Source organism: Vanessa tameamea, chromosome 27 (assembly GCF_037043105.1).
Source record: "Vanessa tameamea isolate UH-Manoa-2023 chromosome 27, ilVanTame1 primary haplotype, whole genome shotgun sequence".
NCBI classification, from domain to species: Eukaryota; Metazoa; Arthropoda; class Insecta; order Lepidoptera; family Nymphalidae; genus Vanessa; species Vanessa tameamea.
The window spans coordinates 5,977,766-6,252,076 of NC_087335.1; the positions used below are offsets into that span (position 1 = coordinate 5,977,766).

The 274,311-nt window shown below is 32.4% G+C and overlaps 13 protein-coding genes across 22 annotated transcripts; 6 read left to right on the forward strand and 7 right to left on the reverse strand.

The window, feature by feature from the left end:
* Window positions 1-12,623: 12,623 nt before the first annotated feature.
* On the forward strand, window positions 12,624-26,517 carry LOC113392091 (uncharacterized). The gene is made up of 15 exons (XM_064219367.1): window positions 12,624-12,717; window positions 13,839-13,942; window positions 14,761-14,832; window positions 15,513-15,662; window positions 16,960-17,158; window positions 17,558-17,728; window positions 19,006-19,169; window positions 20,248-20,379; window positions 21,131-21,217; window positions 21,475-21,639; window positions 22,263-22,388; window positions 24,151-24,242; window positions 25,098-25,284; window positions 25,823-25,858; window positions 26,464-26,517. Exons 1-15 carry the CDS (start codon window positions 12,624-12,626, stop codon window positions 26,515-26,517), a joined length of 1,833 nt encoding a protein of 610 aa, XP_064075437.1.
* Window positions 26,518-29,761: 3,244 nt separating this feature from the next.
* Window positions 29,762-34,462, reverse strand: LOC113392092 (uncharacterized). Its single transcript, XM_026628369.2, has 6 exons — window positions 34,282-34,462; window positions 33,161-33,436; window positions 31,814-31,971; window positions 31,195-31,450; window positions 30,530-30,676; window positions 29,762-29,896 (listed from the first exon to the last, which is right to left on the reverse strand). The coding sequence occupies exons 1-6, from the start codon at window positions 34,450-34,452 to the stop codon at window positions 29,762-29,764; spliced, it is 1,143 nt and encodes a 380-aa protein (XP_026484154.2). The 5' UTR covers window positions 34,453-34,462.
* Window positions 34,463-37,200: 2,738 nt separating this feature from the next.
* LOC113392093 (metacaspase-2-like) lies at window positions 37,201-39,986 on the forward strand. The gene has a single exon (XM_064219368.1). It carries the CDS (start codon window positions 37,233-37,235, stop codon window positions 39,984-39,986), a length of 2,754 nt encoding a protein of 917 aa, XP_064075438.1. The 5' UTR covers window positions 37,201-37,232.
* Window positions 39,987-43,942: 3,956 nt separating this feature from the next.
* Window positions 43,943-48,624, reverse strand: LOC113392120 (uncharacterized). Its single transcript, XM_026628401.2, has 7 exons — window positions 48,551-48,624; window positions 48,019-48,147; window positions 47,186-47,401; window positions 45,795-47,104; window positions 45,205-45,286; window positions 44,789-44,862; window positions 43,943-44,036 (listed from the first exon to the last, which is right to left on the reverse strand). Exons 1-7 carry the CDS (start codon window positions 48,554-48,556, stop codon window positions 43,967-43,969), a joined length of 1,887 nt encoding a protein of 628 aa, XP_026484186.2. The 5' UTR covers window positions 48,557-48,624; the 3' UTR covers window positions 43,943-43,966.
* Window positions 48,625-61,469: 12,845 nt separating this feature from the next.
* Window positions 61,470-63,590, forward strand: LOC113392126 (uncharacterized). Its single transcript, XM_026628411.2, has 2 exons — window positions 61,470-61,665; window positions 62,582-63,590. Exon 2 carries the CDS (start codon window positions 62,589-62,591, stop codon window positions 63,522-63,524), a length of 936 nt encoding a protein of 311 aa, XP_026484196.1. The 5' UTR covers window positions 61,470-61,665; window positions 62,582-62,588; the 3' UTR covers window positions 63,525-63,590.
* Window positions 63,591-64,725: 1,135 nt separating this feature from the next.
* LOC113392128 (prostamide/prostaglandin F synthase-like) lies at window positions 64,726-78,999 on the reverse strand. 2 transcript variants are annotated; one of them, XM_064219338.1, is made up of 7 exons: window positions 78,770-78,999; window positions 74,750-74,845; window positions 71,875-71,983; window positions 70,694-70,822; window positions 69,058-69,191; window positions 67,331-67,402; window positions 64,726-65,980 (listed from the first exon to the last, which is right to left on the reverse strand). In XM_064219338.1, exons 1-7 carry the CDS (start codon window positions 78,851-78,853, stop codon window positions 65,879-65,881), a joined length of 726 nt encoding a protein of 241 aa, XP_064075408.1. In that variant the 5' UTR covers window positions 78,854-78,999; the 3' UTR covers window positions 64,726-65,878. The 2 variants fall into 2 exon arrangements, with proteins under 2 accessions (XP_064075408.1, XP_026484200.1); XM_026628415.2 differs by having other exon boundaries at window positions 64,726-65,984.
* A 489-nt stretch (window positions 79,000-79,488) lies between these two features.
* Window positions 79,489-91,806, forward strand: LOC113392130 (thioredoxin-2). Of its 3 annotated transcripts, none has more exons than XM_026628417.2 (3): window positions 79,489-79,680; window positions 88,540-88,717; window positions 91,509-91,806. In XM_026628417.2, exons 2-3 carry the CDS (start codon window positions 88,547-88,549, stop codon window positions 91,656-91,658), a joined length of 321 nt encoding a protein of 106 aa, XP_026484202.1. In that variant the 5' UTR covers window positions 79,489-79,680; window positions 88,540-88,546; the 3' UTR covers window positions 91,659-91,806. The 3 variants fall into 3 exon arrangements, with proteins under 3 accessions (XP_026484202.1, XP_026484204.1, XP_026484203.1); XM_026628419.2 differs by lacking the exon at window positions 79,489-79,680 and adding an exon at window positions 84,648-84,667; XM_026628418.2 differs by lacking the exon at window positions 79,489-79,680 and adding an exon at window positions 87,582-87,601.
* Window positions 91,807-94,116: 2,310 nt separating this feature from the next.
* Window positions 94,117-101,041, reverse strand: LOC113392121 (puff-specific protein Bx42). The gene is made up of 12 exons (XM_026628402.2): window positions 100,842-101,041; window positions 99,863-100,020; window positions 99,379-99,561; window positions 98,819-98,898; window positions 98,394-98,575; window positions 97,904-98,137; window positions 97,596-97,758; window positions 96,346-96,479; window positions 95,479-95,623; window positions 94,961-95,054; window positions 94,682-94,823; window positions 94,117-94,328 (listed from the first exon to the last, which is right to left on the reverse strand). The coding sequence occupies exons 2-11, from the start codon at window positions 99,971-99,973 to the stop codon at window positions 94,689-94,691; spliced, it is 1,461 nt and encodes a 486-aa protein (XP_026484187.2). The 5' UTR covers window positions 99,974-100,020; window positions 100,842-101,041; the 3' UTR covers window positions 94,117-94,328; window positions 94,682-94,688.
* A 704-nt stretch (window positions 101,042-101,745) lies between these two features.
* LOC113392125 (uncharacterized) lies at window positions 101,746-105,033 on the forward strand. Its single transcript, XM_026628409.2, has 5 exons — window positions 101,746-101,931; window positions 102,037-102,109; window positions 102,800-102,942; window positions 103,663-103,739; window positions 104,345-105,033. The coding sequence occupies exons 1-5, from the start codon at window positions 101,890-101,892 to the stop codon at window positions 105,030-105,032; spliced, it is 1,023 nt and encodes a 340-aa protein (XP_026484194.1). The 5' UTR covers window positions 101,746-101,889; the 3' UTR covers window position 105,033.
* Window positions 105,034-111,579: 6,546 nt separating this feature from the next.
* On the reverse strand, window positions 111,580-116,591 carry LOC113392118 (protein lines). The gene is made up of 2 exons (XM_026628400.2): window positions 116,377-116,591; window positions 111,580-116,147 (listed from the first exon to the last, which is right to left on the reverse strand). The coding sequence occupies exon 2, from the start codon at window positions 116,055-116,057 to the stop codon at window positions 113,592-113,594; it is 2,466 nt and encodes an 821-aa protein (XP_026484185.2). The 5' UTR covers window positions 116,058-116,147; window positions 116,377-116,591; the 3' UTR covers window positions 111,580-113,591.
* A 606-nt stretch (window positions 116,592-117,197) lies between these two features.
* LOC113392116 (serine/threonine-protein kinase Genghis Khan) lies at window positions 117,198-153,630 on the forward strand. 6 transcript variants are annotated; one of them, XM_026628398.2, is made up of 47 exons: window positions 117,198-117,321; window positions 118,190-118,393; window positions 126,529-126,708; window positions 127,702-127,823; window positions 128,392-128,493; window positions 128,902-129,006; window positions 129,510-129,658; window positions 130,027-130,120; window positions 130,642-130,698; window positions 130,786-130,840; window positions 131,057-131,187; window positions 131,316-131,402; window positions 131,622-131,743; window positions 132,281-132,431; window positions 132,704-132,812; window positions 133,039-133,148; window positions 133,543-133,674; window positions 134,213-134,326; window positions 134,566-134,700; window positions 135,177-135,287; window positions 135,705-135,818; window positions 136,049-136,162; window positions 136,503-136,607; window positions 136,799-136,901; window positions 137,477-137,687; window positions 138,195-138,313; window positions 141,895-141,948; window positions 144,164-144,270; window positions 145,742-145,792; window positions 146,253-146,372; window positions 146,792-146,908; window positions 146,989-147,159; window positions 147,532-147,626; window positions 148,137-148,263; window positions 148,508-148,648; window positions 148,877-149,096; window positions 149,206-149,372; window positions 149,745-150,123; window positions 150,431-150,523; window positions 150,688-150,810; window positions 151,145-151,244; window positions 151,433-151,583; window positions 151,999-152,071; window positions 152,148-152,217; window positions 152,577-152,676; window positions 153,202-153,281; window positions 153,510-153,630. In XM_026628398.2, exons 2-46 carry the CDS (start codon window positions 118,333-118,335, stop codon window positions 153,277-153,279), a joined length of 5,430 nt encoding a protein of 1,809 aa, XP_026484183.1. In that variant the 5' UTR covers window positions 117,198-117,321; window positions 118,190-118,332; the 3' UTR covers window positions 153,280-153,281; window positions 153,510-153,630. The 6 variants fall into 6 exon arrangements, with proteins under 6 accessions (XP_026484183.1, XP_064075325.1, XP_064075326.1 ...); XM_064219255.1 differs by having other exon boundaries at window positions 153,513-153,572; XM_064219256.1 differs by lacking the exon at window positions 145,742-145,792.
* A 7,170-nt stretch (window positions 153,631-160,800) lies between these two features.
* On the reverse strand, window positions 160,801-176,131 carry LOC113392127 (thioredoxin-related transmembrane protein 1-like). Its single transcript, XM_026628414.2, has 7 exons — window positions 175,967-176,131; window positions 168,558-168,725; window positions 164,699-164,873; window positions 164,250-164,351; window positions 163,393-163,512; window positions 162,517-162,591; window positions 160,801-162,196 (listed from the first exon to the last, which is right to left on the reverse strand). Exons 1-7 carry the CDS (start codon window positions 176,116-176,118, stop codon window positions 162,101-162,103), a joined length of 888 nt encoding a protein of 295 aa, XP_026484199.1. The 5' UTR covers window positions 176,119-176,131; the 3' UTR covers window positions 160,801-162,100.
* Window positions 176,132-213,093: 36,962 nt separating this feature from the next.
* Window positions 213,094-269,180, reverse strand: LOC113392123 (homeobox protein OTX1). Of its 2 annotated transcripts, none has more exons than XM_064219307.1 (5): window positions 268,946-269,180; window positions 245,549-245,908; window positions 219,508-219,662; window positions 215,204-215,971; window positions 213,094-215,044 (listed from the first exon to the last, which is right to left on the reverse strand). In XM_064219307.1, exons 2-5 carry the CDS (start codon window positions 245,793-245,795, stop codon window positions 214,754-214,756), a joined length of 1,461 nt encoding a protein of 486 aa, XP_064075377.1. In that variant the 5' UTR covers window positions 245,796-245,908; window positions 268,946-269,180; the 3' UTR covers window positions 213,094-214,753. The 2 variants fall into 2 exon arrangements, with proteins under 2 accessions (XP_064075377.1, XP_026484191.1); XM_026628406.2 differs by having other exon boundaries at window positions 268,796-269,180.
* Between the last annotated feature and the right edge of the window lie 5,131 nt (window positions 269,181-274,311).

A 274,311-nucleotide genomic window follows, 5' to 3' on the forward strand; every position in this document is an offset into this window, starting at 1 on the left:
TTCAAGATTATATTGATGATAAAAAAGCGTGGAGTTAATGCTTGTTGACTTCCAGGCAGGAGACATAACATACATATATAATTGTATTTAACTAACATGACTGTATTTTTAGATGTTGAAAAAGAGGATCTAATGAGTTTCTTGCCGGTTCTTGTCGGTAGAATCTACATTCCGGACCGGTGGTAGCTTTACTTTAAATAGTTTGTTAAATGACGATTCAAAAGTGCTTGTAAAGTATATTTTGCCTACTTGAATAAAGTATGTTTTGATTTTTTAATTCCAACACGCTGCTCCAATGCAGGTTTATGGATAAACACGCGGCTGAATTTCATTGAAATTAAACACATGCAGCTTTGCTCGCGATGTTTTTCTTCACTGCCGAGATGAATTCACATGAAATATCAGTGTCGTCTGGGTTTGAACCCCCAATCATCGGTCAAAATACGTGATATTTCTTATAAATATTTTCATTGTATAACACCCAATCATTGATTAATACATTTTAACGGTTTTAATGGTTTGATTCATAATTTAGCTTTCATTGTTCAGTTTGATTGAGAATTGTTAAAAAATAATAATTGTACGTACAAATAATTACAATTTAAACGAACGATTTTCGTAACATTCTGCTAGGTACAAACTTTTTAAATGAAACTTCCAAAACTGGGATTACCAATTACGTTTCGAGCTAATTCAACTTACATTTAAAATACGTTTAAAATAGCATTGGCCGAATGTCATTCAGGGCGCGGATTAAATAACGTTGCTTTAAAAAGGCTAATTAAATTGCCTGCGACATATACACGTCGCAGCCAGCTGGTTAAATTAGGCATTTAATTAACAGCCTAGACACTTTACTAAACGGCGCCGTTTAACAAGCGCCCTCTAAGCTCTATCATTTTTTGCCTGCGGTGGCGTTAATACGTAACTACCAAGAATTATGAGGTCAAAATATTTTTTTTTAAAAACTGTCTTAATATAGGCGCGACATTATAAATATTTAGCATTTAATCAATATAAATGTTTTTATTTACACGAGATTCTATTCTGCGAATGAAAGATAAATTGGCTGAGTGTTATTCAGGCCGCTGGTTGAACTGCGCCGTTTGGTAAAGGGGCTAGGGGTTTCATTGGATGGCTAATTAAGGCAATTGCCTGCGACATACATATTATAGCCGTATAACATATAATAATCTTACAAGAGTGCATTGAATATATTTAAAATATCTTACGCTAGTTACGTACAAAAACTTGACGCATTTTTTTTTTAAATGGTGTCATTCGCGCACGACGACGCTCACCTGATGGTAGGTGACTACCACCGTATATAGACATCTGCAACACCTTCAAGTTGCGTTGACGGCCTTTAAGAATTACGATGAAACATATTGAATACTAACACACTTTATTTGTAAGAATTATTAATTATATTAATTAAATATTTCCCCAGGAAAAAAAACAAAATTTGTTTCGTGCGAAAATCACGTTGACCTATACATACATTTAAGGTAGTTATATAAAGAAAAAAAAAAAATGATACCAAAAGTAATATAAAAAAGCAATCTCTTGGAAACTTCATTTGTACGATTTCCAAATTTCATAATTAACCATTGCGGTACATTCTATATTATTTTTATTTATCATAAATATTTTATTCTCAAATAGAATTTATCGTTGCTGTTGATTTAATTAAACAGAAATCAATATCTACCTACCACAAACATATCACATATACACGTACAGGCCTTTAAACCTGTATGCAAATAATTAAAATTTAACTCCGATAGTAATAATATTACAAGGTAACGCAAACCACGAACGTCGAATAAACCATTTCAATCAAACGTCGATGTTGAAAATAATTTACCATTCAATATTAAACCCGCAACGGTAAATTCAAACATAAACACAAATATTCGCCTCTAATACCAAATGACATACGTACATATTTGTATGGTTTTCAGTAGAAAACTCTCGAAGCTTGAATTAGTTGTGAAAAAATGTTCTTATTGAGTCTGACTGACATAATTTTTAGCTCACACTTTTGGCGCAAACACAAAGTAAGGTAGGAATTTAGTTCATCTGGTTACGTACATAGTTTGAGGATGAGTAGCCTGTGTAATTAACGGTATAAGTTAACTCTTAGTTTCTATGATATGAAGCATTAGCGAATTGTGAATATTTTTTACAGCGCAAATTTCTATGAACAGCGAGAACCACTTATCATTAGATGGCCTTTTTGGATCTGTCCCATAAAATTTTAGTATAAATATTGGACAACATCACACACATTACTCTGACCCCAATGTAAGTAGCTAAAGCACCTATGTTATGGAAAATCAGAAGCAACGACGGTACCACAAACACCCAGACCCAAGACAACATAGAAAACTAATGAACTTTTTCTACATCGACTCGGCCGGATAAAAACCGGTGTACACACTACTCGACCACGGAGGTCGTCAAAAAATGGACTCATAGATCTTAAATTAAGATCATGGGCTAAAATCTGGACGAACAACACGTCCTTTTCATGTGCTTATTTGCAAAAGCACAGGAGGCCTATAGCTGGCATCAACCCATTTACAAACTCTTGCTTTTGTTCGTAAAAAAGATTTTACGTTTTTTTTATCTTAGATACGTATTCAATGTTTGAATCGTCCCTGGATTACAATAGGGCTTCGAATTTTTCAAAATTAAATACTTTCTTTTTTTTAACATTCCCCCTCTATTCTATCTAAAATACGTTCTAATTTCTTACACAAATTCACTTCCGTCATTTTATGTCTTCCAATGACATCATAAATGTCCATTCATAATAGCTTACATAAGCCCCAACTACACTCCTGAAAAGTCACAGGTTTGAAATACACACCATACACAGTTAAGATACACGTGTTTTACGAACTGGGCTATCACGTCCCAGCCCGCCCTCATCTCGCGCTTTTTGTATTAAACCAAGGAGTTGCGTTGTAAAGCAACAATCAGTATATCTAGTTGTAAATTAAAAATATAATTTGAATGCAAAATTATGGTAATTTACCGTGACCGTTAAATATATTGACACAATTTTTTTGACGACCCCGAAATGGTTTATTTTTCGGGACAAAAAGGATCTTTATGTAAACCCCGGATAGAACATGTTTCATTAAAATAAATCACGCGACAACGCTTTCTAAATTTACACTCATTATTTATATGAAGATATTTTATTTATAATTTTGAACAACGGCTGAAAAATTTCATATAATGTTTGTAGGACTTATGGCGGACATTAGACCTTTATATTAAATATAACCACTTTTATTGCGGCTCTATTTCGGAGATCTCGCCTTTAGTTTCCACAGCCAGCGATGTTTTATGGGCCTATCGTTAGCCCAAATTGATAATCTAGTAAATAAATTAAATGATAATTACGCAAAAGTTTATTTTTAAGTTATAGCAAATAATATATCAAAAATGCTACAAGTAGAGTAAAGTTCATGATTTCATTTGTTATGCTATGAAAACCTCTGAAATACTACTTGAAATCTTTTTCACACAGCATGAGTGACGAATAATTCCATTTCACGCAAATTGCATTCCAAAACAATCAATATGGAGATTGTTCTATTCGAAGAAGGAGTAGGTATGAACAAACCGTAGCTTTACATATTTCATGCGATTTGCTAATAGTTCTACTATATTATGCACCGCAAACATTTCTTGATTATTCTAGATATAATACAAAACAATTTCACTTAAATATTTATATCAACTTTAATTTTACTTCCAAACTACCGATACCGACTTCGCTGATATTCGAAACGCTATTTGTTCACGAAACCATAGATTATTCAAGATATCGACCAATGATATCAAATCTATTCAAGGTCGAAGTTTTTTTTGTCTTGATTTGTTTAAGTAGGTAAATACGAAACAGTTTAGTACCTATTTCTCTTCTGTTTTTGTCCAAAACATACATTTACTCTGGTTTCTTCATATTTTCAATAATGATTATAGTCGAATTTGGAGCACTGGACTGTTTTTTTTTTTTTTTTATTTACTTTATAACATCCACGGGCTCACAGTTGCCCGTGCCTTTTTTTACATTTTATTTTTATAAATTGTGGCGTTATTTTATATTTACTGAACATCAGCAGATCTTCGCTGGACTTCGACCTTGTCGTCTTCTTGGAAGACATGGCCCACACTGACATTTTTTTTTTCAATTTAAAATAATATATAAATAGTCCATAATAAATAATATATGATAATATATAAAAATACTGTATATGATGAGTTTTTATATATTTTTTTTAAATCTAGCGGGCCCTGCTCCGTGCTCGATCAGAGAGAGCACAGCCTCGGCGACTCTGATGTCGCGTTTATGTATAGATGTTTTAAGGCTGTGCTCTAGGATGGTCTTTTCTGAAACACCCGCCGCTCGGCCGTTGAATCTGCCGCTAGCGTTGCTACCATCGTCCGTGCAATAGACACAGGTGTTAGTGTGCACTGGACTGTTCAACTGAACACCTAACAATTGGTGTACATACTCGTACATATACGTAATCGGGTTCTGCTATATATTCGAAAACGTTTAACCCTGTCTTTTACTTCTTCACGTTTCAACCGCTGAACTAAATACGATGAAATTTCGTATGGAGATAGTTTGACTACCGGGGAATAACATAGGCTACTTTAGGCTATTTTTTAACAACGTTTTTATGCTATAGGTAATGTTTTAAAAGCCTCAGGTTCATCTAGTTTTAAGTAAAACATTGATTGTCATCTAGAAACAACTGGCAGGAGTTTGACGATAGTTCAGTCATCTTTAGTACCATACAAACAAATCTCCACAAAATACTATAAGCGGCTATATGCTAAAGATATATCTCGTAGTATTTACTTAAACTTTAGTTTTGTGTTCAGATTTATTCGCTTAAGTTGAACAATTGTCTAGGGAGCTATTTGGATAGCGTTCCCTTCCATCAATGTTGTTACAGTTCTACCCTCGGGACGAAGTTTCGTGATCGTTGGAATTTATTTAAATTGTTGAGCATCTATTTTTTAAGGCAGGCAAATTATTCAGTACATTTCCATATGTTTAAATACAGGTCAAATCTAAAATTACGTATGCCTACAAATAAATTTTGCGACTTTGAAAGGAGTCTTAAGGTAAATTTTAATGAAAATTATATTTACCATGAGGAAAAATATTTGTCAAAACATTAATATTAAATATCATAACAAACATTATATGTTAAAATTTGTTATGAGCCGAAATGTCCCACATGTGACACAAGAATTTTGTTGAATTATTTCAGGGTTAGAAACCCCAAAAAACTTAATGGCAGAGTTTTGTTAAATTTCTGGGTATGTACCACTCACTTATCATATATTCTACCGCCACACAGTAATACTTAGTATTGGTGTATTCCAGTGTAAAGAGTGAGTCAGCCAGGCACAATGTTCATAACATCTTAGTTCCCAGAGTCAATGGCGCAATGGATATGAGGAAAAATTAATATTTCTTACACTATCAATGTCTATAGGTTGTAGTGACCACTTACCATCATCTGGTGGCCTATTAGCCAGCCCATCTATCTATACGATATTTCAAAAATACATCTATAGGCAAGCACCACTGAATGCTTAATTTATGTGTTTTATAAAATAAATTATCTTAAGCTTGGCGCTGAAGACAAACTTCATGAGGAAACTATCATTTGTCCAATAAAAATGTGCCACATATACTCCGACTACCATCACTTGACTTCTATTTAAAAACCGTCATTTTAAGCTTCTGTTACGGAACATTCACTGGCTGTTACACTTTACTTCATTTGGTTCCAATAAAAATACTACTACTGAATTGTTCTGTGTGCGATACATCTCTGGTATAGATGATAAAAAAGTGTGTAGTTAATGCCTGTTAACCTCCAGGCAGGATATATTACATACATATATAATTGTATTTAACTCACATGACTGTATTTTTAGATGTCGAAAAAGAGTAACTACTGGGTTTCTTGCCGGTTCTTCTCGATAGAATCTACATTCCGGACCGGCGGTAGCTTTACTTTAAATAGTTTGTTAAATGACGATTCAAAAATACTTGTAAAAGTCTACTTGAATAAAGTATATTTTGATTTTGCAGTTTAATTGATTTTCTTTTCTCGATTGCGCAGATCAATCTCTTTAAAATAGTTATTTCTATATGTTTTATTGGTTAAATGGCTAGCTTATAAGATCCCGAGGTTTGATGATCGTGGATTCATACTCCGGGTCAGACTAAAATGTTCCTCAGTAGCAGCCCGAAGTTTGGAAACTGTCAGTACTAATAACAACGTACCTCGAACAGCACGTAAAGCTGTTGCTCCTACAAGAAGGTCGTTTATAAATAATTCCGTATAACCACCAAAATATTTATTTGTATTTGTTTGTGTCTTAAACTTTTTAATTTATTCGACAATTTAGTAAAGTTTCAATTTCGAGTGCACTGTAATATATTTTTGACTAGTTAAATCCGCGGCTTCGTCCGCTTTAACTTCAGTTTATGAAGAAGTGCTTTATACCAAATTTCATTAAAATTGATTCAGTAGTTAAGTCATGAAAACGTAATAGACAGGCAGATAGACTGAATAGCTTTCACACTAACAATACTACTACAGATAATCTACGAGGAGCCCCTTAAATTGAATTCCAATTAACTTGACATTAACTTAACTGACATTGACATCTTAATTCCCAATGTTAGCGATGGTGAGTCGATGTACGAAATTAATAATATTTCTAACAGCACTAATGTCTATTGGTTGTGGTAATGACAGCCTACTTTTTTCACTCCACTAAATTAAAAATGATGACTCCCAAATCCTTTGCCTACCTTAAAATGGCGGCACTCCTTTACTATTCCAATATCTGTTTCTAAAAAAAGATGAAATAAAGATAGATAGTACATCAAAAAATGTTAGACTCTAACGTAAAAACTTATAATATAATTCAGTGTAATCTGTCAAGCCCCACACAAGTTCTGATAGCGGAAAAGCCGTTTACGAAGTTCGTGTTTTTATAGAAAGTTTTCGAAACTTTTATATTTCCTAACTTCGAAATGAGGTTAGGACACTATATCTTATATTTATGAGTTTGTCGGCATTTGTAGTCTTTTTTTAACGTTAGTAGCCAACCTGGGTAGAATCTAAATATCTGAACTTCAGAGCTGATTTACACAACTCGCGAAGGTATTTTCCAACTCAATCAACATCACAAAAAAATTTTAATTAGACCTTGCTCGTAGATCAATGTCTTTTAGTGAAAACGGAATTAAAATCCAGGCAGTTTCTAAGATCAACGTAACCATATATTATATACCAACAGACAGCGAATTAAAACTAAGTTTACAGTATACATAGTTGCCTTGGTAGCCATTATTTTGTATGTACGTTGCAAGCAATCACTAAATTAATTGGCACTTCTAAAAATAATTATCGATACAATTATTTATTCGAAATCGAAATGTTGGATCAAAAGCAATACAAGGGACATTCTGGCCTTTAATAAAGCCCCTAAAAGGTTCAGCTTTGTTAGGGAAAATTATCACAATCTAATTTTGTCTGGGATCTAACACAGAGTGTATTTCTATCTTGTATTGGAGAGATTTTATTGAATTTTCTTTTCTCTTATTTCTCGAATGTACGACTATTGCTTATAATAAATACTTCAAATCCTTTACTTGGTCCAAATAGCAATACTTAGTGATCTTGTGATCCAATTTCAATTGAGATCACTCTTGTTTCTAAAGTTTCATTTCACAAGGGATACAACATTCCAAAGGCTCTCGGCGCATTGATTTAAGGAATACACATTCAATACCTTTGGGTGGTGGTAATCGCTTCAGGTGCTCACCCTATTTGCTTATCCACCTAGCTATATGATAAATTAAAAATAATAAAAAATAAACTATACTATTATTGGAACATGGTGGTTCCTCAAGGTTTATTTTTGAGCCATTGCTTTGTATTATTTTCGTAGATGATATCAGTGAGTGAAACCAGCACTGTGATTTTCAAATATATGAATATGGATTATAATACGAATTATTTTGGAATAGTTGATAATGATAAACGGAACTCTACAAAAACACCACAGATTAAATTCATAATATTATACAGCTCTGCTTTGTTGTATTAAAACGATTTCAGTGCCTGTAGCATTCTCTCAAAGTAAATCTACATGCAGAACATAATACTGTGAATTTCAGAGTAATGTCAGTTAGTTGTCTAACTTTTCGAACAGCATATCCGCAGCCCACAGCGTACGATGTTAGAAAAGTTTGTTTGCTACCGATGGAGGGAGGTACGATAAATTATGATACCGCTGAAGTTTGAATTAAAAAAAGTAATTCCTAAAAATAGTGTAGCATCACTTACTTTAAGATAACCTTCAGCAGGCCTAAGAAGGCCCTGTAAGCGTCGTCGTTCTAAAAGCAAAAATGGCGTCCTTGGTGCCCGATCCTGGCTGGAATCCATACTGACTGTGCACACCAAGAGAGCCTAATGATTTTCATGACTCGATCGATATGTCTTCAGGTCCCATCGCTTTTCGCTTCTTCATGAGGCGACAATCTCGAGTTTCATCGGATGTTATTGGAGCAACAAGTCCGAGGTTAGGAGGTGGTAGTAGTAGCAGAAGTAGCCTCTCCAATTCTCCTTCACAGAGGCATAGTTACAAAGCAGCGTGCCCTGAAAGTTCCTTGTTGTGTCTTATCCAGTTCGCCCTCCTCAGCAATTAAGCAAAACTAGCCAACTGCGCAGAAAATATAATAGTGTGCAAGTAAACGCAATAATATATAAAAATTTTAGGTTCCAGACCATCGCTTTACGTGATACAAGATTGTAAACATTGCTCCAGCTATAGTTGGGCTACTAGACCGACGAAGCAGTTCTGTATCAGTATCACTAAAGAACACAGATTGTATTTCTCAATAGGCTATTTGACTGGTTTTTAAAATCCATTTTATATTATTTAGTAGAGGTTAAGGAACCCAGTAAAAGTTTATTTTTTTAAATTGTAGTTCATTTTTGCTGAAAAAAATCAAATTAAAAATTCCATATTTAAATAGCGCGCGAAAACGCTACTTTGACAATATGGCGCTGCAATGGGGTCGGTGACGTCACTTGCCTGTTTTATAATCTGTGGCATAAATAATCCACATAGAGTGGGTAAACGAGGTTAACAAGCAAGTGACGTCATCATAAGCCCGATCAATCAGGAGCGTTTTGTGTCACGTGACAAACGTTCAAAAAAATGCATTTCTATTTATGGATGTTTGAATAAATTAACTATTATTTTCAACTCTCGTTACTAAATAACCATTTTTAAATTCATAATATATATTAATTACAATAATTGACACTTTATTTTTCGCATTGTCAAATAGATAATTACATATATTATTGGCAATCACTAATGTATTTTTATATATAACTTATCACGGGATGGCTGGCGGTGAGATGACTTGCATATTATATGAATGCGTGTTGCAATTTTTACTACTACGTTATTAATATTAATACAGAGCAACTCTAAGTATTTCTCTAAAACTTCTTTGTTTTTAACAAAATAAAATATCCTTTGGATTAATTATACTATTTACTTTGTTTTTTAAATTTCAGTTGACCTGGTCACTTGAACTAACGTCCGGTACTTTAAGTTCTTTTAGTAAAAATAAAAACATTCTCTAACATATGTAACCATTTGTTACGACTATACAAAGGAGTATCTACAGTACAGAACAAAATTTTAAATAAAAATAAGTGCTCATTTAAAACGTAACAAAAGTTTTCTGAACACTGAACGTACTGTCTAATTTATACCGCGATGGAGTTGGACAGACAGCCTGACGCGTCACCTTTTACCAGAAACTACGATAGCGTTAAACGTCACGTGCATTTTAGTGGTCTAAGTTGAAAAACAAATTTAACTTTCATAATAAATTTAATAGCGTAAACGGATAAGTTGAAAAGGTTGGAAGGAAATCTTGACGGAGGATTTGGTGTTCAAATCATAGAAAACTTATTATATTTTTTAAGTTTCACGGGTGACCACTAAGTATAGAATAAATCACGTGATTAAAAATGATATATAAACAGTTCGACGTCGAGATTTATTTATTTTATAAACCAAACTCAAATAATTTTCAATTGTAATCCGATAGACTCCATAAAATGCCAGACAAGGGACTACTTTGACAAACAAATTCAAAATATTTCCGCTAATTTAATTTTTATTATCAAATCTAATGGTCAGCTTATACATCTACTGATCATAAAGTTCTCCATCCAACTCCCGAATCGATCAAATTATCGGTAGCCATTGCTATACATTGGAAAGTATATAAAACCAATAGTCATGTGACTAATCTCTCTCGTTCCTTTGGTTTATGAGAAAAAGGATATAGGTAGTACGCTTAATTTCGATGTTACGTATGCCGGCCAACCGTGACGTAAATATTGGCAAAAACTCGAGATCTCAATGTTTTAAATTGTAACATGTTTATTAAATCGTTATTTCGTGTCTCTTACACCACACTTCAACACGACTATGGCAGTACTTAAAGGAAGGTTTTTAAAATATCTATTCAGTTCTATTTTGTTACATTCTCTAAATTAAATTGACGTCGATCGTTTTGAACCACCAAAAAAGAAGAGTTTGTATGTTCGATGCATATGTTTTTTTAAGCATATTTATCGGTCTCGTACAGTGTGCCACAGAGTAAGCTATGCTGAAATTAGATAATCAGAAGAAAAACCGGAGTTAGCGGTACAGTTTGCAAAATTAGCAGGCTAAAGTGGCAGTGGACTGGCAAAATAACGCTAGCCGTTGGAACATAAGGGCCCTCCAGCCAGATGGAGCGATGACCTGAAGTAGTGCAGGCCCCGACGACAACTAACCGCCTTATGAGGAAGGTGGAGAACCGGATGATGTAGATTGGCCGATGATTGATGCTTTTTTGAAAAGAGAGTATAGTTTCATCTTTTACGTACATAAAATCTGAATCGATTGCTAGATCTGTCATCAAATAATGCTTATCGAGACTTTTTTTTCTCAGATACTTGACAAAAAGTCAGAGAACTTGTCAGAAAATATAATTTGGTATTATTGTTATATACCATATTTGCTCTCACTATAGTTATTTCAATATAACTCCGCTGATACTGATACATTAGTAATTGGTGTATTATCCTAAAGAAAATTTATTGGTGGTGGTGGACTACCTCATCATCCCATTGTATCCCACTAATTCCTACCAATATTACAAATTAAACGTAAGTATGGACATTTCGTACTCAATTATACAAAAAGGGCTGGAGGTATTTGGATGAACTTTGGAATTACACTGTCACTTAACACAAAAGCTACCTAAACCCTTAACACACAGCGGGTGAAGCCACGAGCTGCACCTAGTTGAATAATATAACCAAAAACAGAAACATAATAGTCACTTCGTCGCTAGAAAACTAGAAATATTACATTTTTACGGCGTAACACTCCAATACTATTTTGGGAGATAAATGACATTTTTTTTTTATAGTATAGGTGGCAAACGAGCAGGAGGCTCACCTGATGGAAAGTGACTACCACCGCCCATGGACATCTGCAACACCGGGGGGCTTGCAGGTGCGTTGCCGGCCTTTCAGGAAAGAGTACGCTCTTTTCTTGAAGGTTCCCAAGTCATATCGGTTCGGAAAAACCGCCGGCGAAAGCTGGTTCCACAGAGTGGTTGTGCGAGGCAGAAAGTGTCTTAAAAATCGCAATATTTTACGATTTGGACTTGCATCAGATAAGGTCATTTACTAGTTGTAATCTAATTTCTTATATTGTTCAGATTTATAGTCAGTTATTTTGTAAGCAATATATAAATTATTTATTAACAAATGTACGAGTTTCATTTCTTTGCCATATTGATTAATATTCTTGTGACAACCTCTTTAGTCTGGTGGTTTACTTATGGGCCAATAGACCAGGAGTTCCTAGGTCTAAGCTGGCCGGATCAGGTCAATAAAATTAATTGAGTTCTATCAAAAAATTATAGTTACACACACATAGTTTACACTTCCGTTCCTCGAATAGCATGTAATCCCGTTGGTACGTCTGTACTCTTTTCGATCTTCTCAGATTTACTCAGTAAAGAGAGAACTTTTTTCTGCGCACTTGTGAAGTGATTGAAGTTTATTCCACCACGCTGCAACAAAGCGGCTTGGCGCATACACATATTGGCTGAAATAGCCCAGGAAGACATAATCAAAAATGAATTACTATTATTATTAATTAGTGTTCTTTATTTATAATTTTTGAAAATAAAAGATTATTTATAGTCGTCCTTTAAAAACTTTTTACAATAAAATAATACTATATACTAAAAATCTTTTTTAATATTATTTAAATGACAGATATTATCAAATTTGAAGTTTCTTCTATTCTAGAAGACTTCTTCTATACAGTATATATTTTAAACGAGAAATTATTTTCTTGTATTAAAATACACCAATATATTCGTCGTTGGCAGAATAATCTGCGATCAACTAGCGTAATATCACGCCAGCAAAAGAAAAAAAAATCACGACCCCAAACGTTGAGAAATGGCTCGAAAGGGACAAGTATCTATACAAGATAACGTTGAAACGAATGAAGAATTTGAAGATTATCTAAATGCGAATTTCGACAAGCTTATATGTAAGTTACACGTTTTAATTTAATAATTTCAAGTTTGTAAAACGCGTATCAATGTTTAAATAATCTTGTTTGAGTTTGATCTGAATTGTTATATATGGATGGCAGACATACGTCCGGCGAGTGCTTTTATCACTTGTAGCAAGACTTATGAGCACGATACATTTCACTATTAACTTTAAATAAATAAATATATTGGACAACATCACATACATTACTCTGATCCCAATGTAAGTAGCTAAAGCACTTGTGTTATGGAAAGTCAGAAGTAACGACGGTACCACAAACACCCAGACCCAAGACAACATAGAAAACTAATGAACTTTTCTACATCGACTCGGCCGGGAATCGAACCCGGGACCTCGGAGTGGCGTACCCAAGAAAACCGGTGTACACACTCGACCACGGAGGTCGTCATATTTGTCGTCACTTTACTTTAACCTTTTTTTATTGATTACTACGAATGCTACACTGGTGTTCCCCGGTGAAGTAAGATGTCGTGAGGAAACCTGCATTTGTCATAGAAAGCAATATACGATAAATCTTCTGAAGCAATATTTTACAGCTACCTTACGTAAAATATGTTAACGCCCTTCTGACCGTTTTCTTTGAGTGATCATTTTCAATGAAGAATGACTTCAAGCGACTTAGATTAACATATTCCATACGATTTGGTAATAGCTCTGCTATTTCACAGTATACACTACAATCTTGATTAATAGGTATTTATTTATGATAAACTATTGTGTCACTTGACTACTCATATCCACTATCATTTACTTCTAAACTTCTAACAACAACTTCACAAATGAAATCAAATCTAAACAAACCAAATCTTTAACAAACTATATTAAGTGAAGCTACCTCCGGTTCGGAATGTAGATTCTACCAAGAAGAAACTCAGTAGTTACTCTTTTTCAACGTCTAAATCTACAGACATGTTATTTAAATACAATTATATATGTATGTATGCAAGGCCGGGAAGTCAACAGACATTCAATACGAAATTTTTTCATGAATACCATTAATCGGTCGAGATCTCGACCAGAGATATCGCGTCAATCCTATTGGTTGAAAAAGTTATACCGTAAATATCGGAGACGTTAAAGTTTTAATATTTAAAGGTATGGAAGTGTATTCAGATTTTTGCGGTCACTGTTTGGCTACTGGTAATGCTATACGAAAAGGTAAACTTGAAATAGGACAAGATCGTATCAGTATGGTGAAGGTAAATAAAAATGAAAGCACAGTAGCAAATATCATGATAATCTAACAGAACAAGCTTAACTTATTGCGTGTAGTATTATTTAACAATTGTTTTAATATATATATTGGACAATCACTTGCATCATTTAAAACTATCTTGAAACAATACTATATTGCACTTTAATGTCGTATTTTGTTCGAGAGAATTTTAGTTTAATTTTATATATAATTTATATCTAATGAGATACATACATATATGTATGTTTGTTAGCTATCAGGTACTGTACATTATTTTATTTTTAATATATTATTATTTCACTGTAATGTATTCATATATTATATTTATATCTGCCTTGTACACCCCTACCTCTTTCTATATCTGTTTCTTTCCTCTACCCTAAGGTTGCCTGGAAGAGATCGCTGTTTAGCGATAAGGCCGCCTTTTGTGCATCTTTCTTAAATGTAATTCAACTTTATGTTTACTGGTGTACAATAAAGAGTATTTTGATTTGATTTGATTTGATATTGTCTCATGGTCGGTGTAAAATTATATCTATTTCTTAAGTTTGAATATCTACTAACTATCAGATATCAAGACCATTTTGTCTTATTTCTAAAAGAAACTAAAAAAAAACTGAAGAATATAGAATAATTCTAAACGTATTTGTTAGTAAAGAAATCTTTAAGAGTTTATTAAATCGATTTAGCTCACTACATATGATTATGCTTTAATACACTTTAAAGCATCCGATAGCGAGAAAATCTGGCTCCCTGCCTTCACTTGAACCCCAATTAGAGATAACGTTGTATCTCGAAATAATTATAACACTCTACCTTCAGGCGTTAGCGGACAATATCGATGCCTTATCAAGATTTAAGAATAAAAGTGAACCAACCTTCCTTTTTATTTTTGTAAGTAACTTAGAACTTATGAGTCAGCCACAAAAGCCTCAGCCTATAACTGCTCAGTAGTACAAAATTATACCCACTTCAAGTTAGCTTGATCTTTTTGACAGACGGGCTAGTGATGGGAAACAGAAAATATAACATATATAGCAGTCGATGGACCGATGGAATGCGTAATTCAAATTAGAATACATTTTTTTTAACATATTTTTCTAAAAAGAGTTATACCAACTAAAGAGACCCCAACCAAAAGGACTCCCGTTCGTAACAATATCTTAACAATGATCTTTAATAAGGATTTTTGTAATCGATATTTGTAGCAGTTACTGCCTTTTATTCGCGTCCCTACCGTCCGACCGATGTAACATTGTACAAGCGTCTATTATTTATAGTGTTTCTATTTAAATTTTACTTTGAATTTTGAAGCAATAATATATAATAGAAAAAGTTACGTTACATTAATTATAACATTTAAAAGATTAGAACCTTCAGTTAGTTTTCAATATTGAGTATCAGTGAGAAATCACGTGAGTTTTACAGAATAGCACTTCTGAAATGGTCAAGCGGACAAAATCTGGCTCACTGACTTTTATATGTAGTTACGGAAAACGGCAAGTAACACGCACGACTAGTCTAAATGCATTCCTTTGATAATTTTTTTAAATTATTAAATTATGTATTTTCAGAGAGGTAAATTAATACGTGCAATGTTCGGAGCGAATGGTGTGGAACTGTGTCGTATTACAGAAGAAGAAATAGGGCACATGCAGCGAGAAATAGACACGGGTATTGAACGACCGAAACAAGAAATAAGTGAATTATTACCGGAGGAAGCCGTAAGAAATCTAATTGAGTTATTTTAGTTTGTAAACGTCAGAATAAAACTATTGTCTAACAAAATAATAGTCAAAGTATTCCATCTATACTGATGGTAGTTAAAAAACACGAAATTATAGTTTTGACTTCGAAAAATAAATATCCAAATCGACATAAGTTCTACAGATACTTGTATGAAAAATAAAATTTCTGTTTCTAAACGAAACACGCCACGATTACGAAAAGATTTTCATTAAGCATTCATATCCATTATTACATCGTGATTCTTTTGTTAAAATTTTAACGAACTCGTTACTTGGAAACATGGATCACGGATAGTAATATAAATTATAAATAGATAAAAATAATGATAAGTTAAATATGACAGATCATTTATTCTTAAATATCAAGTGTATTAAAATACTTGTAACATATTAAACTACTGATTCAAAAATGTAGGTATAGTACGGAAGTCTACTTTAGTACACGGAATAGCCTTGGCGGTAACCATAGACAATGGCGCTGTAAGAAATATTAACCATTCCTTAGATCGCCAATGCGCCACCAACCTTGGGAACTAAGTTGCTATGTCCACTGGCTCACTCACCCTTCAAGCCGGAACACAACAATACTGAGTAGTGTTGTTTGGCGGTAGAATATCAAATGAGTGGGTGGTATCTACCGGACTCGCACAAAGCCCTACCACCAAGTGAATACCCTATATCGGAATAGATCTAGTCACTGACTGACGACGTTGTTATAGTTTGGAAGAAGTCGTCAAAACGGGATCGTATGCGATTAAAAGAGCGTAAAAGTCCTTGTCGAACATATTTGTGCACTTACTAACATCGCGGTTGTCTAGTTAATTTACATTAGCATACATTAGCAACCTGTAAATTTCCCACTGCTGAGCTAAGGCCTCCTCTCCCTTTGAGGAGAAGGTTTGGAGCATATTCCCCCACGCTGCTCCAATGCGGGTTGATGGAATATACATGTGGCAGAATTTCGTTGAAATTAGACACTGCATGTGTTTCGTCACGATGTTTTCCTTCACCGCCGAGCACGAGATGAATTATAAACGCAAATTAAGCACATGGAAATTCCGTGGTGCCTGCCTGGGTTTGAACCCGAAATCATCGGTTAAGGTGCACGCGTTCTAACCACATAAAAAAGCCGTGTCGTTGACCAACGAGTACTTAAATGTACATATATTATAATAAATTAGACACTGTGAAAATTATTAAGCAACTTCACCTTCGATAATACCGTTGTATTTTGATTGTTTAATAAATAGAGATTATTTTGTTTAATTTATAGGCGAAAATAAAGGAAGACCTAAAACTTGAAGAAAGTTTCCGTGAAGCGGCTGAGAGACTTCGTGTATTGACGATCGCTGCAAGAAAGAAGCGAATTTGTGAACGTCTTGCCAGATACGTTAAGGATTTGAATTTCATCCTATACTGGCCTCATTGTCATAAAGCTCATTTAGACTTATACGAAAAGTGGGATTTAATCAGTAAGTTGTAAAAAAAGTGTATAAATGCTTGGAAAAAATTGGATAAATATTTTGTATATCTCACGCTTAGTGGTAAACGAGAATATCATGGGGGTAACCTTGATGTTAGAAGAAATTCTGTTACACGGGTTTTCAACGAACCATAGTGAAATAATACGATGAAAAAGTCCCAAGCTACATATCTAATCGTATTCGTGAATAATTGAAATTGAGAATCTAATCATTATTGCATAAAAATAACATCCTGCGAATCCAACTGGGCAGATTTTCATCCGAAACATTCAAGTTTCCTCACGCCGCTTTTGGCGAGATGAATCAAAAACACTTTGAAAACTCAGTAGTGCATAGCTGAGTTTCACCCGCGATTTCAAAGTAGTATTTTGTTTTTTTTCACTCCAGACATTCAAGTAGCCGCTAAAGATACTATACAGATGACCGAAGAAGGTGTTAAGGAGGCTCTATACATGAGCGACGTGGATCCAAACGAGGCCTGCGTCTATGCTCTCATGAAAGATGAGGCTTTAGTTGTATTGTTTAAGATGTTCGACAACGATGATCGTGATTTCGTCAGTTAGTTTATTTAATTACATCTTCGTATCTCCATGCCATTATGATACGTGTATCGTATTACATTTTTAAATTACATTAACATCCTGTAAATTTCCCACTGCTGGGCTAAGGCCTCCTCTCCCTTTGAGGAGATAGTTTGGAGCATATTCCACCACGCTGCTCCAGTGCGGGTTGGTGGAATACACATGTGGCAGAATTTCGTTGAAATTATACACATGCAGTTTTCCTTCACCGCCGAGCACGAGATGAATGATAAACACTCAATTTTCATGTGCTTAATTTGCACATGAAAATTGAGTGGTGCCTGCCTGGGTTTGGACCCAAAATAATCGGTTAAGATGCACGCGTTCTAACCATTGGGCCATTTCGGCTTATTTAAAACATTTTTTAAATTTGTGTGAAAAATTTACTTAATGGTAGGATATTTAGAAAACTAATTTAGATAGATACCCATTATATAATAGATCCTCATCATATATTCTACCGCCAAACAACAATTCTTAGCATTGTTGTGTTTCGGTTTGAAGAGTGAGGGAGCCAGGGTAACAATGGGCATAAGGACATAACATCCGTACCTTTCAAGGTTGGTGGCGCTTTGGCGATCTAAGGTATAGTTAATATTTTTTACAGCGTTAATGTTTATGGGAGGACCACTTACCATCTGATGGCCAATTTGCCTGTCTGCCAACCTATATCATGAAAAAAAAACCAAAGCCTATATCACTTTTAAAAATTTAAGTGACAAGTTACATTATCATCTGTGGTCATATATAATTTCCTACCTACTCTTTATACCTACCAATGTGTGTTTTATAGATAAATGTTAAGATGGGGTAAGCATAATCAAGTGGAGAAAATCTGGCTCATTAAAAAAACAGAATCTTCGAGTTAAATAAGACTTTATACTGATTTATATTATACTATATATTACTACAGAGTCCTTCGGCATTGACCATACTTGCATAGCTTTCTGCCGTACTGGATTTATTATATATCCTGAAACAAATCCAAAATGTATGCTTTACAAAATTGGCTGTCTGTAAAATCGGTGTACGGACGATAGTTTTACGTGATAATGTGCTCGGACGCATATGGGCCGATAGAGTGGAATTGAGATAGATACGTCAAAGCCGAACGCTAAGGTCTATGTTCCACGATCTCGCTCGCACGCTTGACTCAGAACAGAAGAGTTATCACATCAAAATCAAAGTAATTGCACAACACCGATAAGTCTCCCTTTATTTTCATATTTAATATTTAATAATAATAATCATCAGAGCTAATGCGACACACGTTGTACGAAGAGATCCCCGTACCCAAAGAGGACGTGCCTCCAGAAAAGCAAATACCGCCGATTCCGGCGTATGAACGTTATGCTAGCATTAGTAAAACAGCTAGAGAAGTCCGAAGGGAAAGGTATGAAGCCAAAATGCAGAAATTGGTACGTATCATACTACTGCAATGATCCTTTTGGAATTTCCTTGCTGTCTTGTTTAAAGAGCACATACATACACCGCGACATAATCCGATATGCGTATATATAACAATCGTGATGATGAGATGATGTTCATAGGGATCAAAATCAAAAAGAGGTTGATTCAACATAACGATCATATTAAAAAAAACTACCAGCCCATGAATGTCACTGTCGAACCAGTGCCTCGATTTTCCGTAAAATAAGAAATCACTATCAAGATATACCTTATTCAAGAATGCTTTTGAATCGTCATTTTGTAGAATTGTATTAATCGTTAAGCTGCCACTGGTTCGGAATGTGGATTCTACTGAGAACCGGCAGGAAACTTAATAGAATCCTCTCTGTATAAGAATTATAGTTGTAATTGTACGTCGTTTTATTGAATTATTGGTAAATAGGAATCTTAGTAATTCCTTAATTAATATGGGCCATTGGTACTACTCTTTAAAAAAAAAAAACAAATTAAATATGCTAGTCAAATGTAACGTATAAAAAAGTTTAAAAAACGAACACATTCTTTTTTTGTTAAAAAAGTTCCGAAGCGAAAACAGTTTCTCGTAAATATTATTCATTAGAGCTTTATGTTATGCTTTTTCTGTAAACTTAGATAACATTTCATACGTGTTTATTTTTTTGCAGCAAAACTTTGGTGCATTATATAGTACATTTACTGTAAGGTTGTTCAATTAATATTCGAATATTGTTTTTTTTTTTTAATTAAAAGATGGGTAGGCGTACTGGATATAGGTCAGCTGATGTTAAGTGGTCACCTCCGCCGCACTGTAAGAAATATTAACTATTTCTTACACTGCCAATGCGCCACCAACCTGCCTAAAATTACCGGCTCACTTATTCTTTAAACTGGAACAATACTATACTAAGGAAAGCTGTTTAGCTCTAGAGTAAATAATAAGTGGATGATACCTACCCAAACAGGTTATCACAGAGCTCTATCACCAAATATTTAAATGCAAAAATTGTAATAGTTTTAATGGGATAAAAACTAATTTAAGATATTTTTGAATTAAATAAATATTTTAAGCGTGAAGAAAAAGAAGAAAGAGAAAGACTGGCAGCTGAACAGGCCCGATTAGCTAGAGAAGCTGAAGAAGAAAGACAGAGAATAGAGAAACAAAGACAAGAAGAGGAGAGAATGGCTAGAATACAGGCTGGGGTAAACATTTACCAATTAATCAATCTTTTAACATATTCGGCTATTCAACAGAAGCTCTTTAGTTCTTTATTTTATTCTACTTTATATAATAAAGGAAGAACTTTTATATATATATTTTATAATATTACCAAATGTCATAACGATCGGTTGAACGATGGAGAAAGTGATATATATTTTGACGACCTCCATGGTCGATTAATGTGTACACCAGTTTTCATGGGTACGCCACTTCGAGGTCCCGGATTCGATTCCCGGCCGAGTCGATGTAGAAAAGTTAAGTCTTGGGTCTGGGTGTTTGTGGTACCGTCGTTACTTTTGATTTTCCATAACACAAGTGCTTTAGCTACTTACATTGGGACTAGAGTAATATATGTGATGTTGTCCAATATTTATTTATTTATTTACTTATTTGTATGCTGCATCGCCCTGTAGTGGCGATTTACAAAGAGATTGGAAAGTTAAAACCCCTTCTCTATAAAAATATTTACTTTCATCAATTTATATAAATAATAAGATGGCTTCGCTCGAGTTTCAGGGGTTCGTCATCAAATGTTAGGCATAAAAAGTAAGTTCTTCGTGGAGTCGAAGCTTGCCTCATACTAGGTCTCATCAAATTCGGTTCAGCGGTTAGGCCGTAACAGAGCAACAGACAGACATAGAGACATACAGAGACTTTTGCATTAAGATAACTTCCAACTTTCAATAATCTGATTAACATGGAAAATATATTATTGTACATAATGTAACATAGCTACCAGCAGAACCTGAACCGGTACCGGGAGAAGAGGCAGTTGAAGGCGAAGAAACGGAGGGAGCTGATACTGAAGTAACCGTAAGGGTTACTTATAAACCACTTATATCATTTAATAAAAATTACTCATTTGTTCAAATCGAGAATTTTTTTTATATCTGTAGCTCGCAGAATTAGTTACATTCTTATAGGGTAGTATATATATATAAATCGTTAAAGTAAAGACAATTTAAATATGTTATTCCTTGAAAATTCCTTATTCCAAAATTTACGAATAATTTAGAAGAAAAAATGGGTAAGCATCGTTGTAAATACTGCAAGTAAGGTCTTAAAATATGTTTTAGCCTGAGAATATAGAAGAATTGGTAGAGGTAGAAGAAGAGTTCCACTCAGACGTAGAAGTGGAAGATGAGGAGTACATACCACCAGGTGGACTCTTCGTACCAGGATTGTATTCACCTCCAAATGTATTAGCTAAAGCTAACGGATTATCCTACTTTTACCCAAAGGTACCAATATAAAAAGTATTATTTGCGTAAAATACTTGTTTTAATGGCACCCTTGTTTTGAGACAAAAATAGCTTCACCTTCGGATTATAAAAGAGAAACTAATAAAGCGCACGAGACATTATAGTGAAGCAAGAAAATTGCGTTCCCGTTTCCCTTTTTGTTAAAACGTCAAAAGTGCTGTCATTTTTTTTTTTTTTATGACGCGAACACAAAGCCCCCTCGTTAGCAATACTGGGAATTTTCAGGCGCTTTTGATTTTGTATTTACTTTTGCTGCTACTCTACAATGTTTTGCGCGCTCCCTCTACCTTTTCTTTATTATCTGAGTTAACTTTAATATGATTAAGTTGTTTTTTATGAAAGTGCTGATTTGTTAGTATTATTCATGTGTTTTTTTTTTGGTACATATTTAATTTTGTGTTTCATTTATTTCTTCCAATTAATGCTAGTTGAGTTTAGTGTCATTATAAACTACACACATGTAAATGGACAAATACAATTGTTTTCCTAATTTTTTAGGATTTCATGGATCATTTTATAACTCAAATGTTGTACCGCTTATGCAATTCCTTTAGAGCCTATAATTCTAACAACAGTTGAATGCTTATGTTTAATTAAAACAGATCGTTTCACAAATAACACCAATAGAATCAGAATATCTACCTCCTCACGTCCTAGTGATGTTCAGTATCGATAAACGTCATGAAGTCAAGGAAGTTATTGAGCAATTTCCTGGTGAAATACTTAATGTAAGTCCATAGATTATTCAATTTTGTGGAGCTTATTAGTAACCTGCCTGTACCTATTATTTTTATTTGGTAACTTAAGCAACTAAATTTTATATATGACATACCAACTTAATATGTTTTAAAATTACACTATCATCAAAAGTTAAGTTAATGAAATTGGAAACGATTAACTAATACCAAACAATAAAAAAATCCGAGAGACTCAATACTCGTGAGGGAATTGGGCCTGATCACATTACTTTTCACTTTCAAACATTTTCACTTTCAACGTTTACTGTAGATGTACTAAACGCTGAAAGTGACTGTATGTAATTGTCTTATAGCTGTGCTAAGGCCGCCTCTCCATTTGAGTACAGACCTTTGTAAATGGTATCCCAAGTTAAACCTATAATAAAGTTTAACGTTTACAACAAACTATCAATCAATCAATCAATCAACAATCAAAATATACTTTTTTCAAGTAGGCTTTTACAAGCAGTTTTGAATCGTCATTTAACAAACTATTTTAAGTAAAGCTACCACCGGCTCGGAATGTAGATTCTACCGAGGAGAACCGGCAAGAAACTCAGTAGTTACTCTTTTTCAACATCTAAAAATACAGTCAAGTTAGTTAAATACAATTATATACGTATGTTATGTCTCCTGCCTGGAATTCAACATGTCTTAGCTACATGGCAAAAATTGTAATATCACAAAAGCTTGCTAATATTCATTTTAAAAAACAAAGAGATTATAAAGAGCCGACAAAACATTCCTCTACTGGGCCACTTCGGTTTACTAACTATAAATGAACCAGCAAAGATAGTATTTTAAGCAGAAACCTACGGTATTTTGTAGGCGTAGATTTACCAATCAAACTGTATACAACTGACTTGGATATAACAATAGTAGGAGAATACAGGCCTTCACTTTCAAAACCATAGAAATCAGGAACATTGCTTGTATTTAATGCTACATGTGCAAACATAGCTTCATCGTTAGAATGAAGTAATAAGGCATAGCTCTAGCGGAAGCCCTTGGTCCGCAATAACTAGAAGACATATACTGAGATGTTGCTAAAATGTTACGTATCGACCAAAATACTGCTTTTGTCGAAATTTCTTAGTAATATTAATATATGTTACGAGTATTTTTGGCGTTTCACCAATAATGGCATTGACAGAACATTTTATAAGGATTTATTTACAATATTCCCGTATAGTCCCGTTACCAATTTTATTGGTATTGACTTTGAACGAGAGAAATATTTACCGAACGCTGAAAAATGATCGATTTAAAACATTTTACAAGCTTTTATTTATCTTTCCCTGTTTGTTTCGAGTTTGTCAAACATTGCAGTTGAATTTTAAAACAAATCCACTTAACTAGTTAATATAACATTTTTGGCGCCGATCACAATATACCTAGGATACCGAATTTAACACTTTTAGTACTTTTTTATTATATAGGTAGACGAAAGACCACATATGCCACCTGGTTAGTGGTCACAATCGCCCATAAAAAATGGCGCTGTAAGTAATCGCCAATGCACCACCAACCCTGGGAACTAAGATGTTATGTCTCCTATGCCTGTAATAACACTGGCTTTACATTTCAAACCGGAACACAACATAAACTGAGGACTGCTGTTTGACGATAGAATATTTGGTGAGTTGGTGGTACCTATCCAGATAGGCTTGCACAAAGCCCTACCACCAAGTAAATAAAATAAGCAGCTTATTATTTATTTAAAGGTTCTCCTAATTCGTTTTTATTTTATCAGTATGGCATCTTCATTGGTGACGACCCAAACACTGCTGAACACCTTGCTTTTACAATAAAACAATATGATAAGATAACAAGATTAAGAAAGCAGTAAGCGACTTCAATTAATATCTATTTTAATTAATGAGGAGACTTTTTCGTAATACGTATACTGAAAAAACTGAAGAAATGATCGAAGTGTATTATTACTAATAAGTAATTATATTTTATACAAACGCTGCATTCCCAATAATTTCGTTTGGCTTGTAATGGACGATATACGAACATTTAATGCCAAAGGTTCCAAGTTAAGCTTGTTATATGAGCTTTAAACGCATTTAAAAATATTTCGATTAAAATAAATTTTCACTAATTTTATTTAATGTCAGCAATAATATTAAAATATATATAAAATATATATTTACTATTTAGACATAAAATATTTATTAATATACAAATCTTACTTAAGGTTAAGTTCTCTTACCGGTAACCATTGGTGTGAACGCTTGTATCCTACCCAATATTTCCGGGTTCAAACACACGCAAGTACCACTGAATTTTCATGTGCTTAATTTGTGTTTATAGTTTATCTCATGCTGGGCGTGAACCTGCATAAGTGTAATTTAATGAATCCTGTCACATTTATATCCACCAACCCACATCGTAGTAGAGTAGTGGAATACCTCCAAATATGGTAACTCTAAACCTTATTTCTAAAGGCCTTGGCCTATCAGTGGAAGATTTACATTCTGTTACATTTTTTTTCACCATAATTTCCTGTAGTTCATTCAATTTTAAGATAAGATCAGGCATAAGTGTGATAAATGATAAGCCTATAATATATAAATAAATAAATAAATAAATAAATAAATAAATAAATAAATAAATAAATAAACATACCTAAAGGTAAATACATAAGGAGTGCATATCAGAGTTAGCACTGAAGCAGTTCTTTAAACATCTCAGTAAGGATCGTCTGGCCTTGATGGTGTCACGAAAACGAAGTCTTCCACTCCTGCAGCTCGCGGGATTGAATCCATGTTACATCAGCCACGACGTCGTATCAGGAGAGAGAGATTGTCTTACTCTCTTTCCAGTTGGTTACGGAGATGAGTATGAAGAAGAGGAGAGTGTTGCAGAAGAGGAGATCAAGGTTTATAATTTATTTAATTAATACTCAGAGCTTAAAGATTTTTTTTGTATGGAAAAGTATGTCTTAACAGAAAAACAGCAGAAGAGCACACAGAGCACACACACTAAAAGAAAATCTTGTAACGTATGTGTATCACACATACACATGTTTGTTGTTCATTTTCATGTGTGTTTTCATGTTCATAATCTTCTAAAATATTAAACTACGCGACGGATTTTAATTAGATTTTCATCAATAAACAGAGAGATTTAAAAGGTAGTTCATATCGTATGATACATGCATATTATAATAGACAAAAGCCAAGAATTTCAACTTTTCTAGCCCAAATAAACATTATGTAGTTGTCAATTTCGAGCGACTTGACATTGAATCAGCGGTTTAGCGAACTATTTAATCGTGTAGTTTTCGTGTGATTGAAGAACAAAAAATATTGTATATTTATATAATAGAATTCTTTATTCACTAAAGCACAAACAACTCCAATTATTTCAACATAATTAAGCGATGTTAACTAAGTCAGTAAATATTTTAATTGCAGGAAGTTGTATTGGCGCAAGAAGCGGAACCCGAGGTAGTACGTAATTTACGACATTTTCATATTCATGACATGATTGTGTTCATTCAGTATTACTTTATTATTTTCTTTTATTCGCTAATTTAATTGTACGAAATCTGTATTTTACAAGCCCTTTTCGATGTGTAGGGCAACACTCGCGTCTGAAATTTAATCTTGTTCCACTTATCCATTAAGACCATTGAAATATTCCCACCATTTCTGTGGTGAATGCTTATGCCATTTATTAACCAGTCACGGGGCTCTGAGATGACGAGATACCGGCGGGTGCCAATCACAGCGCTGAATTGCCGATGATAAGACAATCTATTATAAAAAACATCGTATATTTCCAAATTAAAGCAAAACTTTTCTTTTAATGTCTTGTGACATAAGCTGACGTTAACGTAAAAGTTGACAGGTATTTTTCATTTCTTTATTCAATATTAGTAATATATATATAATATGCTATATACATATAGTAAATAGACAAAAATCTACCAACGGTTCGATAATGAATACGTGGTACCTGAGAAAAATCGGCGAAAGAAATTCAGCGAGTTTTTTTGTTTTATAATTATAGTTTTATTTATGTTTCTAAATAGAATAATATATAACTTTTACAGGAGGCCGTCGTCGCTGAACAAGTTGATGAAGAGGAAGACGAGGAAGAGGATTGAACCAATAAATACATAACGCAAACTTGGAAGCCGTAGCTATGTTTAATTTAGTTTTACTTATGTTTAATTTAAATTATTAATATAACAAACAGTAAAGTTTGATTTTATTTGAATTTATTTCATCTACATTTAATTTTTGGTATAATATTATATAGCCCGGTCAATCTAGACATTCGAAGTTACATAAATTTACAACAAGCTGGAAATACTTTCACTTTTTTAAATCATAATTAAAAATAATATTCAGAAGTTCCGAATCACTCCGGTACCTTGATTTTTTTTATTTTTGGTCAAAGATCGAAAATCCCGATTTTTCGCGATTTTCTGGAAAACGGTAAGTTAGTATCGCAAAATTAGAAAATTATTCAGACAAAAATTGAAGTTTATAAAATTATCTATAAAAATGTATTTATACTTTTTTTTTTCTTAGAGCAACCCTTATTTAGATATAGCGCGTTAAAAAGTTGTAAGCGTCGTAATATGCACACGTTTCCACAACCACCTATGAGGTAGTGTACTTATCGCGTTTCTTTTAACGTGGTTTCCCCAGTAGGCCTATAACTTTATTCCTCTTTTTTGGTCTAATTTGACCGGACTAATACTTATCAAAACAAATCACATAGTAAGCGTTTAGTAAAAATTACCGTTTAAAGATTGAATTTGGACAAATATTTCGAAAATGTCGAGGAACTTTGTAGCTTGCTCTTGTATTAGGTAGCAATATTTCAATACGGAGAGCTGTCGACGCGTAAAGTGGGGCCTCGCGTTTCCTATTTCAGACGGACCTGAGGAGGACGACAGCTGGGATGTTCTCACGCTGCCGTTCGCACTAGTAAGGATTGTGGAGAGCGTTACCTTTGCCCCCTGAGGAGAACTCGGCACAAGCGGAGCATGGGAGGCTGCGGAATCCTTATATCGACACGGTTCCGAAGCCGCTCCGATCCGTGTCAAAGATGGCCATCGCAGTGGTTTTGGTTGGCAAGAATCCCAACAAACTAAATAACTAACCAACAACTACTCATTGAGTTAGAGGACCTGAAAATGTATAAGAACGTCATTAATGGATCGTACTCGTAACTGAAAAACGATATACTTCATTACTAAATATATTTTTTATAATAATAAGAATAATACCTCTATTTTATTAATGAATATCTACATTTGATATCTGCCGAGTGTCCGTGTGACGTTTTTCACATTTATTTGATACGGAGAAGACCATTTTTATATTTAGATTTAAGAGATAGAAATATTATCGCTATAATTGGAATTAGGGTTTAACTGGATTATTCCTGGTTGTCTTAAGTACGGAGTAAACGGCTGTTTTTCTCGGGATGTAGTCCTTTTTCAACGAATATTAAATATTAAAGTATTTATAGCTCACGTAACTCATTTAAGTCGACATTATGTGAGGAAAACATGTTTGGAATTTCAATTATGAGTTAAAAAAAAAGTGATATTCCGTTAGTAAATTAACGAATAGCTGAAAAAAATCAATAAATCAATATACGTAATATACAGTGCCAGCAATGCCAGCCAGCAGCAGACGCGTGTTAATATTAAGTATTAATATTTATCATTTATTAAATATATAGACATTTTATTGGCAATATTAGGATTATTCGAGATAAGTGGGCGTATATTCAAACGATTTTATATGAACGATCCACTTAGTTAGTTTTTAATTAAACAAATCAATTACACAGATATATTCACAACAGTCATCAATATCGATTCGTTAATAAATAATTTACAAAAACACGCATAAATCACTGAATCTATTAAAAAAGAATAAAGATAATGTTGGAAATTAGCGATTCGTCGCAAATGTGGTGCGCGGGAAATCTTGAATGTAACTGTCGATTCAAGATGGCTGCCGTGCTACCATCGACGCGACGCTTCACTAGAGCGCCGTTCAACTCCCATTGACATTCTTTTCCAACCAGTATGAATAAACAAGATGGCGCATCATACGCCGTCAAATACATTTTTAAATTTTTGTTTTGTTCGGTGCTGGCTGGCACTAACCTCAAAAAATTGTCGACGTGTGTACTGAATTATGTATATTTTAGACAAATCCGTTTTTGAATTTTGTTTGCCTTTCCGTAAGTCCCAAAAAATATATATTTTTATTTTTTAGCTTACTAGCTGTTTCTAATTTTGAAGTCTGTTTAATTTTCTTATAAATTATTTTTATTTCTTAGTTTTTAGTGGATTAAGTTAACATAGAAGTAAATACTAGTTGAAATGCTAGTTAATAATAATAGGTTAATATAGTATAGGGAGTACGAGACCCATGGCATCACGCATCAAATTATTTTATTGCAGGAATTTTGGGACAAAGAGAATAATATTAATAAGAATATTTCATATTTATCTGTTCAGTAGTTCGTAAAGTACTATTACTGAACACTCTTTTGGACTTTTGCATCAACTTTATGGAATAAAACATAATAATAACTATACATATATTTTCTTACGTGTGATTTACCTAAATCTCTGAAAGTACGGGGCCAATTTTAATTAAACTTAGTGTTCCCTAAGTGGAACTGTACCTAACCTAAATAAAAAATGATCATCTCGATACGACTTTCAGTTTTCGAGAAATTCGTGGGCAAACATACAAACATACAGTTACGAAATTAAGCATATGTGCTTAGAAGCCTAAATGGATCATCATACTCAAATATAATACAATTCTATCAATGTTACAAATGTACATGTCGAACTGATAACCTCCTTTTTTTGAAGTTGGTTAATAATAAAAAACAAAATACATTAAAATATTTATTATATGATTTTTTTCTAGTGATCCTTGGGAATGCTAGTCGTAAGTTTTGTAAGTAAAATGTAACCTTAATATTTAAAAATGAACGGACTAGAAATCAATTAAATTGTATTTTATTGCTATTATAATAATAAAATATTTCGATATTATCAATTACTCTGAATCTTCTTAGCAAATGACCTTTACAAACAATAAAACGAACTCAATTGCGTATAAAAATCATTTTCATAGAATAGTTATCCCTATTAAAAAAAAAAGAGATCATGTGGGTTTTTTTTAAATCAAAATACGTTCAAGCTTGATAATAATCATCCAACAAATATATTTTGTGTCACGTGACAGACCAAACTTAAAAAAAAAAAAGGAATTATGTATATCTTATTATATTTAATTATAAAAGTAATTAAGAATACGCGGGTTACATCGAATTTAATTTAATTTATTTGAAAATTATGACTACGCTTGCAAAACTCTTTCTGGTTCTCGGCTAGACCTTGCCAATGTCGCATACCTCGCCACAATTTTGAATTTATCCTGCAATTTCTCTGACATTGATTTCATTGTGCTCTTTCTAGTAGATTCTGGTTTATACTAGAAATTGACATTCGAAAATTAAAAAACAAAGACTGTTTCATTTCAAATATAGTCAAATTTATTCTTAAATGAATAAAGGCACGTCTATATTCTTTTTTTTTATAATATAGGTTAGGTTAGACAAATTTCCAACCCCCATTTTACCCCCTTGGGGATGGAGTTATGTCAAATCCGTTCTTATTTGTCTACATCCTATAAGGAACCCACCAACCAAATTTCAAGTTTGTATGTTGTTATAGCTTCTGAGATATGGTGATGAATCAATCGGTTATATTTTGCAATGCAGTTATATACATACTAGATTTATGGAAAGTTAATCGAGTTAATATATTTCACATACATCCTACCACTTGGTGGTAAGGCCTTGTGGTAGCCCATCAAACAGACAAGCAACATACAAACATACACTTACGAAAACTATTAGAAAACTTTCTATTGTGTTTCGATTTAAACGGTGAGTGTAAATACTGATATAACAACTTATTTCCCAAGTTGGTGAAGCATTGGAGATGTAAGGAATGGTTAATATTTCTTACAGCGTCATTGTCTATATGCAATGGTGATCCCTCACCCATTTGCTCGTCCGCCTAAATTTTTATTTCAAATGACATAGCAAATTTTGCCACTCACCGGTAAATATTCTGAAGTTTCATCCAATTCTTGGACCATTTTTTCATTATTTACAGTTTCTTCACTAGCTTTCATTATATTTTCCGGTTCAATTACTTCGGCTTCTTCCTTAAATGTGTCACCATCTGACGATAAACTGCCGAAAACCTTAAATTCAACAATCATGATCATAATTAATCATTTAGAGATAACAAAACAAGTTACTTAAATATTGAATGAGCCTAAATCTTAGTGTTCGTTAAAATTTTGTGAGAAAAGTGTTTTTGATACTTTTAACGACAATTATTTTAGAATTTAAATATAAATACATTATAGTATAACAGTATAGTAAGGTTTTTGTTAAAGCTATAATAATTTAATTCCTCTCGTGAAATTATATTTGCCCGGATAATTCACATATAAATTCCATACATTTAAACGAATATCGTTTAAATTGTAATTCCAGTGAAAATTATAATTTTAATGTTGAAATTATGAAAGCTTTTCATGCGATAAAGACAATAAGAATTGATGCGAGATTTAAATTTTTTGTGTCAGAATCATAGGCAAAGATAAAATAAACCATCTATGATCCAGAATAGTCGTAACTCTGACTAGCGCAGTCTCTTAGTTTTCTAATGACCAAGAAAATGATAACATACAAGCAAAATAATATTTGTACGTACCGGAATTAGTGAAGACCGTTTAAACGGTTCAATATCTGGAGCGTGACCTCGGGGTACCAAGATAGGGTCAATGCAAAGGCGGTTATCCTCATTGGCATTGAAGATGAAGAATGACTGCGCGTGAGATGGCAAACAGCGCAAGAGAGCGTGACTTCCAGCCACGGAAGCACACAACAACACTACAACCACTGCTATTACTGGTGCGTAACCTAATTTTTCCACTGGCAAAGTGCATCTGGCCTTTCGTTCATCGAACCTTATTGTTATAAATTGAAAACATCTTAGAGGAATATGAAATAGTAAACATAGTATAATTTCATAAAAACACTTCACATATATATTATATATATATATATATATACCCAATGACAATGACTGCAGCCATTCAGTGGACATAGCGACATTTAGACAATTATAGTCTGTGTGTTAGTTTTTTACCTCATCATGTAAATATAACTGGACCTGATAAAGTCACTGTTTGGGGGATGAATATAAGATGAGTGGGCGGTGCCTACCCAGGCGGCCTTGCACAAAGCGCTACTGCCAAGTTGCTTACAAATCGTTCCCTGACACAGCCATGAGAGTTTGCTTTTTAAATTCATAGTAGTTGTTTTATTACCAGTCATCGACCCCGCAATTCTTGATGCCGTCGCAAACCACGCCGGTGGTGAAACAATAATTTATTTGGTCAACAGTACAAACTGTCTCATTCCTTTTATGACATCCACGTTTTGGTGCCATTCGAGCCGATGTGATGGTAACTTGGTAAAAGTTTGCCTGAAACATTAAAAAAATTAGAACTATATTTATATATGACGAAGGTAGCTTGTCTCAGCTTGTTTTTAAAAAAAACATGACGTCAGCATTGCTGACTTCATGAATATCAGGGTTTGGATTTCTGTCCATCCTCGAAGGTGTGAGATTAAACGCAAGAAACATTCTTCTTTGATTTATTACAAGCTTAGGGGGTCCGATCGCTTCGACGGCTCGAATAAGCCTCTCTATACGCGCGGGCGCTCGGCTTTTTATAACAATTTTTAAATTGGGTGGGGGAACTGATCACTCAATATAACACCTATTTATGGATGGTAAAATATTTCAGACTATTTTACCTTCTCAGAATTCACAAAATATTATTAATTTAATAATAAAACAGTTTTCAATCATTAAAATAATTAAAATCATCATTTCCGAACACGTGTTTTTCTTAAACACGTCGTTTCCCGCCGACATATAATATGAAAATCACATTATATGCAGTCATGTCTTGAATGAATGTCACTGAATATATTTTAATTGATTTAATACTCTAAAAGTATTTCATTAACAATTACATATTTGTCGTTTCTCAGTGCTCAAGTGTTGTGCTGGCTGCAAATTCTAGTCCCCAAGTTAAAATCTTAAATTGGGCCAATACAAGTTACCTAGTTTTTTCAGTTAGGAAATTTTCGGTAACGGCTTCGAGTTATGAAGTTGAATGTTTATGCCCAAGCATGAATGCATCCTTAGAAATTTAAGATTCCAATTTAACACATTATTGACTTTCTTCACAGTTTTTTTTTTTTTTTAAATATTGGACAACATCATATACATTACTCTGATCCCAATGTAAGTAGCTAAAGCACTTGTGTTATGGAAAATCAGAAGTAATGACGGTACCACAAACACCCAGACCCAATACTTAACTTTTCTACATCGACTCGGCCGGAAATCGAACCCGGGACCTCGGAGTGGCGTACCTATGAAAACCGGTGTACGCACTACTCGACAACAGAGGTCATCATATCATTATCATGTCTGTTAACGTTATCAAGAAAATATATACGTGTATTGGAGAAAATTCTTGGACATTTATTTTAGCCAATCAGGAAAATATCTGCGTTATTGATGCCTTTTATTATTTCAAGGTAGTTGCTACTGGACACGATAATTGTCGATCAATTTAAAATAAACCTAAATTACTCACATTGAGGTCAAGATTAATGCTGCTATTGCTCTTGAATAGAAAACGTAGTCGTTGCTTGACTGTGAAAACGAAATACGGCGAATACACTTCCCGGTCCAACAAATCACACAATCTTGTGCATCGCCATCTCTTTAGTATCGTTAAGGCGTCGCGGTTCACTTCACAGTTTGATATGACTGTCGTCGGATATCTGACCACTACGAGAAGGTACTCCGGTGATGAGGCCACGATTTCAACTAAACATTCGTAATCAATGTCGTTCAGTGTACGAAACAGCTAAAATAATATTTTATTCGTTTATTAATAAGTGCCTCGTTAGTCGGGTTTTTTATGATATAGTTTGGCGGACGAGCAAATGGGCTTCCTGATGGTAAGTGGTCACCATTGACACCACAGACAATGACGCTGTAAGAAATATTAACCATTCCTTATATCGACAATGCGCCACCAACCTTGGGAACTAATATGTTATGTCCCTTGTTCCTGTAGTTACACTGGCTCACTCACTCTTCAACGTGCTTCAGACGGGCTTGCACAAAGCCCTACCACCAAGTGAAATAATAAAAAACTTAACCGCTATTTCTATTGAGCAACTATCAGTAATTTATAAGTCTAAATGATGGCAAAGTACACAATACACTGCCTTGTCTCGGAAAGCACGTAAAGCCATTAAGCCCTGCGCTTCAAGTCTTTCAGACGTGTCGGATTTGCCGTCCTAACGTATAAGAGTCGAGTAATAAAATGTACGCTTGTGTCTGTACGCACACTTGTGTAATATGCCCTACGCATTGCTTATATATATATTATGTGTGCACATACACATTTTAATAATAATATATATTTGACGAACTCCGTCGTCGAGTAGTGTGTACACCGGTTTTCATGGGTACGCCACTCCGAGTTCCCGGCCGAGTCGATGTAGAAAAAGTTTTCTATGTTGTCTTGGGTCTGGGTGTATGTGGTACCGTCGTTACTTCTGATTTTCCATAACACAAGTGCTTTAGCTACTTACATTGGGATCAGAGTAGTGTATGTGATGGTGCCCAATATTTATTTATTAAAAAATAAAAAACTAATGTTGTATGTTGTATTTCAAAATAAAATAAGAATTATTAAGTTACCATCGTGATTGTATCGGACATGCCCATCCCGAAAGAAATGTCGAAACGTAGGTATTTCGAAAAAGCGCATTCGTGGGTTATATCCTTTGGCCTATACAGCAATAACAAGCCATTAGTAAACACCACTGATGGAATGCTTAAGATAACAATATATTTGAACAACACCACCATAATAACTTGAATATTTCTTTAGATATTTAATCAAATAAATTTCCTTATTTTTACATAATGCATTCATTTGGGCCATGCGTTTTGACAATTAAATACATCCTAGTCAAATTATCCTATTTCATGCAGTAGCCTGTTTTATGTTTAGAGGAAATTAAAATGTATAAAAAAATTAACAATATTTAAAACTTATTAATAACGTTTTGTTCTTTACATTTTTACATTTACACATGCAGCCTGTAAATTTCCCACTGCTGGGCTAAGGCCTCCTCTCCCTTTGAGGAGAAGGTTTAGAGCATATTCCACCACGCTGCTCCAATGCGGGTTGGTGGAATACACATGTGGCAGAATTTCATTGAAATTAGACACATGCAGGTTTCCTCACGATGTTTTCCTTCACCGCCGAGCACGAGATGAATTATAAACACAAATTAAGCACATGAAAATTCAGGCGTGCCTGCCTGGGTTTGAACCTTCTTTAGGGTTCTTTAGCAGAAATTAAATTAACTTGGTGTCATGGCTTTGTGCAAGCCCATCTTAGTAGATACCACCAACTCATCATCATCACCATTCTGTCACCAAACAGCAATACTTGGTAGTGTGGTTAAGAGGATGTGTGAGCCAGTGTAATTACGGGCACGAGGCACATGCAATCTTAGATCAAATGGTTGGGGCGCGTTCTTGATATGAGAAACGATTAATATTTCTTACAGCACCAATGTCTACGAGCAGCGGTGACCATTTACCCATCAGGCATCCCATTTGCGAGTCCAATTTTTTTTTATGTCATAGATATCGGTACCTTTGAAGTAAAAAAATGTATCTTAGGGCAAGGCGATGCGATGGAGCCGGTTCCCCTAAACTTAGGACGCCCTAGAAGCAACATATTTATAAGTGAAACAAATTAAACATATATTGACGACCTCCGTGGTCGACTAGTGTGTACACCGGTTTTCATGGGTACGCCACTCCGAGGTCCCGGGTTCGATTCCCGGCCGAGTCGATGTAGAAAAAAGTTCATTAGTTTTCTATGTTGTCTTGGGTCTGGGTGATTGTGGTACCGTCGTTACTTCTGATTTTCCATAACACAAGTGCTTTAGCTACTTAAATTGGGATCAGAGTAATGTGTGTGATGTTGTCCAATATGTATATATATTTATTTATAAAATAGATAATATATTGATTGTATATAATTAAATGTATTTGTGAAAATAAACGACGTCGAAAGTAAATGCAAGGGCCCGATTTGCTCTCAATGCAATACAGTACCGGGGCTTTATCCTAGTCTATCTACGCCGCTGGAATGGTGCATATGTTTATTTTAAAACGAAAAAAGAAAAAAATATATATTTGGATACGGAATAGATGAAGCGATCTTACGTGTAGATATTAAACGAAGAACACGAACTCAAAGCTGAGTTGAATATTCAAAGCGTCGAGTTTTTCATGTACTTTTATATATGTTATTCATGCTCTGCAGTGTAAATGTTTTAATGGAACCTACATCGGTAGAAATACTAATCAATGACGAGACCGCAGTAAATATTGGCCCCTAGATTGAGTTGGTAAATTTAGATCAAATCGCCAGTGTAATGAAAGAAAAACAAATTATCATATTTTGTTATGATATAAGCGGACGAGCAAATGGGGCACTTTATGATGAGTGGTCACCACAACTCAAACAAAATGGTGTTATAAAAATATTAATCATTCCAAACCTCGTGAGTGCGCCACCAACCTTGGGAACTTAGATGCTTTGTCATTTGTATTAACCGAAACACAACAATGCTGAGTACTGCTGTATGGCGATATAATATCTGATGACTGAGTGGTACCTACCAAGACGGGCCTGCACAAAGCTCTACAATCAAGTTTAAGCCCTACCAGCAAGTGAGATAGATTAGATAGATTAATTGGCCACTGAGTTCACTATACTAGTAAAGTAGTATCACGTTTGGCGAATGTCAAGCTTAGCTCTCACGGACACCAAGATAATAAAGATGGCACGTTTGTTTTAGTTCTTTTGTAGTGCGACACTCAATCTATCTAGATATATAAGTAAGTAGTCTAATTGGAACTCTTCTTCGTGGATTCAAACAGCTATAGCTTATTTGAGGGTAACAATAATATAATTATTTTCCTTAAAAAACATGCATTGATTTTGCGGTTATATTTAAATAAAGAATATTGTGGATGTAATTATGAATTATAATGATTAAAATAACATAACTTACATTATTTTATGCTTGGCAAGCAGATTTATAATGACTAGTTGAAAATAAGTTATTCAACGTTAATACCAACATCAAAGAACTAATTTAGACTGGCTGGAATCAGACTTGTTAATTGTCAAAACAAATTGTGTGCGAAATTTCATACTATGTGAAAATATTCTTTCAATTTTTATTTATTTATTCGGTTATATCTAATTTTAATTAGTAAAATATAAAATGTTCAAATTATACTTTGTAAATGTAAGTTACGTAATTACTTGAAGAGATTTAGAGCTAAGTTTTCTTAAATTATATGTCTATTTGAACGTTTGTAACACAAAGTTCTGTTCTGTAACATGCGAATATTGGAGCGTATCGTAATTCTAAAATACTACTAAGTACCTCTAAAATTGTTCTCTAACAAATAGAATATATTTAAATTCGTTCGTAATCACGTATGTTAGACAGTATCTATACAAATCTGAAAAGGATGAATTGAATACTGATGTTTGCTTGCAGAAGAGTGGGAATCCAGATATCAGAAGCAGATAATAGCGAATTTGTACCACCATGACCCGAAATCAGAACATTAATTCTAAAGAAAACGTAACCAAAATCATATTTAAAAATTCTATGAATACATTACGCACTTCGAAAACATATTCTGGAGCATCAGAAATTTACACTAGAAGTTTATTATTGCAACTGAAACGAAATTTACCAAAAGATAAGTATTATAAAGATAACGGAACAGTAAAAAGGGATCTTAGTATAGAAACTGATATATGCATTCTTAGGAGGTATTATAAGAAGCGGAGAAACAGATTTCTTAATCGAGAAGCAATGTCTGCGAAGTCTAAGTATTCTATAAACCAAACAGAAATTGATACCATAGATGAATTCAAGCATGACACCAGTGCCTGTGGCGATAGCGAACAGAATGTAAATGCTGCGAATAAACATTTAAATATTAATCTAACGTCATTAGTGATAGACAATCTTAAAGACCTGCTTAACGACTGGATTAAAACATATTTACTAGAAAAGAGAGAGACAAAACAAAAAGTTGATACGGTACTTGATTCAATACTGCACAAGCTAGAATTGCAAACAAAAGAAGAAGATACATCCTCCTCGTGTACGTACACTGTTGATATTGAAGTTGGCCGTTGTAATCGAAATAAAAGAGCCGAATTGCAATCGAAGGAATTGAAAAATGTCACGTTACAAGCTACAAAGCTAACAGAAGAAGCTTCCGTTTTAAGTATACCTTTAAATGGTAAATATCTGAGAATTATATCGACACTGAGTCTTCCACGAAACGCACAAAAAATTAAGAGAGGTAGAAAGTCTCGGCATAATATGAAACGATTCCGTCATAAGAAAATTTTTCTATCAATAAGTAAATCAAGCAACTACATATTCCAATCTTCAAATTTGGACTTTTTGACATTACCAACAAAATCTTTCACTAAACATTGTGTCACATACGATCACGACGCGAATATAAAATTTAAAAATTTCATTATGCCTAAATCATCATCGGACACAAATGATTACATCGTTGATTCCACTTGTAAAGAAAGTAACCAAAGTATACGCAATGTCAAAACAAATAGAACTTATTCAAATTCTCATAACATTAAAAGTTTTTATGAAAATATATACAGTGACACTAGCAATAGAAATAATAACGATGCTGAAAAAGAGGTTAAGTTAAATGACAATATAAACAAAGATATATGTAAATCACCGAATGAAGAAGATCAAAGTGATCCACTTATTACTATTGACTTAATAACACACAGTTATGAGAATCATGATAAAAATAAACAAAGTAATCTCAACTTGAAAGCATCAAAGAGAGCTAAAAATCTGAAAGCTAAGTTTAGAGGAAGTAATAAATGTAAGAAAAACGTATCAAAATCTCACCACTTAAAAAATATAAATCCAAAACAGTTTACTTATTTATTTCGGAAATCAAATAACTTAAATCAAGAAAAAACATTACTAAAACATTTCCAAAGTATTATCAGGTATTTTTCGAGTTGTGAAGGCAAAAAAGATATAAAAGTAGATATTCACGTCAATGTGTTCCCATCGAAGGAGAATAAAAAAGATCACTTTAATGATTTAGACAAAAACGAAAATAAAACTGCCCATTGTGATTTATTAGTGTATACAAATAATGAAAAAATACGTGATGCACGTGATGTAACCTCATGTGATAAACAAAATATTATTTCCCTACTTGATGGTGCTGCTAGCCAAGTAAAATATATTATTAGTAGAGAAACTTCGACAGATATATCCGAAATTAATAACAAAATAGAAACTGAAATAAATCCTCTGAATGCAAAACATTCAAAAATAGCTCAAGAGATAAATGAATTAAAAATAATTTTAAAATCTTTAGCAACAACCGCAGAAAAATTAGCTAATGGTCGTTTACACAAACAAAATGTACACAAGGAAATCTTAAACAATACTGGTATAGACGTTAGCACCACAAATAAGCCTGATATGCAAACTGTAAATACGAGTATATCAAATATAATAAAGTCATCTAAAAGTGTTCAGTTTTCCAATAAACCTAAAAGTGAAATAGTGTCTGGAATAAAAATAAAAAAAGGACCAAAACATAAACATTCCAGTAATTTTAATGCAAATCTTGTGAAGAAAAATACCTCATATAATATCATAGATAGTGAATCTATAATAAAAGTAACAGATATGACTTTAGCTCCACAAGGGTGCACAGAATCAACAGTAGATGAAGCTGTCACTTGCTCATTACCAATATCGAAATCAGTATTTAAATTTGAAATTGGACCGGAGAAAAATAAGTTGTTAGCATATTATTGTGATGAAGAAAAAATGCACAATATCTGTCAACATCACAACCCATACCGTTCAATTTCAAATGGGAACCGATGTCAAAAAGTAAAGCAATTTTGTATGCTTTCAAAATACAATCAAGACATAGGCTGTAATTATGAACCAGAGTTTACACCAACAAATGATGATTGCGAGCTGTGTGATAATTCCAGTTCATCCATTTGTATAGATATTGATAGTAATTCGTTTGATAGAAAATTAACGATAAGGCACAATTCTGGAATGGGTTTCTGGGAAGGATGTTTTTACTGTCTGCTGTTATGGATACCACTATTATTAGTTTCGTGGTTGTTTTATGTCCATGTGATAAGAGATTTACTCAGGCAAAAAAATGATTTACTACGGAAGTTTTCTTTAGGTGCGCGTTTTAAGCCGAATACGCCTTCCGCAGATTTTCCCATACGTCTTGCTGATTTAGGGTTTTAGTTAGTGTATATCATTATAGTTTGGTGAGAATAAATATATTTCTGTTGATCACTCCACCCACATTATTTTGCAACACACACAATATTAATAATAATTTTGTTTTAGTATATCCTAACGGAAGAAAACTAGTATGAAATCATCTGAAGAAAATACTAATATTAATGAAAAACAAATCAGCTTACCAGAAATAAATGTACCAAATACTTTTATAAACAACATTGAGGACAATGTCGAAGCCTGTGGTCAAAATATCAGTCAACAGAGTATTAAATTTAATATTGAAGAAGCGGTAGAAATGAAGTACATGAATTCGGAATCATTAGATACCTTAATTGATTTAAAATCAAGTTCCAGCCATAATTTAGCAGTAAAAAAAACTTCTGAACGGAAATTTCAGATAAAAAATAATTACAAATTGAAAATACCGAATAAAAAAGTTTCCCGTTTAGAAAGAATAAGGACTGTTCACTTCAAAAATCAACATAGCAAAAATATATATAAAAATTTAGAATCATACCGGTGTAATAATAAAAGAAATTGTTCAAGTTTTGGAAAAATGAAAAGAAGTCTTCGCTCTGACTCTGTTTTAAATACAGTTCATCCTACGAAACGAATAAAAAGACAAATTGAAAGAGATTCTAAAGAGAATATTTTTGGACCAAATCTTACACAAATAGATAATAATAAAGCTGATAAAGAATCATTTGAAGCGAGAATGGGCATACTAACTCCAGGACATAGTTTCACGTCACAAAATTATAATTTTCAAAACAATAAGCCTATGGAGTTAGAAAAAAAAGATAATCGCAATAATAACTGCTTAATAAATTCTCAACATAATATTGTCAATAATAACCTTAATGAAAAGAGAAATGCTTTTACAACTGGCGTAGTTAATATAGTTGTAGCTCAAGTGAACAATACATCTATTTTGGACTACAATCAAAACGAAACTCTGGAAAATCTTATGTTGCAAGAAAGTCTTACAAGTGCTGAGAGCTTTATTAGCCAGTTAGATACCATAACATCTACTTCAAACTCTGAAATGTCAAATACGAATAGTAAAAGAGATTACTTTACAATTATAAGCTCAAACGAAAGTAGTTCAATAACACTCACACCGCCTCAAACAAATTTCGAGTTAATTAGTGAAAATGATGATTTCGTAATGGCTAAAACTAGTTCTTATTTCAAAAAGAATAACAGTGATTCTATACGTACGCTGACACCTGAAGGAATTAAGGATAAATTAAAATTAGCAAATAATGATTTTCGGAATTTAGATAGTCAAAATACGAAACCTTTTTCATTAGATACAATTATAAATATGAAAATATATCCAAACATACCCGAAAATAAATGTCAAAATCTTTACATAGACAACTGTGATAATGTTATAATTACGAACGATAAAATTAAAACGAAGCCCGCAAGTACATTCGAAAATGACTATAATGCTGCAACACGACAAATAATATTAAAAAATATAGATAAAAAATCATATAGAAATGACGATAGCGGTAACCGTAATCATATATATCTACCCGATGAAAACACAATTAAAGATATGTTAACTGAAACAGATAATTCACAGAAAAGATCTTGTTCAGAAGAATCTCGTAACTATATACCAATTGCAGATCTATGGGAAAAGCTATCAACACTTCTTGACAATGCAATACGAAAATTAGAAGAAACAATTATGGAAAAAATTAAAAATGAAATAAAACAAGTTTTGGGTGCTTTTGAATCTAACATGAACTTAAAGCTGGCTGAACCAAGTTCTCTAGATGAGGGCTTACAATGTTGTTTAGTAAATAATAATATAATAGATGAGTTGACATTAAATTTGAACACAGAATGCGACAATGTTAACAAGATATATAAAAATAGTTTAGAGACATTGCATAAAAAAAATGAACACGTTTTGGATATCATAAAGCCGCCAGTTTCAACGCGTATATCAAAAGATACGGAACAGGGTCGTTCTGTAGCAGTTTCATTGTCTGACGGGTTAAAAATCATACATTCCACTAAAAATAACTATATAGCACGCGTAATTTCAAGTCCGATTACATTTCTCAAAGAGAATTTCCTTGTTATTTTAAGTGCGCCCATATTTTGTTTTGCTTTGTTCATGATTTATTGCTTTCTTGCCTTGGGAACGAAGTTTTAATAAAAGTTGAAGTAAATTTTTATTAAAAAATTTTATCATCACATTGCCATATCAATAATAACCTGAGTATCCTATAGTTCTATAAATATTCTCTATTAATTACAGTTTACACAGTAATTAAATAACACTATACCCTGTTCAAGTAAGCTTGATCTTTTGACAGACGGGCTAGTGATGAGAAACAGAAAATATAACATATATAACAGTCGATGGAACGATGGAATGCGTAATTCAAATTAGAATTCAATTTTTTTTTTAACATATTTTTCTAAAAAGTTTTATACCAGCTAAACAGACCCCAACCACTAGCCACAACCAAAAGGAACCCTGTTTATAACAATAACTTAACAATTATCTTTAATAAGGATTTTTGTAATCGATATTTGTAGCAGTCACTGTCTGTTATTCGCGTCCCTACCGTCCGACCGTTGTAACATTGTATAAGCATCTATTATTTACAGTGTTTCTATTTTAATTTTACTTTGAACCAATAATATATAATAGAAAAGTCTTAAAATTTTCGGATAACGCTTGAATCTTTAGGAACTTTTCTATTATATGTATTTTTTTTAATATTTTTACAATTTTTAAAATCATTAAATTAAGAAAATAATATGTTCGTCATTGCAAAGTTATGTCGATCAGAAAAAATTACATCTGTCAAAAAGATCAAGCTATTTTGTACAGGGTTTAATGGGTCTCCCGCGAATCTATCCAAGAGTTTGTTTAGGAATTTCGGAACCTATGACAGGTTTTGTTTTGATTTCATTTCATTGTAAACTGCAAGTCACTCATCTACATTTGGAGCCAAAATGATGAAACCTTATATTTAAATTAAATATTTAATGTCAAATAGTATACATTAGTTGAGTTAAAATTGAAGTTTGTCGATAACAATTTCATTTTGTTTACGTTTTTAATTTTTTTTCGTATACAGCCGTAGTACCGCTCTATAGCCGACCAGTAACATTTTTCCGCTCTCTAAAATTAATTATTTGTTAAATTGTAACAATTTAGTAAGTTGCTATCAAGAATGCTCTTTATTTTTCTGCACATCTACGGCCGGAGCTCTTCAAAATGAGACCATAACCGATTTTTTTATGTGCAACTGCCGTCCCATAATCACTGGGACGAAAATCGGCTTACCGTATTAATATATAAGATTGCTCCGTCTGCAAGCCCGTCTAATCAAAAAATAATTTCTATCTCTAAACAGTAGTATAGTAATATAGGTTTTTGTTATAATTTATGAAGAATGAATTGTAAAAAAATAACAAAATAAAACAACGCTTTAAGTTTGTCAAAGTTTTTATTCAGAGTATCTCAATAAATAATATAATGAAGTCACTTTCAATGGATAATTAAATTAGCTCTAGAAATTTAAAGACTTAGAAATATTAAATATATGTATCAATATTTACAACAGTATTTAAACAAACAGTATTTCTTAGGCATCTCGAATAAGATCTGGCAATATTAAACAGACAATCCCAATGATACTACAGGCTTTAAGCATGTTTTTTTTTTTTTTTTTAAATATGAATCTCAAAACAATCACAATCACAAATTGAATATTTTTCTTTAAGTATCGGTTGTTTACATAAAATGAGACTGACGAATCATCGAGCATTATTAACAAATTTCATATGAAATAAAATCAACATTTTGATTGAATACGCGCGCATCCAAAAAAATTAAAAATATTAGGACGAAAAGTTATTTCTTTAAATACAAATGTATTATTTAAACAAAATTAGAGAGCAAATACTGTGTAGATTGGTAATTATAATTCTGTTTTTCATTCTCATTGGTTTTGTTCAAGCACTAAATGACCAGATCTGTCCACTGTGAATACAGGTCTCACGCGACGGCTTCTGCAAATAAAAATATAATTTTATTCTACAATATAGTATAAACTAAAAATAGGGAGCTGCTTGTATAATAATATATATATATATATATATATATATATATATATATATATATATACTGTGTACTAAAACCTCTAAGCGCTAGTAATTTTTTTGATTTTTATAGTCACATTATAATTACGTTCTAACATTTCACGCTCGTTTTCCGAGGTGACCTTCGAGTTTCTACTTACAGAATAGCTTTACTAGCAGAAGTTTTATATGTATGTATTGATGAATAATAAAAAATAACGTATCATCATTTGTTAATAAAGATATTCAAATAACCAATGACATACAGAACAACACCAAAAAATTTTTAAATATTTAACAAAAAAAATACAATTTCATAAATAATTGTTATATATGCATGTATTTTGGTAAATGTATCCGAATGTGTAACAACAAAATTAATTATAAATATGGGATAAAGGTTTCATTCCGAACCATCTCGAACGAAATATCCTTTGCATTTGTAATTTGGAATTTTCATATTCATTAACCGACTTGATAAATGAAAATTCGTCTCGGAATTTATGTGAAAGGATATTTTACGATAAATATTTCTTACTTCTGACTCTATATTAATATTATAAATACGAACGTAACTCCCTTCGCCTGTCTTTCTCTCCGATAATCTGTTTAAATAATTCAGGCAGTTGTGATCATTTTCCACCATTTGTCAGTTCATATTTTCTTAATAATATATACTCTACCTGAATCTAGCGTTCCTTCTTCCTGAACTCACGGCAGTCGCTTGCGCAATTGCTGGAGCATCTTCACTTTCAGTCTATATAAATATATGGATAAATAAATAATTAATATTAAAACCAAAATAATCAAATGTGAAAACAAGTTTGAACCGTCGTAAAAATAATAAATTAAAGGTATTAGAGCGATTCAAGCATTACATATGTAAGTTTGTGTGTAAGGGAGCCTCACACTGCGCAACCTGTGATGATACGATTCGTAATATCACATCAGTGAGAGGGAACACTCGAGCATTACAATGCGCAAATTATGATTTAGTTATTTTATAGACTTGTAACATTTGTTTATGTAAAAACCTGTAGTATATGTGTCCCTATTCAGAGCCCTGTCACAACTAACAATGATCCTGTGTATATTTTACCTCCTGAACTGACGCTTCAGTAGTCGTGGTCTGTCCCTGTGCTGTTGGTGCGCCGTATTGAGCAACGACACGTGGTTGCGTTCTGTAATTAATAAATCTTCAAATGTACACAATATCACCTATAATTAACCAAATAATAATAGTATTTTGTTTTCTATATTCCGATATAATTCGTTTGTCTAGTGGCTAGATATAAGTCGGAAGACCTCAAGGTGTACAGCCGTATATATCGCTACGGCCTGAACATTCCAACGTTAAATGTTCAAGTCGTAGCTATATTAAAAAGCCTCTCTACCTCAACAATCGGGCTATAAAATGCAACAAAATCCGACAAAACTTACGGACTTTATTATATTAGTATAGATAATTTGATTTTATAATATTCTTGATCTTTCAATAAACAATAATTTTAATCCGTAATACAAGGGCTTTAGTTGTCCTTAACGATCTTATGTATTCAAGAATTCACATCGATACATCAATTATGCACGATGCGTTCCGAACAATATGGAACGATGTGCATCACTTACTTATTCAAAACATTACCAAATACGATAACATATCGACATTCTATACGAGTTTACACTGACCTTGTCCCGAATGCTGTCGCAACTGCTGTCGCTGTAGGACCTTCATTTTCTTGCTCATCCTGATCGGTTTCTTCCTCTTGTTCTATACCGTTACCTTGCTGATTAATATCAAGACCACTTTGCAAAGCATTTTGGTCCTGGAAAACCTGCTGAGGCTGTACTTGGTATTGAGTCAGGTCGTATTGCTGTGGTATGAATTGATTCTGGTAAAATTGATCCTGATTTTGATAATTTAGTGCAGGCTGAGCCAGGAATAATGGCTGTTCTGGATTTTGATATTGATTTGCCGGCAATTGTGGTTGATAGAACTGAGGCTGATAATTTTGATATACAACTTGTTGGTCATTTTGCTCTATTTCTTCAACGTCTTTTGGTTGCTGTGGTTGCAGAAATTGATTTGGTTGTTGTGGTTGGAGGAATTGATTCGGTTGTTGTGGCTGTGCAAAAATACCTGGTTGTTGTGGTTGCAGAAATTGGTTTGGTTGTTGAGGTTGCACAAAAACATTAGGTTGTTGTGGTTGCATGATTTGATTTGGTTGTTGTGGTTGCGCAAAAACATTAGGTTGCTCTGGTTGCGCAAATTGATTTGGTTGTTGTTGCTGAGGGAATTGATTAGGTTGAACTTGATTAAGAATTTGCGGTTGAACAATAAATGGTTGTGGTTGGTATTGAGGAAAAGCTTGAGCCTGTGGTTGTGCGGTTTGATACGCATTAATTATTGGCTGATATTGGTTTAAAGGTTCCTGAATTAGAGGTGCTTGTTCCTGTTGTACTATTATAGGATTTTGAGCAAAATTTGGATTTTGAGCTACAGCTTTTTGACTTAATTGACTCTGTGCTAAAACTGAAGGCAAAGCAGATAGATGAGCTGGACCATCAAAACCCTGAGTTACAGGTGCAACTTGTTCAGGTTGATAGTAAAGTGGTCCTCTCAATTGACCTAATTGTGCTAAAGATATAAACTGTGGCTGCGTATTAAGCTGACTTAGAGGACGCAAAAACAATTCAGCCGGATATTCCTGTAAATTTTGTTTGGACACTTCAACAGAGACCTTTTGCTTTTGATCTTGTGCGTCATTTGCATCATCTAAGCTTTCACCTTCATTCAAATCAAAAGATTCGGTTGTGGTTTCTGCTTTTGATGTTTTAAGTTCGGGTGCTTGGGTAGTGGTCGTAGTTGATGTGGTTTGGAAAGCGAATTGTCTAGGTGATTGTTGATTTGGTAGTCCTTTTGAAGGAATATTAGCACGGGTGGCCTCAAACTCTCTCTGCCTTGCAAACTGGCGTGCTTTTTCTAACTGTTGCTGATACTGAAAATCCAAATGAAAGTTTAATTATATAATGCGAAAGACACAACATATATTAAGCTAGACGCAAATTCTAATATTAACCTGCGCCTGTTGAAAACTGGGATTCAGTTTTCCAACGTCTGCGTTAATGCTAGGTCCAGTGTATTGTTGCCCATTAATGGGTGACAGTTGGAATATGGGCTGCTGTTCAGGCACTGGTAGTCCTTGAACGGAGACATCGACAGCGTCATCAAAATTGTTGGGCAGTAGAGGCCTTCTAGGATCAACAGGTGGTAGATATTGCTGTTTTTGAGGCGTCTGAAAAAAAAATAGATTTTATTTTATGTTATATAATATTTTTTAATAATACATATACAAAAGTTAACTTCGTTGACTGTCGACGTTACCCATAAATGTCGCTTGATTACTTAAATAATGTGAAATTTCTGTCTTCTTTTTTCAAGTGTTTAAGTAATCTCTCGCTAAACGACGTTTATAAATAATATGCCGTTTATTTTAAGCAAAGCAGTATTTACGTGCTGAAAAAATTTTGGAAATAAATGAACGCAGATTTGTTTAAAATAATTCGGACTTAAAAATATCGTATGAACTTTTAAAATTTATTTTAAAGAAATTAGAACTAAAGCTGCGTAAATTGGCAATATTTGAGTTGTCAACACGCTTTAGTGGCTAAAGTTACTGTAATAATGTTATTGGACAAAACAAATTATACAATGCTGTGTAATTGTAATAACTTCTAAATATATGTTAACAAAGACAGACACACTGCTATGACACATCGACAGAAATTTTTAGTAAAACCTAAGTAACCTCTGAATGTTTTAAATATTTGGAAATAGTTTTAACGTGTTAAAACCTCGTATTTAATATATCTAGATTAGTATTACGAAAATTACTTTAATTTAAAAAAATACCAATGATTGTGGTCTTTGCTCTGGTAATTCGAAGGCTGGTCCATTTGGCCTCCAACCACTCGGGGGGTAAGGAGCTTGCGGCTCAGCCACTACCCCGCTCAACAATAACGACGCTACCATCAAAAGTTCCTAAAAATAAAAGTAACATCCTGTAAATATCCCACTTCTGGGCTGTGGCCTCTTTTGGAAGGAAAGGTTTGGTTTCCATCCGACACATTCAGGTTTCCTCACAATGGTTTCCTTACGATAACGAAATTAATTATTATAAGCAAAAAAATTTGTGGTGCTTGTCTGGGTTTGAACCCTTGGTCTTCGATAAAATTTCACTTGTTCTAACACCTGAGCTATCTCAGCTACTCAAAAAATATCCAATTAGATATGATCGGAATAAAATCTTACAACAAATTCACGTTAAAAATAAATATATCAAAGACAAATGCTATGATTAAAATTCAACACTTTTACGAATTAAAACGAATTATCAATCGCACATCACAAACACTTAACGAAAACAATAAAAACGTGTAATCACCTTCATTTTCGTTGACTTTCGCTTTGTGACATCCTCGTGCTCCTTGCTTTTATAGACAATAGCTTTGAAAATTGACATTCCAACCGCGCGCGTTATCGACCTTAGCAGTGTTCCTTAAAAATTCCATCATAAATCTAAAACAAATACAATTTTGAACTTTAATGCGTATGATATAAAGGCGATACATTTTGATGGTATGGGTTTTCTTAAAATTGTAGTTGCCCACCGTTTACAATGAGATTCTTTTTTGCTAAACAATATTGAATGAATCATACTGTTTAGTTTCTTCTTGATTTCTTGCGGCAAAGTATATAAAAAAAAAAAAAAATGAAAACTATTAATATTTTTCTATAGAATGTTTAATCATATTAAGCAGCCTAAACTATAACAGATATAAAATAGTTCCCAAAAATCGACATAAAAGTCAGCGACTGTATATATATACTTACAGTAGCCGAACACGGCTTTACCCGTGCGAAATGAATGCAATTTTATAGCACATAAACCTTCAACCCCATTTGACTTCTATACATACATTGATTAATGCCCCAAATATACTTCACCCCTATTTTCACACTTTTAAGGGATAATTTTTGTGATAAAAACTGACCCGTGTCATTCCCGAGGACTCAGGTTCAGGCGTTTAAGCGTGAAGAATTTACAGACAGAGTTACATTCGCATTTAAAAAAAACACTAGGGATATCTGTTAGATATAAATCATATTAAATATTATTATGAAAAAATTAATACAACAAATTTAGTTTAATTGAATTGTTAATTTGTTACTGTTAATCCTTAACGAAACAAATAAAAATTTCAATATTAACTTTTAACGTAGATTACTTCGTCTTCTATACTTTGAGTTCGAAATATTACAAGACTAAATGAAAACCCGGCTTCGCTCGTATAAAATAAATAAAACTAAACTAATACTGTTGATCAATCATTAATAATGTATTGTGTATAAGTTTACCGTATCCCTGCACGAAATTATTATTTGGATATTATATTAAAGATAAAATAGCGTGGACATAGAATTGATCGATGACTAGGCAGGATATATAAAAATTTATTGTACTTTACTGACATACTATGTAATTAAAATGATGAAAAAGAGTAACTAGGTACTGAGTTTCTTGCCGGTTCTTCTCGGTACGATATCTCGAACGGGAGGTAGCTTAACATTTAATTCAATTCAGTAACATGACGATTCAAAAGTGCTTTTATGGACCTACTTGAATAAAAAATATTTTAATGTTTTTTTAACACATGACCAGTAATATTCAAACAAACATAACATACGATAAATATGGTCAATGAATAATTTTATATCGATGGTTTTATACGAGTTTTTTTCGTGAAATCATTGCAAAATAAATATATATAAAAAAATCATAACGTCAAAGTCAATATCGAAAGTTACATAAATTTTAATATTGTAGAATGTAAAAAATATATCAAATTAAAACTTAGAAAAGCAAAATGTTATGATTTGCACTTTGGTCCTTTTGGCATTACACATAGGGCACAACGATATAATATACCTTCTAATTCAAAAAAAAATTATTTCTAGTAGTTCTGCTAAAGAAACTAGAGCGTTCAAACTAACTTTCAATCTTGATGTAATAATACTAGCCGCGCCGTCCGGTTTCACCCTCATACTTACTTCTCCGCCCCCGTAGACCATAGCGTGATGTTACTAACCTATAACCTTCCTCGATAATTGGGCTATTAAATGCAAATTAATTTTTCAAAGCCAACTAATAATTTCAGATATTAGCTCGTTCAAACGAATTCTACAAATCTCATATAAAAACATAAATAGCTCCTGCCAAAAAAAAATCAGCAATTCCACGAATATTACTAAAAGAGCAATAAAAGATAAAAAGCGTAACACATTTCACTCGTAGATGGTGTTATGACACAAATACATGGCAATTTTGGCATTCCGTAGGCAGTTACATAACCCTTTAGCATGGGGCACACGTTTGTTGCGTCTGTTTTGTGTCTGTACGGTTATATGCATTCTGATTGTGCGTAATTGTTTATTCTATTTCAAAATATAATACGACAATATCTTAATGTATTCTATGTTACATTTTTGGACCTTTATAAAGACCCATAATGACTCAAATTGTTAGATGTGAATCTCAAGCGACGATTCTGAGTTTCAACTTTAGCAAGCACCACTGAAAATGGTGCTTAATTTGTAAAATAAAGGACAATATCCTGAGGAAACACATGTGGCGAATGAAAATCTGTCACATGTATGCACTAACCCACATGGAGCGGCGGCAGTTAAGCAGAGTAATCTCAAAACCTTCTCCTCAAAAGGGCATTAGACATTAGCCCAGCAGTGGGATATTTACGTGCATTACATTATATTACATAACATTAAGGACTGCTATTCCAATTAAAAGGGGTAAAGCAAGCAGATCTGTCGCCCAGAATTTCTATCGCACCGTTGAAAATTAAACTGGAATATCTGATTAATCACCTGAGATTCGCTGACGACATAGAATTTTTATTCGAAAATAGTTCCGAGTTAAAGATGATAGAGACACTACAAATATCAAACAGACAGATAATTTCAGTAAAACTACGGTACGCATAAAAAAATGCTTAACGATGTTTAATCGACAATGCTTCAATAGAATATGTTGCCATCCAGACCACCTGAGGAATCCAAAATGCCACAAAGGCTAATACAGCAACACTACGCAACAAAGCAAAGACCGACCCAAAAAAAAGTCGTCATAGTCGTAGAGCTAAATGCAAACTTTTCGGCATGATCGTGCAAACCAAATATTCAAATATTAATTTTAAATAAAAAAAATTAAAACGAATATATTGATTCCTACATCCATCCGGATAAACAACTTCTTTGGAGAAGATAAACAACGGACAAGAAATCGGAAGTAGTGTAAGAGACATACAAAGTTTTTGAGCCTAAAAGAAATACTCAAAAGCATGGAAACCCGGTAGTGTGTGTAGTAATTCACAATTTGTTAAAACAGCAATAATTAATATTAAAGTAACAGTACATACTTTTGACGAATTTACAAAAATACGTCATTCGCACTACCGGGAATTATTTTTGCATTCGCTTTAGTCGCTTTACTTTAATCTTTCGCGCTTTCTATCTGACTTTTGTTTTATATCTGAGCATAAACATTTAAATTAGACAATTAGAGTAATTATAAAAAAATATACAACACGTAATGATAATAAATAGTCAATATTTATTAAATTTGTATAATAATGGAATTACTATTTAATGAAAAGTAATAACGGTAGTTATTTAACATAGGTTAAGGTTTCGTTAAAGGGGCCAAGTCTATACAAACTTGAGGATGTATAAAATTTATCATCATTAATTTCAAACATTAATTTATTTTTAATTACAAACAATTTTAAATAAAAGAGGAATTATGCTTATAAAATTTGTATTATGAAAAAAAAAAAACATTAAAATAAACAAGTAATCGAAGTATGATTATAATTTTAGATCGTGTTTTTCTGCTGGTAAGGTAAAGTGGTACCTAGATATTATTACCTTATTAGGTAAAATATTAACCATAAACTTAAAAACTAAGACATGGTTGAAAATAAATTTATGATATTGTTGCCGTATTATGTTCAAAACATTTTCCAGCTAAATTTCGCTATAGAAATATTAATGAGGGAATTCTGGGTTCGTGACTAGATTAATTAAATCACTCTGAGCTGAGCCACGATCGATAATTTTCATACTGTTATCGCTTCACGCCAGAATTATTCAACGTTTTATATTATATTTACATTGCCTATATCGGTTTTACATAATATATTTTGTTTATGAACTGATAAGACGCCCTAATGTTTAAGTTTGCTGTCAACGAAGCGGTCTCCGATAAAGTCAATAAGCCCTTCCTGGGGCAAGGTATTCGTTTATGTCTTATAATTCTCGAGATAATTTTAACTTTAATCATCAATTGCGCAATGGTTTACGGTCCCCTGAACCGCAATCTGAAAATCTGAATTTCGATTCTGACTCCAAGCATCAGCTGTAGATTTAATTGGAAGAAAGGAAGGAATATTAATAGTTCCTTAAAATGGGTTATTACTAATATTATTCAAAAATAAATGACAATAGTAATATATGTTTAAATTAAATTTAAGATAAAGTATTTAATATTATTTAAAAAAATAATTTCATTCAAATGTTTGATTGATTTCATCACATAATTATCTATAATTTATTATACAATGAAAACAGATAAAACATAAATAAAATAAAAATATTATTTTCATATTTAGAATATACTGACCCTTCAAAGTTTGTCTAGAATCTTCTTTTTTTGACCCTAAAACGTCAAACGTTGTGCAGCGGTTGTGTACTTGACTAGTTTAAAAGTTTTTATTTTGTGTGTCTATACTATATCTATACGTATTTCATTCGTCTTTTATTCCTGTCAATTCCTTCTCGAATGTTCTGAAAGAAATCTCTATAAGAGAAAGCATACCTTTTTGTCTTGTCTTTAGTAGATTTAATAGACGTGTTAAATAAATTGTTTCATGCGTTAATTATGTTACAATATACGACTTCATTAAGATACCTGTATAAAAAAAAACATTGGCATAATATTATACTACCTCAGCATAATTTTTTTTTTTTTTATTTTATTGGAAATAGTTACACCATCGACTTATCACTAACACATTCACTTAGCAGTAGATACAGGGTATTAAATCTAGGTGAATAAATCATTACAGGTGTAAACAACATTGACCTTAAGATAAGACTATACTAACCTAATTATATCTTTACTAAAAATTTAAAAAAATAAATAAACTATAGATAATTGAACAAAACATAAAATGTAATTTAAAAACAACAACAAAAATCTACAAGGGTTGACATAATTTAATTTATGAATAAAATGGTTTTAAAATTATACTATGAGATCTTTACAGAGCTTCACAAAAGTTGGCTTGCTTTGGGCAAAGATGTCGATATTGCCGTTAGAAGAATATTCATTATAAGAATTAATTATTCTGTTGAGGGGTGCATGTTTACCTAAATTTGTTTTAAAAGCTGTAGTTCTAAAAGGTTTTTTTATTGGGTGTCTAGGAATTTTGCAGGGAACAACTAAATTGATTTGCTGAAGTAGTTCAGATGACATTATTTGACCATGGATCAGTTTGTGTAGGGTCAAAACATCGCTGATTTCACGGCGACTTTTAAGTGATATCATTTTAAAATGTTTTAGCCTATTGTTGTAGTTAGCGCGATAAGGACAACTAGTATCCTTGTATGCAAGAAAACGGGTAAAATTTTGTTGTATTCGCTCTAGTCTTTCGATATGAGTGTTATAAAATGGGTTCCATATATTTGATGCATACTCTAAATTGGAACGTACAAGAGAATTATAAATGCAGAGCAATGAGCGAGTATTCTTAAAATCCTTGCATGTTCGTTTTACAAATCCTAACATTTTCCAAGCTTTTGATATTATTTTGTCTAAATGATTAATAAAATTTAAATTGCTATCGATAAGTACGCCTAAGTCCCGAATTGAATTAACCTCGGATAGAGGATCGCCAGATATAGAATATTTAGATAATATTGGTTTTCTGCGTCTTGTAAACTTTATATGAAGACATTTTTTAACATTTATTTCCATGTTATTTTTATTACACCAGCTAGCGAGAGCGTCTATATCTGCTTGGAGAAGGTCAGAATCGGATAACGTTTTTATAGGTCTGTAGATTTTGAGATCGTCGGCGAATATTAAACATTTGCTAAATTTAACGCTGTCTACTATATCATTAATATAAACTAAAAAAAGAATTGGACCTAAATGGGATCCTTGGGGTACCCCGGATGTGGGAACAAATGCAAAAGATGAATAGCCGTGAGTAATCACCCGTTGAGATCGGTTATTCAAGTAGGATACTAACCAATTCAGCAAGTTACCATGGATTCCGTAATACATAAGCTTCGATTGTAAGATTGTATGGCTAACTTTATCGAATGCGCTCGTAAAATCCGTGTAAATAGCATCAATTTGAGTCTTGTGATCAACGTTTTCGGACAGATCTATAACATAGTCTAATAAATTAGTCAATGTTGATTTATTTTGAATAAAGCCATGATGTTATTATATTAAACAAAACTTGCAATTACAGCGTTTTTAATATTGGCAACAGTTTCCTTTCTCTCTTTCATCCTTATATCCTCAAAAAACGTCCAAACAAAGTAATGTATGTCATGAGCGCTGCTGTTTATTTACGAGATGAATCAACGCCAAGTAACTTGGAGAATGGCCAAGCATCTAAACCCTCATTTCTGATTAAATCTGTAACATATTCCTCCATATTAGAGCACGAGCGTTCGTAATCAATTTGAAAATTTATTAATTTTATTATTCCGTTCAATGAACTTGAAAATGAGCAATTCTAATATATTCTGCTTATAAATATGTGCAGCTTGCAATATTATAATAGTTTTTTTTAATTATTATTATAGAATAATATGTTTAAAAACATGATGATCCTTTCAATTAATTATCTTTATTAAATTTAATGATAGCTAAAGAGCTAGTTCGTTTTTTGCTCAAGAATCGGAATTGCGATTCAACGGCAAATTCAAAATGCTGTTAGCACTTTTGCCGCCATTCCGTGGTGATGATATCTACAGTATATTTTTAATGTTTTCCTCTATAAATTTAATTATTTTATTTGTAATTATGAATAAAATATGTATTATAATTTATTACACAGTAACTACTGAGTTTCTGGTCGGTCCTTCTATATCATTTCCAAACATTGTGCCATTCTACAAACGAATTCGACAATTACTCTATGACATTTTCTAGACTCGCCACTTAATCTTCTATAATAAAACTACTGAAACCAATATTCATAAAACTTGCATCAGAAATTGCAGTCCGTTTCGAAGAAAATTTAACTTATTATATTATAATTTGACTGACTGCGCTCCGTTGTTTCATCCGTATAAAAAAATATTCTACTGACGTGGAAAGCGCGAATCTCATGTCATTTACAATAATCTACGAACATTACGATTTAGATCTAGTAATATATTTTTGTACGTAATAAAAGTCCACACAATCGTCAAACTTGTCAACCCTGACAGTTTTATCATTAGTGAATAAATTTAAATTAAGTTTCTGTAGTAAGTAAATGGTCAAGACGTCATTGACCTAGACGAGAACTGAATCGGTAATCGAATCCCGACCTCGCCATGTACGTACAGTATGATGTCAGAGGTGTGTTTACGTTGCTATCCATTTGGTTACGAAAATATTCGAAAGACATTTTTAATTAACCTTCTAATGTGAGGTGACATTAAATGTTAAATTAGTTAACATTTATATCTAACAGCCTGTCCCATTGCTGGGGTAAGATCGCTTCCCTCGTGGTTAGTTTGGTGCTTATTCCCAGCACGCTGCTCCAATGCGGACTTGATACATATGAGGCAAAATTTCATCCCACACATGCAGGTGCCTCTCGATATTTTCCTTAACCGCCAAACATGAGACTTATAAATTCAATGATGCACAGGTTCACAATCTTCGCTTAACATCAACGTGATATGTTTGACTAAGCCTTCTATGCTCAACAATTATGTTTTTTTTAAATAAAATAGTTGTTCATAAAAGCAAAAATCGAAAATGTGATATTTACATAAAAGCAAAAAGAACTAATAAGAATTAGTAATGAAAACTTTTCCGAGGATAATATGGAATTTTAATTTATATATTCAGAACAAATGTAAGTTTATTTATTCGTTTTTTTTCTTTTGTTTTGTTTTTATTATAGTTGAGATGATGTATTCTGCCAATATCACACACTTTGGAATATTTGCATTTGATATTTTTTAATTTCAACTTAGTTCAGAGAGAATTTTTTTTTTTAAATTCCGGTTGCATTTCGAGACTATAAAACGAAAAATATTTAATAATTATAATATACTTTTCAACGGACATTTGTAGATTTCCAAAATGTCTATGGATATATCTGAGTCAGCATATATTATCTGTTTCTTAAAAAAAGTCACAATAACCATTAAAATGTTAAAAAATATCTGGACTAAGAGATGGTTATCGAAATAGTTTCTATTAACGAGATTGAAGAAGAATATGAGAATCTTAAATGGTGACCGAGTAAGTGTAAATACATGCACAAGGGACATAACGACTTAGATGCCAAGGTCATATGTATACATATAATAAAATTGGAGTGTCTGTTTGTAATACCAAAAAAAAACCGCTATTTACTAAATGCATAAACCGTGTAAACAACACGGTATATATACCAAAATAACATCTTTTTCAATTTTGTCTGTCTCTCTGTTTGTTCCGACTAATTGACGGGACTTTAACTGGAAGAAAGCTGATGAAATGGGGAGTAACTTAGGCTACAAAAATAACTTTTTTGTTAAATTCAAACGCGCACAAAGTCGCGGGCACAGCTAGTTATATCTATAGACGGTAGAGACTACATATACTCAACAAATACAAAGTTAAATTATACCAATATTATTGTAATAAAATTAACTAAACATAATAAAATAATAAGTTTTCGGTTAAAAAATAATAATTAAAATAATGCGTTTTTTTTTTGCAAATTCTTAAGTTAGAACAATGCAATATTTTTATTTTATACAAATTTTAATCTGTGATCACAACTTTCTTTAATTAAATTTAATTATATCTTCGTTTCTTTTGATCGAGTAATAAAACGTTATTTATCTACTTACCTTTCAAAAACTTTATCTAAAAGTTAAAATTATTACAGTTTTAAAACAAGTTTTTTTTTTTTAATTAAAACACGACAAACGACATAATTCATTAAAATCTCGACCCACATCAAGTGCACTGCCCGTAACCGAAAATTCGGATGAAAGAGGAACCGAGATCCGGAGGAAAGAGGTCGGAATAATTTTATTTTCTGAAGTTTTCCTTTATTTAGTTTAACCAAGGCTTGCCTTTTAAATGTTTCGTGAAAAAATGTTAATTATTCGTTAAGTCCTAATTTTCATTTCGATTACAACAAAGTATACATTACATTACATTAACAGCCTGTAAATTTCTCTCTACTGAGCTAAGGCCTCACCTCCCTTTGAGGAGAAGGTTTGGAGCATATTCCACCACGCTGCTCCAATGCTGGTTGGTTGTTGGTTGGGAATTCACATGTGGCAGAATTTCGTTGAAATTAGACACATGCAGGTTTCACGACGTCTTCCTTCACCGCCGAGCACGAGATGAATTATAACAAATTAAGCACATGAAAATTTGATTACACCAAAATAATAATTTCTTGGTGATAGGACTTTGTTCATTGCCGTCTGGGTACGTTACCTCAAAAATAAATAGTATTTTACATGATGTAATAAAATTTAAAGCGACCACTAAGCTAACAGCAGTACTTAATATTGTTGTACAGACAGTAGGAACATAAGTTTTTAGTTGTCAAGACTGTCGCATTGGTGATAAGGAATCGTTAGTACCAGCACCGTGTCATATATGCAATATTTTATAGCAAATGTCGTGCCTAGCCTGTCACCCCTAAGGTCCCAACGAATTCGACGACGTTTCGCTTGACAGTTTCCCACGCGTTAGTTCCTTATAAATTTAAAATACAGATTAGCGCGACGCGGTAATTAAAGGGGAAATGGCCAACTTTGTTTGTTCCTCCACTCGTGCGCTCGTGAAACGTGTCTTGTTTTCTTTAATTACGTGTTTATTTTAGTAATTAGAGTATTTTTTTTGGCATTGGCATTGGTTGGCGGACGAGCATATGGGCCACTGATGGTAAGTGGTCACCTCCGCCCATAGACAAAGGCGCTGTAAGAAATATTAATCATTCCTTACATCACCTATGCGCCACCAACCTTGGGAACTAAGATGTTATGTCCCTTGTGTCTGTGATTACACTGGCTCACTCACCCTTCTAACCGGAACACAACAATACAGAGTACTGTTATTTGGCGGTAGAATATATGATGAGTGGGTGGTACCTGCCCAGACGGGCTTGCACAAAGCCCTACCACCAAGAAAAATTGGAATAATATAAACATTAAAACCACAATATATACATTTTTCTGCTTCTGCTGCGGTAACACTTTTTTGTAAGTTTTTGTACATTAATATTTATGACTAACGAGGAGTTACAGATTGTATATTTTATTTCTTTAGAGGCGAGTAATTAAATAAACAAATTTTAGAGCATAGTAGGCAAATGAACAGGAGACTCACTTGATGGAACGTGACTAGCACCGCCACTGCACATCTGAAACACCGAAGGGCTTGCAGGTCGGCCTTAATCTGAGACTTTATTTAACGAAGACATGATTTCAAACACAAGCTGTTCCGGTTCTCGTCAACATGGTTCCGAGTAATATTAACGTGTCCGGTGTTCTATAAAATCTATTTAAAACGAAACTCTCACATTACATTTTTTCATTATTTTTCTAATACTATTTAGAACGTGTAGTTCATTAAATTCTTATAAAGAGAGCGTCTAGCAATATTACTATACTAGTTATTTCAAAATTAAAAATAATAAGTTTAGTCGCTAGAACATAGTACCTAAGTCGTTTTTAAGTGTAGCGTGTAGGTTATCTGAACGAAGATCTCTTGTTTCTTGTATAATTCTCATGAAATCTATTACATTTATAATTATTTTTCTTTAAGCGTAAACTATGTGCAGTCGAAGTGGAACCGCCAGTAGATGGTTATAGGTATTTTTTTAATTCCGTTGATCCGTTTTGTTTTCTTTTATTTAATGACTAACGAAGCATTTAATAACTGCGAACAGCTAAGCAGCTATTTATAAACGCAAATAGCTTTGCGTTCGAAAACAACAACCAAACACAGGTGTTTTCTTTTTCTCCTGTAGTTATTGTATTCGCTAGCTCTTTTTATTGTAACACATGTACTATATAATATTTTTGTTAGGATTATAGCTAACTAGTTTAGAAGTATTTGTGTGTGGGTTCATAATTGATTAGTTATTATCTTTACTATTTGACTTGACAGTACCCTACGCCAGAAGGCTATGTATGAGTAGGGTCTATGCTGGATACCCTTAGAGTAATTAATCAATACTAATAAATAAGGATACGTTATTTTTGTAATGCCTGACTGATAAAAAACTACTAAACAATATACTCGTTCATAAAGCTTAAACTAGAAGATGCAGACGCGTTTTGTAGGTTTTAATATATAATATTACTTTAAACTTCGCAGTCCTACCTTTAAATAAAATATTTTATTATAAATAGTGTAGTAAAAAATAAAAAGGACAAGTCTTATTGTGACATTGATACACTTTTGAAGTATTATTTTGACTTCGTATATTGGGTCAAAGTTTGAACCAACATCATCCAAAGCGTAGTTACATAATTAAGTTATCGTTAATATAATTAATTTCCAGATGAACAAACTGCTTTGTTGAAAAACCAGATCTTAATTGATGTATTTATATATTTATTTATATTACTTCTACGTTTGTTTTGAATAATTTTTAAAATAATATGTATATGTATATCTAATTAGTAAATCGTAAATAAAACGAATGTTGTTGTTGATTCGTCTGTGTGTTTTTAAGCCATACGTCCGATTGTTTTAAAACGCGTACTACGTACTTACTTGAAGGTGTTACATGAATGGACCGTGACGACAGAAAGAAGGATGAGGATCTATTTGTATCGAATGCTTATAATTATAATATTAAATTAGATTAAACACATATTTCCAACAAAATTAAAAAAAACTAGTAGCTAAATAAATGTCAAATTGAATGTTGATTTACCGACCAAAATAGGGTTTACCCTTAGATTGTACCAAAAAGGTAGGACACGTCACTAGATCCTCGAAAGTGGACCGCTCCAATTAGATTCAGTGCACACAATTCTCGTTAGTTACTATGAGAATGGACAAGAGGCACACGAGGCGCTCGCATTTAATTGCGGATTAATTCATTGAAAAGTCTAAAACAACTTCTGTCCTCGTTTGCTTTCGACAAATGTCCACTGACAAGGAGGCCTCTTTTTGCATATAGCAATGTAAGAACATCTCGAATCGTACTTGATTTTATTATTTTGGTCCAACTCTATTTATATAATTGTAATTGGATTATATAAGGATTATTATTATGTAATTTAATTGTAGATATAATAACCGTTTTTCGGCAACGGATATCAATCGCGAAATTAATACTAATATTTTTTTCCCTGTCCGATATTGACCCGAACAGGGACTGCAAACTTCAGCAGACTTATAAAGTAGCTACTAGATAAACGAGTTACTCGTTATGCTAAGATAAGTCGTTAGGTTAAGGTTATAAGACCAAATCCTAAGTTCAAACCCAAGCCTACCCGAATCAAGTAGAACCAAGAACCAGTATAAGTACAGACACAAGAGGCATAACATCTTAGTTTTGAAGGTAAGTCGCGCATTTTCGATATGAGAAATTGTTAATATTTCTTACAATACCAATGTTGCATGGGCGTTTAGTACCATCATATAGCCCTTTTGCCAGTCTATCTACTATCTTGACATAAAGAAGAGTGCATATGTATTTTAAACACAGCAGTTGTATTTGGTATTGTCCTGGGCAGTTGCAGACAAAAGATAGTTTAAGAATTTGTAAGTAATATCGCAGAAATTTCATTGTGATCAGACAAATTAGCAACGCCCATTTCAAAGTCCATCTTTTCTCTTTATGATGCAAATAAATACACCATCCATTAACTAGGAATTAAATTATAGTATGGTTTATTGTATGAGCAAAATCAGCTGTGAACAGAAGTTCAAGATAAATGTCCACACAGAGGTCATGTGTTACGTAAATATTGCTTCAAAACAAATTACCCACGGAGATTTATCAGTTCAATAAAGTATTTGCTCTTGACTATTCGTTTTTATTATAAAGTCTAATATATTCGTTTATGTTTTATCAATAATGTATAAGGGACATAACACTTTATAGTTATGGAATATTTTTAACTTCAGGTTCGAGATTGATTTGAAATCGAAGCAGTTTTTTGAACAAAACATACTTACATTTTTTTGGATGGAGTGTGCGTATGTTTTATCTGTGCGTAAGTATATTATTATTATTTCTGTTTGTGTATATTGTATATTGTGTATTCGTTCCACATGCTCCTCGCATACAATATAAATTAATATTTAAGATATCAAAGTTACTTAACACCTACCTATTTTGAATACTAATACTGCCTATAAAGTACAATATTATATGTTAAGCGACTTCAAAAAACGAGATGCTCAATTCATCTGTGTATGTATTTTTTCATCTACATACCTATTTGTGAATAAATTAATTTTGAAAATTATTTAGTCAAAATTAGTAAAATTGTCTTATCTATGTCTTAATTTCTAAGTTTTATTTTTTATTTTATTATACAATATATATATAACAGTCTCGGGGCCCACATAAGCCAAGAAGAGACAAAAATTGAAAAATATAAAAAATATTGAAGACAAATATTGCTTTTATTTTAATATGATTAATGATATATCGTTGTAACATAGTAAACACATTATTTAAATAATAATTTAACTGCGTGATGGGAGGAAAATATAGTTAAGGAAATTTGAAAAAGGTAAAGAGGCCTGAGGCATTGCCTAGGAAGACAAGGTTATTCCGGTCCTGCATTCAGGCAAATTTTTGAAAACGGGTTTAACTTATTATGGAGACAAATATTTTAGTTATTTTAAATGATAAACAAGAATCAAATTAAAACAGTTATTAAGTCTATTTGGCTAAATTTCATTGTTTATTTTTAAGAAAACTTTGAAACTATTATGATATTTCATTGACGAGAACGAATTCAAACTTAAAATACAAGTAAGCAAGAATCAAATATGTAATGAATTTTTATTGATATTCAGTTAAGAAACACGTGTACCAGCCACTGCACTATCTCGGCTCTTGCATTTTATCCTATCCTAGATATTAACTAGCGATTATTAACAATTTATTTTTTATTTTAGAATCAATATGAAAATTATTCTGCTACTATCAACATTATTTAACATAACAATCGCCAGAAGGATATCATGCCACGCCTGCTTGAATTCCATTTGCTACAAACGTGCAACCATTTTAAAAGGACACAAATTCTCCGGTCAACTAGCAATAGATAGAAATAGCAATGTCCTTTATTTTCATTATCAAAATAATCGTTCGAGAGACTTCACTGGAGCATTTGACTTGGACAAAGTTAAATTTAGTTTTGTACCCAACCTTGGATTTACATTTGGCCACGCCGTCGACCAATCCACGAAGGATCTTTACGCGTCAGGAACCAAAGGAATATACAAGTACAATCCTAAAGAAAATAAAACCGAATTGTTCGCGTTAAAAGAAAAAACAATATGGCACATGCAGTTCGATGATAAATTATACTACACGGAATTTCAAAAGAAAGGTTTATACACTTATATAAATAAGAATTCTAAAATTATTCCCGAGTTATCTGAACACCAAATCGATGATTTTATTGTTGATAAAAAAGGCGATATTTATTTTATGAGCAATTATACAATTCACGTGTTTAGAAAAGGCGCGAAAAGTCCAGTACTGTTTGAAGATGAAATATATTCGCTGACCACAGATAAAGATGGCAATGCATACTTTATTCAGCCATACACGAGAGGCATTTATAACGTTAACTACAGAAGTAAAAAGTTGAATGAAGTTGGTGCGTTTGGTAAAGCTTCAGCGTTCAAATTAGTATTTGACGGAGACAACCATATAATTTATTATGATGTGACAAATAAAAATTTGTTTTATCTGTCGCCCACGTTGAATATTTGTAGTGTTGGGACGAGAGGTAAACATCGTAAAATGTTTATAGCGACTACGTCTCGGAGTTACAAAAATCATAAAAAAAATAATTTGTCAAGCATCAAAAATATTACTGAAATAATATAAATGATAAGAAATCATGACGACTTGGCTTATGGCTATTTATGTTGGAATAAATTTAAGGAGATCGTTTCTCAAAAAAAATTCTATTATTTTAAAACTTAAAATAAGTACTTATAAACTAAAGTTAAATCATTTCCATAAAATAAAACTATCTTTACAAGTATTATTATTGTAGGTAACGAATATCAAAAATTTAAATATACTTTATTCAATTAGGGTTTTACAAGCACTTTTGAATCGTCATTTTACAAACTATATTAAGTGAAGCTACCACCGATTCGGAATATAGATTCTACCGAGAAGAACGGGAAGAAACTCAATAGTTACTCTTTTTCAACGTTTAAAATACAAGAAACTCAAGTTACTCTTTTTCAACGTTTAAAATACAAGAAACTCAAGTTACTCTTTTTCAACGTTTAAAATGCAAAGTTATGTTAGCCAAATACAATTATATATGTATGTAATATATGCCTGGAAGTCACCAAGTAATATATACGTAATAGGTATATCTATATAATCCTGTATTGAATAATATGCTTCTTTTTTATTAATGTATTTTTCTCAAATTAGTTAAATTTATCGTTTGTTATAAACTGATGCTACTTGGTATGTTTAGCCTCCAATCAAACTCAGAGCACAATCTAATTAAGTTATTACTTATTAATTTATTTGTAATTTATAAAAAATATATACAACTAAAATAAAACTTGATAAAGATTTTTATTTTGTTTATTTTATTTTTACAAGCACTTAACGTGCAATTTTGTTTGTTAGTTTAATAAGGTTTAATTATAAGATTTGAATCTTGAAAGCTTAGTTCGCTTCTTTGTTCGTTCGGTTCGTTCAGTTCCCATGACAATGCATTTTTATGGTATTCATGATCTGATCCAGGATTGGCACCAAACGAAGGAAATTTTCAGCGGTAAACGGCGTAGGCAAATTTTTCTGTATAAACTTGTTAAAACAATAATAAGCCATCAATTTATTTAAAGCAAATGCTACCGCAATTAAATAAACAATTAAAAAAAAAATCAAACCGTCGAAATTCCGCCCTCCTTCTCACATCCCCGCAGTACCCCACAAAACCAGCTTAAAAAAAACTTTAACTATAAAATTTCAAGAGTTTAGTTTTTTTTGGTTTTTAATCAATTTTTTTCTTCTCTTCTTCAAGTCTACGTATTATACAATGAAATAAAAAGCAAGGAATATAAAATCATTTTATTATTTTTTTCGTAGGTATATAAAACTGTAACAAAGTAAAATCTCACCCTAATTTAGATAAATATTAATATATTTTTAATACTACAAATAACATTCCACCTCTACACAATCATTATAAACCTCTAAAACAATACAAATCCTTTAGGATTTGATTCCAGTCTTTTACTAACAGATTTTACATTAATATTTAATTAACGAATAATTTTATATTTAATACTGTATAATCTGTTATTACATTATTTTCGATATAGAATAAACAATTTTATATTTATCTGTGCACTATTTTTATTTTAATTAAAACCGAATATTGCATCTAGCCAAGAAACATACATTCAGTCTCAGAGTTTAACACTTTTTTTAAATAATGTATATACATAATAAACAATTTAATATAAAACTATTAATTAATTAAAAATCATTGGAGTCGTATAACTTTTTAAAAAATTACAAATATTCTTTGTTATTCAATAATGCAACAATCTTTACAGTCGCTCTTCGGCACACGACCAGGCGTGTTAAATTTTATAATTGGATACGTGTACGATTTTAAACATTAAAAAAAAACATTATAGTCATCCAATGGGTTCCAAAAGTTCTTGTGTTGCCAGTTATCTTACGTAGAATACATTTGACGGATCGTTATTGACAACATTCGATCGTTTTCACGAGTAACCAGTCGTTGAAGTAATTTCTATGCGTCGATATATCAAGTACAACTGGAATGCGAGATGCCCCCCCCCTCCTTCCAGCTACCCCGCGTCCACCTCGTGCGCTCATTACAATCGCACAGTTGTTACCATAGCGTCTATTATGTCGTCGTAGCCACTGTACATGCAAATTCGATAATTACGAAACGTCTTTTGTTACCTTTGAATAAACGCCTTAGATAATTCTACCATTCGTAAACAAAACGAATGGTTGCTCGAATATCTTATTAATCGGGAATAACTCCCGCTTGTGTTATAGTTTAACAATGTAACAAGTCACAGTTCTTTAAGATATTTGAACCAAAGTCGTTTGATAACAGAATTACTATTGAATAGACTAAGGCCGTGCTAGGAAAAACGATATTTACTGAAATACCCACAAATGACCATAAGAGAGATATTATTAAAATTAAACAATAGAGAGTTGTCCTACACTTTACTCTGCTTACAGCGCCTCTCGGCCCATATATTATGAATAGGCGTAAGAGGGCACTCCGCTAGAATCTGCCGCCACGGCTTAGGGTTTCGCCTCTGTCTGGAAAATTGGAAAGTTTGTGATACCATAATTAGTTATCTAACTAAACTTTTCATTTATCAAAAACATTTTATTTATCTATACTAATATTATAAATGCGAAAGTAACTCTGTCTGTCTGACTGACTGAGCCGAATTAGATGAAATTTTGTGTTTTGCAAGCTTGAACCCATAGAAAGGACATGGGCTACTTCTTTGCCAAACTACCAACAGTTAAAACGCGTGCGAAGCCGCGGGAAATACCGTTGTATTTTGAAATACCGTTACAATATAATCTATCTCGCGATATTGTGAACTGACAATTGTGAACCTTGCGCTTTTTTCACTCATCACAGGAGGGGTCTTGGGGGTATGGTGACGGCAGTTCCTAGGACCATGTCCTACCTACTGCGGTGTCCTGTTCGCCGTCCGTTACTACAGACGGGTCGTTAGGGTCGGATAATTCCGAGCAAGTACCCTAGTAGCGTGATTTGTGAACCAAACCATACTGCTTATAACTCAACGCATTATTTTACCGTAGATTATAATCTATCGAGTATCGAGTTTACAATCTCGCGAGACAGATTATAAGCTGACGGGTTTTACAATGTTGTATGGTAATATGTATGAATAATACTACCAAGCTAATTCAGCTCTTTAATTAGTACAATTAAAGAGCTGAATTAGCTTGGCGGTTGGACACGTCAAAGCGACACAAAATTATTATATATATTATATATATTTTAAAAATTATAATATAATTTGACGACCTCCGTGGTCGAGTAGTGTGTACACCGGTTTTCATGGGTACGCCACTCCGCGGTCCCGGGTTCGATTCCCGGCCGAGTCGATGTAGAAAAATTTCATTAGTCATCTATGTTGTCTTGGGTCTGGGTGTTTGTGGTACCGTCGTTACTTCTGATTTTCCATAACACAAGTGCTTTAGCTACTTACATTGGGATCAGAGTAATGTATGTGATGTTGTCCAATATTTATTTACCATGTGCTTATTGAAGGAAAACATCGTGAGGAAGCCTACCGACACCTACTAAACCCACCGCATTTGGACATCGTATTGGAATAAGCTCAAAACATCAAGCTCAAGTTTTTTCATGATATAGGTGAACGGTAAGTGGTCACCACTGCTCATAGACACTGTAAGAAATATTAAGAGGATCTAAGATGTTATATCCCTTGTACCTATAATTACACTGGCACAATCACTGTTAAACCGAAACACAACAATACTAAGCATATACTGCTGTTTGGCGGCAAAATATATGATGGGTGGGTGAGACCTACCCAGACAAAGCACAACACACACACACACGTCGAAATGTTTCATATTTAAAATATAAAAATACATACATTGCACTCCATCTCTTCCCGCTTCTTATTGGCCATCGTTTCAGCGTTATACTCGTTCTCCAAGCCGAATAGCTAAAAAATTATTCATAGCATTACATCACATTTCTAAAACATAATCATTGCCTACTTATATATCAATTTTATTATTTTATTATACATAAACATATACATAATCAGCCTGTAAATTTCCCACTGCTGGGCTAAGGCCTCCTCTCCCGTTGAGGAGAAGGTATGGAGCATATTCCACCACGCTGCTCCAATGCGGGTTGGTGGAATACACATGTGGCAGAATTTCGTTGAAATTAGACACATGCAGGTTTCCTCACGATGTTTTCCTTCACCGCCGAGCACGAGATGAATTATAAACACATTAAGCACATGTTAATTCAGTAGTGCCTGCCTGGGTTTGAACCCGAAATCATCGGTTAAGATGCACGCGTTCTAACCACTGGGCCATCTCGGCTCAATCATCATTTTATTATATTTAAATTAAACTAATGTGTCACACAGCGAAACTTCGCGTCTATTCAAAAGATTTTTTTACGAACTTCGAAACCTATGACAGGTTTTGTTTTGATTTAATTTCATTGTAAACTGCAATTTGTAAGCTGCAACTCATCTATATTCGGCGCCGAAATGATGATACTTTATTTACAGAAATATTTAATGTTAAATAGTATACATCACTTCAGCGAGAATTGGAGTTTGTCGATAACAATTTACTTTAATTTGATTACGTTTTTGATTTTTTTTTTACACAACCATAGTACGTCTCTCTAGTACTAACCGGCCAGTACCTTTTTCGCTCTCTATAATAAATCTTTGCTAAATCGTAACAATTAAGTAAATAACAGTCATGATTCATCTTTTTTGCACATCGACGGCTGGAGCTCTTTAAAATGAGACTAACCGATTTTTTATGTACAAAAATCGACTTACGCTATTAATATATAAGATATTCATTAACATCCCAATATTTTAAATTAACATATTTCTATACTATATTATGCACTATAAATTGTTCTTGATTAATATATCTTTATTCATAACACAAGTCAACATATATCCTGTTTAATTATACTTACAAAGTTCCAATAACAACTTCGCCTACATTCAAGACGAAATTTTTTCGCGACTCCATAATAAATATATATTGTATAGATTATTATTCAAGTCAAATTGAAAAACAGTAAATACTTTTTAGTACGAACTACTTAACTAGTCTCAAACTAAATTTGTATCTTTACATTGTATATTACACAATGACGGTACTAAAGTGTTAAAAGATCCTATCTTAATAAAGAACATCCAAATTCAAAATACATAAAAGTCCATTAAAATAAACACAGCTTTATTCTCTTGTCTGAAGCGGCCAGTATTTTTTTTTTATATTTGTCGTTCGGGTAAATGTCAGCAATAGACACGAAATTTACATTATCGCCGAAAGAAACGATCAATATTATATAACAAATCCTTACATAGAAAATGCACCATTTATCGCAGGAACTAATTGTACAGACGTTATGTCGTTACACTGGCTCACTCACAATTTCAAAAGAAATAAAACAATATTAAATACTGCTGTTTGGCGGTAGAAAATATGATGAGTGGTTGGTAAATTCATATAACCTGAAAAAGAATACTTCTTGACAAAACCTACCTTGATCCGTGAACATAAATATGCATCTACTAAATACCTATTTCTTGTTCTACATTACTTCACTAACCTTTAATATTTCTTCATTCGGCAAATGATCACTCGGTCCGGTCTGAGCAAAATGGCGGATAACATTCCCGCCCTTTTCAACGAACAACGCGCCGCCGGTCTGCACCCAATCGCCCTTCAAATCCCCACCTAAGCCTATCACATACAATAGCGACATACTAATATGAAAACTATTTACTAATAGTCGATACTTTAAACCAATACAAAAACCAATAATATATTACAATTTTTTTTTAATTTAAACACAAAGTCGTGTTCAAAGTAATACCAACATTACAAAAATAATCCTAGTTTGAGAGAGAAATGTCTTGTACATTATAATTGTTATCAGCTATTCTGTGTATAGTCTTACTGATAAAGCCAATGAATCTATTTATTATTAACAAGCGTATCGCCCGGCTTCACATTGGTGCAGTTTATTAATAATTTATACCAACTCACTCCCAAATAATGTGAATGTGACCCCCATTATATGAATGCGACAAACCAATTTTATTACATGTAATTTATTTTTTCTTGACAACTTCTTTATTCTTTCATTGACCACAAAAGTGTATTTCTCAGAAAAAAAATGTCGTTATTCCTTTTTTGTTAAGCGGCTTTTGGTTGAGTCAACAGGGCTTAACTTATTTCGTCAATCACACGTGGGAAGGAGCCGACAGAAAAGAGATAGATCGGTTGTGATCAACGTAATGAAACAGAATGCCTAATAATGGTAATGCTACTTTTTTTCTACAACAACATACACCAACAGAAACGATTATAAACTCACTACCTACTTTTACAGATTATCAAATTCTACCAAAATCTTTCACCAAATATATTCAAAAAAAGAATACCAATATACCACAACTATAAACCACCACAGCTATTAACAAATCCGATATTAGTATTACACAATTTATTTGATAATGACCTTCGCAATATCCAAATTTCTTAAGCGGTCCGTTGGTGCATGTTGAACATAATGACATAATATTTTCCCGCCATTACTAACTAAAAGAGCACCGCCATTTTGTAACCCGTCACCCGTCAAATCGTTGTGTAAACCTTATTTATGAACAAGGACGTCAAGTTATGAATATATATACGTGATAATGTTTAATTAAATTTTATTACCCGAAAATCTCAAAACAATGGCAAAATATGATTACTTTTGTTAAAAAAATAATATTTTTTATCATAATTTTTACATAAGCGCTATTATTACTTAAATTATTAAGCGCTTAAATAATTTACAACAACATATTTTTTTTTTATGATATAGTTAGGGGGACGTGCAAATGACCCAGATAGTAAATGGTCGCCATCATTAACCATTCCTAAAAACACCAATGCGACACCAACCTTGGAAACTAAGATGTTATGTCTCAACCCATAGACATTACTGCTGTATGGAATTTTAACCATTTCTTACATAACCAATGCGCCAATGACCTTGAGAACTAAGATGTTCCGTCTCTTGTGCCTGTAGTTACATTGGCTCAATCAAACCGTAACTCAACTATACTGAGCATTGCTGTATGGCGTTAGAATATGAGTGGATGGAACCTACCCAGATGGGCTTACACAAAACCACCACCAAGAAATCCTTGGATTTATAATTGAAAATATCGCTTGTGTTGATGTCAACTTACCCATACTTTTCCCTTTTGAGATCGCGTCTCTGGACTGCTTCCATAAGAGCGACGTCAATATCGTGACGACATTGAATCTTTTGAAACCAAGCATTTGATATGTCGATCGATCTTCAACGCAGAATAATTCTGAAAAGAAAATCGTATCATAATTCGATGCACTTGTCTTTTGGCTCAAAGGCTAGGTATGTCAATGAAACATAACTCTTAATTTTTTTCAAAAGTTTATCAAAAAACAATTTAAATAAGGTTATTAAGTAGCCTAAACAGCACGTCATTAAAATTCCACGTTAATTTATGATGATTGTTAAATTAATGAATTAAGTAATGTCCTTACAATCAGCTGACACGAATGCGTAAGGTGACATTTTGATATTTATTTAAAATAACATTGAAACGAAATAAGTTTCCTAAATAATAGTTATTGAGAAAGCTTGCGCTTGCATCAGCCATGCATAGAACCTGCATATGTACCTGGGTATTTGGTATTTGGTAACAACAAAAAAGATGACGAAAAAAACACTGAAAGAAATTAACTTTTTTTTCTCTAACTGCCACCTCCGCAGCGCCGCCCCCGGCAAAGTGCCGCCCGGTGCGGACCGCACTCTCCCCCCCCCCCCCTCCATGCTACCCCATGCATTACCGATATCATTCAAAGATAACTATTATTAAAATCAGCTGAGAATCATCTCTTCTAAAACCTAGAATATATCATTCTTATAATGTCCTTGTACCATCTCTCAATTACTTTAGACATATTACGTTGCGCAAGATATGCAATTATTCATATAATTACGAGGAAAAGGTCGACCTATTAACCGCCTCGCGTGATGATATAACGTAACAAGTATTCATAGCTATTGAAGTACTGACTATTGGAGTTCTCATGACTGTGTGGCTGAACACCTTTAGTTTATTCAATGCAATAACAGGAATCGACGGCATATAGATAGCAGTAAGGAGCCTAAAACTCATCTATATAAACTTTTTTTATGGCATACGTAGACGATCAAAGGGCCACAAAACGGTTAAACAATTTGACCATTCCTTAAACCGCTAATGAACCACCGACCTTGGGAACTAAGATGCTATGTCCCTTGTACTTGTAGTTAAACTGGCTCACTCACAGTTTTGATACTTGAAAGTAGAATATATAAAATAAATATCTTTCTAATACAAACCATCGTCGAAAAATTTTCCATCGATAAACTCCTTGGAACCCGCTTCCTCAACACCGATGCCGACGAGTTTTATATTATTTTTCTTAAGAATCGGAGCGATTTCACCCAACTGTAACATTAATACACAAGTAAACATATACGTTTACTCTGATATTTATAGAACGAAACTCTATACGAAACCAAGATGACGTTTTCCTGGGGGAATTCTACTAACTTAACGGTAATTATAAGTTCCCGATTATATTCCGATCGAAAGACTATTCATGACAAAAAATAACCTCATCTAATCGTTATTGAGGACTAATTTTACATATTTATATCGATAACTACACAGTCCCGATTTTATTAGTATCCAAGTTTAACCAAACTGGATCGTTGGATTTGTAGTATAGGCACTCGGCTGAACGCAGTGCGGTTAAGCAAGTGCGGGACCCGGGTTCCAAAATTATTTCAAAAGCGCTTGATCTGCTATGAGGTTCTTAAGTATAAAGTGGTATAAAAAAAAATCAATACTCAATACGTTTATTCGCCATCTATAGATTACATTTTTGTGAGTAATGAATAGTCTAGTAGATTACTATAGGCCTCTGAAAAGTACAAATAGCCAGAGATGAGATTGTCTGGCCATTTAGAATATTTTTATAACAAACTAACAATTGAATAACGACGATACTACACAATTTTTTTTTTTTAAATAATTCGCTCAGGCAGACGTGAATGAGTTTAAATATGCGGAGCCTCCATTCGCGTGGGGCCCGTATCAATTGCTGCTCTTGCTACTTAATAAATCCGGCACTGGCTGAACAGCGACGATTGGATTACGATATACTGTCATTTTTTTTTTAAATTAAATTTGACAGTCTCAAATAACATCCCACTTTTGGGCTAAAGCCTCCTTTCCCCTTGAGGAGTAGGTTTAAGCTAGACCTGTCTATATGTATGTACATACACACAAATTGTCATGGTGATAAGTTTAGTGAGTTAGAAATTTAAAGTCTAAAAACAGTATCCATGAAACAGTATATACATATAGCCACCATATATTCCAAACACAAGAGAAGAAAATACAAATAAACAACTTTAATATTAAATTGACGTGATGTCATTGGTAGAGATCTTCTATTGTCTATATGCTTTAAAATTGCGTTTTGCGTGTCGACGGTGTTTTCGAAACTTTGAATATAAAATTAGACTAGGCAAAAGTATTCAAGTGGTGTAGTGTTGTATTATAATACACACAATAATATATAAATATTTTTCAAAGAATCGGTGACAACCGTTCTCTCGACACGACGAGGAAAGAATAGACACCTAGTTTCCGACTTAGCAAAGTTAATAATCCTTTTTTGGAGCACGGTATACTCTCTATAAGAAGATTCCACAGATATTGATTGATATACTATGTAAATAAAATGATAGAAATGAGTAACTACTGAAATTTCTTGTCGATTCTTCTCGGTAGAATCTACTTTTAGAACTGATGGTGGCTCTACATTTAATTCTGTAACGTGACGATTAAAAAGTACTTTTATGAGCTCATTTGAATAAAGAACATTTTGATTTTGATTTTATACATAGATTGTATTTAAATGTATTCATCAAGAACTGTTTGTAGTGCGTATTTTATCCGAGTTTTTAGCAAATCGCATGAAATATGTAAATCGAAGTTTTGTTTATATTTACTTCTGCTTCGATTGAAATGGAGTATATGTAAACATCATCGCGGGAGCGTCCGCAAGGCATCCCGTTTTGCCCCCTAAGGGTGGGTGCCGCAGGTGTAGTTGGCATCCCGGTGTGCTGGTTCGCAACAGGCGTTTTAGGCATCGACATACCCATAACGAATAAAATAATTTTACCAGCAAGAAAAAAACTCTAGGTAAACATATTGTTACGACCGCGGTATTTGATGTAAATATTCTTATTATTATTCTGAAACAGAAGTACCGGGAATTAACCGACTTCAAAAAAGGAGGAGGTTCGCAGTTCATCGGAATCTTTTAATATATAAAATATTCTGAGCCATCAGTTTACGTAAATCTATTGAAATATATTATCTTTTAAAAGTTTAATCATTGCTTACGAATAAAGTAATCATATCCCTTAAATCGCTAAATCTCGTAACGAGTATTAATAACAAACGTAATTAGTTAATAATGTGAACCTCGATAGCCGTCAATGTCGGCCATTTTGATTTAACTTACTCGACACACAAACAGCCTCTCAATAAAGCTATTATACATTTAAAGGTCATGTCAAAAAAAATTTATAAATAATTATATAAATATATTATATAAAAAAGCGTTTAGTAAATATTTGTTGATTTACAGGCAAGATGTAATATGCATATATAAATATTAATATTGATTGACATAAAATATATTATTAAAATAGTGTAAAAGTGTAACTACTGCGCCTTACGCCGCTTCTTCTCGAAAAAATTTACACTCCGAACAAGTTCAACCTGTTCAGCAGGTTTAATTCAATAATATAACATGACGATTCAAAAGTGCTCTTATGAGTCTAATTGAATAAAGAATATTCTAGTGTTTTTATGTGAATTTATAATACTATGTTAATTTATCGAAGTTTATAAAATACCTAATTATTCTGTGTTAAAATATTTATAATAGTACTTATATGATTGTAAACATAATAAAATGTATTTTTTTAATATTAATAACGAATATTTTAATAATAAGACTGCGTGTTCTTTATTCAAAATCAACGAATTCGATATTTAAAAAAACAATGGCGTTTTAGTTTTCATTAAAATCGGGGCCGAGACTTCGTTGAGTATTTTTTTTGCTACTCCTTGTAGTTCCTTATAGTTTAGGATATTGCTCTGTTTAAAATATATTAATACGACAATACATACCTCCTTCGCCCATAATCTGCAGAACAAACAACCCCAACGACGAAAGAAAATAATAGCTACGTTTTGATCCTGCCATAAAGTTTTCAGCTCCACAGACTAAAACAGAAAAATTACGTTACAAATAATCTTTTCTTTTCTTGATTCTTGGCGCCAAATATTATAAAGATGACATAACTAGATATATATGTATGCTTCACACTATTATCTATTCCAACCAGAAATAAAGACAAATAAAAAAAAAATTAGCATTTAAATGACCTTGAATAATCTATGCCTTAAAGTATTCATTATGGATTCGAAAAAAAGAGAATGTTTTGAATGTAGTCGAAGTTTTTATCAGAATTTTGAAGTAAAATTAAAGTGTAGAAATAAACTTTGGAAGGAAAATAACTTTTTGTCATGAATAATATAAAGTATTAGGAAATCTTCTATTTGTTTATCTTTCAAAAAACTTTAATGTTACTTAAACATACATAATACACTGTTTTTTTTTTACGAAATATTCAAAATATTAATACGCAACAGATACACAAACCGAGAGAATCAAAACTACCAAATGTTTTTTTTTATTTGTTTCCATCCTATAACTAAATCTGCCTTTATCCTAACCGACGCTCTAGGCTAACTCTGTGTACGATCAAATTAAATTTGTCGGTTTATAATTTCATACTGTCATTGTTCAGAAAGACCCAGTATTAGTCCAGACACACTGAACTTGTTCATATTATTTAATCGCCAACCTGGTGGTAAGTGGTCACCACTGCCCAAAGATATTAGCTTTGTAAGGTATATTAACCATCCCTTAAATCGTCAATGCACCACTAGACTAAGACGTACATTAGCACACTCATCTCTTAAACCATAATCAGTGTACCATTGTAAAATTGTAGCGTAAACTGACGATAGGTATATATTTTTAATTATTTTTTTTATATTATTTTAAGTTAATTATTAAATAACATATCTAAGCCTATTTGAAATATCATTAGAATATTCAAGGTTTTTAAAAAATGTACAATCATTTAGTTATCTCGAATCGAAGACGATAAATGATCAACCGATATCGTAATCTAATAATTATCCCTAACCATTGAAACGTTATAATCTAATGTTAAAAAAACTGTTTTTTTTTTTAATATTTGTAGGGCAAGGAGTAAAGACAATATTATTAATATTAAAAATATGAATGTCACACATGCCAAACCAAACGGTTTTGTTAATTGAAATTAAAATATTTTTTTTATATCTAAATTATACTAGCTGTCCATCTCAACTTTGTACGAGTTTTTTTTTTTACAAATAACAAATTAATTAAGTGGTAATCTACTATTTCACCCTCTTGAAATTCACCAACTACATTACTTAGCTGATATTTGATGATGTGAAATTTACAATTAGGTTATAACCTAATTGTAAATTTCAACTTTCTAGACTCAATTGTTTTCAATCAAGGCAAACGATTTTATAAAAAACAGATTGAATGTGCCGCTGCTAATTTATATAAGAATAAGAACACAATTGGTTTATAAAGTATGTTGACTAGATAAAATATTTATATAAATAATATTGAATTATATGCGATTATGTGAGTAATATACTATCTGTTTTCGTAATAGGGTATTCTACTATGTTTGAAAAAGTACTTCAAAATGTTGATTTTCCTAATAAAAAGCCAAAAAAATATATAGTGTTGGAATAAACATCTTAGCCGAGCGACATCTGCGTCATGTCAAACAAATACACTTTAAAAAAAAAAAAAGGCGGGAGTTGTTTTTTGGCGGCAGACAGATTGGATCGCAATTATCATATTGACTGTGTAGTGTTGATGGTTATTTATCTTGTAGATTAAATGTTTTTTTTTCTTTTGTGGTAGATTGATTGTTATTGTAAATTAAAGGTCATTGTTGTAAAGGTTAGCCTAATTGTTTATTTTTTCTTTTAGTAATTCCTATTTCTGGTTCTAAAAATAGATATTACAGCAAAATAAACAAGCTTTCTTGACATAAAATTAAATTGAATTTTAAACCTTTTTTTACATCGCTATTGTTGGAGTGTAATGTACAAATACATACATTCTAGCATTAAAACTCCAGAAAAGTTGTTTATCAAAGCACCTAATGATATTGAAATGACAGTTTTTGCCTATCCGACGCCACACCATGACGGCTCGTGTTTTAGGTCACGTGATATACAGACTAAAAATTACGGATTTTTAATTTTAATACTATAAATTATATAATTTACATTGAGTCATAATAATTTAATTATGACTCAATATAGAAATATTTAAGTATATTTCTAACTATAAATATTTTAATTTTTATCGAAGTTCATCATTTAATTTTCACTACAGAAAATACCCTATTATTACCATTTTGGTCCTAAGCATTCTATTACAATATTTTTTTATTAATATAAATTTATTAAATAATATAACACTAAAGAAACCTTCGCCTTACTTATGCAATATATGTTAAACAGAAAAAAAACATTTTACATTGTTGCTCAAAAATGAGTAAATTAAGATGCAACCCCAGATGGGTTGTAAATCAGTGCGGGACAAGTTTTGCCAAATTACTCCTGTAACACTTTTTTCCAGGCACGGGGTGTGAGTTCTATGTGCAAAATATTTATCTCTAATGCCCAATTCAGCTAGGCCAATGATATATGTCCACTTCTTGTGGATAAGCAATATCCAAGGCCCCTAGGCAATGAAACACTTGGTAAAAAATATTATAAAAAATAAATAAACATCCAATTGTGATCTGAAATACCTCAGCTCTAAAAAGTGCACTCATAAAATAACTATGTACCCAATATTTTTATAGAACTTAATAATTTTTAAGATTTATAATAGTACTTGATTTGCTTGGAATTTATAGAAATAAAGTATCTTCTTTGCTTAGTATAACAGTGTATTTGTATATAATTATAGTAAATATATGTTTATGATATAGGCATGATAAAGATTATGAATATCTATTATTTTATATATCACAATTAGAAGGCAAACTTCTATCCTAAGCAATTGCATTTTTAATCAAAAACAATAAAAAATCCATCAAAATTAACTTCATCTCATCATGTACAGATAATATAATTAATAAATTAACGAAAATTGTCACCTTAAAGAAATCAATGATTTTTCTTTTTTAATATTATTAATATTTAAAAAAATCATTGTTGTAATTAATGGGTATTAAAATTAATACATTCATTGATTACTTTAAATTTAACTTCTTGAGTAGCTTCTAAAATTTTCAAAAATCTATTGGTATTGTGAAGCTATTATTAATAGAAAGGTCAATGGAAAAATTTATATGATAAAAAACTTTATCTGCCTCATTTTATCTTATATTTGTTACATAAAAAAAATTTTATTATATCTGATATGGAGTAAACTTTGTCATTTAGTTTTTAAGAATATACAATTTATACCTAAATGCAAAAATTTGGATGATTGACACTCAATAATGCCAAAATGGATGAACAGATCTGAGTTTGGAGAGAAAATTTGGCACATATATGTAAAAGTACAGTTCCAGAAGGATCTTATTGTTTTTGTTTTTCACAGAGCAAAGACTCAGCATATTTTTTTGTGTATGGGTAGATTAGTATAAATGAGTTAATTTAACCGTTGCACTTTCATATCTAAACCAATCATCAAGAAATTTTACAACAAACATACCCACGGGCCAAAAATAGTGTTTTATAATTTTATAGTGTTTGTATATGGAGGAATGATAATTTTAAAAATCGAATTTGGATTAAAATTAAAAGACGATTGAAATAATTGTAAGTATTAGTTTTCTCTACAACTTTTCTTTACGATTTCAAGGTGCGTAGTTTTATAGGTCAATATGCAAACTGCTTTATAAAATAGATGAATTGCCTAATAATTTTACTAGCACTTGAAAATCTATATTTCACCAACATTAAACATTTTTTTTTTCTTAAAATAAGTATTTTCGCGTTGTATTTTATTTCAATTAAAACTTATAATATTTAATTTATTCTTACCTCTCCACCTGGAATACTTTTTATTTTTTGAGAACCAATTGCAATTATATCCGGTGTCATTTTTGCAACTTTTGAAAATATCATGCAGTTAAAATTTCGATGTTTGTTTGAAAACAGTAATTTTTGGTCAATTAATTTTTAAATCTATCTGTCAAATGTCAGTTGCACTGTCGAACTGTGAAGGACTAGGGAAGAATTTTATATTGTGCGCAGTGTGATTAACAATAGACTGACATTATCTGACACTGGCATAAAATAAGGCAGTTTTATATTACAATTATATAATAAAGACTTTTTGAGATTAAAATAAAGCATAAATAGTAATTTAATCAAGTAATCTAATTAAAAGATAAAAATATTTCTTTCTTGAAGAAAAAGATTCTTGATTATTAATAATATAAAATATAAAAAAGCGATTGTATAGTGGGAAGAGGATATAATTGAAACGAATAAATTTCAGTTGATATTATATTTTTTCATATTCCACTGAATTAATTTTTACACAGGGGACAAAAAATAACAAGTTAATAAGAACGTACCCGGTTTGTAATTTTAGTTTGTTTTTAATAAGTTTAAAGAATAATAATTCAGTATTTTCTATTCACTCGTAAGTTTGTTTATATAGCTATATTTTGGACCATGCCATAAAACGAATATAATTTTGCTATTGGAAGCGAATAAGAATTTACAAAAAGGCGACTTCAAATTTCCATAATGTCAATTGAATGAGCGTCCATTGTCGTAGTTAGAAATATGAAGCCATAGACTATATAGAGTCAATAGACTAATTTTTTCGTCGCCAGACGCCACTCCACATTCTGTGGCGATTTAATTTCAGTGGATTGTGTGTGTGTCAATTACCGCGTGTAGCGCCGGTTTTTCGCATCTCATCGTCAAATATTTTATATTCGGTAAGTGTAATAATAATAGTTATTTTCATTTTATTTCTAACCATTCGCAATACCATATAAATAAAAAACGATTTCTAATCAACCATTCTCATTAGTGACCTTGTTGACACAAATCTTTGATATTACCATTGATTTTTCCTTACCTCGCTTACCTAAATGTTTTTTGTTGCGTTGTGCTTAAATTGGTCGTTGCCTAGGTTATCAATACATTTTTTACTAACAATAGAGTACATAGATCGGTTTAAGAACTTAATTGAGTAGAATAATGTAATATAGGTACTTCAAATTGCATATAATATAGAAGCATATATATATATCGTAGTGACTCATAAACGGTTACGACGTCTAACTACAGAACCTATTTTATTTCTACTTGCGGAACTCCTAAAACAGGTTAAATGATATAGAATTGAGTTCTGAGGAGCTAGAAATATTATCGTTTTTTATCTAAGTGTCTCAATTATTAACCCAAGTCGTGCTAACATTCGGAATTATTAATTAATCTATCTAATCTTAAAACAATAACTAATTTTCATGGTATGGAAATTAGTTTAAACTGTTTTGGAATATCATTTATAATTAAGTGGTCAGAGCTTGTTTTAGGGGAACTTGGTGCTGGCCATAGAGTTATGATAGATTTCTACAGTAAAAAAAAATGCGCACAAACATTTTTCATTTCATTTTTTTTTCTTATAATTTTATAATTAATCAGAACCCCATATTCGTTTTTATCCCAGGGCCACTAAGTAAAATATTTGAATCAGCAGTACCCAATTTATATTTCAGATTACACATGAAAGATTGTGGTATGATTCATTTCATAGTAAATTTTTCATAAATGTATGCTTTATTATAATTATGATAATAACTTAGGGACGCCATAACTCATGGGACGCTATTGATTATGAGGATGAAGAAACAGAGAGTAAACTTGTTTTTGCTCAAACACACTTGTGCACTTTATTATCCTGCACAGTTGGTTAGTCTTCCTTAATAATGGCCGCTGTGGAGAAATAGATCTTAAACATTATGTATTTCACTATTAAAGATCACATATACAACACTACACATCACATACAACAACTTATCTTGTTGTTACAACAAATAGTGTAAACCATAAATTAATATTCTCAGTCGACCTAAGTTACCTGGTTGGTCTGTTACCTGTATCTTTTTAGTATAAAACTTTTATCAATTTGAACTTTCAAATGGTTATAATAAAACCTTAACATATACATTTACATGTGCCATCTGACATCTAATATACCCTATCCAAGCAGTTATTCACTTTATGACAAATGGAATACAGATTGCAGCAGTGTAACATTTTGATAATTGATTTGTTTATTGGCACTAATTGATATGTATTGAGTATTGATTTTGGGCATTGAATGGAAATTTTCTTTATAAAAAGTGTGATATAAATAAATAATAAAATAACCTATAAATGTATGTTTATTACATATTATTAAATGAAAAAATATAAATTTGACAATATGTTAACCATTTTTCCAAGTTTTTATAGGAAATAATAATGTAAATATAATTACTTACTTATTTGTATCAATTATGTAGGATACAAATTAATGTAACAAATATTTAAATGCACTGTTATCTGTGCATAACATTTTATGAAAATTTTAAAATAAAATCAAATTGTCATGTTTATTTTGTGAAACCCCACATTATAGGTAGTAGATAAATAGAATAGATTATCATATATAACATATACTCAAATATGTTGATATCACTGTAAACATAAGTAATATTGATTAATCTATATAAACCACAATTATTTTCGATTTATTAATTTGCAGCAAATACATCGATCAATACGATCAATGCCATTTAATTGAAATATATTTATGATCTACAACAAATTTTGTGTTAAAAAAAAATTATGATACTAAAATGTTTCAAAGAAGTCATAAAAAAATGATGATGACCTCCGTGGTCGAGTAGTGTGTACACCGGTTTCTATGGGTACGCTACTCCGAGGTCCCGGGTTCGATTCCCGGGCGAGTCGATGTAGAAAAAGTTCATTCGTTTTCTATGTTGTCTTGGGTCTGGATGTTTGTGGTACCATCGTTACTTCTGATTTTCCATAACACAAGTGCTTTAGCTACTTACATTTGGATCAGAGTAATGTATGTGATGTTGTCCAATATTTATTATTTATATAAAAAAATATAATCAAATGAAATTAGACAGATTACATATTTTTTATTGCGCATTTTAGATCTTGATCCACAACAATTATGTCCAAGAAAGCTGTCAAAAGGCATTATTGAGTGGACAGGATATAAATTAGATAAACAACTACAACACATTTGACTCTTATAAAATATTCTTTAACACATAAAATAAAACTTGCATATCTTTTCACTCATTTGTCATGACATGTTATGCAATTTAATAAAATATGTATTCAATATCTCTGTTTCTATGAAACATAATTCTACAAACAATATGTTATCTGTTATTGTATTGTTTATGATTTTTGCATATTCATCATGAACAACTTTGCTTTAAGTGTTGCTATGGAATCTTTTATGTCATTTCTAATAGGGACTTTGAATTCTTTAAGATAATATGGGGTTCTTGCACTCTGTTGAACTAGACCTTGATTTTTGATTAATATTTCAATATAATATTTATTCATATTCAGTCTGGCTTTAAGGCTTAAAACATTTGTCACAGCAGTTTTATTTCTCAATTGATGGTGCATTGGTGATTTCAGGGATGGTTAACATTTGTTACAGTGTGTCTATGATGGTAACCCAGTGGACCCATTGCCAGTCAACCTAAGTATTTAAAAAGAGCAAGAACTAGTTGAAGGTTTATGAAAACCAGTTATAAAATTATATTAAATATATCCCGTTAGGAATTGCTAATACAATTCACTTTCTAGCTACTAGAAACTTGCGTTTTCTATATCCTTGTCAAAATGTGTACCTGTTTACTGTAACGGAAGGCAATTTGAAATTCAATAATAGAAATTACTATGCAAGTTTCTCTATATTTTTCCAATAATTGAAAATAATACAATTTCTATTCTAAATATTCTTCTATAAACCAAATAATAACCTGATATGGAATTAAATTAATCAAATATTATACTTTATTCAAAAATTTAAAAAAATGTTTTTGAATCGTCATTTCATGATGTTAGCGTATAGCTGCTACCGAGCAAGAAATAAATAATCATATTTTTAAACAATACATTAAAAACTAGCTTTACCTCCTCTGTCAACCGTTTTAGATTTGAAATATTATACAAAGGTATTTCATGTAATTTTCATATTGGTTGATGTTTATGGTTACAAACTATGTAACATAAGTGATCATTCTTATTATTCTGACTGAGAGATTAGTGCGGTCAACTATACAAACTGACCAATTGACCAAAACTAGTGCTTGCACACAAAATCTTAGGAAAATGTAAAGGAGGAAGGTACTGTCTGTTTTGTCTTAGCCAATTTTTTATATTTCTAGTGATAGATATTATTAAGAATGAATATGATTCCGGTATTTTAGTAGGATATACTGTTATTAATAAATTGCAATACAAAAGTTCCAAATACTGATTCATCTAATCAGTCTCTGGAAATATGTAAAACCCTTAGTCATTCTGATCTCGAGTTTTGATTAATGAGTATAACACTGACCCGTCATTTTATCTTCGACGTAAAAGGAATCCGAAGTAGGGCTGCTACCCAATCGGATATAACCGGATTTAACCGGATTTTTCTCAAATATAAAAAATATTTTATTTTTTATTTTAGTATAGGACTCGCAAATAAGCCACCTGAAGGTATGTGGCCACCATCGCCCATAGATATTGGTACAGCATTCCTGATATTGTCAATGCTCAACCATGCTCTGGTTCTGCTTCTAAGATTTTTCATCTCTTTTGCCTGAACTTTTTTTAAGGTATCAAAACAGTATTATTAATTTTTAAGTTCTTCAAAAAACTGAAAAAGGTGTGATTATTATGTTTTCTTTATAATATAAGACGCGCGATTTACCTACCTATATAACATAAACCTTCAAACCACATAGTAACTCTTCGAGGGGTGAATTATAAAAATTGAGACTATGTCCTTCCTCAGGACTCAAACTATCTTCGTACCAAATTAATATACGTAATAAACCATTAGTTAGGTGACAAAATCGTTTCCGTGGGTTCAGCGTGAACAGACAGAGTTACTTTCGTACTTATAATAAAAGTATAAATGTTTAAATAGTTTAAATATTAGTACAAGAAGAAACAAGTTATTTTTTATAATGAATTTGAAATAAGAATACGCTTAAATGATGAATCACTTGACAGTTACGACTCACAATCACTCGCCCCTAGACGTTACATACAAATATGGACTTTAAACGTTGTATAGACACTTTAATTTTCTTCACCACGCAATGAGGCGGATTTGATGCGAATCGTACTTAAGAACAATTCCTCATGCCGTCAATGCGCCGAGCCAAACGATGTTTCGTCCTTGTGTCTGTAATTACACTGTTGTACTCGGTCACCAGGCAAACGTTTGCTAGTTTGTGACTTAGTGTTTCGTAAAATAAATAGAACCAAACCGGATGTGATTGATAAATAGCAATTGTATTTTATATAGCCCAGACCGGTCTTCAATAACATAAAAAAATTACTCATAATATATACTCATTTAAATAAAAAACTGCGAATGCCAACCCTACATGTAACAATTTATCACGTTATCATGATTTTTTTTAATTGTGACGTCATAATTCATATGTGTTAATCATTCAGTTTGTACCATTAACAAAAGAACGGTTCCCTCCTATCTTGTCTCGTGTTGAGTTATTGCTTTACTTCATAGTGTTAAGACACGTTGATATTGATAAGGTTTTGTTGTGCAAACGATATTCCCAAGAAACAACACTATCGCACTTTGTGGATTTACAGAGTATTGTGATAATTTGTAGTTCCTATTATTCATGGTCTAAATAGGTAAGTGTACCGTGAGCGTGACCTAGTATTTGTGTTCTGACCGTGAAATATCAAATGATTGCTCAATGAATTATAACATTACGTACTATGTAGTTATAATTTTCGCGACCTTTTAAATTTTCTTGTGTTATTTGATCATTTATATTTTTTTAAATTAGGGTGACCATGATTGAAATTTAACGGACATGTCCAAAGTGTTTATTAATTATTAACCTTATTAAATTTATTGTATAAGCTTAATCGGGCTTTTTCATTACAAATACATTTAACCATCCCTGAAAGTCATGAAATACAAAATTAGCGTACATTACATATATATACATTTTATTTGGTGTCATTGTAACTCATACAAGTTCCTTATATACTACATTAAATGAAACGACGGCTAATACTCACTAATATACGGCTGATTAAATTATCGAACAAAATAATTTACACGGAAATTAAAAGAAAGTAAAACATTATGCAATAGGTATTAGTTCAATAACCGGCAACGCCGCGTGGCAAAGCGAGTGTTGGTGTCGGTACAACAAAGTTTGCTCCGTCGCTGCTGATCATGCGCTACCCGCATTGCACCGCGCACCACACACACACAAGTCCCCTTTGACCTAGCCGGCATTACGTTAGGTAAATAATTTTGTCAATGTATAGTTCGGAACGGCAACGTTTGACCTATTTCGGTCGTAAGTTGATGACCCGCTGATAATATGTAACTATATCTCCGATAATGTTATTTGTTGTAAATTAATGAAATGAAAAAAATTGTCATGTCGCTAAGTTAAGTTAAACGTGTCAGCCAATTTATAGTTAAGTAATATGTATGGGACTATATGAAGTGTTTTGCGGTGTTTCAATCGAGTATATTGATAGGTCTAATACACTTACACCAGTCGAGCGACAACTTGTTATAGGTTTTTTTATCGGTCCGCAAACAAACCACAGTGCTGATAAATTTTATTAGGTGACGCGATAACAGTACAGTTTATATTTTAAAAAAAAATTCGTTGGAACATTCTTTTTTATATCCGAATGTAAATGATATTGATTTTACAGCCAAATTCAAATAAGGTCGTTATCAATATAGCTGGGTTTTTTTTACCTTTATTTAAAATTGATTGTTTTAGTACTTAATACAATAATGTGTTTAACATAAAGATGATTAAATTACGAAGATGAAATTTCAATGAAAACCATCTAGCTAGCTAGCTTCTTTACAAAAAAATAGGTAGGTACATAGGATCGTTTAACTGATAGATTTTATTAATATTTGAGTAGATGTTGATTTATTCATTTGATTCGATCGATGCCATAGAATGTTGCTATGTTTATGTATGTGTTAAAAAGTACGGATACATTTACGATATTAAAATGTTTCTAAGAAGTCATAAAAAAGGTAATTAAATGAAAATAGACAGAAGTTATGCACTTTTTGCGCGATAAAAAAAAATATAAGTGGTTGGACGAGGTATAAATTAGATAAACAATTACAACAAATTTGCTCTTATAAAAAAATCTTTTACACAAAACACTTAACTTTATCTTTACACTCAGACGTCACGACATGTTGTACCTACAACATTGAAGAAATAAAAAAAGAACTGTGAAAAATTTATCAAAACCCGTTATAGAATGATATTAAACATATCCCGTTAGGAATTTCAAATACAGTTCACTTTCTAGTTACTAGAAACTTGCGTTTTCTATATTCTTGTCAAAATGTATACCTGTTTACTGTAATGGAGGGCAATTTGAAATTCAATAATAAAAAAAAAAACTAGTTTAATTGTGCAATAATTGTTAATTATAATTTATATTCTAAATATTCTTGTGTAAATAAAATAATAATATACGAATCCAAACGAACGAACGATACGCAATAAATTATTTGCATAGTTTATTATATGAATTTATTAATCAAATATTATACTTTATACAAAAATATTTAAAAAGTGCTTTTTAATCGTCATTTCATGATGTTAACGTATAGCTGCTACCGAGCATGAATAAATAATCATATTAGTGTAGATTATAGAATACTACTATGAATACGTATTTTACAAGAAGAAACAAGTTATTTTTATAATGAATTTGAAATAAGAAAACGCTTATATGATGAATCACTTGACAGTTACGACTCACAATCACTATCGTCCATAGGCGTTACATGCAAATATGGACTTTAAACATTGAGTAGACACTTTAATTTTCCCTACCACGCAATAAGGCGGATTTGATGCGAATCGAACTTCAGAACAATTCCTCACGCCATCACTGCCCGAGCCAAACGTTGTTTCGTCCTTGTGCCTGTAATTACACTGGTGTACTCGTTTAACGTAAAATAAATAAAACCAACCCAGACTTGATTAATAATAAATAACTTATAATTGATAAATTGCACTTGTATTTTATATTGTTAATAAATAAATAAATAAATAAATAAATAAATATTGGACAACATCACATACATTACTCTGATCCCAATGTAAGTAGTGAAAGCACTTGTGTTATGGAAATCAGAAGTAACGACGGTACCACATTAACGACGGTTAATACATTTTATATAGCAGACCGGTCTTCAAACAAATAAAGAAAAATGACTAATATGTTCTCATCAAATATTATATTGAAAAAATATTATAAATGCCAACCCTTGCGTTCAATAACTTATATCGTCATCATGAATATTTTAAATTGTGACGTCATAATTCTTATGTGTTAATCATTCAGTTTGTACCATTAACAAAAGAACGGTTTCCTCCTATCTTGTCTCGTGTTGAGTTCAGTTTATTGCTTTACTTCATAGTGTTAAGACTCGTGCATATTGATAAGGTTTTGTTGTGCAAACGATATTCTCAAGAAACAACACTATCGCACTTTGTGGATTTACAGAGTATTGTGATAATTTATTGTTGCTATTATTTATGGTCTAAATAGGTAAGTGTACCGTGAGCGTGACCTAGTATTTGTGTTCTGACCGTGAAATATCAAATGATTGCCCAATGAATTATAACATTACGTACAATTGTAGTTATAATAATCGTGACCTTTTAATATTGCTTAAATGTGATATTTAATTATTTGTGTTTATTTTTAATTAGGGTGACCATCTTTGTAAAATTAAATGGACTTTTCCAAACTGATTGTTTATAATATTTAAAGGTTATTCAATAAAACTCTATATACAAAAAATAGATTACTTAGAAGTTTATTAATATTTATGTTATATGTATTTTTTTTTGTCATATATGATAGTCAAATATCACGACCTTGAATATCGATAGTATTCAAACAGTGACGCTGTAGATATATATTTAATTTATAGTTAAGCCTATCTTAGTTTTATGATAATTTGTATAGGTTTATGAAGAGTTTTGCGGTGTTTCAATCGAGTATAATGATAGGTCTAATACACTTACACCAGTCGAGCGACAACTTGTTATAGGTTTTTTTATCGGTCCGCAAACAAACCACAGTGCTGATAATAAATTTTATTAGGTGTCGCGATAACAACAGTTTATATTTAAAAAAAACGGTCGAACTATTTTTTTATATAACCGAATGTAAATTATATTAATTTTAAAGTCAAATTTATTTACATAGTTGCTTTACGATACTTTAAAATTTATTGTTTTAGTACTTAATTCAACAATTTGTTTAACATTTAGTTGATTATAAATTATGCTGATTCAATTTCAATTAGTTGTCTTTATGGGTTAAGGAATACATCCTAAGTATCTGTAATCTGACATGAACTTCGTGAAGTCGTTACCTTTTTACGGACAATCCATAATAATCTTATATGACCGACTCATATATGTAGTATAATCGAATACGTATCATGCTCAATACTAAACCTGTTTCTTTTATTTCAGTCACAAAATGGCCATTCACATCAAAGACGCTGACGACCTCAAGACCAGGCTGTCCGAAGCTGGTGAGAAGCTCGTGGTCATCGACTTCATGGCCACCTGGTGTGGACCCTGCAAGATGATCGGACCCAAACTAGAAGAGCTTGCCAATGAAATGGCAGATTCTATTGTTGTACTTAAGGTATAAATGACTCTCAGCTTATTTTATAAAAAAGACCTATTATATTATTTTGTTTTCAAAATAACAATAAATAAAATGTCAACTTATCACATATAAGCTAATATTTCTATGTATTAACTTAAAATAAATACAATAAGTTAATTCGAAACCGAAGCAAAATAAAATTATTAACAGAAAAAAAATTAGCCATAATATTTCGTGCAAAATATAAGATATTCAGTTAAATAATAATATCTGCCCTTCTCCACTTAAAACGTAGTAATTTGTATAAGTTTGATTTTAGTAGGACATGTCTAGCAAATCTGAATCGATTTCTATCGATCGAGCTATCAATGTTTCTAAAATGATTCCTGTATATAACGAAATCGAGTAATGGAAATAGTCATCTTACCCTGTAGCTAATTATGCTACTCTAATCTCAAAGGTTTTAAAGACATTCTTATTTTCTGCTGACTCATCGAATCGAGTTTGCTTCTGATCATTTCATATTTATTATTTAAATTACAGGGCTGATTGAGAGTGCTAGTTTAAACAACGCTGACCTAAATTGATCAAGCAGAGCCATATTGGATATAAGTAGAACTATTTTAGTAATGTTATTTGAATAATATTATTCCTATCTGCCAACTACTTATATTCCTAGTTCAGCTAAAATTAATGTCATCACTCTCACTAATGTCTCATGATGTAGTTTTACAATTGTCACTTATTCGAGGATAATATTTATTTTTATATTAACTCGATCTATTCGATTTCCCGACTAGATAAGCAATTCAAGAATTATATTTTCACTTATAGTATTCAACCTCTTCTATCCCCTTCTTTGGCAGTAATAATAATTTAAAAAAATTAAAACAATTAATCAAAAATATATTCAAATGAATATGTTTTTTATACTAATTGTACACACATGAATACAGCTCCATTTTATTAGTAATTATAATAGTGTTCCTTTCGACATTTGAATAGGAAGGTCAATTTCATCCGTCATTGTTAAATGCTTTGATATTATCGTAAGTTTATTTGACAGTTAGACTGCCTCCGTTAGTTAAACGAATCATGTTGAGTTTAAGTCTTCAGATTTCACCTCGGTCAATTTTGAACATGTCCTAAATCTCCAACGGTTACGTTTTAATGAAATAGCTCTCATTCAAAGGTTATCTGAACTAAAATATGCAATTATATGTTTTTCAAAAATGACGTAATACTTTGGATACCGTCCAAGTAAAAAATCAAAACTCAGAATTTTCTGTATTTCTAGATAGACATTTTCTAATTCTATCACAGGCAGATGATCGTGTTAAAAGCTATTCTTGGCAATCATACGAGTTGAGATTTTTTTATTTTGCGAGCCAAGTTGAAATCTTATTGAAAATATAATTTTGACCTATAGTTTCAATTCATTATTTTTTCTAATGTTGGCTGATCTGACTCTACAATATAATTGAATAGAACTGCTTTGCGTGTTTACCGAAGCTTCCAACTATACACATCTACTTCAAAACATCAGCAAGAGTACGGAAAACCTATAGAAGTTATTACTCACCAGAAGCTCTGTAATTTTTACCTTTTAAGTAGCCCCTAGAGCAAAGAGGCAATCTAAGTGACTATAATTACATATTTAGTAAGAAACTCATTGAAAAGCAAGAGGGTATAAACGATAGCCCAATGAGTATTTACAGATAAACTGATATAAGTACTTGATATTTAATACTCGAATGCATTTGTTCTATTACTCATTGTCCAATATTAGTAATGGTAATATGGCTGCTTATCTAGCAAGTGCCATAAAATATATTAGATATTGGTAAAACAGATATTTGATCATGAATATACGCGTAAATCTTTTTGTGTAACGTTATTTCCGTAATTGTTTTAACTAAAATCAAAAAAAAAATTCGACGAATAAGTCATACAACATAGAAAAATAAAGCATTTTCTTTTCAAAAATGTACAATGATTCTGAATATTTGTATTTACATAATTATTTTTTTATTTGAGTTACACCTAAAGTTAACAGCAATGCCTTATTACTAGGAACTGTGAGTGAGACCTAAGGGCGCAATTTAATTAAATTTATATACCGCGGCCGTTAAGTCCTTTTTAACATATAAAATGGAAATTTTCTCTATCATATAATATTTAATTATCCTAACTATCGATAAATAGTATTAACCGGTGCCAGTTACTAGAATTATGCATAACAACGAAAATAAACCAGGACTTGTCCTAGGATATCAATAATTATGCTATCCCTACACTAATGGTTGTGTAATGTTTTACAAGGAATGTAATAACTTCAGTATATAATTAATAAATTCAATTATTTTACTAAATTATTATTATTATGAAATAGATAATGAAATTTGTATATTATAAGGGCAAAGCGTCATTAGCGCATCGGTTTATGGGCCGCCTAGCGATATAAAAAGTCGCAGGATCGATCCTGACTCCTTGGGCTATTGTCGCCCCGCTCCAATCATCCAAGTGATAAGCTTATAAGGATGGGTAAATAGGAATATTAGTAATACCTTTATTAAATTGGGGCATTGCTACAATTATTTGAAAAAAAAATGATATTTGGTGATCTTAATAATGTTTATATACTTGAGAATGAAGTATAATATATGTATATAATTTATTGCCCTTTTTCTTACATTATGTTCGTTCGTCATATTATCATTAATATTTACGGCTTAGTGCACCTGAGACACGTTCTTCGTACATACATATACCTAATTTATGGTCCAATGACTTTATACTTATGTTGAATGAATAATTTAATTTCCAGATTGACGTAGACCAATGTGAAGACGTCGCAGCAGAATACAACATCAACGCCATGCCCACTTTCGTTTTCGTGAAGAGCTCCCAGAAACTGGAGGAATTCTCCGGCGCAAACATCGACAAGCTAAAGAACACTATCCTTAAATTGAAGTAAAAATATTAATGTTAAACAGCGGTGTGTACGCTGCCTTATGCCGCAGGCGGACACCTGAAACTTGCATTATTTATAACATTAAAAAAAAAGAGCTTTTTATATAGTGGATGTCACTTTCGTTACAGATTAAAAATGTTTTAAGTTTTCATTGGTAGTTATTTTTTTTAATTAACTCTTATTATTTGGGCTGAGACAATGTCAAATGCATTTATAACTTTATTTTGATCCTTCTACTAAAATTTTAACTAACATAAATAATGTCATCACATACTGGCTACATGACTGGTTCAAAATAATACCGTTCTTTAAATAAACAGCGATATATATATGATCATTTCAATGTAATACTTGATGAAAACAAAAAAATATTTCTTTATTCTTTTGCTCCGATATTTATATTTTAAACATTGTATGCAAAGAATAAACATTAATTTAACAAATATAACTAATATTAAAATATTTTTGTATCGGCCGTAAAGTGTCTTATCAAAACATCGTTAGTTTTGTAAACTAGCACGTAGTATATGCATTTTGCACAAGTTTTAGAACGCGTACATGCCCGTAAATGTATTAATTTTTCTGTATTGCATTATATATATGTTACAAAGTATTGTTACTACAATGAAATGTCTTATTTAATATTGTTTTTTATTTGTAACCTATAAAAAAATAAGTAAAAGAACTTTTTAAATCGATTTAAATATTCCATCCGATTTACTAATATCTTAGCTGTATGATGCACTGCAAAGTTCTTGATGAATTTATCTTAATTTCTAATACAACCACCTAACTATGTACATATATCTACTATAATTTTGCTTCCAAAATACCGATAACAAATTCGCCGACATTCAAATCGCCATTGATTCATGAATCCAGTTAATATTATAGTTTATTTGTCTCAAGGTTCCTTTATTATTATTGATATTACATAACCTCGAAATAGTTCCAGATTAAACAGACATTTTACGTTACATTAACAGCCTGTAAATTTCCCACTGCGGGGCTAAGGTCTCCTCTCCTTTTGAGGAGAAAGTTAGGAGTATGCCATGCTGCTCCAATACGGGTTGGTGGATGGATACACATGTGGCAGAATTTCGTTGAAATTAGACACATGCAGATTTCCTCACGGTGTTTTCCTTCGCCGCCGAGCACGAGATGAATTGTAAACACAGATTAAGCACATGAAAATTCACTGGTGGGTTCAACCCGAAATCATCGGTTAAGATGTACGCGTTCTAACCACTGGGCCATCTCAGCTCTCTTAGATTAAACACACGCAATAAAAATATTAGTATATTTTATTGTGTGCATTTATTTATTTTTTCGGTTTCTAACAAACACTAAAAAATACAAAAAAAAGATTCCATAAACGATTGATGATTTCATATATTTCATTTTACCATTTGGACACCTTGAATAATACACAAATTTATTTTAGACACATTTTAATGTAATACAGCGGGCTCCACACTTACACGCTCTTAGAAACGTATATTAATAAAGACTACAAGATCAAATAACAACTTAGTAAGTATCCTACTACTGGGCTGCTTTAAGTAAAATTAGAATTTCTTTAACTGTACCGACTGGAAGGATGGACCACTGTCAGCCGCTAATGCCAAAGGTGGCGTACACGCGATTTTTACAAAAATAAACTTTAACTTTGTTATGATATTCTCTGCGATATAATTATTGCTTAATAATAGTTTCAATATTTTTCAAATAAGCCTACATAATTTAAAAAAACCTTCGAAAATTTTGAGCTATGACGAATGTCAGTGATTTTAATATTCTGTGACAAGTTCTCATACTATGTACTATTACTACAAGAAAATATTAAGGAAACTGACATGTCATAGGTATTTTTTAATACCTATTTTACTTTTGATTTGGAAAAACAAAGTATTTTGTAGTTAAATACTTTTCATAAACCACACTGCACACTTGAGTATAGTTTCTACAATTGCTCTGGCGTCATGACATTGGCCGTCGCAAATCATTTGCAATCTATTGCAAAAACATTTAGGTATTAGGATAGGATCATTTAAAACTGATATACAATATTAATGTGTAGTGTCAGAAAAAATAAGTGTAATTTAATTATTCGATTACTATAATATTTAGATAACGTTTAAAATGAGCACGTTGAAAGCGAAGTTTAACTGCACTCATATCAATCCACCTCTTTTAACAAGCACGTCTGTTTGGCACATTGTTTTTTAGTATAGCGTTGCTGACGGTACTAAAAGGCGTTAAGGTCATGAAACATTCATTTCTTCGTCTTTAAAATGTATACACGCTGCATTGCAGTATACATACAACAGCCATACCAGCGCTAAGAAGACAAAACCAAAATGTAAAATTTACATTTGGATTTAAATTTATATTTGGATCATTTGGAGTTGATCTTTGATTTCATAATTTGTAATTAAAAAAACAATAAAACACCAGCATTCTTAGTGATAATTTTTATTACAAATCTACATAATGTACAGTTACGTTTACCTAAAACAACTTAACCTAATTACGAATCCAAATAAAAAAAATGATATTGAAATATTTTCTAGCATTACGACTAAAAGATCAGACTAAAACTGAAAATGCGAATGAACATGACGAAATCCCTTAATGCTACACTTGCAACTAACGAACACATGCAGTTTGTACCTGAAAGTGAAAAACATTTTTTAATAAATAATCATATTAAGAAACTACAAAGAATATATTTACTCAACTAACATTATAGACGTCAAAGTGAGATTGTTTATATGTTTGTTACGCTTTCAATTAACTCCTCGACCGATTGTCGATGGTCGACTCGACCGGGTTAAAGAATTAGAATACACACCGTACATAAATCGTCTGTATGAGAAAGGGTCTCATGCACTCAGAAAACAGTGTTTTTTTTAAAAAGTCAAGTTACATTTGGAACACTATCAATTTGAGCTTAGAGCAATGATGATCATACCTTCCAAAAAATGAAATGTTTTCGTCGAATTTATTAATAATATAGAACTCACTTATAATTCATTCCCTTCGTTTCTTGGCGTGCGGTTCGTGGTGATCTCGTTTCCTGGACGACTTGTCGGCTCGCTTCGCCTCGCTCAAGAACCGATCCAGACCGAACGGATCGAAGTCTGCATCTAATTGTGTACTGCGAGACTGTAAACAGATTATTCAATTACATTTTAGTCCTCTACAATTAACTATTATATTTTTATGTGAATTAATTTTAATCTATTATTTGTAATGGTAACACTAGTTAGGCTAGTTTGTTACAAAGATAACAAGTTACATACAGGCTCCTCTCTGGGTGTGTCCTTTTCGAAGGGAACTGGTCCGGAACGGGTGTTGCTGCTGCTGGTGCCAGCGAATGATTTGTCTGCCACAAAGCTGAAAAATATATACTGATAAATATATCTAAAAAGTTGTTTATATTCAGAATAATGGATGTAGAGTAATAGATGTATCGATTTTCCTTCCTTAATGTATATAATTACATTAACTTAGTCACCTTAGCATAAATAAAAAATTTTTGAATGACACTAACTGGTAAATGGATATGATACCAGACACCTAAGTTTAAAAGTTAATCTAGAACAAATCTTACTTGAACTGAACTTGAACTTTTCTTAATGCCTAACAAAAAACGACTAAAACAATTTACATAAGAGTTATGGCAGAGGATGTAGCGATTTTTGGGGAAAGGTTTTATTCGCTTCGCAAATTCATTGACATTAAATTTCATTCTCATATACTATACTATATGTTGTCGCAGTGGAGTCAACAGAAAACATCTAAAACGAAATAGGCTTACCGTTTAGTATTAGCGATGGCTTCAAGATCTCCACCGTAGTTATCTTTGTCCGCGTTACGCGAGGGCCGGTAGATGTGCGCTCCCACAGAGTCCTGATTACGCCACGCCTTGTCGTACACATTGTAGGCTTCGTCGTCTCCATATCCTGGAAATGTTACAATATATTTATAACTTAAGGAGGCAAATATTTGTAATATTATAGTATATCAAGGTACCATTTAGCGTTTAAAACATTAAAATCAGTTCAACTATAAAATAGTTTATAGAAGTTGTGTTTTATTTATGTCACAGGCAATTACCAGTATCAAGAGCAGTTATGATGTAGAAACCTTTAAAAAAAAAAGCTATATATACTAAATATTTAGCATTTAACCAAACAGTTATGTCCCAACCTAAACTATCAGTATAATTTTTTTCATTTAAATGTAACTCCCTATTCTATAAACGGAAGAAGAATTGGCTGAGTGTCATTAAGGCCGCTGGTTGAACAGCACTGTTTCGTTAAGTGGCTAGGCGTTTAATTGAATGGCGAATTTAACTAGCTGGCAGCGACATATATACAACTAAGAACTAATAGTTTACATAAACATTTAATTGGTGTATAATACATGAGCATGAGCGTAGTAGACGCGGGGCGGGGGGAGCGGGGAGGTGTTGGTAAGAGGATAACTTAAGAAAACTTAGATGGAGTGTGTAAGGAGAGATGTTAGAGAGATGGATGTGAACGATCAGATGAGGAATAATAGAGATTGAAAGGAAATGATATGCTACCCGACCCCAAATAGATTGGAACACAGGCAGAGAAAAGAAGACAAATTGTAATTCCATGGAACAGATAGTAAAGATATGTTAATAAATAAAACTCACCGCTGTCCATTCCCTTGCTGGTATTAAACAGACGCTGGTCGAACATGGCCTCTCCGCCCTGGGCTGTTTTTGCTGGAAGACCTAATGCTATCTGCTCGGAGATGTCTCTTTCGCGTTCCTTAACTAGTTTCGATCTGAAAATTTTATTAATATTCATTAAAATACTAAAAGACGGACTAGCAAATGAGCCACCTGGAGGCTGGTGTTGCTCATGGATTAGTTAGCTTATTAATATTTCTTATAGTTAGTAATATAAGAAATATTAATCATCCCTCATATCACCAATGCGCCAGCAACCTTGGGGACAAAGATGTTTTGTAGTAGTTCGAGTGTTTAATAAAAATCCTTTTCAATTGTCACTAGAAGACAACCAAGTCGTATGGAAACATATTGAAGACCACATTCAATAGCTCATAAGAGCAGCATTTGCGCAATGACCACTCAGCAGCTGTGTAGAAAAAAATTACATATTGTTTTCTCCTCTCTCAATTCCAGAAGGACAAATAAAAAAAACACCTTTGACCTTGAATTGTCTTGACCTCATTAGTCATCATTTATCGGCACATTGGAAGTTAAGTTGATATAAACAGATAAGTGAACAGTATTGTATTAAGACATATTAATCAGAAATTGTTTGTAGACTATCAGTGGCAGAAGTATAGTATCAATATGTAAATCTAACTTTTGTCTATTTCTCCTCCTTCAGCCATTGGCTAAGTTTATAGACAAAAGTATTGGATTTACCATGTGATCAATACTTCTATTTATAGTGACAGTAATGCTGGTATGTTAAAAAATGTTTTTAAAAATAAAAATCATAACATTATGTAACAGGTACTGCCACTATAAAAACGATTATCTTGTGTTCCTGTGGGCTGTAACTTGGAACATTTCACAGTGATGCCAACTCCTAATAAATGTTCTCCATAGGACCAATCTCAAATTCGCATTTAAATGAGACTTAATATCGATTAAAAACCCTGGTACACCCTGTTCGAGAGCAAATTCAAGTTTAAATTATTTGAATTTTTATGTCCTCAAATTTAGTTTTTCTTAATTATTATTTACGCACATATTTTTTTGCTTCTTACTTATTCTGATCATTTTTTAAATATTTTTTATACTTTGCTTTTCTTAATTTTTCCCCTAAAAAATCTCCCTAAGTAACCGCCGCTAAACTAGGGTGGAAAACCCCCAAGTTGGCGTCTCAGGTTCTACCCAACAGGGCACCGTCGCCTGCGGGTACGTGCCTCTTGTCGGGCGCGGCGCGCGCCAGGTTGCGGTCGCGCTGGCGCTCGCGGTGCCGCTCGCCGCGCAGGCGCTCGCGCTCGGCCGCCGACAGCTCGCCCGCCGCCTCGCCCTCGTCCGCCGCCAGCCCCGGCTCCGTGGCGCCGGCCGACGGGCTGCGGATGCCTGCGACCGAGTTCGATTGCTTATTAGCGTGCGGCATAGACGCAAATATCAGTGAAGATACAGACAATAACATGAAACAAAATCTAATATATTTAAATATCAAATGGTGCTAATAAACAGATTATAAAAAAAACAATGCACTTACCGGCTCTATGATCTCTCGCCCTCTGCGCCAACATTCTCAAATGCTCTTCTTTCTTCTCTTTCTCCCTCTGTGCTAATCTCCTCTCCAACTGCGCTCTCGCTTCCACAGCCTCTCTGGCTTTACGATCAGCTATGTATAACGCCTCCGCAAGTTTCGAGAAGTTCTCGTTAATGTGCACTTGCTGGAGACCACGTCCATCCGCGGCTAGACGCTTATCCAAAGGTATTGTGTATCCTGGAATAAAATTTCAATTACAACTTATATCTTAATAATAATAAAATCTAAAGTTATTTTCAGATATTAAATAAATTTTAAAGATATACTTAAAATTGTTTAAATGGATTTTTAAATATGAAGACTACTGGTTTTTAAATCTTTTTAAATTTATTTTTTAATCTGTCTTCCATATATAAATAAACAAATACACCAGGTTAATGTGTGCATGTGTGGGATCATCTCATCTGAAGGAGCATAGTGTAGATCTTGTTACCCTTTGCGTTCTTCCAGTGCGAGACGCAAGGCGGCACCTTCCAATCGCGCTGCTGCTTAACGGACACGCGGCGTGGGGGGGAGTGCAATACGGGCGCCGGTGGGGAGGGCGCCGCGCGAGGGATCTTGCGGTTGATTTGGAACCGTGGGGGCTCCATAGGGTCCGCCTGCGCCTCCACCATCCTGTAACGTCACACGTTACCCTATACAATTTATCATTCTAAGCATTACCAAAGGCATTATAAATATATTTGAAGTCTATTTCGCCACTGGTGGCCAATCTCAAAGGACATAGGCCGTATTATAATGCACATGTGTGTGCACACATCTCTAGTCCCCCAAGTCAACATCTGCAGCTTTAAAAGCTAGCCATTCCTGACTAGCTTAGTGCCTCATTGATCATTAGTAGTTTATTCAAACACAAACCTAATAACTCTTTGTTTGGCACCAGAATTGAAGGCGCCGCCTTGTTGCGCCGGTGTGTACCGTATATATTGTGCAGGAGCCTGTAAACATAGGGTGCTATCAATGCACTAGATAGTTACAAGTTCTAAACAATAAAAAAAACCTAGCCTATTCCAAAAAAAGGACCCGTAAAAACATGATATTTTTAATGTCAAAGTTATTAGAAGTTAAGAAATGAAAAAAAAAACAAATAAATTAGTCTAGAAATTGGCTATGGAAAACATTTTAACACCCCTCATCATCACTAGCCTGTGTCAGTCTACTGTTGGACACTATCGACTAGGCCTCCATGACACGCCACTGAACTCAATCTTCAGCTCTTACATAGTCAATATCTCTTTGTTGTCGAAGACACACTGGCTAAATCACGCTTCAAAGCGGAACAGCAATACTTAGTAGAGTTGTACTAATTATTGCTGTTCAGAAATAGAATATGTGATCATTGGATGGTATCTACCTAAATTATACAAAGAGCTTCCACTAAGTAGATTTAATAAAAATACATTAAGAGTTCAACTCACAGCTTTCGGTGCAGCCTTAACAGGCATAGCAGCAGATATTTTAGCATTTGTTATCTTCTCTAAAGCTAGTTTCGTCTTCTCTGTTATGTCTTGAATGTCATCTTCGGTTGGCTTCTGTAATGTCGGATCATCCTCTGCTAAAACCTCTGCTGGTAGGAGATCCGTAAGTTTCGAATATATTATCTAAAACAAAACAAAACAAAACTTAAACATACTTTTATTAATTTGTTCATATTTGTATTAATTAATATTCACAAAGTATATGTGGAAATTTGCCTATTATGAAAATATTTTATTTTTACTCATATTTTCTAAAACTTTTATTGATCAAGCTGAAGCTTGTAAAAAAAATTGTTTAACACATATAGGAGAAAAACATAATGAAGCTATTTCGTCTCTGCCTATTATAATAATCAAAGGATATTCATAATGAAGGTATTTTATAATGTAAAAATAATAATATATAATATTAATAAAAATAAACCTTATCAGCACTATGGCCTTGTCTTGCTATGGCAGAGTACTTGACTCTCCCTGACTCATCCAGCTGTACAGCCAATGCGTTTGAAGTACTCTCCTTCCCCCTAGCTCCCATACCCAGGGGGTATTGAGCCACATGGATTTCAGGAAATGCACCTCCATCTGAAAAAGCATTATTTATGTAAAAAAAATTTAAGAATCTTATTTGCAATATTTTATTAGCTTACTATTCAATCAAAATTTAGTAGGCTTAGGTTTAATAGTTTATTACAACAACTTGATAAAAGCTAAAAAAAATAACACAATATTTCTAAAATGCTAATAGCTGTTGCATTTTTGAGCAAATGAACAAGTATTGCAGAGACATAATGTGTAATGATGCCGAAGAAGTTTTAAATTAAATATTTGGTTTTCCTATCCCAAAATTTTTAATATACAAAATCACAATATAATTTATTTAGAAAGCTTAACCACACTGATTAATCACGAAATCTCAGAAACTCTAACACCTACAAACTTGAAGTTTGGCAATTTGAAGAACGGATTTTAAGAAACTCAAACGAACTAAGTGGGGAAAAGGGGCTTGGAAGTTTGTGTTTTAAAAATTTAGTCCGGGTAAAGCCGCAGATTTAACTAGCAATTAATTGACGACCTCCGTGGTCGAGTAGTGTGTACACCGGTTTTCATGGGTACGCCACTCCGAGGTCCCGGGTTCGATCCCCGGCCGAGTCGATGTAGAAAAAGTTCATTAGTTTTCTATGTTGTCTTGGGTCTGGGTGTTTGTGTTGCCGTCGTTACTTCTGATTTCCATAACACAAGTGCTTTAGCTACTTACACTGGGATCAGAGTAATGTATGTGATGTTGTCCAATATTTATTTTATATTTATTTATTTATTACAACTATTCCTACAATAATCACTGTATATATCTTAACAAATAAAACGTATGATTTGTTTTTGGCCTATTTATAATTCATGTTTACCTCCAAAATCTTCCTCTGCTCGAGGCACCCATCCTCTCCTTTGGCCATATGGAGGGATGCTAGTTTGAGATACTACCAGCGCACTGCCAACGCGCTTTGCTTTTAACTCATCGTCACGATCCCATACTTGCTGAACAGGAGCTGGGAGCAAGCTGAAAATGTAAAAGTATAAAAACGTTTTAATTATTTACTTACTATAGTATTAACACATTTATGTACTTAACCCGCAAACACTTCTTAAAATAAATGACAATAAGTTTATAATTATAAACGGTAAAGTTAAAACTTATTCTTCGCAGTATTTGGTTTGAGTTAGTTAAGTGATATCCATAACCCTTTTTATTTTAAATTTAATGCTTCACATTTAATACATATAAAACGTATGACGCCACAACGTCAGTCGTATTAATAAAAACACTAATTTTTAGAAATAAATAAATAATTTTACATTTATAAGACAAAACTACAAACACACCTCGACAGGGACGCCATTTTTAATGATAGATAAAAGATTATAATATTTGACATATCACATATGTCAGCAAAGAATTGGGCCAAAGACAACATTACAAATTGGTAATAATAAATATAATAAGAAATCTCACTTTTCTTTCGATAAGTATAGATATAGAATATTAAAGCTTTAGAAAAGACATATTGCATTGCTTAATACTTATCAACAATATAACAATTTATGAATTCCTATTTTTACATTTTTATTAAAGCTTTGTATCTTTTTAGTATTAAGACACCAACTTTTTAATTTGAAAATGTTATTGTTATGTTTATTTAATTTAATAAATTTTTTAGATAAATTAAATTTAATGTCAAAATGTTTTTTATACAGATTATACATTTAATTTATTGCCATGTATATGAAAAGTTGTTTGTAAAAAGAGGTGGAAAACTGTCAGACTCGTATATAAATGAAGTAGGCTGCGAACGTCCCCCTTTTATAACCTCAAAAATGCGCGAGAAGGATTACAGTGGTATAGCGAAGTGAGCTATTTTAATCATTAAATAGTGCTAAAGTGAACGGATTATCGCTATGCCGTCGAAGAAAAGAAAATATAATGCTAGATTTCCAGCCGTAAGTGTCAAATAGCCAGGAATCGTCGATAAAAACAAGATAAATGGAGTTGTTTTTGTCAATTCTATTAGAGATTGGTGATATCATGACATTGTTTGCTTATAGGGACGAATTAAGAAGATTATGCAGACCGATGAAGAGGTGGGAAAAGTAGCACAAGCCGTGCCAATTATAATTTATATCCTTTCCAATTGAATCTAATAATATTGCTCTGTATGATATTCAAACATTGTTATGTACATTGAAAGAGTAATATATGACACTATTTGTATTGATATATGTCCTTTGGCATATCTATCATCATTTTTACATGACAAAAGAGTCATAGTTATATTTATCTTCGTAAATACGAGCAATGTTCACCTTAAAAGTATGCAAAACAAATAATTATGATTTTGATCTGCTCAGCTCTTATGTACATATCTCTTCTAAAGATTGTGCATAATATGATAAAAAAAGTCATAACAAGTGATTTTATATATTATTGTATGGTTTAAATGTTTAAATTTTATCCACAATTAAAAACAAGGCGAATTATGTGTCTTTATTAGTATTTATATATATATATATATATATATATTTGAATAATAATGTAATTAAGTTATTATATACTTTGTTTTCTAAAATCAAGAGGCATTCAATTTCAAAAAAATAAAATTAATCAGTAAAAATTAGCTCCTAAAAATTATTTTGTTCATAAATATTTTAATGGAAAAAGACATTGGTATGATACAATGCATGATCGTTACTAGATGTTATAAAATTTCAATTTTCTATGACGAAGCAATATTGATTTTTAAATAATGTATGTTCTATTCTAAATAATCATAATTTTAATTTCCTTAACTCAATTTCTTCCTCACCACACCTCGTACCCTAGAACTTTTCGTAGAATCACTCCTCGGCAAAGCCATGCAAGTGACGATGCAGAGAAACGCCAAGACCTTGAGCCCGTCACATGTGAAACAGTGTATACTTGCAGAATCACGATTTGACTTTCTACGAGATTTGGTGAGATATTATTCCTATTACTAGTGTTATTAATTCTCTTTGTCTGCCTATATGTATACAGTTACTTATTGAATAAGGCCTGTAGGCTTAAGTAAGTATGTTGAGTGAATCAATGTTCCCACAACCACAACAGAAAACATCATACAATTGAATGTCTGGTAGAAATAGTGTAAGGATTGGCTTTTTAAATTCTTACAATACATATGTCTATGGATGACCACACACCATAGTGATACAATAGCTTGTACCGAGATAGATACCTATTGAATAAAATTGTAAACAAAAACAAACGCATGCAATCCAATTAAGTACTATGTTGAAGTTGTAACTTATTAATAGCATTTCGTTATTGTTAAATATAACATTTTGATGAATAAAAGTTGCTAATCCTTTGTTGTTGTTGTTGTTAACTAAGGAATTGTTATTAAATTTATGTCTATTTGAGTTACTCGCCAATCCTTGGTATAATCTCTGCTCCAACCCTGCAGTAGGTCCAAATTTAATATAAACCTGTTAAGTGAAGATCTACTTGAATAAAGTATATATTGGTTGCATCTATAACTATATAAAATAAAATTTAAAAAAGTACAATATCATAATTTATCAATTTTGCAACTAAAAACGTGTTGTAGACTTTTGTAGTGTTATTGAAATACATTAACTAAGTTAACAAATTGTATTTGAACAATTTAACAATAAAATATTAATTATTCTTTACAGGTTAAAAACATACCTGATGTTACGGCAGCAGAAGAGAGGGAAATAATGAGTGGGGAAAGTTCACCAAACTCTTCTAGGTAAGCGTATTGAATAAAGAACATGCTCATGATTGCATAAAATTAAATTCTAGCTCCGTATGAGTAATATAATATAAATGGTTACAATGGATATTACTTGTCTGCCTAGGCTCATTATAGTTATTACTGTCTCCTATATCTAGTGTAGACTAAAATTAATATTAAGCAAGACAGAAATATTTCAATTGTGAGCTCAGCAAGTTATGAAACTTGCATGCCAGCCTGAATAGTTGATTGTGGGAGAACATGACATGTCCAAAAATGTGCTACAGAAATAGATGAAATAAAAAAAACCTAGGTATTGAATACCTATTGTCTATAGACAGCTTCTTACACTGGAATTCCAGCCAGCATAAGTTAAGTCGGGTTTTCTGTCAAGCATTATTCAATAGTAGTGTATTAAGTGGAGTGGTCCTTCAGTTGATATTTCTGTGGTTGTACTGTTCCAACAGATAATGAGAGTATGAGATTAAATTTGCTATGAATATTCATACATTTTCAAAGAAATTCAATAATTTGTTATTTTTTTTAGTTTTAATAAATTTATGTAATAGTCAGTGAATATTGCATTTAGAAAATTGTTTATTAAAATATCTATTCCTTAGATTTTCAGATACATCGGTTCCAAGAAAAGTGGTCAGAGCAGACTCGAACAGTTCCAGCAGCTCCGAAATCAGAGTGCAACAGATTTTATCAGCACCAAAAGATAGTCTTATGAGGACCCTATCTATGGACTCGGAGCCGAAACCTAGAAACGAAACCGTCACATCAGACTCAGCTATAGATTTAACGAAGAAAGTCGAAGAGAGACCAGTCGTTACCGCGAACTTTTACCAAGAGACTCTGATCACGGAAGAAGTTCAACACAAGAGCGTGATAAAAATAAATCCAACCTATTCGAGCCCGCAGCCGTCAACGTCAAACTACGCCAGTTTGACATCAGTGGAGCCTGTTAAAAAACTTGAAGTGCTAGTGCCAAAGCCGGATCATCCTAAGATGTTCTACATAGATGAAAAACAAAATAATACGCCCCCCCGGACACCTGTCACACCTATCCTAAACATAGATTTTACGAAAAATCTAGCAAAACCAGAAATAAAAGTCTTAGACACAGCCGTCGCTGGTATAGTAGGCGTTCCTAAAACTGATAAAAAACTCCAACGACAGAACTCTAAGTCCAATAAGTCTGAAATAAAAAAAGCTGAAATAAAAATACCCATAGTCCCGACTAACGTTGACATTGATCTTTTGAATTCAGGAAATTTACAAATAGACGAAGACTATGATACCTGAATAAGTTTGTAAGTATGTGTTTTTGTTGTGTTTTAGTGATATCAAAACATGAGATTTGTTATCCAAATAATGTCACAAAGTAATACTATGTTTGTATGTACATATGTAATGTCACTGCGCTTCATGAGTTCAAGCTTAAGGTCTGTATTATAGATAGAACGAAACATAGAATTAGGACAATGTCATACAATGATAGATTTGTCAATTCTGGTGGATAACTCTGGTAAGTTGTGGCTCGATAGCATATTTGATGATTTTAAATCTATCGGAGTGTTTATGTAGCAATATTTTCCTGTAGACATTGAAGTAGTAAGATACATTACTATTGCCTATATCCTGGCAAACGTAACGTGTAGTTAACGTCTGCTACTATTTATGCTATAAAAATAAGAAACCAATTTAAATGTTTGCTTTGTCTAAATAAGAAAAGTAAGTGTTTTCGTTATTTTGTAGCGTTTTAGCTGTCAAAGTAACTTGGAAGGAAGTGCAAACATACCATTTTTATATTCTTTTTATATCCATTTTGGAGCAAATGGAGCAATGGAGTGTCATTTCGCAATGTTGCAAGTAGAAAAAAAAAATGGCGAAATATGTACTTTTAATCGATTTCAATTATATTTATATTAAATTACAAATGAAGTCGCTTATCAATATTCCCCTGCGCTGAATTATTGAGTGACATTTGTCTATAAAAGGTCATTGCTCCCTTTTATGTCAATCGCATTATATTCACGTTAGGTGAAGATCCTTCGTACCGGAACGCAGCAGTACATAGCATTGCTATATGACGGTAGAATGATTATTAAACGGGGAATACCCGAAAATAAACGAATACGATTTATGAGACTAGTTTTATTTTTGTTTGGATAACATATATCGTGAAATTAAGTTGTTTACCATTTAGGTATGTATTATAAGTTTTTTTTTTTTCAGATTAATTATTGTTTCATTATCTGTTTGTTTGTGCGTATGACGAAGTCTTATAATTTTATATGTATCTGCATGGACTTTATTTTTGTTATTTGTATGAATGATATACTTTTGTACAGTTGTGTGCTTGTATGATCAGTGATAAAATGCTAAGTGACATTGACGTGCATTTAGCATATTATTTGAACTCATTCGAATGTACGTATTTTATATATTAAGACCGGGAAAGCTGTTCGACTTTGATGTAGTTAACAACATAATAATAGTTTATAAGCTCGTCATTTTAGTCTAAATTAATGTGCATTTATTATGTTTTTAAAACTGAAAATATGATCTGTAATTTCGCTGTTGACTTTATGTACAAAATTATCAAAAGCAATAGATTTTTAAATTAATATCAAAATTAAAAAAAGAAAGTCCTGAAAAGAAGTCTGACTACGAAAAATAAATATATCAAATTAAATCTGTATTTTATTTCAATTACGCTTATGTATACTCCAACCATAACAGGAAAAAAGCCAAATAAACAACATTTGACAGCAAATTGACGCGATAGCATTGATCGAGAGTTGATTAATTTATGATATTCACTATGGATTTGCGAAAAAACGTTTTGAACGTCGGCGAAACTGATATCTGAATTTTGGAAGTAAAATTAAAGTGGAAAAAGAGTAGTTAAGTAGGTGTTGTAATATAAATATAGATATATTAATCATAAAGTCTTAGTAGTGCACAACATAGCTGAGTTATTAGCAAATCGCATGGAATACGTAAATCTAAGGTTTGTTTATATTTTTCCTAATTCCATTGGAATAGGCTATACAGTACCATAGGATACAACTATTAAGAGCTCATATTCCAATTGCCACTTCAGATTCTGACATTTTTAAGCTGGTGTGCGTGTAACTGCGTTCGCGTGTATCAGCACGATTAGTCAAGTCAATCGTCGAAAAAAAATTGTTGTTGTTTGACTGATAGCTATCTGTCTGTTTGTTCCTGTAATCTCCGAAACGGCTGAACCAATTTTACGATGCTACTGGCAGATAGTTGATTTATTTTAGAAATAGTTCATACTATTACCTGAAGTAGAACTCTAAAAAAAATACTACCATTACGATATTTTTTTACACCAAATAAATAATTTAAGAAAATCAAAAAATGCTGGCGACCAGAACTCTTCGAAACATTGCTTTAAAACTTATTTAGAACATAGAACACAAAACATTTCAACTCTTGTTTAGTCAAATTCTCTAAATTTGATGAGATGCCATGATGTATTTGCGAAGTTATCATCTAATTTTTTTAAATTGCGATTTTTATAATCTAATCGACGAAACTATTATCAAGAATTGTAGAACTATGCTGGATGCTACTGGGACTGAAGTTTATTTGTAAGATTCTAACAGGTGAGATGCTAACTTCATACCTACACGTAACTTTAAAGACATTTAGCCTTGTGAAACCACGGACCCAAGAAAACATGATTTTTCTTTGTATTTTTGTCCTTCAATATAATTGTTTCATGGAAATTAACTTATATTTGTCCGAAATCGTCTGAAGCTCTCTATACTGTCTACTATAACAAAGCGAAGAAATATTGAAAAGCATGCTCATACATATTTCCAGTCAATATCAATAAAAAAGATAAAAAGATTTGAACTTAGAAGACCAATTTGTGTGAAATTTCCCGGCGTTTATAATGCTCATTATCAAATCTTTACATTACTCTTTTGTTCATACACATCACGCGATCCCGGTATAATTTTTAATGACTTCAGTATTAAAACAGGTAATCTTTAATATTACCTGCATATAATAAATATATTGACATATTTCAATTTGATAAATTAGGTATATATTTCGTTTTACAAAATACAATAAAAACCTACCCGTTGTGTTTTTTTTTGTTTCTATACTAACTCAGTCAACATTTAAACAGCCAATATACTTTCAAGGTAGCAACACAAATATTTTTTTTGTTATAACTCATAATTATTTGTATATTATAGATTACGTGACTTTGATCCTCCAAATATATCAACAGCTCAGATGATTTTTATAAGAAAAATAAAATTATTATGAAGAGTCTTGATGGGCCCGTCAAAACAAGACGTGGAACATTATTGAAGTGCGTGGGCTTAAATCCGGACAAACACTATCGGAGTTACTATGTTAAATTATTTTATAAAAAATTTACCTCTAGTCTTAAAGGAACCCATCGTGACAAAAGTTTACCATCTGTCTCAGACTTGACCATTATTCGTGTGGCGTAGGTTACACAGGGGTGTAGGGACACCCTGAGTTAAATAGAGCCTGCTTCAAACCTCTTTAGATTTTAGGACAACAAGTCTTTGCCTAATAGTGGGTTATTCGTTAAGATACAACCAGAAAAAAAACGGTCTTTGTATATTAAAGATTTGTTCCTTCATTTAATGTTTTATTTTATTTATTTAGCTTATTTAATGACGTTTTTATATTTTCCATAGGATAGAAAGTTCATATGATACAAGTAACATTTATGATTAGGTACAACCAAATTGAAATATACCTAGTCTTTAAATCTTTTTTTTTTGTATTTTGTTCTACTCTTTTATAACTTAATAGTAACATTTATTCGTTTAGGTAACACGTATAACCTAGTTTAACTAACAATACAAGCACGAAAAAAATACACGGAAACAATAAATTATTTAAATCATTTACATAAAGTATATTACTTAAGATTTTATATGTATTATTTTTTTCTTGATATACTTATTTTGTTAATATTTATCACCACAACTCAAGTACTTCACCTGTGCCAGGCAAGTGATGCTAGTTCAGATGGTATATACATCTAAACAACGATATTTTCTATATAGTGAGTTGACGTAAGGTCGGAAATTGAGTAAAATCGTACCGATCGAATTTCTCGCTGATTTGAGCAACTTTTTATTGATTTTGTCGTCCAGTCAATAGAAGCAGTTTCAATAGCTTGTATCGCCTGGAGAACATAAAAAATAATAACAATACTACTCTTACTACAATAACACTACTCTGTTTTTAAACAACTTCAAAAAAGGGGGACGTTATATTAATGTTTTACATGTCTTACAGTTAGCATTTCCTTGAGTTTTCAAGGCTACGCTATGGTATACGGATGGTTTAAATTTTATTATAATATACAAATCAAGGTTACGATAAGTACTATAAAGAAAATTAATACGCAGGTGTTATTATTTTAAATTAAGTCGTTGAATAAATTGCCTAAATTATATGTAATGTCATCTGCGGATTTGTTCGCGTTTTAGGGCTTGATTGTCAGGTGTTAGGAAAAAAAGTAACCTATGTCCTTCCTTGGGGTTCAAGCTTGCTTCATACCAAATTTTGTCAAATTCAGTTTAGTGGTTTGGCCGTGAAAGACCAACAGAAAGAGTTACTTTCGCATTTATAATGTTAATATAGTTTATTTAGTGATTCAAGTAAGTACGTTATGATTTAACAACATAAATATATTTTTCATCAAAGAAGCCAGCTAGGTCGGGCACTACGAGTTGACCTAGTTTTCACGTAAATAGACTTTTCTTGAAAAGTAGGACAGATTGCTTTGACGATAGCAAACGTAATATTGAATTTCTGAAAAAAGATACTTTTTTTTAAACTAGTCCTCTTATTTGCAGCCCAGATTGTGACATTTTGTTTTGTTATATATTCTTTATTTGATTAATTTAATGAATAAAGTATAAATCGTTTGTTATTTTATTCTCTGAACTCTGGTGGAAGATGCACTAATAATAATAAAAAATGTTTGGAAGTATGTGTAGATAATGTTTCATAGACAACCAGTAAGGTTTTGTATTTGAATTTGCCGAAAATACTTCCAGATTTTTATTGCTTTAATCTATAAAAATGGTGACCAGTCTGGCGTTATTAAATTTAGGACGAAATTGTTATCGGTAACAGATATTAAATAAAAATCTATAGTACCTGTAAATACAGGCCGATTGATATCTCAATTGTAGGTAAAACGACATTTAATTACAATTCAAGGCTCAAGTGAATACAACTCAATGAATAAGACTTAAAAAAAGAAATTTGAAAGTCAATAAAATTCGAGAAATTGAAAATGATTTCTAGATTAAATTTTTTAATGCATGTAAAATTACTAATAATATAAAAGAATTAGTTAAATGTGAGAGTGAACAGAAAAATAATTAGAAAAGAGTGAAAAATTGTGTATATAATAATTTTGTCATAATTTCTCTAGAGATTAATTTTGACAGATATTCAGATTTACGTATTTTTTCTGGCATTCGTGATCTTACCAAAAATAGCCAATGGCGACCATCAACTATTTTATTTATAATCCCACCCCATCATTATATTCGTAAACATTCATTTCTCGTAGGTATTTCAAAATCGAAACGAGCTTATTACTTTTGGATGCATAAAGAACGCCTGAGGTACCAATTTTATAAAAGCTGCATCTGAAATCTGAATATATTATGACGAAAAATGTATGGAATTACAATTATAATATCAGACTGCTGTATTTTGTTAAGTTTTTATTCTGTAGAGTTGTTCACGTAGAATGGAGAAGTCACGAATGATGGTTTATATTACGATTAAGATTACATTTGAACGTCTTGTAATTTTATTATAATAAAAATATTTGGCTCTTGTAGAAGCCGGTTAAGCGCATGCGCGGTTGAGGTATTTATTTTTATTATATATATTGATAGTTTATTATATATATTGATAGTTAATCTCTGAAATGTATGCAAAATTTGATGATTTTTGATGACTGAGAAGTTTAGACGTTAATACGTAGCAAAGAAATAAATTAATTATAAAAAATATTCTATTATTATGAATAATAAATATAACATCCAAACATTGATGTAAACTCTGTCATAGACATGGTCGGTGTGTGATAGTGATGTTCTTTTGATTCCGATTTCGACCATGACGCCATTCTAGAAAAGACTGACCAACTATAGGATATATTATTACTAAAATGTATGCACAAATACATATGTAATATCTAATAACATCATTCTCATAAACCGATGGGAGGGCAACCCGACACATCGAAGAGATCAGACACAGTAAAATGTGCCTACCAACGCGTGCGAGCGAAATTCTTGCTACTAAAATTTAGTTAGACATATTTTGGATGACCCGGTGATTACAGTACCAAGAATCTTAACCAAAGATTGCGTGCTGAATTGTATTTTCATGTGCTTAATTTGTGTTTATATTTTTTTATGCGATCAGCGGTGTAGTTAAGCATCTTTAGTAAGTCTACATGTGTCTGATGAATTTCTTACCACCCACGGGAACAGCGCGGTGTAATGAGCTCCTAAACAACTTCTCAAACTAAGAGGTATTTGTCCAGCAGTGGGCCACTTACAGACTGCTAATTCTTTTGCACAGATTATAAAAGTTTACAGGACTAAAGACTATATAATAATATAATACTTTATTACATACCAGAAAGAAATAGATTGCTATCTCTTCCTCAGTATACTCATTATTCAAGTCAATTTAAATCAAATTATAGGATTTCCTTTTCTGAGTCAAATATTTATGCAGCTATTATCAAACTTGTACAAATTGTATGAAATAAAACAATAAATTACGGTTCATGTACAAAAATATTTCGTTTTATTGTTATATTAAATTACCATTACTATCATTAACAATGTATTATCTTAACTATTCAGATGCCTTTTGTTTCACACATAACATGGAGTTTTTTTTTTAATTATTCAACGGAAGACTTGGATGTTACATTAACAATGGCTGGATTGTGGCAGAGTGATGACATCCGCTCGAAATTTTATCTGACTTATAATAAAAATGGGCTACTAAACAATAAAAAAAACATATTTGAATATAACCAAAGAGTTTTTAACTAATATGACTTACTTCATGCTGTACTTAATTTGGCATCGATAAAATAATCATTTATTAAATTAGATTATTTATGGGAATATATGAAAAAAAAAATTTTTTTCGAATATTACATTAAAAATATAATTGGCAAGAGATATAACTTTAGTGTTTAAAAAAAGTAATTAAATAATTAAATTTTCAGTATTGTATGTGTTAAGATAGCAAATAAATCATGTTTTTTGTATTCATATGGACATTTTATATGAGATTCACTTTCCGCTTTTATCAAAGTATATTAACAAAATAGAAACTTATTTATAAAACAATATTGACATAAAAATCTACATAACAGTCTGAGGTTTAATCAGTAGGGACTAAAAAGTTAGTAATAGATGATAGTCAAAAAATTACATTTTTACTTGGTAAATTCGCCCGCAAATCAACAATTTTTTTTTTAATTTTTCCATTCTCCTTCTGAAACATCAATGTTAATTTTAAAGCAGTTTATATTTAATTTGTATATCACGAATTAACCAAGTGATTTTTTAATAATAATAATGCATAGATTATTTTAATAGAACTTTTTCTATACATGAAACCATTTTTTATTAAAAGATATTATTATCGAATTTAATTTAGCTCAATTAGAAACTGGTACGAATAGTTTTGTTTTTCGTTTACATAAACTTTAAAAAAAAATCGCGATTTCGTTGTATTTTGGTTATGTTCGGAATTCAAATTTTTGTTTCACCCACGAAAAAATTCTATTTTCATAAACTATAAGTATACTCGTATAAATTATAATAATGTTTTTAATACTGATTACATTTACTCATTAAATGGTAATTGATGGCTATATATTTACAATTGTGACAAGGAATATAATTTAGTAGGCAAAAAAAATAAAACCCGCATTTCATATGCATTAACGCTACTAATATACAAATGTATAAAAATAATTTAATCCTACATAATAATAAAAAAACTACTATACCATAAATTAATTTAATACGAATGTATTGTACACGATTAAATTGGTTTTATAATTACAGTAATTCAGTAAATGGAGATGAAAGCACCATAGTTTACATTAAGGCACTTTTGTTTTTTTTTTTACAAATGAATTTTTTATTTTTTTTATATGTTATAAAAACTCACAATTTTTCTTGCTCGCGTATGATGTAAGAACAAGTGTTGTTGCATAGCATGCCTGTGCAAAAACACTGGGCTACTAATAATCTAATTGAATGTAATATTTTTTTTTTTAGATATTATCTACGAATGTCCTCAAAAAACAAATGAAGGATACATTGTATATTAATAACAACTCTTCAAACACAGCTAAATTATTTTTGAAATAATATAATTCAATAAAATGCCTTATATAATTCATACATTTCAATTAATTTGGGAAGACTTTCGTTGAGTGTACAAAAATAGTTAAAATTATTACGAAAATTACAACATTATAGTTAATATAAATTAATTATATCATAACTAATTAGTAATTAAACTATATCTAAACCAATTAACAAGCTCTGGAATGTTACCTATGCCGACAGTCTTTGTGAAATTTTCATATGAAAGTAAAAAGATATTACAATGATCTCATTAAAAATGAAATTATTATATTTTAAATTAACATAGATTCTAATGTTAAATTATTTTTGTCTTAACTATATACATTAAAAATTTAAAATAGAAGAAAGAAAGTTTTTGTACCATTGATGAAATTTGACAGTATATATTTATTCAGCTAAATTCATTACCCTCATAAAGGCTCTCACAGACCTCCAGCAGTCTAAGTACAGGACTTATGTTGTATGGGAACAACGACTTAGACACTAGCCTACTGATTTGCAGACGTAACCTTATCAATACTCTCATTGTATCATCTAGGCCTCTTGTGCCTCCAGAGTCTGACTGTTGACATGTCTCGAGGAACTTGGGCCAATTACGTCTTACATATTTCAGAAATCTGAGCAAATACAGCAGGAAACATGTTTCATTACTCACAAGATAATCCAATAGAACATCGCTGTCGTGGGAAACGACTTTGAGGAATTCAATAAATGACATAATTGGATTCAACATGGGAATCAAGTCTGGATACATAGAATTCCTATAAACAATGCCAACTGTTATATCTAATGTACATACCATTGATTCTATCAAATAATCGTCTTGCTCGCTAAATAAATGTATCAACATTTTTGTAAATGGTGTCTCAGGATGAAATTCGAAACGATTTCTTATAAACACATCCAATTTTTTCAAAACATCACGAATAGATCTCTCCACAATTTGCATGTCTTGAATAGCATTATAATCTGAGGAATCTATGGAACTATCTGATGAATCGCAACGCATTTCTTTAACGGTAACTGCTACAGATTTAAGAACTAATAAAGACATTCTTTGTAACATCGTTTTGTCAACTTCGTTACGTGTCTGTGCATTTTCCTCATTATCTTCCTCTCCATAACTCTGATCGACTAATTGTATCGAAGATGATAAAGGAGCAACTTCTGATCCTAGTGAATAATCTGTTATTACTGTACAATCGTGACCTAGAAAACCAAAGCCACTTCTACTACTTTGGACTCTAACTTCGCTAAGGAGTCGAAAATCTTTAACATATCGTACAATGGAGTGAGCGAGGCAACATATTTCTTCTGGCAATATATCTTGAAGAGCTAATGTTGACCCATAACAAAGCACCTCATTAAATAAACTAAGTATATGGGTATAAATTAAACTTGGCAACATTGTATTACGCAGTAAATCAACAAAGCCCTGCAAATCTGCATAAAATGGTTTAGTATCTATTACTGAGAGATTCGCTTTAACACTAATAATGTTTTCCCACAGAGAAAAAAAAGTTAATATACAATTTTCAGCATTAGATAAATTCAGGTACCTTAGAAGAAGCAGCTTCATGTTTTTAACTAAAATCGGCCAGTGATGCTCTAAAGTTTTTATCGTTAAACATTTTATATGAGATGTGTCAAAGGATTCCGAGTCAGTTAATATTACAGTTATGCATCCATGTTCATTTACTCTTTCTATCCTAGACTGAGGAGGTTCCGGGGACTCGGAATGCTCCATTCCACTGATTGTTTGCTCAGAGGTAAACTTAAGAACCGGCTCGCTGAATTTAAATTGAGATGGCTTACTGTTATCAGACTTTTCGCCCGATGAAGTTGACGGTGCACTATGGGTTTGTAAGTTCGAAAAAGCACTATGTAAATTATCACTACGTGAATTAGAACTAGAAGGCATTTGTGAACTGTTACTACTGCTACCGCAACTAGGGCCACTTCTAAAAGGATTGTCTTCCTGAACCTGCATATTTCCCGCTGTATTTACAAAACTACTCTCTTCCAATGGGTGTTGCTCAACGTCTTTCCACTCAACTATCCTCTTAATTATATCTAAGCTGAAGTTAATTTTTTGTACTGTTATCCTATTTATTCTATCAAAGAGGTATATGTTCTCTGTGATCTGCTGCAACCAATTCTCATCAACGGTATCTTTTGAAACTATTAAAAAGCTAGCCAATACTCTACACGCTACAAATGTTATAAACTTACTTTTGTTTTCCGATAATTCCACAACCTCTGTGATCCAATCGTGTCTATTCCTTACAAATATATCACACGCATACATCAATCTTGAACATATTGTACCAGTATTGTTTTGCTTTAAATAAATGTCAAACATAAGCTGCATTGTAGAAAGGTATGTTAGGGAACAAGTCAATGGCCAAGATGCTATATGTAATCTTCTGTCAAACAGCTGAGACAGGGATGTTTCATTAAAACCACACAAACATTGTCCAACTAAAGCATTCTGAAGTATACGTAACTCAGTAAGGAGTTTATCATCGGCAGCTGTCCATAGAGCTACATTATTTGAACTGGAGGGATTTGTGCCAATGTTGATCTCACTTGGAAGCCTCAATATGGCAGAACAATCAACTGCGTCTTCACTTACAGTACCACTGTCAGGTGACTCGCCATCTCTCGACGTGTAATCGCCTGATGTATCGACAGGCGGAGTCTCCGAATCATATATATCCGTGAGAATATCCTCCGCAGATCTGTCGCTTCCATCATCGATATCGGGACCATCAATTCTCTGTTTTTTCTTGACAGGTTGGTCCGAAGCCATCCCTTCATCTGATGTTGGAAAACAAACTTGCCCTCGTAAAACCATTAACCCGCGTGTATGGGCGCTCAAAATATGTACTTTGCACAATTAACGTGTATTCAATAATTCCATTGTGATATTCGTATTATGGTTACTCTGAAAATAAAAAGGCAAATGAATGCATGACCTTTCCCACAGCTACCCAGTTACGCGGACAACAAAGCTACAGAATATTTCACTGGTCTCTTTATGTTCTACGTAATACAAATAATAAAGAATTATCATACATGTTTTAAAGTGGTCTTTAATTCAATAAAACTTTATTTTCTAGCATTCAAGTACTAGTTACATTGAACTTTCCAAAATATTTTGATGGCACACATACCATTGATGAGAAAATGAGGTTGTTTACACACGTTTTATTGGCCTTGGTATCCATAAATTATTATCAAATATCCACTTCACCACAAAAACGTACTATAGCACAAGAATTTGTTTGATATTTCCGTTAAAATATATAATTACTTAAAACACAACTTTGTTGAATAGAATATCGACTCCATTACGTATAATGACGCTCTGTCAGTTGAGCTTCTTTTAATTGTGGAATTTTTTAACATTTTATTTACTGTTACATTTATAAAATATGCTATATATAAAAGAATCGTTTTATTTATACGATACATCCATTGATTACAAATACTGCGTGATATAAATCAGAAATTGATTTATATTTATTAAAAGTATATCAACTGTAAGTATTTCCGGTTTAATAACTAGCAAGGACGTTGCCAGTTTGACGACTTCTGAATTTAGCAATTCCATAATGAGTAATAACAGGGAGCAAAAGAGTAAGAAGTTGATAGGAAGTTAGTTAAAAATTGAATTAAAATCAAATTTTACGTTTTATTACGCTAAATGTTTTCGTTAGTTTTTTTGCCTTTACAAAATATCATCAGCAATTATATTATCAGCAAAATATAAATTATAAGGTGAAAATAGATTCCTTGTCAAAATTATGTAAAGGTATATTTGAAAATATAGCACGATCATAAAATAAGTACATCAATATATATAACATGTTGATATTTTTTATTGTCTTCAATATGTTAACATATTATTTGTTAGAAAAATTCTGTAACTGAAAGTAAAACAAAAATAATGGATGAAGTTTGAAATATTATTTCAAATCCATATTTATGTGTGGCAACATTTTTAGTGTCTTCGACTCCCCGAGGAAAATGTCTGCTTTCGAAAGACTCGAAAATTATTTTCATGCCATAAAATAATAGATAAAGCGATTATTATTAAAAGTTTAGAAAATAGTCAGGTGAATATTTCTGATATAGAATACAATTGTGCCATAAGAGTGATCATGATGACTCATCGCAGTGTTTTTGCATAACAATCGATAGAATAAATTTAGGTTAAGATATTTGTGCTGTTGTATTCGGAGCTTTACAGCAAAACTTCGTAGTGTATTATTTTTGATAAATCTAAAAATTGGTCGTTTTAGATGCACGCAAGTACATATTTAGATTTATTTATAGTCTTGATGCGGAAACGTATCGATATGTCATCGGCTTTTAACTTTAGTTTTTTTTTTGTGTATAAAATGCTATGCTGTCTAAATAAAGTTCAAATCTTAATGTTGCGAAAGCGCTCCAGTATCGGCTGACATTCGCAACCTTGTAATAAACGAATAGAAAGCATTAGACGTTGAATAACCAGACAATGGAGAAAACCTATCATTTACTGTTACCCTGGTCATTAGACCTTCAGAGTTCAGCTATATACTTTATTATGAACAATAGCTAAATTCTTGGTTTTATTTTTATAACGTTGTAAATAAATATTTAGCGATTTGATACCTGGCTTAATTTAGAAGTCCAATAATTTAGACAACACCCACTTGGTATATTTTATTTATATAAATAACATTACTGTGCCAAGCAATATTTAGGTCGATTTTATTAATTCTTTTTATTTTAAAGTCGTTAATAATATACCGAACCTAACGTCATGTTAAAGTGTATGTAATAAATAATTCAAATTCAATTATATTTGTAAAATTAAGAAGTGGTTGTTTCAATATTCAAAAACAAACATCTTCGGTGTGAAATTAGTTTTTCTTCATTGTTATGTTGTTATCGCTAAATAACTTACATCAAGTGTTTGTAATAATATTTTTCTTACAGAATCTTTTAAAAATGGAAATAAAAAATCGGACCGTTGGAAATAAATAGGAAATTATAGTTGTAAAGTGAATCTCATTAAGTGTGTGTGAGGACATGTCCTGCAGTGTTTTGGTTTGACTGTGGCATTTGTGAACAACAACAAAATGTCTGACGAGGAAGATTCTTCCCCCGACTGGGCATTGGCGCCTACTAATAATGTTCCAGGTAAATATAATTTTTTTCATTTCTTATTTGTATGGTTAGCCCTTTAGTATAGGAAATACACTGGTAGATTATAACATAGTATGTTTTGGTTCTTAATATTGCCATGGAATGTTTATTTTCCTCATAAATTTTATATTAATTATAAACTATATGCATCTTCAGACTAAAACCTATTCCTATTTAATCACTGGTGTAGTAAAAGCAAATAAACAACATTGACATCATATCTTTGGTTTAGATCTTGAATAATCTATGATAATCCTTATGAAGTCGTAAGTAACATTACGTTTGAACGTTAAGCATAGTCGGTATCCAAAAATTTGGAAAATCAATTTAGTAAAAAGTTTAATTGCAATAGTGTTGTGCTATAAATTAAGATGTATTCATGGAAATTTGTTTGTAATGCATAATATAGCAGAGCTATTAGTAAATTGCCATTTAATAGTAAGTGGAATATGTAAATCTAAGACTTATTTATCTATTATAGAATAATCTTTCCAATGGAATACATATATAAATATATAAATATTGAACAACATCACATACATTACTCTGATCCCAATGTAAGTAGCTAAAGCACTTGTGTTATGGAAAATCAGAAGCAATGACGGTACCACAAACACCCAGACCCAGGACAACAGAAAACTTGGTGAACTTTTTCTACATTGACTCGGCCGGGAACCGAACCCGGGACCTCGGAGTAGCGTACCCATGAAAACCGGTGTACACACTACTCGACCAAGGAGGTCGTCAAATAAGTCACAAATACAACATACATATATGTATAGATTAGTTGTATTTGTGACTTAGTAATCTTTTATCATTTGTACTATGTCTCTAGCCACAACAAAATAAAGATAATTATTATTTACGTAACATTTTTGTGTTCTAGTAATGTTTTTGTCATTATATTTATCAGTTATAGATTATGATGAAAGGGCTAATGGAAGTTTGTTTATTTTCTATGATTTAAGAGCTAAAGATTTTAAATTATATTTGAAAGTAGATTTTTATGTTTATTTTCAAACCTCTTTATGAATTATAAATAAATAACGATATACATCATAGCAATTAATATGATAGACACAATATAGCCACTGTTACACCAAAAATACTAAAAAACCCCAAAATAGTGGTTTTTAACAATAAAATCAAAACAACCAGTAATCATGTCCAGATTTCTTTGAGGTTGCCAGCACCTTGTAAACGAGAGAAACTATTCATTCACATAACTGAGTAGAAATAAATTAGTATATCATCTCCTTATTACGTCTTAACTTAACCAGTTACTATACTTGGGCTTTGTGCAAACCAATCTGTATTGGTACCTCCCACTCATCACATATTATACTGACAAACAGCAATACTTGTATTGTTATGTTCCTGTTTGAAGGGTGAGTGAGCCTGTGTAACTACAGCCACAAGGGACATAAAAGTTTAATTCTCAAGGTGCATTGGCCCTGTAAAGGATGGTTATTATTTCTTACAGTATAATGTCACCACCTACACTTGGTGGGTCTTTGCCAGCTAGTACAATTGTCAGTTTGAATTATTTGTAAAAAACTTTAATGAAAATAAACAAATCTTTTAAATATGTTCATTGATGTGAAACAGTACTTGAGATAATCTTTAGCTGGTATTACTTGAAAAGCAATGAATATCAGAATGATAGCTCATAAGTGATTTAAGATATGGCAACACTTAACATACATAAACTATTCTATTTATAAATTATCATAATAAACAAATTAATGTCCTTATTAAACTAACTTATGTCTATATTATTTTTAAATGAAATCAAGCATAAAATTATCATACAAAATATATTAAATTAGTATCACATTATATTGTTTTCATTCTTACTTTTATACTAATATAGATTCTAATATGTTTTATTAATTCATCCATTATTTAACCGACAAAACTCTTGCATTTTTTTGATATATTTAGAAGAATAACTGTGGTTGTAATGTGAGGAATTTCTAATGTATTTTTTGCAATGCTGGAGCTGATAATTATCAGATGAAACAATTGATAGTATATCTTGCTATTTTCATTTGAAATAATAATAATACTGACAAAAATAATACATGTACCAAAATATGATAAATGTTCTATGTGTGATGAATAAACGAAGCCCGATAGGTAACCTTTAGATTTTGATAATATTTCGAAAGTATACACCACAATTGTAATACTGGAATGTAACTCATTAAATCATATTTCATATGCCTCAAGGTTGAATTTAAATATTGTAATAATTGCTTCTTAATTATGTTAAATGATTGCCGAACATTAGTAATGTACTCTCAAAAAATTTTAAAGGAGCTAGTCTCCAAATTTCTATATCTAAACATTTTGTCCGTTGGTAAAGTGACTACACTTTGTAACATGTTAATATTAAAACGATTTAAATTGCGTTGGCTCTAAACCTTACAGCTTTAATGTAATCTGTACTAATATTATAAATGCGAAAGTAACTGTCATGGCCAAATGACTAAAACGAATTTGATGAAAATTGGTATGAAGTAAACTTATACTCTGAAGAGGGACACAAGCTACTTTTTTATGCCTAAAATCTGCCGGTCAAACCTTAAAACGCGAGCGAAGCCGAGGGCGAAATTTAGTTATATATAAATAGGACAAGTATACAATTTGTTTTTCAAGTCGGTTACGGTTGGATTTTTCATGTTCAAGGTTATTTGTATACGATACTAAAAATAATTCCTACGATCAGTAAGCCTAATATTGGTTTCTTTAGCACATATCTTGTCTATGTGTAGCTTTGTCGATAGCAGCTTTAACTTGTAAACTAGAGCAATAGTTTCTAAGAGCTCTTGTTGTGGAACAAGTAGCCCTAAGTTGAAGAGGGCAACCAGCACGACTTGCGTTAAATCAACTGAGTTTAAACCTTAACAATTTTTATAGTGCTAAATTTTCATTTACTTAGTCACTTTTAAATGCGCTAAGAAATTATTGTATTTTAATTTGATGTGTCCTAACGCTGCGTGCGATTTAATTTTTTTGTAAACATTTTAGTATCTACATCTATCATAAAAAAGTAAAAAGAGCAATAAACCGCACAAGAGTATTTTGTTTTCATTAAATGGTCTTCAATCTTATTCTCGAGTAAATAAACGCATCGAATTTTCAGTTTTCTTTAATTAATAAATTTTGTAAACAATGAGTTATATTTCACGTTAAAAAAATTCTGATAAAAGCATTAAAAAGGTATGCATTTATGTGAAATATGAAATGAGTTCTGAAATGTATACGAGATATAAATCAAGTATAACAGATTATACTCAATACAAAAATACAGAATTTTCCTCGAACCACATTTTTTTTAGCTCATTAATAATAGTGATTATTTCTGTGGTTTGTATATTGTTGAGGGAAAATTTACCTAGCTAGGGTAAAATTTTATAGTTTTATTTAATTTACACGAAGGCTTTGTGCTAGTCTATAAGCATTTGCTGCCCTCCCGTGCCCTGCCCCGCTCGTGGCTCGGTTGAGCTCTCCTCAAAGAACGAGTGCAATCTCGCCCCTCGAATTTCTTGCAACTCCCTATGTCCTTAAATTACGGGCGCGGCCTGACTAGCACGTCCTCTTTTAAGTCCGCAGTGTCAGGTTTTAGGCATAATACTGTCTCAATTCAATATATTGTTTAAGTGATAATTATTTAGGAGCGATGATTGCTCAAACAAATCAAGACTCAAGGTCGAATTTTAGCAAAACGATGGCAAAAAGGGGTTTATTTTAGTCGCACGCACTGAAGTATAAAATTCACACGCTTTATGTTCCTTTTTAAATATCATTATTTTAGGGTTTCGTTAAAATAATAATAAAAATACAGTGTATTTTTTTTTAAAACTATTTGCATAGGAATCCAAACAAAATCCTAAAAAAGAGCTCGTCGTAATAAAACTGATAAATAAACAGTTGCAAGCAAGGCTGCTTCATTTAGCATTACCTAATTAGCAACAGCAGTTGATACGAATTAATTAAAATTTTATAAGCACTGATTCATCGTCTACTATGGTGTACAATTACATTGTAATATATTATTGTTCATTTAAGGCTATGGGATATCCTCTTTGTATAGACGCATTGTTTTGGACATGTTTCCTGTAGATTGTTGTGCATTTGAAAAAAAAGAAGTTTATTGTACTGTGAAAATTATACTGTTATATTTGGATTGATGAAACTTGATCCGTGATGGGATTAAGGTTTTTTTGACTGGTTCGTTGGTCTAGTATTTAGCTTATAAGGCCATGAGATTTAGATCGAAACAGAGCATGGGCCGATAAAAAGTTTTTCTATAGGGATATCCTCAGTCCTAAATCTGAAATTGGCAGTGTGGACACTCTCGTTCCTACGAAGTTCGTAAAGCCAGTTTCCGCCTGGTTCGCATTTCCCGTTCTATGGGATTATGATTACGAGGGAATAGAGTGCACTTGTTTGCACACACACTTGTGCGTTCTAATATTATGTTCCGCGTTAATGGTCGGTCTTCTTTAGGGATTGGCTGGGCAGAAATCGCCCAAGAGCACAACAAGGTAATTTTAAAGCTGGCATGCTTCTGTCAATCCATCAATCAAGCACTAAAAGAAAATAGGTATAGAAGAATTACATACATACTATAAGATACTATACTCTACTCTATAAATATATATTTTTTACATACATTAACAGCCTGTAAATTTCCCACTGCTGGGCTAAGGCCTCCTCTCCCTTTGAGGAGAAGGTTTGGAGCATATTAAACCGCGCTGGTCCAATGCGGGTTGGTCGAATACACATGTGGCAGAATTTCGTTGACATTAGACACATGCAGGTTTCCTCACGATGTTTTCCTTCACCGCCGAATATGAGATGAATTATAAACACAAATAAAGCACATGAAAATTCAGTGGTGCCTGTCTGGGTTTGAACCCGAAATCATCGGTTAAGATGCATTCGTTCTAACCACTGGGCCATCTCGGCTCTATACTATTACATATATTGAAACACTTATCGGTTCGTGTGTGTCGTGGGGCTTAAAATTCGTTCTACTAGGTTAGAATCTAACAGCAAGTAACCTAACAGCAAGTATGGGATGTACTTGCTGTAAGCATGGGATGGGATGGGTTATACTGCTGGTAAAAGTCTCTGGAATTCAAACCTTTTGTAGCGTAGTCTACTATGTCGTTTTACTGCATGTTCTTCTAAGTCTAACATATACTTAATTAATTTATGCTCCTCTAATTAGGAGTGCTATAATACCTCTATTGAATAGATTAATTACTTGTGATTTTGTCGTATCGGTTTTTGTTTTCGAAGTTTGAATATAATATAATAATTAACTACATATTGAGATTAGTTTCGAAGTGCTTTTGACGTTTGCAGTAATAAGTTTATGTCGATGGGAATGCATTAAAGTAAAGTAAAAATTTAACTGCTGGGCCATGTTTTCCACTCTTATTTTAGAAAAAGGTTTGGATCATCCACGCTGCTGCAATGTTGGTTGTTAGATTTATTTGTGGCGGATTTTCATCTGATACTTTTTTCACGGTGTTTTCCTTCGATTTTGATGTGAACTATAAACACAAATTAATTACATGACAATTCTGTATCGAAAAATCTGAATCAAAATATACTTTATTCAAGCAGGCTTTTACAAGCACTTTTGATTTCGTCATTTAACAAACTACATTAAGTAAAGCTACCACCGGTTCGGAATGTAGATTCTACCGAGAAGAACCGACAGGAAACTCAGTAGTTACTCTTATTGAACATCTAAAAATACAGTCATGTTAGTTAAATACAATTATATATGTATGTTATTTATCCTGCCTGGAGGTCATTAACAAGCATTAACTTCACGCTTTTTTATCATCTATATAGGTAGTCAAGATACACATTTTGTAACCACTGGGCTATCTCAGCTCAATAGTTTAGTAAAACTGTTTATTTATTAGAACAGCGTTTTTTGCTGGAGAAATATTTAAAAACATTTACACAATAGTCTTCGTAGTCTTAGTAGTCCAACCACAAGAGGACAAAAGTCAAATAAACAACATTTGACATCGCATTGACGCGATATCATTGATATAATTGGAATAATCTATGACTTTCATTGTGGATTTGGGAAAAAAATGCGTTTTGAATGTCGACGAAGCTATTATCGGATCTTTGAAATAAAATTAAAGTGGATATAAGCAGTAAAGTGGAATAGTTTTGTATTCTATATAATGATACATTAATCAAGAACTCTTAGTAGTGCACAGTAAAGCTAAGTTATATTAGCAAATCGAATGAATTAAGTAAATCTAAGGTTTGTTTACCTTTTTTCCTACTTCCATTGGATTAGGCTTTATATTGATGCTTGTGTTCAATATTTGAAGTCAATGTTTTATGACAGAATACTCGAGATCTAAGTCGATTTCGAGTTTTTACACATGACCTCGACTTTATTTATACAGTTAATTATAAATGTTGACGTAATTAACTATTTTAAATAATTTTAAATAAATAAATTCTAATGAAACTAATATTTAAATTTTGTTCCAATAGCTGAAATTAAATCGGTTAATTAATGTGTCAATAAAATGAATGTTTAGAGTTTTAAACAAATATATTTTTTTATTAGTTTAACCGTTACAAAATGATTATTATTATTTACCGGTAAAAGTGTACAACCTCATTATCATTACATTCAGCATTTGATGCGGCTATTGTTAAACGACTAACCATAAATTGATTTTTCAAGCTGTAGAATCGAGATGTATGTTCTGTCCTATGTTTAGAACGCCTGCATATTAACGGGTGATGGGTTCAGTCCCAGGCAAACACATCTGTATTTCTATAATGTAAATAATTCATCTAATACTCGACGGAGAAAGAAAACATCGTGAGGAAATCTGTAAGTGTCTAATTTCAACAAAATTCTGCCACATGTGTATTCCACTATTCGGCGACATGATTATCCAGTAACCCCATTGAAGCAGCGTGGTGGAATTAGCTCCTCAAAGGGATCCTCAAAGGGACGGGCTTTGTGCAAGCCCGTTTGAGTAGGGACCACCCACTCATCAGATATTCTACCGCCAAACAACAATACTCAGTATTGTTGTGTTCCGGGTTGTCTGTCTGACATAACATCTTAGTTCCCAAGGTTGGTGGCGCATTGGCGATGTAAGGAATGGTTAATAATTCTTACATCGCCATTGTTTATGGGCGCTGGTGACCACTTACCATCAGGTGGCCCATGTGCTCGTCCGCCAATCTATGCCATAAAAAAAAAGAGAGGTCTTAACCCAACATTGGCAAGTCCAAAGTCCTTTACTTTAATTATACTTTAGATTCCGACTTCCACGTTCAAACCAGAGTAGGGACTTGTAGAGTTATTTGTTTTTGTCCGTCAATAAAGTCTCGATGGCTTTCTGCCGTTCCGCTTTAAAGCTGAAACGAACACTCCCGTGCTTTGGAAACGTCATTTCTTGAAAGCTATTGGTCTGATCACTGAGGCGAGAGAAGGACATAAAACACACTATGTTTGCACACTTTTGTACTAAAAGAATATATGTACGCTGACTGAAAACGGGTCGGCATCATTTTTGGACTTTTGATTTTGAATTTGGAAACCGTTTTTAAAACAGATTAGATCACGTATATAAAAAAGATATATTTCAAAAGCTACCCGTTTTATTGCAGACATTATTTTAACTTCTTTGTCCATTGTACCTTTAGAGGTATATAAATATTCATATTAAGTTTTCCGAAAACATTTATGGTGATGTCATGTTAAGGTCAAGGTCAAAGTCAAATTTGTTTATTTACTTTACGTTTCGTTCGAATCGACTATCTGTATAATACGAAACATCATTGTGTATGTATAATTGTATTTTACGATAAGTGTCATTCTATATGTCAATAAACAAACATCTATTTGGTTTAAAGATTCTATATATTACAAAATAAATTTAAATATAATATTTACAATAATGTATTAAGTTTTTTTATTGCGCTTACTTTTGTCAGCAGGGCAAAGGTAATTTCTGAAATGCCAAAAATGATTAATTTTATTATAAATGATTTATTTGTGTTATTGTCAGTTCCTATGTAATATATATACGTTAATTTATTATTCCTGTTATCAGTTCTAGGTATAAAGAGGTTAAAGCAGATAGAGACGATGTTCGTCTCGCGACGTCTGCAAGGACCGAGAACTCAAGGTCTGAGCGTTGAGACGCTCCTGGACATGCTGCTGGTGCTGTACGATGAGTGCTGTAACAGCAGCCTGAGGCGGGAGAAGGCGATAGCTGACTTTATACAATATGGTTAGTAATAAATTACCAACATGAGATATCATTATAGGTATATGAGCCCTAAAATCAAATGTCAAATTAAGAAAGCTTTTTATTCAGTTGAGTGACTATCAATAATGCTTTAATTGATCTTTGAATGCTTTTAATACCCCCATATCATTCTCTTCAACTGAGCGGAACTTGGGTGTGAGTATGATCGTCCATAAATCACAAAGGGATCACGATTCATCCAACCTACTGAGCTAATGCTCATACTGATGTTGAAACTTGAAAATTTTAAATCATACTTAGCTCGTACGAAATGTTATGAGGACGCGCTGAAAAGGGCGCGAAGTTTGACCGAAGCGATTGGTTTAAATGTTGATTTTTTATCTGTACAACTAGGAATTGGACCTAAGCTGAAGAGCTCGAATTTGAAATATGCTTTCCTCGTCTATTATATTTAAAAAAACAATTGATGTACCTCGTTGAGAACTAGAACTAGGTGATTGAGGAATCAGTCGGCATTCAATAAAAAATCGAGGGAAAGATTAATATTATCGGACCATATGCGGGTGATACCGCGTTGATGGGTCATAGTCTCATACCGATAAATTTTTGTTTTCATTATTTATATTGAAGGACATATATAATATAAAGAATACTATATGGTCCAGCCACCTTCGCAGGTACGCACGTAGAACAACTCATAAGTTTTGTACGGGTGGTACTCATCAGATACTCTACCTCCAAACAGCAATACTTATCGTTAGTTTTGTTGTTCGGGTTAGAAGGGTGAGTGAGCCAGTGTAACTGCAGCCACAAGGGATATAACATCTTAGCTCCCAAGGTTGGTGGCGCATTGGTGTGATGTGAGGCATGGTTAATATTTCTTACAGCGCCATTGTCCTTGGGCTGATTACCAATTACCATCAGGCCATCGCCCGTCCTACCTTTTATATAATATCTCTTCAGATCATACATACAAATGAACATGCATTTTGATTTATTAATAATGTATTACAGTTAAACCGGTGGCCACAGCTCTGAAGCGTTTACGGTTATCTCGGGACGACTTCGAGCTCGTGAAGGTGATAGGACGAGGGGCCTTCGGGGAGGTTTGCGTCGTTCGAGCGTCTTTTATGCAGGTATGTTGATGAGTGATTCGACGAGACTGTTTTGTCTCTTTCTCTTGCAAAATCAAATTCATCCGTTAATAATATACTAAATAATAACAATAATATTACATAATTATGTGTGATTCATGATTTTTTAATATTGGCTAGCTATTCAAATGAGTTCTATACTCAATAAAATATTGTATTTGTTTTGTTTATATTGTAGAATCGATTCGGTTTAAGTTAATGCTGTTTAATTTCATGTTCTTACAGTACTGTATGTTTTAAAAATATTAAATAAATAAAGTATCCGATATAAGTAACAAATTCTTAAGTGTTTAAAATTTAAATGGCTACTGGCAACTGTAAAGAAAACCTGAGATATTAAATTTAATTTATAACAACTTACTTTGTTATGAATTGTGTATTAAAGGCCAGTTATATTATCTATATATATATAACTATCAGTCATCCATTGGGATTTAAAAAAAATGTCCCAAAAATTGTCTTGCAACAACTGCATTATCTACTGAATGAACAAAATTAAACGTTTCCTTACTGTGTTCCTTTTATTTACTGTATTCTATAATGTTTTTAGGGCACTGACAGTGGAGCTAATTCAACGGGAACTGCAGTGTCTGCTACAGCGGGGGATAGGGTGTATGCTATGAAGATTTTGAACAAATGGGAAATGCTTAAGGTTAACGAAACATTTGTTTTGATTTCGTATTCATAATTCATCTCGTGTTCAGAGTGTGGAAAACAAGAGAGGAAACCTGGCTGGTGAATGAGAATCTGTCACGTGTCACTCACATTGGTACAGTGTGATAGAGTCAGCTAATTATTTTTCCAAACGGGCGTGGAAGGCTTTCCCAGCCGTGGGACGTTACTGTGTGCTTGTGGACTGTTAGTTTACTTTAAATTGTTCTTATATAGTCGCTAATCTTATGTGCTTCTATGATACAGCAATAAGGGTCCATTTTCACTTACCAATCAACTCTGTCTAGTAGAGATAATATGTCTAAAAGTCAAATAAATTTCTTGTGTAATAAGGATTATTTTAAGAGCCTACTTGAATAAAGTAGTAAATGCTTTGATTCGATTACAGAGAGCAGACACGGCGTGTTTCCAAGAAGAACGGGACGTGCTCGTATTTGGTGACAGGAGATGGATCACCAACTTGCACTACGCTTTTCAGGATGAACATAATTTGGTGAGTTTAATTGTCATTCAGGTTTCCAGCCGCGGATACAACCGCGTGCTTTCATTCCTATATCTGAATGTTGACAAGACTTGGGGGCTTATGATTTAGTAACCTAAAAGGTAAGGTTTGGCTTATGTGCTTAAACTTAATTTTGACCATATGGTCGTACATGTTTTGTGGGAAAATATGTTTCTGATCAATGTATATTATTCGAAGTAAATAGAATAATTTTCCACATTTGTTATAAGTGGAAACTTTACTGGTATATGTGCTAATTTTTATGCTTTAGCTTTAAGAATGACTTGTACTGTTTGTTTCCCTAATAAAGTAAAAATAAAAAAAAATAATGGTCTCTTATTCAAAAAAAATATAGACATAGACAAAGATATAGTCAGTTTATATAATTTTTGCCTATAAACTTATCTTTAAAATTGCTATTTTTATTAGCAAGTCTTGTCGCTCGTGTAATTAAATGATACAATTAATGAGTATGTTTTGTAAACATGTCGCAGTACCTGGTGATGGACTACTACTGCGGCGGAGACCTGCTGACCCTGCTGTCCAAGTTCGAAGACCGTCTGCCCGAGGACATGGCGCGCTTCTACATCGCGGAGATGGTGCTCGCCGTGCACAGTGTACACGACCTGCGATATGTGCACCGGTAAGGCCAATATAACATTTGTTTAAGTCTTTGGAATGCAGATCGGCAAAACGGCCTGACTGTTAGTTATCATCGCTCATATACAGACATTGGCACTGAAAGGATATGTAAATCACTCCTTAAACCGTTAATGCGACCCCAAACACGGTATTTAAGGTATTATATCTGATGTGCCTCTAATAACAGTGTTTCATCCACTCCTCAAACGCAGCAATATGGAATATATATGTGTGTAATTCATTCACAATTCAATGTAAATAAAATATAAGCAAAATAAATTACATTTTAATGCAGAACACCAAAAGCATGGACGATAGTTTGTTTATTCGATTAACTTAAAAATTGTTAATTTTTATTTATCATTTCAGAGACATAAAGCCAGATAATGTGTTGCTTGATGCGAGTGGTCACATACGATTAGCGGATTTCGGGTCCTGTCTACGATTGGGAGAGGATGGCAAGGTAAACTTTGTTCTTATTATATTCAAACCAAACACACGTAATTACCAGATTGAATGAATAAATTCTTGACTTGATTAATTTGAATGAGATAAACACTGGAGTTATTGGGCCTTGTTGACTTTGTCGGAGCGTCCCCGAAGAGGCGAAGGGGGTTACCGCTGGTTTTTTAGTTGGTATTCGGGCACACTTAGCGTCGGTGAGTCCCATATCGCCCTGCCCCATATGGGGGTAAACTCGTAAATGCGTTTTCTAGCGTGTTAAAAAATGGTTTTTATTACTTTAACAGTACTTACATAAAAAAACTTCCAAAGTATTAATAATAATAATTGTCTTCCGTCGTCGCTTTCGTCCATGTCGGGTTCTTCTATCATATCGTATTATAAGAGAATGGGAATAGAGAGTATAAATGCACACGGCGCACAATAATACGTGCTGCGCAGTGAACTATTCTCTAGGAGTCATTTAGGTGCTTGTGATATAAAATTTAGTTATCCTTGTTCTGTAATCAGTATTGTTTTTAGGTACAAAGTAATGTAGCCGTTGGTACGCCCGATTATATATCGCCTGAAATTCTAAGGGTGAGTTCACACTATCAATATATTTTTCATCTTTGATATATTTTTAATATAAGCTAACTTAATTAATTAATTAATAATGTTTTACAGGCGATGGAAGATGGTCAAGGGCGCTATGGTCCGGAATGTGATTGGTGGTCACTCGGTAAGTGATATAGTATATGCCTAATTAGAATAAAGTCAAAACTAGCTTAGTATAAACTTGTTTAGTATGTCACCATATGATTAGATAAAAACTAAAATCATTAATAATTTACTATAATCTGAGGTATTTTCGCTGATTCCTCTTAGAGTTTTGACTATAAGCAACCAATGGTATGTGTTCTAAATGAAATTTTGATTTCTTATCTTTGACTTGTAGGCGTGTGCATGTACGAGATGCTGTTCGGCGAGACGCCGTTCTACGCGGAGTCGTTGGTGGAGACGTACGGGAAGATCATGAACCACGCGCGCTGCTTCCACTGCCCGCCGCCCGACGACCACGCCGCGCAGGTACGCACGCGCACGCACACGCGCACACACGAGCACACCTGTATATACACATAAGAGCGCGCTCAAATCGTTAAATGTATTTTTAATTAATATTTTTATTAAATTTAAAAATAAAGTATAAATTACAGGTATCTGAAGAAGCGAAGGATCTCATACGAAGGTTGATATGTTCCTCTGAAACTAGATTAGGTCGAAATGGATTGCAAGATTTCAAGGTAAAAATATTGGTTTATTTTTATATTATTTACAGTCAGTACAGTCCTTTTATAAATTTACTTTTTACACCTATAATCTAATTGGTATTATTATTAAAAATATTGACAAGAACACTACCAAGTAGTCTCCCCCCCACCACCTCCTTCAGCATCATACCTCCGTATGTGAGGACTGAGAGATATTTTCAGTCAATTCACATGTATAGTTTCTCTTTACAGAGTCACCCGTGGTTCGCTGGTTTGGATTGGGACAGCGTCAGAGAGATGCAGGCTCCCTTCGTACCGGACGTGTCCAGCCCAACGGATACGTCGAACTTTGACGTCGACGACACTGACATACGGTTTGCCTTAATCATTATATAGATAATATATTAATCATATATTAAAAGAGCTGTCAATTTAATTATTACTTATTGACGTTTTACTAAAAAGACGCGTAGTTTCAATACTGGGAATTTGTATTCGTTTTTGTTTCTTCACCGTAATGTTCCGCGCGCTCCATCTGTCTTTTTTTATAATCTGAGCTTGTACTAAAACCTAAGCTGTAACTCGCTACCTCGCCTTACAGGCTCACGCAATTAAAATATATTTCAAAACCAAGAAAAAAAGCGTTCATCATTTGTTTTGCTAAGAAAATGGTAGTGCCGACTTGTACGTCGTATCCGCTGCTTCCCTAATTAAAGTGTTCGTGGGTTCAAATCCCAGGTTGGCCCGCTAAAAAATTATTGGGTCTCTCAATGGAAAAATTGTAAGTAATAGTCCGGAGTATGGAACTTTTTTGACGGTGTCGGGATTGCCGTCCCACCTGACTAGGAGAGTGAGGGGACAGAGAGCCCTCCTGTGTTTGTGACATGTAACACTAACATGTCGGCCCGCAGGCTGTCGGAGGCGGTGCCGCCGCCGCGCGCGTCCACGGCCTTCTCGGGGCTGCACCTGCCCTTCGTGGGGTTCACGTTCACGGCCGGCTCGCGCCTCTGCGACCTGGGCGCGCCCGCGCCGCTCAGCCCCGCCAAGAACGCCACCAAGCAGGTCCGCACACACACACACAAACGCACACTTATTGAAACCGATCTACACTACGCTACAGTCACTTTCGCTTCAAAGTCGTGCGTAGTAGTATTTTTTTAGTCCATTATCTGGTAATCTTCGGCGAGTAACTCTGTAAACCGATTGAAAGTATAAGTTTTTGAAATTAAGATTAACATACACGAGTCGTACAATCAGACAAAAAGTCAGACGATGTTATCTAAATTATATTTTATTAAAATAATAAAGCAATTCACCGTGTCCATTACGCGCAGGCGCCGTCCAACGCGAGCGACCGCGCGGCGCTGGCGGCGCTGGAGCGGGAGAACGCGCTGCTGGCGCAGACCATCGCCGAGCTGCGCGCCGACGGGCCCGCCGGCGACGGTGAGCCCCTGCCGAGCAACTGCATTGAAAGCAGATCTTCGATATAACATGTCAAATGAAAAAACCTAAAATTTTTGCTTCAAAATTACAAAAAATAACCCCCTAAGACTATACTGTGGATACAATTAGCCACAGATCAATGATCCCTATTCGAATCCGTATGAGTTTTTTTTTTGTTCTGTAGCACGACAGTGTACTTTTTAAAATTACACTTTAAACATTTCAGACGAAGTAACACAACTTAAAGAGGAAATATCAACGCTCTCGCAAAGGAACACCGAAATGGAGACACAATTACGGCGTTTCGAACAACTAAACGCATCGATTGGTTCTCAGGTAAAGTTTTAAAAATATTTTTCGTTTCGTTTTATAATATATCGTTTTTGGAACGTCAATGTCATCTCACACAGACATTAAATAACATTTGCTAGAAATGAGGGTGATATGATATGATTAAAGATAGAGATGAAATATTCTACCGTTTCCAAGTCAATGGAATTATGATGGTGACTGGTATATATCAAAATAGTTTTCATCAGCGGATTCAGCTGCGTTTTAGCGGTCGCAGGTTTTAGGCATAAAAAGCGTACTTCTTTGGGATCGAAGTTTTCTTGATACCGAACTTCATCAATTTCGGTTCAGCGGTTTAGCCGTGAAAGCGTAACACACAGACAGACCGAGTTAGTTTTGCATTTATAATATATATAATAGTATCGTCTCTTTTTTTAAGGAAATATCATCATCGCCCCAAGAATTAGCGACACGCGTCAAAGAGTTGGAGATCTTGATTAACGCAATGAATATGGAAAAAGAGGAACTCGTTAAAGATAAGACTGATTCCATCGAGAAGCTACGGTTACAGGTAATTTGAAATTTCTTGAATCATTTTATATCTTTATTTATGTATGCTTTAAAAGTAATCTGCTTTAAAAGAGTTTAAATATTAATTTGAAGTTAATATGAGTATTGCCATCTCTTTCTCACGAAAACCTACCACTGACTTGAAAGATACCACTCTTTTTGTATTGTGGGCTTAACATGATAGTTATGGTATAGCGCTGCTTAGTTTCGAGGTCATGTTCATGTGAATTCGATAGAGTTTATTTTCTTAACGTCAAAGATTGTGTAATAACATAGATAGAGACATTTACGTTTGGAAATATTAGTCTTACTAAAATAAATATATTAAAATATCTTGATGATAAATTAATTATGTTGATTTTTTATCGCTTAGTCTTTTTATGTTTTAGAACATCTTGTGTTTGATAATATAAAGATAAAGAACTCTAGAAAAGTATGATCGTGTGTAATTAACTATGTGTGTTTTGTGACTTTTTAAGACCTAAATGAGCTAAGGTCCGTATTATGTGCTAACGAATGCTTAACAATTTTATCTCTAGGATAAAGAATTAAAAGATGCGGTCACACAACGAAAGCTCGCCATGACCGAGTACAACGAAGTGACGGATAAATTGTCCGAGTTGAGGCAGCAGAAACAGAAATTATCACGACAGGTTGGTTTTGGAAATTATCCTGCATAACTACTGCATTATGGCAAGAAAATGTCGTTTTTTTTTCCTTATGGATTTTTTTCTTTTCGAATTTATAATCGATTATTTGATATTTCAATTGTATTTATATTAAATTTAAAATGGACATGATGTGTTAATTTATCGTTGACGAAAAAAGTTAAATAAATTGGCGATACTTAGGACCTTTGATCTCGAATATTTATCAAGTAATGGTCTTTCAGGTACGCGATAAGGAAGAAGAGCTGGAAGTAGCGATGAGCAAGATCGACGCGCTGCGGCAAGACATCCGGCGAGCGGACAAGGCGCGCCGCGACCTGGAGGCGCGCCTCGACACCGCGCTCGCGGAGGCCACCAAGGTACGGCGGCTTTGTTCTGGTTGTATTTAAGCCGAATATCTAGTTAAGCTAGAATATGTCGAAGGCTCACTCACACATAACCGAAGCGTAAGCTGAAGCCAATGAAAGATTTGTTTGCTTTATGAAATAGATGTGCGGACGGACAAATCAGCTACTTGATGGTAAGTAGTCATCACCGCCCATAGACATTGACGCTGTAAGAAATTTTGATAATTCATTACGTCTCCAATGCTCCAATGTCTCCATCTACCTTGGGAATTAAGTGATTATGTCACTTGTTACACTGGCTCACTTGTTCTTCAAACCGGAACACAACAATACTAAGTATCACTGCTTGGCGGTAGAATTTATGAGTGGGTGGTGGTGGCCTACCACCAAGTAACTTACTCTGATAGCGTTAAGCATCTATATATTTAGAAATAGCTTATTAGATATAGCTCACACAGTTAACATGAATATGTATGCACGTATTCCAGGAACGCAAGCTGCGCGAGGAGAGCCTGCGGCTGCAGCGCGTGGAGGCGGGCGAGGCGGGCGGCTCGGCCGCGGACGTCGCCAAGCTGCAGGCTGACATCGAGGCGCTCGAAGTAATTTTATAAATACCGCAAGATAAATTGTTTATTGTGCCTTTACGGGGAGCCCTCGCTTGATGCTCCGGGAATATTCTTACTGGTGGATGGACAAATAAAGTCTGAGTTAAAATAAGAGCTCAGAAGTGAATCTATATCAATGACAGGAGGAAAGACAAATAGACAACTTTGACCTTGAATTGAAATTACATCATTTGTCTAATTGTTGATCTATGGTTATCATTGTGGATTTGGGAATTGAACGGCATTTGGAATGTTGCCGAAGTTAAATATTAGTGATGAAAAAGCATAGGCTCGTTTATCTTAAGCGGGCTATAGGTTTGAGATGAGGCGATTATATTTCGGAGACCTCGCAGCTGCAATGTTTAGCTGCGAGCTGCTAATGTGTCGATACTAAACCCGGCGCGTCTGCAGTCGCAGTACTCGGAGTCGCTGTCGCAGCAGCAGGCGCGCTTCGCGGCCGAGCTGTCGGCGCTGCGCGAGCAGCTGCACGACGCCGACGCGCGCACCGCGCGCCTCAACCGGGAGGTGAGCCCGCGCGTTATATAACATTCTATCGTAGTTATAAAATATCGACTCGATACAACGAATATATTCCATCGAATACGATCTTAATCGTTCAAGTCATTCAGAAGGTCTTCTATCATGACGGACGCGCCGACAATTATAAATATTTATTTAGAGACGTTATTTATTTACTCTGTTACTCTTCACTATCTAATGACACAAATGATAAGGTAACGTCTCTGTGTTTCCAGTTGCAAACGTCGAAGGAGAAGTTAGAAAACCGTCGTTTGGAACAGCTGAATGATAGTGAGGACAAACAGATGCTCATCAATGAGAACAGGAAACTCGCGAAGGATCTCGATGCGGTAAAAAAATTATTATGCCTTTAGAGAAATTATTTTTAAATTAGAAACGAAGAGTCGAGATGGCCTAGAGAATAGATCGTCTTAACCTTAGGAACCAAGATGTCATTTCTTGTGCCTCACTTACTTTTATTATTCTATTACCGGTAGAACCTACTCAAAGAATCTGATGCTTTACTTTTGTGTATAGACACAATATAATACTAAAAATCTGTGTAATATAGTTTAAAAGGTGATCTATTTGCTCTCCCACATTGCTAGTATTTAGTATTTGTTCCAATAGCCTTTGTTAAGTATTTTTCTTACTAAATAACGCATCTGTACCATATTAAATTTCCCACAGATGGCAGATAATGGTAGAAGATGGCAAACCGAGAGGCGACAACTGGAACTGGAGTTAGACGAGTTACGCGCCAAACGCGATTCTATGCAGCACTGGGAGACTCAGGTCCGTAACGCAATGTTAAACACTTTCCATCTGCCAGTTGTATAGTAGTTTCCTCGTAGTTAGACTCTTGGTTTTTTATGATAAGCGAAAGAGGACACTTCGGAATTAACTTGGATCTCTTACGAATTTGTCAATTTACGATTTAGGATAATATTTAATAATTAAATGGTCTTTTATAATTTCTTAAATAGATTGCTGATATAATTCGCTGGGTGGCTGACGAGAAAGAGGCTCGAGGGTATCTACAGGCACTCGCTACGAAAATGACCGAAGAATTAGATTATCTTAAGCATGGTATGTTTAATATTTAAACAAACAGTTTTGTTTCAGAGGAATAAGTAAGTGGTAATCTTAATGTTTTCTTCCAGATTTCTTTCAAAGTAATGAAAAATCTAATATGGATTATATTAGATTTTTCATAACTTTTACTATTAATATTGGACTGTTTTCTTTGAAATTAATAAATAACAAGTCTCAATAACACTGAAAAACTGTTGAAAATTGTTTAAATATAGCTTAGTGATCATTAGCTGGAGCTCCGTAATATCATAACAGACAGAGCACAATATTGGACATTTAATGTTAAGTGTACATTTGCCTTGGAGTCTAAAGTTAAAATCAATAAAAAATATCTATAATCTGGAAGAAATGTAAAGGACATATTACTATGAATATACTAATGATATACCAACATCCAATATTGTAGAATCGGTTCACTAATGCGATTAATTTGTCACTTTTGTAAAATGTTTCGTTCCGTCATGTCGTAAGAGACAATGTTCGCACTCTCGCTAAAAAGAATACGATAAAGCGATGAGTGAGGTCGGCGAGTCTCGAGTCGTGTCGTGAGTGCCGTGTCCCGCCCGCAGCGAGCGCGGGGCGCGGCGCGCCGTCGTCGCCGGCGGGCGCGGGCGGCGCGGGGGGCGCGGGCGCGGGCGGCTGGCGCAACCGCCGCTCGCAGAAGCTGGACAAGATGGAGATCCTCACGCTGCAGTCGTCGCTGCACTCCGAGATCCAGGCCAAGCAGGCCGTGGCCGAGGAGCTCAGCCGCACGCGCGCCGAGCTGCTCGCCAGCCAGAGGTACCCTTTTATCGTACTTGGATTTCTTTAAAGAACATGCGTATATTCATTTAATTGTATAACGATTTTCAATCGATTCGCTATCGATTTTATATATTGGAAAAGAAGACTTATTGCTTAGTCTTTATTGTACACAAAAGAATAATGAAATCCAAGTGAACTTGGCTCAGTAAGAGTGTATAAAGACAGCTTCATTGCTTTAAGCAGTCGCATATAGACAATCTTTGACATGAGAAATTAAAGTGAGGAATCATGATGACAATGCTACTGTAATGTGTTAATCGAAAGATTGTGGCTTTAATATTTTATTGAGGAAGGTGCTCCTATAACTTTGACTTCTCGCATGAAGAAGATCAAAAACTGTGAACGACAATGTGCTTAATAGATTTTCGTTTACTTTATTTTTACGTAACTTTACAATTTTATAATTTTATAACATGCTATCATCGAGTGAGAAGTATTACCTCGCAAAGGCTGATACAAAAACTAATTAGTCATAAACGTCAGGGAACTGATGGAGACCCGTCAGCGTCTCGACACGCTCGCTCACGACATGAAGCGCAAGGAACAGCACATACGAGACATACAAGCGAAGCTCGACCAGCCCCATCAGCCGTCCAACTCCTGTGAGTATACCGACACCACTACCACGATCGACCACTTACACACACACATACATACACTTATTTATTTACATATATTTATTAAAATGAGTAATAATGTTTATATATATATAATATTAAAAAAAAAAAATCAATATTTTTTTTCCTACAAAGTTATTAAATTATATAAGTATTTAAAATTACACATACTATTTGCGTAAATCAATATTACTTGAAACACATACAATTATATACATATTTCAGATTCTTATCGTCCAAGTTATCTTGGTATAACAATAACTGTGTTAGAACTATGTATGTATTATCAGAGCACATAATATATAGATAGATTATAATACGTTTATTTAGTGCACCTTTTCTTTTTGTTTTCGTTACATGTTACCGCACAATCCCATCCAATACACACATACGTGAAATGTATATCCGTGACGTCACGGAAACCAACCAAATGTCAAAATGGAAATGTTGGATCCATCCACAAAGTCCAACGTCGTCCGCGACGAAAAAAACGAAAATAAATTTGTCTATGCCTTGTATGGACTTTAAATTGTGTGATGTTTTGTTGTCTGTGAAATTTCGAAATTGGAACTGTGATTCGATTCGTCGTGAGCTGTGTCGTTTTGTTACGAAAAATTTAAAATTATCTATATTGTCTATGGGGCCATTTTTGCATTTATTTAAACTTGTGTATTATCTGTGGCATTTTTAACCATCGCGTTGGACGCGTTGCTATTTATTTTTAATTATCTTATCTCCTATATTATCGCTTGATGCTGTTACTTTTTATGACAGTTCGAACGTGGTTGAGGCCGTACATACCACTGGTTTTAGGCGTGACGTCATGCATATGGGGTGTTGCCATACTCGTCTACCATCAAATTTATGGCTGACAATTAATGATATAATTATACTGGCCAGTAACATTTTGTTATTTTTTTATTTTGTGCATTAGTGCATATTAATTTTATTTATATACAGACTGTATGAGAAATCATATTTGTATTTAATGGCCATGTGTAATAACAACAATATTTACATGTAAATATTTAAGCGATAATATTTTCATGTATTTTTTCGCACCAATAGGTGTTAATAACATCTAGTCTTCAATAAAATTAGTCTAGTCCTAAAACAATTACCAAAGATATTCATAAAATAATTATTATATTACGCCTCCACCACACGAACTAGTCAAAACTCGAATTCATATATTACGTTTATAATTAATTTTAAAATTGGAATGTTAGTATTTAATCATTTACGAATACTTCGGAATAATTATAAAGCATCGGTTAATGTCGGAAACAATTGTGTAGTACTTTACGTAATCGATTAACAAAAGATATCCGAAAATTACTTGCAATTTTAAATTTATCCGAAACTAAAAAGGATCAATGCCCATTGTTAAAAAAATTTGCAATTGTGAGTGGATCAGCAAATACATAAGTCAATTACGGATAGGATTTTGGACTTATGGAATTACACAGAGCAGATATAACCCCACATCGTGTTTAGTTTTTCTTATTTAAGATTTTTAATTGTACATATGCACATACCGTCTCGATGTGGTCGGTCATTTTTGGAAATACGATTTTAGCCGATCTACAATATTTATTCTGAAGTATTGTAATATATATTTAAAAAACCGGTTCCTATACACGAATTTTACTAATAGATCGAAGAGAGACATGAATGATATTTACTTCAAAGTTTTATTATATATTTTCAATTCAATTTATTTATTTGAATAGATTGTTGTTTTCGGTTTTATCCGATGAGTAAACCATAACATGCTACCAAGGTTGATAGCTCATTGGTGAGGTGAGGATTGGTTGATTATTTTTTCAAACAGCACCAATGTCTATCTTAGGTGATGGCCTCTTACCATTTAGACGTTAGGGCCGTCTACCTTTATCTCATTTTTTTTTCTCAAAAGTATTTTTTTCTGTTATACTTATATTCTTGTTGATCTTACCAATTACACTAGGAGTGGCGACAACAACAAAAGGATCAATATCAAACCGTGCTTACAATTGCTAGGCATGAAAATTATGTACTTAATTAAATTCTTATTTATTTAGTGTTATAAAATTTATTGTTAAAAGAAGTTATGGGAGATAGTTCGGAATTCAGAGTTGAATCAGTATTAAATAAATAAGGACTATTTACAAAAAAAAAAAAAAAGTAATTTGTATAGGAACCGGTTGTAAATTATTCAGCAAATTATATGAAAGTGACAGCAGAATGCAGATTATTTTAGTTTTAAGTTTTTCTTTACAGTCAGTTTATAGTCAGTTTTATCATTTATAGAATCTCAGTGCATTTTATTTATTTATTTTGTTACCGATGGTACATTTTCTAACAAACGAGACTAAGATTAAAATTATATACTAATTTGTATGTCTAATTAATGAAGGAATTAGAAAATAGTATTAATTTGTATTGTAATTATTTTGCATGTTATTGTACAGCCAAGTTCAAGGATGTACTTTTAACGCCATTTTTAAAGTAAGCTTTTATTGAGCTTGGAATTGGTTTGTATATTGCATTTTAAATCTTTCTTTTCTTTTATTTTTAATTATACATCATAATACATTGTTTATTATGATGTTATTAATTTATTTTTATTAGTATTAAAAAGATTTTTTCTTTCGTTATTTATATAACTTATTAATAAAAATGTACTCATGTTAGTATAGTCAGCAAAAAAATACCCGATATCTCACTATTAAACACACAATTCAAATAACTTGAACGATTTTATACAAATATATTTTAAGTAAAATTAAATCAATCAAATTTCATGACGAGTGAGTTCAAACGAGATTAGACGCCATTTATAAAAGTTACCTCTATTAGCACTATACCTCAGAGGTACTAACAGTATTACCTATATTATAATCCGAAGAGGAGTAAATATAAACAAACAAAAACACATATTCCCTTCGATTGGCTACATCGACCAGTGACGTCATATCAATTCAAGGTCAAAGGTTTATTTACTCATCTTTATTGTACCCGTTCCATTGGATTAGACCATATAATGTATAGTTTTTTCAAGAAGTCTCGTGTGTTAGAAAATGTTATTATCGTTGCATTATTTAAAAACGTTTTGTGTTATAATTGACGTGATACATTTACCCTGCATTTAGGTTGTTGTGCCTTTGAGATATTACTCTAAATAACGATATCTAAACTCAATGAATCTGTTGTTAATCGTACTCTATAACGATATTGTATACAATAGTTGTATCTAAATGTTATAAGGATCAAAGTAGCTTATCAATGTTATTTGATATGTGACATTTTAAATTTGAGTTTTGATTTTGTTTATAAATAGATCTAAGGTCGGACGTTTTGTAAATGTGACAATGATGTGTACAGTTTGATGTAAATGTACATAATTTTATATTAAACTTTTGTTGTATTCTCTTGTTATTTATTTTGTTTTTTTTATTTCAACGAGAAAAATCCTTTAATAGATTTTGTTTTTAAATCAATTATCACATATTTAAATTAAAAATAATTGTCTTTGTAAATAGTCTATAACAAAGCGATTAAAATTGTAAGTTATGCGCAAGCAGCGAGGCAGGGCTCGGCTAAATCGTCGAGCTACTGGAGCGGTAAAGAAGAGAACGGTTCGTGAAATTTTATTAAGTTTAAAAATCATTTTGTTCATAATATACGTCCTATTAGAAGTAGATCGTATGTGACTGTGTATGTCTTTATCTTTTTATATATCGGTTGGTGAATTTTAAATAAATACGATTATATAAATAACTAATCAAATAAACATACCGTATATATTATACAATGTTGAAATAATTTTTTTTTTTTTTTTAACTTAATCGTTTGTGAACTTAGGCCTAAAATTGGTATGATTTCTTTTTTTTTTAATTTAATAATGATTTATTTATTTATTTTCATATTCACCAATAGATATTGCTCACAATCAAAAGGTTTCCATGGATTTCCTGTCTTTGTGCTGCGTTTTTAGTTAATAACTAGTTTTGTATTCGTTTCATTGTAAGTACGAGCAAGTGTCAAGGAAAATTATATACATATATTAAACTTTAAATGCGCTATCACTGTTTTGTGGGTCCTTGATTATTTTTCATTTTTTTTTTATTTTATTTGTAAGCTAAATAGTATTTTTTTAAAATTATTATTATATAATTTGTTTTCCAAATGCTGTTTGCAAATGTATCTCAGTTATGTTAGTCGGTAGTAAATTAAAAAAAAAACGTTGTTAATTGTAAGTCGACTCCGAAACAGTGATGTCACTTAACTATTCGAACAAATTTAAACGTATCAAAACATAATCTTACTTTCATTGTAAATCGCTTCGCTTTTGCTTGAGCTTCTTGCAGTGGCATGGATGTGACAGTATACAGCCGAATATTACCGAAAACAATTTAATTAATTATAGGGTTCCGTATAGAGATAGGTTTGGATAACAGATATCAGAATTGTATTAAAAAAGGTTCGGTATCATTTGTTAAATATCGAAATTAATATTTATTTTATTGAATGGTTATTTTACAAGTTCGATTTATGAAGATGTTCTTTAAATATTTAATCCAAGTTATTTTTTTTAGTTTATAAGGAATATTTATAAATTTATTTCTATAAACAATGATGGTATTAATAAAAAATGGGTGCATTGAGCTGACGGTCGTCATTGTAAGGATAGCTGTTCTTGTTAATGTAGCGATCGTACTGTATGATTGCTTTTTACTGAAAGACTCTTATACCAATGTACTTCAAATTATACATACTACAGCTACAGCAGATTTGATACCTTGGCTCTCTGGGCCTGTAAAAGATTGCCCCTACTCCCTAAAATTAATCGGAGTCTTAATATGGACATTTTCCATGGTTACAATTTTGGGTTTCGTTGATGTGTAAGATAGGAGAAGGCGAGACTACTTTAAAAAAATCTCACCTTGTTTTTCTGTGCCCTAAATTTAATCTGTAGGGAACATCCCTGAGCACAGTTTTTGATTAGCGTCACATCTTATAATATTAATTTATCTTTGATAGCTCCAAGAAAAAACCTTGAATAACGATATGATATGCTAAATAAAGATATTCAATTATGGTATAATTTTTAGTGCGGAACCCTAAAAATGAAACAATTGTTTTTTATTTGATTTTGTCAAAAAAACTGTACGTTAAATTATAGAATATTGGTTATACAATTATTAATAATGAGAAAATAATATGTCCGTTCATCCCCAGCACATAACGCGCTAAGCGATCTGGTTTTCTTTAACACTTGTTTGTATAAGCACTTAGGTACTAATCTGTTTTAATTGTAAACCCTAGTTTTGTAAACATTCTCAGACGTGGTCGCAACATTCACACACGCAACTATTATAATTATAAAAATTAAGAACATCTTTTTCTTATATTTATTTTTTGATAGCAATGCTTAGAGGATATTTTTATGTGATTAATATATATTTTGTTGTTTCTGTGTGAGTGTTGGTGTGTGGGCTAAGGTTTTAGTTTGTACAGCCGTCCTGTGCATGTCTTAGTCCCTATTTTGTTCACTAAAATGTACGTAAAGTTGGGTGCAAATATCTGTTAATAATTTAGTATTATAATATAATAATAATAATATATATAAATTAATTTATGAAACGATTTCTAAACACCCGACTATACATATTTTATCGCTATTTTAATATTAATATCATAAAATAGTTTTTAGTAACGTTTTGTGATCGTGGTTTCGGTTGGGATTGGTTTATGTGTTTTTTTTTTCTTATCCTTTATTTTTATTTAAATAATAATTTTCGTTGTGTTTTTGTTTTTTTTTTTTTGACTAATTTACGTTTGTATTTTCAGTCCTCGATCGTCCGCCGTCACAGATGAGCTACTTGGAGCAATTCTTGAAGGAAGCGCCAACGGAGAGGCATTATGATAATGTAGCTTCTATGAACAATGAGCAGAAGGTATATTTTTCATTGCACTTTTTTGAGTCTTGTCACTTCTTTTCTTCACCGATGTATAGTTGTTAAGTAAGTTTTACGTTTATAAAAGTAGGTATCGTAAATATATAATTAAGTGTGTCTTTGTATTACACTGGGTAGATGTTTATATATATAATTTAAGATCATTTTTTTTTTATTTCGACATTTCTGTCTGTGCCTTTTCGAATAGGTATTTCCACATTTGTAGTTAATTTAAGCTTTAGTGTCTCCGTTACATTCAAATTCTAAATCTCTTTACATTGATAGTAGTATTGAAAAAAAAATCTTTTAAGTGTCAACGATCCTTTTTTATGTCTTTTTGACGGAGTGAGTTAACGTCCCACTGCTGGGTAATAGCCTCCTCTCTTCTGGTGAAGGCTTGAAGTTTATTCCAACATGTGTCTTCAGTGCAGATGGATGATGATGATGATGATGGATAAACAGGTTTCCTCGCGATGTTTTACTACAAAGTCGAGCACGATATTTTTTATTAATACGCAAGATGAACATGAGTACTCGCTGATGCTTGTTCGGATCTGTACGCAACGTCATTCATCACGACTCCATTTTGCGTGACGTCGACGATCACCTACAAATTTAACTACTGGTCAAAATGTAGCTTATTATCGCACACCGTAACCGTCACAGTGTAACTGTTACTAACATTTTGGTTATTGGCACATTTTAAATAACTTTATCATTTTTTTTGTTAAATGTTTAATAAGATACGCAATCATAGATGTTCCGATTTGATATTTGACTGAATTTTTCTATACTAATATTATTAATGCCAAAGTAACTCTATCTGTCTGTGTTGCTCTTTCACGGTCAAACCGAATTTGATGATTTGACGATTTTTTTGGTATGAACTCCAAGGAATAATATGGTCCTTTTTTTGCCTGCGAGCTATGCCGCGAGCTACAATTATACTATAGGTATATTTGATAAATGAGATTCGTTTTAAATATAAGTAAGTTTTATTGTTTCGTATTCGATTTAGTATATACAAGAAGCATTAGTATTCAATGTGCTTAACAAAAGCTGGCTATGTGGGCGAGACAACTTACTAAATGACCTTGGCCTGTCGAGAACTGCAATGAGTTCTATTAAAGAGCGAATATCTAAAGCAGCTTGCCGGTTCATCTCGTTAGAATCAACATTCCGAATCTGTGGTAGCTTTACGTTTGATACGGTTCTGTAAAATGTGCTTGTAAAAACCTACTTGAATAAACTATGTTCTGTTCGCTAAAAGGTTTGTACAAGATGACACGCGACAACTGTAATGGATTTTTTTCTTTTTTTTTTTTTCAAATATAGAACAGTTCAGAATGTTCAGTCAAATATCCGATGTACACGCTTTAATATCAAGCTTTTTGTTTTTTGTTTTTAATAAATAGTATTATATTTTGTTTTGCTAATTTCCGTTACATTTTTATCGCTTATTCACGTACAGATGTCGCCGCAATACCGTTACAGAAATGCCCAGTATTATTGCAATGCAAAGGTATACATTTTATTATTTTATTTCGTTTTTTCTTCTTTTTTTTTTAATTTCAATATTGTCGCGAGCCCGCTTTACTTGTGCTAGTATTTTTTTAGTGTTACCATTTTAATTTTGATTTTAAATTTATGTCACCTTTATGTTATGGGTTCGAATAATTATTAAAACGAAATATGTATATTTTGATTTTGATTTGATTATATTTTTTGTTTGTCTGTTGTTCATTTGTTTTAAAACGTCATTACACCAAGTTTTTTTTTGTACTAATTATTAATAATATAACTAATAATAACATAATCATTAAATTATAACATGATCATTATTAACAATCAAACAGTTCGTGTGTATTCGTGTTAACAATCGTTTTAAATAATATGTTTACTTTATATGTATATAATGTTTCTGTGTGGCCCGTCAATCTGTTTATGTCGATGTCAATATATTTGTATGTATGTACCGTCAGTTGATGTACGGCTCGCAGCAGTCGACGGCGATGAGCGGCTCCGCGGAGTCCCAGGACGAGATGGAGCCGCGCGCCGCCTCGCCCGCCTCCTGCAAGAGCTCGCCCAGCGAGATGTCCACTGTGAGTGCCTCGGCCGACACCGCACTTGTGCGAACCGCGCCTCTGTGGTCAGTCGTGACGGATCGTAAACCGTCGGAAACCTGTGACAGTGTATTCTATTTATAGTGAAACGTGTAAAAGTTTGTGTCTTTATGATTTAACTCATATCAATTCAGAATTGTTCGATTGTTTGCAATTTGTAAACTGACAAATACGTATACGACGCGTCGTTTAGCGATATAATGTTTCAATAGGTTAATAGCTGAATACTTTATTTTATTGTACAACAATGCATGCACTTTACAATCATTTATTAAGAATATAAAATGCCATATAAAACACAGATTTGATTTTTGATTTATTCGCTTCGATTATAAGAATAAATAGATATATAAAATAAAGATCAACATTAATTGTATTCTCTAAAAATATTGTTACAGTACTCGTTACAAGATCCGACGCTCGGCCCGACCGTGCCCGGAAAGCAGAAGGTTCACCAGTTCCTAGTGAGGACTTTCAGTAGTCCCACAAAGTGCAACCACTGTACGTCGCTAATGGTGAGTGATCAGCCTACAGCGGGTGGGTGTCTGAGATCGCGCGACTGACTATCACCACCGTCCCCCCCCCCCCCCCCCAGATCGGGCTGACGCGGCAGGGCGTGGTGTGCGAGACGTGCGGGCTGGCCGTGCACACGCGCTGCTGCGGGCGCGTGGCGCCGCGCTGCCCGCTGCCGCCCGAGCGCTCGCGCCGCCCGCTCGGCATCGACCCCGCGCGCGGACAGGGCACCGCCTACGAGGGCTACGTCAAGGTGCGCGCACGTGGATACGTGGATACGGTAGCGCGGCTGCAAACAAACTTAAAAAACTTTACAGACAGTTAAACCCGAAGTTCACAATTTTTTAGGCTTAATAAAATGTCCAACAGGTGACGTTTTATTTATAATTGGTTTTGAGTTCAGTGAATCAAAACTAACTTTATTTTCTTCCCTTATACAATAAAAAAATATATATAATTCTATAATCAATTGGCGCTACAGGTAAACATAACAATGGTTGACTTCATGGCTCTCGTATACATAGTTTCCTCAGCCATAAATACATACCGACAGACTACTAAAAATATTCAGATAAATTATAATCCGTATAACAAATTAAATAATTATTTATATTTTTCATATAAGGTTCCGAAGCCAGGTGGCGTGAAGAAAGGTTGGATGCGTCAGTTCGTCGTGGTCTGCGACTTCAAATTGTTCCTATACGACATATCTCAAGATAGGTAAGTTAAAATTTGATCTTCAAATTTTATACTCTGTAACTGTAGTTGAACTTTTGTATTATGTTTTTAAATTGTGGAGGTAATTATTTATTAAAGAATTAATGGCAACTATAAGCTGATTTCAGTGTTGAAATTGATGTTATATATTGTTATGTTGATGTGTCGTGGAACATCCGCTGGAACTAAGTTGTTTTCGCTATATTATATATCAAATAACAGGCACAATGGAATAATTTATTCCAACAATTTTTGAAAATATATAAATGACAAGACAAAAAATTGTAATTTAAAATCTCGTGTGGATAACCACAATAACAAAAGATAAGCTTAAATAACGCTATATTAAATGGTATATAATTTAATGTGAAAGATTGAGAAATGTCGCCTGGAAGATATTTCTGCCAGTTCACTCGTCAACGAACTTCGTTCCAACATATAAGATATTAAACATAATAAAATATTTTACTGTTTTTTTTTTTTTTGTTATTATAATATATTTTTAATTTCCAGAAACGCGTTACCGTCGGTGTGTGTGAGTCAAGTATTAGACATGCGGGATCCAGAGTTCAGTGTGACGTCGGTTAAGGACTCTGACGTCATTCATGCGAGCAAGCGTGACATACCGTGCATATTTAGGGTGAGGCGTTTGATTAATTTTAATATCCAATGACTGTCTAGCAAATAAATGTAACTAAGCGATTTCGTTTGGTTGATGAGTGTTTTAATAAATTATCGAAATATTTTATAGTTCTACTATATTATTAAACTTTACTTATTTGATACTTATAGATAAGCTACTATACGTACTACAGACAGTTCTTGATTAGTAAAAAAATGTTTACTTTATATTAACCTTAAACGATTATATTACGTGTTCACAGATATCAACGTCTCAACTCGAAGGCGGGAAGAGATTCCATACGCTGATGTTAGCCGAGTCAGAGTCCGAAAAGACGAAATGGGTGGTCGCACTCAGCGAGCTACACAGGATATTGAAGAGAAACAATTTACCTGACAAATATGTGAGTACCGCTATGTATGTATGTGAGTGGTTACTATTTTACCTTTGATTCCACTATTAATCACGAGTATTAATGAAGGTACCACCACCTCGCCCACTGTTATCGTCAACCATAATTAAATTATAAATTTGAAGTTACTCGCATAATGATAACGGAGGCGTCGCGATTCGCGAGCGTGTGCGTGTGCGTGTGCGTGTGCGTGATGAAACGAGTGTCGTGCGGGCGCAGGTGTACAGCGCGGCGTGCGTGGCGGAGGCGAGCGGCGCGGGCGCGGGCGCGGCGGCCGTGCGCGGCGCCACGTGCGCGTGCGTGCTGGAGGGCGCGCGCGTGTGCCTGGGGGGGGACTTCGGCCTGGCGCTGCTGGACCTGGAGCGCGCCGAGCTCGTGCCGCGCCGCGCGCACGCGCCCGTGCACCGCCTGCGCTACGTGCCGCACGAGCAGTTGCTGGGTGGGTGCTCTATTTATATATATCGTTAAAAACCGTCACTTCTGTCGTTCGCTACCCTTGTGAAAAATTGGTCCTTCGAGCCTGATTACATTTGTCGAACTATTGACAGTGGTAATCGCCGGTCGAGGTCGAAACGTGCGTCTCGTGCCTATCAGAGCGTTGGAGTGTCCCGAGGCGGAGAGCGTGAAGCTGGCCGAGGCGAAAGGCGCAGTGGACGTCGCCGTCGGTGAGCTCAACTCGTCGGCATACGGATTCGCCGTTGTGTGTAAACGTCAGGTTGGTAAAGAATTTTTTTTATGATACAGGTAGGCGGGCGGGCGAATATACCACCTGGTGGTAAAATTTCACCGCCCATTGACGCTGTAAAAAATATTAACCATTCCTTACATCGCTAATGCGCTACCGGCCTTCGGAACTAAGATGTTATATCCCTTGTGCCTGTAGTTACACTGACTCACTCTACTAGTAAGTATACCTTGATGAGTGGGTGGTACCGACCCAGCCGGCTTTACGCAGAGTCCTACCACCAAGAACATAGATTGAATTGATAGATTTGAACTCCCGAGCTCCATTCTACTGTTCTGGAACCGTCGTCGGTTCCGCGTACGAGACGCGACCGAAGTAACACGGGCTCGGCTGGTCCGGCAGAACTCGTGGGCCGTGCTGGTGTACGAGATCACGCGCACGGCGGCGCGGCGGCAGCGCGTGGCCGAGCTGCGGCCCACGGCGCCCGTGCTGAGCGTGCAGCTGCTGCGCGGCCGCCTGCTGCTGGGCTACCGCGGCGGGCTGGTGGCGCACGTGCTGCGCGCGCACCACGAGCAGCCGCAGGCGCCGCCCGCCGCGCTCGTGCACCCCGAGAACCAGGTGGGCGTGTTCCTGGCGCACTCGGGGGCGCGGCCGCTGGTGGCGCGGCCGGCGGGCGCCGACTGGCTGCTGGTGTTCAGCGCGCTGGCGCTCTACGTGGACCGCGCCGGCCTGCGCGCGCGCGACACCGAGCTCATGTACACGGCGCACCCCGTCTACCACGGTGAGGCCCTTGCGCGATCCCATATATATTTATATTTATATTATAGATGCGAAACTAACTCTCTCTGTCGGTCTGGTGCTCTTTAACGACCAAAATAGTGAACCGAATTTTGTTAAAATCGGTATCAAACGTGGTCGAACCTCGGGGATGACCAACCCCTAAAATTTGAGCGAAGCCGTGGGTGTCAACAAGTATTATATTTATAGTTTATGTTTTTAATGATAGTTACATAACCATTTGTCTTAAATAACAAATTTACGTCTTTGACAAGATACAATTTCACTGTCATTTAAATATTTCATTCCAGCCATCAACGATACACATCTACTAATATTTACGACATCACACATCGACATCTACGAGATCGACTCCGGAGAGTGGGTGCAGACTATTAATTTACGTGAGTCGAAATACGTTCAATTGTACCCGTTCATAGTACCTTCGAATTGTATAAGTTTAATTTGAATAAAGAATAAATAAAGAGCATTTTAGATATTTGCGTGCGAGTATGTAGACGGTATGTAGTCGGTTAGACTGGGTAATAACCCTGGCGCGTGTCGGCAGCCAACGCGCGGCCGCTGGACGAGGCGGGCTGGATCGTGCTGGTGGGCGGCGCGGGGGCGGCCACCTTCCCCTTCTCGGCCGACGCCGCGCCCTACCTCGTGTACCTGCGCCCGCTGCTCGCGCGTGAGTGTTGCCGCCTGCGCCGACACATTCTCGCTCATGTGTTGCATGACGTGTTCGTGCACGTGATGCAACTGAGTAGAGACAGCAAAAAAATACAAATAAGATTATTTATTTATTAAAAATAATTTTAATTTAATTAATTTATCGTGAGCGTCGTTGGAGTGAATAGATCTATATTTTAAATCTATTATTCTCGTTAGAATTTAAATTTCGAACCAGTGATAACGCTTGACAATACAAATATTTTATATTCATATCAATAATAAATATTTAGATTTAATTTTATTTACCTGTACTTCTTGAATGAAAACCGTTAACGTATTTTTTCTTGTAGCCGGTCCTCTAAATCTAGAGTTGACGTCGTACGGAACGAATAAGCGTCGTTTCTCGGTGCGGGAACAATCACACCAAGCGATAGAGGCTCATAACAGATTGTAAGTTCGTTTGTAATAGTTAATTTCACGTTATACTACGTTCTTACTTAATCATAATGAGGACGAAAATAATCCCATTGTTCGTTAAAGAATATATAGCCTACTTGAGTAAACAACTTTGACATAAAATTGACGCAATATCAAAGTTTAGTTTACAAAGTGTCCCCCCTAACGCGGAGCGGCCGCAGGTCGGAGCGGCGCTCGCGGCTGATCTCGGCGCCGTCCAACTTCGCGCACGTGTCGCACATGGGGCCGGGCGACGGCATCCGCTCGCAGCGCCTGCTCGACCTGCCCACCACGCTCGAGACCGCCGACCGCGACCACCACGACCACCATCAGGTGCGCCCACGCTACCACGCTACCACGCTACCTTGCTATTCAAAACTGTACTATTGGTTGTTATAACGGGACACCCAAGATGCTTTGTCCCTTATGTCTGTAATTACACTGAGTCACTTACCATTCAAATGGCATTCATATGACGGCTTAGCGGTAGAGTATATGATGAGTAGACCTAGACGGTCTCGCACGAAACCCTACCATCAAATAAATTAGAATACTGGATGAATTATTACTAGAATACCAAACACATGCTCTATGCTAGGTCCCCTTGAGAATGATATGGCCGGTGTATCGAGTCCAAGCGTTTGAATGACGTATGCAGTTGATGAAAAATTCCATAGTAGAATCTTGATTTTAAAATTCGAATCGGACAGCTACGACTGCATTTATTAATTGAACGTTACTTTTGCAGATGTTCGGCAGCCGAGACAGCAGCAAGCGGACGTCGCCGCTGACGATATCTCACCCCACCGGCTCTTACAACGGTACGGTGTAGCCCAGGAGCACCTCGGTGGGTCGTTATGCGACAGTACTTGACCAACGTGTGCGTGCTGTCCGCAGGCTCGTGGCGGGCGCGCTCGCGGGACGCGCCGCAGGAGGCGCCGCCCTCGCCGCCGCACCGCATGGAGCGGTACGCTGCCCACCGCACCGGCCTGACCACCCTATCCTACACTACACTACGCTACACTACACTACACTACACTACACTACACTACACTATACTATTCTATTCCACACCGATACAAACTGTCAAACGAATTAGATAAAAAACACCAAGAACGGTTGTATTATCAGTAAAAAGAAATTCACTGAGATTAATTAGTCGTTATTTAAAAATATTGAATAACTATAATGCGCTTAAACAGAGCGTATTGAAATAAATTTAATTATGTGTGACTTCATTGTAAGAGTAGCGATGGAGGAATCGAATAATTAAACTTTTCATTGCATTAACTAATTGAACGTGATGACGAGAGGTTCTCCGCGCAGGTCCCTGGGCGGCGGCTCGTGCGGCAGCGGGTCGGCCCTGGAGCGCTGCCTGACGCCGCTCAGCCTCGGCAGCATGAGCTCGCTGCACGACGTGCTCAAGGTACTCCCCCCCCACCTGCTCGTTGCATTTCATTGGTCGAGATCTTGAATTATCTATGACATTCATTATGGATTCTCGTTTTGATTTAAGTTTTTAATTATGTTGTTGTTAATGGAATAGTATTATATATCAATAGATATATTAATCAAGTATTTGTTGTGTCTATTATAGCGTAGCCAGAGTTACCTATACTCCTTTTTACGCTAAACTGTACTCAATCAGGATTATTTTAACACCAAGCGGCAATAATTGCAAAAGCATTATAATATTTTAATTTCTCTCCTGGAAGCGGAGCATTGATAATGTTAAGGTTGTATTGCGATATCTAAGGGCGGAGATATCGTTAGGTCTGTAGTTTAGTGATCTGATGCCAATAAGTCTCACTTCTGTCACGGGCCGTTTTATCAAGGCATTGTGGTTTAGTTATTTTGTGTTTTAAAATGTTACTGTTTCAGTAAATATTATTAAAATACCAGAGACACCATCTTGTAGATAAAACATAATATATTGTATGTATGTGCGTAGATGGGGACGGATGTGGGCGATGGGGCGCAGTCCGAGGACAGCAGCGGAGCCTCCCCGCCGCATCCGGCGGAGCCCTGATGGTGAGTTCGCAATCTTACCGAAAACACCGATACTGTATTCCAGTGTACGTACACTTTGTTATGCGTAATTCTTCTTTATGGCGATATATTAAGACGCTGTACGATAGCATAAGGGACAATTTTCTCTCTCTTTTCTCTGCATGAAAAGGTACCTTCTACGTCATCAAAATCAAAGGAACTGGACCATGTTAGATATTGAAAGTGTTAATCAAGATTTTTATTTTTCAGAAGCCAGCTGGACACGTATTGGAAAATCGATATGTCCAGATTCTACGCTTGTTTCTGTTGAAACGAAATAAGGACGTTAGTTCGTTTACCTTACATCGTGATATGTGTATAAAATTATATATTTTAAATAAACCGCTAGGTGTTTTAGCTAAGTGAAGGATATATAATAATGACTGAAGGAAAACGTTACACAAAAATCTAAACAATTGCTTAAAAAAATCAATCACAAATTATTCTTAAAATGTCGTGTAAAGATCTTACAATTTTAAATATAAAATTGACAATAATGTAAATACAAACGTAACGTCAAGCTACGACCCTCACGTTTCACGCACGCACGTCCAACGCACGCGTGTTTTACGCACGCACGCTCTACGCACTGATCTCGACGAATAAATTATATATTCGATCGAAGTATATGTGTTTGTTGGGTTAGATCATGTTGTTTTGATTTATATAAATGAATAAAATCTAATGTTGTCTAATTATTTCTTGAATTATTCTGAAAAGTATTTAAGGCAGTTGTTCCTGAACTCTTTGATTTATGTATTTTGTTTTTAATATGACGTCATGAAGATGTCGTCACTTTTTTTTTTTAATTTAATGAGAAAAAGGTAGGTTAGTTCTTGTAATAGCATGATTGAAAAGAGAAGCATTATTATATTATTATTAATCTTCTCGTGGAATTCTTGAAGCACTACATTGCCTAGATGCCGAGACGTGACGCGAGTTGTTGATACACACGAGCATGATTCACGTGTGTGTGTCTGTGCGTTAGTGTGGGTCGGACAGCTTTACTTTATAATAATAAAAATAATGTTCCGATCAAAGGAACCATACGAAAATCCTTTCGAAATTCACAAATCGATTATGTACGCGACTGTGCACTCAACATAAACATATTAAGACTTCATTTGATTCATACCGCTTCCATTTACACTCATACAAGCGTAATATTGTATTGCTTATGAACAAAATTTTGAGTATTGACTTAAAGGAGGCCATTCCAGTAGTTTATAACGTATCTAACCTTTAACTTAGCTGAGACATGTAGTCGATAAATTACAATGATATTGTCATTGTAAAATAGACTGTATCTGTACGAAATTATATATATATTACAACGACAAACAATTCTTCCATAGTTACAATTAAATTAAAATAGAAAAATATAAAATATTCAAATTTAATCTTATCAATAAACGCGTATTAAATCGGTTGTCTCTTTCGCACGTTTGTAATTTATCGAGAGAAAAAGAGACGGATGTATAAATTAATGGCTTTGTTGTTAAATTCATAATTGAACCGTGTAAGCTTGTTATTAATTATATAATATATTGTCAAAAAAAAAACAGTTTAAAAAAATTGGATTGTAAAATGTCTTAAATTGTATGTATTGCTTGAAATGTATCGATGATCGGGTACAGTCAGGAAGAGTTAACGTGAGTCTTGGTATGACGTAACTTTCCCGTATGGTAACTGTGAGGCTGTTACGGTTAGAGGCGGATTGATATCAAATCGTATCTAATCAAATAAAAAAAAATGAATTGCATCGTATTATAGACCTATGCAGTATCATAATACTCCATAACACCGATTTAACGACTACGACATCTATCAAGAAATATTTGATTGCAACAGTCGCTATGCTCTAACCGTAATAGCCCCCCTGAACTGATGCGTAATTACTGATGAGATTTATAGCATTCTACCATCGATCTATTAAAATTCACTTAAGACATTGCCGACATAGGTCCAAGGCGTACAGATTAAAAATAGTCCATATCATCAATTGCATTAAGTTCAAATTAATACGCGTTTTTAACACTATCAACAGTTTTGTGTATTTGAATTTTATATATTTAAATATATATGTATATTTATATATTCGAGTGTAAGTTAAAAACACGTGTTATGTATAAAGTTTGGTTCCTAAATATATATATGTAAAAAGTTTGCAATATAAATATAATGATGATATATAATCTCGGGGTTATATGTACCCCCAAAAATATTTAGGGGTTAAGCCAAGGGTTAAATTAATTATTGAATCCATTTATGTCATAATATATTCCAACTCGAATAGAATATAAATACATATTACTTGATTTAAAAAAAAACACCTTATAAGTACAGAAGTAATTAATGTTGCTATATAATTGAGACTCTCTATGTGGTGTCTCTCCCTATATGGGGAGAAGGTTTGGAACTAATTCCACCACGCAGCTTCAATGCGGATGGTGGATACATATGTGTCCGAATTTCATTGAAATAATACTAGTTTCGGTTAGTTTAGGTTATTTACGTTTCCTCACGATGTTTTCCTTCATCGTCGAGCTCGAGATGAACTATAAACATAAATTAAGCACATATAAATTCAGTGGTGCTTGCCTGGATTTGTATCCGCAATCATCGCTTAAGATGCGATCTACAGTAGTTAGAATCCGGTTCTTTCGGTGTGTGTCAGATGAAATTCTTCTTCATGATTATCAAACAATTCAGATGAGTAGCATTGTGGTGAAATAATGTCCAAACTTACTCCTTAAGGGGAGCCCATTGCCCAACCGTGGGACACTTAAAGGTCTAGAATCGTTTATGATTATAACAGTTTCATTATTTGTATAAAAAAATAATAAATAAAGAAACGTTGATTATGAATTTAGGATATATTGCGGCGTAACTGCATTCAAGGGGGAGGGGGAGTAAGGGTCATTCGAGCCCCTTTTTCTAATATCAGGTGTTTGAAAACCCCTTTTTTTGGCTGTAATGGTATATATGTAATACAAAAATACCTTCCAATATAAGATAATAATATTTAGTAGTTAGTATTTTAAATAACATTTAACCCAAAGTGGCTTGTAGGTCAATTAATAACAAGTATATTGTACCGACACTGACGTCCGTCGGTCCGTGCACGCGGAGTAACATATATATATATACGATATCCCTTGTACCGTTGAGGCAACAATAAAATTTTATCTCAAATCGTTCCGAGTTAATAAATATACACGGGAATAAATTGCGTTTAAATATTAGCAACTCCTCACGTCTGGATTAAGATATATACTTCTTGATTTGATACGCTTTAATAATGATATAATGTCGTGATTATTCACAGAAGTGAAACTTCTTTGGACGTACTGAAAGTTAATTACAAAGCCGCCTTCAGTTTACGAGCTTTTGACTCGTAATAAAGAAGATATGATATAAAGAAGTTTTACTTCTTCCAAGCTCATTAACTTGCAAGCGATATTTTTTTTTTAAATATTGAAATAATCATAAATAATAATTACGTACCCGCGGCATATTAAATTATATGATTTAGGATATAAGTTTTAACCAAAACTATTTATTTCGCTTCTGAAAATTTATAAGGCTATAAAATACTCTTGAGGTCGTCGTTTGTAGTTCTACCATTAATGCACCGCCGATTAATGTTTAGATATTAGTTTAAATTCGAGATGACGCCTCTATTTTTAGGTTAAAAATGGCAATTTATTCTTAATACTAGCACATTAGGTCTGTCTGTCTGTTTCGTTTACTTAAATTTTATTAATTATGTAATTAAAAGCGTCCTGTGTCCACTCTTAAAATTGTCTTAAATCAGGGTTGCCAAAAATAACTTTTTGATTATTTGAAAATAAATTGACTAGCGTTTTTTTTTTCAATGTATATTGAAGGCAATCTTGTAATAGCTAGGAAAGCTAGACTTGAAAGTAATAACCTAAACACTGCCAAAATATGTTTTTATTGAGTGCTATAATAAGCACTCTACTACACGTGTGGTAAGCAAATATGACCAATTTACGTAATAATAATAATTAACTTAATAATTACTTATGACTTTTTACTTGTTTCATTAACAGACCTAATCTTAGGTTCTTTTTAAATTAAATACACAAAGTATTTTAATTGTCTAGCGTTTTTTTTAAATTAAATAAATATTAGTAACCATTTTTTTAATGTAATGATTTAGTTAATGTACTTTTTCTCATCGCGATTGTGAATTTTAGTGTTAAGTAGAAGTGTAATTAATTATTAATGATCTAGTCTTTTTGTTTGTTTTTTTTTATGACGTCGAATGTTCGACCGTGTATCGTATTTAAGGATTACTTTAGTGTCGCTTAGACGAATGAGATTTTTTTTTTTTAGATTAATTTGTATAATATTCACTAATTTTTTTTAACAGATGTGACGCTTTCTCAAGCTTCGTTTAAAATTTAAGCTAAAAATTATAATCAATTCTCGCGCGTTGACGATGAACGCATCCAAAGATCTGTCTTATTTATCGACGATGTATTAATTAGTAACGTAAGATGATTTTTTTTTGTATTTTTTTTTTAAATCTTGTACAAGAACTGATTCGTATCGTATATAATATCTTATTGGTAAAAAAAATTATTCGAGAATTTCAGTGACACATTCCGCTCATTAATGTCTTAATGAAAGCGTTTGATATTATTTAAATTTAGAGCAATACATTAAAATAATGATTATATTTCAGTCTAAATAACAAGAGCGTTACTATGACGTGTTTAAAAAAAAAAAAGAATGTGTTAAATGCATATACCATGTTTTACATTACAAAAGTCGGTATGACTAATAATTGGCATAATACGAACCTAATAAACCGTAAAAAGAAAACTAAATTGTTACTACATAGCATAAGTATGAAATGAAATCGTATTGTTAAAGTATTTCAAAAAGTTCTCGCGGACGTTAACGTATAGACGTAGATTTTGCTAAATTTCAGATATTTTTAATAAGAAATAAACTTATGCATTTTATATACGTGAATAGAATTTGAAATTGTATACTATCGTTATATCTAATGTTAAGGAGACGAAATGTGGACATGCAATTGAATAACAACAAGAGCGTGAAGATTCAATATAATTTGTCTATGGGATCAACCATAAAGAAATTATAGCAAGCACGTAACAAGGATTTTTGACGAAAGAAAAGTAAATAAAGAGTGTGTATTACGCGAGGTATGTTTTTTATATTGAGATATATTGTATGTTAATGTTCGGTTACTCAGGATAACCCGGGGGAAGCGAAAGCATCGTCCAGTCTACGACCTTGTATTAGTGAACTCATTCAATTTGTATGTCCGTGTGTTGACTCTTGTTCTATATAAATTATTGACAAATAATCATCACTCGTTCTATAACACATAAAGGACATTATTTACTTATGATTTTTTGAACTTATGAGATTATATAGTTATATTCTAATGTATTGTATTTGTAAATTTAAATTTTATATTATTGTAACTATTTGATAGACAAAAATTATATTTTTTATAATTCTTTCTAGTACGTTTCAAAACAATTATGTTATGTGGTATTATTTCTTCTTTAAAAAATGTCATTTAAAATAATATGTGTTAGTATGAACAATAAATATGTTATGGATTTCCTATAAAGTAAAATACAAATATATAAGTAAATAATGTCCACTTAATTCAATAGTATTACATTAAAACGCTTCTCGAATCACAGTTACTGCTTTAACTGATGCTTGCGACTTAGTAACAATATGTATTGAATTATACACAAATATTTATACAATCGAATACGTATAATTATGTTGTTTATATGCTTAAATATATGTAAAAAATATAGTTCCGTTGCATGAAATATGAGCACCTATATAATTGTATTTGCTGACGAAAAACTATTAGATTTAACAAAAGTAATAATGAATTAATCTTCCTTGTATTTAGTCTCGTAGCCGCTATTATAATTTTTATGTAAATCTAAATTATTGACTAATATTAAATTGCAATTACGTGAAATTATATCAATACTTAATTATTTCATGTAAATATCTGAATAAAGAAAATTGAATTATTTAGAAGTTTTATTTATAAGTTCCTGTTTCGTGTTCGATGATATTGAAGGTGTTTGGAGAGTACTATAAATGAAGTATAATTATTAATAATTGAATATGTTATATATTCAATTATTTTTAAAAACAACTTTCGTTGGGACGTATTTAATAATATGTTTCCTCAACTTAATATATAAGTGCTATTTCTCCGAAGGAAGCCATTATGCCATTTGGGGTGTACAAGGATTAGAAAGTCAGGTTAGTCCCAACTCCAACCATGCTTTTTGTTTAATGTGCTTATTTCGTATAAGGCCCAAACCAATTTTTTTTATTCACGTTGTAAGTTTAATTATAATAAATCTATGGCATTTCATGATGAGTAATCCAATTTATAACATATACGGTAGAACCTCAGTAAATGGAACTACTGAAGTTCGAAGATTTGACTTTAAACAAAAAAAATTAATCCTCAAGTCAATATTATCTCATCATCATCATAAAATCTCTGTTACCAAAATTACACTGTGGCAATTTCAAAAGCTACCTGAATTAAAAAGCTTGCCATTCTATTCTAAGCCCAGTGTCTAAGGAAAACGATGCAAAAATGTTATTGGGATTGCCAAAGAATCGCAGTAGCAATCTGAACCGAACTGTGGTACATCTATACTAATATTATGAATTCGAAAGTGACTTTGGTTAGGCATAAGTATGTCCTTTCTTGGAGTTCAAGCTTACTTCATACTAAATTTCAGCAGAAAAGTGTCAGTCTTTCTGTTGCTCTTACTCGGTAAAGCCATTAAATCGAATTTGATGAAATTTGGCAAAGTCAAAAATATTTATTCAATATTTTAATTTCGTTAAACTTCTTAATTGATCTATCACTGGTTCGAAAAGAAACACCTCTGACCTAAGAAGATTCGGGTAGAGAAACAAAGCAGTATTTTTTATTTTATAATTTTAGTTCCCAAATAATAACAAAAATCGTTATTAGAAACAGCCTGGGGCGATCAACTCATTTCCAAGGTGTGCAATCAACTAAGAAGTTATTAGTTTTGTAATAATATTTAGCACACAAGCGTTCTTTAACAATTCTTTTTAATTTCAATTGAATATTTTTAAACGTTTTCTAAGATCCTGTTGTAAATACGTATTCATTGTCCCACAAGAGTTGCTAACCCTGTTTACGGGTAATTTAACTTTGAAGTTATGCTTGTTTCCAGTTTTAATAGTTTTTCCGTTACATACATAACACTATCAGAAAAAAGTTTGAGAAGCGACAGACGTTATTACAATTTCTTTAAATTTATATCTTAATGAATCTTTTGGGCCCAGGTTATAGATTGCAAGTACTAAAATGGTATTCATATCGGCTGCAATAATAGTAGTATGCCAGCGAAGCAGCGAGCAACAAATAGTTACATAAGAAATGAAAGCAGAGGAAAATAAAAACACACAATATAAATACAATTATTTTATTAGCGAGCCACTAGTTGTTAAATACAGTCGCAACATTAAAATAGTCTAGTCTTTGTACAAGGCAATTTTGTCAACAACGGCACTCGACAACAAACATCACACTCAAACTGAGATTATAATATATTTTTGTTATAAAAAACGCAGTTTAATTCCTGCTGTCCTTCCACACGACGCCGTAACATATATATTTTATTCATTAAACCTAGAAAAAGATTATTAATAAGACTTCAGCGTTCTTTTAAAATGAGATATTTAGGAAGCTTTGTAAATATAAATCGTTTTATATCTGGGAATGTAAAAGAATATCGAATCATGAAATATTTCGTTAACTGTGTATAAAATGAAATTATATTATACTTTAATACTAAAAATAATACTTTTATAGCAACGGTGCAAGTGGCTTACTTCGAATAAAAAAGTCGGTGCAATTTTTTTGTTCAACCATTAGTGACAACCCTAACATAATTTCAATTTTTCATTACACACATTGATTTACCACTTCATCTTTCTAATGTCAATCAACGATGCGAGAAAGAGACAAAACATTGTTTAAGTAACCATCAAACGACACGCACAAGCAAGGCCTACGCTAACTGAAATCTCTTCGAAATAAATGCACATATGTATTGAGCGTTACAAATAATATTTTAACTGTAATTTATTGAAATATAAAAACGTATTATTTATTGAACATTTTAATATAACAGGTAAGAGATTTATCGATATCAAATTTGAAAATTTTATCGATAAGAGTCGAAACAATACAATACTTGATAGAAATAATTTGTCGTCGTCATCGAAACGTCATGACAGATCCGCAAACCGATGACTCGAGTGCCGACTAAGAGCTTGCTATTAAAAATAGAATAATAATACATTAGTGTTAAGAGTTTGAAGTGTTCGTGATTATAACTATGTCTTGGTAAAAAAAGCCTTAACGATGTTAGACGCAATTATACATATAACATTATATGACTATGTTATAAGTTACTTTATATAATAAATTCAGTATTTAAACGTTCGATTTTATTTGTTATTTCAGTGTTCATTTGTCATATAATACATATTGTATATTTCATTGAATAATTTGTAACAATCTCTTTGTAAACTATTATTTATATATTTAAGCCGTTTAAATATAATTTTATTTCATATATTAAATTACATAATCCTTTAGGATGTAATCGTTTCAACAAAATAACATTTCGCATCTTTCAAAACAAATTTAGACGGGCTCCCTCACTCAGTAACAACATGTCCCCCGCGACGCCCCCCCCCGCCTAGTCCGCCTTGCGCGACCGGCGCTTGCGCAGCTCGGGCTTGTCGGCGCACTTGGCGTCGTCGCCGCCCGCCTTCTCCTTGTCGTCTTCCGAGGTCTGCAAATACATGCGTTTCATTGTTTTATGGCTTTAGAAAAAAACAGACAACTATACATCATTTATGTAGTTACAACTACGGGTCGGTATTATACGAGTTGCATTAAATGTAAAACTACCGTCGATTAGGAATATCGATTCAAGTCAAAGTCAGTCTTTATATCATTATATGAGTATTTGTGGACATTTATTTCCAGCACCGAGCACAATTGGCTGATTAATCTCGAACATTACCTTCGATAGCAGTTAGCTACGTCACTAATTACTCTTAAATCAAAGACTCGTTTCCGTGTTAAACTTTATTATCAGATATAACTCACATCGCTGGGCGAGTTCTTCTCTGCGTCGCTGTCTAGTAGTTCTGCGTCGTCGACGATGTCGTCGTTAATTAACTCCTGAAAAAGTTGAGACATTTTTTTTAGATTAAAAAAAAAGAAAGCTCTGTTATGTTTGTATGTGCGCTCCATCTTTTCTGACACTCTACGACAGATTTTTATAACTTTTCAAGAGAATGTAGTTCATTAGTTAGAAGGAATCATAAAAATAGACGAAATTGTGAACTGACTCAGTAATATACATAAAAAAATCTTATGTTTACGTGTTATAGTGGTATTTGTTATTTGAACATTGTATCGGGTAAGATTTTTTAAAGTCATAATTTTGTTATTTTTTTAACGTTTTTTAAAGAAATATATTATAGTATGTATGTTTATAAGGGTCAGGACGCTAACGTATACATTTTTTTAACTATACATTGGAGCGATATTGACCATATTTTTTTTTTACTAAAATCAATTACCTACAAAACTTTTTGATTCAATCATAATTGCCAAGAATGTGACGCATAATCTAGCGACAACACGACATATGTCAGGTTCGTCACACCCCCTGAAAAGACGGAGTGGGTACCGCTGGTTTTTTAGTGGGTATTCCTGCGCCTCCAGCACCGGCAAGCCGCACTTACCCCTCCCCAAATCACGTGAAGGAAACGCGTAAGTTCGATTTTCCAGCGAATAAATAAATAAAGATAAAGCGAGGTCAGGTTAAAGACTTTATAATTGATCTGAAATTAAGAAAATCATAAGTAGTAAGTTACGGTTCGACACTTTACAACCCGGCGAGATACATTACTAACTCTATTTAGAATGTCAGCGCCATTCAAAGCATAAAACATCAATACAAACGTTTCAACGAACCTGATCGTCATCAGACTTCCTCCCGTCTTGTTCGCGCTTCCTGTCAACCTCTGCCTGGCTCACCAGCACCTTCTCAGGCCTCCTCGGTGGATAGAGGAGATCTATTACGCAGACCAACAACTGAAAAATAAATTTCAATAAATTTTCTTAATTGCTAATCGTAATTTGATTATCGTATATAAATCAAACTGTGGTTTAAAGAGAATGAACAGTTTTAACTAATATTATAAATGCGAGTTTGTTTATTTATTTGTTTGTTACGATTTCAAACGTTAACTACTCAACAGAAAGGGCGGCAACCAGTAACATACTAGTAGCCTCCCCCGGCTTCGCTCCATCCTTGGGCGTTCGAGCTTGCTTCGTACCAAAATTTCACCAAATTCGCTTCAGTGATTTGGCCGTGAAAGAGCAACAGACAGACAGAGTTACTTCCGTATTTATAAAACTTAGATTTAGCATCGAAATTTAAAAGAGAATCTGTGTTTGCGTGTAATACAGTAGCATCCTTGTTGTAATAGGCTTGCGTATCTGGTTGCAGAGCACCCGCGGTCCCCAATGCCTAGTGGGGCCTGTATGTGCTTTTTAGGGCTTTCTATTAAGTAACTTTCAGTAATGCGTGTGAACTATCGGATTACCATCTCATCGGATTACGACATTGAACATGGATTCACTAACTTGTGTTTGCGAGCACATTTTCACAATAATATCTTTTACATAGATGATGAGTCACTGCGATTTGTCACCGATCTTTTGGTATCTAAATTCAGCAGTGAATATGTCTACGAGTATGATCATCAAACAAATACAGGGATAAGAATTTACCAAGAATGTTAATTTTATTATGGAGATAGTATTACCAATCCGAGTAGAGCTCCGACGAATATTGTGGCGATGGCGAAGATGAGGTAGGAGCCCCACGTCGGCAGACCATACGTCTCCATAAGCATGGTGTGAACACCCTGTATATCAGAAATGAGACAATTAGCAACAAAATAGTAGATTACATACATGTCTATATTTAATAAATACTAAAATATAACTTATATATATATTTTTTTTTTCATTGTTTCAATATATATATAAACAGTCAGTTACTGTCTTATACAAAGCAATGACGGACCACGTCAGCTGTAGCCAAAAACAAAACCTACACAACAATACAGCGATTTAGTTGCTTGATAGTTTCTGTATCACACAAGTGCACACTGTTATCAAACTGGTTTCCATATCATACATGATAAATTAAAAAAAAAAAAACTTTTTGTAACACATGCCGTATAATATTCTAAAATAATTTCTTACTCACCCTTAAGGCCTGGCTGAGCTTGAAGAAGTGTGCAACGAGACCCATCTGGAAGGAATGCGGTGCTTTCCACGAAGGTATGGCGTCTGTCTTCTTCCACTTGCCACGTTCTACATAATCGATCATCGCGTCTGCATCACGTGGACCCTTGTATTGACGGAATTCACCTTCCTTTACGCTGTAATAAAAAGGAATATTCAATCAATATACACGTACCGTAAAAAAACATTAAGACACCCGGTATAAGCTCACCACCTACCAAACTATGAAAGCTAGCAAAGCAATCTTTTGCCGGTTGCTCTCAGGTCTGAGTTATTTACCGTTGGGTATCTTCTACATTGTTAGAGTTTATTCAAACCGTAAAAACTTCTAAAAATAACATTCCACAATATTGTAAACGTGTCAACTTCGATTTTAAAAGATCTCAAGAGCAAGATATGACGCCAATTATAAGTTTCATGTAATACTTTGGTTTATGGGTCGGAAGTCAGGATTATTAGCGAACAAAAAACATATTTTAAAAATCCTTAAGATAATACAAGTCCATTATGACATAATGATTCCACGAAGAGATACAATAAAGAGAAGGAATAACAACGAAAAATAAAACTTTAGGAGATCCACAGTTGGTCAAAGCTCTTCTTGGCGGTGCTAGACAATATCTTAAAATTTAACTGGGACGATTATTGTCTAATCATTATTGGTCATCACCTTTACAGTTTGTGATTTGCTGTTGATATTATTCTGTTGGAAGTTCTGGAAATTATCGAAATCAAATCGATGCTAATTATCATACCTTATCAAATCCAGCAGGAAGACACACTAATTAATAAGAACTTCTACAAAAACGTTACAGAGTATGTGTATTCGAACAAATTAAACATCTCAGCGACCATGGCAAAAGAAGTCAATTAGAGGATAGCAAATCTCTGACAGAAATATTGATCACTGAGAGTAATGATGAAAAGCAAACATCTAGGAATACACATAAAATAGGACAAGTATGTCTTGTCGTGCTTAACATATGTCTTGGAAACTTGGTTAGTGACCGAACCAACTTTGAGAGAAAAACTTGCGAAATGTCAACGTGAAATGGACGGTAGTATCCAAATACCAAAAGATATATGTAAAACTAAAGATGCGAATGCACTGACTCAAACTGACCACCTCAAGAGATGGACTTATTAAGATGCAGCATTGATAATAATTGGAATAAACGAGTGATGCATCGTTAGCCTACAGACGACAAATGACGCCAAAAATTACGCCAACTATCAAGAAAGTCGAAAACCGCCAAACCTTAGGACCTTTCTGAACTAAAATGGGAAAAGATGATACAATATGTAAAATTAAACTAACGAATATATTAACGCTAATTGACCATCTAGAGAAGATGGACCTACTAAGGTGCTGCATTGATAATTGGAGCAAACCAGTGACGCGTTAATAGCACAGATACGAAAAACGACTTATAAAAAGGACACCAGCTACCAAGAAACACGAAATCAGCCAAACGTTAGGACCTTTCGAAACTAAAATGGTAAGAGATCGGTCCCAAGTTTGACAGTTACGTATACAAAACTTATATATTGACTAAACTTATACGATTCTGTTACAGGCAAAGTTAATAAGACTAATTTTTATTATTATAAACTCTCGGATCAATCAAGATATTTTAAGACAAATATTTAATAGCATATTATCTGATCAAATTTAATCCCAGCGCACGTCAAAATTTGTCTCGTTTATAAATTAATGCACGAGCGACTTGCAAATCAGTAGGTGGTGTTTATATTGAATTCGATTCGGAGCACCTTGAAATAAAGTTTCAACAACGTCCAAATTGGAAGTTTAAAATGTCTATTCGTCTTTAGATTTATATCAAGCAAAACCGTTAACAGACGTTATCCTTGTTTGAACATCCGTGCTAATATTATAAATTCGAAAGTAACTGTGTGTGTGCACCTCTTCACGCATAAACCTCTTCACCGATTTAGATTAAATTTGGTATGGAGATAGTTTGAGTCCCCGGGAGGGACGTAGCGAGTTGAGCCGACATGGCCTAGTGGTTAGAACGCGTGCATCTTAACCGATGTTTGCGGGTTCAAACCCAGGCAAGCATTATAATTTATATCGTGCTCGGGCATTGAAACCTGCATGTATTTAATTTAAACGAAATTCTGCCACATATGTATCCACCAACTCGCATTGGAACAGCGTGGTGGAATACGCTCCAAAACCTTCTCCTCAAAGCGAGAGTAGGCCTTAGCCCAGCAGTAGGAAATTTACAGGCTGTTAATGTATGTATGTATGAAGAACGTAGGTTAGTTTTTAATTACGGAAGTAATCTTTTCAAGGACCACTGAGATCACTGAGAGATTGATTATTGAATATACTAATAATTACACTAATACTATTATTGATGCAAAATAAAGTATGTCTATCTGTAACGCTTTCACGACCAAGCCACTGAACAGATTCTGATCAAATTTAATACGTAGTAAGCTTAATTCCCAAGGACGCCTATGCACTTCTTTTAATTCACTCCTCGAGGGGGGCATAGTGCGGGAAGAAACATCCGAAACGAGCTGCATCTTATAGTAAAGTTTAATGTATATCAGTTTACTAGTTTTCAGTTAGGCAATACGTAAAAAACTTCTTCGTCTTAATAAAAACGTTTATTAATTAATACGATACATTTGCGAACTCATACATATTGAATAACATTTGAAATTCAATTCTTGTCAGAGCGACTGTACGAGGGCTGTGGTCTCGTTTTTCATCTACCAAGACAATTCAATTCAGTGAGTCATCGTCAACTTTCTAAAACAGTAAACCTTGAAAATTTGCATGTAGTTTGATACGAAAGGATTTCTTTTACACAGCGGACGTATTTGTTAATAAATTATATGTCGAGGAACGAGCAACGCCATTTGCTAATACGATCAAGAACCATGCCTCGGTGTTGCTAGTTAATAAATTCTCGATATCGAAATGTCAAGTGGACAATTGGATGGAATCGATTTTGCGAAACGGCAACACTGCATTTTTGATGGAGCTGTCATTCATTAATTTGTTATTACCGATTTGATTCCGTAAAATAAGATATCGAGAAGTCCGTTAACGGGTTTATTTGAGCACCGAGTAACGGAGGAAGAGCGATCTGAGCCCGAACGTGCGGAGGATGCGACATATATATAAATCGTAATTAATATTATAAGTAAGTTTGTACTGATATACGGTACCTAAACTCACCGCCCCCCCGCTCTTCTCCATGAAATAAACTAGTTTTTATTTTATTCTTATTTTTAGTAGGGCAGTCAACATGACAAAACAAAATTACGTCCCAAAATTATCTTGGCAAACGTTCTACCGTTTACAAGTAATTTAACATTAATCAATCACATATGTGTAAATCATAACACATATTTAAAAGTTGAAACAATAAAGTATAAAAATTATAATACTTTTATATATAAAACTTATCCCACGAATTGAATATGATGGATCAAGAATTACAAGGGCTTAAATAAACTTAGTTAAATTACAAACGGTAGTCTTCTTATTGATTAAAAAATACGTCGCAATTTCACTTCACACAACAACACACAAGGGATTATTGTTAATGAGTTTATGTACAGTCACATTGACGTATGACCTATTATAATTTTAAAAGTATTCAAATGTAGAATTAAAAAACATTTCAAGGAATTCTAGAATATTACAAAACCAGAGCATCTCCTCAGGTCTGAGTAGTTCCTTTCCGAACCCGTGATAGACTTTTGACAGTCAATTGTAACTTTTTTAAATTATTTGGTAGAGAAATTGTGTGCAATTATATAATGTATATTAATATACTCACTGAAATATCGTGGGCAGCGCTGTGACCACAAATCGGCCACTGAGCCCCGGCGACTTGGTGACGTCGACGGCCGCCGCCTTCATCACCAAGTTCTTGTTCCTGGCGCGGTTGGATAGATCCTTCCATGCCGGTGCGAGGGCGTTGCACGCGGGACACCAGGGGGCGTAACTGGGGAGTGATACCGTTTGTGCTTTAATATTGTAATTATTCCCAAAACTAATCTAAGCTTATTGAGAAATTATTGTCACCTGTGTTTCAATGTTTATGCATAATTAACTAGTATCTCTTCCATTTAGAAAAATATTTTCATATCGGATGCTTAAGTTAAAAATTAAGTTTCAAAAAAAAAAAGTAGTTAAATAAAGTACCGACGCATTCTCGTGTTCTTCCTGGACGAATGTTTCCATGTCTTAATCAAGAGATTAAGAGGTTTAATACTTTTAGACAAAGATGTCTAAAAGTATTAAACCACTTAAGTTGTACCAAACAGTGTTAAAACGGAAACCACTCAAACGAGGTATATTACATCTTTATTGCTTTTGATTTAAAGGTCTAAAACAGTAGTTCCCAAACTTATTTTTCTCGTTGACCACTTTCAAAATTTTACTGGTTTCAGTGGACCCCCTGCTGCTACATTTCTACCACATTCTTAAAGTCGCCAAAAAATAAAAATTGTGTCGCTTCTGATTTCTGTCCCTATATTCCGATAGGTAAAATAAAAACGAAAAATGGTACATTTTATAACACTTTATTTATTAAAACAATAGAATTACAAGAAAACATTAATAAGGTAATATAGGTTCAGGTCATAATTTTAATTAATGGGAAGGATGTATTTGATGGAGTGTCAGCAAACGATCAATGTTTGGCTTTATTTTTGTGAGCAATAACCGCAAATCTTCTGCTCTGTGCTCTGCAGCTCTGTAATGTTTAATTTGCTCCTTTTTTTTTGTTAAGAGGTTTGTAACGGCACTAAAACTCCTTTCGACAAGATATGACGAGGGAAAAGCTATTAAAAATTTCCTTGCGATTTCCCACAGTCCAGGATATTTTTCGGGTATTTCTGCTTGCAGCCAAAATGTTTGGTAGCCTTTTCTAAATTACACCTTCAGCTCCTCATTGGTGCTTAGCTCGAGCAGCTCCTCTTGTAATACAACATTGGCCACTTCCGTTTCATCAAATGGATTTATGATCCATGGTGGTATATCCATCGTCAGCATATCTTCAAACCTGGTTTTGAAGTCATCATGCAGGGCACTTATATGTTGACTGTAGGTATGGATATCCTCATCGATACATTCTACCTGCGACAACTTTGGAAATTGAGAGAATTCGCGCCGACTGTTTTGCTTCATAAATTTCAATTTCCCAAGAAAAGCCGAAATGATCCCCTTTGTTTTTATTAAATTCAGGCCGTCACCTTGTAACTGCAAGTTAATATCATTAAATTTTTTAAACAAATCTGTTAAATACGCATTGTCTGCTTTGAATTTGATCAAGTTTTCTTTTAAATCTGGATCTCTACTTTCTAGGAACTCTAATACGGAATCGAAAACAGAGTAAAATCTCGTTAAGCATGCACCTTTCGACAACCAGCGTACTTCAGTATGTAAGAGCAGTCGTTGGAAGTCTTCATCATTTTCGTCGCACAATTGAGCAAATAAACGCGTATTCAATGCATTGCTTCTGATTTTGTTGACAGCTTTTATTACAAAATGAAGAGATTGGTGCAACCTGTCACTTAAATGTTTTGCCACAAGATGTTGTCGGTGGATTACGCAATTAATAGCTGTGAGTCCTGGTATAATTCTTTTGAGATGACTTATAAACCCACGATATCGGCCGACCATTGCAGGAGCTCCGTCTGTTGCCACTGTTTGTAAGTGAAATCGATTTTTACTCCATAATAAATCGGACATATGCCAATAATAATGCTTCATTACCGGGTAACGTTTACTCGTCTAGTTGTATAGAAAAATGAGTTTTTTGCAGGTGATTGCACAAAAAACTTTCGATATCAGAGCTCATTTCATCAATGCGTCTTTGTACAGTATTGTTATTTAATGGAATTCTTTTTAGTACGTCAAATAGAGATTTGTGCAAAACAGTTTTTAAAACCTCTTCAACAGCGGGATAACTAACATTTCATCAAATCAATGAGTTTACGCGCTCAGTATATTTGCGTATTTTTTGTCTGCGGCTTCGTTGTTAAAACGTTACAAACTGGCATCGAAGCTCAAGCCCCGCCCTTTTCCCGTCTCCCGCGCACGGCAGGTCTCTCCGAAAAGGAATAGTTTTGATAAAATAGTTACTTCAAAATCAATTTAAAATGATTGTGAAATTACTGTTTTATAAAATTAGTAGTTATTTGCAAGAAAAATTACAAAATTAATTGCTCTGCAAGGTAAGCCCTTATAAAAACTATGCTTACATTTTTGCTCTTTACTATCAAAAGCAGATAAATTTTCGTGGACCCCCATTAACATCTCATGGACCCCCATTTTTTATTCACGCCTACGTAGACCCCCCCCCCCCCCAAGTCTCCCGTGGACCCCGGGGTGTCCACCTGGACCACTTTGGGATTCACTGGTCTAAATGCACCCGCTGGATCCCGCAAATACCTGAATCAAGCGGGACTGACATGGTTCGGTCCCGCAAATACCTGGACTGCAATCATCGTGCCGGATTGCATTCCCCAGTCGGGACAAACAATTAAATAAGTTAAGTTACAACAACAATTGCAGTATCAGGAACAAATAATCAAAATTTAAGTCAAGAATTAATTAAAAAAAATCGGTGCCGATAACGTAAACGGTTATGTAATCTTACTGCTCAAAGATCATGACTATTCATTCCGTCTATAAATAGATAACCGGCAAACTGTTTGTTTGCTGATAATATTTAATTTGTTTAGGTACCTACGCACCAAATGTTACGTTCATGTTTTGTATCTTTACTTCCTTAATACAGTACGCCGTCCAAATGATTAATGATTCAATAGTAGATTGTTCTTGCTAATACGCTTTATTTTAAATCAATTGCAGTTGCTTAATTTATGCTATTTTTAGCACATAGGCAACCTGATGGTAAGTGGTCACCACCGCCCCTACACAATGCCACTGTAAGAAATATTAACCATTTCTTACATCGCCAATTCGCCACCAACTGAGCAACTAAGATTTTATATCCCTTGTGGCTGTATATACACTGGCTCACTCACTCTTCAAACCGGAACACAACAATACCAAGAGAATTTTTCTTGGCAGGAGAATATCTGATGAGTGGGTGGCACCTAACCAGACGGGCTTGCACAAAGCCCTACCACCAAGTGTAGATCTTACTTAAAAATAAACAGAAAATGGACAAATCAAAACATCACGCCCTCGAATTCGGAACCATACGTGACAATAGCATCACTGGTCTAATTACGGATTTAAACATCGTCTTCCTTTTTTTTGTGTAAAGGGAAATTTCATAAAATAAATGTATCATTTATATACTTTGTTTTGATACTGCCTACCCGCCCCGGCTTCGCACGGGTACACGAACGATCTTTAAACAACTTTTACATTGAAGAACATAAAAAAAAAACCTTGATTTTTTTTCTTTGTCTAGGATAGTTGAAATTCTCGACTTTCCTATACTATAATATGCATATATTATAAATATAAAATATACCTCTTGAATCAATCTGTTTATTGAAGTAAACCGCATCAAAATCCGTTGTGTAGTTTATAACATCTAAACGCACATACGGCGGGAATTGACTTCGTCTTATACGTAGATATTCGTAACTATTTCACCTACGTTAAGCAGCTCCGTGGGCCGTGCCGTGATCAAACGCGGTCTGAGTGGGACCATGTCTCTTGGTCGTGATGTTATATAGTGCATACACTTTATTGATAACTATAACGAAACAATATTGGTTTTGCAAGTCTGGAGAGAAGCGTATTCACTTGTACACAGCATGCCCAACGCTAGTCGCCCTTGAGTATGGCACCCTTGACCTAAATCACGTTTGGAGGACATTCATTGATTTTGATGATTCAGGAGTTAATCAAATCAACCCCCATCGAGTTCTATAAAATTGCTAATGGTCATTTACCATTTGTTACAAATAAACGACCACCATGCATCCCTATACGTGATTTTGTTCATTGTTAACTAATTATTATCGATGATGAAGTCAGACAGGTGTTCGCGGCAATGATGTCAGTCGTCCTTGAATGTGCACACATTTTGATTATTGCGGTACGAATTAGATATATTTCAAATACATTCAGAAACTAATGTTTTTTTTAAATCACATGTTGTCAAATAACATATTTCTTTTTTATTACATTCGACTGAACCATATTTCGCAAATCAAATAGAAATGAGCTTTATACAAGTATATTTACGACAACTATTGAATTCATAATTTCAAAAGATTTTTTTTTTTTATTTTTTATATTTGCGATTCAACGCGGAAATGCTGCTAGCATTCTTGCCACCATTCCACGCGGTCAAGATTTATACAGTAATTATTTTTAATATATATTTAAGCACTTAATGTTATCAATTCTTATGTTAATAAAAGTGTCTCATCATTAAAGATTAAATTAAATTATTTTAAATTTACCAGATCGTCAGTCACCAACGAAAATAACCGGCAATAATATCGCTAATTATTCATTTTCTACGGTGGAAACACATATTTATGATAATTAAATTCAATAAAATAATTAATTATGATGCATTGTATTCAACATATACATACTCCACGCTTTTTAATAGTACAACGACTGCATAAAAAGGAAGTTGAAAATGTTGAAATTACCTCCAAAAGCAAACAAAAAAAAGTTGATAGACTGATATAGATACTGTGTTACGTCGTAAGTTAAATCATATCTTAAACAAATATAAAAAAAAAACACGATCAATTTTCAAAGTAACGATCAAATTTTTTTTTATATAATAATATACAATATACTTATCGTCTATCTACATATTTTAGTGTTTACGGTTAAATGAATTATTTAAATATACAGTGCTAGTTAAAAAAAAGTCAGAAACCTACCTACTGATAACAATTGGAAATCTATTACTAGTTCGTTTATTTATTGAGAAAGGTTATGGGCTGTCACATCACGCTATCAATAGGGCGGAGCGGTGACGTAATTCGAAAGCAACCGCGCGGAGAAATGAAACCCTATTCCTATCGAAGCCGTCAGGGCCGAATTAAAAGGTCTCGAGGTACTGGGGCAACAAAGTAAACCTGGAGCATTATTTTACAAATTAACTTCAACAATTTCATTTCTGTCAGTGAAGTTTGTCAATAATTTATTTATTCTCTGTATCAATGACTTTTAAAACAGTAATTAATGTTTTATTACAATTTGACTATATCTAGATATTATCAGATATATTACACTAAAATTATGAACACATCGGAACTATGTGACTATTGTGGAGGCCCCAGGGCATTTGCCCTCCCCTGAATCCGGCACTGGAAGACAAAGCAGTAACATTAACAAACCTGATATTTACATATTCCATGCATTTCCTTATAGCTCTGCTATATTATGCACTACAGAATCGACTTATATATTTTTTTATAATATTACAACACAATTTCACTTGAATATTTATATCCACTTTAATTTAACGTCGAAACTTCCTATAACAACTTCGCATTCAAAACGTCATCATTATATGCGAATCCGTGATGGACAACATAGATTATTCAAGATCTCGACCAATGATATTGCGTCAATTCAATGTCAGACTTGTTTATTTACTATTCTCATGTTTGGAATAGTCTATGGATAGTATTTAAAAATTTTTTTTATAGCACATACTTGCAAGTTATTTTATTAGTAGTCGCAGAAATCATACATAATATATCAACAAAGTCACAACACAATTAAGGAACAATGCAAATTATAATTTTTTTTATTTGTTTACATACTATGATAAGTGTTCACATTGAAAATAAATTACTATCATCATAAATACATAAGAATAATCTCTGACATAAAGAACAAAGCCCGAGTTTTGTCAGTTGAAATATAACTTGTGTGTTATTTATGTTCGATGTAATAAACCCTTAACAATTTTAAATTGTTTGTCTAGCTTAAGACAAAAGTTATTAATTTTTGCTTTTATTTAACAACCTTAAGTAATTGAAAAAGTAACTGTTTATCTATACCTAGATACAAAAGAAATTTTGTGAGGACATTGCAACATATTGAATTGTATGGCACAGAAATTATAAACATTTATAGTATTTTATATTTTAATTGTTGATATTACATTCATTATAAACAAGTGATAGCATTGTTATTAAACAGCGTTTTATAAAAGCTATATTTTAGATAAATATGTTATGATGACAAGTAGAACTGTTGTTATTAATATTATAATAGAAAAACAAATATCATTTAGTTAAATCTAGAACAATCTAATTATTATTTATACAAACTGAATGTATGAAATAACCTATGTATGTCATCAGCTTCATTTTAAGCGCAAGTGCTCGGATGTGCATTGCACCAGAGCACTAGTTATAGCGATTTTAATGACCAACAAAAATATTTCAATTGTTTTAATGAACATGTGGTGTTTTTAGCAAATTAAGTCGCATCTTTAATATATCATTTAGTGTAAAATATAAGAGATTAAAAATTAATAATATTTAATTCTCTTTTAAGACGATAGTTTGGGTTGTAATTGTTGTACTGATTGGTAATAAAGTACTCTAAGGCCTTTATTTATTGTTAATTATCGATGTTACATTTATTATTGGTCATTGATTTACTTTTAAAAAAAATAATCTTACATAACTTTAGATTCAATAAGTATTAATGAATAAAAAAAAAAAATTATTGTGATCTATCTATGGTCAAGTATTTTATTCTTAATAGTGATGTTTTAAAACTCTTTATGCAAATAAAAATAAAGGCATCGTTCCTATTACATCATTGCAATAGTCACAGTTCAATAATTTAAGCGGTAAAAATATATCGACTAACAACATTATATCAATTTTAACAATGACTCACGCTACACGACACCGATATTTAATTGAATGCCAATTAGATTGTTTCTGTATTGTACGAAATGTGATATTTGAAAAAAAATGTGAGGACAATAGATGGGTATGCGACACGGTAACCAAAACGGTGCTTTAGACCTTAACGGCCTTGTGATAGTTTATTGAACCCAATCTGAATGAATAGACAAAGTTGAACCACACAAAAAAATATCTAAAAAATATTTAATGTTTAACGTAATATAGGGTTTCAGTTTAGATATTATTATGTTTTATCGTTAATTCAAAATTACTTAAAAAATTGTTTTTTTTTTTCCTCTGAAAAACCTGACACGTTCTGAAATATTATAATGTACCGGTAAAGGAAAACACTCACAATTCGACCATCCATTCCCCATCGAGTATTTGTCTCCAATTGTCTTCATCTAATTCTACATTTGCACTCGCTAATCTTGTAAAACAACATAATAATACAAATAAATAAAATAATATATTGAACACTTGCGGAATCTTGTTGAGGCGCGCCATGTCTAATTTTGTAAACAGTGTTGCAAATTTACATAAGATTTTAAAATATAGATAGAATTGCAAGTATAAAAAATACTATTGTTATAAATTTATTATTAATACAACGTGTATATTTAAATATTTATTTAATAAAAATATCTATTATACATCAATTTATATTACAATTCCATTTAATTTATTAAACTTATAACAGATGCATATCATTAATATTCCGCTAGGTGGCCTCAATGTGTAACTTTCGAACTGTGTAAGTTACATAAGAGACATACTAGATGTCTCTAGAAGGTAAGAAAAAATAGATTATTTACAAATATAATAAATATTTATGTACGTTTTGTTTTTAATCTATTAATTTAGAATAAATCAAAAGGTGTTCTGATGCTTAACTATTTTAATGTAAATTGATTTTTAATAATTACTTTTAAATGTTTATTTAAACATTATTACATCAAATACATACATACGTTAACATTCCAAAGGTTTTCGTTATTTTATAAATGTTTAACTATCTAGTTATAATTTGTAAAGTAAATTATCTAATCAAAATACTTGTAAGTCTAGTATTGTTTTCGTAACCCAATAGGTGTGTCGGCCATCGACAGAAGCCTCACGCCGACGTCACCTGAGCCGTGACTGCGATAGCGGAAGAATGTAGGAAATGTGAGGGTTCGAGTTTCTTTGATTTTTGTTTATTTTTTCACTCATTATGAGTAACATTAATTCATTATGCTTTTTTCAATCATCAATACCGATATCCAATATTATAGATCTATGTCTCTCACACAGAATTTTAGGACATCGTTCCCATCAAATAAATGCTGAATGATCATTAATTGCTTATTATCGTGCTTTGAAGGTGTAATGATAATCCCTTCTTGAACAGAGAGAAAGTTTACAAAGGTAAGATATTATAATATTAGGTCGTACTGATAGTGCAAAGAACGAATGCCTTCAACGTTAAAATTGTACTTTTGGAAAGAGCTTTTCTTTAATGACTGTGCAGCTGACAAGTCTCGCTTGTCCTGACCGTAGCTGATGTCAACTAGAATAACAAAACGTATAACAAGGAAAAATGGGGGTTTTGTTTTAAGTAACTCATAATTTTTAATTTCTACTTAATTTGAAATATGAGTTAGTTTTTTAGAAAATCATTTTTATAAATAATAAGATATAGATGTAAATTTATTCCGCAATTTTTTTTATCAAAAAATACAACGAAAATTACGACAAATTTCGATACGTGAGCATTTACGATTTTACATACATTTTTTTAAAGTTGCGAAGTATCCTAGATGACGCTAGTGGTACAATGAAACCAGATTGTAAGATAATAATTATATTATTAGACTAGATTTAAGTAAAAACAAGATCAACCGAAAAATTCTGTGTATGTTACTTCATAATTATACATATTTTCTCAATAAGAATACGTAAAATTATTTGTAATTATGAATTATTTACAGAGCCGTCTCAAGCTATGCTGGTGCCCTTGGGCAACCAGGAATTTAGAGCCCTTTTGGTAGATATTTACTATCTACCAAAAGACGAATGAATGTATACCCAGAATCACTCGGAATGAAGTAATAATTCTAACGATACCCCAAACAAGTAAATTTATTCAGGCGTCTAAAAGTTGAATAAACTCGCATACATGCGTTCGTGTGTGATACTCAAAACCCGAACACATTACAATATTTGGTGACTGATCAAAATAACTTTTAGTCAAATTATTGTTTTATTTTCCACACATTTAGTTAAATCGTTGTTTCACAAAATTAATTAAACTGAGCACTTATTTAATCTGTGTTACGGATTATACTCGCATACATCAATTATCTAAGTAATTATTTATAATTTAATTTAGTATATCCCTGTTTGAAAATCAAGAAATAATAATTTCACGACTCTATCATTTAATTGTGTGATACACACATATAGAGAGCACATATATTTTTAAATTGAATAATATGTTGTTCAGATGTTACAGTGGTTATATAAATATATAAGTTTAAGCAAAGTAATATTCGTATATTCAAATCTAGTTAAGAATAAACATAATGGACGTCAATTATATCCCAAGATATCTGAATCAAATCTGCGACCACATCGCTAGTCGTCCTGTTAACCTTGTTACTGGGTAGTCGGGTTTTGTGCAAGTCCGTATTTGTAGATACCGCCAAGGTTTCGGTTTGAAGGGTGAGTGAGCCAATGTAACTATACAAGGGACTATACAAGGGACGTCACATATTAGTTCCTAAGGTTGATGGCACATTGGCGATATAAGGAATGGTGAATATTTCTTACAGCGCTATGGTCTACGGGAGATGGTGACCACAAACCATCAAATGGCCCATTTGTTCGTCCGTCTACCTATATCATAAAACCACTTGAGCGATGTCTGCTCAAATTGTAATGATTAATTACAATAGCTTAGTTTTTGATCGCGATTTATATTTTTGCGGCTCCCTTTTGATTGGCTAGCGTGCGATGCAAGCTTTGCGCGGCTGTTTGCGTGGTTTTGTGGTTGCAGCGAGCTTGGTTCAACGGCGGTCTTTAAGCTGTTAATCGTTATGGCGGATTGTCAACATGACCATTTTATATTGAATGTAAACTGTCATATGGACCATCTGATGGTAAGTGACCACCGCTGCCCATAGCCATTGTTAATGCAACTTTGGGAAGTAAAAAGGTCCATAAATTTTGTGACTGTAGTTACACTGACTCACTCACGCTCGAAACCTTCGACATTACTTGCTGCTCCAACGCATATTGGATACGTATTGTAAAATTTCATCTCATCATGATAAGCCTGTACTATTCCACTGCTGGACGTTGGCCTCCCCCAAATAGGCCCTTGTCATCCATCAATCCAAATTTCATCTATCAAAAATCAAATCAAAAAGAGGTCTTTTCGCTATGTTTTCCTGCTGCGGAGAATGAGTCGAATACTAAGCACAAGCATCCGTAATCTTCTGTTAAGATGAAGTGGTCCGGCTGCTGGGTCGCGTCTTACAGATTATTAAGTTTAATAACAGATACCTTGTCCATAATACTTGCTTAGGAACATATTATACTTAGATATGACTTTGGGGATAGCAAAGGTGGCGTGAGATCTTCTTAATTCTTCTTCTACTTTAGATATATGATGTTTATATAATTTAGATTGATATCTTGGAGGAGACTAACCACCTGAGACACATAATAGTGAACATGTGTGCGTGAATAAGAGGTCTCTCTTATCTCTATTCCTTAATAATCTGATAAAACGAAAATCAGACTGGAGTTCAGGCATAAGGTCAAACACTTTTTATAGGACGCGGAGTTTGAATCCAAGATATAAGTATAAATTACTAAATACGAAGGGTATTTACTAATTTATACGATAGTGTTAGCATAATAAAGGTATCAAGAATATGCTCTACCTACCTAATATATAAGTAGATCGATTTACGTTCATAGAAAACTGTTCATATAAACAATTTAATCTATAATTATTTGAAATAAAATGCTGTTAAAAATTCTTGTATATTATATCTAAGTAAGGGTGTATAATATCTTGCAAGAAGTGACGTCAAAGGTATTCTGTAGTAAGTAGGTACCTGTAAGAGTTTGTTCTTCTGGATATTTTTGGATTGATTGATTTGCGTAGTTCAAAAACAATATAAATCTTGGGTTGATCGGCTAGTATGAACGTTCTTAAGTAAGTAGGTATAAATGCTTAAGACAAAGCTAAATTCAAGCTTTATATTAAGCTATTTTTATATACCTAAACGATATTACAATGTTAGAAACAAACGTAAACGCGGGCGGTCATTAAATATATATATATACGTATATAAAAAAGAGCGAAATCTTCACTCGACTCGGTTAAAGTTCTCTTAAAATTAGCTGTTTAGACGCCACGGTAAATTGTGCCCGTATATATCTATAGCAACGCAAACTTTACTTGTAGCGACGTACATATTCCTCGAAAATGTATTTTTATTTTAATTCGAAAAACCTTGTGGAATAACTCACGAAATACAATACTAACAAGAATGAACTTTATTTGATTAGAGTAAAGTCTATATTTTATAATACGAAGCGCAATGTAAGACTTTTGGTTCGGTTGTATTACAACCTCGTCGTACGCAGTAATACTCGCAGCTGTATATAGCGATGTATCGTCGTCTCTTTTGCACGTATGACGCTAGCGGATAATACTGTCACTGTCTGGTGCGGAGTTAAGCCGCTTATCTTCAGCCCGCACGCCGCGCCCCCTCGCCCTTGCCGGCTGCTGCGCGTACAGTGGTACATTCTACGTCGTGTTTTAATTTAATAAATATTTTTCATTTTATTACAATTATTTAGCTGTTTTTATTTTTTTAAATAATTTTATCTAGATGTATGTTTATGTTTGGAGCAAAGGCAGACGAGATAAATTATTAACAAATTTATATTTGAGTTAAGTACAAGCTATTCCTTTTTTTTTTAAATCAAAGTTCATTTAAATAGGTAAATGAATATAGCTCAATAAAACTTCTTTATTAGTATTAAGTAAATAAAGTGAAAACTAATTAAATTAAATAAAGTGAATTAAGCTTACATCTATAAGTAGATACTTATTAGGTAAGCCGGTTAATTATCGAGTTCTGCTATATAATATATTAAAAACTCATCATAACAAGATCATATCGTCTAAATCATTTCGCAAAGCGTGAGCTGTGAATACGTTAGATACCTACTATAAAAAAAAACGTAATAGAGATAAATTACAGGTAAGTCCCCAAAACATCAGATACAAAATCTAAGTAGGTACCTAAGCATTAAAATAATAGTTTCTGCAGTAGTTTAACGCAAACACTGTTGATTCGACACAAAAAAAACATTGCACCTGAGTATTTTAATTAACAAATCGCACAAAAAATTTTCTTTAATGTAATCTATCAATATTCATCTGTAATTAACATCAGTATGACGAATGCGAGAAAAACCAATCAACTAAGAATAACTTAACTTCAAAAGAACAAAGAATTTGTAATCAACCTAATTGAATTCGAGTTTTAAGTCAAAGTATGTTAAATGCTATTACGAAAACTTTCGCGTAAACACCCACCAGCCATATATATTACAGACTACATCTTCCCCTATATACTATGTATACAGCCTCAACATACCTACGGATACAATGTTACGCATATTTCTTTAGCTCGAATCAAAATGGACGACATTTACCATAGACGTTAACTTGTAAGATATTCGATTGTGTTTTGTCAAAAATGTCATGTTTCCTCTTGTGAATCGTTATAGTTTAATCTATGTCATTAATAAACTTAGTGTTTAAACACGTGTAGGTAGTTTTAACCTACTTCTAACTCGTATTTGAAACTGTGCAAGTACGTAGGTACCTACTAGATATCGCGCGAATAACTTGGCCGGACGGTAATTATTGCAGTTGCGAGTTTCTCAAAACTTAACTTGTTTTTGCGCGTCTGTCCAAAAAAGTAATTTAATATTATATGTATAATAATTTTCAGCGTACATACATGTGTTTCGAATTTGATGTGTATGATTATTAAATGCCTGAATCGATTTGAATGTATGGGGTATCGTTTTAATCACTACATTATTCCAAATGGTAATTAGATTATTTAAAAAAAAAGGAAATTAAAATACCTTGATCTTAAAAGAACCCGTGAAAGTAACCGAGGGGGTTATGTAATTTTATTTTTGTCAATAGCTCTTTAAATAAAGATATTCGCTAGCGAAAATTATGTAAGTATTGAAGATTTCATATCAAACTAGGGGTAAACTTACAAGCAATAATATGTTAAATTTTTTTAATGTTATAGTTGGCACCGGAGGGCTTGAAGTTGCGGTGCCGGCACCATACAATAGTTCCAGTGTTCCATTGGGAAAACTCCTCTTCCAATCTTTAAGAGAACGCTTGAGTTTCCACAACGCTGTATTGACGTATAGATTTAGGAACATTAGCCGAAGTCACGTTTTTCTGATATTCTCGTGGATATTAAAGTCATTGCAATAATATTATCGCAGAATTTTGGTATACGGTTGTAGCACAGGTGTAAACTGCCTATTAATACTAGTATGTTTCTGTATGCTCGAATGTACTATGCTTAATATCTATACATATAATAAAATTGGAGTGTCTGTTTGTAATATTAAAATAACCGCATTTTACTAAATGCATATCTATGTATACACGGTACATATACCAAAATAAGATTTTTTTCAATTTTTGTCTCTCTGTCTGTCTGTCTGTTTGTTCCGGCTAATCTCTGGTACGGCTGGGCCGATTTTGAAAGGACTTTCACTGGCAGATTGCTGATGTAATGAGGAGTAACTTGGGCTACAAGAATAACATTTTTGACGCGCACGAAGTCGCGAGCACAGCTAGTATATTATATAATACGATTATTTATTTATTTTCTGAGATCTTCAACAATAATCGTTATATTTCAGTCAATTTACACAAAACTTTAATAAATCTTCGTCGTTAATCACTCCGTCAAATAGTAGGTAAAAGCCGTATAAAAATTCGTTTGGAAGTTTTTGAATTTATTACGTTCAGACTGACACGGAGGGTCTCTGTTTTATAATACAGGGAGGTATCTACGTTACGTTAAGGTTGCATACCTTAATATAACGTACCTCAATATGACGAATTCCTCGATTTAACAAATTCTTCGTAATCCCCTTGAATTGTCTATAAAAGTCAATGTAAAATATCCCTTTACAATATGAAATTTTTTTGGTAACAACCTCTTTATAATGAATTTTCAACTATCAAGAAAAAGCATAAATACCACTAATTAACGAATTTTCTCAACCCAAAACCTTTATATAGACTTACCACCAAACATTTTTGTTACCTACCTAATTGTTTTTAAATAGAAAATACATACAGTCCTTTGATAAAAGTGTGTTATCATTTATTAGTATAAGTTGTTCGCTATAACAAGATGAGTACGTAATATTGAGGTGAATAGAACTATTTTTTTACCTCTTTATAACGAATTTTAGACCAACCTAACCTCAACATAGCACACCTCAGCTTAACAAATTACTTGATAAGTATAACGAATATTTACTTGTTCGTTTCCAATTTGTTATATCGAGGTTGCACTGTATATAGTGATTTCATTAACATTAACTTAAAAGCGCATGCGTAGAATAATACTTTAATTCAAAATCATATATCAAATTTAATTCAGTATTTTTTTATAAACAAAATGGCGGCTACTGTTTTGAAAACATAAAAATAACAATTACGTTTATTGGAAATAAAATTATTCGATAACGAGCAGTGTCTTCCATAGACAATGTCGTTGTAAGAAATATTAACCATTCCTTACATCACCAATGCGCCACCAACCCTGGGAACTAAGATGTTACATCCCTTGTGCCTGTAGTTGGCTCACTCACCCTTCAAACCGGAACACAACAATACTGAGTACTGCCGTTTGGCGGTAGAATATCTGATGAGTGGATGGTACCTACCCAGACGGGTTTGCGCAAAGCCCTACCACCAAGAAAAGTTATATAGTAATTGTGATAAATTAATTAAGCTACATATTTCCTTTTACTTATACATTTCGTTACGAGATTATTGCAATATATATGAATAAATCGGTTAGTTCTCGAGATTAGTAGTCGCGTACATTCAAGTGAACACTAATTGCTTATGTACACTCGCTGGTTTTACAGGTGTACAATATTCATGTAGCCATAACAACCTAAAACTTAAACCTTTGGGATATGGCTTAGGTAGGTACTATTTGAAATATAATATCTTGTAATTTCTCATAACAACTACGATGCTTATCATTGAGTTTATCATCACTGCCACATTGGTTCCGTGTGATTTTTGAACAATTTCTTACATAATGTTAAAGCGCCACCAACCTTAGGAACTGAAATTTTATGTCCTATGTAGGTACACTGGCTCACTCACCCTTCAAACCAGGAAACGACAATATTATCAATACAACAATACTGTTTGGCGGCAGTATGAGTGGGTGGTACCTTGATGGGCTTGCATATACCCTACCTACCAAGTAGGTATATTATTAATTTCAATAAAATATGATTTTTTTCAGGCTCTTGTAGTTTTGAATCGTAAGTTTTTCGAGATGAATGTAAGGCAACTAATTTTATGTAGATGCGACTGGCGCATTGACTACCGGATTGTAAATAGTTACCACTGGTTACCACTGACCATAGACAATGGGTTGGTGCGAAATATTATCTACAGTCCTCTATTAAGCGCTTTACTTTATGTATTAAGCTGTTTCTTATATCCCGAGTGCCTTTCATTAAAATCATCCTTCAAAAAAATATATCATAGCGTTGATTTTAATATATGAAAAAATACAGAAGTGATTGTTGCAAACTTTCTTTTAAAAATTAAAAGAGTTGCTAGCCTAACCTAACTTAACATTATACTGCCTCGTAAAATGACATTTCAAAAGTGTTCCAACATTTGAATGACCTCAGAATATTTTGAATTAAAAATTAGAATCAATTTAATTACAGTCTGAGATTTAAATAAAGGAAACTCTAAAACAAAGCTTAAATAAAAAAAAGACCCGTCAAACCGCAAGTGGCAATAAAATGGCCCCCAAGTGCTAAGAGGTATCATGGCGACTATTTAATAAACCCGCCAGCAGGCGCCACTTCAATCCAAGTAATTCAAACAAATGTTGCTCGATTATTAAACTACAAGTGCTTTCGCGCCAATTTTCGTTTATGACATTTTTATTTTATTTTTTCGTATAATCGAGGCCAAGGTATTAGCGTTTTATTCCATGTATATGCGCGATATGTTTTTTAATATTTTTAAACGTTAAGTATACAAAAAGTAAGCCAGGTACCTAATGAAGGAATTTTAAGGAGATGTTTGTAAATTTTATTATTTTATTATAAATTAATAGAAATTGGGTTTATCATTTCAAATATAATTTATGTATTGTTAGAGTTGTGCGCAAGCCCTTCTGGGGAGGTACCACCTACTCATCCTATATTCTACTGTCAAATAGCAATATTAAGTATATAACTGTTGTTTGTTTCAATGGTAAGTGAGTCAATATAACTGTACGCACAAGAGAAATAAACATCTTGGTTCCCGAGATTAATGGCGATGTACGGTTGGTTAATTTTTCATAGTTCTATTGTCTATGGACAGTGATGACCACTTATCATCAATGGCCAAGTAACTAGTCAGCCTATTACGCGTAAAAAAAAAATATTAAAGTTGTTGTAAGTTTTTAATCAAATAAAGGTTTCTTTGTTCAATTGAGTGAATTAAAAACGCCGTGGCTGTTTGTTTTTGTAAACTAAGTGCAATTTTATAATTTAAAAACTATTATAAAAGTTTATACGTTTACTCACAATATACCTAAATTATTTAACGAATGAAAGAATTGTTGTTCACCGAAAAAGGAATGTAAATATCCGACAACTTTTCCTTATTTTCAATTATTATATATTTTAAAAATATCTAATATATGCGTTATAATTTATAGATCTAGAATTCTAGAATGTATAACTCTAGAAAAGTGTAGGTTAGGTTAGATCATACCAATATTCAAGAACGTGAATTCAATAAATATATGAGCGTGCTTTTGATATCTAAAACCCAAAAGATTCTAAATATCAAATAGCACTTCACCGCATCAATCGAAAACTCATAACCGTCAGATGTATTAGGAAAATGAATAATAAATCCGTACCACAGACAATAGGGGCATTAGGCACCATAGACAAGAGCGAATCTACAGGGGGAGTAACAATCCCGTGCGTCAACTCTATTATTTATGGATTCTTTAACATGTAAGGACCGTAGTACGAGGGGGAACAAATATCGGACATTTGGCTGAAGGAAGTGTTTCTTATGCCTCGGTGGGCATAGAGAGGGTTTTAACTTTTTTTTTGGAGACTTAGGGGCACAGGTTCATGTAATACTTTTTCAATTATCGTTCGTATAAATTGTTGTGGTAATTGGAAAATATGTTATAATTTGTATTAAGTTTATTTATACCTATACATTTATATGAATATCTTTTAATTGAGACCATAAAATGACAATAAACTATATATTATTCACAAATGATATACGTTAAATTATTTATTATAATTAATAATATTTAAATTGACTGCACCTAAATTTTTTTATATATGACGCAGTTTTACGGACAATTTATATTCATCAAATAATACAATATAAAACCTAACCTTTTTATTATTGGATAATGACATAAATGAAAATCAGAGACAATCAGCGATCGTGTTATAGATCAAAGATGTAAATTCATGCGTTGATAAGGCAGTAAAACTTTTGTTAAACATGGCGGGAAATCTAATAGAACGCTTCGCTGGCTACGTTGGAATTTCTTTGAAATAATAAATTCAATTTTGTCAACCCCTAACCATAGAGTGCTTTAAAAGTTTGCCCATAGACAATTTTATTTTAGGTTAAGCGTCTGATAAGTTATACTAAAATAAAGATAGTAATTTATGTTACGTTTAATAAAGACTTATCTTACGTTTAATACTTATTTAAATTGTAAAAGTTATGTCTTTTTTATATTCGCGGTTAAGTCGCAAAATGTAACATTTTTATGATTTTGTATCAACGAGATTATAAAAATATACATGATTATGTAATAGTACGAATAAATTAAATTAACACAAATAATTAATATTTCATCTAATCACTATTTAAATTAAAAATGAAGTTAATATTATATTATGTTAATAATATTTAATTTGATTTTTTTTATTGATATTTGTTGTAATTTATTAAATAATAAGAAAAACAAAAAGGATCGAAATAAAAAGTATTCATAGGTATAACGTTGTTATCATGATTAAGAGCATTGAATTCTTGTTATTTAAAAATAGATATAAACACAAATAATAAATTTGCTATGCTTAGAACATTAAAAAAACATTAGAGTTCTCTCAAAACTCATTTCAGCCTCAATTTCAGAATGAAATGTTTTCCAATACCCGATGTTTTTTAAAAAAAAACCTTTCTTCGCGTTCTTATTTTAAATGAGCAAATGACGTTTCCGTGTAAGCGTAGGGAAGTGCCAATTCTGCTTGTTCGATAATTTTCGAGCGATTTATCGAATTAAATCTAAGACACTTTGATGTGGGCATTCAATCCGATATTCGATTACACGGAACTCGACTTTTCAATTTACCATCCCTTTTATAAAGAAATTGTTGGTGTAAGCAAGGAACGAATTATATTTGCAAGTTCATACGATTTATCGATTCATGTTACTTAATTTAATCGACTAGGTATTTGAGCAATTTAATCTTTATCAACTTTTATTTTAATTGTTGTTCTTAAACAGTTTCAAAAATTGATAATAATTACATATTTGTAATTAAACGATGAATCCCTTGTACCTGATTACTTGCTGCTTTAATCATATTGAAGAATCACATTTGGATTTAAATTAATTATAATAGAGAAATTTGATTTGAATACTCATTAAGATCATAAGAAATGCTATTTAACATACATAGTTTGGATTATTGCCTTTAATCTATGTTTACTTGGTGGTTAGGTTTTGTGAAAGGCCTGATTAGGTACCACCCATCAAAGATATACTCTACCGCCAAGCAGGAATACTTAGTACCTATTGTTGTGTTCCAGTTTAAGAGGACTACAAGAGCTAAGTGCCCTTGAGAATCGCACGCACACACTTACAAAATCGACAAAAACGGCAAGTCCATGAACTAAGGGTTAAGCGAGGTAACGAGGTTACGCCCAAATATTCTAATAGATGGCGCCAAACCGAGCGAAGTAAGATCAATCATAAATCTCATAAAAAATAGATAGGACAACAGAATTGTTTTTATTTCTTTCAATGTTAGTTAACAAATGATTATAAAAAAAACTGATTCAATTAAACTTACAATATTTTTATTTATATTTTGTACACAATAAAATAGACAGTTAGTTTTAACCTTTTTTTTCTTTTATTTATATTATTATACCTACCACAATTAGTTCTTATACTAAATATTAAAACATACCAATTTTTTATATTTTATAAAAGTTTGATAATCTATTTATATAATAAAATCGTAAGTGTTCGAAACCTGTAGTGTAGTAACCGTGGGGTAACATATAGCGTAGTGTTTGTTCGTTTTATTAATATCGGTTCACAAAGAAAAAAAAATATTCAATTTAAAAAAAAAATCTAAATATTTACAAGAAAAAAATGTCGTCAAGTCGATTTGGTTGAATCATTGGTTAACTAGGTTAATCATACTAGGTTTAATTATAAATCTCATAAAAATAGATAGGATATTAGAATTATTTGTATTGCTTTGGACTGTTATTCGAAAATGATTAAAAAATAAAACTGATTTAATTAAACTAAAAATATTTGGATTTGGTACTACAAAAAAAAAACATTTAGTGTTAATTTTTTTATTAAAATATTTTATTTAATTTCACTTGTATGTATGAATGTATGTACGTATGTCCTGAAATCTTGCAATCAATATTACACCTACTTCCATTGAAGCTATGGAGCTGAAAGTTGGCACACATATTTAGTCTCGATGACAATCCACGATTCATGAATTGCTTCCATTTTCAATCCAATATGGCGGACGTTACTAAAAATTACAATTTTTGAATTACGTACAAATGACACTTCTAAATATTCTAGTTCTCTGGTTCACAACAATTACATTTTTTTTTACTTTACTTTTTTTTTATTATTAAAATTAGTTTATACATAACTTTAATTCCTATTATAAACAAAATCGATAAAATTAAACTCTTACGCAATATAAATAGCTTCCGTGTTATTGTTTTCGACTTTCTTTATTCTGTAAAAAATAAATATATGTTACTAATTATATTTTTATTTATTATAAACGTATGTATTTAAAAAATATGTATCTAAATATGCCCCATAGTACTTTTAATGAAAAATATCAAATTGCTTCGAGTTCATGGGGATCGAACGTAGTCACTCTCAATTGATTTTTTCCTTACTTTCACCAAATACTCTATCATAATATTTGAAGAACAGTTCGAAAAATCTGATTCTATGCGAACTGATTGCACATTTTTTCGAATAGATGTTTTCAATATTCATAATTTATAAAAAAAAAATATGTTTACTAAAAAAATACTCTTACCTTTTAATATCGTTCATATATATGTTCGGCGCTTAATTTATATAAACGTTTTTTAGTTTTCCTCACGCGTTTCACTTCATTTCCCATATTTACACAATTAAAATTTATGACAAATAATATAATAAAAAACAAATGCCTAATTACTACTACATTATTTTAACTTAATATATTTATCTACAAGAAAGAATAATATTTATTATAAGAAAACATGAATTTACAATTAAAATTACAAAAAAATATCTCGTAACGTAATGATGCTCGTAACGAAAAGATCGACACGTCTGTTTAGCATCAGGCCTCGGCCGGCAATGTCTGTACACGGCGTTTACGCACACATGCGTACGAATTTTGTTCGAAAATAAGAATATCTGATTTAAAAAACATCTATTGATTTTATTAAAAAAGTGACGCAGAGGTTAAGTAATATATTGCTTGTAGAATAATCTGACAAAAAACCAGAATTATTGAATGTATATAAGTATAGTTATTCTTTATTAAAAGATTTTTTTAGAGGTAACTTTGTGATTTTTTTCTATCGTACCAAATTAATTACATCATGTTTTCAAAATAACAAATAACTAGCATGTATCCTGAAGATTATCATATATTTTTTTCATTTGGTTTACTGCATTGGATCATATACTTTTTTGCATTATAAAACTTGCATTTAGCTCATGTAGTCCCCTTAATATATTATTTACAGCGTTAATGTCTATGGCGTGACCAGTTGCCCGTCCATTTCGTATTATAATAAAAAATCATCCTAATTAATATTATAAATGCGAAATTCAGTTTGCTAATTTGTTTGTTAGTTATGTTACTCAACCTTCATGAAATTTTGTTACTTTTTTTCGGGAGTACAGAAAAGATTATGGGTACCGGCGTTCTTATACACCAGTCTAAGCCGCGAGCGGAAACTAGTATGAATATCATTAACGTATATTTGAACAAACAGTTGATATAATCAAACGAAAATAGTGAAAAGATTTATTCACAATAAACTTTTTTATTTGTAATATGATGCATCTGTTATTAATATGACTAAACAGTTAAAGTTAACATCGATATACGAACGATAGTTTTAAATAATGAAGCTGATTGTAGATTCTATGAGTTGAGTTCAACTCCTCAGTGCTCGAGATCCGCCGACGTAGATATTATTAAGCTACGCTTGTTACTATGCGTCTCCTTCTTTTTGATCTTAGGTGATATGTCCCTAGTGTTAATAATTATACTTACTTACTCATTGATCCTTCAAAGTAAAATATGGCAATATAAAGATGCTATCTCACCAGAACAATTCAGTGCGTTGTATTGAACGAAACCGTATAACGTAGTAAACTTGATGAACTTATTTATATAGATTAAAAAATCATTCCCTTATTTAGGTAACGATTTATCAGTGATAAGTTATATCAATTACTATTTGTTGATACTTAGTTCTGTCCACCGTGGGGGCCAAGCCTTAGATTCGTATGTTTTCGCGCCTGAGGCCGGCGATTAGCCGCCAATCCTCTTGATTTATTCGAATTTAGAACGCCGCCATTTTAGGTCACGTGTCTATTGCAAATAAGAGAACGGGAGACCGCGTCGCCATTAGTATAGGGGCTGTTTCAGTTTGCATGGAGCTTTTTTTTTTAAATTGCGAGTGAAATTTGACTTAAGCAAAAAGCAGTATTATTTTAATTTCTTCCCTTTGAAAATGTTGAATTTTAATTAGTAGTAGTAGAGCAATAGTTTTTAGGGTGCTCACTTCACTTATTTCACTCGTGAAATGTTAGAAACCGATTTACGGTGATACTCTGTTTTGATGCGTTAAGTGTTGTTAGTCATTATAGTCAATATCGCATTCTACTTTCTGAAAAATTATGATCGTTTTATGCGGTGAGATTCGAGTTTATTCTTACAGTATAGCTCTACAGAGGTAATTCAACGCGTCACACATCTAAAGTTACAAGCTATTATGTAAACGCTAACAAAGATAAAATTCCTTCTCCATTTATTTAAAAGTCAAGCAATAATGAAAGTTATTTCGTCATAATATTTTAAGCATTGATATTTTATTTATTAATAAATAAAATTAAAAAGTAACGTTAATTATTAATAATTTAACAAAAGACAAATCACATATATACGACACTTTACTTCAATTTGTTGTTACATTGAAAATATTATTATTGATCAATTTTGTGTGACGGGTAACTTTAGAATCCTCTAATTTTGTTGGGTTTTTCTATTGCCGTAGAGCCAGGACTTAGGAAAGTGGTTTTAAGTTCTCTTGTTCTAAAGATTTTTCTACTAATTAAAGTAATTGCTTTTCTTTGGGGGCGGAGAAAATAGAATGATTTAAAAGACTAATTATTAGCATGGTTTGGAGGATATACATTTATCTATCTATATATACAAGTATTATATTTAAGTAACACATTTATTAAATATCAAAAAGCTGTTTGAAACAGTATTTATTATCACAATTAAAATTAATCGGCAGGGTTCATTTATATTCTGTAAGGTAATATACATACTTATATATGTGCACTGTTTATTTTATTGGATCAAAGAAAGCTTCTTAAAGCGAATGAATGTGACAAATATGTTCATTCACAGTCCATTTATAGACTCGATCTGGTAACTGTTTACTGGCGAAAATAAATAATAATAAAAAAAAGCGAGTTAAATTAATAACCTGTGGATACATTACCACACACACCAATTAATATTCAATAAACGAAATTAACACTAAATTTCATTTAAAAAATATACAATTGTCAGCGTAACATTAAACACATCACCCCATGTATCTCTAGAGAATCCGACACCGTAATTGGAGCACTCAATTTGCGCGCCACTTGCCGGCGCGTGCGCTACATTGTCTACGCTATCTGCTCTATAATCGAATGTTTTGTCTGTGGTACCCTTTAGAAAACAATTGTTAAAAATTCATGACCGTTGATTGGTCGGACAGAGCGCTTGATGTTCTTTTTTGTAATTAACTAAAACAGCGGCCTTCTCCCATCTTGAGAAGAGTTGAAGGGCTTTTATCGATATGGAACAGTTCCAACGCGTGCACGAGATGAATCATAAACATAGGTCAAATATGAAACTTCACTCGACTTGCCGGGAATCTATCTTCAATATAGAATCATGTTGTGTTCTGTCATTTTGGCTCTCTTTAAAAATATGTAATACATTTTTTAAATCAGAAAGAAATATTTCAAATTGATCTTCTTATAGAGTTTTTGTAACACTTCGTGGTAGGGCTTTGTGCAAGTCTGTCTGGTATACTTACTTAGTGTTGTTATCTTCCAGTTTAAAGGGTGATTGAGCCACACACACAAGGGCTAAAATCTTCACAAGGTTGATGGTGCATTGGCGATGTAAAAAACGATTAATATTATAGCACCAAAATCTATAGTTGATGTTGGCAACATCAGGTGGCCCACCTACCTACTACATATTAAAATATTTCATCCTAATTATTAAGTGTTGGGTTATCTTCGTGTATTGCTTTTCAATATATACTTACGTTTTATGTAGAACCTTATTCTACCCTTGCGGTTACGGGACGATCCTATTGTTTAATATATATATATATATATATATATATATGTATTCTTTATACATATAAATCGATCTGGCGAGTGATTGTCTAAAGGTGTTTTAGACAACGATGACGTAATGCCAAAGACCAAATAACATTTATATAATTAAAAAATCATATCATATAAGCTATTCGTGAAATCGCACTAATGTCGTGGGTATTCCACTAAAATTTCTCTACGAAATTAATTAAATTAATTAATTTATCGACATAAAATGTATTATCTGTAAGTAAACTCTTCTTGTGCTCGATAAACGAAGTCTTATAGAACGTTATATGTTATGTTCATATGAACATTTCAAAATTTAATTATACATTTAAAGATCGCCATGAAAATAAGCAAATACATATATATGAACTTTCACAATTAATGATGGAATTAAGGTTCGCTCGAATATTATTGAAATTTTAATTATTGATGAATTTATATATTTAATTTTCACCTTTGAAAATACTTAACGCTTTAATTAAATTTTTTGGTAAGAAGATCAGATATTCTACCGCCAAGCAGCAATACTTGGTATTATTCTGTTCCGGTTTGAACGGTTAGTGATTGCAATTACAGGCACAAGGGACATAACATCTTAGCGCAATGTCTATGGCGGTGGTGACTTACCATCTGACTGCCTATATTATAAAAAAATTGTCGATCGTTTACTGTTATCCGAGAGCCGAGATGGCAGAGTGGTTTGAACGCGTGCACCACTGAAATTTCATGTGTTTATAATTCATCTCGTGCTCGGCGGTGAAGGAAAACATCTTGAGGAAACCTGCATGTGTCTAATTTCAACGAAATTCTGCCACATGTGTATTCCATCAACGCGCATTGGAGCAGCGTGGTGGAATATCTCCAAAATCTTCTCCTCGAAAGGAGAGGAGGCCTTAGCCCAGCAGTAGGAAATTGACAGGCTCTTAATGTTACAGTTAACTTATGTAAGACTGACTGTCAAGTGATATTATTAATATATAATATAATATTATAAGTACTTGTATTGTTCGCTTAAATTATGTTCGTTTATAAAGTCAAAATGTACCCATTTAATATAAAAAGAGTGTACTATAAAAATTGTTACGAATTTAAAATACCTTTTTTTCTTTACGCTCAAAAGGACACCAAAGAAGCGAAGACGTAAAGCCGGGACGGGGTTTTAAAAAAATAAAATTTTTCAAACGCAAAAAAATATCAAATGGATTAAGAAGCACGCTCCATTGCCGATTATAATTTTGTCGGGAAGAATTGGTAACTTTTTTACCTTTTCGCGATATATATATATTTTTTTTCAATTTTTAATCTGTGCCAGATGTTCGCAAAATACTGTTTAATTGGGACGACTATACAAGGAGTTCGTATAACCCTTGAAGGAATCGTTAAAGTTTGGTTTGCTGCAAAATATTGTATGCATTAAATGTAATTCTTAACTCTATAAATATAAAGACTATAATTGCTTGTAAAAGAGATACCATATAAGAACCAGTAGTCCTTTAAACCAGTGGGGGGTAACTACTGAACATGATACGGCGTTTTACTGTTTCTTTTTAATCTTTGAACAGTTGTTACATCTTTTTACATTTAAGGAGTTAGATTTTCTTTGTAAGTATTTATAGAGATGAATTCTAAAAGAAAATCTTCATAAAATTTTTATATAGCAACAATATTTGCGACGTGTGATTAAATATATTAGAAAAAAAAAGTCTTTAATTCTGTAAATATCAGATTAATCTCACAAATATGTATCCTATTTTTTAGAATGTAGGATATCGGGAAGTACATCCGTCGTAAAAAAACATTTAACTATTCGAAGCGTTCAATCCAAAAAGACCCGTGTCTAATCCAATTATAAAATGAAATAAATAATAAATAATCCAGATCTATAAAAACACAAAAGTGACCTTCCGATCGGGCAGGAAATGTTAAAAAAAAATATAATGTAACCCCATAATTCACAATTAAAAACGGCTACTGGTCATGGCCGAAAGTATACATAATAAATTTCAACCTTAAAAAGGTCTGGCTGAAAAGAGCAGGATACTGCTACAAAGGGACAGCGAGTAAAAAAAAACAAGGTTGTTTATGGTTATTTCGCCGCCAACGCTCGGCGTTTAAATATAGAACTAAGTTGAAGATGCAATGGCCGCCTCTTCAGAAGTCATATCTAGTAAATATAATGTGTATAATATAATATATTTTAGTTAAAAGTATAAAGTGCCGATATTATGATACTAATTACTAAAAATGAGCGAGTGTGTTTGTTAGTCCGTTCTAGTTTTACTCGGTAACGGAACTATAAATTGAATTTATACTGAAATATATAGCTTTTAGACCGAAGAATGTCCTGCACCATATCACCACTGATCAAACTAAAAACTAGCGACCAGATCTTTATACGGTTATCACGAAGAGTCAAAGTACCTAATGAGGATGTATAAACAATCAAGGTTTTGTATTAATTGACGATAATTCTATGAGATGTCGGAGAAAAGCATGCCGACTGGGCTTTTACTGGTCAACACTTCATAGTCCTCAGTCTAACTATGCAAAACCAGGGCGGATAGCTATTATTGATATAATTGAAACCCAAGCTCGTGCAACAATTTGTTTTATCAACAAATGAACCAACATAAGTCCTAAAAATATTTTAAAATACTCTTTCTACAAATCACAAATAAATACACCTGTGCACACTGGCTAGTTAAAAAAAAAAATCATTCATAAACGGAACTGCATTCAACGCTCGGACAAAGGACGCCCATAGACACGTTCCCACGTTTTTTATACTTCCTTTGCTAAATAGGTGACACTGAATTCAGCCAGTATTGCAAATTATTTTGTAATGGCTTTTAAAATTACAATTAAACAGTTTTAATATATATTTTTAGAATATCTATTGTAAAATCAACAGATATTTCTATTTGAATTCCAATGTATTATTAAATTTGCATTGGTTCTGTGACGAATTATTTATAAATGATGATCCGTCTTGTCATTCAAATTCAACTTCATAATATAACGAGTAGGAACGTCCTCTATTGTTTCGTAATATAGGACTACAGAATCACGTTCAGCAATTAGATCCTAATAATAATACACTATTTAAGTACCTAATTTTTTCATCAAAGCAAAACACTTAATATAAGTTCGTAAAGAAGACGACTACTCCTTTAATCGTGAATTTTGTTAACTATTATGAATACTTTTTAAAAGACTTTAGAGCTAGTATTATTCTGACGGTAGACTCCAAACCGCTGGTTGATTTACATTAAATGTAATCTCACAAATTGATTCATAAATGTTTAATTGAATAAAGTATTATGTTTGATTTTGATTTGCGCCAATCATAAGCAGAGCATAATGAAGTATTAGTATTTTTTATGTATAAGTTTTTAATATAACACAATATAAATATCAAACAGAGTTCGAATTTAGTAAGTAAATTTTCATATACTAATATCGAACTTATATTAATAATCTTAAAAATTCTTAGGAATATATTTTCATGTGAGTCTAAACCGAATTACCCTTTTGCTAAGATGTATTGACCGAATGCAAGGCCGCTGATTGGACGGCGCTACTTACTAAAAAGGCTAGGCTGTTCATTGAACTGCTAATAAAAGTTGCTCGTCATATTTTGATCATGGACAGCTTCTCAATCTTCTTCATCTTCTCACTGTGGGGTAAATGACTTCGCTGTTGATGTTGGCAATATTGGAGCTTATTTGACCACTGATTGGAAATGTGGCAGAATTTGATCCAATTTTTCCAAACCCGAGCACGAGATTAATTTCGTTAATAGATTAAACATATGAAATCGAAGTGGTACTCGGATGTTAAGTACGATCCGCGTCATCTATTCACTCGACGTTCTACTAAATGGCTTATGAGTAAATTATTCTTATAAAAATGGATACGTTACAGCAGATTGACGAAAATGTCTCTCGAATTGTATCGTGAGTTATTCTGAGAACACCGGCGAGTATGAGTGACAATAAAAAAAAATTATAAACCTTACATTACCGGGACCCATATCCCACGCCGCGGACATTAAAAAATAATTGATAAAAAATAATCCATATCCCCCAGAGGATTACACGACAAATGCATTTTAGGCCACACTGACTCACAATAATTATAAAAAATACGCCTCCGATGTATTTTCTATGATCGAAACTCGAAAGATTCCGTTTGACAATATCAATAGGTGTGATTAGATCGATCAAGGGTGAACATCCAGAGAGTATAGCGCTGGGTCATGCTATAATTGTAACGTGAGGTCTCGATCGAAACGGGTCCAAACCGGCACACGTGTTCCCCTCTTTATAACCTGGGTTCCTTCAAACGACGCGTAAAGAGGCATCTTGTGGGATGGCATTCATTCACCCTGACTAACCGTCTTCGACTCCACTACCACTTACCATCAGTGGAGTGGAATCATATGCCTATAAGAAAAAGAAGGAGGGAAGATGGTGAAGATGCTTGTAGCTCTGCTATATGATGCACTACAGGCAATTCTTGATTAATGTATGTTTGTGTATAACACAATTCCTTTTTTCTGTATATGTCTACTTTGATATCGTTTCCGAAATTTTCCCCGATGCATAACGAATATCATAGACTCGAGATCACGACCAATGATATTGCGTCAATTGAAAGTCTAAGTAGTTTATAATGCTCTACTTCTCTTGTGATTAGAATAGACCATACTTCTTGGAGCGAAGGAGCACCTCTTATTAAGTGACCGATTTGCTCTTGATCAGTCTCACTAAAATAATTTTATAAAATACAACTTTAAGCTAAATTAGTTCATGTAAACGAAAACTGCAATTGAATTTATAGCGGTGTAATAGCGCTATAACTTTTGTGTAAAAATGCTTTATCTGTATGCAATGACACAAGTGCCACCTGTAGTGATCTACCGTGTGAATGATCCATAGATCATATTTATCGTCGATCAATGATTTGGCGGAAATTACAATGGACTACTTGGAAGATAGTTATTATTTTTGATACGGGTTGCTGTCGCGAAGTTCTATGCTATCGAGAAATAATCAAAAATTAAATAAAAGTTTTTTGTTTATTACATATTTATTATATATTTATATATATATATATATATCTGTGCTAAATTTCATCTATTTAATTCTAAATTTAATCTATAAGACTACATAGACAAAGACAATCTAGACAAACATTTTTAAACTCAATAAACACGAATGACAAGTATTCTTTTTTAATTTTCCGGCGGCATGTACACAAATGATTCGAATAATTCATTCAGTAGTTGACTGGATGAATTGTGTTTAAACTGTGATCATGTTTTGCTTTACAGTTTAGATAAAAATAACTATCAATAACATATTATTCAATGGTAAATTATATAAGTATGGATTTGAACACGTCGATTTTCTTACATAATAAATAAAAAGGAGAATTCTATGAAAACACTATTTGAGTACTTAGCTTATTTAAATAAGTATATTTTTATTTAGATTTTTGAATTTGTTGATATTTATTTTTATATTTTATTGAATTAAACAACATTTACGGGCTCACAGTTGCCTGTACTTTTTTTAACTTTTTTTTAGTTAAGTGTGGTAATTTACAATTTTTCTTATTTACTAAACATCAGCAGATCGCTGGAGTTAAAGCTTGCCGTCCTCTTTGCCTTCTGATATAATTTATATACTTATATATTGGTTTAGCAGCTTTTTCGGTAAGAAATTACAAAAAACATCTCCTCATTTAATACATTGATTACATACTTTACAATAAATTAAAAGACTATTTTATTCTTAATTAACTCTAATTCAAAATTAGAATAACATTTTTTTCGGATTCATTTTCGTTACTTCCTTGGATACAAACTAAATATATCTTAGTTGCCAGCAACATTTATGGTATAAGAAATTGATCACTCCAAGAACTAACACAGTCACGCTGAAATACTCGTCAGCTAATAAATATGCAGGTTTTATTAGTTTAATGGTCTATTACTTAGAAATTACACTATTACGTTGGTTTCGTGGCTTGATATAAGGCCTCAGACAGAGGTTCAGGATTCAAAGATTATTAACATTATTGAGTTTTCCGTCGAAAAATTTTTAGTAACTTGCCGGAATCTAGAAGTTGGAAGTGTGTATATTGTTGTGCCTCGGAAAGCGCGTAAAGCCGTTGGTTCTTTGCCTGAACTCTTTCCAGTCTTGTCGGAATTGCCGTCCCATTGGATTATGCACTTACACTTTTGCACTATATTATGTCCTGAGTTGGTTAGTCTCCCATGAGATTAGCTGCCGTGGCCTAAATCGATCAAGACGACATTAGTGTACATATTCGAATATTAAATTATATTGTGCCGAGCCATCTCTTTATTGACAACGTGCCTTTTACTTGCTTTGTTTCAAATCCGGAAAGTATTCCTCATATATTTGACTTTTGTTTACCAACTATCGTTATGTTAAATGATATCCGAATGAAATAATTTTGAGTACGATCTAATCAAAGTAGTGGAAGATTAATTGGAAACATTGTCAAGAAGGTCCCGAAGTAACAACACTAGCAAAGATGAAGTTCGCTGGTTCAAATACGGGCGCACACCACTATTTTTTAAATTTATTTGTGTTTATTATTCATCGATATAAATGTAAGCTTTTGATTAATCAAATTAATTTTGTAATTAACTAAAGAACTAATTATAATATTATAGAAATAATTACACATAAATAAATTTATGACATTCTAATATTTTTGCTAAATGGGTTATTTAAATTAATTATCTGTCTTAACTGGTTCTAAATTTTCGTCCTTTGTGTCGAAATTGTTTGAAAAATAAAAAATGTTCCAAGGACTTACAGTCTCGTATGAATTATTGTTATCTACTAATAGCTACCTACTTTAATTCTTTAAAAATATTAGTCTAAAATTAGACCGACATTCCAGGTCTCCTATTACATTTTTTTAAATGAAATAAGATGCAATAAGAGCGCGCGTTTAAAAGGATTATACCATCGGCCATGACACTCGAGAGCTTAAAAAAAGCAAAATAATAATTGTTGTCGGATTAGCTGCCAGTGTCAAAGTGTTAAATATCGAACGGCGTCTAAGACGTCTCGAAAACCTTCGCCATCTTAATTTAACTAGTGTTGTCGCGTATCCTTACTCGATTCATTTTGATAAATTGCATTTAAAGCTAAATTAATCGTAAGATGCAACAACACATAATTAAAAATAAATAAATGTAAAAAATAAAACATTTTTAAAAACAAACTTATGTATACAAAATTCCTGCGTGTATCGACCATTGAGGAGCTAGGTATTACTTACTCTGGAGCAAATCTAAGGTGTAGAATCGGTGAATATAATTTGAAAAAAAATCGGTAGTTTCAGTTCCGTAGGATAAGAGGAAGTTGTTTTTAATTCAGCTTAGAAGATATTTCATAAGCAAACTTAGAAAACAAACTTATTGTTTGTTAGGACAAACAGGTAAATAAGTGCTCGCGAAAAGGTTTACCATTTGTACACGAAATATGTTAGTTATAATTTGTTGTAATTTTTGTTTGTTGATACTCGTCAATAAAATAATATGTTATTCCAATGTGTCCAATTTAGGGTATTTTCATAACTAATTTAATTTAAAAAAATACGTGCAATAAAATTATGTAGATATATACCTATTTATGCTTGTAAATGGAACAAGTCGACAAACAAACATAAGTTTCTACTATGCATCGATACAGATAAAAAATAAATATTTGACAGGTGTGTCGTATTTCGGTTGGGATTTGACATTTCGATTTTCGGTTTCTGGACGACGGGATCGGACTTAGCGTGTGATTCTGTTTTTCAACAAAAACATTGATTAAACTTTTTTTTTTACTATGAGTTTGCTTTGAACCCTGACAAGATTAGTCAACAGAACTAAATAGAGAAAATATATTAAAATATTTCATTTTGTAATGTAAAACATAACTATATTTTAAAGTAGGTAGTAGTAGTATTAGTGTTACTATACATAGTATTATATAGTATACTGAAAATAAAATGAAAATGTTTAAATAAATCTTGTCTTTTATTTTTTTAAATATATTTTTATTCTTCGACCGACAGTCTCTATAAAAACGACAGTTGTGATAAATTTTAAATAACATAAGAATCGAAGAGCCCAATTGAGTCAAGTTTTTTTTTTTTTTCATTCATTTCAAGACACCGCCCACTTACAGCCTAATAACACTGTCTATGTGTCAGGCTAACTTAAGTTTGAAGTTGTAACACATCAATATTGCAAAAACAGTCGAGTACAGGTAGTTATTTAATAATGGAATGTGTTCGGAAGGATTTTTTTTTAAAGTTTAATTAATTATTGCGGTTGAGTAGGGGCGTGCCTGCGTGGGGTACATGTCAGTCACCTCCTCGTGGTGTACCCTGGGCAACGGGGCCGGCTTGAGCTTGCTCGTCGGCCACGGCTAAGACTGGCGGGAGGGATGCCGCGGGGCCGCTCCTGGTACGTCCCTGATCGGCGTCAGGGCGGACCATGTGAGTGGCCTCGTTGGCTAGGAGGGAGTGGGAGGGCTCGCTACTCGAGCCTCCCAGGTGTTTTACACCGGCGGTCAGCGGCGGAGCCTACCATCTTATCCGCCGCAGGGCGTCAGCTTCGTTGACGCCCAGCCTCCAGTGGCGGACTCGGGGGAGTTCGTCACATTCCCACATGGAGGATGAGGGGGAAGGCGCGCACTAGGCGCGCTTTCCATGAATATTCAGCCGCCTTACGGCGGCTGCCGCTGGTGGGGTCGCGGTTGCATGCCCTTGGCGATCCCGTGGCCTCACCACTCGGCGGCATGGTGGAAACCCGAGGATGGTTTTAGTGGGTAGGACAGGGCATCTGCCCTGGCACGGGGCATTAGGCCCCGGTTGAGTCCCACATACCCGTCCCGGTCCCCCGACCGGGCGGCATGCGTAAATGCATTTCCTCCTCGTTAAACAAAAAAAAAAAAAAAAAGGGGCGTGCCTGCGTGTCATTGCTAATCATACAATGCAAGCTTTGTAAAAATGAATGCATGGCCTTTTTAAGAATTATACTTATATAAGTACTACTACTTATACTTATATAAGTATGTAAGAGAGTTTAATATGAATAGATGTGTTTTTTTTTAATAAAATAAAAAAAAGTGATACGCGTGTGATACCTTTTAGACATTATTTTAAAGCCCAAACACAAGTCTCTAAAATATTGATTCGTGATTTAATTTAAAATGTGTTTTAAATTTAAAATTTTTAAATCGAATGGACTCGATAATTATGTAAAATTTATAAGTTCACGTCTTATTATTGAGAACGCTAGTTTTACGGAGTCGGGTTTTAGTTTTGAAACATTTATTTGTTTTATCTATTGTTTTGTATTTTTTTCAATAAAATAAACTTCAAAATATATCACGTAACTTGCAAGGCTAGCACTGCTGCACTTTATTTTTAATAAATGTTCAAAGAAAGAAGTCGGTTGTTATTATTCGAGTGAGATACGAAGTGAATCCTATATTATTTATATACAGGGTTATTGCAAATTTTTGGAGAGCTAAGAAAACGGTTATTTTTTTTAAATAATTTGCAGGACAAGTTTCATAACGATGCTTTTTGTCTAGATAATTATTGTTTTAATATTGTCAATTAAACAATGCTTAATCGGTTTTATAAATCAGAAGAAATAGATGTACTTTGATACTTTTAAAAAAAATAATTATGAAGTTGCATTTTTGACTTATTTTGAAAAAATGATTCACTTTTGCATATGGGGGTTACAATTATCGCAAATAGTCACCCCTACTACCTCCAAACGGGAATACGTCGAATTACCAATAACCCTCTGTAGATAAGGAACATCTCATACATCTTAAAAGTTTCAGTTCAGTTCAATCAGTGTTCTGTGTTTTCTTTTTAAATTGTGGTTTTTGTGTTCTTTGTTACCTATTGACAGTTGACAATGACCGTTTGTTGCTCTATTATTTTTATTCTCTCTTGGATGAGGCAAAGGTATTTAACTATACAGTATGTCAATTAACCATACTAATGTTTCATTTGTCGTTTTTCATTACCTTTCAATAGAAAAATGTCTACGTTAATTATTGGACCACGTAAAGTAATTTGTAAAAAACAAAAATTTTTTTACATATTTTAGACTTTTCTTTTAACTTTTTCTACAATAATTGGAACAATTGCGGTCATACGCAATTGCACCGCAATTGTTCCTATCCCAAATATATACATTTTTTTTGTATGTTAGTCTCATAATATAAGTACATATAATATAAATATAAGACCTTATTCAGTGCGAGGAATGTGTAATTTAGTATTTAATAAAAAAAAACATTAAATGTTTGTCATCGGTTTTGATATAACATTTGTATATAATTGAGTACCACTTATTATAAATTGAATATCTGAATTTAAGTGAAAAACGCGCTGGTCGCCGCTTCCTGGCTGCTTTACCTAAAACCGTAAATTCGATCCCAGTGTGTTCCATGGTGGTAGGGCTTTGTGCAAGCCCATCTGGGTAGGTCACACTCACTCATCAGTTATTCTGCCGCCAAACAGCAATACTTAGTATTTCTATGTTCCGGTTTGAAGGATAAGTGAGCCAGTGTAAATGCAGGCACAAGGGATATAACATCTTAGCTGCCAAGGTTAAAGAATGGTTACTATTTCTTACAGCGCCATTGTCTATGGGCGGTGCTATTTTGCCTGTCCACCATACTTAAAAAAAATCTACATAAACTGTACTGTGACATTTGTAATAATAATAAAAAATTAAACAGGAATTTCATTAGAACGAATTCATGACAACGAAATATTTTTTCGTTCATTCGTTCAAATTTTTTTTTCATAAGGCATATAGACACAGAACCGTATACTGAAACCTTAGGAATGACATTGAGATATCCCATGCCGCTTCATAGACTGAATTACATTAGATTACAAGAATTGTGTAGACTAGGCAAAACAGAGGAATTAAGAAGATTATGTGAAAAATGCTCTTTCGCGTTTCTCCTACGTGACGTGGGAAGGGTGTATTTGGACTCGCTGGTGTTGAGCAAGCCTGGTGCGCCTCAGCTTACCGGAATATCCAATAAAAAACCAGAGGTATCCACTCCGACTCTTCAGGGGGCATCCCGAGATCGCATGAGCATGCTACCGTAACAGTTGGGCCACCTGATAACAGCCGTAGCTGATACATACAGGCATACGTAGCCCTCTTTGGAACGTAACGTTATGATATAGTAGTTCTATTTTATGGCAATGCAATTTGAAATGAAAGAAGCACAGATAACTAAACAAGAAATAAAATTAAAAATAAAATCTTATCAAACAACTCCCGGTCACAAATAAAACGCACACTCACGCACAAAAACTAACAAACATGTCTTAAAATTCCTAAATATCTTGTCCACAAACAATGCTATTATTCCTATAAAAATAAAATAGTCATCCATTGGTACGAATTAAAAAAAAAGCACACCATAGACACCGCGGCGCGTTGGTTCGATTTGAAAGTAGAGCACGGTTAGGGTTGCTAGTTGTGTGGATGAAAAACAATATTTAATTAATTATAAAATATATGTGTAATGTTATATCTACTTAGATTGTAATCTGTCGAAAATGTATGGAAAGGTCATTCAGTATAAAATAAAAATTATAAATATTGGGTATCTATTTTATTTATCGATCTTCGAAACCATTCCTTCACAAATGAACGAGTAAAAGCTGAAAACAACGTGTTGTAAAGTGTATCATTATACGTTTATAACAACAAAACTAAACCCTTATAATACTATGTTTATATTCATATAAATCTTTTTAAATAATAATAAATACATGAACTAATACAAAATAAAATTAAATAAACTAATAAATTTAAAAAACAACAAAGATACATGACTAAGTAAAGGAAATTTAGTTTTAAAGTTGGTACACTTACAAACAATATTGAATCGTTATTTGACAAAGACCTTTTTTTTTGTAAATAGGTGCTCTGGCAAATACGCCAACTGATACTGATCTGATGGTAAGTGGTGATCACCACTGACATTGGCGTCGTAAGAAATATTAACCATTGGCCGAACTTGGAGACTGAGATGTTGTGTTGCGAACACAACCACATGAAGTAATTTTCCTTGCGTATGACGGTAGAGTCTATTGTCATAAGAGGGTGGTACCAAACCAGACGAGCTTGCACAAAGCTCTTTAACTTATCAAGTAAACATAAAATGGCAAAATATAATTTTCATTATAATTTTATTTAATAGAAACCTTTAATTTAGAGCAAATTTTATTATATTTAATTTTATAATCCGATAATTCTGATAACATTCCATTACTTTGTCATTGATGTGATTAAAACTCATTAATTAATCATTTTATATCTCAATGATAGAGGTAGCCCTGGCCATAGACACGGATGTGACACGTCACAAAAAAGCGCGCACAAAATATTTTGATATTTGACAACTGTCAGAGTGGATTTGATCAATATCTATTTATTTATTTAAATGCTTAAGTTACTGATGCACGTTGTCTCGTGGTGGCCATTGTTTAGGACGGTATGACGTTTGATGGTATTTCCCTTTGGGAGGGATAGGGGTCATCTTAAAGCAGTGATAAAATATATTAAGTATCGAATTATTATCGACTTTATAAATTTGTATTGTCAATTACAATACGAATTTATAAATAATATTTTATCCCTGCTTTAAGATGACCCCTATTTGGGAGGGCCAAAGGGATATCAATTTATCATAAATAACGTAGTAATCTATAAGTGTTTATAAAAATACTTATAGCTCTTAATAAACATATACAATAAAAATAGCCTTTATTTCTACAACAAAGAACTGTTACGTGAGTACATATTCTAGGTTACAATAATGTTTAGTAAAACTATATATTTGTTTTGTGTGTCTAAATACTACTGCATGTCCTAACGGCTAAGACAAATTATAGGCAGAATTCTTTTCTGATAAGAGCGTCTGCTAGTCTTAATGAGCTTGTCGAAGTTTGTGAAGATTTTGATGTTTGCAGAAAGCATAATAATGTTAAGCGATACATGACAGAAATGTTTGCAAAGACATAGTAATTTTTAACTTTTTAACTTGTGGTCTCACTGGCTTTTTTTTTTATTACAGACACTTAGTTTTATATGTATTGTTGTTTGTTTTTTTTTTTCCTGTTCTCAGTCTCTTTAATGTTATATGTGAGAACTGTTATTGGCCTAATAGTTAATAAGTATTTGTTATTTTTGTTTATCAACGGCTGTATGTTCTCCAATTAAATAAATAAATATACACAAATATTATAGAATGTTTGTAGCAGTCGCCTCTGCGGCGTAGGCCTCTCCTAAACCTTTCCATAGAGAGATTTCCATGAGATTTCCATGAGAGATGTCTCATCAATGAGATCCACATCTCTGAGTGAGAATATCTCTCCATCTTTTATTTGGTCTTCCCTTTTTTTCTTTTCCTCTCTCGTGGTAACCACTCTCTGACACGTTACATCTATTTTTACATATCGTATAAATATGTTCCTGCCATTAATAAATAATTAATACTCTTTATTTATTTCTTGATCATTTCTTTCGTTAGTATAATATTAAAAAAATAGCTAATCTTGTTCTTATGAATAGCGTAAACCCATTTTTGTCCCAGTGATTATGGGAGGATAGCTGCTCATAAAAAATCGGCTATGTTCTCATTTTGAAGAGATCCAGCCGTGTATATATGCAGAAATTTAAGAAGATTCTCGATTGCAGTTTGCTAAATTGTTACGATTTAACATAGAATAAATTTAGAGGGCGGAAAAAGGTTACTGGCTGGTTAAAAAAAGCCGCGTTACGGCTGCATAAAAAAAAGACAAATAAAAAACCTACGAAACTTCTATGACATATGTTGTTCTATGTTTTTTTATGTTTTTATAAAAAATATTTAATAATTTTTAACTGCTACAGGTTTCGAAATTCCTAAAAAGTTCCTGTTGAATAAACGCGAAGTTACGCGTGCGAGGCACTAGCTCGTGGCACGTGTTTTGTTTAAGAGACAATGAAATACTTTGATATATAATTTATATCTGTTTTACACAATTATTTTATGCCCAAAATATATAGTTACGATTTTGAATTAAATCCGTCATTGTTCACAAATCTTACTATTCGATTCGTTCATAGGTCGACAATTTCATGTTAAGCTTCTAAGCACTCTAAACATATCCAAAATTCTGCCTTCTCATTTCATTTGCATGTCCAAATGTATAATATAATGACTGGGCTAATGCAAAAAATGTAAGATTGACTTGGAGTATAGATGGCTTATATCCTGATCTAACTTAAGACTTAACCTGCCCCTGATCCTAGTTTTTAATGTGGCAATTTTCAATATTGTAAGATGACGTAACTGTTGTACGGATAGTTCGTGAGCAAAGTCGTAAATTAGAATAATTGTTCTCCGGCGTAACGATAAATCTCCTTCCTACGTGACTCTGGTGAAATATCTGAGCCTACTCGGTAATTGTAAAAGCAATGTTAAAAAAAAAACCTAAATATATTAATAACTTAGGCCAAGAAACATATCGTGATTATATAAGTTGATTTTTTATTATTATTATTACTAGAATTTGAATACGGAAAAGTTTTATACTCGTTTAAATCTAGCGTTAAGTTTAGACAATAGACTATTATACCATCCTAGAACAGGCAAGGGTATTCGATCATACAGCATAATTTTATTTTTAAATATATTATATAAGTATTATGCAATTAATTTATATAAAAAATATAACTGTTAATACCTATTCCTGCACGATCGGACAATTCACGTTGCAACGAGGCTAAGGCTATATCACATTAACAGATCTCATTAAAGACATTTAAAAATAGTGCTGTGCATCGGTATCGATATTGTGTATACAGCGTGATGCATAAAAATGTTTTTTTTTTTTAATTTACGCTTAGATCATAAATGAGTGTACAGTAAATAGATATGTAGTTATTGTTCTTTTTGGAATAACTCTTAGTAGATAAAATAAATGAAATATACAATACATACTGTAGCTACTAAGATAACAAAGTTTAAGCTTACCGAAATAATGTACTAAAATAAATTTTAAAAACATAGTTGTTCGAAATTTGAATTTTTAAATTAAATGTAATAATTTTTACTGGTTTAAGCACCCCATACACGCACCGTCGACGTCGGTGGCGTAATAAGGCTTCCTCACTTCGCGGCTTCGTCTACTATCGATCGAGGTCGCAGGTTCGAGGCTCGACAATTTTGTCTATCCTTAACTTAATTAGCCGGCTTCTGTTTTATGTTTAATGCACTTGATGATTACATTTAATTAGATGAAAATATTTTCATTTAAATAGTTTAAAAGCAAAGGTATAAGATTTAAAAAAAATAGCGTTAACTACTGGAAAATAATATACTTTATCAGTGTATGTTTTATAGATTTAAATTTAAATGTCAATTTTTTTTGCTATTTTGACGAGCAGCAAATATATTATATTTTCCTATAATAAGTAAATGTGTAATTTAAAAGTTATGAGAGTCATATATCAAAAATACTCACTTCGATAGAAACAACATAGACAAGCATTGTTTAAAAACGAAACTCAAAGTATAATGTCCCATACCGCAAATCATTCAATTCTATAATAAAATAACCAACACCTAATACATTTGAGTCATATTGAAGTGCGTATTAAATAATACGAGATTATAAAAATGATAAAAAGTAATCATTCATTCATTTAATGCCGGATATGTTTGACACTAGAGATTTTTGGGCTCGCCTTCCCAGTATGTAGTACTTAAATTTCGAATAAGTCGTAGTAATAATTAATCTTATTAAATGTCTTGTGCATTAATAAATGCTTTTTAGTTTTTTTAAAATAATTAACTTTAATTTGTATTATAAAAAAGTTTTTTTTTTTTTTATTAATGAACAAAAACCGGTCAAGTGTAAGTCGGATTCGTGCACGCAAGGATCCGTATCATTAGCTACAAAACGGCAAAAAAATTATGTTCGTTGTACGGGAGCCCCATTTAAATGTTTATTTTAATCTGTTTTTAGTATTTTTTGTTATAGCTGCCACAGAAATACATCATATGTTAAAAATTCAAGTGTTTAACTAAAACGGTTCATGAGATACAGCCTAGTGACAAACGGACAGACAGCGGAGTCTTCGTAACGTACCCAAAGGGTAAAACGGGATCCTAAAATGGGGTAAAAATTCGATACAAATTAGAAGTCATATAAATTATTTTGATTCAATGATAATAATGCCTTGTTACACCACAATGACCCACTGGTTGGAATTCGTGATTTTTTGACTAAGACTGCGACTTCAAGCTCGGGTAAGTACTTATAACTGAGTTTTCATTGCTCCATTTACGTTTATTCATCTTGCGAGCATGTGTTGGATGATTCTGCTACTTAAAAAGGAGGCCAGTTTTCCCAGCAGTGAGATATTGACGGGCAGTTTCTTGTGCACTTTCCTTTAGTAATAATTAAACCTGCAAATATTATGTTTTTTTTAATGTAGTTGTAATGGAATAGCTGTTCTCCCACCTCACCTGATGGAAAGTGAAGATGAAGACGAAGGTGGTGCACGCCCATCCAAAAGATACCTTCACTCTACTCTTAAAGGCTCCAGAGTTCAACTTATCAGGAAAAATAGACCCAGGCAGGTCGTTCCAAATCTTGGCGACTCTCACCAAAAACGAGCTGACTAATCGTTTAGTTCGTTCGTTATCATTCGAACTTGGTTCGTCTTGCTTCACTTAATATAGTTCTGTAAAATGACGATTCAAAAGTGCTTGTAAAAGTATATTTTGATTTATTTTTTTAAATAGGAAATTTCCATTGAAAAGGTGTTGACATAAGTAACATATTCTTGTGATTATTGTAAACAATAAAGCTATGTGTTAGTGTGGGCAGACTCGACAGATCTGTTAATGTTTACAAGTATAATTATTGGATTATTAATTATAGGATTGATATTGTTTTCATATATAGTAACTGGATTAATAGGTTTTTTATAGACTCGACACTGACTCCAAAAGTAGATATTTTATATAGTGTTTTATAGTAATACTAGGTGAACAAACCCCCATTTAACCCCTCTCCACCTCCCCTCTGGAGTCTCCTGAAATCCGGATGTCCTTAGCGGATGTCTACACCCTATAAAGAAGTTCCTGCCAAACAAGTTAGTAGGAGTTATAGTTTCTGGGATTTCGTGATTAATCATTGTGTGGTATTTCGCTTTAATATGTAGGTATACAAGATTGCACCTTTGATCTAGTAGATCTATTCACTAATAATAAGTATGAATAATCTTCCTGTAACTTTGACATCGTTTTTAATAAATTAAATTGTAAATAAATATTAAATCGTAATTTAATTATCTACTAATTGTTGCCCTCGGCATCGCTCGCCTTTTAGATTTTTTTATTTTCATTGTAATGTCAGATCGCCGCTTATAGACATTGATACTGTAACAAATATTAACCAGAAATATTATCCTTAAATCACTTGGAGAAACTGAAGTTTTTTCTCTTGTGTTTGTAACACTGGCTCACTCACCATTCAAACCGGAACACAACAATACTAAGAGCTGTTCAGCAGTAAAATGATTAGTATAAATAATATAATAGGTTTACGCCAAGGATTGCACAAAGCTCTACCAACAACTTGATACATTCGTAGTGTATACCAATGAATATAACCCTGCTAGCGTTTAATTGTCATTGCTTAAGATACTTAAGGATACTTTTATGGGTTTGTTTTAAAATTTCATTCTATGTTTATCTTTATCGTAATTTATTAACTTATGAGACGTTTGAACAGCGTTTTTTATCGATTGACAGCTAGACAATGCAGAGATTCTTCTTCTAAATTTCACTAGTGTCCAGAGTTTATTATTACTTTAAAAAAATGAGAATTTAACGTAAGAACCATGCGTTGACTCTTGATACGTAAGAAATCAATACAATATTGACACACTAGATAAAAACCCGGCTTCGCTCGGGTAAAATAGATAAAACTAAACAATATGTATATATACTAACTACATTACATTACATTAACAGCCTGTAAATTTCCTACTGCTGGGCTAAGGCCTCCTCTCCCTTTGAGGAGAAGGTTTGGAGCACATTCTACCAAACCGCATGCGGGTTGGTGGAATACATATGTGGCAGCATTTCGTTGAAATAAGACACATGCAGGCTTCCTCACGATGTTTTCCTTCACCGCCGAGCACGAGAGGAATTATAAACACAAATTAAGCACATGAAAATTCAGTGGCGCTTGCCTGGGTTTGAACCCGAAATCATGAAGATGCACGCGTCCTAACCACTGGGTCATCTCGGCTCTATTACTAACTAAAATAACTGCACGAAATTATTATTTGGAACACACTTTCTGAATGCACCCGTAAACTTCAAACATGGCCGCCCGTTGAACTTAATCTCATTGAATTTTATGGATTTAATTTCAAAATATCTCGATATCTATACGAAAAGACTATTGTTTACCTGCACGAAATTATTAATATAGATTATGCAACGTCGCTGAACTGTTTTGTCTTGAATAGATCAGATTTAATTTGGACACAATACCAATAAAAAGATACTGCGTTCTGTTCATAAATTCTCAAATCAGATTTGGGTGTGATGAAATGCACGTATGTAAAACCTTTGGTCCTGTGCCTAATCTCATTCTGTTCGTATCTGATTGCCGTTTTACAGGATAATGAGAGCAGGGGAAAAGATAATTTGTTGCACTATTAATATCTCCTGCATAACTTGGCTAGTATTTGAGATACGTTCAGGTGAACTACTCCATAATGCTCTATGACAAATCTTTACTTTTGAATAAATATGTCTTCAGTAAAATCGCCGTTAATAATGAGGTAGGTATAAAACATGCTTTATATTAATAGAAGGAGCCATGAAATATATCAAGTTTAAGTTATTTATGACTCTTATCACATATAAACAGCAATACTTATGGTGTTCTTAATGGTGTTTCGGTTCGAAGGATGATTGAGCTAGTGTAAATGCAGGGTGCACTGGTGATGTAAGGAATGATAACAATTTCTTACAGCTCCAATGTCTTACTGGTTTGGGTGGTACTTACTTGTCTAATGGGCAATATTTTCTATTAGTTGGCCCATTTTACCGACCTACCTAAGTAAGAAAAAATACTTACTAATAGATCAGTGTATCTAACAGAATGAATCTTACAGATTTTTTAACAGGAATTCTTAATGGACCGTAGTTAGAGAAGTGGAAAAGATTTTTGATAATTCATCATTTCCGAAAGTTTACGTTAATGAGTTAAAGAGAAATGACTAAAGATTTTTGAAAATATGTGCCCTGTGGCACAACTAAAAGCCATTAAACTAAGAATTTAATTGAAATGAAGATTTTTGAAAATTCAAGAGAGTGGAAGTGAGGGATGAAATTTTACATGGAATTTCGTCATTTTAAGTTACAATAATGGAAATCGTTGTTTAGGCATACTAATGTTGGTTGGAGTTTACTTAAAACTTAAACAGAAATAAGTACTATTTTATTTTATTTTTCATACTAAGTCAAAAAACGTGAACCCAAAAGATACAGTTAGTTAAGAATTTAAATTAAAATTTGAGCAATTTGGCTAAACATTCGATATAACTTAGTTTGCTAAAGTACTTGATGAAAATGACTTCCAAGGCGTTTAGATTTATTTCTAAAGATAAACAAAACTGTCAAATGCTTTAACGAGGAGTTCTAAGTAATGTAATGGATAATATTTTTCATAAAAAGTTTTTTTTTTGGGCTAGACTCGCTAGTTGAGGTAAGACGTTATAATGATTTCAATAAAATGAAAGGGAAAAAATTACAATCTAAGTTTTATCAGAAAATTTGTAAGCTACCTTTTAATTTATATTCGACGTTGTCATGACAAAATTTATTAGTACTTTTTTATTAAAAAAAAAATACTGTCAAATCTTAACTGTACTCTCAAAATTTATTTTCAGTAAGAAGGTTACTATCATAAATAAATATGAGTATTGAGTTATTGTTAAGTGAGTATGAATTACAATATTGAGTTTATTTTTTTTAAAGTACCAAGACTATTTGTATTTCGCTTTGAAATGAATAAAGATGAATAAAATAAAACACAAAAATGTATTTTATATGCATATATTCGGATTCAATATTTCAATAGCTATCAATTAATAATTATTACAACTTAACTTAAAAAAAAAATACACTGACTGTTCGCCGAACACGGAATTCGCGTACTTACTAACTTAGCTATGTCCAAGCATAAAATGTACTATAAGTTACGAATTTCATTACATCACCTACGATTTCGTAAATAAAAATCAACCTTACCACCTTCGAAATAAGTCTTTCTTTTAAATAAACGCGAAAATAGTACCGGTCGCAAAAAGAACGCACAATTTTTATGTTATTCTAACAGTTTTTATAGAGCAACATATATTTGAATTTAGAATTGCTGTATTTTTTTAAATGTCCGTTTTTTATGCAACCAGACTCACATGACGTGTTTGTTATTTTAAAACATACATTGTTTAAATCTAGTAATCTCTTTGTAATTTCATTGTTAAAAAGAATTTATAGATTTAAAAAAAATTAAGACAATCCAATAAATTAAACGATTGCGTCTAAGAATTTGTTATCCCAAATTCTTTATTTAAAAACAATAATTAGTCTATTATAAATTATTTTTACATTATCTGTACAATTTATTTGCACTAATTGATGTTTTATTTTTACAATCAGAGTGCAAACAATTTTAAAAATTAGGGAGAAATGTATCATAGCTTCGTACTGTATTGGAGCTCTGAAAAGGTTGTCAATACCAAAAAAAAAATTACCACTGGTAACACTGGGATATAAATTCTCTTAAAGGAGATTTTAGTAAGCTGCAAGGAGTACTTCTATGAATCACTAATCAATTTAACACTTAAAATTTATGACCTACACAATTTATTCCACATATACAATAGTAGCACGCACATTTACAAATTTCATTTAAAAATAAAAACTCTTACACAATACTTTATAATATATACAATAATAATAAATTTACGCGAATTCACCAAGCGTCGTCATAATCTAAAATTATTAATTTTTAAATACAATAAGTGATATGACTCAAGGGAATGTACAAGCGAAAAAAATTGCAGGTTTTATTTATATGGCAACTTTAAGCCGACATTAAGGTAATTAGGCCTCGTTATGAAATTTCGTTGAAAATCGTTAAGAACGGTTTCACAAATTAAAGTCTTATGGGCGTATTTGTAAATTAGGAAATGGGCAAATCGTAAAATCATACTTTAGAAAAAAGTTTTTAAAGTGGTTAAGCTTAACGCTTTAGTCCTTTGTGATAAAAGTATATTTTTTTTAGGTATCATAATATTGACTTTGTTTATTTGGCATCAGAATGATTTTAGGTTTTGCCAACATATTCTAAGTTCACAAAGTAGACTAAACTCTCAACTTCATTTAAGCGATTTATCCAAACAAGGCTTTGCTTCGGATAATTTATGTAACTCAAAGAAAACCATTGTTGATATGTACTTACGACGCATTTTTAACAACTATCAAATTTTCATACAGTTCGGAAATAGACAAACGTCTTAAAGAATGAATGATAATATGAATAATTTGACAGCTGCCAAAATTACGCTTACCGAATGCTGACCGTGACCATAGACAATTATTTAATGTACAGAAGCAAACTGGTGTCTGGATAAATCGCCTAGTAACTTAAATAATAGGAAGTATTTACAATAACCTAGGAAAAGACTAGAAACACTACACCATATTTATACCGTACTTCTCTGGCGCGAAATAGCTGTTGCCAGAGTTAGAAAAGTTCGTGATTTGGGACGCTTGGAGCATGCTTAAGTGGGGCGAGTTCTGCGGCTGGTTCTCGGGGGACTCGGGGCCCGACGACAGAATGTTGTGGTGGGAGGGCCAGGCGGCGGGAGGAGAAGGGTTGCCGAATGACACTTGGTTGTAGAGCTGGTTGCCGTTGGCCGTTAGGTTGTGTGAGTGATGGGTGCCGTGAGACTGGTTCACGCTCGAACCGTTGAAGTACTCCATCTGTGAATTAAGATCCTTTTAGTATGCTTCTTTAAGCTTTAAATAAAGCTAAAGAGTATAAATCAGTAAAGATTTAGCCAATAAAAAGTTTTAATTAATACATAATACTAATAATGGTTTCAAAGCGTAGTTTTAAGAGTGGTGGAAATAAGTATTTACCTGACTAGGATAGTATGGCGAATTGTATGCGCTCTGCCCATATCCCTGATGATGATGAGAGCTGGAATAACTCCTGATGTAGTCCGAGCTGCCTGGCCAGTGGAAACTGTTGTAGCTGTCCGGATGATAAACATTCCCTGGGCCATTCAAACTTTGGGGAGTTATGGGAGGAGAAGGGGTCGTCATGATAGATGAATTGGACCCTAAAGGAGTTAAATTTCCTGTCAAACGAGAGCTGTACTGGTCTTTAACTAGATTACTGCCAAACGATTTCTCCGAATAGTCGACTTTGCTCGAATAGTCCAATCGTTTTGGACTATTATAAAGCTCCTGTTTTGGCGTCACTCCATAATTGTGGACGTTCGATAGAGCATCAGACGGTGATGACTCCTTGCTGATTCTGAGAGCGTCATTCGAATTATAGTGATGAGAAATGGATAAGTTCTTGTTCAAAGGTGATGAATCGTAGTTGGAGGGGGCCGCTTCTTTCTTGCAAATAACATTTATTGGGGGACTTACTGATGTGGTTGGGGTCGGGAGGTTGGGGGAGGATGTGGCGATGCTGGACGTGTTTTGGGTTGAGGTGAGCGAGTTTGACGAGTTGGTCAATGATTTCGATGTCGTGATCTTCGATGATGTATTGGAACTTTTGATGGAGTTACTTGATGATATGCTTTTGGAGTTTGATGAGGTTTTGCTTGATATTTGGGAATTGGTCTGCTGTTGTAACTGTTGTCGACACTTTGCTCTGCGGTTCTTGAACCAGACCTGAGGAATAAATGTTTTGATTAAAGCAGAGCTATAAAAACGGTTACAATTGTTTAAAAATGTTTTGTTTGGGATAAGAAGAATATCCCAAAAGCATTGCCTGTGGACCAGTGGCCAGCTCGCATTCTGATGAGCGATAGAACAGGTGGACGTATATATATATTTTAATAATTTAACCGTTTTCAGATTCAGCAAAATATATTATGTATAAATAAAAATAATAATAATTAAAAATATATATTTATAAAACATTTTAAGCGATTTTTTTCTGATATATGGGCCACCTGATGTTAAGTGGTCACCACCAGCCATAGACTAGGGCACTGTAGGAAATGTTAACCATTTCTTACATCGCCAATGCGCCACCAAGCTTGGGAGCTAAGATGTTATGTGCCTTGTGCCTGTATTTACACTAGCTCAATCACCCTTCAAACCGGGACACATGAATACTGAGGACCTCTGTTTGGCGGTAGAATATCTGATGAGAGGTTGCTATCTACCTAGACTGGCTTTTACAAAGTCCTACCATCAAATGAATTCAATTAAATCCACATATATACATCCTTATGTTTAAGCCACGTAAGCCAGAGTTGTAATTTATTATGTTTTTAATTAATAATTAATATCATTAATAATAAATTGATAAATAACATTTTATAATCTGTATTGTACTAAAATCTGCTGTTATATACTCGATACAAAATCGTAATAAACTACGATTGTATCAAGGAAATAAATAAATGTTGTAAATAACGTTAATAACCTTAAACATACAAGTAATAAACTACTTGGCTCCTAGTTATGTATGTAAGTTATGACAGTACAGACGTAAAATCATTCGGTAGCAGACATTAGCGTCACCCACGGATTAATAACATAGGTACATCGTTTATTCGTAAGATTATCTTTTACAGTGCGAATTTAACACATTTGTAGGAGGTACTTAATGCCTTTATTTAGTTTTATGTGTAATGTAAGTTATATTTGAGTAAAACAATTAATTTTTTTTTTAAATAATTGCCAGCATTAATTATTTATGACTTAACCTTTGCCTATAAAACAAAAAATAACTTTTATTCAATTTGTAAGTCTGTTTAATTATTTATTTTACGTGTAATTAAATAAATATGTAAGTATGACTATTAACAAGAATTTATAAAAAAAAAAATAATAACAATAGAAATAAAGAATGCCTTTGACATAAAACATAGAATTCCCGCGTATAATTATAACACAAAATGGCGGCGCGCATCTGTTACGAATCGAAAGCATTCGTTTCATTCATTCTTTGCTCTTTTTCATAAAAGTTATTAACTCGTTTATTCACAATGGCGAGGGGTGGCGGTAATCCGTACCTCGTTTGTGTACGCACGGAAAATTTGCTACCGATTTTAGTTTTGTCTTTTATTCTAACTTCCTTTATGAATATGTGAAAGTTATATATTAGTTTTTATTGACAGTTTACTTGAATATATGGCATGTGGAATACACGCAAAACAACTTCATAAATGTGTTGCTTTGGTGTCTCATGTATTACAAACCATTGAGTCTTATAAGACGAAAGATTCAATCTGAGTCCTGTGTGTGTGTGTGCGTGTGTGTGTGTCGAGATAGCCAATACAACTGTTGTTGTTTCAATTAGTAATAATAAGCAGTTCAATGAGTGCTAAAGTTTTATTTGTCGTCAAAAGTATTCTTAGTCCTAAGATTTTTGTATTTATGTTTGTGGTGTACCAAACCATTTTCACATTGCGTCGGCAATCATCGTTTTAAGATGTCCATTGGAAATAACAATACAATAAAAATTATACTTAGTGCTAAAATAACCGATGAGTAAGTCGTACCTAAGTAGACTGAGATACTTGTAGGTAATCGTAAAAGCAATCGATTTGTGAAATCCTATATATTTTGCCACTGACATGTATGAAAACAAAACTAAATAATTTTTATTTGAGCCCATTTTAATTTAACTCGTGATATATTTCCAAAGAAATAAACAACTAATACTAGTAACTTTTTTCGCCCTTATGCATAATAATTTTAATATTTTTAAACTACGCAAATACTCTTTCAATTGAATTTGATTTATTGGAAATAATATTTTATATCTATATTAATTTAACAAACGCACAAACAAGATCATTAAATGTTATCTGTACAATCGGAACAAACCAATTACAGCGGCCCTGCACAGATTATAATCTAAGAGAATAGACTAATGACCAAGATGGCCGACAGATTTGTATAATGAATGAAGGAAATTGATTTCAATCTTTATGAAGGGAGTTTTAGTTAGCGTGACTCTTGTTTTTATTTCTAATTGGTTCTTTGCAGATTATTTTTTAACTAAAAAACCTATTAATTTAAATAAAGCACAATTTATGCATGATATTTACGAAGGTATGTTAAAATAAGTATTCGATTTTTAAACGTATCGGATGGTTCGATATTTAAAACAAAACGTAATATTCAAACATTGTTGTCAACATCTCACAGAACAAAGGAGGATTAAATGATTCGATTTACAAATTTCGAAATTTCGAACGCATAATTCGATCGCACGCTAATGCCCTATCCGTGTTGATATAAATTGAACGTTTGAGCGAATCAGAGTTCAGTGAGACGTGAACCATTATTGAGGAGGCGTTTAATTTTTTTTTTTTCTTAATTTCTACTGGGTGGTTCGTCTATCACTCTTAGAGGATTATGATTTATACTTAAATATATCTTAAGATAAAGATAATTGAAACTGTTTAATATTGATCAACTTTGGAGTTGATTTAAATTATCTTTAAAGACGCTATAAATATGATTAATGTTAATAGATACAATATAGGTACAGTATAGGGTACTCAGAGATATTTTATGTTTGTATTTATTTATTTTATGTTTGTCTTAGTTTTACCTATATCCTAATTCGTATGTAAACTATCTTTTAAACCTGAACCTTTTAGATTAAAACCTATTTAGAATAATCTAAAGGAAATTACCTTATGCTATGAACGGATGTATTGACAGGTTTAAATCGAGCCGCTGATTAAACGGCGCATAGTAAAAATACTTGGCTGTTAATTGAATAAGCTATTTACCTGCATGTATATACAAAATATTTTAAGTTGAAAAATTGTCAGTTTAACATTCTTGTGCCATAAAAAGCACGTACAATTGTAGGTCCTATATTTTAATTCTTTGAGAGTCAAGCTCTGCTTTGGGTTTATATAGATTGCTACGAGATGTGAACTTTTCTATTGATTGGACCTAAAACGACCTAAATACATTTTTGAGCTAAATCTGACATAGTGCCAATTGCGAAATTATTCGAAAATAATTATTTTATTTGTGTTAAAAGAGCATCAACTCAACATCACTAACAACAATGTTGGATATCCAAGAGGCATATCTATACTGTTATAAATACAAAAGTAACTCGGTCTGTTACGCTTTCACGGTGAAAATCAAGCTTGATTCCCGACCTGCGACCATCGCCCTGAAACAAGGGTGATGCGGGCGACCACCAGTTTTATATAACAATCTACCTGTACTCTAGATTCCGGTAAGTTGATCTTCAAAGCCACTTCCTCCCTCATGAAGATGTCAGGGTATCTGGTCTTGCCGAACAACGCTTCTAGCACGTCCAGCTGTGCCCGTGTAAATGTAGTTCTCTCCCGACGTTGCTTCCTTGGATTTACACCTGCGGGAAAGAGATCGGTTTATCTTTTATCTTTGTCACACTATACGCGTTTTTGAAGTATGTTCGTCTTTTATGTACTGACTAGCTATCGTTGAATAAATGTATTGTTTTCAAAAGATAACAGCTGTATACTGAATATTTAGTTTATAAATGCCAATACCATTTGTAAAAGATTAAGTTAATAAATACAATAATGAACACACAAATTAAAACTTCAATAGTGAAACACATTTAAATCTTTAAATACATACACAACCTCTTTAGAAAAAATTTTTGTTTTTTATATTACACTTTGCAAAAAAATGTATACTTAAACATTCAAATTTAAAATCTGCTCCTATTTTGAAGTCGGTTATGTGTGTGTGTACTTTACAATGAATCTTGTCAAATGAGAATTGAAAGGTGATTGTAAATTAATTGAATAAAATATATTTTGTTTTTCTGTGTGTCACGTCCTATTATATAAGTTACGGTGGCTCTTGATAATTATCACTCTGGTTGAAATCGGTCCGGATACATAATAATCAATATCCTCAATACTATAACAATACTAAACATTGGTACATTGGTACTTGGTACATTTAGAGGGCCGTCTCTAGACGTTGACGTAAAACTAGCCAGTAAATATAATTGTCACATATAGTCTGTGGGCTGAAATATCAATGACATGTTCATAAATACTTAGTACCTTAACAAGAAAGATAGATAGACAGATAATTACATTCCAACCGTTGCCTCCTACGTTGCGATCTATGGTATAAAATATTTGTTAATTTTTTTTTTAATAAATCTTATTCAGACTGATGAAAATAAATATCTACCATCTTCGTAAAATTGAGTTCATATTGACACGTATTCCATCAATAACAACTCATAAACTTAATTTAATTACTTTCGTCATTGTAAAGATAAAACTATATTATTTTATAAATATATGAAAATATTTCTTGTAAAATTTGCTTATCGACAGTACGTACTATTATCAATAATTTCTCATTATTAGCATTAGCATTAGCAGCCTGTAAATTTCCCACTGCTGGGCTAAAGGCCTCCTCTCCCTTTGAGGAGAAGGTTTGGAGCATATTCCACCACGCTGCTCCAATGCGGGTTGGCGTAATACACATGTGCCAGAATTTCGTTGAAATTAGACACATGCAGGTTTCCTCACGATGTTTTCCTTCACCGCCGAGCACGAGATGAATTATAAACACAAATTAAGCACATGAAAATTCAGTGGTGCCTGCCTGGGTTTGAACCCGAAATCATCGGTTAAGATGCACGCGTTCTAACCACTGGGCCATCTGGGCTCAATAATTTCTCACCAATTATAATCTATATAAAAAGTCTAATATCAATTCAGGCGCCAAAAATGTGGAATTTAATTTCGCGCGTCATTTGATTTCGTGTGAATACATTTTGAATGTCATATACCTAATGTCCACAAGAACCAGTTTAAATAATTATAGTCATCTAATATTATTATAATATCAAATATCAATTTCATAAGTACTGTTCTATATATTTTTTTCAATTTGTAATCTAGATTGAGCGTCACAGAGTAAAAATACCATGTGAAGCTTGGACAATATTGTTTTTTTTTTTTTAATTACCGTATTGGTTTTTTTTTTTGTAATAAATATTATGTTCAAGATAAAGGATACATTTATGACTTTTATCAATGTATAATCGTCATTGACTTTATAGACTTTTGTGGTAGCCCGACTGGGTAGGTACCACCCACTAATCAGATATTCAACCGTCAAACGGCAATCCATATTATTGTTATGTTCCAGTTTGAAGGGCGAGCACATCTTTGTTCCCAAGGTTGGTGGCGTATTGGCTATGAAAATAATGGTTAATATTTCTGACAGAGCCAATGTATTGGCGAAACCCTAAGCAAACTGAGGTTGGAATATTGGTAGTTTCACGTTAACCACGCAAAGCCGTTGGTCCTGTGCCTGATTCCAGTAGTAATGGATTGATATCTCAACGGATTATGAGAAGAGGGAACACGTTGTTTTGCGCACCCATTTCTGCTAAATATATTATAAAAATAAGCTAATACGTGTATTTAAAAGTCGCTATTAACGAATAAAAAGAAACTAAAATAAACTTAAGGGGTAGATCTATAAGACCATGTTCAGACTTACTGTTCTATATGGATCAGAGTGTTGGGCCACAAAAGGGATAACTGAAAGACAATTGCATGTGGCGGAGATGAGAATGAGAAGATAGAGTAAGGAATGAGTACATAAGAGGAAGTTTGAACGTGGCACCCGTAACCGAGAAGATATGGGGAAACCGGCTGTCATGATATGGGCATGTTATGCAAAGGAATGAGGACCATGTTGTAAGAAGGGTCTTGAGCATGGACGTGGATGGATATAGACGAAGGGGACGACCAAAGAAACGATGGATGGATTGTGTGAAAGACGATATGGCTGGAAAGAATGTTTCTTGTGAGATTACGTCAGACAGAGAAGTATGGAAGAAGTTATACTGCGCCGACTTCAACTAAAATAGGGATAAGGGCAGGAGGGTGATGAATTAAACAAATACAAGATATCTAGACTAAGTTTACCTCGATGGTAAATTATGACGTTAATTTGTTAAGAGGGGTCAAGTATATTTATCCAGTTTTACGTAGTATTTATATATATATGTAAACACTACACATAAATATCACCTGTGTGATTGCCTGCGGTGTATGCAGTTCACAGTTGTCGAATAATATGTGGCCGTATCGATAATTCTGCAAGTTCGACAATAGCTACAATAGAAAAAATCTAAACTATTTTGTCTTCATTTTATTTTATTTTTTTAATAATATAAAGTAGAATATTGAAACAATTCAGTATATATAAATAGGTTTTATATATAGTTTCGGGCTGTGTAAACGTGTGAGTTTTCTCATTGAATGGAGAAAAGTCGTTGAAGGCACCGATGCGATATAATTAGGCTTAGATTTTTTTATAATTTTGAACAATTATAATTTATTTTTCTACGAATATATTGTTTATTAAAAATCTATTCCACCATTAGCAATTCAATATAATTTAAAGTACAAATATTATACAGAATAAAATATATAACAATAAAAAGTTAAGTCAGACCAATAATTGTTACTTTAAAATACCTGTCGTCTGTGTGTAAACTTAACTACACGACATATATTTTATACGTCAAATGTCAACTACAACCTCTTTGAATGAAACGTAGTGGTCATAATTCAAATTTGGAACCAAAAACAAATAGAAAGGAGGTCATACAAAATTAAATGTAATCCTTTAAATACTAGAGCGTCATTATTCAAGTCTGAATTACATTTGTACCTCTTTAACAAGCCTGACATTAAGGTATGCGAGAGAAAATTTGGTGATTAATTGCTTGGACGTATCACGTATGTTTAGTTTTTTTTTTTAAATGTGTGAATAGGCTAAGGCAGACAGCGCGTCTGCGCTACATTATCTTTTGTTTATATTTACGTTTACAAACATGTTAGTGAATGGTGTGGTGGTGGAATTATGTTTGGTGTTTTGTAATAAATTAGAAAAAAAATCTTATTGACTATCAATGCACAGCCAAAAGTAATGAGTCTAGAAAGGTGAAATTTGTAACAGAGGTCTATTTTAAATTGTAAGCATCGACTAAAAAGGATCTTTGCAAATTTTAACATTAAGGAGGGAAATTAAGCTATACATTTATTTAAATTAAAAAAAAAACATTGTTTCATTTTGAATGTTTTAAATTACTATTTAAAAAAAGAACGTTATCAATTGTCATTTTACCGCGCATTCTCCGTGTATCATATTAAAAATTCTATTATCGAACATCAAAATTCAGCTGGGGCGAAATCGTTATTAGACTTTTCAATCGCCCGCTCGCTTACGGATTAAAATAAAATAATACAACATCCATTCGGAACGAGTCCGAAACCGTCCCCATTCAGCCTATTCCAAACAAACATTTCATACGAAAACTGTCACATTACCTATCCATAGAAAAGTGAAAATAAATAGACATACATCTGCCTCTTTCTTACGCGTAGTGCGCACTCGGGTTGAAAAGAGACAAATGTATTCCAATTGTCATCGTTGACAATGGGGGCTCGAGCGCTAATCCTCATGACATGGCTTTTTTCTTTTTTTTTTGCGTCGGCTGCGATATTATCTTCACGGCTGATTTCTGATAGAGCTACTAGCTTGTTTATACTCGCTTGTCTGTGACTGCTAATGGTATATTCGTGTTGAGATCTTGTTACGGTTTGTCGGTAATTCTAAAGGTGTTCGATAAAGGTTAAGCTCTCGAAAGTGGTGGTTTTGGTTTGCTAATCGATTAATTCCGTTCGAAATTCAAATATTTATAATCATTGCAAATTAAATAGATTTTTAAATTATTTTTTTAACGAAAAATAACTTTTGTTTCAGGAATACTTAGTTCTTCAGATATTTTTAAGTAATTTGTGTTCAGTTTTAGGATCTTGAGGATGAATAAATTAATGACTTGAAGGGTATTTATAGATAATTTGTAGGTCATACTTAACTTATTCGAATATCTCTACATAATCATAAAAGAGGAACTACTAATTTGGTGTCAAAGTCAGGCCTATATTCCAAACCAATGATTGCTTTTTTTTAATTTATGGTAATTGTCATGGTAATTACTTGTAATTGTCTGATTGATAAAGTTAATTTTGAGTTTTTAACTTGTACTTCTGTACCAATATTATAAAGAGGAAAGATTCGTTTGTTTGTAGTACTGATACTACTGAACCAATTCAGAGAATTCTTTCAATATCAGAAAGTTACTTTAAACTAAAATAATATATTATATTATAGTATATTTTATTTAAATAATAATAATCAAAGAACTTGTAAAGCAAATGAAATTCTGTAAGAAATCACTTAGTATTTCACTCGTGAAATGTCGACAACTTACAGTGTTACGGCATTGTGATACGTATATACTATATATTTTATTATTATTATAGTAAATGCATGTAATACTCTGAAATCTCACGCTTCCATCGGTGAATTTCGAGTTTCTTTTTACAGAATAGCTCAACACAACAGAGCTGCGTAGACGGAGGTATGTAATCTTATTTTATATATTGAATTCCACGCGGGCGAAACCGCAAGCAAGTAATCGTTATATTTATAAATTATTCTTTATTTAGGTTACATTCACATCCATTTATAATTAAAACAAATTATATATATATGCTGCTATCAAACGATATAGATGGTTATGTAAATATGAATCATTTTACTATTAAACATGTTAGTTGATTTTAATTTGGCTGACGTTTCGTCGTTGACAGCGCCCTAACTTGAGATCGATTGGTTCGGTAAAAAAATAAATTGATACAAAACATTTCAATAGCAAAACGTGATCGATTCGTAATATTTTTTAAGATACTTACAGCCTTTTAAAAATTTTAATGTTTAAAAATTATTGATCTTGAAAGAAGCTAAAAATTGGTTATTGTTTCTGGAAATACATTTTTAATCTACTTCAAATAACATTATGATCTTTAATGGAAGGTATTGGTATTTAAAAAATTAAATGTTTAAATAGCAATAGAGACAAAATTATCATATATACTAATAATTGAGACTTTTTTGTATTGTGTCTAATTGAAAAACTACTAAACCAATATAGATAAAACTTATAGAAGAACATGAAAACGGGTAATTGGATTACCTGATTGTAAGTTAATTCTTATATGCATTTCTTGAGTTACTGGATTTTTTATTTTTAAAATGTTTAAAGACTCGAGCTTGATATTTAAAAGATCCATATATTTTTGATACAAAAAAAATTAAGTTGGAGAATAGCTAACAAATTATCTATTAATAATCTGTGTCACAGAAAAATCAGTAAACCACAGGCTGGAACGCTTATTATTTTCCCGTTTTTCACGGTGTTTGACCCCATCCGTCCCCACGGAGTATCTCTTTTAATGATGTGTAAAATATTTCAAGGGGAGGACAGATGGTAAGGGATAAAGAAAACAACTTTATTCTCAACACGTAGTTGCTATTTTAGATCGGTAGCTGGCAACACTGAGTGGCGGGAACATCAACTGTCAATTTGACGGAGGGGCCGTAATGGATGCTCACGGATTTGAGATTGTTGTTATAGTTTGTTTAGGGCCGTTTGCCTAATTAGTTGCTAAATCTTATCTTCGATTTCATAGTTAAATCGCTGCAACCGTTACGAGTTTGATAAATATTATAGTATTTTAGGTATATAAGAATGTAATTCGTATAACGCTAAAATTCAAAACATGTTCAAAGCTATTCTTAATCTATACTAATATTAAATGAGAATCTCTGTCTTACGTTTTTCTTTTTGGTATGAGTAAGCTTTAACACCAAGAAAGGACTCAATTTTGGTATCTAATCCTGACGACCAACCCCTGAAACGCGAGCGAAGCCCCAGGCGACAACTAATGTGTTACATACGACTGATGGATTTGATTTAAATTTTATTTAAATAACAGTTATTCACATCAATTCTGTAAATGTATACAAATATGAATTAGAAATAGTTACTGTATAAACCTTGACTGCGAGGAATGGTTGTAAGAATGCTAGCAGCATTTCTCGTTTCTTTAGGATGAAAATGATATCACTTTATTAGAGAAATTCTAAATATTACACAAGATCATATAAGGTCGATTTAAAATACTAGAGGTATTCATCGCTTAGCAAAACAAGTCGTATTACAAGCATAATATTTATGAACATAAATAATAATTTAGACTTTTTAATTTTTCGAAATTTGTTAAATAAAATAATTCTTTTTTATTTTACGTTTAAATAGTATCCATTTATATAAGATCCCTACGGTATATATTATACATCCCCATGAAACATACATATATTTTATCACCATAACAAGCTATATTTCAACACGGCACCCGAAACGAGGGCTGGCAACACATAAATCATGTTAACACATAAATTGCACTGGCAACACAACCCTGGGGGTTGCGTACAAGTTGTGACAGATTAACGCTGAGGGACACACTACTTAAGATAAGATATTCAATTTTCAGCCTTAATTGTTAAGGATATGGTTGAAAATCGAGTGTCTATTTTATATCTTTCCCCTTAGAAATCAATGAGTTATTTTATTAGCATGATAATGTTGCCAGCGTGCAGTAGGGGCTAACCGAATTGTCGGTAAATTGAAATTTATCAAATAAATTATTTCGAGGAGGGGCGTTAAATATGATTGAATAATGTTCTATTTGTTTAAGTGTAAGGGAGTTCCGGCTTAGGAAATGACTTCCGAAATCTAGTTTTGCAACATACCTATTGCATATTATAACACGTATGCTTTTGAAAGCAGAGGTATTATATAATATTTAATTCATCGCATTATTGCGTGTACTTTGGTTTTTTCTTTTGGCTGGTTAATTTTTCAGGCGGTCATGATTTTTATATACTAGCTACCTGTTTCGGCTTCACATGGCTACAATAAGGATCTATATAGGACTTTTGGATTGAAAACAGACATATAAATAATAAAAAAAATTGTTTTCCGTCTAGGAAAGTTGAAATTATCGACTACTGTCTACTATAATACGTGTGTATTTAATTCTAAAATTACCTTTTTTCTTGAATCAATTATGTTTATTTATGAAATTTTATACTATGTAGACATGCATATAGGTATAAAACATATAAATATATCTGAATATTGAACATCGTAGTTAAGTTTTATCACAGTCAGTTAGAAGGCACTTCTTTGGGAACCATCCCTTACTCTCGAGAGTACGGATTAACTTATCGCAGAGGAGTGCAAGGGGGTGATAAATTGTAAGGGTCCTCTTTGGAGGATGATGCTTGAAATTTTGAAACTTTTTTTACATACTTAATATAAAATTTGCTTCCTTCCTTTTCAGATAAACCTTAGAGCTTATTCCACCACGCTGTCCTAATGCTGGTTGGCATATACCTAACATGTGTCAAAATTTCATTTGCCAACAGTTACTCAGCGGTACTTACCTGGATCTGAACCCACAATTTTCGTTAAAGATTTAAGTTTTCTAACAACGAGGATGTCTCGGATCAAAATAAAAAGTAAATTTAATTTAATTTATTATAATACCTTTATTTTGTAAGTAGGATAACTTCCGTCAAACAGTGAGAATAAGTTATTCAATATAACAAATATATAGGATTTAACAAACTTAACATTGTATAGACGACAAAACAGTTTTCTAAAGAACAGACATGAAAATTACTATGACCATAATAAATAATTTTGTAAACTTTTATTACTTTTTAATTTATCATAAATAAAACATTTATGTAACTAATTTACTCGTGTTAAATAAAGTATATAATACAATGAGACTATTTGTCTATAACGAGAGGAATAGAGTCATTTATAATCTATGGCACACACGCGTCGTCCACGCGTCCAAGCGTTTATCTGTTTTCACAGCAATTCACACTTGAGACCGAACGATTTTTCATGCTAATTTATAATCTTCAAGCCAATAAAAAGTAGTAAATTTTACATCATCAATGAATAAGATTAGGTTCATGCGAAATTATATCAATACTTGCAAAATTAGTCTTTCATGGGAGATATGACAAGTATTTGAAGATAGTAGTTTCAAGTGAAATTTTGTCTTGATACGCTATCAAGGGAGCAGAACGTAGAAGAATTAGTTTTTACGATCTAAAATAAGATTTCAAAATAAACATTTTTATATAAGGTTTTTATTAATGTTAGTATATTCTATTACTTTATTCCTAAGCTAATGGTAAGTGGTCACCACCGCTCATAGACATTGACGGTGTAAGAAATAATAACAATTCCTTAAATTACACCAATGCGCCATCAACCTTGAGATAAGATGTTATGTCCTTTGTGCTTATAGTTATACTGGCTCACTCACCCTTCAAACTGAAACACAAGTAAGTATTACTGTTTGACGGTAGAATATCCGATGAGTGGGTACCCAGACGGGCTTGCACGAAGCTCTGCCACCAAGTCTAAATCGAGTAAATTGAGTTTTAATATTTCGATTTTATATTCGTTATCTTTCGTAATTATATGTTGCAGTGCGGTATAATTTATACATAATATTATATTCTTTTTGTATAACAATTTCACATTTTCGAGAACAATCAGCAATCAACAATTAAATATAATAAATGATACATTCAAGTCGTCTTTTTCGCAACATTGCGCGCCGTTCCGAGATACGTCACTCGTAATGGAGGCATTTTCTCTCGCGTAAAAAGCATTTGCGTTTCAGGGTTGCTTAGTTTTAAACATACCTTTATAACGTTAAAGGTACATTTGGGAATGTCGTTTAAATAGATCTCGGAATTTAAATAAAACAGTTGTAAGCTTGTTGAATTATTTGTATATCGTTATTGCAATAAAAAAGCGTTAAATTTAACTTTAAAGTATTTTATATCTATCAAAATATACCTCAGTATATGTTTAAAAGAAAAAATACTACCGGTACTATTTTTGCAGTGAGTAAAATTCAAAGACATTGGGTTTAAAATATGAAGCGCAATTTACTATATTTGACGTAAATATTAAGTAGTATTGACTGATACATTTCACCTTATGAACAAAATAAGAATAATCACAATTTACATTTAAAATACTTAGGAAACTAACAGACAATAGCAAAAGACAATTTTACATTCAGACAAATGTAGTAGCTTCATGAATATCTACATAAATTTATTTACATTAGTAAATCATAGTATACGTATACTATGTTCCAACCATAAGAGGAGAAAAGCCAAATAAACAACATTTGACAGCAAATTAACGCGATATCATTGGCCGAGAGCTTGATTAATCTATGATATTCACTATGGATTTGCGGAAAAATGGCGTTTTGAAAGTCGACGAAAGTTTTATCGGAATTTTGGAAGTTAAATTAAAGTGGATATAAGTAGTTAAGTGTAACAGTGTTGTATTAGAAATAAAGATATATTAATCATAAACTGTTTGTACTGCACAATATAGCTGAGTTATTAGCAAATCGCATGAAATACGTAAATCTAAGGTTTGTTTGTTTTTATTTCTATTTAAGACGCTATCGTTTATAGTAATAGTTATTTACGTGTTCGCCAGCCCTAAACGGTTACAATTAACTGGCCACAGAACGCAAATGTAGAAATTTAATTAGATTTAAGATATTATTTTATTACATTTTTACATTAAATGATATTTGATTCACAGCGTACGTATTTTATTATATCTGGTTATAATGAACCAGTACTTATAGAGTGATTGATTCTTGTATAATTGCGTATGTTACAACTCGGTAGCGATAGATGGCGTTGATTGAAATTGTCACTTGCCTGAATCGCGCTATCAAAGTATTCGCTACTGCGTATAAATATATAAAATAATAGATCTGAACTGGTATCCCACCGACTACGTTCTGAGCCGAGGTGCGATCTCATAGGAGACACCGTCAGAACGAACGTCAACCCCGTGCCCGAAAGGGCTCAAACTTCAAGGCTGAGTCTAGTACTCGCCCGTGACGCAGTAAAGGCCAGTAGGGCCAACAGCACTACATCATTCAAGAAAAAAAAAAAGATCTGAACTGTTGTGAGCCACCCAATGACGCTGGAGTAGCCGCTATGGCCAACAGCAACTATTAATTCGAATATATGTACATAATATATATATAAATATAGTGGGGAAACTCTTCTCCAGTTGCTTTCAACATTATTAAGCACCCGAAGCCTCTACTTTGACGTATACAATGCTATAAATTTATCATTTTATGTCGTTTCTACTGCTTGACTCGATTATTATAAATTTTACTGTTATTGTAAATATACATGCGTCCGGCATTTTATATCCTTTTTCGTAGTTTAATTATTCTTCTATGGAACATTTTAAATAAACATGTACATAGCATGTAGCCACGAATACGACTGCTTTACGAAACGTATAACAAATAATTATATAGAGTAATTAATGTAATTTAATTGGTCGAAAAGAATAACTACAGAGTTTCTTATCAGTTCTTGTCAGTTTAATCTACATTTTGAATGAATAGTAGCTTAAATTTTAATTTTATCTTGTTAAATAAATCATAAGAGCTTCAGTAAATTTCGATTTGAATAGATCATATATTTATAAAAAAATAATTAATTAATGCTTTTTATTTGGGCTTTAGATTTAAACTTCTACGTCAACCATAAAAAAAAAACATAAGTTATTTGTATGATACAATTTATACTAAAGTTATTCTATTTTTAAAATATCCCACTCACTTTAAAAGCAAAATAATCGTATATTTTAAGTGTTTACGTGTGCGTGCGCTTCACACCACGGCACGTGTCAGTCCCACGTCAATACACCTCAAGTGTTTGCTCAAACCCAACAGTAATGGAAGGATGATATCATAGAAAATAATTGATTCAGACAACAAAAACATAATTGCCTTGTTAGTAAGTGAAGCGAAGTTATGCTGCGGGCAGATATTTGTAATTAATATTAGATAGTCTAGTCACACCTTAAGTTTAATGAGATCGTTATGAGAATTTTCCAGAAGTAAGATTACTTGTCTTGCTAGATGAATAAGTTTTTTTTGTATCATGTTTATAATGTTAAAATTAAAGTACTAATTAAACTCAAACTCAAATACCTTTATTCAATATAGAAGTATTACACTTACTTATTGATAGTCAAATTAAACACTACCACCGGCTAGGAAAAGGAAACACCCTGACCTGAGAAGAACCGGCGAAAGAAACGCAGCGGGTCTTTTTTTTGTCAATCTAATTAAATACATATATTCAATATGAATATAAATAGCCAGGAGGCGATCGTTTAATTCCCAAGTGCTATCAATCATGAACTCACTAATTGTACCAAACACAAGCGTTCCTTTACAATTTTTTAAAATAAGGCAACATAAGCATTTTGAACGCTTTCTGGGATCCTGTTGTAGAACCGTATACATTGCCCCAAGAAAGAGTTACTGACTCTATGCAGTCGCGTAACAGGAGTAACAAGTTTGCGTTTGTTCCTTGTACATACAAAACACTACAGAATTATTTTTTAATACTTAAAAACTTTATTGGAAACAAAGAACTCATAGGAAATTAAATCCGCGGATAAACGCTCAGACAATCCTTGAATATGAATTGTTTATAAACATTATACAAACGCACCCGTACGCAATCACTAGTTTAAACATTCGCATGTAACTTAACCCGTAATGTAAAATTCGCCGGCAGTGTTGCCCTCGGCAAAAATAACAAACAGTAAAACACTTTGGAGCGTTGTTGACTTTACAATTAGCCAACGCTTGGGGTAGGCGTGACCCCGGGACAGAAAAACCGACGGCGTTTTACAGAATGTTTTATCTGTACTGTTGTGGGAAAAAAAAACAATAAATACTCATGACTTCTTTCTATCAATTTTTGGACAGATGACGTGATAAATTATTTCAGAAAAAAGTCTATTGAATTTTAAACTAACAAAAAATGTTTAATTAATAAACTTATATTTATATTAAGGAGTACGCAACACGTAAACTTTATATTGTTTAATATTAAGAATATGTATTAAGTGTATCTTTTGTTTGAGACATAAATTAAATAAATAGATTTATTTTGTTTTAGTTGGATTTGATTCAACCGAGAGATTCCAGTGGCTAAAAATGGTCAATCTGAACAGCAGATGGTTCGAAACCGGAAGAGCACTATTCAAATGCATATGTTTATTTGTGTTTATAAGTCATCTCGTGTGTAACAGGCTTTGTTATGGTGCATTACTGTGTGGGTCCATATCGAAAAATATAAGCACACGATCAACGGTTTTACACCGGTGGACAGAGTGTAAACCTACCTTTAAACTCTGAGCTGCTATTGAGTTTAACTTTTTTTTATCATGATCTCGCTCTTTTGACTTTGACTTTGCAGCCACAGTGGTGACCATCGATACTGTCAATAAAAGAATATAATTCTAATTTTATTTAACGATAATTATAACTATTTAAAACTATGTTTTTTTATAATCATAAAAAAAATCATAGTTAATGTTTTATATTTCTAATCATGCAAGATGCCTGTCGTAATTACCTTTAATTAAGAGACAAATTACCTATAATAAATTTGACCTTAAATTAAATACTTTTGTTAGTTTTTGGTAGTACGTAATAAATATTGTTGTTCAAAGATAAAATACGAAGTAGTTAGATGTATAATGAGTTTATATTACATGGTATACACGACTAGAATTTAAAAAAATATACATTAATTTTAAGGTAAGCCGCGCAAAGTGGGCTCTATCAACTAGTATAACTATTCCTTGAAATATACGAATTAAATATAAAACTAGTCCAACCTATCGAAGCCTTATAATTACAATGAACACCTCTAAGTCATAGACGCCATATTTAATTTAATAAAGAATGTTTATAAATTTAAAATACTTAAATAACTCAGCAACACAAATATAATATTTAAGTTATTTTCATTGATATATAAAATATTTTCTGCTGCGTCTAGACAAGCTTTTTCAGCTTTTATGATTGTTTTAGAAATCTTCAACAGAAGTATAATAAATTGAGCTTCATAAAAAAAAAAAAATGTAATCATCGTCGTGTTTCTTCCGATATTTCACGACCAATTTCTACGTGGATCTTCGAGTACATTACTCTGTTATATAGTAATCATACTCTGTATAATCACTCCCTCCCACACCTGAAAGGTCGAATGTCGACTTACGGTGATACGCTATTTTAATGCGTTTATCCTTATAATGTTATGATTTTTAAAGTCAATATCGCTTATAGTATAAGTTTCTGCGATTTCACAAAGGATGCGGTGAATATCTTAAATAATACTATTTATTTAGTGTGTTAATATTAAAAATAAGATTCATTGATGTTATCCAGAAGAATGTCAAAGACTTAAAATTAGATATTTAATAACTATTTTAGCAACAATGTACCTATTATTTTGAAAATCAGCTAACGATTTTAATTATTCTATATTAAAGACATAAGATCTCACTTTCATTTAATAATGCTGTGATGTCTATGGCCACTACATTTAGGAAATAAAAAAATACCTGATTAATGAGTTTAAAGGATGACTACACGAATTAAAAAAAAAATAATAATACGTGAAACTGAACTATTACAAGATTTATACGCACAATGTTTAACTTAAATCCAAGTGATCTATTCGGAACGAAAACCTGATGGATGTTATATAGGGTGTTCTATTCTTCATTATCATATCAATTATACAATTTTTAAAAACTTTAGTTTCAAACTCAGACATCCTAATAACGGGACACTTACTAAGATAATTTATAAATCTAAGCGTGTTACGGGTTAAGTGAAAATTCCCGTATGTTTATTAAGACACCCCATTTTCAAATCACGAGGGTAATATAAGCCCATTGCATAAACAAACTAAAACGTGGTTACTTTCACACACAGGGTGTAAACAGACAAACAGATTGTGTAAACTATACTATACTTACATATATATACATATATATATTGTATTCTATTTGATTATTTTAAGGGTATGTTATTTAATTTAAATTCAATTAATTCCAGCAACAAACTTTAGGGATTAGGATCATATCGCCGATTTACTTGAAACAATGATTGCCGAAATTGACATTGTTTTGCGTATTTTTAGACTCGCTCTCGAATATTTATAAATAAATAAATAAATATTGGACAACATCACATACATTACTCTGATCCCAATGTAAGTAGCTAAAGCTTGTGTTATGGAAAATCAGAAGTAACTACGGTACCACAAACACCCAGACCCAAGACAACATAGAAAAATAATGAACTTTTTCTATATCGACTCGGCCGGGAATCGAACCCGGGACCTCGGACTGGCGTACCCATGAAAAACGGTGTACACACACTTGACCACGGAGGTCGTCAACCTACATTACCTAGTATTACCTAGTTTACTCCACGTAAAACAAAAAAAAAGGTAGTCTGTGCGAGCTCATCTGGGTAGGTATCACTCGTCGTATATTCTACCGCTTAACAACAAACAACAATAAGAAATGTGTTAATGTTGTGTTCCTGTTTGAAGAGTGAATCAGCCAGTGTAACTCTAATTACAGGTACAAGGGACATAACATCTTAGTTTCTATGGTCAGTGGCACGATTTCTTATCTCTATCAGGAATGGCAAAGATTTCTTAAGGCATCTATATCTACGGTTAGAGGCGACAAAATTTCACCGGGTCATTAAAAAAAATGATTACAATTTGATGTGTTTAAATAAAAAAGGTTGTAAGTTCTTTGTTTGTATTTATAATCAAAATATCAATCGACAGTAATGTGCATATGCTAATTAATAAAGAGTTATTTTTTTTAAATATTGCCCGTGTCTCTTAAAAACTGACGGTTTCTGATGAAATCATTTAAGGTCATAGCTCGTAGGATGAAGATATAATCCGACCACGTTAAGGAGTATATTTACTTAAATAGAGTATGATCACGTACCATGACTCCCACAATCCTTGTCAAATAACCCTATAAACCAGTCAACAAATAATGATTGTCAATAAACGTACACGTCCGTATAGATTTCAAATGACTAAACGCCATTAATTTTCTCGCTCGGCGGAAAAAGGATGAGGATGCTGTTGATGGTGATAAATTTTACCCCATGTCCTATAAACAAACTAACAAAACCATTCACCAACCCGGAAAGAACAGCACAGATGAAAGAATCTCTACACCTTCTTGATAAGTGAGAAAAAAAATCCCAGCAGTGGGATATTTATACTGATTATTTAGGAAACAGCTCCCAGTCCAAGCGAAAGAAGATCACGATTCTAAGTTAATTAAGTTAACATATAAGTATTACGGCAACCGCCATCAAGTTACGTGCCTCCACGCAATCTAATTTTATCATAGTGGCAAATTCATTTCTTAAATGACATTTCCTTGATAACGCCCGACACTGACAAGAGCATTGCATTAAAATTTATAAAAAAAGCAAAACAAATATGGCCGCGCAAGATGGCGGCACGTCAAAGGGCGCCGCCGGTAGCGGCACTCTAGAGGAATTCATAAATGATAAATTTTATTATTATTTACGATGCGATGGAATTATACAGAGATGTTATTACGCGATAATTTTTGTTATTTTAAGTGTGTTATGTATTAATATTACTATTTTCGATAAGATCATCGATTTATCTATTTCTTGATCGTTAACTGTTTAGAAATAATTGATATTAGATATTAATTTATATTTATTTATAGATATTCAATCAATGACAAATATAGAGGCGTTGCTAATTGAATGGCCAAGGAACCTAAGTAAATTACTTGCTAGATCTTATTAGACCGATGCATTCGTTGTAACATTACGCATTTTAATATAATATAATAAATTGTAAATTATTAAAACTGATTATAATTAAATATTTTGCTATAAAGAGCATTAATATAACTCTTTGATAAGGTCCGTCAGTTTTGTAAGTTCCGTTTCTCCGGATCACCAAGAGCATTAAATAAAGTATTATTGTATTATTGTTACTATTGTATTTACTTTATGACACTACTTTAAATGTGCGATTGATTAAATATATTTCTTTTGTGCTTCAAAGTAGTAAGAAATTGTAATTGTTCTTAATTGACCATTACTCAGGTTGTCGTTCAGTGTTAGTAGTGGCGGTCTATCTATTTTGTTTTTTCTATATTTCACAGTAAATTTATTTACATATTTAGGCTGGCTACAGAAACATTATTTTAGTTTTGTATCAGCTAAATTGTAAGCTATGCCAACTATATTTGTTAAGTTTGCAATTTTGTAAATATATTGATAAAAATATAGATAATAATATTTTACATTGATAACATCTGATCCAGAAGATACAAACACCATTGAGTAATCGATAATCTATCATTTTGCTAAAATTTTTTAAATTATCATATCAAGGTAAAAAGTATTTGCAAGTTCGTAGTGTTTATCATATTATTATTATCAACTATTACAATTGTTTTGCATTATTTATCAAGGAATTCTCACTAAAACTATCATCAGCGCACTGTTTATTTAGTACTCCTTGATAAAAAAACGTATGGGAACACGGAATAGTTAACAATAATAACCCTATAATATACGTTAGGAAAATGCTGTAAATTTATAGCATTATGTTTAATGTGCCCGTCACTCATGTAAGTGTTGACAGACGTCGGAATTATAATCGGATTAATTGACTTTTGTGACAAATGAGTTATTGAGATATTTGACATTAGGGATTTTAAAATAAAACATCGGAAACGTTGCTGAATAATTTTTAAAGAGCTTATTCAGAAACATACATATTTTCATTTTAAAATTTATATTATGTAGTCATTTATGAATTGTAATATTTTGTATAAGATTTTATATAAATGCGTAAGAAGATTACAATCACATTTTTATTGTTGAAGAGATAAATCTAGAAATTATGATGTCGTTAGCAGTATAGCGATCAATCTACTATCAGTTCAATAAAAAAAATGATAGATTGTATTTTTTGTCTATCCTTAGAAACACAACGAATTTGCATTAGTTTGATTAGATTAAAATCTGTAATTTAAAACTTTTTATTAATGGTTTAATCATAAACAATATAATACATGGCAACACATTCATTGACAGACGATATTACGATGTTCTTTTAATTAATATCGTCGCACGTGACATTGGTGAAATAATCTGTACCTTTTTGGCACAAATAAAATCCACAAAAAAAAAAAAATTTAAAATTGGAACAAATAAAAAAAATGTATTATTTTATATATACAAATAAATGTCGCTGTCATAAAATAAAAAAAAATAAATAAAAAAAATTAAAACAATAATTAAAGAACTAATTTTCTTCCAATTTGTAAAGCTTTACATTTCATTATATGGTTAAAATAAATATACTGACACTTGCGAGGAAAATATTTTACGAAATAAGGTAAACAATTCGATGCATCAAAGGTGGTATTATCAGCTCGATACGTTCCTCATTATAACACCATAGTTAATTCAACGCGGCGCGTACGACAGTTGACCTCGATTTAACACGGTTGAAAGACCTTAGTTTAAAAAAAATGCTACCCATTACTTAGAGTTATCGGGTATAATTTTATAAACGACACGGAACGACGTCAAGAAAGCGAATATCTTCAATTGGTAGTCATTTTTAAAGGTATAATCTTTAGTATGTATTAGAAATGGCGAGGCATTTATTAAGCGCAATGTTTTGATAATATTTTTGCGGTTTTGTATTATAATATCATATTTGTTTTGGAAATTATGAGTGTTATTTCAAGGTTAAATTTTAGTCTTGAAACGTTGGTGCAAAAAATTATTTCTGTGACGCGTATTCGGTATGGCACGTGTTTTTTAAAATGTTGTATAAGGTTATAGGTCTCTATTGATATATTAGACAAAGGTATGAAAAAATGTGTCCTGTTGATTTTGATTTGATTCTTAAAATAAAATAGGCGTTTTTTTATTGTTTTGTGTTTTTATATACGAATAAGAATAGATTTAATTATAAGAACTTAAAGGTTATACGTAAAGATTGAGTTTAAATATATAATTCTAATCTCTATTTTACATCTTTTATAATTTGAGAACTTGATTTGTATTAATTCTATTATGACGTTTTCTTCGTGTCTGATATAGATATGCAATGAAGTAGATTTAGCCTATAACAAAGAGAATATGTTCGCTGTAAAGAAATAAAAACTAGTAATGAAAACAGTCTTTTACATAAACATACTTTAGAGACAAACTTATTTCTACTTTAGATCTGTCAAGCGAAGACCTAAATGTATACATCCAAATAAAATTAATCGATTTTTTTTTAATAAAAATACTTTAATCGATTTTATCATTTCTTTTACATTATTACACTACAATAAAGCGGTAGTAAGACATTTGCAGTAACCCATTAAACAATTAAATCTAAGTGGTACGACGGTGACTTGATAATCTGTCATTCGTGTGGAGTGGTAATGAATCAACGGTGATAGCGCACGAGCCTTGCGGAGCTTCCGAAATCAATAACCAAAGAATGCGACTTGTTTTATTTTAAACTTGTTCAGCCATTGCGTTCTATGTTTCGAAATAGTTTTATAACAATTCTATTGTAGTTACGATATGTATGTAGAATATTATTAGAAGTTACAATGTTTGTTATTATTGTATCTGTGTGAGTTTTTAATGATTTTTTTTTTAAATTTGTATTTGAATGTTTAATATTCAAAAATGGAACTTAATTGTAACCATATTTAATTTGGGCGTTTTGCGTTTCTCATAGTTTTGTCACTGTTTCTTTGACGCATGTTTGTTGAGTGTTTGTGTGTCTGTGTATATTTAGAGGAAAAATTATAATATCGCTTGTTTGTTCGTTTTTTTTTTCATACTTAATTTTAGTTGCATATTTTGTATTTTGAGACATTGTAACCAAGATTTTAGTCCTTCAATTATATTTTTAATAAGCAACAAATATTGGTCAATTTAACTCGAACTGTGTGAAGCTACTATTTTATACCAGATTTTTTTTTTATCTCAATCTATTTACTTATTTCTTTATACTAATATTATAAATTCGAAAGCAAGTTCTGTCTGTCTGTTGTTCTTTCACGGCTAAGCTGCTGAACCGAATTCGATGAAATTTGGTATGAAGCAAACTTGAACTCCGATGAAGAATATAGGATATATACTTTTTCATACCTAAAACCAACCGATTAAAGACGAGCGAATCCGCGGGCGACACTTGTAAATAATAAATTTCTCTTGATTTAATCTACAAAAAAAAATTAAGTCAAAAAAATCTTTATCTCTCTAAATTAAATGTAAAAGTATATCTTTATAAAAATAAATTTATTTTATAAATACAACATGAACATTTGATACTAGTCAAAGTACGTTGACCTAATCACCTGCCGAATGTATTTTGATCGATAACTCGGCCATCGTGTCATTGGTGTGAAGCCCACAACGTGACCTTCGTCGTTGAGCTTGCTTAACTTAATAAAGAAGCATATGTCTAATTTCCACGAAATTCTGCCACATGTGTATTCCACCAAACCGCATTGGAGCAGCGCGGTGGAATATGCTCCAAAACCTTTTCCTCATAGGGAGAGGAGGACTTAGCCCAGCAGTGGGAAATTTACAGGCTGTTAATGTAATTATTTGTTACAGCGCCAATGTCTATGGATGGTGACCACCATCAGGTTTATTTGCTCGTCTGTCTATCCAGTACATAAAAAAGGCGCGCATATAATATACAAACAAATTTGTATTTATAGTTATGTGTATGTTACGTTAAGACTCACGCACACTAAGACATCTTGTAAGCATACGTCACTAATGCAGTCCTCTATGCCGCCGGGCGCTCATGACTGAGCCGATCTTTAGTTCCAAATAATACATATGTTTTTGAATTGTTCTTATAATACAAAAAGTAGAATGTATAATTTAATTTTTGGTTAATTTTAAATATCTGTTAATTTTAGTGATCTTATAAAGGATGTTTTAGTGATCTTATTAATGTTTTATTGGCGAAGATTTATTGAAGATGCAATGAGACGCGTTGAAATCTTTCGTATAGACGAAATTATAAATAATTATTATTTTTGATATTTTCACATTGGGTATGGTTTCTTAATGTTTAAATTTGGTTTTAAGGTCTATCTAATACAGTTAATATAGACTATATATTTCGTTTAAACTTTTAAAACATAAAATTGTAATCACTATTTTCAAAGTAAAAAATATATAAAAATTAAAAAAATACGATACTTAAATCATAAATGCAACTGTTTATGATTTTTGAATTTTTATAGTTTGACAACCCTCATGCATTCATACTATTTTTACACATAATATACAAGATATAATGTAAATAAATATGTATGTGACAAATACCCTCGCAACTAAATCAAGTTCCCACTTTGTTTCCGACATGAACAAGAACTAAAAAAAAAAAAAAACAATTAATTATACCGTAGAAAGAATAAAAAGGGACCCGCCATAAAATGCTTAGGGATGCCAATAAAAACGAAATATACAATGAAAAAAGTGTATTTCGAAAAAAGAACGCCCAGCTGCCGGCGTTACGCGTCTAGTGGGCGAGAGGGAGAACACTACGTACTTTCGTGAGTGCGAAAGAGAGAGTGACACGGATTAAAACCTCGATGGCAGATTAATTTTAGACTCGCATTAAAATTGTATTGGGTTTTAAATCAAAAAGGTCGCGAGCCGTTAATTTTGTTTACAGATAGATTTGCAGAGCTCTGATGCTGCGGAACGTCGACCAGCATCACGCCCCCGACAACTTATTCAGTATTCTACGTTAAAAAAATATACTCTAGGAAATATTATAATGGCGAATGGTTATAACAATTCGGGCAATGCACAAAATTGATTCGATCGATGAATTATTTAATAGCTACGTAGTAGAATTTGAAAGCGAAAATATTTTCAAATAGTTTTCAGTATAATTAAACTTCCAAAGATAATTAATCCTATAAATAATTCATAAAATAAAATATAAAATTATTAGTGAGCTCCTGAGCACACTACCGGTAACTTGCAGTCTATTTTCATATTTTTTATGATATAGGTAGGCGGACGAGCAAATGGGTCACCTGATGGTAAGTGGTCAAAAAACCAACCCTTACATCACTAATCAGCAATGCGCCACCAACCTTGGAAACCAAGATGTTATGTTCCTTTTGCCTGTAGTTACACTGGTTCACTCACCCTTCAAACCGGAACACAACTATACTGGGTACCTCATACACTCATTAGATATACTACTGCTGTTTGGCGGTAGAATATCTGATGAGTGGGTGGTACCTACCCAGACGGGCTTGCACAAAGCCCTACCACCTTTCTGGCTTCGCTATAATGTTTTACGCGTTCTATCTATTTGTTTTATAAATGAACTGAAGAGTATTGGATGTGAAGGCAGAGAACTGGGAGGCTTCCAACAGTGGATTGTGTTTGGCTGATGATGTTTGCAGATGAAAAAACCGTTGGAATTAAGTTTGATTATCAAAAATAGAATTCTCCTAGAAGATGATTAACTCAAACTTTAATATGTTGTTGTATATTTTTAATACGATTTTGTTAGGTATAGCTATATTTTCATAATGACGTCACACTTTAAAATTATCAAAGGGTAAAAATGTCTCGTTTAATCCTAACAAAAAAATTACCTACCTGATGGTTTTTAACAAAAACTTTGAAATACGAAGGGTAATTATTCTTTTAAAGATTAACCGGGTACATTTTTTTAATATTTCATTTGAATAATCCTTATATACAATGTTGGTTTCATTGTTTATATGCGAAGAATGTTTATTTTTTGGCAATTTATATACGTAGGTATATGTATATAAAAGCTAAATACCACTCACTGATTAATCACGAAATCTCAGTAACTATAACACATACGAATTTTTAATTTATCAAATTTGGTTTTTACGAAACTAAGGGTTTAAAACGGAGGCTGGAAGTTTGTATGTGAGTACTATATTTTAGAAATAAGAGACTTGAAATTTGAGATATATGGTCTATAGATTGTGTTGAGGTGCACTAATAGTTTATCTTCAGAAATGAACCCTTTTGGGGTTAAAACAGGGGATGGTAGCTTGTAATATATAAATTCATTTGGAGGTTATGTATTGTAGAAGCCTGTCTAGGGACCACCTTCTCATCATATATTCTACCGTCGAGCATACTTAGTACTGTTGTGTTCTGGTTCGAAGGTGTGCGTCAGTGTACCTACAGGCACAAGGAACATATCTCAGCTCCCAAGGCCGGTGGCGTACTGGCGATGTAATATGTATCCGAATGTAAATTTGGTAAAATTGTTCTGTATATGTCGTACCGTTTTTGGTACATAAAGGACTCTAGGGCTACCTAACCTCTTGCCTCACAGGTAGACGAAGACGCGTGCGATAACTAGTTTTCTTCTATAGTAAATATTAAATAGAATAATTTGATAAGTATAACATTATATTATGTTTATTACGGTTAAGGACCTTTTTTTATTTATTAATTCAGGATTCAATCGTGTAAATATTTATAAATTAAAAACATTTTAAGATTTTATCGTATCGAGCGAGTAATTTTAATGTCATTTTAATGTATTTAATTGTGTGAATTCGCTTGTAAAGATAATAAATAATTACTAATACTGATAACATCATAAACTAAAAATAATCTTGGATTCCATTACTGTCAAAAAATACTTGTAAATGAAAAAAATACTATCTTAATCACGGGCTATGTTATAAAATCGTTGTTTTAATTACGTTATATTTTTTAAATAAATATTTCTATAGTTCAGTTTTTTTTAACAAATAGTGCGAGTATCCGAACGTAAATTCTGAGAGGGAAAATTAAGCAGACCTTTTTAGTAAAAAGTAAAAACCCCTTTTAAAATAATTGAGTTTCTGCTTCCTTTTAAGAAGGACTTAATTTTGAATTAAGTTAAAGAATGAAATGTTATTGCTATTAACAAAATGGTTTACAAATTTCTAAGAATATTGTTACTTACATAATTTTTACAAAAGACTAAAAAGGTAAAAAAGAAATAACATTTTTACATTTTAAGCTTTGAATTATTTATTCATTTAATATTTTAATGTCTGTGTAGTAGTAGTAGTCCTGTTTTCGAGCATTTCCAAATATATTCAAACGTCGTTCAAAGTTATTAAAACCCTGTACGAGTTTCCGAACACCCCATACCACTTGGGAAAAGTAATCCGACCTCTTCGGAGAAAAACTCCCTTTTGAATTTAGCATCATTCATTCACTGTCCCTTTCTTATGATGTACTTTCACCCATTTAGCCAAGGGGGGTTATTCTTTGTTACCACTAAGAATCTACTTTCCGACGTGACATTTATGTCATATGTTGGTACTATAAAAACTTATATCGGTCATAAAAATATATTCTTTTTCATGAACATGTTTTTAAAAATCAATATGGATTGTTGAATATGTAAATAATAACCTATTTTATATTTCTAATAAATAAAAAATAATAAAAGTTATTTGCATTTAAGAATAATGCTTAATATTTACGTTGCTACGACACCTATATAGTTCGTCTATTTTTATTGAGGCATGAGTATGTGATCAAACGTCCTAGTCAATTGTTACGATTTTATTTTATTTTCATTTAATCTAACCAAGATTAAAAATATGTAGTAAATAAGGCTCCAATTGATAAGTTAACAACAAACAAACAGTTAAAAATAGCTTTTAATATTTAACGTTATAAATTTATTTGAAACTCGTTATTTTTCGTTACTTTCAAAATAACTGTTATAATCTCAACGATTAATTTAACCGATACATTTAAAATGTTAGTTCTTGATAAATACTAATTACAGTATAAGATCAAAGGCATGCCGCTACATAATATGTAGGTCTTAACTTAATGCCTAGATCGATCAAGACATTAGACAGCCTTTGGAAAGCAATTGAATATTACCATTAAGTAGTTTAATTAAACGTATAATATAAATAATTACTCATAATTAGCGTCTGTTTGTATGTTTTAAGTCGATAAATAAGTAACTTTAAAATACGTTTTAATGTTTAATCTTTAAATGAATATAGCAGTTTATTAATAACCTACTGTATCGTATTTTTCATCCGATTAAGCTTGAAGCTTATTTTATAACAATAGATCAGGATCGAACTTGCGACTTTGACGTCGCTAGTTACCGTAGAGCTATTGGAGCTTCAATACATACTCCACGAGTAATTGTAAATTTATAAATGTTAAGTGGTAAAAACATACGTTGATTGTGTATATAGCGTGTTTAACAAACTGCTCGTATTTGACTTGAATACGGCTTGTTGAAATATCAGATATTATGTTATTAATTATAACAGATAACGAATTATTATGTGTGAACACCATTCATAAATTTGTTAATTTATAGAACAGGGTACATGACCGATATTCAAAATACTAAACTTGTAACTAATTAAAACAACTAACAAGCATTCTCCCACATTAAGGGGAGATACTTCACTGGCAACTCTGGGGGTGGGGATAAGCGGCTTAAGAGGGCGGGAGTGTTTTGATTATTTCGAAGGATGTCTTCTTGCTACGTAAATTATGCAACGCTGTTGTTACGAAGGGTACTATTTTATTTATAGAGTTTTATCACAATTCGTGTATATTATATCTTATATTGACATATAAATTCAACTATCAAATGCTATCCCAAGAAGTTTATTAGGAAAATATTTTATTTCTCGTTTTGATGTTGTTAAATTGATGTGAAGTTAAATTTGCCGTTTAAAATAAAATGAGTAAGTATTAAAACACAAATATTACCGGCTCAGGATTATTATTCAATCGAAACTCTTATTATGATCAGCTATGTTAAAATAAAAACTAAAACAAAACCTAAAATCTTAGCATTAGTTCTTTACAAGATCATATATTAATATTCATTAAATAATTAATTAAAACAATAGTAACGTTATAACGAAGTAATTTAAATTCCATTAAGAGACGTTGAAATAAATTAGAGAACCATATTTGACTCCGAAATTCACTTACTAAAGCGCTCTCAAACATCGCGGAAGACGATGTGAAATTAATTTAATTTGCTTTTAACTTTTTAGATCTATATAATTATATTGTAAAGATACTCTCCTGTATATACTATGTTAATTTAATAAAGATAAGCTTATACATACTATGGGTGGAAGTGTTTTGTTATTCTATTTATATATGTTTAAATGATTTACTTTTTAAAGTTCCTTTTTTCTTTATTAATAAGAATCCCGTTACTCTTTACTGTGTGTTATGTTACAAGAGTTTATTTTAAGAAAAAGTAACTTACCTTGGGGGAATCCAACCGCTTCTAAGCCATGATGCGTTAAACCGAAAGGGCCGAGACCACCCAGCGGGCCTGGCCCCATCCCCATGTGGTGGGCGCTTGAATGGTGAGCGTAAGGATTCTGAGCTAATGGCGACGGTTGTTTCAAGTAATGGAAGTAGTGGTGTAACGGCGTCGTCGAGTGATGGGCTTGGGGCGCCGTCGGCGTTGCTGTTGGCCCACTCGCTGACGAATTAGTTAACAGCGCCATCTTTTATCGTGAACTAGAAATCACCGGTTCGACCTCTTTCTTGTGTGGATTGACATGATTGAAAGTTTTAGACTCGCTCTTTTAACGATCGAAGGCTTGTCATATTCGATGTGCTGTAACAATAAAAAAAAAAATAATTATACATTGAAGAATAACTTATAATGATCACTTAATAAGTAAATGTAATACCATTATAAAAGTATGTGCAATAATGAAATGTAAAAAGGTAAAAAATATTCTGCAACATAAATAGAAATGTTTTGCAAATGGATATAACGAATGAATCTCATAATGGCTGTATCAATATCTCGTGAAAGCTACGTTAATCGATGACGAACGGTTTAATAACTCTCAATTGAATTCGTGCCGTATGCAATTATAAATAACGTCAGTCTAATTTTTTGTAGCAATCATAAAGTATTTTTACAATTATTTACAATTACCGTTTTACAATGGGAAATTTTCCGCGCTATTGCAACATTGCAATACAAAAGTCAAATGGAACGCCTTCCAAATTCGAATTCATTCGTCACGACCGTTTCAAAGATTCGGATCGCGAAATTGTATGTTTTTTTTTTCTTCAAATTTCTGCCGCGGAGGTACGTGTTTACAGACATTTTGTCACGTTTTTTTTTTTTTTGATGTTACCTGGGGTTCCTTTGCAAATTGAGGGCTATGATCACGCTTCTGACATCTTTGTGTAGTGAGTTGGGTATATCAATGTGATGACATGTGATATAAAAAATAAAGGATCAGAAATACGAAAATTGTACCTCTACTTATTGCATTATTAGATTTTTTTACTTTATAGTAAAGATCTTTATGTTGTCTATGGTACAGTTTAGGTATTGACATGATGAGGCTTGGTATTTTAAATTTAGAACATAAAGTAAAGGCTTTAAATAATGTTATAAGATACTAAGCACATATAAGGTATGATAGGTAAAAAATAATTGAAAAAAAAAACGTCACAAAAGCCTTTTGTTTAATCATCGTCACTTTCGTTTGTCCATAGATATTTGTTTCTCGGTAATTTTACTTTCCACCGTACTGTCAACAAAAGATTATTCTAAAACCGCAGATAAGCATCTATCCTTTATAAAGAAGCCTGTATTATGTTATATATATATATATATATTTATTTAATAATCGCCTTTAACACACAGCACTACGAGCCATAATAGCTTAAAAATCCTCGATTTTGCTTTCGCAATATCTGACCGAAAAGAAGCTAATTATACACAAAACTATCAAGAACATGGTAGACCGCCGTCTCTTTTCTTTCTTAAGACAACATTTGTTGTCTTGCTTTCTCCTCAGTTAGGTTCTTTTTAGGAGGATTTCTGCTTGAGTGAAAAAGTTTTTGGCGGTAAAACTCGAAAGGTGTTCAATTGTGTAACAATTGCTTTCAAATGTAAGCCTTACCGATGGTTGTGTAGTGTTTTCACGTCACTGATTTTTACAGCTAAAAATGAGCCGGTACGCTGAGTGCTTTATTGAAGTGTATTTTTTTTATTTTTAATACTTTCTATTCAGTAATATCGGGAATTTGATTGGTTAGTATGAATGACGTTGTTTTTTTTTTTAATTTTTAAATAACGTACACCGCGCAAGACTCGAAGTTCAATGCTTATTTAAATAAAGATAAATTAAATTTGTTCATTTTATTATCGTCTTTGACAAGAACATTTAATCACTTTTTATAAATTAAATGTAATTTCTATATTTAAATGGTGTTAGTTTTGGAATAAATGTTTCCTATGAAAATGATCGGTTTGAAGTCTATATCACTAATATCACAGATTGTTTTAATAAGAATAATTTTATAGAACTATTTAAGTATTTGTTACACGAATATTCTAGTTGGTTGTTAATTAGTCACAAGTTAGCGCTGCAAATATATTTTTTAATTACATAATCAAGTTTTTTTTTTTGGAAAATTCTGACAAGGAACAAACGTATTCATTTTGACAACCTAATATATTATTGTGTATTTTTATGTATAATTAATAATACGAATTGTTTAAAATTAATCAATCAAATTATACATCGTATCATATTTAATAGACAACCTATATAGTTTATCTTTATATTTTACAGCATTTTTACGAACGCACGAATTTTCTTTTATTAAATTTATTTACCTTAATTCTAATGGTAAGGATCGAAACTACTAAATAAAATAGAAACTATTGCTTCACTTCATGTAAGACATATTGAGATATAAAATATCAATGGACGAAAAGCCACACATTTAAACGAAATAAATTTGTACCTATCCAAACATACAAAGTATTTGCAACATCAAAACTTATGTAACTCGCAAATTTCATAGACAACAAAAAGAGCCGACATACTTTGTGGTCCCGACAAATGGTTACTTGGAATTTAAAAAAAAAAACTATTGTGCTCTTAATAGAGTGTTCCGATGCGAGAAATTTGTCACAATGCTGTCCCCACGGACAATTATCACGCCTGGAATTAGTTTTTGTCAAAATATATGGGTGTAGTGTCGGTTTTAGGGTAAATTTGTTAATAGTTAACCTCCCCTATGCGATGGAAAGTAATTAGATTATTATTATTTAAATCGTTACTTGCTATAACAGTGGGTACTCCATGTAAAGACATTGTCTTTCAAACAATAAGATACTTCTAATAATTTGGAAAACTTTTGATTAAGTAATAAATGTTAATTAGAATCTTACGCCATTAAAAAATATATAAGTATTATATGATATATAATTCAGTTAAAAATATACCTACCGAAAATTTAAATTTTCATTATAAACTTCTTTTATAGAAAAAAAGATTAAATATCATAAACAATCTCCCGCTCACTCGATTTGTCAGGGTGACAGTGACAAGCAGAGTTACCAACTGTGCAAACAGAATAATTACAAAGGGCGAAATGTTTGTTTTTCTACGCACAATACGACTGTGTTTGCCCGATATTATTTATGGCTTTTCATTGCTCTTTGACAAATAGATTTCGGTGATATTGACACCCGGGTGCGAGAGGGTGATGTATCAATTTTAGTTAAAGAAAAAAAAAAACTTGCCCAATATTTTACGATCTTATTTCTGTAATCTTAAACTAACTACCCAGCGTTAGGTCGTTTACATAATACTAATGCGTAATATTGCCTTGTCAATTTATTTCATTGAATTAGATTCAGTATTCGTATTAACCGACCAAATTAAATGTAATTATCGCGAGTTAAATTGATTAGAGATGATTTACGGTTATAACCGCGTAAAATTGATATTGTATACGTATATATCAGGTATATAGTATATGTGTATTTTACCATAGTATTGTTACTGCTACCCTTATCAGGGTCATACTATGAAGTTAATTTAACATTTAACTTCACCTAACCTAATGTAGGTACTAACATTGTGTCTAATCAAAGTTGTAGTTCTTAAATTTTCGTGTAACAAACAAACATACAGCTTTAAATTAAATATATAAACATAGACTAGTAGATTTTCTTTTTCGTTGCATTTGTATCAACTGTTAAGCTATTCTGTAACAAGAATCTCGAAACTCACAGCACCAACACGACACCAGCTCGAACTGTCAGACTGTGAAATACGACATTATCTACTATAATAAATTATAATATATATTTACAGGATACACGTATCAAAATGGAGTAAGTCATTTGTCTTGCCGATTCTTCTCGGTAGAATCTACATTCCGAACCGGTGGTAGCTTTACTTTAAATAGTTTGTTAAATGGCAATTCAAAAGTGCTTGTAAAAGCCTGCTTGAATAAAGTATATTTTGATTTGATTTGTCATTTGTCACACACGAAGTGAATTCTCACAGAATCGCAATGCTGCACAGAGATTATTTCGGCAATGTCACATGCGAATCAATATAATTAATACATTATGTATTAAACAGAAATAAATTAACAACGCTTGAGAATAGTTAAATGAAAATAAATAACATTTTACTTGGTGGGAGGGCTTTGCGCGTGCCCGTCTGGGTAGGTTAGGTTAGCCACCCACTCATCAGATATTCTAGCGCTAAACAGTACTTAGTATTGCTGTGTTCTAGTTAGGCTGAGTGAGCCAGTGTAGCTAGACACAAGGGTCATAACAAGGTTCTCAAGGTCGGTGGCGCATTGGTGATGAAAGGAATGGTTAATATTTCTTGTGACCTATACCATACAAAATGTTAATAAAAGATCAGAGTTAATTAAAAACAAAATTATATAAAAACGTTTATAATAGAAAGAGTCAGAAAGAAAGAGAAAGAAAGGTCGGCTGGAGGGCTTATATATATAATGGCTTTTCCTTACGTAACGATATCAGCCAGTTCAGTCTACTGTATGTAAGCCGCGTAAACAAAAACGTTCCAACAATTTTCGTTATATTATAATTATAGCAACAGTGTTAAATGATTTATATGTCAAGACAGAGAATAACTATGTCCGAGGTGGCACAGATTATGCCAACGTGACATTTGAAGAAAGCACGAAGGAGATCGATCGCTATCAATCGCTATTGTGATACGTAATACGAAACCAACGAATGTCATTTACAATTTTTTTTTAATCATTCTATTTTTAAAAATACGTAGCATTATTTGTTGATGTCTGAGTCCGTCTAGTATTTAGCTTTTTTTTAAGTATTAATATCTACTTTATACAGTTGTTTGTTGTGAAGTGTTCTTTACCGGTGTAATTCACTTGCATATAGAATACCTACATTCTATAGTTGGCAATGTATTTTTATTGATTATTTTGATAGACTTTTTTTTTCGTGGATTTTTGGCAAAGGGATATCTTAATTAAGTTTATTTAGCACTGCCTTTTTTTATTGGAAACTATTACGCAACTGAAATATGAACTGTATTATCTGTTTAGTGCAAACATAAAACAAAAAACACTGGATACATTTTGAGCTTAAAATCTTGAGATTACTTAACACCAATGTTTTAACTAATTACAATAACGTGAAATGTAGATACCTATAATAATCGAATAAAAAAAAAACAGCGAAGTCACGAGCACTAGTTAAATCTACACGAAACCAGTTAAAACTGGATTTTAACGTTAATAATTTTTATAGTATCAAGGTATATGTTATATATTCAATTACGAACAAGTCAGCATCCCGGCACGCCCTCTGACCGCATCTGTAGTCTATTTGCTAACATCTCGTTAGTTATACCCGAGGGACGCAACGGTGTGCCGCAAGTTACAAACGAACTATTATTATTGAATCTCTTTCTTTCTCCCCTGTGCAATTATTATTCCCGTATGATGGTGGGTTCTGCCTTCCTAGTATTTTGCGTCCACTTCGCTCTATTTGAAGTATCGTTTTCATTAAATGTATTCCGTTCAAGACAGATAATATTGAGATACTAAATGTAATCCGCCAGCTTTCAGCGTTCAGTGGGGGCCCTGAGCACATAGATATGGACATTTTATGATATATTAAGCGTTCCTCATATGATTTTGAGAACTATTATGTCCTTTGTTACACTGGTTCACTTATCCCTTGAACCAATCTCTTTATTAAATTCTGCTCACATAAAACGTATCTTCGCATTTTTAATCTGTAAAATAATTTATATTTAATCTGTGCAGGTATATAGTAGAGTTATTACGTCAGAGCATACATCTTAAATAGTGATGTGCCATTTACCTATAGTAATTATTCGACATTTAAAGAGTGAGATACGAAGTGACTTTACAGAATAACACTGTATAGTTTTCGAACAATATTTTTACCCGCTAACGCTTATGAATTAAACTAAATACATTTGCAAATCATTGCCAAAGTAATGAGGCGATCAGGTTACTTGCTACCTCTGGGAGTAAATCGCTTTTACCCACAACAGCACATCCCATAACTCTTATTCTTATAGTTATAAGGTTTAAATTACTTTGACGCGTGATGCGTTTGTGCTTACGCAATGGGAGACGTAATAGCAAGTTAATACATTTGGGATTAGTTGTTTTTGAAGCTATATTAATTCTGGTTTAGTATTATTTTACGGTACTCCATATGGTTGCATGTCCCTGTAGGTTTATCTCTTGATAATATAAGATATTTGAAATTCGAACGATAATTATTTTTCGGAATAAAAATAAAAATGATTTTGCTCGGGAATCGATCAATTGCGTTCACCAGTAAAATATTATTGGTATTTTTTTTTTTTAAATAAAATTCCGCCGTCACTCTTTGAGATAAATCTGATAACGTATCAAAATATTGAAATCATTAAACAGATATAATTAAACTCGAAAACCATTACCTATTATTTTGGAGCAATCGGATAAAAAATAAGAAATTAACTTTATTGTATCTACTATGCCTTACTAATTCAACAAACAGACAGACATGTTTATACTCTTGTATTTGTTTAGGAAATGGAGACACGAGAGATATATTAGAAAAAAAAACCACGATTTTAGAATAGGTTGATGTTTTAATTCAAACCTTTGTATATCAAATTCGTTACAAGAATAAATATTTGAATGATAGTTTAGCTACCGTCTTAAAATAGGTTATGTGAGCCCATTTTTCAAGTTACGAAGCGAGATTTTTACGCATGGAATTTTCTAGAATCTTTGGGAACATTTTTATGTAATTACAATTAGGTAAGTATTGTCTTTGATTATCGTGGGATGATCGAACCAACGTTAAACTTCATCAGCCTTAGTTATACCTAAGAGTTTCTTAGCGGATGCTTATTTAAACACTAAACATACTGTAAATTATCGTATATCGTATACGTTACTGTAAATTATCGTAAAAGGATATGTTTATGGTATTTCAGAAAAATAAAATAGTTTTGCCTCGAGATAAGTATTAGTACTATATTGGTAGTATTCTTAGGAAAGTCGTTGGTTCCTTATAAGGCCAATCAAAAATTTGACGGTTGGCCTTGCTAGGGCCTTACAGGGAACTTCTACAAACCATATAACATATGAACAGTTACTTTTTATTTATAAATACGTACCGTAACAGATAAAACAATGTTTTATATTTATAAGGTTTATTAAATTTTTAAGTCATATTGAATACTCTTTTTCAAAATTATTTTGACAAAACAATTAGAAGAGAATTTATCGCAGCGAATCAAACGTTTTGCAAAACTGGGTGTACCGCTTATTACGCCTAAATTGATCAGGAAACAAGCCTTTTTATTTTGTAAGAGGTTTAAAACCAAGAACACTTTCAATATGCACAAGAATGGCCGGACACAAATGGTTCAATATGTTTTTGACTCGAAACCCATCTATTTCAAAAAGAAAACCCCAGCAAATGAATCCAGCTAGAGCTCAAAAAATTAATAAGCCCATTGTAGAACACCATTTTGAAGAATCTCACTTCTTAAAAAAAGCAATTGATAATAATTTTTAGTTTGGCCTTCTTAGGAACATTTTGGCCTTACAAAGAACGGACCCATAAAAAGGCCATATTAGGTCAAAAAAAAAGTTTTAAATTTTATTATAAAACGCGTTAGCAAGTTATTTGATGTCAATATCATACTCATTACTACTATTTTTAAATAATTCTCATTAATATATTGTTAGTTATAGGATGGTGTTCAAGTAATGTTCGTTGAGTTTTTTATAGATGATAAATGCATATTGAGCATTTAATGTTTCGCTTAAATGAAAGAGCTTATTATATTATTTAAGTAAAAGCAGATATATCAATTGTTACAATTCTATTTTTAAGTCAAACGACTGATGTATAATATTGGCCTTGTTTGGAACCGTGTTCCTTGCAAGGCCATTTGGAAGAGCTTAATAAAACTAAATTTTAATAAAAAGTGATTAAAGCTAGCTTAAAAAAAAGTGATTTATATGGTACACAATAAAATACTTAAAAATTTGATTCCTTCATTTTTCCAGTTAATTAACGAATAAAAAGTGTTTACTCGTTAAGGTGGCCTTCCATGGTCCACCCACCTTAATACCTATATTTAGATAAGTATTTGAACTGAGAGGTGAGTTATTTGCCGGTTAATTTGGACAGAATCTATTTTCTTTCTGAACCGGTAGCATTGAGTATATTTAATTTTGTATTCATATAAATCAAATCAAAATATACTTTATTCGAGTAGGCACTTAGAAGTACTTTAGCAACTGAAGCTTAAATGATTAATAAAGTGACCACAGATAAGGTATGTACATAGATCCTACCTAGAAGAACAAGAAACTAAATTATTTTCCGATTATTAAATACAATTGAATTGTTACTTATACAGGATATAAATCAACCAATGCAAAATGAGTAACAAAAGTAATCACACTCAAATAGCCCATAAATTGATTAAAATCTCAACACAATACGGTTTCCCATTGAATTCGTTATAAACTATATCATATTTTCATCAAGTTGAGGGTCGTGTGGACCGCCATTACAATAGCCACGTGGCACCATTGTAAGAGAATATTAATAATACAAATTGATACGGCTAATTTGTATGAATGTTGAATTAAATATCAACGATGTAAGCCGATATTTTTCCCAGTGATTATGGGACGTAAGTTGCACATAAAAATCGGTTATACCTAGTCTCATTTTGAAGTCATTCCAGCCGTAGATGTGCCGAAAATTTTTGATTGCAAAGATGGTTCTTGATTGAAATTTACTAAATTGTTACAAATAATGAATTTTAGAGAGCGGAAAAGAGATACCTACTGGGCGGTTAGAGAGCGGTGCTACGGCTATATAAAAAAAATAAGGAAAAACGACAACAAAATTAAAGTGAATTGGTATCGAAAAACTCCAATTCTATCTGAACTAATGTTACGTTGGACATTTAAAATTTCATTTAAATAATGTTTCATAATTCTGGCGCAAAATGTGACTTACAGTTTACAACAAAATGAAATATAAAAAAAAATCTTTTGAATAAACGCAAAGTTTCGCGGGCGACCCATCAGTATTTTGTTTTAAGGCGTATTTGCCGTGAGCCGTCTATTGGTAATCAAAAATATTGACACTGCATCCCGATCTTTATAAAACCCTGTACCAAAACATTTTTAGGTAGGTATGTCCTGTGTTTCTGTACACTGACTCACTTAGCAATAGATTCTTTAAAAATTTGGCTTGCACAGAAACCCCACCTAGTATTTTTCTTATTTGTAAATTGCTGTATGACTTATCTGTGTACCAAGCAAACAGACAAGAATGATAGTTAACAATTTATTCAATATTTGTGTGAAAATGTTTTAAAATTAGGTACTTACTAACTTAAGTGTTATAATAAAAAAGACTGTACGAATATGGAACAATTTTCTGAACAATTTTCAACATACAGTATAATTTAATTAGATTTTTATATATTATTATTACTATGTGTCACAAACAAAACAATTTTTTTACCCTCGAAGCGACCAGGACAACATAAAATAACTGCAGTTCCAACGAACATAAAATACCTACAGCCAATTTATAAGCCGACCGTTTTGAGTCAACACGCATTTATTAGTAGCTAGCTACGAACCGAGTAGCGACGTAATTCTATAGAGTAAACAACTCAGAAAATCGATAGCCGAGCGAGAAATACGCGAGAGTGAAAGAGATGGAACGCGGGGGATATGGGGCGTGGCCTAAATCCCCGCCTAGTAAACAAAATTAAGGCCCGTTCGTATCTTGCGGGATATTAAATCGTAAGAACATGGCACGCCGTTATGGTTTTACACCGATATTCCTTGGTCAGGCAATATAGCGTGATCGTTATAAAAAAATTTACTACTATTGCTCGCCTCGTAATCTCGTATCGAGTTTAATTTTACGCGAGAATACGCTTTACAACGCTATATAAGAATTTACAAAATAATTGGTTTGATGTTTACACAATATTTTTTTGTAATAAAATCATTTTGTGTCAGTAATAAAATGGAATGTTTTCGGCGAAAGAGACAGATATAGTTTTGTTTGTAGATATTTTGCATTCACTACGTAAGTATTTCATTACAGGAGTCGGGAGCTAGGCAAATAATAAGAGATGAAATGTTTTGAGATTTTCTCCGTGCTTAGAAAGTCAGTACGTGGTATTGAATTTAGCATTTGCCGTTAAATGTTTCTTGTATTGAATGTATGCTACAACTGTAATTTATTTTTATATATACCTAGGGAGAGCTATAGATATAGGTGTAAAGCAATATCCTTTGTAACTGATTTACCAATGTTGCACAAATAGCTTACAATTTGGAGAAGATTTTCGTTTCATAATAGATACAAAGGTACTATAAGTTTCCATTTGCATATATACTAAATAACTTATATATTTGGTACCGATTCGTTTAACAATGGATTATGGAGTTTATACGTAGCTTTAAAAAGTTTTTTTTTATAAAAGCACGGGATAAAAATGTCATTGCGTTACAAATCCAATTAAACATTTCCTCTACGTGACTTTTTTGAATTTGGAACGCGTTCGGTCATTTATCGTTTAAGTTTCGCATCAGTTTCAATGGAGAACGTGATTTAAACAAATGTAACGTTCAATTGTGTTGCCATAGAGAAGAACCATTTTACTACTAAATTGCGATGCGTGTGGGACGTAAATCTACCATAACTATTTTGTATTATGGTTACTTGTGACTGGTCGTATTTTATCAGTATATGTGACTTTTGAATAACTTTACAAAACTTTGTAATGTTTTATAGACTATGGGATTTTAACGAGAACCCTACTACCTCCACTATAACCTCTATTACCTATATCACAAACTATGAAATAACTTTTTTCGGGGTACACTTACAATCATAAGATGTAATAAATATTAATGTGTTTTTCGAGTTAGGCAGTATAAACACGAAAGCACAGTTTAGGGTACAAAAAGTGATTTTAAATGATATTAATTACCGTTTTTTAACCTACAGCTGTAAAGATTATGATTTTGATTAATATGAAGTTGAATATATGTATATATAAACCAAGTGTGCCACTTTGTGACCCACTTTGACTTTACAAAAGCAATTTTTTCATGTTATGTTATGTTAATTAAGTATTTTTTGTTTCGGTTAAGATATCTTTATGAAAAATGTACAAATATGAATTGCTTAAATTTTCATTGCGTACTAGTAAAATAAACCGGGTATAATGCGTAAAGTTACAGCCGCAATAGAGAATAAATCAAGAAAGGTTCTCTTGACTACATACCTAAATAATAAAAACTATTCTACAATAGTTACAAAGCCACATTCATTTAATTTTTTTTTTTTTTTTCAATTCAAAAGTATTTTCAGTTAGGATAGTTTGTAGATCCCACTGATTTTTTATTATAAAACTGATCCTGTCCATACATACTTACCGCGTGGATATAAAGGTATATTAATTATTTATACTGTTCCTTTATTTATTACATAAGTATAAGTACAAACAACCCATCAATACCTTCGTAATTGAATGAGTAGTACCTTTTAAATGGCTAAAATCCAAGATAAACACCATGATCTCCCGAACTATACCTACGCCTAACTAGCTCTCAAATAAAAAAAAACAACAGGAAACAGAAACGCCGTTGTGACGTCATGAGAACAAGGCTTATCTTGTAAATATATTATTAAATTTTATCTATAAATTAATGCAACAAGTATATTATAAAGTTAATCTTAACTGGATTATGTACTTATTGCGTTACAATTGTATAACATAGTACTTATTTAGTAATCTTTTGAATTTCCTAAATATCAAATATATACTCTGAATAAGAATATAAATTTCAACGATAACAGTTCAAATACTTATAATTATGATGTAGGTTTGTTGGTAATTTAACTCCAACCTATTTTTATTACAGCAAAAAAAAATAAGCTATTTGATATTGACATAATAATTTTCACGATCTTAAAAAATGTTTCTCATCCTAACTTCTGACATAACAGATGTTGACTATATTAATATATAAAATAAATCAATTTTAAATCAGGAACATACATATTTTTTAAATAATGTTTCAACGCTACCGAATCACTACACCTAATTACTGTTATTATCCCAAACAGAGGCGAAACCTTTTTTTTCTTAACCAGAGGGCGTTAAAGGGCGTCATTCAGCGCCCTAGGGGGTAATGGAAAGGGCGTTGTTTGGGGCCATTATTGTTATTACCCTACATGGTTATGTAACTGAACATCTGCCTTTTGGTTTGTTAAAAAAATTTAATTGTTTATCATTCTTTTTATTGTGTTGTTAGGAATAATGCATTTATATATTTTATATTATTCGGTGGAAATTTTATGTGCATATTCAATCATAACTATACCTGAAGTTAATTGAAAATAAGTTATGTACCCAATACATTCTAAAATATTTATAATTGATATTTAGCTATTTTTTTAGATTTTTATTCTAAAAGAATGAGAATAATGACTACATATTTGAAGTAATAATGTTCAAAAATAAGGGTTGGCAGGTTACAACTTCACTTAGAATTATAAGATAAATGTTATCTTTTTTGTTATAAGAAATGTTATATTAAGAAAATATCTTCTTACGAAACTGAATTCTAAATGTCTGCCTTCCCAGTACTTAGATATAATCTTTAGAGTCCAAAACCGACGGAACCAAACTCAAAAGTCATAACTTAAAAATAAATGTATAAATAATTTTAATATTTAAACTATTATTGGTTTCCCCGGATATGTCTTGATTATAGATAGATAAGATGTAGCCTAACATATTCTAGATGTAAAGTTTACCAACCCACATTGGAGTCGCATGGTAAAATAATTTCCAAACCTTCTGCCCAAGAAAAGGATTTTGCTCAGAAATGAGATATTTAACAACTGTTATTTTACTTTATAAGTGTACTTTACTTGTTGGTGCTGGTTTACGCGCAAGTTTGCCTGGGTAGGCCACCCACTGAACATATATTCTACCACTAAACAGCAAAACTTAATAAGTTTTCCGGTTTGAAGAGTGAGTGAAACTACAGACACAAGGGTCATAACAACTTAGTTACCAAGGTTGGCGCATTGGCGATGTGCGTAATGGTTAATATTTTTTACAGCTGTTATGTCTATGGGCAGTGATTTCCGTCCGCCTACCTATGTCATAAAATAACTAAGTGTTCAATTATAATTATTAGGTATTTAGTATTTCATTCCTATAGAAAAGACGGATATATGTGTTGACCATGTTGTCAGTTTCATAAATCTGTTTTTAATATAATTGATATTTAATCTTTAAATAATAATACCTAAGCATCTTCGCCATAGACACTAGCCCTGTTAATAATATGAGCCACTTCTTACACAATAAATGCGTATAATAGTCTCAGATAATCAAAGCGAAGAAGGTAGGTAAGGTCGAAAGTATTAGAAAGTAAAGTAACTGTTGTCATTATTTAAAACTTTATAGTGTTGTCAGGGTTTAATTTCGTGATATTAAGCTTATAATAACGATAAAGTTTTTACTACTGTCATATTTTTTAACCTTTTTATACTTCCTATATATAATACTTAAGTTTTATAAAATATCTACCTCATATTGCGAAAAAATCCGTGTCCTTTTAACATAATTTAAAACAAAAATGATTTCTTTATATGCCGAATGTATTATATAGAAATATCATTTACAACGAAGGACCAATTAAAAGAACTATGATAGTTTATTGTCTTTACAATAACTTCAGAAATTATATGAAATAATTGATGGTAGATCGACAATTACCTACATAGATATTTCTAAGCAATATTTTTATTTAATATTTTTTAAACTTTTTTTTACAATATAATATATACAATAATATATTTACAATAATTTAATAACATTAAAAGTATGGAAAGTAGGTATTGATTCGCACCCGTATATTTAAATTAAGTAGATACACATACCTAGTACATCTAACAATTGTCAATTGATGTTTGAAATTCGAAGAATAAACTGCCTTGAAATACCCAGAAGGGCACAAGTATAAAATATTATAGATTTGTTTAGTAAAATAGTTGTAAATACCTCAATACCTACAAGCGATCTAACAATTTATCATTAATACAAAAAGCTTTCGAGTCATTTAAACATCCATTTATATATTCCAACACGACTCTCTAAGTATTTAAATATATTATCAAATTTGTTATCCGTTAATGCTCAACTTATTTATAATAATATTTGTTCGTAATTATGAACGTTTAAATATATTTTCTATTTATATAAATGTCTGGAGATATAAACGGGTTTTTTTCTATCACAGCAGCCGAACGAAGCGTAGCTCAGTAGCAACAAAGGAATCGCCGAGTCAGCATAACCGTGTCCAATTAAACGAACGTGAATGTAAGATTACGCTAACTTATGAATAAATGTATTTTTGTTACAATCAATTTGTTTACTTTGTAATGTGGCTGCTTGTATTTTTTTATCTGTTACGCCATGTTCTTTTTTTAAAAATATTATTGCGACACGCATCAATCGAAATTTAAAAATTTTTGGATGTAAAAATATATTATTGAGTAATCTATTTGAATATTTTATCTGCTTTTTTTTTAATTATGCAGGTAATGCTTTAAAAATGTATTTACCTGTTCAATGCTTAAGGAATAAGTAATATGTCGTCTCAGTTTATTCGTCTTATTAGAAGCATTTCATTTTGAAATTACATAGAAATGTCATTTTTAAAGAAATGGGACCTACCTTTACCTAAGGAAGTACCTTTGATGTGTCACGATGTAACACAACTAACATAAGTAGGTAGGTACCTACATTTTCGTGGAACACACCATAAGTTCGTAAGATCTAATTAATGTGTATTTCGAAAAGTTCGTAAGAAATTATAATAAAAAATATATCTTCAGGGTTTAGAACAACATTTTAGAAGCCACGGTTTTCTACTCCCGGAACGGAAGTCTATTAAACCGTATGGTAAGGGTAAATGTTTATATTGACTTGGTGGTAGACCTTGTACAAGATCGTCTGAGTACCTATATACTCAGATTCTACCGCCAAACAGCAATACTTGGTATTCCTGTGTTCCGGTTAAAAGGGTGAGTGAGCCAGTAAAACATAGCACAAGGGATACATCTTAGTTCCCAAGACTGTTAGCGCTTTGATGTAGGGAATGTTGAATATATCTTATATCACCAATGCCTTAGGTCAGAGAAAATAATCATTTACCATCAACTGGCAAAATTTGTCCCTTCGCCTAACTTTAAAAAAAATGTAAGTATATAAAAATAATTTTACAGAGATACCAATTCTATAGAGATACTACTAGTATCTCTATAGAAACGACAAATCAACAGTAGGTATATACCTACCTATACGTATTTTTTATATGAACCTAAAATTTTTAGTTTATGATGGTTGAATCATTTCTAAATAAAAGTGGTTCGAGGTCATTTCATATCAAGCGAACTTTCTTGTAAAAACCGACGTAATAAAATGAACTTGATTTTTTGAAGGAACCCAAGACATTAAAAAATATATATACTTTATTATTTATGTTTCTTTTCCGAATAATGAAACTTTAAAACTCCTGTAAAGTTACCAGAACTTCGCTTTATACAAATAGCCCGTGAACCCTCGATATGTTTCTTGAATATACTAAAGCGCCATAAACAAAGATCGTTACAAAATATGTAACATTACAATATCGGTGTTGATTAAACGTACGTTACGTATTCATTCAAGACAAGACCATTAAAACGCAATACAATTATAATTACGACGAACTTCTCACGCTGGAAAATTAATGTTGAAATAATAGTGCATCACTGCAAACGTTGAATGGCGTTATTAAGAAGAGTAGGTAACTAAAACTCAATTTCTCATGCTGTTCCTTGCGCCGATTCTTCTCGAAGTAAGTTTAGTTTCTTTCCGAACCGGTTGTAGATTTTCGACAGTTGACTTGAAGTGTATCTATGTTTAATAAAGTTATTTGAATTTGATTATTGATAATGTGTTGATTTAATTGTATCTTAAAATACATAGGTATATTTATATGTATATATATATATATATATGTATTTTTATTAATAACTGCACAATAATTTATTATAAATATTGGCTATCTTTTAATATTTAAGAAATGTTTTGTTACTATGTTAATATATCTTACTTTATAGTATATACCTACCTATGACGTAATTTTCTATTATTTCCTTATTTTTATTGAATGTTGTGTTTTTTTATTTTAAAAAAAGAAAATATCACGAATCTATAACAACGAAATTGATAATCCGAAACCGATAATTAATCTGTAAATAAATGAACAACTTTAAATTAATGAATGATAATTATTTTATCGCGATGTTTATCACAGGAAGTACTTTTTTTTACATAAACACGATCAGTGTCCACTTGTGCCAATTGACAAATTAAAAAAAAAAAAAATTATATAAGTTTTTTTTTTTCTAAAAATTATACCTACTTACAACACAAATGCCATGAGCGATGCCTGCTTAATGAAAGGCACGTGCGTGATGAAATGATGGTTAATTACTACGAATGTGAAAACTTGAGCAATTCGGTTACCAAGCTTTGACAAGAGCAAAATCTTATGAACTTTTCGTACAGGTTACGTTCAAATTTAACATTTGAGGATATTATACGGTCTGCACAAAGTCCAAACAAAGAAAAAAAAAAACCGCTGAATTTCTTTCACCGGTTCTTTTCCGGTGACTGTAATTATCGGTTTTGACAATCAATAAATTAGTGTAGTGCTCCTATTGTAGATATAAGCGTTACACTACATAGGAGTTGGTACATTGCTGTTCTCAACGGATAATCTCTATGAGCAGACGACATGCACTCTTAGAATGTACTTTTCGAAGCCCGAGAGCGAAAGTATTCCCAAATTTCAAACTTCAGGCTACTAATGAGTCTCTTTACTGAAAAATAACAACCCAAGACCTCAAACTTTGCAGCCGTGTAATCTAGCCTAGAATATTAGATAAATTATTAACAAAAAAAATATGGCTTTGTAACGAATGCATTTGCTAGACAACAAAAAAAAAATCATACGTTAATTTTTTCACAGCTACCGTGTTATCTGTTCAATGATTAAATATTAGGTAAATAGATTAGAAGTGGTGCCATCAATTGTTAATTATCAACTTTTTGACAAGTCGATATTATCAGCGAGTTTCCAAACATTTTATCATCGTTTATCAGTTTTAAGGTAATTACAGATAAAATCCGATTTTGATTCGATTTTTTTATTAAAAAAATAACACGCGTAATACGCCAGTATTGCCAGATTAGCGAGCAATTTTATAGAATTTAGATTAATTCATATGATACAAGTGTTTTATTCAATTGTATACGGTTTAAACTAAATCTTTATAATTCATTGAAAAGCTTGATAATTTTACGTTTATTTTTTATAATACCTATATTTTATTCTACGCGGCTTTGTTCGCATTTGCTTTTGATAGTATTCTACATATTACTTAATATATTAATATTATAAGGCTATAATATTAATATATAAATCATGACATTCAAGCTAGGTTTTTGTCGTTAAAAAAAATCGAGTTCTATCGATATATTCTCAAATTTCCGTTACTCGGAAAACATTTAGACATATTGGTCCTGCCACTGAACTATTTCCAGTATTGTCATTTAGCCATCCTATCGAATTATTAGAATTAGGGAATTGAAAGTGCACCCGAGTTCAGCACACACATGTGCATGACAATGTCTCCTGCACAGTTGGCTAACCTCCATACTGAATGGAACGACTTAACCGTCATAATCACACAGTCACACTCAAGATCCTTAACGATTTGTAATTAAATTTCCTACTATATAAGTTGAATATGCTTTAAAAACGATTAATAAGGTGGCCAGTCAAAACTCCAAGCCAGATATATTTTTCCTTTTTTAATTTTTACTTAATACAGATAACACAAAGAATGAATGTAAGCTAATCCGTCGGCCCTGTCAGTTATCAGGAAACATCTGATAATGTTTTTAGGTAGAATGATAATGCTAATCCAGTAGTTAAAAACACAAAATAACTTAGTTCATATAACGAATGGGTTTAATCAATCAACGCGTATCCGAACGCAGTAATCACGAATGAGTTTGTATATCACTTCATACTTTTGCTGTCGTCGTTTGTCAAGAGATACTCGTGTTGAAATAATTCTTACACGTGAATGTCCTCCAAATCCTAGTTGAATAGTTTGGTGGAATAAGCTCTAAGTGTTTTCTTTTACAATATACATACTTGTCCTACCTACCATATCTACCTAAACAACTAAATTTTTTTTAAAAATCACAGGTATTAGGACGCGTGAATTTTAATGTAGTTACCTAGAATAGTACCTATTACTAATTTAAATAATAATTTATATAATTCATTCTAATTAACGCTTAAGAAACCCTATCCTTAACAAGAGATCATCATCCAACACTAAACAGGACATAAGAACAATTTTTTCAAATTTCAGTGTTATTAATTCAAAGCATAATTGACTTGCTGCATTTTACTTTCGATACGCTTACTTGGAACAACTAACAATTATTAATAGTTCGTCTGGCTGCTGTATGTGTGTGTGGAATATTTTTATAATGTTACTAATTAGTCATCATGATTACATCCTAGGTCAATCTATAATCAATTTATTATGACTTAAAATGATAACGTATATCTATAGCGAGCCTGTCCTGTACGATATAATTACGGTTTTACCCAAAGATAACTTTAAAATAACAAATATTATGATATCATTTCGTAGTATCGTGGTATGAGATCTTGAATTATCACATCCCTTCATCATCAAATTCAGCTCTCACTGATCCACTGCTGGACGCACAAAACGTCGATTCAAACATGACATTTTTTCTTAAAAAAAAATCTTTGTTAAAGATATAGGTATATATTGTTATTAAGTATACGAAACTTACCATGTTAAGTTTGTCAGCGCTAGGACATAGTACAACTTCTAAGACGTTGGCATAATTATATTATACCTATAAGTAGTTGTCGTATGCGGCTTCTAGGGGGTTGGTTGTCAGGTATTCGGCATAAAAAAGGAACCTTCCTTCCTTGGAGTTCCAGACAGACAGAGTTACTTTCGCATATATAATATTAATATAGACCAGCGGGGCCCGTCTTTGTTCTGCTCGAACATGTATTTTTTTTTTCTGTTTCATTTTTGTTTCATTTATTTTGGCCAGTGGAACGTAACGTAAGTTACCTATGATATTATTTAATTATATATATTATTTAATAAATTAAATTATATAGATGTATAAAAGGAATAATTACTTATAATTTGTGACTGACGTCATTCATGAATAAGGACATAGGTATGACGTATGCAGCAATTGTTAAAAAAAACATATATAATTTCTTTTACATACCAAATATCAAGCATTCAACCAATCACGGATATTATATTTAAGAGATTATATTTAATCTGTTCAATTTAAAAACAATTCTAATTTAACATAAGGGTCATCAATCGTTAATCAGTTCTAATCTAGTTGAAGTTTACGTTTGGTTTATCTATTTTGGTGGTATTTATTCTATAATATAAAGATAGATATAGCTATAGATATACAGTTGGGTTATAGGTTATATATTAATAGTTGGGTAACAAACTAACTACATAATTAAAACACTAATTGTTTTTGTATGTCTAAGCCGTTGTTATATGCCTAATTATGAGTTTTATGTAAAACTCAGGCGAGAGTTTGTTATATGTCATTTTCATTCAATTTATTCATTAAATTATGACGTCATTATGAACAAAGATGGCGGTGCGTAGCTAACATATTAAGTTATTTTTTTACAAACACAAGGAATTGGACGAATGTTTGAATTTTAGTTTTTTTTTTATTACGGAAAATACCAATCAATCTCACTCGTGAGATAATCTGTGCTCTTTTGACCCAAATAGAGGCAATTAAGACATATCCATGTTACAGTGTTAGTATTTGGATAAAAAAAATATCGTAACAACTTATTTAGAGGCGACGCGCGACGGTGGTTGGCGAAAGACAAAAATTTTAGGATTATTATTATTACTAAGTTAAAGGTTATATTTGATATATAGGTACCTATTCCTTATTTAATATTTTTGTAAGTAAAATCATAAATCAAAATGTTTAAGACGATTGGAAGACCTATAGGTAGCATCTATAATAATTCTTCTATGTAATAATTCCAACAATCAACATCCTGTATTTTATTTCATACAGAAGCATTTGGTCTCAAACAACAATTAAATTAAAATACCTACTACTACTACCTACAACTATCTAGTCAATGAACAGGAACATAAGGTGATCTGAACACGTTCCGCGCAACGCTTTCACCCAACAGGACGAAAGGTCGTTCGTATGTATCTATATCGACATTTGACAGAAATATAATCGGAACAGTTTACGTTCTTACATAACAAAGACAATTAATTTCAAATAGAACAGATAATACAAAAAAATTACTTACCTACTTAGTTTTTTTTTTACATTAAAAAATGATAAAGGTAAAAAAAGAAAATCCACGTCAAAATATCTTACTTCAGGTTTAAGTCAAGTAAAGTGGGGTAAAATTCATAAATTATAGAGGCGTGGCTGAACCACGCCCCTTGGGGTGGTGACATTGTCATGGGGTAGACTATCGTAGCCAAAGTATACACCATCGATAATCGTGGAAAGAAATATCGTAAGTCATTGTTTTAAATTGCGTAATTCGATTTTAACTAACTATTCATGAATAAAGAAATATGTTACGGCGAATTTAAACTAATTATAGATATTTTTTAATGTGTTTCACGTTAGGATATATTTTTTATTAGCTTTATTTACAATTACTTTGTGATTAATACTATTATAAGACCTAATATAATTATTTATTTATATTCTTAAGTAGGTAGGCCAGTATTCACTTACGTATTTTAGTATTAAATATGTATTAAAGGTATAAACATTGGACCTTCGTATTTTGTTTAAAAAATATATATAATAAAAATTAGATAGGTATACCTTTATAATTGATTTTTTTACTGTAAGTATAAACATTTTACCATTTAGTACCTACATTTATATATTATTAATTTACTTTCGTAATAAATACATATGAATTTAATAAATCAATTTAAAGAAACAAGTTTTACTTTGAAAATGACAATCTTTAGACATATATTATATATATATTTTTTTAATGTTAATCATCTTTTGAGCCTTGTGTAAGATCGACACGTATGCCGTGACGGCATACGGAGTGACATTTAAGTCGTCATGTCACCGCCGCCGCGTTACTTTCTTGTGTGTGAATATAATTTTTTCCTTCAAATTATTATAATAATAAGAAAAACATATTCACGTCATAAATTAAACTTTGTTTTGATTAATTTTACTACGAACCTTTATAACGAAATAGACCAGTTTCGATATTTCACGTCTGCCCGGCGCCCCGTATCTTCATTTGTTAAAGTTTTCCATGATACAATTTGGTATTTGATTATATACTTCATGTAATATCACAATAAAAATACACTTAAATTATAAATTAACTTTTTGAATTACTGACCTCAAGAAGGTCAAGTTTACTAGAAAAGGATTCTATTAAGTATTATTTTATAAGCACGAAATATTTGTTTAAAAATTTACACCTATCCAATACGTTGACATTTCACTTACTAAATGTATATTATCGTTTATAATTATTTGTAAAGTTAAAACAATATATATACAAAACAAGAGAGGCAAATAAATAATTAATAAACTTAAAATTACCAAATAAGATATTTTTTCAGCCTCAAATTATAAATGTAAGACAATTGATTGCTTCTATCATTCTTTCAAACTTCATGATAAATTAAAAAAATCTTAATTCAAAATAATCATTTAAATATACACTATACAGTATAAATTTTCAATAGTCAGTTATTATATAGTTATTATCATAATCACAACGAAACTAAACGCATACCTAATTGAATCAACCGACGGCATTCTACAAAACACGAGTATCTACCTATAAATTCAATTTAACGTGCTAATTTTAGATATAATAGTTAAAAAACGCATATTACTGTATATTTTTTAAATAATTTCAAATGCATAAGTTCGAATATATGCATGCTGAAAATATTTAATACAATTAATATAACGATAATTAATATTTAAAGTATATATTTTTCAATGAACAAAAAAGCTAGATAATATTGAGTCGATTAAATATTATTTAAAAATAAACACTAACAAATTAATTGAACGCGACCGAATTGTTAGCATAAACTAGAATTATTTGTTTTAAAAAGACAAAAGGTTCCGCTAGGCATAAATAAGAATAACACGAATAAAACCTCTTTCCACGCATTAAAAAGAAATAAATAATGTCGCCGGCTTCATTTCCTGTGGTCGATTCGTTTTTATAACATATTTAAGCTATAAATTTTGTAATGTTATTTTTATCAAGTAGTAATTTTCTTTTGTAATTATGATAAGTTATCTATTTAGGTGGACATGATAGGTAATAAACAGTGGTTACGATTAATTACAAGAGTATAAAACGGAAACATAATTAATTCTCTTTATTTAAATCAATTTCAATTTCTTTGGTTATTATTGCCAAAATTACAACAATTTCATTATTATTATATCTTAAGAGATTTAATGATTTTGGTGTGTATGGACTTCTTGGATATAATTAATGTTTAAAAGTAGAACAATATTTAAAAATTCAAAGGCGTATTTAATTTTTTAATGATAAATAGTCAAAACGCATTCAGCATTAAAGTTTTATAAGCTGTGATTACATAACTTATGATATATGTTTTCATAAAATAAGTACAACCAACCAGTTGTTAAATATTTGTTATTAAATTACATTATAAAGTGGGTAAATGCAAATAAAAAATTTACGATATATTCATGCTATACTGCAATTGGTTTTATTATGAAAGAACTTTCTTCAGTCGGGTATTGACACAATAACACGAGAGGTCAATGTACTATCAGCGGTTGCTTTAGCGATTTACAAAAAAAAAAAAAAAGTATTGCGTTCAGAAACTTTTTTTTTAAATTAGTAATATCATATAGATTAAATAGTAACTTACCTTCGCACACTATAATCCAAACTAGAACGGGCACTTGTAACTGCACTTGACCAAAAAAATTCCTTTAATTAATCGATCACTTCGCACGATCACGCCACGAACGTGACGTTTCTATACAATTATCTTATCGATATTAAATAAAAAACTCACTTAATCGCCATCAAATTTCCTAATTACACGTCCTTGAAGAGTCCAACAATATTTTTTTATATTAATTATCTGTGAATAAATTCGTTGTCAGTTTAGGCCGTTCGATGGATGGAAAAAAAAAGTAAACAAATTGCACTTAGCGCGCTGTGCGTTCGATTTTTGAGTATTTCTGTGGTACGCGGGAAGTCGACACAGGCGCGCTCGCGGCTACGGTCCGACTGCCGCGCGGCGTCGCCCCTCGCCTCTCCGCCCCACCCCTATACTTTTTCAGGTAAAAAGGAGAAAAAAACGTTTGTTTATTATCTATTGCTATCTATTTTTATCTTTTTGGCGACCGTTTTCGGTTACCTGTTGTGGAATTACTAGTTTTATGTGGGTGTAATGATAGGCGTGATTGTTGTAGGTGGACCGTGCATTGTTGATTTGGTCTTTGTTTTAAGGGCGTTACGGGAGCGCTAGCACGTGCCGGACTTCACACTTCTCACTAATTATTTTATAGCTATGTTGAAAAATTGCTTTTGATAACTGAAACATAAAAAATAAAAAAAAACTTAAACATTATTTGTGTATAAAGTATTGTTTTATTTGTAATTATTATAGGACCACCCATGACAAAGGATGTTTGATGTACTTGCTGTTTTTTTAAACAAATAGAGAACCTTTTAATTTTCAAAGTTGCATTTAATATTATATTAAGCGAGTTCAAAGTGTTTCTAATTTTAAGACGCACAATCAGCATAAAAAGGTACAGTCTACATCACACAACACTATACCGAGATAACTTTTATGTCTTCAACAAACATCATTAAATAATTACCAATAAAATGACGAGATTACAAGAATTATTAAGTTAAATCATTTGACCGTGTTTTGCTAAAATCCACCAACCTACAGAAGCTTTAACAAAAGTTATTATTTAACAGGGAAAATCAATATGAGCAAAAATTATCATGAAATGCCTTTAAAATCATATGCATAATATGGAATAAGAGATACTTAGTATAAAAATGGAATTTATCCCTTTCGTCTTATTTATCGGAAAAAAAAATTGCACAGATAAAAAATACTCAAGGGATGTGTTTGATTTTGTAAAACAGAGTCTTTATAATATATGTATCAAGCTTTTAATAAATTAATTATGACTTTCTAAAAGAGAAAAAATAATAATAAACTATTTACATTACCAATCGAAGTAGTACTATGTATATGCTACATCTGTTAATATAAAGACCGCTCCACGTTAAACACAAATAAAATCTAATTAGTACTTTTTTGCTGTTATAATTCTTGCATTAGTCACGCACACTAAGACATCTTGTAACTACGAGTATCACACGTACTAATGCAAGAATATAATTTAGCGTGGAGGGGAGCGCCTTCGTGTGTTAATATATATATATGCTATAATGAATTTAGGCCCGTCAGTCATATCTAATTATTAATTATCAACATAGTCCCCATATTGGAATCGTCTGTACCAACTTGGTTCTATTGAGTTTTCTAGGACTTATACAAGTGATTATAATCATTTTATAAATTTGTTGTTGACCGTGGTTTTACCTAGGAGGTCGTCAAATATTACGCATAATAAAGTTACCTATGTCCTTCCTTGGAGTTCAAGCTTCCTTCAAATATTTTTTATCAAATTCGGTTCATTTTTTGTTCAGCAGCAGACAGTTACTTTCAAATTTATAATATTAGTATAGATTTTAGTTTAGAGTTAAATATTTTATTAAAAATATAGGCGATAAAAAACCAGACGCGGCCTTTCGTGCTAGGCTAATATCAATCATTTTTTTTAATTTTTTTTGAATATTTTTGTATAAAATTGTGCTTATGTAATAAAAAAAGTTTTTATATAAAATAAAATATAGTAATAATAAAAATACATTATTGAACTATTAAGCTAGTTTATAAAACAATCCCAACCAGAGAGAAAAGGAATCTATTTTAATGCCCAAGTAAGTAGGTAAGGTACCTCCTTATGTATCAAATCTTGAGAATTCTACGATAAGTCACACCAAAATACATAGAAAAACCAAGCAAAACCGAGGTAAGTAGCTAGACATAAATGTAACAATAGAAGTAATCCTACTTTACATTGTTTCTAAACAAAAGATCAAATTTTACAGAAATCCACAAAAACGGAGTGTCTTAAGCCTAATGACAATATTGTGACAGAAGTTTATTTAATCTGCTTTTTATTTAAAATTCAGATTAAAAAATTCTCTTATAATATGTACGAAGGTTACTTACCTAATAAGTTTATACTATTAAATCTATATAAGTTTTTAAATGTAATCTATATGTGGATTGTACTGGCTGATTCTTCCTTACCATCTTATTCTTAGTAGATTAAGAAAAAAAAATATGTTTGATTGATTTGCAATTAAATTTACCAGAAATATACAAATAATTTTATTCTACATTTGTGTAGGCCTAAAATTAAAAAAGAAAACATTTGAGTGTTATGTTTTTTTTTTTTTAATTGGCCGAAATATCGAGGCTAGAAAATTATATTTATTCCAAAATTTTAGTTTAGGACATTGTAAATACTTAAATAGGTGACAATGTTATTTTGTGTTTATTATTCTAATAACATTTCACCAATCATTTTTATTTCAGTCTTGGTAATGGAGGTAAATTTGAGATGTCAATTTTTTTTTTTTTTATTAACCTATATGGATCTAAGAGACTCAAAGATAAGTGCTAATTACTTATATAATAATAAAACTTTAAGATAATATTAAAATATTAATAGAACTTGTAGAATGTTCTATTCTCAATTTGGAATAACATGAACGCTTATCTAAAGTATTTGGCTAAATACTTTAAGTATTACTTAGTATAAGAGGCGTTAAATACATTACCTCTATGTGGATTAGGCATAAGACAGATATATGTTCTTAGAAGTTTTGAGCGGGTACCAGTTTTTTTTTTTAATTTCATTTTACAATGTAAACTGATAACAGCTAAAAAATTAAAAAAAGGTTTTAAGCGATTAATGAGTTATGAGATTTTGTTTTTGTGTCACTGTTTTAACAAGAAATGTTATAATGTATATATATAAACTGTAAATATATGTATATTGTCAGAAGCGATGTAAGTACCTATGTTCGTTTGTAGATATTTCCCACGTATAAAAACTAACTTAGATATCATATTATGTATATATATTTTTAAAAGCATGTACATTTATATGAGTGTTGTCAATATTAAGGCTTTAATTACTAAACGAAATAAAGATTTATGTCAGTTTCTTATTCTACCTACTTTAATATTAATAAAAAAAACTGCAATTTGAATTACGAACTTTGTTTTATTAAAACTAAACTGTTTATGTTATCAGGTATGATGTAAAGACTTCAAGATGTTTCATAAATGTATGAAGGCGGTCCGGTTGGTTGGTTCCGGTCAGATCTGCATTATACTAAAAACCGAGGTAAAATACGTAAAATAGATTTTAATTGACCATTTTTTTTAAACGAAGATTTACAAAAAAATTTGCAGCAAGCTACGAAAAAGCCATTATAGCGTTAAGATTTTCACTAAGAAATAAAATTAAAAAAAAAAACCTTATAACATTCGAATTTTGAAGTTAAGATTATTGTTCTCGAGGAGATTATTCGTCATCCCTATTTCGCTCATTATATTTAAACCGTAGAGTAAATAAATCTACCATAGTTACCACTTAATATTATTGTGTTCCGGTTCGAAGGGTGAATGAGCCAGTGTAACTTCAGGCACAAAAGACGTAACATCTTAATTCTCAAGGTTTGGTCGCGTATTTGTTATAAGAGGAATGATAAATATTTCTTACAGTAAATATTACTTATTTATTTTTATAAATTTAAATTTTGATATGGTATCTTTTGATACTTTAGAGCCGAGATGGCCCAGTGGTTAGAACGCGTGTATCTTAACCGATGATTTCGGGTTCAAACCCAGGCAGGCACCACTGAATTTTCATGTGCTTAATTTGTGTTTATAATTCATCTCGTGCTCGGCGGTGAAGGAAAACATCGTGAGGAAACCTGCATGTGTCTAATTTCAACGAAATTCTGCCACATGTGTATTCCACCAACCCGCATTGGAGCAGCGTGGTGGAATATGCTCCATACCTTCTCCTCAACGGGAGAGGAGGCCTTAGCCCAGCAGTGGAAAATTTACAGGCTGATTATGTTTTATTTATGTTATTATGTATCTTTTGATACATAATTTCAGTAAGAGAAGAAGTAAAGAATTATTATTAAGCAACTCCTGTATTAATTGTATGTAATATTTCCGTTGAGCAATGTCTTGTGTCTAACGAGTAGGTATCCTACATACGTTCAGTTAACTTCTCAGCCTCATGCCTTTGTACTCTCCAAAGTACTTTAGACATGAGTTCCAACTTGCAACGTCGAAGTCAGTGAAGGATTATATACTCAGGTAAATATGTAGAATCACGACTCCAACACAAAATTAAAAACTGAACTCAAATAAAAAAACTTAATAAAAGTAATCAATGGTTTGGTTAATTAAATTACAAGATGTATGCGATTTCGAATTTTTCCTCTGTTGAACTTTTTCATTCAAGAACGTTTCAAGCAAACATTACACACTAAAACGTTGCACATAGTTTTTGACCTTGAAAATGTAACAATGCATTTAACATAAACCCGGACGAAAATGAGCTTAGCAGCCGCTTAGAATTTTGTGTTTCGGTTGTGTTATCCTAACGATAATATCGAAACACAACTAAATTCCATAATTTTATAACGAGCCTAAACTTACACACATTTATAAATCATTGGCAATTTGGAATTTGATGTTATAATGTTGGATTATAAAAAACAAAAGGCAGTGAAGAAACAAAATAAAATAGGTACAGAGCAGACCGATTATGATTTAAAAACAAAGCGTGTGTTTGTGTTTAGATTGGACCCAGTACCCACGTGACGCTGACGATCGGGACGTAAATAAAACTAATATGTCAGACGGACGACGTCGGAAAACAAGTTATTGTATACTTATGTATATAGATGATAAAAATCCTGGAGCTAATGCTTGTTGAATTTCAGGCAGGATATATTATATATATATTTACAGTTATATATATATATATAACTGTATTTAACTAACATAATGTATCTCAAATGTTGGAGAAAGTAAAAGTTTAATATCTTGACGGTTCTTCACGGTAGAATCTACTTTCCGAACCAGTGCGGTGGTGGCTTTACTTAATATAGTTCTGTAAAATGACGATTCAAAATTGCTTGTAAAATCCTACTTGAATAAGGTATATTTTGATTTTTGAGAAGCTTCGCTTTACTGTTTAAAATTTAGCCTATTGACGTATAAAGCGTGATGTTTTTCATGTTCTT

Excerpts from the sequence above, each read along its gene's own strand:
- LOC113392091 (XM_064219367.1), top strand. The coding sequence starts at position 12,624 with ATGGCTCGAAAGGGACAAGTATCTATACAAGATAACGTTGAAACGAAT. Across the intron at positions 13,943-14,760 it reads ATCGTATCAGTATGGTGAAG|GCGTTAGCGGACAATATCGA; the intron begins GTAAATAAAAAT and ends CTCTACCTTCAG. Across the intron at positions 21,640-22,262 it reads TATCCTACTTTTACCCAAAG|ATCGTTTCACAAATAACACC; the intron begins GTACCAATATAA and ends TAATTAAAACAG.
- LOC113392092 (XM_026628369.2), bottom strand. The coding sequence starts at position 34,452 with ATGGTGGTGTTGTTCAAATATATTGTTATCTTAAGCATTCCATCAGTG. Across the intron at positions 33,437-34,281 it reads TGTCCGATACAATCACGATG|CTGTTTCGTACACTGAACGA; the intron begins GTAACTTAATAA and ends ATATTATTTTAG. Across the intron at positions 31,972-33,160 it reads GCATTAATCTTGACCTCAAT|GCAAACTTTTACCAAGTTAC; the intron begins GTGAGTAATTTA and ends TTAATGTTTCAG.
- LOC113392093 (XM_064219368.1), top strand. The coding sequence starts at position 37,233 with ATGACCCGAAATCAGAACATTAATTCTAAAGAAAACGTAACCAAAATC.
- LOC113392120 (XM_026628401.2), bottom strand. Across the intron at positions 47,402-48,018 it reads AGCAAAGACCACAATCATTG|ACGCCTCAAAAACAGCAATA; the intron begins GTATTTTTTTAA and ends TTTTTTTTTCAG. Across the intron at positions 44,037-44,788 it reads AGAAGGAACGCTAGATTCAG|AAGCCGTCGCGTGAGACCTG; the intron begins GTAGAGTATATA and ends TTTTATTTGCAG.
- LOC113392126 (XM_026628411.2), top strand. The coding sequence starts at position 62,589 with ATGAAAATTATTCTGCTACTATCAACATTATTTAACATAACAATCGCC.
- LOC113392128 (XM_064219338.1), bottom strand. The coding sequence starts at position 78,853 with ATGATATTTTCAAAAGTTGCAAAAATGACACCGGATATAATTGCAATT. Across the intron at positions 69,192-70,693 it reads CTCAAAAGGGAAAAGTATGG|GCTTAGGTGGGGATTTGAAG; the intron begins GTAAGTTGACAT and ends TGTATGTGATAG. Across the intron at positions 65,981-67,330 it reads GGGAAGAGATGGAGTGCAAT|AGGCGAAACCCTAAGCCGTG; the intron begins GTATGTATTTTT and ends TTTTCCAGACAG.
- LOC113392130 (XM_026628417.2), top strand. The coding sequence starts at position 88,547 with ATGGCCATTCACATCAAAGACGCTGACGACCTCAAGACCAGGCTGTCC. Across the intron at positions 88,718-91,508 it reads ATTCTATTGTTGTACTTAAG|ATTGACGTAGACCAATGTGA; the intron begins GTATAAATGACT and ends TTTAATTTCCAG.
- LOC113392121 (XM_026628402.2), bottom strand. The coding sequence starts at position 99,973 with ATGGGAGCTAGGGGGAAGGAGAGTACTTCAAACGCATTGGCTGTACAG. Across the intron at positions 98,576-98,818 it reads GCCAAACAAAGAGTTATTAG|GATGGTGGAGGCGCAGGCGG; the intron begins GTTTGTGTTTGA and ends GTGACGTTACAG. Across the intron at positions 97,759-97,903 it reads GGCGAGAGATCATAGAGCCG|GCATCCGCAGCCCGTCGGCC; the intron begins GTAAGTGCATTG and ends ACTCGGTCGCAG.
- LOC113392125 (XM_026628409.2), top strand. The coding sequence starts at position 101,890 with ATGCCGTCGAAGAAAAGAAAATATAATGCTAGATTTCCAGCC. Across the intron at positions 102,943-103,662 it reads TTGACTTTCTACGAGATTTG|GTTAAAAACATACCTGATGT; the intron begins GTGAGATATTAT and ends TATTCTTTACAG. Across the intron at positions 103,740-104,344 it reads AGTTCACCAAACTCTTCTAG|ATTTTCAGATACATCGGTTC; the intron begins GTAAGCGTATTG and ends TCTATTCCTTAG.
- LOC113392118 (XM_026628400.2), bottom strand. The coding sequence starts at position 116,057 with ATGGTTTTACGAGGGCAAGTTTGTTTTCCAACATCAGATGAAGGGATG.
- LOC113392116 (XM_026628398.2), top strand. The coding sequence starts at position 118,333 with ATGTCTGACGAGGAAGATTCTTCCCCCGACTGGGCATTGGCGCCTACT. Across the intron at positions 127,824-128,391 it reads TTCGAGCGTCTTTTATGCAG|GGCACTGACAGTGGAGCTAA; the intron begins GTATGTTGATGA and ends TAATGTTTTTAG. Across the intron at positions 152,072-152,147 it reads CCCCACCGGCTCTTACAACG|GCTCGTGGCGGGCGCGCTCG; the intron begins GTACGGTGTAGC and ends TGCTGTCCGCAG.
- LOC113392127 (XM_026628414.2), bottom strand. The coding sequence starts at position 176,118 with ATGGCGCGCCTCAACAAGATTCCGCAAGTGTTCAATATATTATTTTAT. Across the intron at positions 164,874-168,557 it reads GCGCTGCCCACGATATTTCA|CGTAAAGGAAGGTGAATTCC; the intron begins GTGAGTATATTA and ends TTTTTATTACAG. Across the intron at positions 162,592-163,392 it reads GGAAGTCTGATGACGATCAG|GAGTTAATTAACGACGACAT; the intron begins GTTCGTTGAAAC and ends CAACTTTTTCAG.
- LOC113392123 (XM_064219307.1), bottom strand. The coding sequence starts at position 245,795 with ATGGCGCTGTTAACTAATTCGTCAGCGAGTGGGCCAACAGCAACGCCG. Across the intron at positions 215,972-219,507 it reads TACCGGAATCTAGAGTACAG|GTCTGGTTCAAGAACCGCAG; the intron begins GTAGATTGTTAT and ends TTTATTCCTCAG. Across the intron at positions 215,045-215,203 it reads CGCCATACTATCCTAGTCAG|ATGGAGTACTTCAACGGTTC; the intron begins GTAAATACTTAT and ends CTTAATTCACAG.